The sequence below is a fragment of the Amblyomma mixtum genome, chromosome 3, assembly GCF_055824585.1.
Source record: "Amblyomma mixtum isolate Tamu chromosome 3, ASM5582458v1, whole genome shotgun sequence".
In the NCBI taxonomy this organism is placed as follows: Eukaryota; Metazoa; Arthropoda; class Arachnida; order Ixodida; family Ixodidae; genus Amblyomma; species Amblyomma mixtum.
The window spans coordinates 250,805,760-251,094,117 of record NC_143014.1 but is presented as its reverse complement, the minus strand read 5'-3'; the positions used below and the strand labels follow the sequence as shown (position 1 = coordinate 251,094,117).

Sequence of the window (288,358 nt, the reverse complement as noted above, 5' to 3'; positions counted from 1 at the left end):
CCTTTATGCAGCTATGGCTCTCACCATTCCGAGAATTTATGCGAATATGAAGCTTTTAACTTACTGTATACACTTCAGTTCGGAAACACTATTCTTTGCGTCGCATGAGACAACAACCGCATAAGACAGAGCAATATGGGCAGTGAGGCTATCGCAGTGCCTGCTGCGAAAAAATTAATGAATAGATCTTTTGTTCAATAAAACTGATGACCTTACCGCCGAGTTGTGGGCATGAAGAGGAAAAAGAGAAGCGGATCGTTTAATGCCTCCTGGCTTTGCCTATTGGGTCGGCATCGGTATGCATTTTCGCTCAGTAGGGCAACTCCAACTGCCTTGGTCTTCCTTCTGACATGAGTGAAAGTTTGACGACGATCATGATGAAATTAATGGTGCAAGGACAGCTCTGACCCAAGAGCAACATTGCAGAAGGTGTAATTGTCTGCGCAAGGTGGGGTCAGAGACCAATTTTTCCAAGCATTGCACCCCAAACAATCCAGTGCCAGGCTAGGGGTAAGCTTGAATCTGTTGAAAACCGGTGGGTACCCGCCGGCATTCGGGATCGAACCGCTCACTTCCCGCTTACGAGGCTGATGCTCGAATCCCAAGGCCGCCGCTGCGGTACTTTCGCTTGAACAGTGTCAAGGCGGGGGGTGCCCGACACCACCAGGTGCCTTTCGACATCTTCTTGCTCACTGAGGTCACCTTTGTGTGGAAAATTCGCTTGTTGGACGACCACGCCGATCCGAACGTTTCTCCCAAAATGCATTTCACTCAGCTAGACGATGTCCCAGATGGAACACCTCTGTGACAAAATGTGGCGCCTGTAGGAATGGTTCCCGCTACTTATCGGTTGATTACTTCCCTTTAGTCTTCACCGTGGAGACGCTCCTGCTGGCCTCAAGCGTAGTGATGATGATGATGATTGTGAATTTTCATGCCGCAAGGGCAACTGCGGCCAAAGAGCGCCATGACACAAGGTATTTCGTTTGCTCAAGATGGGGTCGAAGACCCATTTCCCAAGCATTTCACCCTGATTATGCCCAGCACCAGGCCAGAGGAAGCTGCGCCCATTGTATCACCGGTGGGTGCCCGGCGGCACTGGGGATCGAACCCCGCACCTCCCGCATGCGAGGCGGATGCTCAACCACAAGGTCACCGCCGCGGCGTACGATCGCGCTCAATATGAGTTGCAACGCGCGGTCATCGACCGGGGTTCGTTCCGTGGTGTGCCTCCTCCAAACAGCCGCTCGGAATTCTGGGAGAAACTATTTCCTGAGCGGGGGTGCTGTTGCTTCCTGGAACAGCAGTTTCTCCCAGAATTCCGAGCGACTGTTTGGAGGAGGCACACCACGGAACGAACCCCGGTCGATGACCGCGCGTTGCAACTCATATTGAGCGCGATAGTACATGTGTAGGGACGTCGTAGTGACGAGGAATGTTTTTATGGTTCTCGGTTTGTGTGCATAATATGTACTTTTCTGTTTATACAGCCAGCCTCTCAATAACCGGCCTTTGCACATATGTCCATTCTGTCACATTTTTTAACCAGCTGGAATCCGGCTTTGCAGTATTGTCAACTTAACGACCATACTTTGATTCCCCAAATACAGGCCGTTAAGTTCAGTTTCTTTATGAATTGTGTTTTACGACACGACAGATTTAGCGCATTTATGAACTGGATTTCAGGAAACGACACTCACTACTGAGAGCCATTTTACGAAGAGATTCACTGAAAACTAGGAAAGAAGATGATGTGTAAAAGATACACAGAGAATACCTTTGCGCGCACGACAGCTCCAAAAAGCAACAAATTTTATATACTGTGCAAACCCCACCGACTTTCTTGCACTGAACGAAATTCTACGCCAATATCCACAAAGCTCCTTTCACGTAAGAACGCTGCATGGCTGACCGTTAGTAATAGCGTGGACCAATCAGGATAGCTAAAGATAAAGCCTCTGACCATTCTCATAGATAAAGGGCCTTACTAACTGTTCGATAGCACCGGGTAAAATCTAGTTCTAGTTTCTAGAGAAATCGTCGTGATTGAGGTGAGGTACATGCAGGCAATAGCATCACTTGCTAAGGCCATGGCTGCTAAGGGCATGGCTATGGTCGGCTCCAGCTAAAGAGCGTCAGCCAGATGATCAACTTCAATCAATCAACTTTATTCAGCATTTTTTTGTCCTGATTAACAGAAAAATGCTAGGGTAGGAGCAAAAAGCTACAAACTCAGTAGCTTGACGGGGCTCCCACCCCTAACTGACAAGGCCAACAGACTGTCACGTTATTACATATATATATATATATATATATATATATATATATATATATATATATATATATATATATATATATATATATATATATATACATGCAGGACTCAGAACCAGCGAGAAAAAAAAAGTATGCAAAGGAATGTACAGTAAGACATGTGCTATATCTGAAATAGTTTTGATGTGAGAAATGAACATGTATCTGTGTTAACTCGTCGCAGACTATTTATACATATTAAGATTACAATTCAACGCACAGAAAATGAAAGAAACATATCTTGCAGGAAAACAAAAAAATCGCGTCAGCAGCTCCAAAGGGTCAAATACAATCGGGTGTACACAAGTTCACATAATAGGAGCAGGAAAATAGACGATGATAAAAAGATACAATACATCCGCAGTACAAAAGCAGTTTGTGTCGGAAAAACATAATTAAACTCATGTCTTCAAGAATAAGGTATTTCTGCCACTTGTATTTGCTAAGGTTATGTATATCTATATTTTTATTTTGTAGGAAATTCAAATATGTAGGCATGTGGTACTGCAGCATGTGCCGACCCTGATTAGTGCGGGAAGAGGGTATAGACCAGTATTCTCTGTTTCTGAATATGTAGGGCACTTCTAAAGGTCGATGTAAATTACATAAGTTGAGGAAAGCTTCGTTGTTAGTTTCAACACTGTGTTTGTACTTCATAACGAGGTTAAGTTTATGTATGTGGTGTATGGGGAGTACATTAAATGAAGCAAAAAGTTCCCTTGTATGGGCGTCATATGAGGCATTTGCTACATGACGAATTGCTTTCTTTTGTAATAGCATCAATTTGGTGAGGTTGGATTGAGTTGTGTCCGTCCATACAAGACTGTAGTAGTTAATATGGGGAGCGAAAATTGAATTATAAAGGATTAACTTAATTTTAGTCGGAAGCATCGTTCTAAACTTACATAGTACGCCACAAGCTCTTGCCAGGTTTCCCGCCACGCGTTCCACGTGGGCATTCCAATTTAGATGTTGATTGAACGTCACACCCAATGTTTTTATTTCTTTAACGACTTTTATTTGTTCGGAACCGAGTTTTATGTCGATATCCCGACTAATAAACTTCTGTACAGGAGTAAATAATATGGCTCTTGTTTTAGCAACGTTAATTTGTAAACTATTTATTTGAGTCCATTGTGAGAATTTTTCAAGTGTAACATTTGCGAAATCAGTGAGTTCTTCATTACTGGCTGACTGGAAAAAAATGCTTGTGTCGTCTGCATAAATGATGTAAGATGCAAGTGTGCTGGTGTTTACTATATCATTTATGTAAATATTAAATAAAACCGGTCCGAGTATACTCCCTTGCGGCACACCTGAAGTGACATTTAATAGGGAAGAGTGAGCTTTGTTAATCACGACGCATTGTTTACGGTGGTTTAAATATGATTTGAGAAGGTTACCAGAAACTCCTCGAAACCCATAATGCTCTAACTTTGTAGATAAAATTTTGTGGTCAATTCTGTCGAATGCTTTCGAGAAATCGATTAGAATACCTAGGGTCATTTTGTTATTTTCAAACCCTCGAAGTATTAATTCCTTCTGCGTCAACAAAGCTAATTCAGTGGACATACCTCGACGGAACCCGAATTGCTGTGGAGATAAAAGCTTGTGCTTATCACAGAAACTGGTGATTCGCTTGCATATTATTTTTTCTAGACCTTTGGAAAAAACGGGTAACACTGTGATCGGTCGATAATTTGAAAAGTTATTTTGATCGCCTGATTTATATATCACTCCTACTCTTGCAGACTGCATAATATCTGGAAAGGTACCAGTATGTAGACACGTATTGTAAATGTGACAAAGAGCTGGAGTCAGCAGGTCTAAGACGTATTTAACGGGTTTAATTTCAAGATCATCAATGTCCCGGGCTTTACTATTCTTTAAGGACATAAAAGTAGAGTAAATTTCTTCATCAGTAGTCGGTTCAAAAAAGGCAGATTTAGGATTGGGTGCACCTAAATATTTTTTTTTAATTTCAGCGCTGTCTTGTATAAGTGTTCCCGAGGAAAGATTTGTAAAGTATTTGTTAAACTCGTCCGATAGGTCCTTCCCTTCTAGTGTTTTAGCATTTACTGTTAGTTGAAGTACTTGATTGTTGCGTGTGCCAGTATTCAATATTTTGTTAAGTTCGCGCCATAGAACATCAGTCTGACTAGTTGAATTGTTAAATAAGTTTTCAAAATACGCATTTTTTGTTTTACGAAAAGTGGTTGTGACAGAATTTCTGTATTTTTTGAAAGCTGAGAGGTCATCTAAGCTCCTTGTCATCACGTACAGTTGTTCCTTTCTCTTAATCATTTTAAAGCACTCATCTGTCATCCAAGGCTTGCGTAACTTTTTAAATTTGTTTACAGTTTTCAGCCTAAAACATGTGTGATAGCATGACTTAAATAATGAGAGAAATATTTCATATGCTTGCTGAGCAGTTTTGCACGCAAAAACCGGACTCCAGTTTAAACTGCTTATTTCATTCCTAAACACTTCTAGGGTCCTGGAACTTATATCTCTGACAGTGTACGAATCGGAGTGGCTAATCTTTCTCTTAAGAAATGTATGACATTTGTAGATCATGTATATAGGAAAGTGATCACTTAGTCCCGTAATTATTCGCGTAATGAAAGTGATCCCTTAGTGAAAGTGATCCGCGTCGCGAAGCGGGCTGGCTCCCAGAAGCGAAGAAAGGATGCGCTATACTAAGCGAACAGCATTAAAAGTAAAGAAACTAGACTCTTGCGTCAAACGTAAATGCTTCGTGTGCCCGAAAATCCCCGAGTTATTTGATTCTACAAAATTTCTGGGGCTGTGAACAAGCTTTCGTTCTCCGAGTGCTTCGAAATATCAGACTTTAACGCTACGCGCCTTTACGTTTGTAATAAGTGTCAGAGAAGAAAAATTTGACGGCTGCTCGATTTTTTGCATGCCGGTCGTGTGAGGTTAACGTCCCGGTTCCTTATACCTGTGCTACACGGGTACTTTCGAATGACATCTGAGTCGAATGGCAGTCGAGACTTGGAATGGCATTCGAACTCGACGGACTCCCGCGGTGCTACACGGCACTTTCCAAACGCATTCGAAATTCTCAGCTCGTTTTCAGTGTACAATGACGACGACGGTCACACTAGTCCGACAACGGCACTATCAAGGTGAACAGCATCATGTGATTATAGTGAACTATCCAGTTCACTTTAATATTATTGTAGTGGGACAAGTTTTTTGGCTAAACGACACCGACCAATCCGATCGGCGGACGGTCAGCCTTCATGCCCTCGGGAGTTCGGCGGCCGAGCGAAAACACGCTGATGAGGGGACAGTGCGAATACATGCGCGCTTATACATTATCCGTATTGGAAATAAGCGAAACGAACGGCTATATTTCACATGTGCACACTTGGACACTCAATAGCGATAACCACTTGCCAAATTAATTTCAGTCGACGACGACTCCGTTTCCTTCAGCGACGACTAGGCCTAGCGAGTCCGCAAGGTTGGATCGGTGATTGTGGTGGTTGTGAAGAACGAATTTACAAGTTTTAGCGAATGCAAATGGTCAACAAGTGTAGTTTTGACAACAGTGACATGAAATCAACTTTTGCTTACATCGCAGGACGCGCATACGATGGACGGGAAGCGGCAGTGTGACTCGAGCTGCCGAGCAGTGCTTTACGGCCAGCAGCAGTACTGCTGCTGGCCGTAAAGCACTGCTCGGCAGCTCGAGTCGCCGTCGCTAGCTTGTGAACAAGTTAGGCCATATCAGTTGGCGCGAACGGTCACCAAACATACTTCTGGATAAAGTAGTTTAGAATAAAGTACTGGGCATGTCGGAGGAAGCCGGGAAAATTAGCGAGAAGCGCCGATCATCCGATGTCAACAACCTGGCTGTCAAGAGTTTCCCAGGCGAGCGATCGCGTCGGCGCTTCCCACAGATTGTCGCACTGCGTAAACAAGCACGGGTACAACCGGTACAGAAGAGAAGAGATTATTCAATAGAACTAAAGCGCATATTTCGTTTTGTTTCTTGCAAACGAGCACAAGCTGTTCATACGAAGCGATGTAAACCAATGTAAACAGCAGTATGACTGCAGTCGTCCTCATCGGCGCACTCCTGGGGAAATTTCATGCACACGCGGTAAATGTTCATTGGTGTACTATTATCTGCAAGCACTCACTTAGACGGAACACGAACTATTTGCTAAACAAACAGCAGAAAAAAGCGAGTAGCGGGTATCGAAATGAACAGCCACAGAGCCGAAAGCAGTCGCGCGGCGGTGGGCGGGGCGAAGCGACGGCGGCGGCGACGGCTATTGGTTGGTTCGGGCTGTGTCGCGTTTCGAAGGCATTCCAAAATCTCGAATGTCTTCGTGGAGCGCCGTCGACTGGAAAGTCATTCCAACCGAATGCCGTTCAAAAACGTCGTGTAGCAGCGCACGTTTGGCAGTCGAGTCGAATGACGTTCGGTTGGAAGGCATTCGAAACGCCCGTGTAGCAGGGGTATTACTCAGAATCGATGTGCAACTTAGTTCTCTTTGTAAAGCTGCGACCGGCGACGGACCGTTTCAGGGAGAGGTTTCAGGGACTTGGTTGACACCGTCTGTCATCATTCGTTGCATAAACAATCCCAGTTGCGAAATCTTGCGAGCTTCGCCATTCGAGCCTTTCACGCTATCTTTTGCGAAACAAGGCCAATGTTTTTTTTTTTGATGGCAACACATCGCCTCACGTGAACAGGTAACACGCCATGAATCGTTACAATGACTTGACCCTACCTTTTAATTGCTTATAGAACATTTCTTTTTTCTCAAATAATTAATAGACACTTTGGTTCGCATCATCTCGGAGCCTAACCACAATACCAATAATTAGAAATATTTGCGGCAGTGTTCCCAGGAGTGCACTATAGCCGCACAGACGAAGCAAATGAGTTGACAGGCGCATGACTGTAACAGGGACTCAAGGAAACAGGGAACGACGACGCTTGAAGAGCTAAAGGCTGATTCTTGCCGAGTAGGGTCTTTGAACTCTCTCTCGATACCTACCGAGCTCCAGCGTTTCCTCCACTTAAAAGAAAATCGCCCTCCCTCTCCCAAAGAAGCGGTACAAGAATTAACCCTCTGTTTTGCCGGGATCAGTACCAGACTGTCAGCGTGAAAAGAAGATGTACAACCACGGCGAAGGCAGTCGTTAATAACTCTGTCTTATTCGGCATACTTTTGCATCACCAAGCTCCCTTTCGTTAATATCCAGTTTCATTATTCGGCGTTTTCAAAAGAAAACATACCATTACAAAAAAAAAAGGCAAAAAAGAACGCGGAATTTGCAACGACAGATTGGCACTCATCAGCTACTCTCTCTCCGCGCATAGAAACAATAACGAAAACAGTGAGAGTGGTCGGCGTATGAGCTTGGCGCATGGTGGCCTTAGTTGCCTATGTGCCATCAAGCACAACGCAACGCAACACAACACAGTGATCCGACCAGCGGCGTTAGCTTACTGTCCTGCTGCGTTTGTACGGTCACGTGGTGGCACTTAGGTGCGGGTCAGAACACGCGCGACGGAGCAAAGAGTACGTGAAAAGGGAAAGAAGAAGTGCTAGGCCTAGAATTTCTTGGGCCTATATTCAGAAATTTTGGCCTATATTAAGAACAGCACAAGCTAATTATACACTCATCAACAAAAGATTTCACGCCTGCCCCACCGTAAATATACCTAGCTCGAGCCTGGAACATGCGCGTCTGCATGATTACTACATGCTATTATACAGGGCGCGCGCTATTATACGCTATTATGTAGCGTGCAGCGCCACTGCCCCGCTCCAAGAAAAGGGGTCTCATTTATTAATATTGGGAGACGCTACATCGGGCCCTATTTTACTGGTAATAAACTGCACAATGAATTGCATTTGGGGGGAGGTGATGTGCACTGTAGATAGGCCCGGAGCTCTCCTGCCAAGGCGGCGTTGAGTTCTTCCACAGTGTACACTGCAGGCGTCGTTGTGCACTTCCTTCGCCAGCATGTTTACGCCATTTCCTCTCGAGCCGCTTGATCAGCCTCCGGTCGTGCCGCTGCGAGGATTTCCCAGCGTCAGTGGCGGTCTGTGGCAGGGCCACTGCCGCAGAGCGACACAGTGGCTGGTGGCCGTTGCGGCCCAAGGGCCCGCTCCTGGAGAGGCCGGCCACTTTCGGCGGTAACCTTTTCGGCAGTCGCTTCCTGAGCGGCGCGTAATGAACGCGGAAGGACAGGGCCCGGCGGACCTAAATAGCACCAGCATCCAGCGCGGCCGGCTGCGACGAGGAGGAACTTTCTCTTTTCCCTCCAGGAAGAGCGGCGCAGTGCAACCTTGGGACAGGAAACGGGGAAAAACTCTCCTTCCAGGTTTCGCTCGGCCCCGTTGCGGAGGCCCCTCGCCAGCCGCTACTCGCTCGCTGAGCAGCGCGAGAGGAAAAAATGAAAAGCCGCAACAGTCGCAACATTTTTGCTTATATGCGAAAATTTCCGCTCGCTAGGTTACGCTGTTCGCGCGCTCATGTGACTGCAGAAATTGCCCCGGCAGACGTGAAGCGGCCGCATCGTCTGCGGTCATTCACTGGGATACCGCGCACGACCAACGTCCACGAACTATACTTCACTGCTTTCTCTTAGGTCTGTGGCAAGAGAAGCAACGCGGTTTTCCTTGTTAGTCAAATGAACAGCTTTCGAGTGAACCCTCCCGGGTGGTCTGAGCAAAATGTTCAGTAAGTATATGGCCTGTCCAAATCCGCAGCAATAAATGAGCCGACGCTGAGGCAGCGATCGAATATCGAGAGTTAGCACACCTAACAGAGGTCGCCGGTTCGAATCCCTGCCGCGGGCCAGACTCAAACTTAAAAAGTAAGTTTATGCTGCACGAAACGCGAAATCCTATGGCACCGCCAAAACACTCTGCGACGAATGGTGTAGCCGCAATGTTCACATGAAAATTTGAATTGGGGGTACGTAGGTCGCCGGTCCGAACCCCTGCCGTGAGTTAGGCCCTAAGTTAACTAGTAAGTGTATGCTGCACGGAACGCTGAATCGTATGACACCATCAGGGACATCCTGCGTTAAATATTGTGGGCTAACCAAGGGGCCCTACTTTGACGCCTACTAGACGGGGATATATATATCGATCGAAATACTTTATTTTCTAGTTTTGGTGCGCGGGCATCACGCTGCCGGATTTTATTAATTTATTCCATTATGTAAGCACCTCGATTACCATGGCAACTCTGGGTTACGACTTGCGTTATAACGCATAACGCTGAATCCTGAAGCGCAAGAAGTCGAGCTTAACGATGTAAAAAAATGGTTTTCATAATGCACATACCCCAAGTTAGGCCCACTCCACCACCAACAATAGGAATGGTTCACCTTAAGCTCGCTTTTTCGTTTGTGAACAAATGTGCGCTGACAACACAGGGCCGGACGTTTTCAAACGGAAATCGGGAAGATTTCCATTACCAGCAGCTCCTGCGCTTCCGCGTCTCTGCGAAAACAAGGCCAAGCAGTGGCGCCACGCAGTGGCAAGCGAATAAGTTGTTCAGGACAAGCGTTTTCTTCATTACACGCATAAAGTTTGGCAGGAGCCGCGTGTAAGAAACGACGTCACGAACAATCTTTCCGAGCGACTCACCCAGTCCCACCCAGTCAACGCTGAAGAAGGTGCCAAGTGGGCGCCAGACTCATCGTTTTTCTCGTGAACCTTCGGAAGGAGTGATTTTTTTTTTTTCTATTTCGCCTCCCGACCACTCAAATCTCTGCTGGGATTTTCACGTTCTAGTCTTACCATACACATCCGCTTGCACCTAGCTAATCCTCTCACTTTCGTTCCAGTTCGTCATACTACACTGGTCCGCTAGGCTTTCCTTTTCAGCGTCTTCGATGAAAGCAGGTCCCGGCATCCATTATTTACGCCTTGGTTGCAATAGTAGCGAAAACACGCGATATCATCGGTGCGCGGAAAGTGAGGCGCCATCAAGGCGCTTTATTCCGCGGCCTTTGAGTGCTTCTGCTTAGAGACGCGATTTAAAATTTGAAGAAAAAAACAGACGCTGACGGCTTTGCAAGAGGTTTCGCCGGAAATGCAAGGGCGGCCCTGAAGGGAACGCGGAGCACCAGCACCAGCGCCTTCTGCGACGGAGCGGCGTCGGCGCAGCGCTGGCCGCGAGGACCCCCGCGGCCGGACTGACTGGTCGCTTTCTCCGGCGCGGGCACGCGGCGCGCTGCACTGGCGAGCCAAAAAAGGCGGCTGCCGCTGGCCCGTTGGCCCGTGACCTTTGGAGCTGGCCGAGGGTGCACCTGCCGCGGCCAGCACCGATGCATGAGGAAAGCCCGCGGCGGCCAAATATAGTCGCCACTGACGCGCGACCGCGTCGCCGAAACGCTTCCGCGCCTCCCCGAAAACAAGGTCAAGCAGTGGCTTCCCGGAGGGCGCCACTGGTGCCCGCTTGTGGACCTCCCTTTGGGGCCCAGTGGATAGTGCACTCTCTGCAGTGGGCACCGCACACGGGGACTTTGCAACCCGAGCGCTGGTCGGCGCCGCCGTCCAGGGTCGAAGCGACCACCTGCGCTCTGCTTCCCGAAGCCGGTGCTCGTGGCGGAAGGTCACCGGGGCTGAGCCGAGGGTACGCGATGAGTGCGCAACTGAGAACCAACACTGTTTGTGGGAAATACAGGCATGCACAGGGAGAGGGGTAGGAGCGGGTGGGGGGGGGGGGGTAGTACCCTCCCTCCTAATAGAGATGCGAGGGCGCAAATTTGTCCCTCGGTCTCCTTTGATAAACAGATTCACAACAGCGCTACGGAACGAGGACAGAAGGAACACGAAAAACACAGGACGGGCGCTGACTACCAACTCTTTCGTCATCATCATCATCAGCCTGACTACACCCACTGCAGGGCAAAGGCCTCTCCCATGTCGCTCCAATTAACCCTGTCCTGTGTCAGTTGCCGCCACTGCATCCCCGCAAACTCCTTAATCTCATCCGCCCACCTAACTTTCTGCCGTCCCCTGCTACGTTTGCTTTCTCTTGGAATCCACTCCGTTACCCTTAAGGACCAGCGGTTATCTTGCCTTCGCATTACATGCCCTGCCCAAGCCCATTTCTTCCTCTTGATTTCAACTAAGATGTTATTAACCCGCGTTTGTTCCCTCACCCACTCCGCCCTCTTCTGATCTCTTAGCGTTACACCTATCATTTTCCTTTCAATAGCTCGCTGCGTTGTTCTTAACTTTACCAACTTTTTATTGCGTGAAAAAACCATCACAGATTTCTACTATTTCCTAGTTGGTAGTCAGCGCCCGTCCTGTGTTTTTCGTGTTCCTTCTGTCCTCGTTCCGTAGCGCTGTTGTGAATCTGTTTATTGAGCATGAACCAACTAGCCCACACCAGAATCCTCTTAGAACGTAATGGTCTCCTTTGCTTTCCAGAAGACATGAACCGCCAAGCACTGTATAATGAATTTATCTCTACCCCCTTTACGCATATATCTGTGCCTCTCTATGGTTGGAACTAGATCAGTCTAGCGAAGAAATTATTTCATGTCATAAGGACCACACTAAGGAGGCTCAGAGGTGCGCGATCACAAATGTCGGCAGGAATCACGGCCAGGTGAAATCGATAAATGCCCTCAAGGATTCATTTCTCCGTTTCTTTATGCTCAAGGAGAGCAAAAGAAGGGGCCAGTTTTTTGCCGGCTATAAAAATTGAGAGCGTTAAAAATTCAGGCAGGCCCGGAAGCCGTTGTGCCTTTCCAACCTCCTTTGACCGCGAAGTGTCATGCAGTGCACGTCCGCGATCCAGCGCATATGCATTTGCACGTAAACGTCAGCCAGGGGGCACTGGACGCCACGGCTCTTCAGGGTGTGTAAAATATATCTCTAAATAAGTGTTCCGGGCCTCAACCCTCGCACTAATTTTTCCTTAGTTTGCATCTTAATAGCACGTTGGGCATGCATGCCAATTCCGCGCTTGACATTTGGAGTCGAGGAAGGATCGCCACAGCCAATTTCAGGTCATTCCAACTTTCTCAGAGCACATTGCTCGGCGCTGCATAGGACCGTGTACTGTGCGATGTCAGTGCACGTTAAAGAATCCCAGGTGGTCGAAATTGTCCGAAGCCTTTCACTGCGGCGTCTCTCATAGCGTGAGTCGCTTTGGCACGTTGAACCCCGTAAACCAACCCATACGATAGTTCTGCAGGCACAAGACAGTTGGAGGGGCACAGCACAATTTACCATAACGTTTCTATCCTCTCCCTGTACTCGCACTCTTTCCGACCTTATCATGGTCGTTTTCAAGAAGTATAAGAAGTTTAGGAGAGCGCAGCCGACGTTCGTTTTAAAACTAAGCCCTTACATCCGACCACGACGACCGTTCGCTATCATTACACGCTTCAAAGTAACGAACACTAAGTCGATGCAGCCGCGAGGTTTAGTGCGACGATGTACGGTTCGCAGAGGATATCTCGTTTCGCAATGGAGGTTTCTCGCAATATTAATAAGAGAAGCCATTTACGAAATACTGAAGGTAACGCAGTTTACAAGTCTACATCGGCAACAACGGTGAACTGTTTAACTGCTGTATTTTTTACCGATAGCATAATTCGGTCCTGCCTATGGAGCCCAGTTTTTCTGCAAAATGTGTTTTATTGTGTGCGATTATTTTTTCATTTAGTTCTTGCTTAGTGGTGGAGTAGTGTTCTTTTGACATTCATATCATGAAGCGTATCTCTCATGATACCTCCAAAGTGCCTTTGGGACATATATTGGGAGTCAACGACAATAAACAAGAGCGATGCTTTAATATCTTTCCCAGCACTTCAAACCGCTGCCTCGGAGCGTCTACCCACACCTCCGCTATCAGTGGCGCTCTTACCTCGCAGTAGCTCTGATCTCTTGATTTTTAACATCGTAATTGGTCGGTAAAGACGCCCCATTGGACTAAACAGTAAGGCTGGTGCTAAAACCTTCTCTCGGGCCATGGCTGGATGTGTCTTCGTGGGTGGTCTCCTAGAAAGCGGTGGCCTGGTCCATCCTCGTTTCTTGTGCTCCGACATCAACGTGGCGAAACTGCGTCTACACGGCTCTCTGTTCGGCCAAAAAGAAAAAAAGGAAGAAAGGTGCCGCACGGCAGTTCATCGCATCTCCTAGCTATCTGACGCCGCTCTGTCCTCATTTGCCCAAATACGTGAAACATCGGGATAGACCGCATTCCCATTTTTACGGTGACCCCGCATAAGCGCAGCGCACACATCGAGCCAGTAATGTCCCGCCGTGCCCGTCGTCCGCCCACACCGTCACGTTTCGCGTAAATCTCGCGCGGTACAACCGGCGCGCTGTTCGCCGTTCGTTTCGTGTCAGCCTGGCGCGCGCAGAGTCTGCCCGTGGCCGTGAGATCTCAAGTGCGCCACTTGCGCGCGGGCGCGCCTACGGTCTCGCCCGTGAACATCGCGGCGGCGATCATGCCGCCGTCGCGCCTACACGGCACGCTCAGGCGGCAGTGCTTCGTTCGCCCAGCCACGCCGAACTGGTTCTGCGGGAAGGAAGGTTACTATACGTCTGACCGGGGAAAGCCGGCGCACGCCCTCCGCGTCAAGTCCAAGCTGCGCCGCGAGGGGAAAAAACGGGCCAGAATTAAGGGCGGCCAAGATTTGGTTCGAGGGCCCCGCGGCGGGCCCAGCTGGACGAGCCGGCGGACGAAGAGCGTCTCTTCTAATCGCTGGCCGCGTCGCTTGCAGTGGAGCTAAGAGAAAATCAGATGGCCGGAAGTAGCCCCTTGACAGGAGCAGCGCGTTTTTTTTTTCTTTGTCTGGTGTGGTTCTTTGTTTTTCGCTGCCCAAATCTGCCCGTCCAAAGCGTCCCGATGCAGCGGGAGGAGGAACCGCGATCTGGATGCCACCAGAGTCGGCCGCACACGTGGGAGGCAGGAGCAGGCCGTGACTCCGTCTCTCCAAACAGTGTTCGGCCCGCAACAACGAGAGGCCGCGACGCGCAAATGAAACGCGCGCTTTAGTCTGTTAGCCGGGAGACAGCAAGTTCACAGGCGAGAGAGGGATAAAGGTAACGCGGGCCGCCCGTAATGAGAGCCAAAGCGGCAAGACTCTTTCTGCCCAAGCTTATGTATTAATTGCTTTCGCGGCGCGTCTTTCCGCGAATGATTTCTTGCACGCGCGATTGCGCTCGCCCCCGTCTTTCCTCTCCCGGCCACTTGTGTTGATCTCATGCTGTGCACGTTTCTATGTATATGAACTGAGCGTGCGTGTATTTCTTAGCGCCGCCCGGCGGGCATTGTCAGAGTCCGTGAAAGACACGCGGCCGCGTGCGCGCTTTCGGGGAAGTGCACGGTCAGATGGCGAGCGCGTGCTTTGGTCCGCTGTCAGTGAGGACAACCGCACGCGTCCGCTGCGCGAGCACGAACCTCGCGAGTGCCGTCGTCGGTCAGCGGAAAGACAACCGGAACACCGCGGCGGTTCGTCACCCAGCAGCTCTGCGCGGCAGCTGGAGGGGGAAAGTGCGCGCACGCCGCCGCCGCTGTCCGCGCAATCGAAGCGGCGGCGTGGACCCGTCGAACGGTCTCTCGCTTGTTTTTTTTTTTTTTCCCGGCCGAGGAAAGGCAGGAGCGGCCTGATTAGAGGCAAACAAGCGGCGGCTATATCGAGAGCCCGGCCGAAGACGCGTCGGCGCCGGACAGGTCGGCCGCCGCCGAGAGAGGTCCACCCAGCGAGCGCGCGCAGAGATGCGGGCCTATCACCTTCCTGGTTCGTCTACTCGGCCGCTTCCTCCTCGTTGCGCCGCCGCCAGCACTTCCCCGTCCAGTTCCGATGGCGCTTTCTTCTTCTTTTTCCGGGAAGCGCGGCGGCCTCCTTTCCTCGGGCGCACTTTCTCCGCTCAGCGCCAGCAGGAAGCCGCCGGTGCGCGCGGGGGCCGCCCGCGACGCCATTGAACGAAGCGGCGGCCACCGGACGCCTGCAGTGGCGTAACGCCAAGGGTCGCTGCTGCTCGCCGCCCGCGGCGCCGTCCTCTATTGAGAAAGTGGATTCGTGGTCCTTGCCTTAACCTGCTATGTGGGGCATGTTTTAAGCTCGCATCATGATCGTTTTCCGCGTTTTCGCGACTCTCATTTTTCTTTTCGACCGCATCCATCAATGCACGAAAACAGCGGCAAGGTTTTAGCATAAGTAAAAATATATGATCAGCTCCTTGAATATGCCTAGTCCTTCAGTACCCTTGCTGTCCATCACTGGTGCTCGCATATCAATGTGGACAAAGTAAAACAGAGACTGATCGTAATATGTTTATTTTGTTGTGCTCGAGTGCGAAACTCAGTTCCGGACACTTCTCGATATAAAGTGTTATTTAATGCATAATTAGGAAATCCTTCTAAATGTTTTCACCTTTCTGTCCCGGAAGGGGAGATGCTGACCGTCCTTGATGAGCCTTAGCAGTAGCAATAGCTACTGCCACTTGCTTTCAACACTTTCAGCACCAAGGTTCTCAAGGGAGCGCGTCTGCGTAGGTTAACCATACAGGGAAGGAGAATGCCGCAGCAACAAATTTTTTTTTTTAGGCTTGAAGCCAAGAAGTGACCACTCGACGCTACAGGGTCGCTGCTACTCTGCAGAACTAGTACGTGGAACAAGCCGATTAGAAGGAAACGCGTCTGAACTGCACTTGTTCCTCAATACGTCTTGCGTAGAACAGACAACTTATTGTCTGTTGCAGCGACTGATTCAACGTCAACGGACAGGAAAGATTCAACAATGGCAGAGAATCATATGGAGTGCCAAGGTAAATAAAGCCTAACGTCCCGAAACTGGAAAGACATCGTAGTGAGGAGCTGCGGATTAATTTTGACCCTTTGGGGTTCTCCAACGTCCGCTGACAGTACACAGGAATTTTAGCATTTCACCGTCATCGAAATCCAACAACCGCGGTCGGGGTCGCAGGTATGGCGCGGTCGCGGCTGGCGCAGGAAGAGGTTAGTTGCGGAAGAGTTATTTAGCACGCACTGAACTTCACTCGCTATGTTAGTAGTGTCGGATGACAAGGATAGTGACGACGACTACGATGGTGATGATCATGCCGCACGGGACTGGCCCTCAGTGATAAGAACCGATTAACACATCCATCTTCACCTGAAATTTCCAATTCTCTTAAGGTGAACTGACATCAGGTGTTACGCGCATATGTTCACATTAATTACCTCCTAAATCGCACTGAGGTATGTATAGCTTCTGCAATAACTCTGTAGTCTTTACGACGTGTTACCTGTGCTTTCAGCAACCAAAAGGCGAACATAGCGAATGGATCAAATTTCTCTGGAGGCTCTTCAATTGAGGTGTGTGAGTGTGTGTGTGTGTGTGTGGGGGGGGGGGGGGGGGTTAGTGTGGTAGTGTCGGCTCTGCTACAAACAAGAAATTCCTCATATTTTGGAATAGAATGAAGTTAAGCCTGCATATCTATATCTGAGACTGAGTGCATAGGCTTATCTGAATTGCGCATCTCCTAGGCGTGTTGTTCTGAAAGCATATCCTAATTGGGATCTAGATACCTGTATTTCAGCCACGGATCAAATATGAGCACGAAGTTTGAACAATGTGTAACTTGGTTTTAGTGTGTATAGAGTTTTTGAACCTACGATCTTAGTGCGATCTGTATACGGCTCATATCACGACTGTGTATCTCTTGCCAATGATACCAGTGTTATGTATATCGCCTTGTAGATTAGTATACTCTTTGTGGCTCTTTTTAAAGTTTGCAATTAATTCTGCGGCTTGTGGACAAGTTTTTATTTTTTTATTTTTTAGTGCAGAGTCGTGCCCGTGCAGGAGGCCTGGATGGGACGGATTTTCATCATTTCGGTATTTCGGTCAAGATTTGCCTTTCTTTTTTCTCCTTTTTCGCTTCGCCCCTTGATTTCAGGAAGAAAAAAATGACGCCCACAACTCCTCTACGTATATAAAATACAGAGTATCTTCTTTAGCTCGGAAGACAGAACCTGTTATTCGTTCTCAGATATGCCAAGAGCCAGAAACGTTCATAGCAGTGGGGCGGTCGTATCCACACTATTCTGTCACCATTCAGTTCCCGGAGTCCAAAAAAGGTTAAACGTATAGCTCATTCGACTTGCAGTCTTGACCTGACCGTGTGTGGTCCTTTTCAATCTCTTGTTGTGAAAGATAACATGTGCATTAACAGGTTCTGCGGTCCTAGTATAGGTATTCCCGCCAATGAGAGTGAACAGCCATGATCGAAGAAAACTGATAAAAAGAGTATTAAAGTATGGTTGACGACAATCCATGGAAGTGCATAGAATCGAATGGCGACTATTTCGGAACAAGTACAATTATATGAGAAATTTTTCATTTGTTCAATCTTGTCTATCTCAAAACTTTAGTACTTGCTCTCATACGAGGGGTGGTCAGTAAACGGTGCCTCCTAGACTGCAGCATTTTTAAAAATATAGAATTATAAGACGTTACCTTCGAAGGAAAGTTTCAAATTTCCTCTCCGAGAGGCCGTTTTCTCGAGCAGTTGGCACGAATGTCGTCGAAGTAGTTGACTGAAAAATGACCAACTACTTGTACGCGTGATTAGACAGCGCTTCGTGCTTGGACCTCTAAATACGGAAGTTGTCCCGCCCATCGATATTCGCCGTTGAATGAGCGCCGTTTACTGGGAAGCCTGCGCTGCCGTTAGCATGGTCAGTAGGTGGGTGCAGTCTGTTGGCTCTCACATTCCAGCTACGAACGCTTTGAAAGACAAGCACCGCTCAGATCACCTTTTCCTTGCATGCATTCCAGAGGTGCAGGTAAGCGTTGAAGTTGTTTTTGAAACCACTGCATTTATTTGAGGCTGTTAGCCGACGTTCTTAATTTATCACTCGAGACACTGAGCTACATGAACGATGACGCAGTTGGGTTCTAGAGAGTATGTTCTAGGTGGGTCACGTGACAGCTGACAAAGGGCGTGAAGCAAGCCCGACTGCGCATGCGCACCCGAAATTTGGGCCCTTTGAGCGGCGGATGAAGGCTACCGTCTTCGTCCTACCGTCATCGGACATGTGTCATGGAATCGTCATTACGACCCACCAACAGAAGCGCAGTACAGAGAGTGCAGGCAAACAAGCTCCCCTTTTCCAAGTTCGCAAGTTGCTTTTTTTTTTTTTTTGATGAGGCGAAATCGACAACCATGTACGTTACGTGCAGACGCCAGCACTCACTGTAAAGAAATCGCGTTACGCCTTCCTGAAGTTTCTCCGCAGAAGGTTAATGCAACTCAACATAATATCGTGTGCGCTTACCAACTTGTGTTATATTAATGCCAGTCACCCACATGAGGCAGGTTCAGTGATTAAAAAATAATGGACCATATTTCTCCAGGGTATGACGATATAAAACTCATTCCATGATAACGTGTATGAACCTCAATATGATTAATATAAGCCTTTATTTTAAACTTAATATTATAAAGTGATGTGCTTCCCCACCTCAAAATAGTCCGAGCAAGCCCGATTATCCACAAGCGAAATTCTTAATTTTTATCAGGCCACCTATACTATAACCGACATTATCAAAAATACTATCTTTCGATACTATCAAAGATGGCCGAATGATTTGTCAGCTGTAAATTAGTCTCATTTTTTTAATACCCTGTGATAACAGCGCATACTCTTAAAGTGCCAAGTTGCAGGCATTGCGAACCATCAAAACCAAAATCGTCAAAAATATCAAGGACGTTACATGCACCTTAAGACCCCCTCAGACATTCGCAATGTGATTGTGTTCAGCAAAATATCAATTTCGAAAGCTGCCTTGCTATGGCGCACGAGGTACTAATTTAGACCAGCTGGCAAGCTATATCAGTAATGCACTATAATAAGTGATAGCAAACAGCACCTGTTCTGATAAATTAGTCTCACTCAGAATGACTCTCGGAGATCTGTATTAGGGCCCCTACTGTTCATGATGAGCATTAACTATGTTTCGCCGGTGCCTGAAACTCCTGACTTAACCACCAATGCGACAGCTACCAATCTATACTTCACAGCCCGTTCCTTCCCTCCACACTAAAAGGTATGGCAAATTCTTGAAAAGCTACATATTTTCCTATAAGCGCACAAACGAAGTTCAATATTATCTGAAACAAATGTCATAATTCTACTTATGTATACAGCTAAACATAAGCCACCCGATATGAAAATCCAGTTATTTATTTATTTAACCATGCTGCAAGATCTATTCGCGTCCATGCAGGAGTATTTACAAATCATTCTTGAAGTAAAGACAGCATGCATATACACACAAAAAAAAAATTAATGTTCTCTCATCTAAAAGCACGTACACACAAATGAAGGGAGGCTGTTGATTATCAAAGTCAGAGTTCTGAATAAAATTAACAAATGATTCAACGAACGTACATTCTGCACCATTTTCTGGCAATTTATTCCAATAGGAAATGGCAGCAGGAAAAAGGGAGTACTTGTGATTATTTACGCGGGCTGACGAACTATATTACTATGAATAGTCCTAGTTGAGTGTTTAGAAGGAGGGTACAAGCGTAGTGAATCCGGTATTTTAATGTGGCCGTGATACAGGAGGTACAAAAACTGTAATCTGGAGATGATTCTACAATGTGACAGTGTTTGTAAATTTGCTGGAATTATTATATTGGTAGCGCTAGTTTGTCTAATCTGTGCAAACAAACTGTACTGCTAATTTCTGGATGCGCTCTAATTTGTTAATTAGGGTATTTTGGCAGGGGCTCCAAACCAGATCCGTATACTTCAAGGTGGGTGTGATAAGTGCTTGATATGCAAGTTTAATATGAGCAGGTGCCTCACGTAGCTTTCTCCGCAAATAATTTAGCTTACCGTCAGCTTTAGAACAAAGGGATTTGATGTGGGGCTCCCAATGAAGTTTAGATGTTAGGGTGAGTCCCAGACACTTCACCTGATCGTACTTTTCAATCTGTGAGTCGCCAATTGTGTATGTAAAATTTAGAGGCTGCTTCCTATTAGTGAATGTGATGTTCTTGGTCTTATTTGCATTTAATTGCATTCCCAAAATCCCCCAACCAGCATTGATTGACTTTAGGGAATCGCTAATTGGAATTTGGTCTTCTAATTTTTGTCACTGTTTTGTACACAACACAATCGTCGGCAAAAACGAGGAGTTCAATTGATGAAGGGACACAGTAGTGAATATCATTGATGTAAATCGGAAATAATTGAGGCGCTAAACGGATCCCTGGGATGCCTTAGTAAACATGCAGGTTCTGTGAAACATGTTCACCTATTTCAACACATTGTTTTCTATTCTATAAATAACTGGAAATCCATGACACTATTTAAAATCTACGCCTAACGCTAATAATTTTGTTATAAGGTCATCACGAGGGACAATATCGGACGCATTAGAGAAGTCTAAGAATTCCGCATCTATCTGACTGCCCTCATTAATTGTGTTGGCGATGTCATCAGTAATTTCGGCAAGCGGTGTTACAGTCGAAAGTGCTGTTCTGAAAATGTGTTGTTTTTCATAGATAGCGTTATTTTCTAGATACGATACGATGACTTTAAAGATAGTGTTCCAGCACTCTGCAGCTTGTGCTTGTCAACGATATTGGTCCATAGTTATTCAAATCAGTTTTGGAACCAGACTTGTGTACAGGAATTATTTTGGCGCAGCGCCAGTCATTAGGTATTACGAGTGTTTGTAAAGACCTTGTGTAAATTATATGCAGGTATTTAGACATCCAGTCAGCGTATCGGAATAAAAACGCGTTTGAGATGGAATCGGGACCCGGTGGTTTTTTGCTGTCGAGATTTTCTAATATGGAAAGGATTCTAGCTTCACTTATGGTTAGTTCCATCAAGGGGTGCTCCACTGTGTAGCCGGGTAGGGAAGCGTGGGAAGCTCTTCTGGTGAAAACGCATTAAAAAAACTGATAAAATTCATTCGCAATGTCATCAGGCTCACTGATAGTTTCGCTTGAATTTGTTATAGAGGAAACAGTTGGCTGGTCTTCTGATAAGTAGCACCAAAACTTATGAGGGCTGTGGGCCATGACAGAAGGCAGCGTCGCCTTAAAGAAGAGGGATTTTGCTTCTCGAACCTCGATTTGTAAACTGGTGACAAGACTCTCAATGTCATTCTTGTGTGCCCTTTCTCGCCGCGTTTTTATTTTTCTTTGAAGTTAAATTATCTCGCGCGTTATGCACGAGTACTCCCTGTCTAGGCGTTTTTTTGTGTTTTTTTTAGAGGGGAATGATGTTCACAGCGCGAGCGTGAACAATTTTTTTTTTTTTGAGCCGCAACCATAATTCGCGCACATCCTACAATGCGTTGAATTCGGCGAAACTGCACTCAAGAGCACCTAAAATTGCAAGGTCATTCGCCCGCTCATAGTCCCTGACAAAGATAAGCGATGTTTTTTTGTTGTTGTTTTCACATGTTACTGATATGGGGCATGACAGTACTAGCAATTTCTGGTCAGATATGTCGTCTTCCATGCACACTGAACATCGTGGAAGTGTATTGCTAACAAAGATTAAGTAAAGGAGCAATGAAGAACACAAAGAACTCTGGTGTTATTGGTAACCAGCTGATGTAAAGAAAAAAAACTAAATGCGGTAAATAAGGGATCTTTTCCGTGATGTGAAAAGTCTGGGCAATTTATCCCTGGCAGATTAAAGTCACCCGGCACAATAACCTTAGGCTTTGAATTAATGTGCTGGGATAGATCATTGTGCAGTTTTTCAAGATATTCTGAGGGAGCGTGTTTGGAGGGCGATACACGCCTCCATAAGTTATTTTGCACCACACACTTTCGTGGTCATCGATGCCTTTCAAGACTGAATATTTTGTGTTGTTTCTGTGAGCTATAGCTACACCACCCCCTCAGTGTCATCTATCTTTCGTATGAGTGTTATAATGTGGGGACAACTTCGGAGTGACGTACCCGTGCATGCAACCAAGTTTCTGTTATAATTACAATGTGAGGATGATGTGCGAGAATTTGCTGCTCGATAGGACCTAGTTTATTTACTATGATCCTTGCATTAAAAGTCAATGTTCTTAGTGCTTTCTTTTTTGTCGGTCATCTATTATTGCTGTTGGAACTTGCTGGTGAAATTGGTGGAGGCTGTGTTTGCCTTGTATTTTCGCCGTCCTCATTATTTTGACCCTGGTATGTTGTGTTTCTTCCCAAATGAAAACCCGGCTGTTTGTCCTTAATGTGTCAAAGGATAGCGACACCTTCGCTCCGTTTGCTCTTCCGTGTTCCGATGAACGCCTTAGCTTAGTGCGCAAGTCCCGTACACTTCTTGAAAAATCTTCAGATATGGAGATATTAGAGCCTTAAAGTTTTAAACAGCATGACACAATTTTCGTTCTCTCGGCGTAATTAAACGGACTATGACCGGACGTGGTGATTTCTTCCTATCATTGCCGATCCTGTGAATTGTGTTCTCTGACTTCACTTCCATGCCCAGCTTTTTTTTTAAGATTGTTTCCTTAACATTTTCCTCAACTAATTTAGCATCTTTCTCCGGTTTCTCGGTCGTACCGTAAATCACTAAATTGTTAGGAAGACTTCGGTATTCTAAGTCATCTATTTTCTGTGTTATACCTTCAATGTGTTTGTTCGTACTTCTGCATAGCCTTTCACTTTCGTCTAGTCTGTCTTCGCAATTTTTCAGTCGACCCAATTCGTTTTCCATTCTTTTAGTCCTCAACTCCATACTATCAACCGATTTTTCGACGTGCTCTAAGTTTGCGACAAGTTGTTTCGAACTTTTGTTAGTTTTCGCTTGCTTTTTCAGAATCTTCTTGAGTAGTTCATTGCTACGATGACTGTGAGAATCTCAGTCTGAGTTAGGCCCTGGGTTAAGTTCAACATTTTGCAATATAAATTCCATGGTGTTGGCTAAATGAGATGCTTTTGTGGAATATAAATGTTGCTAATCTGTTTTCTTATTTTACTAATCCGCCTTGCTAGATGGACACACGTATTACATCCTTATTTGGTGCCCAACAGGTAGGAATTTTCAAACATTTTTTTTTTGCAAAAACAGGCGCTAACAGCAACTGAGAAATATCATGGAAGATCGAAAGATTTACGGGCTTCACGTTTATTTTGCAAACCCCGTTTGCTCGAAGTAAACCTAAACAACTACTCCCATATGCATCAATACACTCCCCCAAACCGGTTTATGTTCCTAATTCCAGTAATAACCGTATGCGATACCACCTCGGCCACGTTTTTGCCCAAGAAGCGTATGTGCGAAGGCATCCACTGAAATGGTATGTACAGTAAATCACCGGCTTCGTAGCAGCTGCACTAAGAGCAAGGAACTCTCGCACCATCTTTCCAGGGGAAACCACGTTATGCTGGTTGCATAGGCGGCTGTGTGTTCATTGTTCCACTCAAGGCAGTGTAAATGTGAGGAAATAGTGAATTTGTTGCAACGGCGATTATTTCTTACAATTAGACCCATGAAAGCAGTGACGCTCACGTCATATTCTAGCGAGTTCGTTGTCAGTAACTTCCATGCCACCCTAGATTGGCAAGGCAGGACACATCGAGCGCGATAGATAATGCAGTGCGCACAGTGAACTTGCTGACTGCCACTGGCCATCGAACTCCAAGCATTTACTACGGAGACGACGCCGAAAGCTCGGTGAATGCGCGTGATTCGAAGAGAAATCTAAAATCGTCGCTCTTGTACAGCATGAATCCTTTCCGTCTGTTCTCGGCAAATCTAAAAATCTGCAATGCCTCAGGATCCTTCGTATCGCCGTCAGCGTGGCCACTGCTCCCGCCAAGGTAATAAAAGGATGTCTTGCGCCTCGCATTCACTGCGACGCAGGACGATTCTCCAGAGCATGCGCTAGTCGATCACCTATACATTCTCAGCAGCCGACGCCAATCTGCAGGCATCTTATTTAACAGGCATCTTATTTGGCTGCAAAGTGGTCATGGTACTGGCCCCCTACACAGAAGGGCGTTCTTGCAGCCCCCTTCGTGATTTTCTTGTGATTACTATATTCGGATACAACTCAAGAACGAATAGTTGATCCCTTTTCAACACCCCCCCGCCCCTTCCATGAAATGTCGCTGTAGCTGGGCTAAGGTGATTAACCACGATGTCATGAGAATCAATCGACGCCATTGGCTAGAGGGCAGGTGCATTTGCCACTTCGTTCTTGAGTTGTATCTGACTATAGTAAAATTTTTATACTTTCAACCGTCTATTAAGGCGGTTCAAAAGAGTTAAGATAATGGTCGCCCTCGGAGAACCACCGCAAAAGTTAACAAGGACAATGTTTATAAAGTTATCAGAAAAGACAGGCACGCCCAATTGTATTAAATGGGATAACTGAAGTCGATCACGACACACTTCAAGAGATGGTTTAAAGTATCTATGCTCGACGGGTCTCGCGCTTGCTGAATAAACAGCAAAAAGCCCAGCGCGAAAACATCCCCGCGGAACTTCCGCGAAGATATAAAAATGAAAAAACATCATGTCCTGCTCTATATCGGGCCCGACAACGATTTCGTCATTTCGAGGCCGAAACAAAACGTAAAAATATGCATTCGCATCGCTCAAACTCTACGCCAAGAAAGGTAGCAAAGACGGTGTCATCACAAGCCAAAGCTGTGGACAGTGTTTTTGAGATGCGGAGGGATTTGCTTGGTTGGTTTTCTTGAGCTAGAGCAAAAAATGATTGTGATACGCAAGGTCGAAATACCCCACTACATCAGTCGCCCACTGCACGTCAACGACCCTGGAAGAAAGTCATCGTGAAAGGACAACAATGCGCGCTCTCACACTGCTTCCTCAAGAGTGAAGGAAATTGACAAAAATTTGATTTTAAGTTCTGCACCTTTTCCTCAATCGTCGTCCGGCTCCGTACTTCCGCTAGTTCAGATATGTAGACGACCAGATGCTAGAAAAAAAACTGCGGGACACTAAAGGTGTGTACACAGCAGTACGTCACTCTCTGCGTTCAACTGGGACGTTATGTTTTAACTCCCAGTTCGGGGGAATAAGTGAGTGGGAAGAAATTGGTACTCCGTGGAAAAATCAACGAAAGTTTGTGAAATGAAATCAAGCAGCTTCGTTCTCAATAATGGAGCGTAATAATTGGTTGCTCATTGCTTTTCGTATGACCGTTCTGCTTTGACATTCGTACAAAAAAAAAAATTATGAAACACACTTGGCTACCTTAATGTCTTGTCCGGCTCCATATTTCTAGAACTCGCATCGCCGAAAACTCTTAGTAATTACGTTTCGCAAGGCTCAGTGTCGATTGTACCACCTCTCGTGTAGCACTGCTCGTCAGTTGTAATCAGGCTCCCGCTTCCCTGCAGCCCGCACATCGTCATATAGCATATGCGGGCCTTCCGTCTGTGTTAGCCGTTACGTTTGTAACAGCCTTTCGAGACAATGAACTCGTTACATGAATGCCAACTGACCCCGACCTATGTGCGAGGGCGCATCGTTCCAAATGAAAATTGGATGGGGCACTTAAAGGGCAACTGAAGCGGTTTTAGAATGCGATGAGTTTAAGGTTGCCGAATCTGTGAAATGTGCAGGTAAAGCCTGCGAAATCATTTTGCTCTAGCATTTGAGATGGTCGCGTAATCGCCGAAAAAATTCGTCCTCGGCATTCAGGCTTCTCTGAAGTGCACAGCGATGGGCAGAGGCCCCGATAATGACGTCACGTATGACGGCACGTATGACGGCACTACGTTTCCAGCGAAGAAAGGGTTATTCCATGGAAGAAATCCGACGTCATCGAAGGTGAAGCTCAGGATACATTGTTTGGCGCCATCTGATGACGCACAGCAGCATGCAGGCGTAAGCAGCGGACATCTGAATTTTCGGCAACAATGACGTCACTGCCGAGTTTCCTCGCATTCCTCAAACGTAGTGAGGAGAAGCCTAAACATCGTCGCGGTTTTAATCGACGATTATGTCACAATTTTAAATGCTAGTGCAAAAATACTTTGCATGCTTCATCTAGAAGCTTGATAGATTCGAATTCTTGAATAACCTCGAATTCTCAAAAAACCGCTTCAGCTTCCCTTTAAGCTCGGCCTTAAGGGTATGACGCGATAGCTTCAATGGGTTAATGCCCATATGTGCGGAATTGGTCATTCTCGACATTAGTTTCAATTAATTTTCAATTTCAATTTATTTTCCCATGTACACATGCTGAGGGCCGAGGGAAAAAAGCCAGAAATTTTGGCTTGACGTGCCCCTCGGCCCCTACATTGCAGGGCAGCAGGTAACATAAATGTTTTAAACAAATAGCAGCTCAAAATGCAAACAATAGTTATCAAAAATGGTTTTGCGCATTATTAGAAAAATGACAAGGAATGAAGTGTACAACAAAAAATGGTAACAGAAAAGGAAACAGAAAAATACACGTCATTGAACAACAGGAATTCGGTTACTCAAATTAGGTCAACACTATACGGAAACGAAAGAGATAAAGAAGCAGTGAAGGGATAAAGAAGCAATGAATCTATAAAGTGGCACATACGTCGTGTATAACTTGGCGGCATGCACGTGAAAGATCAACTTGTGCAGTTTGAAACTTATTTAGAAGACGGGGCAACGTGTTTGCTAGACTATGTGTACCATATATTGTGCGGCAGGTTGGAATATGCCACTGTTCGCTGTGTCTGCTAGGATAAACTTGTACATTTAGTGAAAGGTGTGCCGTGTCACGCAAGTAATTCATATTTTGTTTTATGTTTTATTCACAGATCCCTGGGAGTCCTCACACCCCTCCTGGCGCAGTGGTGCAGTGGTTAAGCGATGGCTCTGCGATGGCAGGTGCTGCCACCGGTGGGGTTTCTGCAACCCACGTTGCTCCTCGCGGGCAACACCTCTTGGCCAGTCATAAGTTTATCTGCCACCTGCCACGGTGGGCAGGTTGCTCACTCTCCGGTGGGCAGGTTGGGATGACGCCGCCAGGTCACGTGACCTAGGGGGCTCACCTTCTCCTGGGTTTTTTCGCTCACAACGCCGACACCGAATTGTCTGCCCAATGGGAGCCTTAACTTTAACTCGCTAAAATGTAACAGAGAAGCTTCCTGAAAACCCTGTTTTGAGCAAAGCATGCATTTCTATTGCAACTTCGTCCTTGGTTCGCATTTTGCACTGACGTGAGCAGCAGCTAGTGGCGCTGGTTTCTAGCACAACCGTTCCCGTGCCTACCGCCCGTACAAATGCTCAAACGACCTAACATCTTGCGAACAGGGAGTGTACCCAGTTAGAGGCTTGTCTCGTTTTTTGATAACTCGCTGCTTTTTGTGAGTCAATTTTTTTTTCGCTGTTGATGAATCCTAACGGCAATCCGCGTTATTTAAGGCCTAAACTTCCGTAGTTTTCTTTCTTCAACAAGTCGCTTCACGGCCGAGATGAAAGAACGGAGCGCCCCTCCTTTCCAACTGTGTTTACACAGGACATGACAAAATTATAAAGTTCTTTGCCATTCAGCATACCTTTTAAGAGTGCTAGCTGCACCATAAATATTAAATAATATCAACAAAGTTGGTAGTCTGGGTACAAATATAGTCAGGTGCAGGAAGGAGAAGAAGGAGAAACATTGTTTTCATTTTCCGCCACTTCAGAGTGCACACTAGGGCACGCCTCCTCGGGTAAATAAAAAAATGATATATATTAATGTGTTTTTCCGCCCCGCAGGGGCATTCCGCTTTATTATGACAAATTCCGATCAGTTAACACGCATAAAACTCCCAGCGCGTGAGGGAATTTTTCCATTTCACTTCTATGGAAGCCCAACACCGCAGCAGGGAGTCAAACTAGCGAAAAGAGCGCAGCAGGCCAGCAGCAATGCACCGCAGCCGCTGAGACACCGCGATGGGCCACTGATGCAATACTGAAGCAACATGAAAAAAAAAAAGAAGAAAAGCCCTAAGGGCTCGCCGAAACCTAGTTCATTCAGGTGAAATAAATGGATTGGACTCTGGACAGTGGTCCAAAATGTTCGAGAGTGTCGAGGACTGAGTACTACTCGGTTTTTCCCTCCAGTCTCCCCCTCGAATCATTCTTCGATTTCCTCGATTCGATGTGGTGGCGTCACCGCAACGAAATGCTTTATCACGTCACCTCGCAGCCAGCCGTCAGAAGACCTCGGGGCAATCTAAGCCGCTTTCCTCAACCGGGGATGAGGTGAAAAGGACGGCCTGTAGAGCTCACGTTAGCGTGTGCCCCGCGTCAATCTTTCGTCGCGCGTCGTAATATCCCCGTGGAATTCAACGTTTATCTATTATTTTTTTATGGTCTGCTATGTCCCCTTCCTGAACGGACTTTCCACTCTGCAGGTGGCTTTGAGTCGCTTCTGCCCCTCCACTTTCTGTCGATGAGTTCAGCTGATCTCTTTCTCCCCACTCCCTCTTCCTTAGCCGTTCTTCGCTCTCTCGTTGCTGTGACTTCTTAACGGAGGCTAGAGCGGTCATTCGTTTGGGAATGTTTTATTTTATTACTTTTGTGTTTTTTTTCCCTACTCGGAGCAGAGCTCGAGCCTTGTTTCGACTACAGACAACACAGCTCGATACGCGTGAAGACAAGACGGGGCTTGTGTTGCGTAATCTGTTTTGATGGTTTATTTGTCGAACTGCATTCCGCGTTTTCAAGAACCATTGGTGGTTTAAAGCTAACCAGAATAAAGCTCCGTATACCCTAATAAACATATGGTGAGACTTGCCCATAAAGTGTATCTGAATACTGATGCCCGACATTTTTTTTTCTCAAACCCTTCAAGAGCCCAGCATTTTTCATTGTCGCTTGCAGAAATTTGTTTCAGATTTGTAATATTGTCGTGTAAGTCACTGATGCATCAATGGCTTCCTAACTGTTCACGTAAAGAACCACTGCTAGGCACTTTATATTTATTTATTGAAATTTTGAGGTCACTATCACAGTAAGTGATAGCAATTAGAGCTGCATCCATGAATCCAGAATATCAGTATTCAAACTGGAAGTGAGAAATTATGTTACATGTCTCATGTGCTGACGCATGCAACTGTCGACTAAGGAAATACTCGATCACGAAGACCGCAGAGTCAGACACATGACGCTTGAGGACTTACGTAAATAGATTCCGACGCGACTTGCATCTCCCCCCCCCCCCACCCCCCACCCCTTTTTTTTAAGAATTGCGAATTTTGCGAAAATGAAACAGAAACAGAAATTACGGTCCCTTGGATGAAGCCCGATAATGGTGGTTTAGTGTTTATAGCTATAATCATTAAAGATACATGAATATACTTTGAGCCAGTCGAGATGTGTGAAAGGATCCTTTAAGAATTTCAAGTGGAGAAACTTGTGGAAATTGAGGCTTCATTTTTAACGTTTCTTTTTTGCTGTTGTTGCCCGCACCCTGGACGCAGCGTAGAGAACTCCAGTTTCACGGCCACTCGCCGGCGGCTGCAGGCAGTAAACGAGCGCAGTGACGTGTCGAATTTCGGCAATGCGCACTTAAACACGAGAAACAAGTCGGACTTCCATAGTAGTAGAATAAGGTCACAATATTGCCAACACTGAGAAATTTGCGTCTGCCAATGGTTTCCAATGTAGTCGTACAGCGTTGAAATTTAAACCACTGGCATCTTCAGTATTTATACGGTTAAAGTCTACATTGATTATACAGTTAGCTGAGAGATTATACCCCTCCTGCACGCGCAAGGCGGCTTCTAACGATGCCGTAATATTGAAAATCGCGCATCGCTTTTATTTTGTGAACCAGACCCGGGGTATGGTGGTGTACCACGGGCATCGCATGCTGTTCACATTGCATGCGCTGTCCGTTTGTATGAGCGTTGCGTTCGTCTAATGCGTTCAGCGACTCAGAAATGGCAGCCCCCGCCTTTTGTTTTCACAATTAATGGGACTTTACACGCCAAAGCAAAGCTGTATAGGCTGTGACAGATTTCGTGGTGAAGGGCTGCGGACTATAATTTCGACCACGTGGGGTTCGTTAGCGTGCTCTGACGTCGCGCAGCGCACGAGTGTTTGTGCCTTTCGCCACAATCGAAATGCAGCCTCCATGGCTGGAAATCAAATCCGCAACCTCCGGCTCAGCAGCCGAACGCCATAGATGCTAAATCCCCAACATACGCACTTATGGCTCCTCTTCTCGTTCTTCTTTTATCACTAGCAGCCTCCTCACAACATCTACGTTCCCTCTCGCGGCTGTTATTTGGCGAGGGCTGTTATTATGTGTGAGCAGATGTCTTCCACAAAAGGCTGGCACCTGAAAGAGTATCTCGCACCTGTAACGGCGGCCAGCATGGGATGCACAACGTTGCTTCGGAATCTCGGCCGCCAATGGGTTCTTTGCGTCGCAGTGCACTTTGGGCCCTTGCGTGACAGAACCTGTACGAGGAGCTTTCCCTACAAGCAAGAATATTCGCTTTTATTCAATTTTTTTGTTGTTACTTGCTTTCCCGTATCGACGAATTAGTGTCCCACCTAGCTGTTAATATATAAACTTATTCTTTCTGTGCCATACTATCTTATCTTGAAATGATGGAACTTGTACGATAATCTAAACTAGTTCGTTAAATACTGATGCCGTGCGCGAGAGTGCGGGCGCAGTCATGTTGCTCTGAACGCAACTGCACGCTCGAGGGCGCTTTGTATCTGAACAATTGTAATTTATTTTTTAATCTGAACATAATTACGATGACAACTGAATAATCGCACAAGAAAGCTATTTGTATACCGGCAGGATAGTGTAGTCGTGCAGGCGATCAGAGACGAAGAGGACGGCATGATCTGCCATGGTCAAAACGAGGGGAGTCTCCAGGCGCTGCGGATGCACAACGGAATTAACCGGATCCCTAGAAGCCGCCTAATCATCCGTGCTAATTACGCCGGATGAAACTGCCTCGGGATCAGTAATTATGTCGACAAGGTCATTACGGCTTGAGCAGACAGAAGCAGCGAGACGCGGTGTGGCCGCGTTTCTTCGCTTCCGGGTGCTATAGCTACAGCATGCGTTCCTGGCATACCTCATCGTCTTATCGCAGCAGCGCCGCCATGTTCATTTCCGAATTTTCCGCCGAAGCCACATTCCGCTTTTGCGAAAACTTGAAATGAGGTCACGCTGTGTGCTGGGGAGCTAATACAAGGGCGCGTGGGTGGTTAGCCTAATGAAATAATAAGATAAAACTAAAATATCGAACACTAAACCGCAGCGACGCACGCATACGTGGTGTTATCGGAGAGTGAGGGATAGAGGGGAGAAAGGAAAAGCGGAGGTTAACCAAGAGAAGATACTGGATCGGGGCGCATAAAGGCAAGAATGGGAATGCCTGGAATAAAAAAAAAATGACAGGAGGGTTACCACTGTGTAGCGCGAGTTTCAGCGACAGCTGTTCCGGTATATATATTTTACGATATGTGAAGGTAAATATTAGAAGAGCGACTTCATATCTGTATAGTTTTGGAGCGCTCTTTTTCGCTTTTACAGACACACTCGCTTTTTGACTCGCTCTCCCCTTCCAACAGTCCGGCGCTCCAGACGCGCGGCGCAACCGCGATGACCCTCTCCTCGGGCAGCGTGTTTTTCAGCAGCTGCCGCTGATGGATAGTGCCCCATTCTTCCGTTATCGCTATACTCTCCGTCCTCCTTCTTGGTCCCTTCTTACCTTCTAGTTACCTTCTGCCGGAGGGTAGTTACCTTCTTGGTAACTACCCTCCGGGTGGTTCCCATGGCGACGCTCCCACCGTCTTCGCCGACAACTACGACATACTACTACTGCTAGGACGACGAGGACGACGCGAAACCCAGGAACGGGCACCTAACAGCTGTCGCTGTGAAATGAATGTATGGCAACGTTATAGCCTGCGCCGCAGATATGAAGCCATCGAGAATCGAAACGGGGCTTATAGGTCTTGTGTCGGAAGTAAGATCACGTTTTGAGTAAACCGGAGTAGTGAATTTTATTCTAAGCTTGTTTCAGAGGCATCTGCGGGCCCAAGAAGTATTTCGAATTACATATGAAGCACGTTGCAGGTAATTTTTTCACACTGGTCAATATAGAGTTTGGTGCTAGAAGCGGTTTTCCTTTTGGTTTCGATGACTATTGGCTCTGTAGAAGTAGGGAGAGTTGAGCTAGTTGATGCATGGCAGGATTGAACAGCGCAAACAGGGCGAGGACACAGAGAAGAAACTACAAGACACGAGCGCTGAGTGTCTTGTCGCTTCTTCTCTGTGTCCTCGTCCTGTGTGCGCTGTTCAATTTCGACTATTGGCTCCTTTCTAATACGTAGCCCGTTCAAGTGTAAGACTCAGGGGGACAAACCGAAACGATTCGAAATGTGCATATGATTTAACTGAGTGTGCGACGGTTTGGGGGGCTTATGCGAGAGGTGAAGAAAATAGAGACGTTTCCAACAGGAGGACCCTATCGGTTAGCGTTATTAGGGATATCGGTTATTGTTCTGCGCATGCGCACTGGCGGCCCTCTATTCTCCTAACCCCCTAATCAATAACCCCCTATTCCAATACCCCTGCAACATGGGCAAATTTAACGACCTGCAGTAAGTGCTGACTACCTGAAGTTTTAATGGCATTCGCGTGGTGCTACACTGGAAAGTTTAATGGCATTAGCCTGAGTACCATTCGCTACTTACTAAGTTCGCCACAACCCATTCTCCCAAGAAATGCGTACTCTTGACCACGTTCCACGCGCAGAAAAACAGGCCAATTCGTTAATATCAGCTTCCTATCAAGTAACAAATTGTTTATTCATAATTTGCAGTTACATGAGGCACTTCTACTGGATTTTCGATGCGAATGGCGCCATTGTGGCTGGCATTTCTGACATACTCTCGGTTTGTGAGCTGACACCATTTTCTGGCATGCGAATTTAAGGCTACTTTTTCGAACTGACAGCCAAGAACAAGAGCATTATGCGCAAAATAATTTCTGCGTAAACAACTCTCCCCAGATTTTGCGCCCATCATGACTGTTTATATTTCACTCGCTTCTAGGCGTTATCGTCATCGCGACGTGCGCATAATGACATTAAATCTGGACGTGCAGCATGAACTCCGAAAGTAAGCATTTGCTGGCATTTCTGGTGCTTGTGCGGCACGGGTATAAAAATCTCCATTAACCTTGTTGCTGCTCCAAACATAACTGAGACCCATGCTGTGTATATATATATATATATATATATATATATATATATATATATATATATATATATATATATATATATATATATAAAATTCCCCTGCAACATGGGCATTTTTCTCAAATTGTGCCGGCTTATACCCTGCGCAATACAGAAAAATGGTTAATTCCTTTTTGCCGCACCAACTACGGGAATCAGATCCTACGTTACAATATGCCACACTTCTTAAACGAATTACAGTCCATGAATGTCGATATTTCCAAAAGCAGCTTGCGCGAAAATAAAGCTGCCTTTAAATAAGCAACAAAACGCTGTTAAAGGGCAACTGCAGCACTTTTTTGAGAATTTCGCGACATTCAAGGATACAGATCTTTATAGGCTGCAGGTAAAGCATGCCAAGTGTTTTTTCACTAGCATTTAAATATAGTGACGTAATCGACGATTGAATTTTGCGCTTCTCCTCAATGCACCGGAGAAGTGCAGGGAAACTCAGCGTGACGTCATGGAAGGTATGATTTCAAATTACCGCTGTCGTCAGCCACACCCTGCCCTGACGCGTTAGACGCTGCCAAACAACTCTCGGCAGGGTTCGCCTTCGGTGGCGTTGGTTTTTTTCCTTCAAAGCACGCGTTTGTGCGTTGGAGATGTACCCATACCTTCGATGACGTCATCATGCGCCCCCCACTTGGCGTTGTGCGCTGCGGAAAAGCTGGAATGGCGTCCGGATTTTAATCGGCGATTACTTCACTATTTCAAGTGCTAGCCCAAAAAGACTTCGCATGCTTTACCTGCAGGTTTCACACATTCGACCCTCTTAAGCTCGTTGATTTCTAAAACCTATGCAGTTTCCCTTTAAGTATGTTCTTTTTTTATGATGTATAAAATATTTTGTATGTATAACTGTGTCTGTGTAAAAAGTTTTGTCTAAAGCGGTCGACCGATCTTCCGATGTTTGCTGCTGTATGCCATGTAAAGGGGGTCCGGGGGTCCCTCAAGTGATCTGCGATCACTTTTTTACCCCGGACCTACCCACATCTTTGATGTAAATAAAACAAACTTCAAACTTCAAATATATATAAGACAGCGGGAGAACCTAAAGGCATGCCGCCTTAATCTCATGCCGGCTGTTCCTCCGAAAATCCTTCAGTGGTTTCGTTCATGGACAATGGCGCCTTCACAAGAAACACGCCCGTGCACGTAATACTTGTTCATGCCAAACGTTTGCCCTAAATGGATGTTTGGTGTACACCCTAGGTACAAGCACACGGCAGTATACCTCCACTGACGAGGGCAGCTGCCGCCAGCGTGTTGTTGGTATGTGCAGGGAGCGTCAAAAATTCCCAGGCCACAGGGTCTGATTTTGAGGCGTGTAGTGGGGCATTTAGGACAATCGCCAAGTGCAATGTATCTGTACGAATTAGGAGAAGTATCCTTCTTAGCTCTGGGGACCTTAGCAGCTTGGTGGGCTTCTTAAGTACCAGAATATACTGCTGAAAACTGGAACGTGTGGCTTGGAGAACTTCTGACGCACCCTTACTGAGCCAGTGCTGCCGCATTGCCTGTCTTCGCGTAAATGACTTGCTTGAGAAAATTTAAGACCTCGATCTATATTTAACTAAAATATCGCGATTAAAATTTTGACTTCTTTTCAAGTAGGGCACGTTTCTTTGTTCATGAGGAAGTTTCTCATAGTCCTCTTTTTGTCGGCATGATGAGAACGGCAGTTCACGTTACAATTATAAACAGCTCAAGTGTTGAGACTTACCACTCGAATATGGAATATGTGAAATCTTCAAGTGAAAGTAGTTCAACTTCGTTTTTGCACACATGTAAGAAACGAATCAGGGCAAGCGACTTAGAACAAGCGAATCTCGACAAGTTTTTTTTTAACCACTACTTTCCCTATGTAACTTACGGGATTAAAATTTTCCCCATAATCTGAGCTGTAGGGGCTACCGTTGTCCTCTACACGAAAGTAATATCGTGATTGTGGAATAAACTGAAGCTAAGTCTGAAAGATAAAAGCAGTGAGCTTCTCCTTGACATAGCTGCATGAACCTCATTATAATTGTGCCTACCAATCAGTGCCTTCTATATTTTGCGCAGATCAAGGTGGGAAAGAAACAATAAACTGTTAATTGCTTGACGGAAATAAATTCAAAATTTTCAATCATTCATCATCAAAAACGATCACTGGCATACGGTTACGAATTAAGAGGCCGCCACTGGGCGGTACCAGGTGGCACTAGAGAGCAGATGTCGCAAATTACTGAATGGGGTCATATTCGCTCTGTTTCTTGTATACGTGTATGACTTAAAAAAAAAACATAAATGGGAAGCTCCATTGCTTTAATAACGCTTAGCTTTAGAAGTTTCGTCGTAGCCTATCTGTATTACTGCACTTCTCTTTTAACGCTGAGAGCAACAAAGAGAGTCTCGGCATCTTTTGGAGCCAGTTGGCAATGGCTAGCCTCTTTTTGGAGCCAGGTCCGGGAAAACTATGCAATGTTTTGTTGTCCTTTGAAATTCTGCTAAACATTCGTAACCCTCTAAAAAGGTCAACATCCATTGAGTACACACTTTTTCGATATTATTAAAAATGGCTCAGAGCAGTGGAAACTGCGTCAGTCACGCTTAAATCGGCCTGACACGTGTTCAAAGGATTAGCCCGACCAGGAAGCGGAGGAAGCGGAGGAAGCGGAAACAAACGCCCTGTCCTGGAAAGAATCCCAGCGCGGCAGCTTGCCGTAAACTACAGGGGCTCGCAGTGTTGCCTCGGTGTTTGGCGCTACTCCCACGTCGCACTACTGGCGATAAGCGAGGGGGTGACAAGCAGGGAGCGTCGGTGCGGGCGAAAGCCAAGCATCCAAGTCGAAACATCCCTGTCACCGATCGTATGTACAGGGAAGGTGTAATCACTTGCACTACGGGTTTTTAATCCCGCCTAACTTCTACTCAAAACGCGTTTTCTCTGGCACTCAAACGCGTCCGCGCCAGTATTCCTGCGCACGCTGGGCGCGTAGCGGAAAGAAGCGACGCGAGCGGCGCTGGGTTGCCCGTCGCAGAGTTTTCCCACAGGCCCGGGCGCGCGATTGAAGCCGCTCTCTGGCAGGAAGGAAGGCACGTTTCCCAGCGCGACCGCGAGGGAGCCAGGAAGCGTGCGCGCGAACAAGGGGCAGCAGCGACGCGTCCGCAGACCGCGGCATTCAGCGCGTCGCCCAGTGGCAGCGAGGTGTCATCGCGTGCGAGCGTAAAAATAGCGCGGGTTGAATGCTGCAGCCCCGTCGCTGAGGCCGCGTCAGCTTCTTTTCCGCCGGGGAGAGCGGGAAGATGAGCGCGCACTTTTTTCGCACGAACGGGCCCTCAGTGGCAGCAGCCTGAACTTGAATCTTATTAGGCGTCGCGATGCAGACCTGAGTGCGGTATGCGTGTAGCCGGTTCCTGACGGTGAGACCGAAGCTACTGTGTGCGCCTTTTACGAACGAAAGGCGAAAAATATAAGCGTTTTTGCATGAAAGGGAAATGTCATTCAAGAGCGTATTCAACTTTCCTTGCTCAGAGACTCGATAGCTAAGAATGTTAAGCCTTACAAGTGCTTGCAAGGTGGCACAATGCTGGACGTCAGCAACTCGGGTCAACATAGGTCAGCATCTAGCACAGCTCCTCAAGCCGTAAACTGAATTCTGGTAGCAGAACGCCGGTAAAAGGACGTGACCTTTTTTTTCAGGTCGCGCTTTCCTTATCTCCTACGCTGCGCTACGTGTTCTGTCGCGTCGTTCATTCAGTCCCTTTCAAGTCTGGTCGGTTATAGTCGCGATATCTGAAGCGCCGGTTTTCCGACAGCGCAGCGGTGCCAGCATGTCCCATAATTCATGCGGTTCAGTCTGTAGTTCATTTTAACTGTGTGCCGCTACATGGAGACACTCGTTTAAAAGGCATTAAGTATTATTTTACTGTTTCGTTATTGCGGTCGCCCGCCAATATGAATGCAGGAAAACTACGATATCTGTTACGGGCTCCCTCACCGCAGATACCGTGGTTTGAGATAACAGCAACCATTCAGCGCGAGCTTTGGCTTCTTCGACACTGAGTCCATACTACTCTTCGGGACGGCTCCTATGAGCGCAGCAAACTACTGCGGGAGCTGATGTCGCCTATTCGAGCTCTTCACGTGTGAGATACCCGAACAACTACCGTGCGGGACAAGAAAAGCACATGCGATGGATAACTCCTAATGTGGTGTTTATCGACATATGCATCCCCAATCAGGCTGCAAGCTTAATTGTGCCTCTCGTTTCTAAAAAAAAACAAAAAAACAGGCCTTATGGTGTGGGAAGGCACTCGGTTAGCGCCGGGATACGCTGGGTGACATGACCGAAGCGCCGGCCACTGTCACACCGCAATCATGACTGTGTCTGACACATGGTGAGGTGAAAAACGCGATAATGAAACAGTAGTGCGGCTAGGATAGCGTGAGCACCGCACCATTGTATCTGTTTGTGCAAGAGCGCTGCAAGACGTTTACCGAGCAGGCGCCAACCTTGCGGCTATCTGCAAGCAGCCCCGAAGCCAGCGCGTAGGCCAAGCTTGTCATTTGATTTCCCCGTTTCACCCGGCTCCCCTCCGCTCGGAAGGCAGCCACGTGAACAAAAGGCAAGAGCGGGTGCAACCCGAACAACGGCAGCTTCTTTGTGACGCTCTCGACGTCTGCAGCTTCGCGGGCGAGGACGCCGCGTTCTCGAGAGGCCCAAGGACCAGCGGCCTTCGTCGCTCACAGTTCCGCGCTCTCGCAGTCGGCCGGGCCCGCTCGGACAGCGTGCGGTCCGCTCTCGCCCCGCAATAACACCCGTGGCGCGCGGACGTCGCCGGACGTCGCCTCCGGGAGATCGGCGCGGGCGGGCCGGGCGTTGCGCTGCGCGCCGACGGCGGCCGACCTTGACGCAGCGCGTGCCACCGGCGACAGGGCGGAATGACTGAGAGTGGGGGGAGGTCTGACTCAACTCCTGCGGCCCATTAGAAAAGCCTCGGCGGGCCTTTTGCGCAAAGGCGCGCGCACGCGCGTGATCCCCCTTCCGAGCGATCGGGTCCCCGGAGGACAGCTCCAATATGCGCGATCCATCAGCCCAATCTGCGCTTATCTCCAGCGGCCGCGGCGAGCACCTGGTTCTCTCGAACAATCCGTGGCGCGGCTCTCCAGTGAAGCGCCCTCCGCGGCGTCCGCAGCGGCGCCGGAAGCCGCGCGCGGGCGCCTCGCTCGCCGCCACAAGGTTTCGTTTGCCACCCGCCCTTGTATGGGAACGCGGTTGCGACCTCCAGTGGCCGTCCTTCCTTTCGTTTTCTTCCCGAAGCAGCCGCCGCGGAGCCAGCTCGGGTCACGGCCGCGTTATACTCGCCCGCGCTGCACCAGGAAAAAGTGAGGAATGCCGCGCAACTGGTGTCCGACGCACCGAGTTTCGGCGCGCTCGTTAAAACCGCCGACAAGAATCGTCGCGTCAGCCAGACAACCGGCTGGGAGAATATCGTTGTCAGTGAGCAAAAACAAAGTGGAATCATCCCTAGGGCACAGCGCTGCCTAGTACGGCCCGGAATTCACGAACCGGACCGAGATAAGTGGGCCAAACGCCAAATCATGGATTTACTTGTTACATCAGGGGAGAGAGGTACTTTGAGAAAGACAGATGCGGTAGAAAAGGAAAGGCGCAGAGGTTAATCAGGAAATTGCCCTTCCAAAAATTATTAATGTTTCTACTGTTTCTTTTTTTTTTGCACGTTTCGTTGAATTGCTTCAATACGAATATAAAAACGAAACTAAACTACTAAAAAAATATATTCGCAAAGTTGTTGCATAGTGGCACTATGAGCTTTTGACAACCTCTTTATTGACCTTTCGATTTGTTCGATGTCCATTTTGTTGACTGCACACACAAATAATATATATATGTGCGTGTGCGCGTGCGTGTGCGCGTGCGCGTGCGCGTGCGCGTGCGCGTGCGTGTGCGTGTGCGTGTGTGTGTGTGTGTGTGTTTGCGCGTGTGTTTGCGCGTGTGTGCGCGCGTGTGCGCGCGTGTGCGCGCGTGTGTGCGTGTGCGTGTGCGTGTGCGTGTGCGCGTGTGTGTGTGTGTGTGTGTGTGTGTGTGTGTGTGTGTGTGTGTGTGTGTGTGTGTGTGTGTGTGTGTGTGTGTGTGTGTGTGTGTGTGTGTGTGTGTGTGTGTGTGTGTGTGTGTGTGTGTGTGTGTGTGTGTGTGTGTGTCGGCCCCGCCGCGGTGGCTCAGTGGTTACGGCGCTCGGCTGCTGACCCGAAAGACGCGGGTTCGATCCCGGCCGCAGTGGCCCAATTTCGATGAAGGCGAAATTCTAGAAGCCCGTGTGCTGTGCGATGTCAGTGCCCCAGGTGGTCGCAATTTCCGGAGCCCTTCACTACGGCGTCCCTCATAGCCTGAGTTGCTTCGGGACGTAAACCAAGCCATATTATATACGTCGCAGGGTTTATCCTATTCAACTAAGAATCGCAGGAGGGAAACGACCCTACGCACTTCACTGCAACCCGGTGTTAACGTGGTACTGCCAGCAATCATTCGCGTGTGGGACTATACATTGTGGCACACACATCCGTCCATGCATGCAGATTGAGCCCTCGCATTACAGAGCATGAAACAGTTTGCACTCGAGTGTGTATAAGATAGAACCATCGAAAAATCCGCTGATGCTGCTTACCTTAGCTTCATCTTTACATACTCCTCCACAAAGGTGTCCCATAGGAAGAAGGGCGATGAACTGCCAATCAGCAAAGTTATGTCGATAAAACCGGGTCTCAGGTAGCGATGCCCTGTCAGTTGAAGAACTTGATTCCTTCTAGAACACCAAAAATAAAGCAAATGATATGAGCTGTTTTTGCATGAGCACACATACTAATCCACCATAAAACGTTGGCCTAAGTGTATGTACTCTTTTCTCAATGAAAATGAGTGTTCGGGTAGCTTACTTAAGCGCTACCGCGCGCTGGGTTCTTAATAAATAAAGTGCACGGCAAGGCTATTGCTATACCAGGCGTTCCTATATTAGGCCACATTTACCTAAGTTAGGCTTAGCTAGATTCGCAGCTATGAAGTACGAGTGAATATAAACTATAATAGAAGTAAGTCAACAAAGGATGTGCAGACAGAAATTCAATACTAATTTTGTTGGCACGGCTTTGACCACGATCAACAGCTTTGTGATTTCTTTCATATTGGTGTACTTTCTAATAGATGACAACTCTATGTAAACGGAAATACAATGTTCATTTTTGTACGGGGATGCCCGGCTGGCTACCCTAAACGTGGAGAGGGGGATAAAGAGAGAAAAGAGAGAGAGGTGGAAAGTTAAGTTCGCAGTATAGAACGTGTCCACGCCTTTATTCTATAAAAACAAAGGACACCCACGGTCAATTTACAGCCTGGCGCTCAAGCCTGTGGCTATTACATATTTGAGGAGCGCCTTAATGGCTATCCTAGCTGTGGAATGTTGGGCCCATGATCCCAGAATCTTGGCTCCCGTTAGGGGATTGAGCCGAAGCGACGTAGTGCTGCCTCCTCGCACTGGTTGACTTTCAAGGCGGGGCAATGGTAATTAAAGAAGCTTCTTTTCGCCTGCAGTGTTCACACGCTAGAGAGTCTGCCTTCCCAATTAGATGGGGAAAATTGTTTGCGGACGCCACTCTCAGTCACAGGTCTCTCGGCAGCATTGCATCGCAGCGATAGAGGCCGGATGGTAACTTCGGTTGCAGTAAGGGGTCGAGATTGTGCAGGTGGAGTCACGAGTTTGATGCAGCGTTCCATGAAACGAAAATCGTGCTGCGGTCAAGCACACGAAGCAGCCTTCCAGCGCCGCCTCTCGTCAATGGAATGCACGCATTTTGCACCCTGCCGTGGGCCGATCGAGTAGCATTGTAAGTCAAGTCGTTATCGACGATGCTACAGGAAAGTGATGCCGTGACCTTTATCAAGTGCGCTGTGTTTTATACGTCTAATCTCTATAAACAGGTGTTCGCGATCTGCATGTCGTAAGGTTGTTCTCAATCACAGCAGAACAACTTTAGAATCGCAGAATGCACCCCGTCTCTGGGGAGTTTGTTGACTAATGCAACGCACAGCTATTCGTAGTGTGGCCAGTTCGGACCAAGCAAAGGTTGTCGTGTGTGAAGTTTGGGGCTTCTTCGTAGCGTGTCTATACTCGTAATGGCCACCGCGCCTGTCGACTTCGTGGGTGGAACCGAGGCATCCGTGTATACGTGTGTACAAGCAGCATACTCTGCGTGAAAAAAAAAGGACACTGTGATGTGCTTAGGAGCAAATGATTATATGCCGGTCTTCTTCGCAGTTCCCGGTACATTAAGGCGCACAGGAGGTTCGCGAAGGCAACCCAATAGAGACAAAACAAAGCTCACGCCACCTTTGAGACCTGTGACGGGACAGGCGAGCTGTAGGCTTTAACCTTTGAAAATGCAGCGTGTGGTCTTTGTTTATGCAAACGAGACAGGTGATGTTTAGGACTCCATAAAAGATGCCGGATATGCAGGCTGTAGACGGTGCTTAAAATTAAGCTTTAGAGGTTTCTTAACATTATTCATTGAGGGGTGCGTGAAAACCACCTCTCTGCATAATTTATGCAACCAGTACCTATGAACATAAAAGCGTCTTCATGCATTGTAGTACGCTGAAATGTCCAGTCAGCAGAGTCGTTAACAACCCTGGTAACGCTATTTCAGTCTTTGTCGGTCTCCTTTCTGCTCGTCGGCACTGCAGCTGTGCTCGATTCAGTTCTTTGTTTCTAAAAAGTAGCCTCCACTTTAGATCGGCGTGCTCACAGTTGTCACATATCCAACGCGACAAAACTCCCAACTTGTTTGTCTTTTCCCAGCTAACTTCTCTCCCTAGTTAGAATGTTGTATAACTTGCGATATTATTGTATAGTATGTATAACTGCAATTACTTTCAGACGGAAATGGCTCTTGCATTTAACTTGGCTGGAGTTCTTGTTAGCCGGGACGCAATCCTTCGAAGAAATCTGCACTGCCTGTTCTGTGTAAGGATCAATTAGCAAAGCAGCACAGTCGCCTTCTGCTTGGAGGGGAAAAAGGTCGGGCTACCCCCCCCCCCCCTCCCCCCTCCCTATTCCGCAAGAAATAACGAATGCGGAAGGAAAGAGTCGATAGGCTGCGCACACGCTCCTTCAAGGAGAGATCTTTCTTCCAGGTAAACATCAGGGGGCAGTCGACACCATCCAAAATTCACCTGTCACAGTCTTCCTCTTCGCTTTATTTGCGCCCCGTCTCTTGCTGGAGCCGCCGCCGTAACTTTGTGGTTATGGTGTTCGGCTGCAGCCCCGAAAGACGCGGGTTCGATTTCGGCCGCGGTGGTAGCATTGGGATGGAGGCGAAATTCTAGAGGCCCGTGTATTGCGCGACGTCAGTGCACGTTAAAGAACCCCAGGTGGTCGAAATTACCGGAGCCCTTCACTACGGCGTCCCTCATAGCCTGAGTCGCTTTTGGACGTTCAACCCCATACACCAAGCCGTCTCTTGAAGGCAAGAAGCTCATGTGCTTCCATCGTGGTGGTATTTTGGCCTTTTCTTTACGGTGGCCGCCACTGCATCAAGAACGGCGGCGTCGCCGAGAACATTTATGTCCCTGACTTCAAAGGCTGCTTCTCAGCCAATTGCGGCAACCAGTTTTGAGGTGCATCGGCAACAAAGTTGTGTAGTCTACGCTGAAGGTCGCTTGAAGGCCTTCATCTTCCGCTCGGCAGTCTGTTCGTGGTGTGGGTACAATACAAGACGCGAGTCCAGCCATGCAACAATCGCAACAGCCCCCCCCCCCCCCCACCACCCCCGTTCATATCTTAAAATCCGACAAAGCTGCATAGCATGTCCACACGCGAGCCCGATAACACCAGAAACTGCAAACACTTCAGCAGGCACCAGTCCGTAGCTTAAGGATACCCAACAATTCTGGACACAAGCATTTTTCAATGGGAAAGAGTTTATGAACGCAATTTTTTCGTATATTGTAAGATTTTACTATAACAATCAATAAATGCGCAGATCTCCCGTCGACAGGATTTCATTTTTTTTTTTTTTTGCTATTAACGTTTCTGCTATCGTCAAAAGCGTTCTCCTTCCGTTTTCAATGGCAGCCTTAATTACCCGATGCGAGCGATGCAAGAACTTTAAAATAAAGGTTTTGCTACACATCGGAAGAGTGGACCATTACCTTCAATATTTCCATAACTGTACCTTACAGTTTTCCAATAATCAAAATTTTGCGTTATTGGTTGAGGAAGATACATGAGCAATGAGCACATACACGCAAGCAGACGAGGAAGTGAAACATAAAGCAGGTCGTTGTAGTAAATAGGTACTTCGAAATGGAAGGAGCATCACATTTGCTGATGTACTGTAACGCCTGTTGATGACAGTCAGGGTCCAGTGGCGTTAAAAATCTTGGCAGACTTCGCGATGTGGAAGCGCGCTGAAAAATGAAGGCTTTTAGCAGAGAGGAGGGTAGCCCATGCTTCGGTGGCACCTCTATGGCGCTCTTTACCAAAGAATTTGTTTTTCTTTACAAACTATCAAGAGGTTGTTTACTAGTGAGATTTACTTCTGCGTCCAAGTGAAGTTCTTATTCTGACTGTCAGTAATAGTGTCGGGGAACAAGCTTCAGGTGTGTGCATGACCACTACCAGGTGTTTCAGTGAAGGTGAAGCAGAATTTATAAAGATAGGCTCTTTCAGTTATGAAGGTTGTTTCTGCAGCATAATAATCCTGTGTAGGCAAACATCAGGAAACCGGTGAGACCCAGCCAGATACATAACGCGGTATGGGCTTGCCAAAACAACCCCAATATCCCCATCATCCCCAGCTCACCCACGCAACAGTGAGAGGCCACCCTGTCCCCACGCCCTCCTCAAATGGCTGGTCGACCGGGTCACGAGGGCCGCCCCGGTCAATAGCTTCCTAAAATTGGCATCCGACCGCTGAATACGTCCAGTACAACAATGTGTAAATAAAGAAATTTTCCTCCCCCTTCCAGATTGCGCCAATCACTTGATACTTATTACTCCCCAAACAGCCCCACGCTTCCTGAAAACCGACTCTTCTTCTCTTTTTACCACACTTGGTACAACAATATGTCTTTATTTTTTATTTTTTTCCAAAAGCTGACATTTTGTCCAGGATATTAAGTCATACCGAACTCCGCTGCTTCCTACATGCAACGCGTGCGCATTCAGGTCGCCAGAGCTGAGCGCTCTCAATGCCTCGCTCTTGTTCCCGGTCCCATCATTTTTTATTCCTTCTCTATCTTCTGTCTATTCCGGCCCATTGTATACTGGTAAACTCCGCTAGGCGGAGCAGATTTGAAGCAAGGGAATGCTCGGGTGGATGCTAATGGGTAATTGCGGCCCCTGGTACTAGCTAACTAACTGCTCTTCTATATTTAAGAAACAGCTTCATACACGGAAACTTTCGAGCAGCACCTCTTCCTTTACAATGTCATCGCGTCTAAACAAACTCAAATATATCATACAGCCTAACCTGAAAGAGAGGAAAATAGCAACCCTCTTCGAAAAGGCGGTTTTGGAAAACGTGCCAACGTTGGGAGAGTAAGCGTGCGCTGTTACCTACCATGGGTTAAATAGGGATATATGTGCTCTAAATTAAATACTGCTTCGTACAAGCCCGCCGTAAGAGGGGGTGAAAATAATGTCTTTCAATGGGAATTCAGTTCACTTTTGTAAATCGTGATCGTAAATCCTATTTTGCGACCAAGCTGAATAAACTATAAAGCATCTCCATCAAATGTTTCGCGAGGCTTACAACTAACACTGACAACAGGGAAGACAAAATCCAAACAAATTACCTGTACCAACGCAGAAAAAGCTGTGAATAGCTTCGGGAAAATATTGCCGCAGGATAGCGCTGTTCCTGGAAGGCAAGTATTCTATGGGCTCTAAGAGAGTAATTGAGGAATAGACCGTCGCTAAATAAAGCCTCCGTTCAAATTAGCTGCGATATTTTGGCGCGAAGCGCCGTTTTTTGCTTTCAGTGGTTAAGTGTTAAAAAGGCACGTGAAGAAACGGCATTATTTCAGCAGCGCCTTTAATGAAGTGGCCTTCACGAGACCGTGCGGCACTGCACATCCCCAGAAGACCGGCCTCAATATTTCTTCTCGCACTCTCTCTCAGTCCTTCTCTCTTGCGTTGCTTACCAGCGCCTATGTGGGAGAAAACTTCACCTCTCCAAGACGCCCAACGGCACTGTGCATGCCAGCCTCACGCACCGGTCGCAGGCGCCTTTGCGCGCCAGCCCCGGAAAACACGACACTGCGGCCTTCGGTATGTGTACATCGGCGTGAAGGCTGTGCGGTGACCGTTCATACTATCTCATTTGCATTTCAGGGAATCCCCGTCGCTGTGAGTGCTTCCATCGCTTGCAACTGTTGAAAAAAAGAAATATTCAGTGGAGGTAGGATTTAAAAGGCGAAAAAAAAAGAATAAACAAAATTCACGGAAGCCGAAGGGTGGCGATTCCTCCCTTTGTATATTGAGAGCAACTAACGAGAAAGAGTAACCATCGATCGGTGTCTTAAATAAGGGTCAACTACGAAAAGCGAGTTCGGCTGAGTGTCCGTGAGTTACTCGCACTCGATCAAGAACAGCCACCGTCACAATTTCCAGTCTTTCTTCCTTTCCTTCCTTCCTTCTTTCTTTCTTTCTTACTATCTTAATTTTTCTGTTTCATTCTTTCTTTCTTTCTGACTTTCTTTCTTTCTCTCTCTCTTTCTTCCTTCCTTCCTTTCTGTCTTCCTTTCTTTCATCTCCTTCTCCCAATTAGAAGGGCTGATCGCCGTTTCCATTTTCTGTACAGATCCACCCCTCACGTTCTCTCGCAATTTCCATCTTTGCGGACCTTTATCATTTCCCATATCTCTACCACATATTCTTCCTTAGAGGCGTTGATGGCGGATTCATCCGCTCCGGCGCCCAATATGTGCGAGTGCGCCTGGCTGTTGAGCTGGGCTCGGGCAACAGGCCCTGACCATAGGTTACAACAACCCTGCTGCGGACGTGGGGCATGGCGTTAATAAAGTATTCTTCTTCTTCTTCACAAGTATGCGCAAAATGCGGTAAGATTTTGTGCTAAAATTTTCATCCATGTGACGACCATATTTCATATGATAATTATTTTCCACATTTTTTTCTTCTCACTTCCAGCCAGACTCCGATGATGGACCCCGCTTTCGGTTATGAGCCACCAATGATTTAACAACGCTACGGTAAGTATTGTAATAAAAAAAATGCGGGCATGTCCGCTAATACTCTACGAGGCTATGCAGGAATGTATGCGTCTTTCCTCTCCTCTTACCCCCCCCCCCCCCCCCCCTTCGTTCTCGCAACTCAAAGTGTGATCGAGCGAATAGTAGTGGAGGGCGCTAAGCGAAAGTTACCGTCCTTCCCCTCTGTTCGTAGCCTCCATCTTATCGTCGGAACGCTAAGCGCTACCGAGCCTGATTGCCCAAGTGCTATCGAGCCTTTCCTGTCCTCATGACCACCGCGGATGTTTGTGGTAAATGCATTCCTGCATTACTAAAGAAGCCTATGTGTATGAAAAGTTGTGATCATATCTGTGCTACCCCTGGATTAACCCGCTGCAGGAATGCATGTAAGCTATGTGGTGTTTTGTGAGGCGTACATAGCGAGTATTGCTACTTAACAAGCCTTTATGAACTCGTTTTGTCGCTTCAGTAGTCAGCACTCACGCGGCAACAGCGGTGACGTAGCGCTTACGTCATGTCTACTTACAGTCGTTTCCTGTTCGCAGCGTGTCTGCGGGAACATTTCTCTTTTGCCTTAAGAATCTTCCTTCCAATTGTGTGACGTGTTACAGTACATGACGATCAGGGGGTGTACGGGAACGAGCACGGCAGCCTTGGCACAAGCACAGACATTTAATGCATACAACGACACCACGAAACACGCAAAAAAACTCACACACACGAAGAGAACGAACTCGCGCACCACAACCACGTGCAAGCGCCGGAAAATGCACGTACGAGGAAGGCCACAAACGTGTGATCGAAGGCTAAAGAAAACGCGTAACAAAGAAAGTTTGCGTGCTCCAAACGGATAAACAGCGATTCCTTTATTAAATTTAAACATATACAGCTTTAAGTTCCTGGCATCTCATCGCCCGGACAGTGCAAACAAAACGAGTTCCAATGCCACTTTGCTCACGGCGCAGTTTGCCTGGTCGGCGGGTGCCGTCGACCGTCAGAGCGCTGACGCGCGTCGTACGAGCAGAAGGTGGCATAAACGCTGCTCGCAAAGGATCGGCCCGTGTAAACGTCGCTATCACAGCTGGGCTTGCGGCCTGGTGCTGCAGATATGACGGCAGAAGGCAACGAGACCGGAGCAAAGCCGGCTGAGCTTCTTCTAGCCTTGTGTTGCCACTGCCCCGAGTGAGAACGCCCTGTGTAGAGCGCAGGCGCGAGCGTCACCTTCCTCATGCCGTTCGATCTCACGCGCTTTTATACCAGGGGCTTCGTCTTCTCTCGTGTAACTGACTATTTTCATGTAGTCACCTTCTACCCTCTTTGTTTTCTCTCGATCTCTTTTCTGCATCAACGTTTTTTGTCTTCTGGAATTACAAGTGACCATTCTAACGCGACATCGTTAATGGCCCCGTTCACCAGAAAACCCTGCGTCGACGTTGTCGGCGTCGGCCTTGTGAGTTAAAAATCACGAGCATGGCTCTGGCAGGTGGCCCCCAGAGAGCAACCCTAGGAGGCAGGTGGGCCGCCTAGGTCACGTGATGTTGCGACATCATTGCAACTGCCCGACGGATAGTGCAGTAAAATGCCCATGCCGTGTCATGGCAGGTGGCAGTTCAATTAATGATTGGTCACTCGGGAAGCGTAACCTGTGCTCCACAAGGCCCACCGCTGAGAGCACCTGTCTTCGCTGCAGCGTGGCGCCAAGAGGGGTGTGAGGGCACCCAGTGATCTATGAATGTAAAGTAGAGAATGACCTTCAGCATATATGGGAATTCACCCATTACGCTATCGCATCATTACCGTAAGGCGGAGCTAAAGTGAGCCCTGGAATTTTTAAAACGTATCCCGAGTCGAGAGTTACTTGAGAAGTAGACAGAGATACTGGATAGAAATATCGACAGCAGCCTTGCGTCAGTAGCCGAGTGGTTTGTCGTCAACCTTTGTATCCTAGAGGTGTGTATACGAATCCCACTGAAACCCAATCTCCCCGTCTGTATTTAATTTTCGCCAGTTTTCCAGTGGTGTGGATGGATTGTCTGACGGCGGAAGGAGGGACAAAAATTTGCGGACGATAAAGGTGAAAATGCAGCCGCAAAGTGCATTAGCATTGAAACTGTAACTCCCACTGACCGCAGGTATTCTGTCGAGGAATTTTTTTCTTCTTACGGGGCGAGACCTCTCAAAAGCCGTAGCCGCACGACCGTTGCCAAGTGTCAGAAAGGGTTGTTCGAACTGGGGGCTTCAGGTTGCTCAGGTCTATATTTGTCTTTTTCTTTTGAATTTTAATTGAATTTATTGCTAAATTAATTATTAATTCGCGTAAAGAGGCATATTTATGTGCCTTTTCACACATTCTTTCGTTCCTTGTCTTTTCTGTGTGTGTTTAATTTCGCAAAGTTTCGCGTGAGATTGCTATAAGCACGGTGTCAATTTTTTTGAACCGCAAGCTTCACTGCGGTACCTCGTACTTTGATTGATGATATCATTCAGAGCTGGAAACAAACATAACCCCTGAAGAAATATTCATAAATTTTACATTTGAAACACCCGCCACAATTTAAGCGGAAAATTTTCCAATTCTCTGCAATGAGTGGAATGTTCATTCCTGATGGGAGATGCAGTCGATGAAAATAATACATTTCCTCAGGTGGTGAAGGTTCAGCTCAAGTCAACGACGTAGTACGAGTAAGTGAATCTAGGCCTCAAGAAGAGCCCGGGCGGATGCGTGCGGTCGCTTGCAGCTGCAAATAGAATGAATGAATGAATGAATGAATGAATGAATGAATGAATGAATGAATGAATGAATGAATGAATGAATGAATGAATGAATGAAACAACCAATTAAGCAAAATGTTGCAATGTAAGAGGACACTCTCGACCACATGTGCCCGTCGCCTCAGCGTGAGGCTACCGTCAACACGAAGATATTTTTCGCATCACGAGGTAAATTGAGTCCATGTTTAGTCCGTACGCCGTACTAAAATTCAGTCAGCAACTTCTTGCCTACCCCCCATGCTCATGTCTCAATGCTTATGATACATACTATGTCTGAAGACGGAAGTGTGCTACAGCACGCTCTCAAGAAATGCTTCTAGCGTGTACTGACCTAGAAGTCTGAGGGAGGAAGCTTGAGCAGCAATAAAGGACGATTAAAGCGAACTGGAGATGAGGGGCTCATTCGGCAAGCAACTATGATGGGAACGCTGTCATCTGGGTTAGTTATTACTCTATTGCAGTCGGGAAGAAGACACTGAAATCGCTTCCTCCGTTAACATTCGACCAAAATAATTTTCTGGTTCCTCCCTCCTCACGGATCAAGTCGCTTCACATTCCCGGAGTATTAATGACATCCCAGTCTTGATGGAACTATGGCACGCATTCAGAGTTTTTTTTTTCTATTCTGAACACATCTTTTTTTGTCATACCTGCCTATCACGAGTACATGTGTGTGTGTGTGTGTGCGCGTGCGTGCGTGCTTGTGTGCGTGTGTGTGTGTGCGCGCGCGCTGCGTGCATGTGTGCGTGTGTGTGCGCGTGCGTGCGTGTGTGTGTGTGTGTGTGTGTGTGTGTGTGTGTGTGTGTGTGTGTGTGTGTGTGTGTGTGTGTGTGTGTGTGCGCGCGTGCATGTGTGCGTGTGTGTGCGCGTGCGTGCGTGTGTGCGTGCGTGCGTGAGCGCGTGTGTGTGCGTCTATGCGTGTACGCGTATGTGTTTGTTTTGTGTCGATATACTTCCATTATGAAACAACTGCCACTAAATGCCCCCCCCCCCCCCCAATTATGGCCTGGGCCTATTATCCTCACCACGGGACCACGCGTCCTCACCTCGAGCGCTCTTGACTTTCATGGCAAGGAATCTTGTCCTCTCTATGGCGACCGATCTAACAACAATAGATGTGCGCCCCAGTGGCGCACATTTGGGCCGGTAACGAGCACGCGGCAGGAAGAAGGGACTCCGTCGCTCGACCGAAGCAACAGGCGGGCGTGTTGGCGCGAACAGAATGGGAATGCGACTCCGCAACACGTGGCCTCTCAGTCTGTGCCTCCGACGCGGGGAGCGGCCGCGTGGAAGGCCGCACAGTTGTTCCTCCGCCCCCTGCTGGGAGTTGTTTTCGAGAAGCTCGCGCTTGACGCTCCCTCGACCCGAGGAAAATTTCTTACGAGCCTTTGTTCGATGCACGACACGCGTTGTTCCTCAGGCAGAGCAGTCTTCCGTATACTTCGCACATTGCTTAAAGGAGACACAAAGGAAATTTTTGATAATGGCTGCACGGAGCAGAATAAGATTTATAGGACACTACCGGAACAAGCAGCTTGGCGCCAGATCGTTGAGTTGTTTATATAGAGTCGAAATAAAGAGCGTTCCACGGCGGCCCCATCGGCACTCACGTAAGATGCTCCTAGGGAAGCAATAGCCTCTTTATTATGTATTTATTTATTTATTTATTTATTTATTTATTTATTTATTTAATAATTTATTTATTTATTTATTTATTTATTTATTTATTTATTTATTTATTTATTTATTTATTTATTTATTTATTTGGAACATACTGCAGTCCAGAAAGATTAAGCAGGTGGGAAGATACAGATACAGATTGCAGTATGTTATCAATGCTTTGGGAAACATACTCGAAAAGTGCGCTTGGTCACAGAGAAGAAGAACTAAAAATGACATGGCACAACTACTTACCAAACGCAGAAAAAGAATACATTCAAAGAGACAAAAATTGGTATAAAATTCTTCATCGACAGTTCAGATTTCCACCAAAAAATAAACGATAAACAGTAAAAGCATCAAATTCGGAACAACGCTGCCGCGGAAAGGTTAGAAAAGTTTCCCAATGAAACGTCAAGCTAGTACCAGGATTGTAATAGACTTGTCACAGCATGCTCAAAAAAACTGGCGGGGGCTTAACTTTGGTTAAGCCTGGTAGGTTGCGAAAGCAAGTGTTTTATAGTGCATATGCAGCGCCTCTATAGCGGGAAGAGCGCGGCGCGCCGTGCCAAGCGCCCGCCGTTACCCGACGAGCCGAGTTGGTAGCCTTGTAGCATTGTAGCATTGTAGCCTTGTAGCCTGTAGCATTGTATTCACTTGCAGAAGCGTTTTCGTTGGCAGGTTTTTCGGCCAGAGATTCTTTTTCGGGAGTTTTGACGAACTCAAGAAACCGTCAGCAGAGCCTCTACGCGATGATTTGTGTGGAATATTAGAGAAACGCCAGGCTTAAATCGAGCTGCGTGAGAAAATATGGCAAGTGACAAGTTTGGCAATAATTACTCCAAAAAGAGAGGGAAATTAGGAGGTAAAAGGACAGCAAATATGCGCATGGCAACACAAGTGTCAATTTCAGTCCAGTGTGTTTAGGGGAATTCCCAGAAGTGAGGTAAATTTGTGACAAAGGAGAAATTGCTCATTAGTGCCTAACCGAGCGCAGCCATACGGTTGCAGGGAAAAGCTGTAGAGCTTTCACGGAAGCTTCGAAGAAAAATGCGTTTACTCATACCAGGACAAATTTTTCAACTGAAAAGCTTCTGCAGATTTCTGTACATAGATTCTAATATGTTATTAACACTGTTGCCTCAAAAAAAAAAATGGTGACCATGGCAAGCACTCTCCAGTGCTTAAACTATCTTTCTGGGCATTTATATGGACACAGTGCTTTGATAAAACCCATTAGACATTCAATTTTGCGGAGTTCTTCTCAAATAAAAGCAATGTAAGCTTTCGAATGCATGCCAGAATCAAGGCGTCTGCCTAAATATTTCATGGTCTGCTTGTCCAACATTCTCGAACAAGAATTTTGAAAATTGAAAAATTGTAAGATATTGTTATGGAACTACTGAAGGTAATGGTCTATTGTTCTGATATATAGCAAAATCTTTCTTTTCAAGTGTTTCCATCGATTACATGAACAGTTAAGACTGCCATAGAAAAGCGATGGGGAACGCTTTTGACGACAGCGAAAACGTTAATATAAAAAAATTGCAACACTGCCGTCGGGTTATCTACGGATATATATATATATATATATATATATATATATATATATTGTTATTGCGAAATCTTACATTACATGAAAAAAAAATGCGTTCATAAACGGTTTTTCTTTCAAAAATGCTTCTGTCCACTACTTGTTGGGTATGACATACAGAAGGGGCCAAAAACTGCAGTTATTAATAATAGGTGAATTATGAGCACTTACTTAAAATGTGAATACGAGAAGCGTAGAAAGACAGCCAGTTTTCACCAGACGCCGACGAGGTCTGCTGCGCTCATTTCCCTAATATTAAGCAACGCATTTTTTCAACGCGTGCGATCAGTTTCGTAGTTCTACGTGCCACTTCGGTGAACAACTAGCCCTCAGCTCTTATTTTCTAATCGCACTGAGGTAATCATTCTCGAACCCAATGCCTAGCGCCGTAGTGTTTTATCAGTATAGCTTTCATTGGGATATGCAAGCATGCGAGCTTTTTCAGCACAATCTCCAGTGAACGTGAAATACGACTACAGGCAACACAGGCAAGTCACGTGCTTCAGGCAAGTCACGTGCTTCGAGTGACTAGCATAAGCTCTATATGGAGAACTCAATTAGCTTTGATTACCTTTGTTCGCATTTTTTTCCGAAGACCTGGATTTGTCCTTCTGCTTTAAGCACACTGCGGCACTCTACCTTTGTCTAGCGATAATTTCCTGCCCTAGACTCTGGTGTACAAGAGCTGCAACTGGAGGAGGAGGAGTGTTTTCAGCCACAAGGAGACCACAGTGCGGGCCTCGTGGCCGGAATGCCCGACCTACTACATGGAAGGGTGGCAGATGAGCTGTGCTGGACTCGACGTTTCGAATGCCTAGGTTCTGCTGTGATCCTATGTTCTTTTTTTCTCATTATTTCCTTCAGGTAAACCCGGCTTCCACTTTCCCATGCCAGCTGTCGCAGCCTCCATGCCTGGACAAAAGCTTCGTCATGCTCGTGCTCGCAGAATGAGACTGCCTTCCCACCCTTTGTTCTCTTTCATTCTCTCTCATTTTTTTTTTATTTTGAGAAATCAATACATACAAAATTGATAGGACACATAGCCATCTGCGCTAGTAGAAGGTCCAAATACAAGATATTCACAAAAGAAATGGCAGACATTCAAACAACAAGTACAAAAAGACGTTAAATACTACAGACACCGCATTGCAATTATGTAAAGCGCAGAAAATTCCGGAAAAGAAAGAATGGCGACTAAAAGAGTGAAGCCAAAAAATCAGTTTACAAATGCACAAAACAAAACACAAACGTATTTAGTCCTACAGTTTCGGACAGACAAAATAATGTTTTTCAATAAGTCCGAAAAATTATGCTTAAGTGTGATACTTGAGTGTGATGTCATCGGGAACTTCATTCCATGTCTGGGCACCATTGTATTCAAATAGCGTTTGACCATGAGTGTTGCCACATGGCGGTATGTTAAATCTATTATTAGTGGCGGCTCTTATTTGTCTCAACGGTGATATGAACAGTGTAAGAGGAAAGGGATCATTAGTTGTTATTACTGTGTTTATTACTTAAGCTATCTTTAGTTTGTACGCTCCTGATACCGGTAATATTCGCAATTGTTGAAAGAGTGGTCGGTTCGGGTCGATTGCCTATCCGAAGGTTAAAGTACAAGCAGCACGTTGAAAACGTATCATGCACACGTATAACGTAGAATTCCATTTTTCTGACTACTCACTACCTCAGGTTCCCCAAAGTTGCATGCTTCTCAAGAGAATGGTCAGCCGTTTCATGCTGTCACGCGCATTGTCCACGTGCGGTGTGTCTAAAGTGTATGCTTTATAAATGAAATACAGTTATGTAAGAATATGAATATATATAGCACATCTTTAAAGTTTTTTTGTTTTTGTTTTTTCAGGCTAAAGGGTACGCGCCCTGAGCTAACACTCCTTTCCGTTGCCAAGCAATACAAGAGAAGGAACTTTTGCTCTCAAACTCGCGGCAGCCAATTCACCCACCCGTTTCACCACGAGAGGCCTGCGGCAAGATTATGCGCCGGCCTGGGAACATTTCCGACCGGTGGGACACGCACACCACCCTGAAGATGAAAGTAAACTTGCTGGAAGTGGAACTCTATTTATATGCATCTCGTCAGTTCAGTTTCTGACCGTGTATGTTGCGCCAATATTTAAAGCAAAGGGAGAAGACGGGACGTTTACCCGTTCTTGATTCCTGCCCGCACAGACTTCAAACAGTGGTTACTGGAAACGCTTACGATATAAATACGTGCGAATGAAACCAAGGCGAAAGGTCAGGAAGAGAGAACACTCGGTCCTGTCAGTTAACTTATCAGCAGCTACAGCAGCAGCCATCGGGTTACGGCCACTGCGGTAGAAAGGCACCTTCCATTGACCTGCAATTAATCCTGTCCTGTACTAAAAGTACCGTAACACAGTACAGGCCGACATCATAGCTTACGGCACTGGAAACGAACGGAGAAAGAGAGATATATAAATAATAAGAGGGAAAGCAGGGATGTTAAACCAGAAGGGTGAGAAGGGGAAAATAATGTTAGAATGTCGCATAAGCTGACCAACGGAAGCTCCAAGCCATCAAAGCTCAATTAAGGCGACCGGCACAGTGCGCCATGTACCGAAGCTGCGGCTGCTCCATGAGAAACCCATTACCAGAGAAGCACTCCCGCGGATTACCCCAGTTTATGACGTACTTTTCAGTCACATCGACATCGCTTGCAGTGACTGAATTTTTTACGCATCTTCGCATCTTCGAGTAAGTTGGCGGCTCGCTCAGATGTTACTGAGTAAGGTCAGTCACGTTCGGGAGGCATAACTCTGAGCAACTGCGGGAACAGTTTCGTTTCTACGACGATAAGAGTTTCCCGCTTTGCGCAGCATGGCGCAAACATTGTAATTTTTCGTCTGTGAAAAATGTGGGCACACACTGACGGAGGTTATCATCAAGCAGCGCGTTTGCGGGCTGTGTTCCGAATGCGTGCTCCCTGCTTTACCCGTCGGATGCTCGCGGGCAATACCCCCGCCCCCGTGCATCTCCTGGGAAACGTGTTTCGAACTATTTGGCGCCGTATTACGACCGCGCGCCCCACCCGAAGACGACGAAGGTTGCGCGAGGCACGTGTATACATGACCGCCGCGGTGCGGTTGAGGTGTCCACCGAGAGTGAGACAGTTACTGCGCTTTGCCTTGCTTCAAAACCAATCGATTTATTTAATCGTGTGAAAACTGACCCACGCCCACTCATTTCTTCTACGTGAGCTAGGTAGAGCTCTCGCTGTAAAAGAAAGGGCCAGGGAAACTTTGACCAGTAACGATGGTATTGGCTTACCAATCCCTTGAAAGGAAAGTACAGTGTCCAAAAATTCTGGACAAGCGTATTTTTTTTAACGGGCAGTTGCTTATGAGCTCAATTTTTCGCATATAGTAAGATTGGACCATAACAATCAATATATCCGCACATCCATCCTCAGGACGCGTACAGTTTCCTGCAATTTATTGTCAGGAACGTACCGCATTGGTTTTCTATGCGGGTCTTAAATACTCAGTGCGAGCTCAGGGCAAACATTCAAACCAGAATTGCGCTGCTCATTGGCAGGTTATACCATTTCCATCAATATGTTCATAACGGCATGTTACAATATTCCATAACTGCCTCACCATTAAAAGTGATCTCCAAGAATGCTAGATTAGGTACCGAACAGTTCTATACTGTCAGTAATCAGCTATGCGGCCGAATCTTGGAAGCTTACGAAAAGCCTTGAAATTAAATTGAGAACAGTGCAGCGGTTCGTGGTAAACAACATCAATTATGGACAATACTCAGAGAACTTTACATTTTTGATGTTCAAAAGGGCTACTATCCCCGCCGCGGTGGCTCAGTGGTTATGATGTTCGGCTACTCACCAGAAAGACGCGGGTTGGATCCCGGCCGCAACGGTCGCATTTCGATGAATGCGAAATACTAGACGGCCGTGTTCTGTTCGATTGCAGTGAACGTTAAAGATTCGCGGTTAACAGCGCGTAATTGATGAGGACGAAAGTAAAGACACACAGGGACGGGCGCTGTCTTAAGAAAATGACAAAGCTTCGTCACTTGCCTGCAGCTGAAAAGCCGTAGTATTTTCCTGATATTGCTTAAGAGGGGCTGATAACGCAGGCGTCAGACCAAGCGATTTTTGCGGCTTCAATGATTTCCCGCGTTAGCTTACCTTCGTGCTTCCTTAACACTTCTGTTTGCTTATAACAGGGCTAGCAAGTTTTCTTTGCACAGTCTCTGCAATGTATACCTAGATGTTTCACCGCATTGTGCACATTGCTGCAGTGTTCCTTCAAACGCTGAAGGCACCTTCCCCTCCGGCTCGCATAACGCTTGCCGCACGATAGTGGAATGCTGTACACAACACACTCTTGGCATGCTAACCGATTACCGTGTTTATATTCGTTTCGTATGTTGCGTACATGCTTTTGTGTTTCGTGGTAGAGCGTTTCTTTTTTCTGCCGGGCGTAATCCGTGTGCAAAGACCTGGCAGCTTAGCTGGAGTTCAAAAGAAAAACAAAAACACACATTCACTGCTTGGCGCTCTGCGACATTTTTTTACATTATGTGCCACTTCATGCAATCTTCAATTCGACAAAAGCTTAACGATTGTAGTCGGCAACCAAAACCATTACCTTGTTCAAGTGTAAGGCTGGTGCCAACTGGAAAAATTAATGCCTTAAAACTGCATTCTTATTATGTACTTGTTACATACAGGTGACAGAACCCCATCCTCTATTGGAATTGGCCAGCACATAATTCCAGCAAGTGATCACTTACACATTGCCCACATCACAGCCAAACAAGTATATGGAATACATATTCTAATAGAAGCCCGTTCTTTCTTTTTGCATTCTACTAATTTCATTATACTTCAAATTCATCCATTCTCATATTAAGTAGTGCGTAATGAGCAGCTCCAGGTAAAACTTGCACACTTAATCTCGCTACAAGTCATTCAAAACTGCGCATTCAGGATTGTAACTTGTAACTCGAACGGCTCTAGTACTGAACAATTATTACATGACCATCGCATTCTACAGCCATTCAACTAAATGATTACAACTGACCTATACACATTCTTGTACAAGTCTATTAATGATGAGCTTCCTCTATCGTTAATTCCACAGGTTTCACTGATCAACAATAACAATACACAATCCGCAGAATATAGTCATTTACTACTCGCAAAGGGCGCACTAAACATGGCAGACAAGCTGTTAATTTTTGAGATATGCTCTGGAACTCGTTACCTATCCAGAAGAGTGCGGTAGGGGGCTAGCTAGTTGGTACAACATTTATATACACAAAAACTGCACAAAAGACGGGACACAGAAAAGAAGCACACAGGACAAAGTGCAGTATACCAAGTGGTTTATTGCAACAGCGCCTCTTTTCTTCAACAATAAAGCGCACGTCGACCGAACACACAATGCCACCAAAGGCACAATCAACTTGTAAAGCCAAGAAAATCCAGTTCCTTGCTGTACAAGTGGATGGAAGCCTTATTCCTGTATGCTTCTTTTCTACCTTCCGACCTTTGCGCAGTTTCTGTGCTTGCAGAAATGTCGTTACCCATAAGCATATAAAAAAAACGCAGGTTTTATTCGGAACTTAAAGGGACACTGAGGAGAGCACTATTAATATTTTTTTTTATAGTAAAATCCGATAGTTCGGCATGTCATGGCTTTGTTGCCACTTGGCCGGGAGCGAAAGATGCATTTATTTCTAAGAAATTTGGATTCGAAGTTGAAAAAGTTTTTCCCGCCGCTCTGATTCAAACTTGGGATTCGTCTATGACGACAAGGGACTAAGAGACGTGAAACATGACGTGCACATGACGTAACGCAGACTCCGTGATTTCTGGCGGCCAGCAGTGCGGCCTAGCAGCAGCCGAAAAGAAAGCTACCGCCGGCCGCACGTTGAAGGCATCTATCGGCTATTGCGGCCGTCGCTTCGTTTACGTTTGCACCGGCGTTTTGCCAGCGTTACGATGGATCTCGTTCTCGAAGTCGTCAACGAAGTTCTCGCAAATAGACACCTTTAGCATACCGTGTACCTTGTTACCGCTAGCGGAATACCGGGAGCCCGCCTACCGCCGGAAAACAGGCGCTGATTTGTCCCGATGCTTCAGGAGCGCGCGTAGCAGCCGGGCACGTGGCGCCATCTGGCGACGTCAAGGAGATTTGCGCATGCATTTGCTGCGCCTCAGTGATGCATGGTTTCTCGGTTCCTGGTGTTGCTAGAACCATTCGTTCTAGCAACACTGTTTTGGTCTATGATCTCATCACGCTTGTACTTGCGAGTTTGGCCTGTGGCGGCGATACCTGTATTTTGGTTCTTGCTCTTTTCTACGTTACAAGAGCTTTGTTGTCAGTATGAGTGGCGTTTTTGTAATCAGGAGCTGGTATTCTGTCGATACAAGCCAACTTCAATTTCTCCTCAGTGTCCCTTTAAAAGCTTACTCTTGTCCAGGTAAAAATGACTTGCGATATGTAAATGATCAATGTTAACCGTTTATTTTTTCTACAATGTAAGTTTTATTTCTACATCCAGACATTTAAAGTCTGCTTTCTGTCATGCGCCTGTTACCCTTTCGGCCCATATTTGCAACCGGGCTTACCATTCATTAAGTGTCACGTTAAAGAACCCCAGGTGGTCGAAATTTCCGGAGCCCTCCACTACGGCGTCTCTCATAGCCTTAGTCGCTTTGGGACGTTAAACTCCATAAACCAAACCAAACCAAACATTTCATTAAGTGTCATTTTTTTTTTGTTAAAAATGATGTTATCTGGATGTCGTGCGCATTTTTACTCGCCATCATAAAACTACGTTGTAATCTTGTCCAATTTTTAAATAACTTTCCTAACTTTGTATTGGTTATTGCATTATTCGACTTTGTTGCTTCATATTTTAATTTTTGTTTTGTCATTTACAGGAGGCTCCAATACAGACGCTGACCCTGGGGCCAACTTCTGTGATTAAGGACAGTGCGAAGTGATACGTAGGATTTTCCATAGTGGTAGCGTTGGGAACCGCTTTGGGGCCCGCTTTGGCAACTGGTGGAGAACCTCCTTTGAGGTACACTACAACCATGGGTGCTATCCCTCACTATAACATCGCCTTGCGAAAGCTCCCCGAACGATTACAGTGCGTTCCTAATCTACGACACACCCTTTACGCGGATGATATCAGCATGTTTGTCACCACAGGTTCGGACGGCGAAAAGCAAGACCCCCTTCAGGCAGGCGCAAACATGGCCCAAGAACGCGTAACCCAGGGCAACCTCAACTGTTCTGCGACCAAGTCGGAAATGCTTCTCCTCCGACGGAAGCGCAGGGCCAAACCTTCCCCTGAGGCAGGCCTTACTGTTTGCCTCGAGGGCTTTCCCATCTCGAGGGTTCAAAAAGTGCGCGTCCTGGGCTCCACTTGCAAGCAGACGGCAACGCATTCCACACTATCCAAATCATTGCTCAAACCACAAAATAAATCATGCGCATGATAGCCCGGGTCATTCCCGAACACCACGGCCTCAAAGAAGCAGACGTCATAAGACTCATCCAAGAACCCATCATCAGGCGTATCACCTATGCTGCTCCCTACCTGTTACTCAGACAGAAAGGGGCAAACTTAACATCCTCACTCGTAAAGCCTGTAAGACCAGCCGCGGTTGCTCAGCGACTAGTGCGCTCGGCTACTGAGCAAGAGTTCCCGGGCTGAATCCCAGCCGCAGCGGCCGCGTTTCTAAATTATTCCGCAGCCCTCCACTACGGGACCTCTTCCTTTCTTCTTTCACTCCTACCTTTCCACCTTCCCTAACGCCGCGGTTCGGGTATCCACCGAGATATGTGAGACAGTTACAGCGCCATTTCCTTTCCCCAAAAACCAACTTTCATTTTTATTATTTGAAAGTAATTCGGGGCGTGCCCCTGGGCCCTAGTGAGGTCTCCTAAGGTCCATAACACTTGCACCCCGCCCGGGTCCTACAAGCGCAGCAGGGTCTCCCAGCCCTCCCAGGTCTTGAGGTTCGCTCCCGCGGGGTAGGATCCGCAGAGGAGTGGGGAAGCAGGAGTAGGGAAGAAAGAATGATAGTGGGCTAGGGTAAGGGGTGAGGGCAGAGTGTGTGTCTGTAGTATGCTGCTGCTCTGCGCATTTTCATCACTCTTTCGTTTCGTTACCGCTTCTGTGTGCGCCGTTGCGATTTCGAGTGGCGATTTACCAGCAATTGGTTCGAACCTCGGACCACCACTAGCTGGAGTGCCGGGTTCGAACCTTTGACCAGGACGGATTTTTCTTAAACTACGAAGGTTCTGAGATAGCTTTTAGCTTTCCTTTGTATCCGTATGGCTGCGCTTGGGTGGATGCCAATGAGTAATTACTCCCTTATTACCGCTGTGGAGCATCCTATGTATCTATTTGCACGGTTTTAAGGACTGCATTCGGGGGGGGGGGGGGGGGGTGATAACATCGCAGTCCACGCACACAAAGAAGGTGGACTGCGATGTTGCCCAGGTGGACTGCGAAGAAGAGTAAGGGGAGAAGTCAAAAAAGATGTCAGGTATGCTCTGCAATGCGCTGCTTGCCGATCCCAAGCCCCAAATTTCGCCGACCACACCCCTGAAATTTGACCTTCATCGATTTGGACCAAAATCGATGTCCAGGCGAATTTGAATATGCTCGATACGATGGTAGCCTCCAATTTTGACCCGGGCCACTCCCAAAGTTGGCCCACCCCACCATCGAAATTTGACCTTCACCAATTTAGAACACACCATTTCCACTCATTAATTAGACTTTATCCATTACATTGGTTTGACCTTGGTTTGACTTCTGAGAAGCCTTGACATTTAAACGGAACCCACGCATGTCCTTTAACAATTTGCGCGTGATAGACTAGCACGAACAGCTATCGTTCGACCGTTCAGTGTAAATTAGATCAGTGCTAGTTTTCAATTACTTCATGGTATCTTTTCTTTATTTTAAATTTTATGGAATCTCTTTAATTTTTTCTTTTTCCTTGTCCATATTTTGCGCGCGACCGATGCGACTAGGCTACGCGCGGAGGTTTTATAGGCGAGCGCGCGGTAGCTTTCCCTGGCCTCAAAGGAGGCGGAGTTTGTATACGTCATCCACCTTCTGATGGCTGACGTCATGAAATGTTCCGCCGCCACTGCTGCTTCCTTTCCGCGCAGCCTATGTTCACCTCTATCCATCAAATAACACAGCACTGGTCGTGGCTGTGAGCCTGGACACTATCTGCCGCGGAAATAAATGGCCCACACCGAGCCCTCCACTTTTCACTGAGCGAAATAAATGAGTTCAACGGGTTCTCTCCCAAACCGAAAAACGCAGAAACACCGCCAGTACTTTGTGTATTTTCTGCGCGCTTACTCTTGACATGGATAGTGCCTGCAATACATACCACACTTTTGCAACAATGAACGAACTGCAGCCCCGCCGCGGTGGCTCAGTGGTTACGGTGCTCGGCTGCTGACCCGAAAGACGCGGGTTCGATCCCGGCTGCGGCGGCTGAATTTCGATGAAGGCGAAATTCTAGAGGCCCGTGTGCTGTGCGATGTCAGTGCACGTTAAAGAACCCCAGGTGGTCGAAATTTCCGGAGCCCTCAACTACGGCGTCTCTCATAGCCTCAGTCGCTTTGGGACGTTAAACCCCAACAAATCAAATCAAATCGAACGAACTGCATACCGTTGAAAGCGCAAACATTGACAAATTAAGGCTACCCCACTTCGAGATCAAAGTGAATTTTTTTCTTCGTACGGTTCTCCAAGCTTCACTGTGTCGTGACTTTCCTGATTTTTTGGTGTCGTCTAGAAGCATCAAGCCCAGAAAGCTGAGCGAATTTTTTTGCGAAGTTGTGCCGGCTTTTAATATTTTGAAGGTTAGGTTCTCACTGCAATACCTAAGCTCCCTGACGCGAAAATAACTCAGGAAAGACTTGCTCGATCTCATGTCGCCATCGGTTGCTGTTTATCGTTCCTTATGCCAGCTACAGGGGAAGCGTGCCAGTCCTATACTTTGTCCTTTCGATACAGTCGAGGGCAATGACATCTCAAGAAGTGTTAAAAATATGCCAGTACGATCGTCAGCAAACAGTTTTTTCCCCCTTTTACATAGCGGTACATTGCCTGTTCAACCATGGCTGAGAGAAAAAAAACTTGTTTGTTCCATGCTCGTTTGACTGCCTAATATGCCGTAAACCGCAAACCTTAGACCACAGTTCTCTTGACTGTTGGGACGCAGTATTTCTCCGGGATGTCTTGCAGAGGACATGAAAAAAAGTGCCTGCAAGTCACGCCGTATGGTGTAAGGTTTCTACCTGTAGATAATGAAGGGGGTGTGCCATACGTCTTATTCATACTGCTCTGCCTCCACAGTGTATTGAAAACGATAATGGCTAACACAGGCTGATGCGGATGCTCGCTCAGCGAGGAAGTATTTCATCGAAAGTGCGGCTTTTCAAAAACAACTATCCAATGCTCAGAGCGAGCAACCTGAATGGATGATAGCGTTGAGTGATCTGGCAAACTTGAAACGTTTTCAAGTCACAGCGCAGCCTCTACCTCGGCTGCGTCTTTGAATATTATTGTATTGTTGTTTTTATTTTGCTCTGATACTTTTTAATTTTTTTTATCGTGAACAGGAAATCAAGAAAAAAGACTCATCGTGGCTATGAGGTTACGTACTCGCTCCCCACGAAATATTCTTGGGTTCTAATGCTACCGATGGAACATTTATTTTGCTAAGATTTTTTTCCTGTTTGCGCGACGCAGAAGGACCACGCACCCATCGCTGAAATCGCTCACTGCGGCGAGTAATTGCTACCGCATTAAAAAGCCACGATAGACTTTCCCTTTGAAGACAACACCTGCGACATGGAGTCCTCCGGAATCACCCGCTCTAATGATCATGTAGGCTATATAAACCGGGGCTCGAGCGGCTCCCGTCCATTTCTACGGTAAATTTATTCATTCAGTGACGCAGGAAAGGCGCAGAAATTGTCGCGCGAGGCCTTTCGTCTGTCCCAACCCACTGGTGCTGCCCGCGGAGACGAGAAAGAGGAAGTTATGCGGAGGGGAAAAGTGCGTGCACGCCTGCAATGCTCTCGTCTGACACTTGAAGGGATGGGTGCAGTTTTTCGCAGCTTGATAAATAATTTCTTGTAACTAGATAAACAGGCCGGTTTACAGTGGCAGTATGCGGCATAATCGAGGCTGTTTTAACACTGCAGTAATACAATCTACAAGTGCTCAGCGTTCAACTTGTGCAATATTTCTGGGGGAGGAGAGCGGCCAGAGGGCAGCCGTAGCCTGCCGCTCCAGCTTTGATTGCGAGCACTCTCAGGCATGCACCGTATGTTTGCTTGTCTCATCGCCTGTTTCAAATGAGCTTTTTCTACCCAGACTCCTCGAACTCCGGCGTACTGCCCGCGTGCGTGTTTTTGCTCTGCTTGAGGTGACTTCTGTTGTTTATTAATGCGAAATCATTATACGGCTCAGTTCAAGGTCATTTGTCCGTAGAAAAGCGCACCATGTGACGTCGCGAGTTAACGTCATAGCAAGTCACGTGACAACGATGTAATCATGCCAAGTGACGTGGCCATGAAACAATGTGACCTCATACAAGTCATGTGACAACGATGTGATATGACGCCATACCAAATCATGTGATAACAATGTAATGTGACGTCATACCAAGTCACGTGACCGATGATTGCAAACAGTTCATGCCACGTGACAAGTAAGCTGTTTAGAAAAAATTTATTAATACATGTTAATAAAATTTACTCCGTTGTATGTAAATACAAGGGAATGATGACGATTGACCGCCAAGAGGAAAGGCTGTAACGCTAAGACAAACAAAATGGTGGAGAGCAGACAACCTTGACGGGCGCCACGGCCAACATCAAAGGAGGTACTTTCCCGGCCATCGAGGAAAAAAAGTGTTTGAAGTATCCCTGTACATCTCTTTAATGAGAAGTACGAAAGAAAGTGGGAAACCGAAAGCATCCAGCGTACAGTAAATATACTGGTGCTCCAAAAAGTCGAACGCCTTCTCTTGGTCGAGGAAAACAAGAAGGCCCTGTGGACGCCGCCGGATAGAATACTCTAGGGTATCTCGCGTTTCTGAGGATAAACTATGTATTTCGCGACCTGCGATGAAGCAAACCTGGTGGCAGGAAATGAGGGAGGGGAGGAGAGCCCGTAGACGACGAACGAGCAATTTTGCTAATATTTTATTGTCTGAATTCAGTAGGGTGAAAGGGCGCCAATCTGCCGGACATGTCTATACAAAGGAGACTTTTTAGGAATAAGGACAATGCGGCCTCTTTCGAATGATTCAGGAAATACATGCTGAGTGAAGCATATTTTTAACACATCCAAGAAAATGGGGCCTGCGATATGTCAGAATTGTAAATAGAACTGGCCCAGGCGCTGAGCCTCGTTTCATGGAGTCTAATGCCTCCTTGATTTCACCTGATGTTGGCAGAACCATAAGGCCGTCATGAAGTTCGGCAGCAAGCCTGCGAAAAGTGGGTGTGCGGAAACGCCATCGCGATCAACTAGAAGGAGCGACTGAGCAACATGCCGGGAATGGCCGAAAACCGCACTGAAATTCCGGCCAACAGGCTGGGCCACAGCCCCGGCGGACGATGCAAAGGAACGACTGCCTGGAACGACTATGCCTTCACAACAACGCGTTTTCGCGTGTATAGTACACTGAATAACAAGCGGCTTTCTAAACAATTAAGCAGTGGCCTATACACGCATGTTCACTGTCGTGGCCTTTACAATCTTAGCGTGAGCCTGAAAGTTGTAACAAAAAAAGTTAGTCACTCGTTTTCTTTAAGACACTGTAGTTTCATAATAACATGTTCGTACATAAAGACTGCGTCGCTAACGAAAGTAGTGGAAGAGGAGGTCATCTCATTTCAACATCGTTTAGGAGCTGCATTATGAAAGAATACCGATTTGGTAAAGTTCATAATTTTTATATCCAACCGAAAAATAGGCTTAGAGAGCGCGAAATTTGTCAAGTACTTTTCTGACGAATCCAAGCACCGTTGAAGGTAGTGCAGGAGAAACTTTCATGAAGTATTTTGCGCACGTGCACCTAGCCAGTTCTATAACTAACATTCTAATTTCTATGGTAGAGAGAGGTTGGGCAGGTGGTTCTTCATTATCACGAAGTGAACAAGGGAGGGGAAAACCTGGGGGTGCTTGCCAACGTTTCGACAAGAGGGCGAAGACAAGACCTCTTGTCGAAACACTGGCAAGCACCCCCAGGTTTTCCCTCCCTTGTTCACTTTGTGATTAACCCTCTCATGTTCATTCTTACGGCCTCATCATCTATGCTGACAGGCTTTACATGTAGAATCAAAGTTGAGAAGCACAATACGAACACGAAGTAAAACGACTTTTAAATTTCAGCGGAACTTTTATTAATAATAAATTACAACAATACTTCCCTAGAAGAACAATCCACGAAAAAAAAACGTAGAAGCTAGCAAATAGGCCCACGATGAATCCTTGATGCCGTTTTAAAGGAGCGCGTGAACACTGCTATGTAAAGCCAGGCTGGAATAAAACGCGAGCATGCATATGCGGTACTTTTCAACTTTGCAGCTAGATACTCCTCTATAACCATTTTATGAATACGTACTCCTGTACGTATTTTGCCCTTAAACATGAATCAGGTTAGTAGTGCACTGCAGCTGCAAGCACACCGGTAAGATATTTTGTTTTGTTGGCAGGCGCTGTTCGCCTTCATTCCGGCCTGACTGTACTTCTCTCAAAGTGTGGCTTCGACAACAAAATCCCGTAGCCTTCTTTGCGTGCATGTAATTTCAACTATTCCGGCACATCCTACCACTGCTCGAACGAAGTCACCGTATACGTAATACCCTTTACGTAATAAGCGCACAAAGCACCAAGGCCTTTTCTGTGATGTGTCGGGCTGCAAGCTGATGATTTCACAGGGCTCTTTGCAGCATACGAGGTGTCTCATGTCACCCCACGAAATGCACGGACCAACGATGTCCGCGGGTGAAACCTGGCAAAGATAAAATTAAGGAAATAAAGTGTACCTGATAGAGTTAATCGTTGACAAATTTCACTTAGTGAAGGAAGTAGAAATTTATAAACACTATTTTATTGGCGCAGCCTCACATTGCGATTGCGCCGCTAAATCTTCGATATACACGGCTCAAAAATCAGCAGTGTTGGCAAAATGAGCAGATTTAGAATTGCGCATGAAACTACGGTTGTGATAAACGATTTTACCAACCGCTGAAATTGGAGGAGTTTATGCGAGCCTTGGTCGCAGGTATGTGTCGATGCTAGTGTACGACGGTTCCGCTATAGTGATACCGGTTTCCTCGCTGCTTCGTTTCATGGCTCATCACACAGCTGTACCTTGCAGAATCCCTTCTTGATCCCGAGCGAATTAGCTTGTGTGTAATGACGTCCACTTTACAGGACTGTTTCAATAGATTTAGCCGTCATCTGCAAAGAGAGTGCTTAGCTCTGTTAAGAAGAAATACCATTGAAAAAGCTGGCGAAATGCAGACGTATACCATCAACAACCATGGTGGTTGCTAACCAGTCATCACTACTCGCCGAGGACTGGATTAAGTTGGTTGCATTTTGCAGTACGTGGTGCAGACTGGTCTGAAAAAAAAAACAGTACAATATTAGCATTTTCAAGTTTCAACACAACGCAATGCTCGCGTCGACTATGTGAATCGCGGTATACCATAATTTTGTCATTTTCGATGCGCTCCGCAGAAGACGGTGGGAGGAGGCGCTTTCTATCCTCTGCCTGCTTTAAAACCCCTGCACGTTAAGAGTAATAATGTTAAGAGTAATCATTCTGGAAATGAAAAATAAAACGAGAAGGGTCATGATGTTTAGGCAATACAAAGCGCGTCGCGAACGGCCCCTAACCGCCTCACTTTTCTCGTAGGGTCGGAACAGAGGAGGCCCGAGGCCTCCTTGGCCGACCAGCAGAAATGTCCGAGTCCGTAGTCGACGCATGTGGGTGCTTTAAGCTCGCACTCAAAGCGACCATCTCGGCATCTGTAATCAGTAATGGAGAGCGCGAACGCGGGCCTTCCATCCTTGTACCGAACAAGAAATTGCGGTAACAGCCTCCCAAAGCGTGCTTTCGAAAGCGACTGCCAGGCGGCATTCAGTGGCCCCTACAGGCGGTTCACCGGGTGTACAATAGTGTACAGAAACCATAATTTTATTCATTTCTCAGCTGCCGCAAATAGTGGAGCCTTTACCGCCTGCCTAAAAATCAAAAGTGCACGGAAGCTCAGAACAAGGGTACTCCTCACCTCACACATCTTTAGATCAAAAGAATCTTCTGGCGGGCTAGTTGGTAAGAATCATTCATAATTAAAACTGCGCGAACAAAACAAGGACACTAGAAAGAAACTGCGCTTGTGTGTGTTGTCTGGTTTCTTTCTAGTGTCCTTGTTTTGTTCGCGCAGTTTTAATTATGAACATCTTTAGAGTTGAAGGGGTGCGGTAGTGCTCAGCTGCACGGCTAAGAATCAAACTCCGTTGCTTGATTACTTTTGACAAAGACGGTACATCGGAACACCAATGAACATACGGACAGGCCAACACGCACTAGCAAATCGGTGCATCCGCAGTACAGTGCGAAACAGACATATTCATGATAAATGAATCAATGAACTGACCAGTGGTTTTTTGCGGCAAAAAAAAAAGAATAAAACTCACAAATGCTCTACAACTAAATTGATGCAGTGAAAGTTCGTGCAGAGAGAGGGGAGAAGTCTTCATTGTTAGCAATTCAAGGTCCCAGAGCCCTCAGTGAGGGGGGGGGGGGGGCAGAGAAAATGCTTCTTTCTTAACTCCAGTGTTATCAGCAGTGAACGTGTATTTTGCTACCGAGAAAATATCAACATAGCTGTAAAGAACCAAGCAATCGCTTTTCACTAATAAAAAAGAAGTCAGAGGATGGTAGTGTGTGTGCAACGAGAATGTGCAAGTGCAACTAGAGGAGCGATTCTCCTGCCAAAGTGAGAGAGAGAAAAACTTTATCATTAAAACTGAATTCCGGGCACGCCCCTGGGTCCCCGCAGTGCCCCACTCCACTCATGTGTTGACGTTCATAAGGTCCATAACACTGGCAGCCCGGCCGGTGGCGATGGTCAGCATGACCGGGTCCTCTGATTGCAGCATAGTCTCCCAGTCCTCCCAGGTCGTGATGTTCTCTAGGCCCCGCGGGTGAGGGTCCGCCGGGGAGAGGGAGAAGATGTGAGGGAACACGCGAAGGGTTCTGGGCATAGGCAGCAGGCAGGAGTTGGGAAAGAGGGATGATAGTGGGCTAGAGTAAGGGGTGAGGAGAGAGTGTGTGTCTGTAGTCTGTGCCAGAGTGTTGCGTGTTTTTTATCTAGGGAGAGGTGGGGCGGGGGGTAGAGCTGGCGCGAGGCTCTGTAGGTGTGCGCCAGCTCGCTGAATGAGTGCATGCGCTCCTTCGTGAATCTCCGATCCGAGGCCACCTGGCCCGGTTTGAAGAACCTCGGGCTAAAAGGTTGGCGGCTTCGTTTCCGAGATTCCAGAAGAGCGCAGGCACCCTATCAGCTCCACTTGGCGGGGTGGGGGTCTACTGGGTGAGCCCAATATGCCACAAGCAAGGTCATACACTCAGCCTCGCGCAAAATTTAGAATTTTGGTTTTAAAGTCTGTTAAAATGCACCGGGCTTCCGTTCGGGTGATGGCAGTTGTAATGACGGCTTCCTCTGCAGCCTCCAGGCAGGTATCTGTGCGTGAGGAGGGCAGATGAAGAGAAGCCCACCACAGCTGCGGTCGCTTCATCACCCGTGCAGGCACCGTCCACCCAGACGGCGTGCGGCTCGGAGCCGTACTCTCGGTGAAGTGCCTTCGCACCGGCGCTGCGGCGCTGCTCATAGTGGGACGTGTGCATACTTCTCGGTAGCGGCTTCAGGACCAGCTCTCGGCGAAGAGGTCTAGGAATGGGCGGGAGGGTTGGGTCGTTGGCCGGCATTCTGATTCCAAGGGAGTACAAGATATACCGGCATGTGGAGGTTTGTGTAAGCCTGATGTATTGGGCCTGACGGGCCTCCACGAGTTCCCCGATCGTGTTGTGGAGGCCCAGACCTAGTGATATACCTGTAGATGTGTTAGATGGAAGATAAAGTGCAACCTTGAATGCCTTGCAGATTAAGGCATCCAAAGCACTTTTGTCGTTTGGATAGTTGTGGGTACGGGGTAATGCAGAGCATACGGCTGGGGGCGAAGGCATGGATGAGGCGACAGAGGTCGCGCTCCTTCATGCCCCTGCGGTGGCCTGAAACTCTGCGGATGAGGTGCCATATCGCGCCTGCAACCTGCGTGAGTTTCTTGAGGGGAAAGTGCTTTTGCCATCGTTCTGGATGTGCACGCCCAATACGCGGAGGGTGTCAACCTCCGGTACCGGGTCCCCATTCAGTTCAATGGCAATGGAGGAGTAGCGGTTCTTAGGCCAGATGAGGAGCAGTTTGGACATCTCTGGGGAGGAAGACAGTCTAATGTTCCGTGAGTAATTTTGGGTGAGGATGCCTACTTCCTGTAATGTGTTCTCTATGCCGCTGTCACTGCCCTGTGTGGTCCACAGCCTGATGCCGTCGGCATAAAGAGTGTGCTTCAGGGGGTGAATAGTTTTCAGTTATCGGGTGAGAGGGATGAGGGTGATGTTAAACAAGAAGGGGGAGCGGACGGACCCTTGAGGGGTGCCGATACTCTGAACTGTGTAGGAGGGGAAAGAGAGAGGGTCGATATGTATCTCAGCCATACGGTGAGTGACGAATGTTTTAATGTAGGTGTACGTGCGCGCACCCACATTCGATGCGGATAGGGCAGTTATGGTCGCCTTATGGTCAATGCGATCAAAAGCTTTGAAGACATCCAAAGCTAAGGCTGCCTTGGTGCGACCTGGAAGAAGCGGGTCGAAATGTCGTGCGTTATTTGCAGCATGGCGTCCTGTGCGGATAGATGGGGACGAAATCCCACCATGCTATGCGCGAATAGATTGTTGTCCACTGTGTGTCTTGTGAGCTTCGCTGACACAACATGCCCGGGGAGCTTCCTGATAGCGAAATCGGGCGAAGGTATCGGAGTCTAAGTGGTTTGTTGGGTTTTCGGTATGAATATTACCTCCCGTGGCGCCAGGACTGCGGGAGGATACCCTCCCTCCAGCACTGGTTGAAGTATTGAGTAATTTGGGTCATCGATTGGTCGTCCGGATTACGGAGCATTCAGTTTGGGATTTGGTCTGCACCAGGTGCGGAGTTGGTTCGGAGAATCAGGAGGGTTGCTCTCGTTTCCGTCTCCGCGATGTCTGTGCCGAATGTGGGATCGGTTGGCCCTGTGTAGGGGGGCCGACGTGTGGGGTCACCCAGAGAGATGTATGTGGTTTGAAGTCTGTCTAGGAGGGCGTCGGGATCGTCAATATATTCGTGTGTGAGGCGTGTCATCTAGTGTTGTGTTGCTGATTTGGTGTGCGTGTGGGCCAGCGCGGTGTCGGAGGAGTTGCCTTGCGCGTCTTCTGGACAGGTTTCCGGCGATGCTGTCACATATATATCCCCAGCTGGATCGGCATATCTACTCAGAGTGTTGTCGGATTTGTGTTTGCAGCGCGGCCAGCCGCTTTTCAAGTGTTCTGTTATGCTCATTGCCTTTCCAGTGTTCCAGAAGGCTGTGATAAGCCTCCCAGAGGTGGGCTAGGCGTGTGTCCAGGGTAGGGGTTTCGGTGGTAGTTTCAATGTGCTTCATGTTGTGGTGAACGCAGTGCTTGAGTGATTGCACTCAAACGACAATGCCTGCGATGGGAGTGTCTGGGTGGGTGGCTCGTGCAACTCGAAGGGCATTCCAGTTAATCAGTTTGTGTGTTGTATAGACGTGACGGGGTGGTTTGTATGGGACTGCGATTTGTGTAATATAATGATCAGTGTCCGATGTATGTTGTGTTCTTTTCCAGTTAACACAGCGGATGTAGCGGCTCAGCATCAGGTCCGGGCTCGTGTCCATGCTGCAGCTCCCTCCAACGGTCCATTTATTATTCTTCGGAACAAAGTTATTTTAGAGCGACAGAACTTCTATTCGCACTTCTTGGGTTTCAGCGGTGCCTCTGCCAAGCCTCTGAGCAGCAAGTGTAACTGGCTCACTGGTTCAGTGGGTGCCTCAATCGCTCTGTGAGTAGACGGTGGCGTCAACCGACAAACTAAGGCAATCATGCGCCTTTCCTTTTCTGAAAACCTGCGGAAGGTTTAGGCTTCGCTGGTGTCGTGGAAAGGAAAGCCACATAACTGGCCTTGAGTCAGTGGACACCTAAGCAATTTTTGTGATGGCTAAATGCGAAAGCATGCCTCCCTTCGCCTGATTTCGCTAACTTCATGCCTAGGGAAGCTCCTCGACCATGTTGTGTTAGCGAGACTCACAAGGCACATGGCGGACAACAATCTATTCGCGCATGGCATGGTGGGATTCCTTCCCCATCTATCCACAGAGGGCGCCATGCTGCAAATCACGCACCGCACGACATTTGGCCAGCTTCTTACAGGACACACCAAGGCAGTCTTAGCTTTGGACCTCTCTAAAGCTTATGATCGTATTGAACATCAGGCAAACATGACTGCCCTATTCCCATTGAATGTGGGTGCGCGCACGTACACCAACGTTCAAGCATTTATCACTGAGCGCAAGGCTGAAACACACTCCTTCGGCCCTCTTTCTTCCCCCTCCGACACGCTTCAGAGTATCGGCACACCTCAAGGGTCCGTCCTCTCCTCCATCCTGTTAAACATCGCCCTCATCCTCCGCACCTGAAAATTATCAACTATTCCCCACCTGAAGCACACTCTTTATGCCGACGACATCACGCTGTGCACCACCCACGGCAGTGATGGCGGCATAGAGAATTCCTGAAAGGAAGCGGTCGCCCTCACCCGTAATTACGCACGGAGCATCGGACTGTCTTGCTCTCCAGAGAAGAATGAACTGCTCCACATCCGACCTAAGAACCGCTGCGCCTCCCGCTCCCCCATTGTCATTGAACTGAATAGGGACCCGGCACCGGAGGTTCGCATTCTCCGCATACTGGGCCTCCCCATCCAGAACGATGGCAAAAGCACCTTCCCCCCAACAAATTCAAGCAGATTTCAGGCGCGATATTGCATCGCATCCGCAGAGTTTCGGGCCATCGCCGGGCCATTAAGGAGCGCGACCTCTGTCGCCTCATCGATGCCTTCGTGCTCAGCCGTGTGCTCTGCATTACCCCATACTTACAACTATCCAAACTACAGAAATCCTTTGTTGGATGACTTGATCCGCAAGGCATTCAAGGTGGCACCTCATCTTCCCCCTCAACACACCCACATAAAGATTACTAGGCCTGGTCCTCCACAACACGATCCGGGAACTCGGGGAGGCCCACCGACAGGTTCAGTACATCAGGCTCTCACAAACCTCCACATGCCGGTATATCTTGGACTCCCTTGGAATCAGAATACCGGCCAACGACCCAACCCTTCTCCCCATACCTCGATCCCTTCACTGGGAGCTGCTCATCAAGACACTCCCGAAGAATATGAACTCGTTCCACTATGAGCAGCGCCAAAGCGCCCGTGCGAAGGCACTGCACCGAGAGCACGGCTCCTAGCCGGACTCCGTATGAGTGGACGGTGCCTGTACGGGTGATGAAGCGACCGCAGCTGTGGTGGGCTTCTCTGCCCTCCTCACGCTACCTCTCCCCACAGATACCTCCCCGAAGGCTGCAGAGGAAGCCGCCATTACAACTGCCATCACCCGCACGGAAGCCCGGCACATTTTAACAGACTTTAAAACTGAAATTCTAAATTTTGCGCGAGGCTGAGTGTATGACCTTGCTTGTGGCATATTGGGCTCACCCAGTGGATCCCCACCCCACCAAGTGGAGCTGATATGGGTGCCTGCGCACTAGGGTAATCACGGAAACGAGGCCGCCAACTTTTTAGCCCCAGGTTCTTTAAACCGGGCTCAGGTGGCCTCGGATCGAGGATTCACGAAGGAGCGCATGCACTGATTCAGCGAGCTGGAGCACACCTAGAGAGCCTCGCGCCAGTACCCCCCGCCCCACCCCTCCCTAGATAAAAAACACGCAACACGCTGGCGCACACTGCAGACACGCACTCTCCCCTCACCCCTGACTCTAGCCCACTATCATCCCTCCTTCCCAACTCCTGCCTGCTGCCTATGCCCAGAACCCTTCGCGTGTTCCCTCACATCCTCTCCCTCTCTCCGGGGGACCCTCATCCGCGGGGCCTAGAGAACCTCAAGATCTGAGAAGACTGGCAGACCCTGCTGCGCTCGGAGCACCCGGCAGTGCAGTCCATCGCCACAGGCTGGGCTGCCAGTGTTATGGACATTAGGAACATAAATACTTGAGTACACTGGGGTCGTACGGGGACCCAGGGGAGTGCCCCGAATTCGTTTCTAATAATAAAGTTTTTCGCTCTCTCTCTCTGTCTCACTTCTCGTTGGACACTTCAACCGCTCCGTTTACTGCAGTGCTGTGTTTCTGTCATAACGCTGCCAAAGCCAACGTCAATGAGCACCGTTGGCGTGTTACTTCAGGAGGAGTGATGACGTCATTCGCGTACGCGTTTCTGCCACAGCGTTGTGAGCGCCAGCGGCAATGTATCAAATGAATGCCGGCGGCCTAAATTAGTGGTTTTTGAGGAAATTAAACGGCGCAGTAACTGTCGCGCTTCTCGGCGGACACCTCAACCGCGCCATTTGCTCCAGTGCCGCGTTTCTACCACAACGTTTTCAATGCCAACAAAGCCAATGAACGCCGGCGGCCTATAGCTCCAGGATGGGTAATGACGTCATTTGCGTGCCGCGTTTCTGACACGCGTGCCTGCCACGGGTATCTGGTGACGGCAGGGTTTTCGCACAATGAGCGAAGTAATGTTCTCGCGATAAAAACCACGCTTTCACAGAATATTTCATACTTTGCAATGCTAAACCGCCACTAATTTTATTTTAATGCAGCAGCGTTAAGTCTCCCGCTCAGCGCAAATACCCGGCGTCGTCCGCCGAGGTTGTGTCGATAAAACCCACGTCACGTGTGGCGTAATAGCCGGCCTTCCCGGTGACGCCATTTTGTCGGTAAAAACACATGCATGGATGTCTGGAGCCATAATAATTGAAAAGTGGACTTGTAATGTGAACTAAAGGTCGGCGCATATCTCAAACGATCTACCTCTATAAAGTGATTGATTTTAGTTTATTCTAGTTTATATTGAAGTGTTCCATATATTTCAGATGTGATTCCAGCCTATCACCGTTGAGGCGAAAGCCAAGCATGCTATAGACTAGACCACGTAGGCTTTATTTGTTGCTTTTATTTCTTAAACAAAATAGCTACTGAATGAATCGGAAAGGTGAGCCGATTTACAGACAACTGTTCTCGCTATAAATTATTCCAGTCTGTCACTTTCTTAACCGCACTTCGCCCTTCAGGTACACATGGCTGAGTTTTGAAAGCCTCTAGTATTTGAGGAGCAGAATCACCAAAATACAGACGAATATCTCAGACATGAACATCAGCATGCCGAACAGCCATTCGGCGTTTCCACATGCTATATTAACCCAGTAGCATTCACAATCATACGGTACAAGAGCACCATTCTCGATTGCCGAAAACCTGATTCCATGGAGGTCTAAAGGAAAATCTCTCATCAAAGTTGGCTGTGAAACATCCAAAAAGAAAACCTCACCCCTGCAGTATATAAATATGTGTTCAGCAGCCTCCAGCTTTCTGCGCAAGAGACGGTCGACACCACATGGTACCAAAATTCGCTTTTTCGTCGTCCATGTCTTTACAGGGAGAACACCGAAGTGCAGTTTAAAGAAGAAAGATTTCACAGCAGGCTGCACAGGAACTCTTGTACACGTTTCAATACATTTTGCAGCGATCCAGGGAAGTAGAATAGCCAAATGTGATGTTTAGTGAGCTTAAGCTTTGTTCCTTTAGAGTGCGAGTAATAGCGGAGCGCGGCACTTTGTGTAACATCGGAGTGGTGCACAACTTGTCCGTATTTAAAGGGCAACTCCGGGGGGTTTTTTTCAACATTTTGAGTTGATAATCCCACTACATTCTTTAGAGCCCCCTCCCTCCGGTACAAAAAACCGTTTTTCAAAATAACGAGTAGAAGTATTTTAAAAGAGTAGAAACCCGGGAAGCGAAACAAAAATTCGTGTTTCGGTTTTATTATGACGTCACGCTGTACAAATCTATTACGTCACTGATACAGTTCCAAAACTTATCCTGTGCGCTTCGATAGGCTAACCTAGCAGCTGTAAGCAACAGCTTGGGTGATTATTTGTCTCAAGTGACCAAATCCAAGCGGAAAATTTTGTCCGTCAGCACATGCAGAGCGAATATCAACCATTGTGCCAACCTGTGACATCGCAGACACAAGGTTTCCGGCAGAAATAGCCTCGATTGAGGCCACGAAATGGAAATTAAAAAAATTACTTTCACTGCAACAAGACGCCACTTGGTTGCGAAGTTTGGCAGCAATGATCAGAATAGTCCGGAGAATTTACCCTGAAAGTTTCAGTAAATTCCGTACGGGCGCAAAAAGCGCTGGAGTTTTCCTTCTTAAGCAATTAACTTCCTTCAGGCGCGTGCATCGAGATATTTTAAGGCGGAAGCCTTTAATGCCTAATCGTTGTAAGCAGCAGTTGTCGACAGAAATGTCACACTTTTCAATTAGTCGAAACGGTCGTGACGTCATAGTGCGCGAATTTCAAACGGGGCCAATTCTACTTCGGCTACTAACCATGCAACCAATTAAAGGGACCGTATAGTGATGCTCCAAGTAAGTGCGACTGAGTTTAGTTAATTGCTTACTTAACCAATTAGCCTAATTAACCTTTCTAGTCAGACCAGATAAATAAAGAAAACCGCGAAGAAAATGTGCCGAGCTCGGGAATCGAACCCCGGTCTCCGGAGTGCAAGACGAGCACGCGACCATGCCAGCTCGATGGTTTGGAATGAACAAAGGCGCGTCTAGTGAATAGGTGTCTTCGTTCACTCGCATCTTCCTCCCTTCCCGTTACGGCGAGGTTTAGGTGTCCACCGAGATATGAGAGACAGATACATTTCCTTTCCTCAAAAACCAATTTACCGACGAGCAAGGCGTAGAACCGAACGGTCGATGGCGTTCTATGTTGGTCGGTCGGTCGGTCGGTCGGTCGGTCGGTCGGTAGCGACTGAGAGAAGGACGGAAAGGAAAGTGCACGGGGCCTGCCTGCCTGACTGGCTCAAGCCGAGCCACCACCGCTGCCACGTGCAGATAGAAGAGAGTTGAAAGATAAGAAGAAAGATAAAAACAGAGAGAGTAAAGACGCGCGTCGCAACAACCGCGTCCGCCGAAGCGGACGCTGGCTGAAAAAAACAGATAAGCGGCCGTAGCCCGAAGGCTGCAACCCCCTCTCAGAGGCGAAGCTTAAAATCTTAACCACACATCAGTGACACAAGCAGCAACACCACGCATAAGGCTTTCGCCTCACCGCACTTTAGGTCAACAAAGTGCCCCCTGATTTTTTTCAATGTCGTCTTCTCAAAGAAAAGTGGGAAAAACACCAAACAAAGCTTGAAAAAACGACAGCAGGTGACATTACCAACGTTTGTACTGCAGCAGATTGCGGAACAAGCAAACCGCACCAGTTCATTCTCCTCCTAGTGTATTCGTGCTATTCTAATATAAGATGGATGAAAAAGGTGGTAGGGTTTTCACGTAGTTACACCGAGTAGACGTTCGAAAGCATGTGTTTAGCCTGGTTAACTCATGGTTTTACTTTGCTGGGTCGTCGGCACGTCTGGCGACGATATTAGACTAAGGTTAAGCTCTGATCGAGGTTAAGCTGATATGATCTTTTCGCGCCGTAGATGAAAGTTGATGAAGACGACGATGTGCAATGCACAGCGCGAGAGTGTCATCATCAGAATGACTACGCCCACTGCAGGGCAAAGGCCTCTCCCATGTCTCTCCAACTGACCCTGTCCTGTGCCAGTTGCGGCCACCGTATCCCCGGAAACTTCTTAATCTCATCCGCTCACTTAACTTTCTGCTTCCCGCTGCTACGCTTGCCTTCTCTTAGAATCCACTGCATTATCCTTAAGGACCAGTGGTTATCTTGCCTTCGCATTACATTCCCTGCCCAAGCCCATTACTTCGTATTGATTATGACTACGATGCCATTAACCCACGTTTGTTCCCTCACCCACTCCGCCCGCTTCCTATCTCTTAACGTTACACCTATCATTTTCCTTTCCATAGCTGACTGCGTTGTCCTTAACTTAAGCTGAACCCTCTTTGTTAGCCTCCATGCTTCTGCCCCATAGGTGAATACCGGTGAGATATAGCTGTTGTGTGCTTTTCTCTTGAGGGATATTAATAAACTTCCATGCATGATCACAGAGAACCTGCCATATGCACTCCACCCCATTCTTATTCTTCGAGTTATTTCCATCTCATGATCCGTATCAGCGGTCATTACCTGCCCTAAATAGGCATATTCTCTTACTACTTCCAGCACCTCGCTACCAATTGCAAACTTCTGTTTCCTTGCTAGGCTGTTTTCTGCATGTTAATTTTTAGCCCCACCGTTCTGCTCTGCCTGTCTAACTCATTGATCATGCTTTGCAGTTCATGTCCTGAGTGACTTAGCAAGGCAATGTCATCAGCGAATCGCAGATTACTCAGGTATTCCCCATTAACTCTTATCCCCAACAGTTCCCATTTCAGGCTCCCTCCTGTAAACAGGCGGTGAATAGCATTGGCGAGATCGTGTCTCCCTGCCTGACACCTTTCTTTATTGGAATTTTATTGCTGTCTTTATGGAGGACTGTGGTAGCTGTGCAATCGTTATAAACATCTTTCAATATTTTCACATAACACTCTTCTACACCCTGATCGCGCAATGCCTGCATGACAGCTGAGGTTTCCACTGAGTCAAATTCTTTCTCGTAATCAATGAAGCCTATATATAAGGGTTGGTTATATTCTGTGCATTTCTCTATCACCTTATTTATAGTGTCAATGTGGTCTATTGTCGAGTATCCTTTAGGAAAGCTTGCCGGATCATTTGGTTGACTGAAGTCTAAGGTTGTCCTGACCCTACTAGCGATTACCTTAGTAGATACCTTGTAGGCAACGGACAGTAAGGTAATCTGTCTGCAATTCTTCAAGTCCTTGACGTCTCCTTTCTTATGAATTAAAATAATGTTAGTGTTCTTCCAAGCACTTGGTACGCTAGAGGTCAAAAAGCATTGCGTATACAGGGGCACTAGTTTTTCAGGCACAATCTCTCCTCCGTCCTTCAACAAATCTGCTGTTACCTGATCCTCGCCAGCTGCTTTCCAGTCTGTTGCAGATTGACACTAGGCGTGATCGGCTGCGGCGACCGCACAGCTGCCTCGTGCAGTGGGCTGCGAAGGTAATCTGTTAGCGCTGCCGCGGGTTGGAATCCCAGGTGCGTGGTTATTTATCTTATTTGTGCACCCTCAAGGTCAGTGACACCAGAAGACTCTCGGTTGGGTTTGACTTCGTGAAGTAGTGCTTTCGCGCAAAAATGGCACAACAGTAATTGATTGCATCCCTTTAACTGTTCAGTTACTTTTTGGTGGGCTCGGTGGCTGTGCTCCCGCACAAGTCACTAATCATCTGGTATCCGTCATGCAGGTGTTCGCCATCGCTGCCAACGCGCTCTTCGCTGCTCTGCTGGCCCTTCACCCCGCCACTGTGTCTACTGCAGCACCCAGCTGCTGTGATAACGGTGTCCTATTCCTGCTTCCGCCCGACATCTACGCTTCATGCTGTCCGACAGCGCCACTTCCCGGTTTTCTGTTCCTGGATGCTCATTTGAAATCCTCATCACCACAGTCATCACCCGCCGATATAAAAGTGCTGCAACGTTCTTCGCCGCTCTGTGGGCTCGGTGGCTGTGCTCCCGCACAAGTCACCAATCATCGGGTATTCGTCGTGCAGGTTGGTGACAAGTATTCTCTGCTTGAAAAAAAAAAAACACTAGCAATTGTTTATTAGTGCAGCTGCCGAGCCCGCAGTGCTTCGCTTTTCTTGTAGCTGATTGCAGTAATGTTTCGCGTGCCTTGCTCCTCTTGGCAGATGATGTCGAATCTAACCCAGGCCGTAACACTATCGAGGATGTGCTCGCTGAACTAAAAGATCTATCCGCCGGTCAAACCAAGCTCATTTCCGAAATACAGGACCTCAAAACTTAGATCAATTCCACTGAAGTTGCCATAACCGGCTTGACTATGCGAATGATCTATCTGGAGGCCCATTTCCAAGCTTTTTCGGATCTTGAACCGATTTAGAAGCAATGAAAACTGAGTGTGCTGGGATGGCTCGACAGATCGACATTCCAGATGCACGAATTGAGGATGCAGAAAATCGCTCTTGTCGTAATAATCTTATATTCTATGGCATTCCCGACACTAACGAATCCGAAAATTTTGCAGGTTCTGAGGAAACAGTCATCAACCATTGCCTTCAGAACTTCAGTATACCAATTGACCCTAAGAACATTGAACGCGCCCATTGCTTTGGGCGTTACAAATCTAACACCACTCGTCCAATCATCGTCAAGTTTACTTCATCTAAAATTAAAGATGCCATATTATCGAAGGGTCATAAGTTTAAGGAAACTAACTTCAGCGTCGGCGGGGACTTTGCCCTCAAAGTCCGAAATGCGCGAAAGCACCTAGTCGTGTTCGCTAAAGAAAAGACTACAAAATTTGCTTTTAATTTTAAGACATTGCGTATTGGTCCCAGGCGCTAGGTGTTCGATGAAACCATGAAAACAGTCAATGAAATAGTAACTCGTCCTTCACAATCAGATTACCAATCACCTTATCGTGAACCGTCTAGAAACCGTACCATGAACGCTTCTTTATCTAGCCTCTCGCTCTCCGCTATATACACTAACATTCGCAGTTTTATTCCTAAACGTGAACTGATTTCTAGCCTTGTTTCGTCATCAAGCAGCAACCTACTTCTACTAACTGAGACTTGGCTGAGCGGTGACATAACATACAACGAAATGCTGACTGATCTACCAAACTTTCAGGTTTTTCGGAAAGATCGAGAAGATTCACGAGAAGGGGGTGTACTCATTGCTGTCAGCCAAGATTTATCATCTTCCCTAATACAAGATTCATCCCACCTCGCAATGTTGCGGCTAATCTTCCACGTAGCACCTAACACAGTTTTACTCGGCGTTTGTTATAGGCCGCCGCACAGTAGTCAGGATTTCTCCCTTCAGCTTAATAATGTACTAAGTCAACTGTCCACAAAGTATCCTATTTCACATATCTTCCTCTTCGGCGATTTTAATTTTCCGAATATTGAATGACATAACCAGCCCGCATCTATAGCTAACGATGGATAAGCAAGGAAATCCTTAGATTTTCGCAACAAACTCAACCTTACTCAGGTAATACTTGAACCTACCCGCGTAACGCAGAACTGTGCAAATATTTTAGATCTCTTATTAACCAATCACCCGGACAGCGTTCAGCCCGTTGCACACCTACCTGGAATAAGCGATCACAAAGTAATTCACGCTAACTTTGTCCTTATGACAAAACGGCGCCGCAAATGCCATAAAACCATCCGACTTTATGACAAAGGGAATTATAAAGCCATAAATAATGAACTTAATCTGTTCTTTCAAGTCTTCTCGTCACGTTTTCGTTCCCGCAGTGTTCAAGAAAATTGGTTACTGTTCAAAGACAAACCAGAAAGTCTAACTAATAGTTTCATCCCCCAAATTAGTCTTCGCTGTCATTCACAAAAGCCATGGTCTACTAAAACACTGAAACGTTTCGAGAACAAAAAAGAGCGCTTTTACCGTTCAGCCAAGTCTCAGGGGACGCATAGCGCATGGGTAAAATATCACGAAGCTGAAAAACCATATATCGCCGCTATTTCTAATGCCAAGAATACTTTTTTTCACTCGGACTTGCCGAATATGCTCACAAGTAACCCCAGAAAGTTCTGGCAAGTTATCAATCCGCATCCCACGCCAGAAATAATCCTGACAGATGCTGATGGTGAGTGCGAGTAATAGTGCTGAGTTCACTGATGCTGAGTGCGCTACTGTGTTTAACTCTGCCTTCTCATCCGTATTTACGAAAGAAACTGAAATATCATCATAGTTTTCGACACCATCCTCACTGATAAAGCATGCTATGCCACCAGTTGTCTTCACGTCATCTGGCATTTCGTCTTTAATTGAAACCATGAGACTTTCATCTTCATCCGGTATTAACAATACTACCTCAAAGCTTTTGAAATATACCAAGGATATTTGTGTGCAATTTTTATGCTTACTTTTTTCATAGTCGCTGTTATCAGGTCAACTACCACACGATTGGAAAAGCGGTAAGGTTGTTGCAGTCTTCAAATCGGGTAAAAGAAATTCATCGCTTAGCTACGATCCCATTTCCCTTACCAGTGTGCCCTGCAAACTCATGAAGCACGTCATCTACTCCAATGTCATGAGCTTCCTCGACTGTCACAACTTTTTTCATCCTGCGCAATGTCGTTTTCGAAAAGGCTTCTCATGCGAAACACAGCTGGCCATTTTTATCCATGATTTATTTGCACGCTAATTTTGACTCTAACCTACAGACCGATGCTATTTTTCTAGACTATGTGAAAGCGTTTGAAAAGGTTCATCACAAACGCTTACTACCGAAACTTTCATATTCGAACATCCCCTCTAATATATTTAAATGGATAGAAGAATTCTTGACTAACCGCTCACAGTACGTCACGGTTAGCAGCCACAACTCCAGTCCTATTCCAGTCACGTCAGGTGTCCCACATGGGTCTGTCCTCTGTCCGCTTCTGTTTTTAATTTATATTAACGATATACCAACGACTGTATTTAGTGATATTCGCATGTTCGCCGATGATTGTGTAATTTATCGCCAAGTTATTAACGCTTCTGACCAAACATCTCTTCAAGACGACCTAACCGCATTCAGGAATGGTGCGCCAATTGGTTAATGAAACTTAACCCTAATAAATGTAAAATCTTGTCCTTCACGCGTCACCGCAAACCGCTTCATTTCCCATACGTAATAGCTAACGTCCCTGTACACCCGGTTCTATCATACAAGTGCTTAGGCATTACCTTGTGTGGCGACTTGTCCTGGAGCACACACGTTACGAACATCATTTCATCTGCTAATAAAAACACTTGCATTTTTAAGACGTCATCTCCGTCAAGCCCCTAAACATGTAAAGTTATTAGCATACAAATCCCTTGTCAGACCAAAATTAGAATATGCCTCACCCATTTGGGACCCGCACCAAGCTTACCTTATAAAGCCACTCGAATCAGTCCAAAACAGAGCAGCCAGATTCATCCATTCATCATACTCTTACGGCATCAGACTATCAGAGTTGACCGCGGTGGCTTAGTGGTTATGGTGTACAGCTGCTGACCCGAAAGACGCGGGTTCGATCCCGGCTGCGGTGGTTGAATTTGGATGGAGGCGAAATTCTAGAGGCCCGTGTACTGTGCGATGTCAGTGCACGTTAAAGAACTCAGGCGGTCGAAATTTCCGGAGCCCTTCACTAAGGCGTCTCTCATAGCCTGAGTCGCTCTGGGACGTTAAGCCCCATAAACAAACTATAAGAGGTGAAAGTTAAATCTGGCTTATTGCCCTTATCACTTCGTCGCTGCATTGCCAGCCTTTGCTTGTTTCATAAATTTTTCCATAGTTCATTAGGCCGCGCACCCTACATCGTCCCTCCAGACCGCATATCTCATCGCACTCGTCATCCTTTTCAAGTTTCCCGACCTCGTACCCGTAATACCACCTTTGCAGCATCATTTTTTTCCCGTACTGCGGCAGACTGGAACGACCTACCCAACGACATCGTTACCATCATGTGCTCATCCAACTTTGCCAATAATGTTAACAGTCATGTTTCGTTGTGTTAACACTTGCTCACCAAAATATATGTACCCACCCCTTATGTAATACCCCTCGTGGGTCTTTAAGGTAATAAAATTAAAATAAATGAAATGGCCTGTAATTGACCACTGAAATCAGATACACCTCAGATAAAGTAATCGTAATTATAATCGGCTAGTTGTTTTCTGTAACATGTACAGGGCTACTGTACAGCAATATAATCGATGTTTCGCAGTTTACAGCACTTGCGGCACAAAACAATGGGGACAGATTTCGCGCCATTTTGTCGGCAATCACAAGGATGACGTCACTGGGCCAAGGCGGTTGTGACGCGTGGCTCGTCAGCGCGCTGTCACTCAGTCGCTCACTACTGTGGCAGATAAGACGTGTAGCCAGAGGCAATAGTCAGAAAAGGAACTTGGCGAACGTAGCAGCGACTGCAAGTGACGTGTCGATCATGAGTTGCGCGCCGTCGAGAGGATACGTACTTGGATGATGAGGCTACGCTGCCGGGCTCCTCCATATTTATGCAGAGTGATCGCCATGCCATCGCTCCGTCAACAAAGGACCAGCACAAGCATGGTCCGCATCGGACTGTACACGGACGAAAAGCGTTGTCCGCGTGCGTGTGAGCGGAATCGAGAACCCGACCGCGCCATCAGGGAGAAGGCCCTGGACAGCCGGAACACCTTCCACAACACATGTACTGACCTGGTGCTAGGCGAAAGGTGCTCGGTGCTGGCGTTAATCACAAAGCCACCTACTTCTACACCCAGAAAACCATAGTAACTCTTGAATGAGTGTGCATTACTGGCGCAGTTAGGTGTTGTGTCTTAGTGGACTTCCGCCCCGCCGATGTTAGGGCTCACACAGCATCATCATCGAGGGTTAAGTATTGTAGGGTCTGCTCGCGGGCAAGTCAAATCCCGCGCCGCTCACCGCGGGTAGTCTGGAACCCTTCTTCCCGAGTGGTGGGGCGGGGGGAGAGAGGCGAGGAGAAAGCCTTTATAAGGCGAGACCGGAGAGGCTCGCGGTCTCTTGCTCTTGGACCAGCCCTGCCGAAAGGACCACCTGACCCAGCTGCCACGACGACGACCGGCCCCCCTGATGTGAGAATAAACCGTTTTGTACAGAGACCTGCCTCGAGTGACTGCCTGTGCGTCCCCGCGCAGAGGAATTGCCCACAGTATATAACTAACATCGATAATAGTCAAGAGCGTAAATTGTTCGACTGGCTGCTTCATAATGCACAGAAGGTGGAACCAGCGAGAACGGACGCAGGACGAGAACTAGGAGGCAAATAAATAGGAGGGAAATAGGAGGCGCTGTGTGTGTACGCCTCCTATTTCTTGTCCTGCGCCCGTTTTCGCTGGTTCCACCTTCTGTGATACGCAGGGCGTGAATGGTCATCTCGTAACTTTTCTTTCCGGTCTTTAACGAAAACTTACACGTACACCTGCTTCCCAAACAGTGTTTCTTATCCAAGATGAACCTGGATAAAAACCATCGTCTTGAACTGGGGTATCTGAAGCAGGGAGCGTGTGCGCTCACGAAAATACGCTAAGTGCTGTCACGTGATCCGGGTGAGCCGGACTGTGGGGCGCACTAATTTAAGTGGTTCTGGGGGAGGTCGTGGGATCGAAATCCGGCAGCATATAAATAGGGGCGAAATTCAAAGACACCCGTCTGCTGTTAGGCGTCACAGCGTGTCGAAAAACCTCGGGTTGGTCGAAAATAATCCGGAGCCATACGCTGCACGGCGTTCCCCTCTAAAGCCCACACGTACAGCCCGGTGACGTTAAACCCCCCGATAACACATCGTGCTATGGCCAAAGTCTGGATCATCTTTCAGCTTTACTTCCCTTCTCGCCAGCGCATCTGCTGGGACCTAACGGTTGTTCCGGGACCAGAACGACCGGACGGAGTGCACGCGCGAGGCGAGCGGAGACGTTCGCAAGGGGAAGCCCCCTCGGCGGCGCAAGCTGCCTCGCCTCGCACATTCACTCGCGCACAGCTCGGCGCGACGGGTTGCGGCCGATATCGGCGACGAATTACTTCCTGCCTCGTGCGCCGCGGCCACCGAGCAAACGGCGAGCAATCTGGTGGAAAAAAAGAAGGTGAAAGCCTTGCCGCTCTTTCCTTTCTGGGCCTCCGCGAGAGAGCGCCCCGGTGGGTCTATTTCGAGGGTTCCCCTTTGTTTCTCGTCGGCTATTCTGCGCGCGGACCGAGCCGCCACCGGCGCGCAGAACGCGTCTAATTGTGAGCGCGTGATGCTATCGGTGGGAAGAAGAGAGAGACTGGAATACGCAAATGACGCGCGTTTTGGGACCTTTTTCTTTTTTGAGTCTCCCTGTGCTTTCTGCGTCTATTTATAGCCACGGAGCGGGTAGCTTCGAAAAGCGCGACCGCGGTGGACCGGAATTAAACGAAACTATTAAAACACAGGCCTAGGCTTACTTCCTCTCCTTGAGTTTCGACGAATTCTGCGTCCAAATACTTGTATCAACCTTGCGCGCACGACGGATCCGAACGTGCAGAAAAAAAAATCGATAGTATTTGCGGCGAAACATGGCGACGTAAGAGTTCATGCCTTCTGCCGTCGAACACTTGCGAACGGGTCAAATAGTGTTAAACGATGGTTGCTAGACTGCACTGCTTAAAGGGGGCTCCGTCTAGTTTGTGAAGTCTATGGAAACGAGGGACCTGTGATTCATATAGTTCCTCCTCCGATATCCTCACTTTCTTCCCGTGTCTCAATGTGCAGATAATAGGTGAGTCCGATAGAACACTCCCCGCTCTACATAAGCACCGCAGGTGCCTCAGTGTACTATACTGTAGCTTGAGGCATTACAAAAGAATAAGAAAAGTTCAGCCTCGCCCGCGCCACTGATGTATAGCAGGCTCAATCCCAATTGTAAAATAAATTATGTGACCCGAGGGAAATTGGGATTTTGACACCCGAAGGTGGAAAAAAAAATCAGTGAGAGAGAGCTACTACTGACATTTAAACAACAATGAGCTTCCCTCATTTCGATAGGAGCTGCGAGGGGCCTATTCCCATTACTTCTTCCAACCCTCCGCCGCTCTAACCTCCGGCTCCAACCCACCGTAGAAAGCACCGAGCTCTCGGAAATTATTTCCAGCTGGTCCCCGGGTCAGGCGCATCGCGGAACATGAAGACTGCATTTATGGCCAAAGTGAGCGACGTTCTACAAGCAGTCCTCTAATGAGCGAGTTAGACGCGTGCGAGTGATCGCGAAGTTTGTTCGGGGTCGAGCTCCGGACCGAGCGGGCGCCTGCGCGATGAGTGAATGGCTGAGTGCGCCAGTGACAGCGGCCCAGTGGTGGGGGGTCAGCGGGTGAACGAACGAGCCAGGCACAGGCCGGGCTCCCGCATCCGCGGCGCACGCTCTGATAGGCGGTCGCCGGTGGGCGATCCCGGCCTCGTTGTTTCCACCGGCAGGCCAGGAAGGACTCCGCGCGCGCCGCGTTCGGCCCGAGTCTGAAAAAACAAGCCGATAAGATTGCGGCTAGTCACCTTGGGTTTCTATGCCACGGAGGTTATTTTGGCGCCCTTTTTGGCTGTTTTTTTCCCCTGCCCCTGTCCGTCTCCGGAGCCTCTTTTTCTCCACCTGGGAGATAAGCGAACAGCCCGGCATCGTTTGCTGGCCGGCGGTATAGTACCTCGTTGAGCACGGCTACGTGGGCGGCGGCATGCCGATGGTCTCTCACTCTCTCTCTCGTGTTGCGGACTTGTGCATAAGCCTTCTCGGATGCTCTTGAACGGTGTGTACGAGTTTTGAGGAAGGATACAACTTCGTGGAACCGAGGGACAAAGCGTTAAGCTACGAGCCCCGATAAATGGCGTATGCTGGCGGAAAAAAAAAGAAAGTGAAAGAAAAGGATGGGCTAGGGAGGCATGCGGAGGTGTTATTACAACAACGTTTCGTTCCGAACTGCAAGTGTTTTGACGACACATTTCACGCCCCACTCCCGCACTTTCTCGGTTGATCAGGCAATGGGCCTTCTCACCTGTTTCCACTCGGCAGTTGGAGCGACAAATGCCTATAAATTTCCGCGATGTTTCACCTTTGCTCTTCGCACGAGTTTAATTTCGCTGTGGTTTTTCGCGCAGTCGTTTTTTTTTTTGCATATTGTAAGATTGGACCATAACAATTAATACAACCTCAGATCACTTCTCGGGACGCTCGTAGTATTGTGCTCTCTATTGCTAAAATTCGCCTCATTGTTCTTCTGTGGCAGTCTTCACTACGCGGTGCGAGCGCAGGACAAGCTTTAAAACAAGATTTTGCTAAGTATAGGAAAGTTAGACCATTCCCATCAATATGTTCATAACGGTATCTCACAATGTTCCACATCGGCTTCACAACTAAAAGTGGTGTCCAAGAAAGCTGTACTTCTTTTCTAAGCATCTACGCATCTATATCTGCGATGCATTAAGCCCACGGCCTCGGGCGACTTCGAACTTATGGTAAAGGCAGGGTATCGGGTGGAAGACTTCACTGTCAAGATATATCAAGCTGGGGCTGATGTCAACATTTTTTTCTTTCCTCTGTCTTATATAGCTTTAACCTCATCATTATGTGGAATGATATACTTAATGTTTAACAGAACAAAACTGACACGAATTTTCATTTTAGTTGGTTCAACAACGCTACGGACTTCCCGGCAAAGTCAAAACCATAGTTCTTAGTGCGATTCGCGATGCCAGACAAAAATTTATGAGAGAGCTGCCAACACAAAGAATAAGTAAAGGTTGAACCCTAGCTATGCTTTCGCCGTTCTTCTTCCTGCATGTCATGGACGTTGGTGCCTGCGCGTTGAATGAAAGAAGGGGCAAATCTGTTCTGTTTTGTTTTTTTGGTGGGGCCAGCCTAGTGTTTTTACAATGCTTAGGGTTTAAGTTGCACGGAAGCTAGTGCAAGGAGCTCGATAAGAGTGGTGCCGTGAGCGAGCGCTTCCGTGTCTCGTGCGTATTGGGTGGGCAGGTCCCGCAGTGGGAGCGGAAAGGAGCAAAAGGAAGTAAGCCTTCTTACCCTGTCTACCGCCAGCGCGCCGTATGCGCACTGTTCGTACCGGTAACTTCTATGCCATAAACAAATTTCCGACATACCCGATACGTGTTTGTTTGAGGCGCGCGCAGACGTCCGGCAAATGTCCTCGCCACTGGCAGTGCCCAATAAAGCCACGAATAAAGCCCTGAGCACAGTGCACGCTCTCACTTGCCAGCTTCTATTTATGGCGCGTCAAATGAGCGACAAGTATGCGCGGCGTCCCCGGACGACGAAGCAGGAGTACCACGAGGTTCGGCCTTGGCATCCGCGGCAGCCTGCCCCGCGGCAACGCCTCGGGTAGTCGGCGGGAAGGAAGGTGCTACGGCCGCTCCCGTGCTCCGCTGGCCAGCGTGGTCTCATGGTCTCCCTGCTGGGCCTTGAGGAGCGTGTCTGCCGGCGAATGACTCCGACTCGGAGAAGAAGAAGAAGCGCGAGTGTAGGCAACAAGAGCACTGTTACGCATTTAATGAAAATAATAAACACTGATCTTCAGCCTTGTTTTTTGCCATTTGTCACGGTGGAACGACTGTCATTGCGCTCTGGAGATAAGCACGAGTCAGCGATGTGGATTTCCGCCCGTAGCGGCCACATCCACATCTAGGCAAAAAGAGATAGCGCTCCTGTACTAATATTTCGGTAGCGATGTGGTGAGTTGGGCAAGTTGGTTTGGGGGAATACTGAACGCAGCGCTCTGAAAGCCGCCACAGCGGATATCAGACACAGAGCTTGCCCTGAGCCCTTTGTCTTTCTGCCGTTTGATACGGCTGTGGTGAGTACAGATACCGGTGGTGGTTGAAGAGGTCCATGTGGTCGTAATTAGTAGCACTGGGAGTTTTGATGGATGGAGCCGGTTCGTGATGAAGAGGAAAAGAAACACCACAGGGAGCTGTAGGCAGTTTTTGATCGCGGTAAGAATTACTACAGAGTCCTTCCTACGACGTGCCTCACAACCCGGGAGGCAGGTCACATACGGGCCTCTCTCCTTTCTTCTTTGCATTTTGCCATCTCTTATCCAAAGGCCGGCAAGCGGTGCATGTTGGCAGCATCGCTCACAGCTGGCGGCATAGCCGAAGGTGAAAGTAGTGTCTCTCGGAGGAGGACTCCCCAGCCCCTACGCGCCCATGACAGGGCGGTCGCTTTCACTTTCCGCCGCAAGTGTCCGGCGCCGGACCGCGGGCCGCGCGGAAGGAAGGTCTTGGGTAACCGCGACCTTGCGGCCCAACGCGGCGTTTCCGCGCGCCGGAGGAGGAAGAGGAAGCAAGGTGCGTTTCCTCCGCCGCGCACGAAAGTGAAGAGGCTTTCAAGGTTCTCTGGCGGCGGCCGGTTGAGTGACCTCTTTGTGCGCAAGTGGGACGGGCGAGGAGGCGGCCCGAATCGGGGCCAGCCGGTCGACGAACCCGCTGCCAGTGAAAACGTCCAGCCGCCATTGGCCCTGACACGGCTGACCCAGATTCGCCGGAGTCCCGCGCCGCCTCTGGCGCGCCTGCCACAGCGCCGGCTGCCGCCTGTCGCGCCCATGCGGCCGCCGTGCCCGTGCCTGCTCTGCCTGTCCACGTGCGCTCTGTTGCCCGTGCTGCCCTGGGCCCTGCTCACGCCCGCGCGCTGCCGCCTGCTCGTCCGGCTCCTGCTCGTGCTCGTGCGGCAGGCGCTGGCCGCCGCCATGAACACGTGACGACGCGGATACTCGCTGGATACGACGACGGACCCCATGCCCGCGCGGCCGGGCCCAGGCCCCACATGAGACGCAGGTGAGGACGCCGCGCAAAGGCTCATCATCTACGGCGATGTGGCGCCCCGTGGGAGAGGAAATTGGCGCGCGGACGGCGCTAACCCTTCTGCCGCCGCTTCTCTTCTGCGTACGCGCGCGCGCAGCGATGCCTTTCTGCCGCGTAATACACGCTCCTGTGCCGTGCCTCGATGTTGACGAACGAGTGTTGTACTCTTCAAGTTGGTATTACGTCACTTCCGCTTTAGGGATATGGCGTTGCCTCCGGAAGTTCCTAAGGGCGTGCTAATAACTGCTCCCACGCGCACTATGGTCTCCATGGGCTGACTCGTTCATTGAATCCTGCGAGGCGTAAACTTGTGGGCGTTGCCGCTTTCTGAGAACGGACAGGGCCAACCCAGCTTGGTTAGGATGGGTCTAGATTTTTTGTTTGTTTATTGAGACGCCGGTCTCCGTAAGCAAACAAACGATCTGCCTTTAGCCGACGGCATTTCACGCGTGCCGTAAAATCAACGCGCGGCTCTGAGCGGAGTCTTTCGGCGAGGTGACACACGGCGATGGTCGTGCGGGGAACGGTGCCGGTTTCAGACGACGTCTTGTTGCCTTAGCTAATGTGACGTCAGCAGTGAAACGCTCCGGCCAAGGGAGGCTATCCAAGGACAGCCAGTTGAGGGGAATGGGCGACCAAAGGCAACCTTTGTTTGCCCGTTCCCTTTTCTAAATTTTCTTTCCGCATGACGCACAGGACCATTGTTATCGCTCACCTGCTGAAGAGCAGATAAGCGAGTGTGGTGTTTGTAATATCCGCGCGTCGACAACACGCTAAACAGTGGATGCTCCCATTAGCCGCAGCCTTGTGGTGTCGGTCACCCGCACGAAAGGCGTGCTCTTTCCGTTGGCAAAGGAAGTGAAACGGCGAAAGTAATTAAAGTGCGCTGGAAAGTGGAACTGGGAATTCATTAAATGCCGAATTCTCTAAATTATGCGTTCGTGAGTGAATGAGGGGGAGAGAACTCATTGTTAGCCCTGCTTGCGCCGTAAAAGATGTGTTATTGCCGGTGTATCGGTAACGAAACTGCATGCCGGAAGTGGAGTAACACAAGCCTTTACTGGACCATTGTTTTCTCTCTTTATTTTTTCTTTGTCCATCCCTATCTGTTTCTCTCTCCCTCATCTTTCGCCCGTTCCACTTTCCACCTTGTGCCAAAAGTCCATTCAACTCTTTGCGTCAAGGTTTGTTTCCGCCGAAGCTTCGCGATAGCGTATTTAGTTCACGCAGCTGGCAGTGCAAGCTGTTGCAATGTGGTAAAACAAAAATAAAGCGAGCAAGAAATGATGTTTGGCTCGATAGCGAGGCAATGGCGTTCGTCGCACAAATTGTGCGCATAGCTTCGACAAAAGAGCGCGCAGACGCATGACGAGGCCTCCGAACGGCGACGCAAGGTTTCGTGCTCGTGGACCTTGGCTGCTCGCCTTCTGGGGCTTGAGGCCTACGTCCTCGCGCAGACGCTGCCCTCGCCGGCTCAGAGTCGCGCGCCGTGTGTGGACGCGACAGCTACGGCCGTTTGCCGTTGATTCGAAAGCCGCTTCGACGGTCGTGGTAAATAACCGCCTCACTCGGCCGAGTATTGACGCTCGGTGCTAGAACGTTACGCCTCGCTGAAACATGGGCTCTCGCAGTGTCACTATCATGCCCTGTTTGCCACGCCTAAGGCAAACAGTGCGCGCCGAGTATCATCTCATTAGTGCACACGTACAAAAGAGCGTCATAGTAGCCGAAAGCGCTTCCGGGTTTAGATGCGCTTCACTGAACGTATTAAATCCATTTGAGCGGGGTGAAAAAAAAAGAAAGGAATGTCTGTAGGAATGAACTCTGCGTCGTTCTCGTGGTTCGTTTTCCAGACGACTCCAAATTCGGATCCTTCGAGAACTTCCTTGTCCGATTCTGGTGCGAGCGGCTTGAAATCACGGCTGTGGACAGGCGACGAAAACGAAAGGAAAAGACGTGGGGGAGGAGGGGGGGGGGGGGGGGGGGCACAAGGAGGGAGTATTGAGAGCAAGGGCTCTGTTACCGCGAAGGCTAAATTACCGCCGGCTGCTTTTGCGCACCAGTGATGACGGCAGACCATCGAAGTTAAAAGTTGTTCCTGAAGGAAACGCTGCTAACTTGCCACGGTTACGGTAGCTGGATTGCAGACCATTTCCTGTAAGGAGAGAGAAAGGAAAATTTATACGAAAGTAGAAGCAAAACTGACACGGAAAAGGAAAAAAAATTCCGTTGTTGAAAGGCAAAGAGGTTGACAAGACACAACGTTCTGCAGAAGGAAGCAGCAACAACAACAAAAAAAAACTAATGCGCAAGCACGTGGCCGCGTCGGAAGATTGCAGTAAAGCTTTGCGTCCTGTCGTGCAATGCTCCAAGGACTAATCTAGATATGTGTTTGCTCAGGGTTCTTCCTTTCCCTTGCGACTGGAATCTATATTTACTTTCTGCTTACAATTCGAAACTTCGGGCATCTTGCGCAGCATATTAATAAGTGCTTTTAGCAACTCTCTTCCCAACATACTCTACGACGGCAGACGCCTGTTGCTTGATAGGGAAGGAAGCGCAGATAGTTACTCATTTTGGCGTTGAAAATCGTAGACAGAGTTAGAGAACGTGCTTTTCTATTGCACGTGGACAACACATCCGGCAGCTACTGACATTTGCTGCGTTAATGTTCCCTGGACAGGTAGTTATAGTGTTGAAGGGTTGCATTATAGGCGGAACCATGTTAGCATCCTGGGTTTTTGCAGCCTGCTCAGCACTTAAGCAGCAGTTCCACTGTATGCCTGACTTGCAATAAAACGCAAGTAATCACGCCATTACTTATTGCACGGTTAATGCAGCGCATAATTAATGCATACGGAGGCCTGCGCGACACCTCGAAACGATACAGGGCGGCCTAACTTCTCAGGAACATGCAGCCCTACACGCTAGTGGTAGCAGGTAAGAAAGTCATCTTCTTTCGTGACAATATTTTGAAAATTTTAATGCAGTAAGCATAATTTAGCGCCTCGGGAAGACAGCTACACAAAAATGCTTTGTCGTGGGGTCTGCCTTTGTGACGGCCTCAGCAAAGACAGACTCTCCCGCAGATCGGCACGACAACGTCGTTCTTGCTTCCTCACTCAACGTTACGCACACGTGCTTCCAAACGTGCCTCCTTCCCAGCTAGTGCGCATAAGGTTAAAGCTTACAGCTAACGTGCGCAAAAGTTTTCTATGTTCTTTCTGCAGTTTCATTGCTTTAGAAGCGGCTTCAGTAACTGGCTGAAAATCGCGCGCGTCTGAATGACTTTTTCCCGCGCGCATTCTATTGGAGCTGCGGTATGTGGCATTGTTTTGTTTTCTGTTTGCTTCGTGAACGAGACATGCCGGTCCTCGTTAATTTCCAGCTAGTCGAAATGACCACCTCGGTTGGATGTTGGCTCGTTGGACGTTCGCCGATCGCCTCTCGCGAAAACAGCGACGTCCGTCCTTTTGAAGCCCCGCTCCATTGTCCTTCCTCCCTCGGAGAAGCGGCGCCGTGTTTCGCCCAGTGCGTGCCGTGCTCAGAGCTCTGCTGGCACGAACAATGGCCGCCGCCAGAGCTCGGTTTGTTGTGACTAGATGGGAAACGGGAGGAGCAGTGGCAGACAAAAAACGGTGCGCTCACCGCAGCGAGGACTTTGAGAACGTGTCTTCGTTTGGGAATACATCATCTTTTTTGCCGCCACGAAAAATATGCTCCACGCTGGCACGTGCACACGCGGGCTCCTGAATGAACGAGCAAGCCCACTCTACGTGCTTCCTTTCCGCAGCCGCTCGCGCGTCTGGGACTGAAATTCGATAGTATGCCCGGCGCAGGTCCTAGCGCACTCTGTTCTTGGGACAAGATATCCCGAAGTGCACGGCTTCTACACACGTGGGAATGAAATTTAGACAAAGTTACGCGAAAAGGGGTGTCGCAGTCTCACGGGAAGTGATTTCAAGCTCAGTCCGACTTCAGCTACCCTGGCGAGGTTTTCTGTCGTAAATACACTACAGACGCTGCTCAAACCGTTATCTCTCTGTATCATCGCGTCGGGATCTGCCTCAGCAACGCAGCTCGGTCGCTATCAAAGATTGTGGCTTCAATATTACTGGAGGTGTGCAGGTGTTGTGTATGCAGGTCGCGTATGGTTAGCTCTAGAACAGATATTTACCGTTATTGCACGTCAAATTCGAAATGCGATAGCGACTATTATTCCCCCCCCCCCCCCCCCCCCCAGTGAAAGTTGACGCACAGCGGTCGACCTCGGGTTTGGGGTAAATCGCTTCTTGGATACTTCTGTTTGTTCCCTGTCGCTGCGCATAAACATTTTGGACTTGAATGATGAAGGATATATGCACTGCCGTGGTCGCTGCAGTCGAAATTACATTGGCACGTTCTCTACTCGCTGCACGGCTAGCTTCTCGCGTAGCTATAAACATCTGCCACTCTTGAGGACGCTCAACTTTCCTCTCCCGGGAGCCGTTTCGTTGAACCGCATACAGTACAAGAGCTCCGCTCCGGGCTGCGGCGTTCACCTCGTTTTTATCCGCCACTGGGCTTCCTTGCCGGCACGTTCCATTTCCTCGGCTCTGCCGTGTAATGAAAATTCCACGCGTTCCAATCTCACACGCTCCGAGTGAAAGCCTAAGGAGAGGGCACGAGGATATGACACGGCGTGGAGGGAATGAACCGCTCCGCAGCGACCGCGCTCTACGGAAATGCCGTTGCTGACTGGAGAGCCACTTCTCTGAGAGGCGCGCTCCGGCTGCTTCGGCGGGAGGAAAGAGGGCCCAAGTCTCGCGACCGCCTCGCGCGTATAGTTTCCGGTAGAGCACTGCGCGGCGCAGCGTCTAGTTCGCCTGAGCCGAGGGGAAGAGGGGGTGCGCCGCAACTGGGTCAGGCGAAACGAGTCCTAACTATCGACGCGCAGTAACAAAACAGCAGCAGCGCCAAGGTTGGGCGCCTCGGCTGCGCGGGCTCCGGAGAGCAGCACCCCCTAAAATGGCCTTCTGCGAACGGTCGCTTCTCCCGGGGCTCCTCTCTGCCATCCGCCGCGACAGAAATAACGGGACCCCCGCGCGCCCACGCGACGCCGATAAGCGGCCGCCCCGAAAGGCGCGGAAAGGATGGCCGCCGCACTCCTTCCGCCTCGCCGCTGCTCGCCGGTGCATTTTACCCCCGTGGAGAAAGCGAGGAAAAGGCGGCCAGCGGCAGCAAGGGGCCCGACGCCGCTGCTGCCCCCTTCCCAGTAGCCTTATCGGCTTCGCTAAAGCTTCGTCATTGATCGAGCGGTGCGATCAAAACTGCGACGAAGCAGATCAGGAGGAGGACGTGGCCTAACCGTTGTGCGCAGGGAAGACCGCCTAGGTTGGCATTTCTCTTTTTTTTTTTTTTAGGCTGAAGAAAGTTGAGCGCGCTTTAATTGTGATAATCCGGGCCCCGGCTCGTTCGCAATATTTGTGAACGCGTGTAGCCTGCAACCTAGATTAAAAGGCTAACGTCCTGACCTCCAGTTCCCACCAGATTTGTGGGTCCGGTAATATTTTTCGGAGGTATTTTTCGACGCCTGGCGCCGCCTGTGAGCATTTCTATTAGAGGCCGGCTAAGTTTTCATGCTATGTTAGCGTAGAGACCATTGTTCTTTACAAAGACAACGTCGGTCTAAAGGTGAAAATGCGCAGGACTATGCCGTTTGCCTTCCTTTGACATAGACCGGAATGTATCCCCTAAATCTGGCGCCCGCAGATGTGCAGGAATGGCGAAAACCATTTGTGCAAAACCAATCTCCAGGCAAAGGATCACCACGGACACGAAATAAAATTGGAATTGGGAAAACAAAGGGTAACTCCAGGAGCGGGAGGGGGTTCGGGTGAGAGCTGACTGCTAGTGTGGCCCTCTCGAGCGCATAGTGAGGAAACGCATCAAGTATGCTGCAAATCGTATCCAGGGTATTGCAGAAAAAGCGCTCAAGGGCTGTTTTCATGTCCGTTCGCCAAGTGTGCACGACGTCGAGCTTAACCCACAGGACAGGGTACTGGTCGGATCCAAAGAGAAAGACAGAGCTGCCAACCTCCGTCTAGCCTGCAGAGGCAAACCTTTCCGTAGCTGCGGTCACTGCATTCGGCGATTTCTAGACGCGGCAAGCTTGCAGCGTCAACGCCGAAGAAGGAAACTTGCGTTCCATCGCAGCTGGTATGGCCCGGCTTTGCTACTGCAAGCGGCCTATTCATCAGGAATCGTTGCAACAGTTGCTCCCAATATTGACTCATGTAAGTCACATGACAAGTGTCATCGACGTTTCAGAAGCACTGCGCCCACTTGTCCACAATGAAGATCGTGAACAAGACTTCCAGATAAACTGACATACTGTATCAAAGGTAACGAGCAAAAGGGTATGGTGCTACTACAAGGTGAGTACGCATCCCAAACAAGCACTACTACTAAGTCAAACACACCACAACCCGTTCGCTATAGGTGCCCCTCTAACACGGTTGTACCGACGACCCTTCGTGTCCTATGCGTTGCTTTTAGACCTACAAATTGCCCTGGCTATTTCACTGTACCCCTAAAAGAGCAGCTGAGCCAATATTGCACTTTCTTTTTTCCGCTGCACACCGCTCCAACACTTTACACAAGCGTGCATACGGCTGCACAGCTGCAGTAACGGCCGTTCTAACGGACCCCCCATGCCCGCAACCATGCACGGCATGACGTGAACAACGATGCCATTTTTATTTTTATTTTTTTGCCCCTCCGGCTCAGAAACGTTTACTTCATCCGTGTCAGCTGTCAGAATTACCGAGCACACATATTCATAACGCTAAATGATCTCTTTCATTAAATGGAACCTCTCCAAGAAACGGGCCGGAGCCTGCGATTGAAAATTGTCGTTGCGTTTCACCACACGGAGGGGAGGTTGCGTTGCGCACTGCGCGCCAAGTGTGTCGCGCCGCGTTCGCGCCACGATGCGGCCTCTCCGCGGGTTTTCGCTTATTTATGGCGTCGTAAAACTGAGTATCTGCCACCGTACAACGCCAGTGGCGTGACCAGTAACCGGCACCAGGACTTGAGTGACGGCCGCCAGCTGAATCTTACTCAACCCCTTTCCCGCCCCGCATTTTTTCTTTTCGTCCTCGGCGAAAACGCTTATTTACAATGTGCTCCGCAACGCCAAGCGTCGCACAGGAGAGAGCGAAGGAGATAAAAGAAGAAGAAACACAGCGTGCACGTCGTGTATTAGTTGTTCAATTATTGCGCTTCCTGGGTAGTACGACGCGCTCTTATGCGCACCGTCTCTCGCGGCCAGGTGATCGAGAGAGGGGGGGCACCAGATCGAGCGGCCATTGGCTGCCGCTCGAAATGGGTGAAGTAATCGTGCTTCGTGACCGAAGCTGACAAGTGCCGGCAGCCGCGCTGGGTCGCGCTGCGAGGGGGAGGGCGAGCAGGACGCGCATGCAAGGGGCGCACACCTGCAACGAGTGGCCAGGGGGGGGGGGGGGGGGGAGGAGCGATTGGCATCGGGGAAGCAGCTGCCCGCTGGATCGGAAGCGGCCACAAAATCCCATCAGCGCGCGGCGCAATAATGCAAACGAGGCTCCAGGCCGGTGCCGCTTGCTCAATATTCAGCGGCCCTGGCGCGCGTCGGGGACATGGGTGGGCCCTCCGCCGCCGCTTTCGCCGGTCCGCCCGCGCCGACGACGGACCGCGCAGGGCTGCTGGGGAGGAGAGCGAAGCGCGGGCCCTTCGCGAGCATCCCTCTTTCGCCACATTTTAGGCGCTGCGTGAAAGCCCAAATGATCGATTGGGCCGAGCCATGCCATATAGTTTGAATGCCACTGCTCGCTGACGATGTATCGTGCTAGTCGAAGCGTAATCTTCGACTTTTGCCTTCTCTCGAATTCATACGCCGCAAGAACGGCGTCGTGTTTCGGATGCACGTCCCCTTCGACGTGGTCGTCGTTTGAATTGGTAGTTGGCCGACTGTGAAACGGCTGCTTCCCTTTCACATTTCTGCGGTGATGTTGGTCATTCGAAGCTGTAGGCGATTACAAACAATTTCCTTCTTGCATCATCATCAGCCTCACTATGCCCACTGCAGGGTTAAGGCCACTCCCATGTCTCTCCAATTAACCCTGTCCTTTGCCAACTGCGGCCACCGTATCCCCGCAAACTTCTTAATCTCATCCGCCCGCCTATCTGCCGCCCCCAGCTACGCTTGCCTTCTCTTGGAATCCACTCCGTTACCCTTAAGGACCAGCGGTTATCTTGCCTTAGCATTAAGTGCCCTGCCCAAGCCCATTTCTCCCTCTTGATTTCGACTAGGATGCCATAACGCGCGTTTGTTCCCTCACCCACTCTGGCCGCTCCCGGTCTCTTAAGGTTACACCTTTAACTATTCTTTCCATAGCTCGCTGCGTTGTCCTTAACTTAAGCTAAACCTTTTTCGTTAGCCTCCACTCTCCTGCCCCATAGATGAGTACGGCTAAGATACGGCTGTTGTATACTTCTTGCATCCTGCAGCACTAAAGCCTCAGCAGCCTCCCGTAAGACCTTGACTTTGAAGGTTCAAAAATTTTAGTGACCTGCTTATCTTTGACGGCGTATGCTAAATTTCCTCACAACGCGTATAACATGTCGGTTGGAGCTCTTCTATCGACCAGCAGAAAGCTGAAAGGACTTGAGGCAGGGGGAAGGGGGAAGTAGGTGGCGAGAGAAGGTTCTTCCCCTCTTCACGCAATAATGCCAGAAATTTTCGTGGGCAAAGCCAGTAACCATCAATTTCATCGGGAAGAAATGCGTTATGCGTGTGGAACCACTCACTGCTCGCGCTCACCGCTTACTTAGTTTACCATAATTCCACCCGTCACCGGAGAGAACGCACTTAAATATTTGAGGAGGTTTTCTTGTGAAGGAGATGAAAAGGCCAAAAAGAAAAGCAATGTCGGCAAGCTGATGTCTCATTTTTTTTAAATGAAAAGCGCTTGAACTGGTCGAACTCGAGAAAAGGCAGCCAATGCCAGCGAATCGAAAAAAAAAAAAAACCACGTGCGATGGTATGCGACCACCCCAGCAGCTCGAAGCAGCGCAACAACTGCAGGCTTTTGAGGCAGAATTGTGAACGCTGCTCGCGCAGCGGTGTCGAACGGGGAATTCAGCCTTAAATACGCAAGGTTTACGCGTGCGACGAGGGCGACCGACTGTAGCCTCGGTAAGACATCAGTTGGTGGGACATAGTTGAAACTTGGTTCAGCGCGAAAAACGAACACAAAGAAAGGAAACGACACACACGGAGCGCTACTAACTACTACTAACGTTTCCTTTATTTGTGTTCGTTTTTCGCGCTAAACCAAGTTTCAACTATGTCCCACCAACTAGCCCAGCACGAAGTTTTGTTATCAGTTGGTACGGTGTCAGGGCCGTGGACATAGCCATCTACGACATGTAGGAGTTTGTGCTCCGGAGAAATCATTTCATGTTTTGCGTTAAGTGCAGATCGCAAAATAAGCAAGGAAATTATTCTACCCCTTTTGTATCCCTCGCCCTAATGCTCTTATCGTCTTCGATCAAAAGAGGTGGTCCGCTCCAAGAAGTACGGCCGTTGGGTGCAGCATGCTGTGAGATGCTGCTGAACGCGGCAGTAATACACGAATATGACATCAACCGACTAACTTGGGTCGGAAAGCTGAGCACGTAGCCTCTGAAAGGAAAGAACACCTAGCCTGAAACGCTGGATGAAACGTGCCTTTGTTTTCTAAGCCCTCTGAGGTCCTGGTACTCGCCTCAGCTCAAGTACTGGCGATCTCAGGGTGGCTGGCATCGCACGAGCGGCGGCCGCAGAGCATTTTCGGGCAGGCTTATGGTAAGGTCCCACGACGTGCTGGCGAAAACAAGAGGCAAGTTTTTGCAATTGAGACGGCGCCCATCACTCCCTGAGTGCTCCACGCCACCCCCCCCCCCCCCCCCCTCCTTCTCCTAGAAGCCACGCCGGCCACACCAGCTGAAGTGATAAGACACTAGCGCCTGTGAGAGAGAATGGCATCAAAAACGTGTTCTGATTCCTTTCCGTGATGAGCTGCTCTCTTGCCGTTCCCTTCCGGACATTGCTGTCACTTTCGTCTATATAAAGCCGGTGGCGCCGTGTCACAAAAATATGCGGTGATTTGCAAGCAAAGCTGCTGCAATGAAGCTAGGCTTTACGCTGTACCGGGCCGAATATTCTGGAGTGGCGCAACCGTCTGCGGCTTGCTCGAGCCGCGGCGTATTTCAGCGCCCCAAGCTCGGCCCGTAGCGGCCTCGGGTCCATTACTCGCGTGTTGAGAGTCCTACTGTGCGCAGAAGTACGTGGCTCGATAGAGGGGGACGTGGATTGCCAGCATGTCTTACCTAGTCGAAGCAGCTTCAATGAAGGACAATTTTTTTATACAAAAAACACCGACTGTATGTGGTTATCGCTTAGAACGAGGTCTTAAAAGTAGAAACAGATGTCGCCAGGTAGGTTTCCTCAGAGCGGTGTTGACTGCTGAAATACACGACCTACACTCACGTAACAGCACGATGAATTTATTTCACTTAGTGGCGGGCATGAGAGTTACATATTGTAACGTGGCGCACTAACAAAATGGAAATATTTACCGTGAGAGAGACTGGCAGGTGCAACCGAGTGGCTAGGGCCAGCAGCCCGAGCTTCGTCCTCTTCCATTTACGGCAGTGGCAATAGTTAATTTGTGGTGGGTTTTTACAATGCAGCTTTACGGGGCACTACTTAGCGTCACCAGACCACGTTCCTCTGTGCGAAGCCTCCACGTGCCAAAACCCTGGCAGGTAGTGTTCGGCAAGAGCATGGGTCTCACGTGCCCCGCCAGTCACACCTGGTAAAGGCATCGACAGCTTCGAATGCTAGCGCATTACCAACGCATCATGGAATTAGGGGTCCATGTGTTTGTTTTTCTTTAGTGCGGCAGCACTGCAAGGCGCATTTTCCAATAGGTACAGTCTTTGTCAAAAGTAACCAAGCTGCATGGTTTGCTTCTTTGAAGTTCTTTGAAGGTGAGGACAGGGGTTCTCCTTACCATACAGAGATTTAGAGCTTGAGGGCTGGGATAATAGTTTAAATATACGACTGAGAAACAAAACCATGCAGCCTGGTTACTTTTGGCAAAGACTGTACGTGCGTGTCTGAAGCCTGCTCTGTGGCAGGCGGCCCACCTCTCCACCGGGTTACGGGCAACCTGGCAACCTGCGAGGTTTGTGTGTGTGTAAACACATATGCATGTTATATATATATATATATATATATATATATATATATATATATATATATATATATATATATACATACATATATATGCCTGGGTCTCACAAGCTCCATCGGTTGCAGCACCTGCCTTCGCAGGGAAGTGGCGCATATTGCCTAACCGCTGCACCACCGCGCCAGAACGGTATGAGGACTCCCAGCGATATATGAATCTACAGAATGATCAATTCCATATATATGCTCATTAACCAATTAACAAAGCTAAACTAGGTAAGCCAAGGGCTTCTGCACGATATTCCGCGCTTAGCCATGTTAAACCGCCTGCTATATTTCTTTTTTTAATTCTGAATGCTGCCCCGTTTCAGTTCCTTCAAACACCATTGTAACGAACTTGACTGAACAGTCAACCGGTATCTTCATAATCCGGCTGAGGAACCGGTCTGTGGGAACCTACGTGGAAGCGTCTTCCTTCGCACTGGGCAAGCGTGAGCGGATACGACGTTTCGTGTGTGACGTTTTCAAGACAGGCCGACTGACGGCTACTCGGAGTCCATTCGGGAGATAAAATGAGAAGCCAGTTCAGCAGTATCATTCGCGCAGACAAGTTCCGCCCAAAGAGACGAAAAGGCGAAAGCCTCATACTGTCATCCGTTAAGACAGCGTGTCACAAACGTTTAACTCGGAAACTAAAAAATATAGAAGAAAACCAATGGTTGCTTCGGATAGAGGAAGAAAAAATGAACCTAGAAGCCATGTTTTATCACTTAATTAGTTCATTAATTATAGGCAAAAATGTTGAAATTGCGACGAAATAGCGTGGATGTCGACATAGCCGCGGGACCGGTGTGACGTCACATCCACCGGAAGTGGTCACGGCATAGTGAAAATTGTCACAGAATGGTCGGAAAAACGTCGGATTTGTGTCAAATTAGATGGAAAATGTGTAATTAAGCGTAATTAACACTTAACTTAAGATCCCCGAAAGATGTATAAATTGGGTATGGATATAGCCACGAGAACGCTGTGACGTCACATCAACCGGAAGTCGTCACGGCATAGCGTCCTCGGCTTTCGCCTCTCAACACTTCAGTTGCCAAAGTGTCCTCGCAATTTTTAGGGCATAGAGGGGACATACAATGGCGTTGTGCGTCGTCAGCATGCGCACGTCATCGTCGACTTGAACGGCCAAGGATGACAGTACATGCGGCTTTGAAACGTTGCCGCGGCACTGCGAAGGCCAAAAGAGTTGCATGAACTCGTATGACCCGTGCGGCCTCACACACGCTGTCCTGAGCCGCTGCGGGGTCGCGTAGCAACTGGCAACTGCAAGCAGCAGCGGTGCATGAGGTCGACAGTTGTAGTAATCCAGGCTCTGATTCAAGTGGGAAAATGGGTCGGGGCTTCGCGATGCGGCTCAGCTGTAGCCAGCGCATAATCAAGATCACGCTGGGGTTTTTTGTTTTTGTTTTTTTTTGGGGGGGGGGGGGCGTTTGAAACAACAGAAGGAAGACTAAGACCAGCCTTAAGTCATTTTGTGCCCTGCGCGAACCTTAAAGCCTAACAATGGAAGACTGAGGATTAACTTTTCAACAGCTAAATACTTCTCCTGCTTAGGCGTCGTTAACCTGGGTTCTAGTCTGACAGCACATGGCAAAAGGCGCTCGGCTTAGGCTGTTGACAGATGTTGTGGAGCCTGAAAGCCTTGCATGTGATCTCAGCATTGTTGAGTACAACGTATAGCCGCGCTTTGGTTCAGAAACAATGTTCTCCTACCAAGTGGCGTAGGAGTGTGGACGCTGGCACCTCCATCAGGAGCTATACCCTACTCGACAAGAGTTCCCTCACTGTTTGATAACGGCCTGGAAATAGTAGCTGCAGCCAGGCGGCATTCAAGTCCGCAATTATTAGAAACTAGTGACTCTTTCTGGTGGCTTAAGTCCAAGGGAGGTGCCCGGGGAGGCGACCTGGCAGAAGCCGAGTCCACGTAGCCGATTACTTGCCGGCACCGCACCTATTTCGCTGGTACTTCGTCTTCCTCTGCCGACGACTTTTCAGCTGGCACTTGAGCCCCGCCAGGAATACGCAACGGTTTCAGGAATCAGTAGCAGCATTTCTGGCGGTTTAGCATTTGCCAGCCATTCCTAAACGGCACAGCGCATTGAGGCACTAGAACCAGGTTGCAGCCTAGGCCGGCCTGAAAACCACGAAATCGTCCCTCAGACAGTGGTGTCTGAAATGGAATTCTAAAGCGCAGTAGTGGCATGACAAGTCCTGCCAGTGAATGCCATTGCGTGCGTTTGGTTTTGCGGCCAACGTGGTCTTCTTGAACGCCGTGCATTAGACGCTGTTGTTGATGATGTCAATTGCCACGACACTGATGTGCCAAATGTACACATTAGCATCTTGGATGAATGGAGACATTTTTATCCCAACAACAACCTGTGCTAATCGCACGCAATAGCCATGACAGCCGGAATTTTTCACGACGACGTCCGGTTCTCTGCCTCTCATTCTCCTGTTTATGGTCTATATCAATACATAGATACTGTTCTTTTTGTAGAAAGAGTCCGTCGTAGGCTGATTTTTTTTTTTTTTTGCTTTTCGCACGCAGGTTGTGATTTGCTTCTTTTTCTTGTATCTTTCAAGCGAATGCATCAGATACTTTGCCGGCTGTTGTTCATAGCGCATATATTATCCAACGACAAACAAGAGTGTCCGACCACTTATTGTTCAACGCGAGCAGGAATGATTGCGGATTGATTCGCAAAACGATAATTATGAAAACTGCGGGAGTGAACTTTACGTAATAACCCACAGTTACGCGAACAAATCAATTACTAAACTTCTCGCGCTGAACTTTTTGTTTTGTTTCTTTTTTTGCTCTTTTTATGAATTAGAAACTTTAGATCCCGTTCACATCTCGTATTTCGAGATGTAACATTAACGCTGCTCATGTCGGCTCTTGGTAGTGGTCGCTGGCGAAAATTTTCTCATAGACTGGGCGAACTCCTTCGTTGCTGAACAATCCCTTTGTGCAGGAGCAGTGCCTTCACGCGCGCAGTGTCAGCAGTTTGTCACAAAGCGAACAAATACTCCAAATCTGACGGAGAAGCTAAACCAAAGAGTCCTCATCCAGGGCCTACACCACCCATTGAGAACTTTGGATGTGAACATGAGTAGCTTGGCACTAAAAGAATGCATGCATGGTTTGGCCTTGCACGGCAACCTCTTACAGGGGTGCTGCGCTTTACGCCACTGTTTCGAAAGCGGTGTATGACGATGCGTTGCACATCCAGGCGTGAGGTGCGGTAAGGCGGAACGTTCGGATGCATATTTCACGTCGAGAGACGCACGCATTTCCAATTCAGCAGACTATACAAATGTAAAAAGCGAACAGCAAAGCTGCAAGAGACAAGCAGCCGAAAGCTATACAGCTTACAGCTAAAGTCTTTGAAGGCGAAGAACAAAACGCTTAGATCTCGCAGTTGCGGATGCTAGAACCCTGTGTGGCATGGTCGAGCTCCGGGTCGGAGCTTTACAGCAGACAGCGGTCGAGGCACTCGGTAGCGGCAGTCGCTAGCATACTGCCAGCAGGTGGAAGCCATGAAGACAACAGCTGACGCAAGAGTTCGCGAACCACCCAAGTCGGCAGCGAGTTCATTGGCCTCCGGGGGCTTTCTGCTCTCGCCACGATCGACCTAATGCGCTCCGGTTCGACCCTCGGACGCTCTACGTTTCCTACCTCACTGTGCCATGTGCAACTATAGCCTTTGGCTCACATTCTCATGCAAACTCCGTTTAGAGCGTGCTGCTTTGAAGGCCTGACACGAAAGGTGTGGAAGGTGGTACACATGCACATACTTAAAGACAGGCTGAGTCACACCTTGCCGCATTACCGCTGGTGTGTATGCAAAAAAGTTTACGCTTCCCGGATTTCCCGCTACTCGAACCTTAATCAAGGCTGAGGCTTAAGCTTAAGAGGTCGTCAACATCGACAAGTGCTCTGAACAAAGAGAATCCAGGAGAAGCACGCCATGAAGATGCTCGTGAAGGCTATACGAAAGTAATTTCAGAGACCAGTCGAAGACGCGTTGTCAATCCGTGACTGGCCATCTCGGGTACGTGCACAATGGCGCCATGGAATCTGAAAGAATAAGTGGACGAGATAGAGGCGGAGGATGGATATGGTGGCTTATGAGCAGCAATGTGCTGCGCCAACGTCATCTTACCGGAACCAACAAGGTGACAAGTGTTGGAGATTTTAAGTGGCCACGAAGCACTGTTATCGTCGGTAGTGGCAATACCAGGTTTTTTCATCTATTTCTGTTCATCATACACTTCCGCGTAAAACGATGGGAAAGATTGGGTGGAGGGCACCTATTTGGAGTTCGTCGTCTGACACACACACACATGAGACACACATGGCACACAGCCCGGGTCACGGCTCAGTTTTAGCCCTGCCAAGTCTAGGAAATTTGAGCAAAGGCTTTTTTTTTTTTCATTTGTGCCGCTGCCATCCGGTGCCGCATAGCGCCGAGCGCCCAATTTCCGTGGCAAATTATGAATGTTTAGTACACCCCTTTCATTTTCTGTGGCCGGCAAAACTGATCGGTTTGAGCGCAGGAATGATTTTACGACTCATATTTTGCGATTAATAGGTGGAGTAGGCCATCACAGGGAAAGAGAGAGAAACCCTTTATTGAAAAGCAAAGATTTTAGCCATCGTAAAAAATTCGCTGACATGGTACTCTGCGTCGACAAGGAAACTGGTGAGAGAAAGATGAAAAGAGAGGGGTGCGCGAAATTATCAAGTAAAGTGAAAGAGCAGAAGAGAAAAAGAATAACCAAAAGAATGAAAATAAATTCTCATTCAGTTTGGTTTATGGTTTATGGGGTTTCAACCTCCCAAAGCGACTCAGGCTGTGTGGGATGCCGTAGTGAAGGGCTCCGGAAATTCCGACCACCATATACCCACGCTCTCTAGTTTTCTCAAAATTTTCAATGCACATTACAATGTTTGTCCCCGCTCCTATCTACAACACATCGATAATTGAAAAGAACTGAATGAAAGATCAACTTACCAGCGGAAATATCGACTTTGCGTCATGCAGTGTTCACTGCTGGCCACCGACAGATGGCGCAAGTTGATGATGCCCAGAAACTGCCCTTGTGCCTCACCAGCGCTGCTACGGTAGCATTTGTAGGCTGGATGGATGCGCTCAGTGGTCTGTTGCGCTATCGCCGAAAAAAAAAGAATGCTTCTGAAACAAAGGGCCCAGCGTCGCCCATGGTCAGCCTACCACTGTGCTATCAACTGTGCCGTGCTGTGAGGAACTGAATAGCTATTCCCGTGAATTTTCGATCAAGAGCAATGCTAAGTTCAAAGAAGTTATGTAAACAAAGGTAATCTTATGACTTTGCTTAGCTTAAATTCGATATGAGTAGGCCTGCGAGACGGCACTGCAAGAAAAGAAGCCTTTCAAATGACGCTAGCGATACTGACAGGACGCCCAAAAGAAATTCAGTTCATGCTGCTTATTAAACAACTTTAGTCTACAAAACTTGCGCACGTCAGGTGATGGCTGTCCATGCGGTGTTCAAGGCGTACGCAACAAGCAGTTTCTCTATATTTTTTTTTTCCCCTGGGAGTGGATGCGGCGCTTATGCTTAACTTTACCTTACCCTAAAATCTCAAAGGCTTGCTGTGCAGGAGAGGTCCGCGCATTAGATTCCCGTCCCAGGTGTCTGTATTTCTGTGAAGCTGAACTGTGATAATGCCCGTCAGCTGAAATTTTAGTGCATGGTTGTGGTCTCCACGTGCTCGAAATAAATCCGGAGCCCTCCAATAAAGCACCTCTATTTATACCCAATGCATTATGCAAAAGTTTATTCTTGTAATCGTTCTCCGGGGCTTTACAAAATGTAATTGTGTTTGTTTGTTTGTTTGTTTTTCTTGAGGAAAGAGCACTCTATACCTATCCAGGCTTGCCGCACTTGCGTGCAACGGAGGCAACAAGCAGCTAACGCCAAGAAAGTGAAAAGTTCCAGCGACGCTTATAAAAGCGCATGCTGGCTGCCTTTGCCTGCTGGCTTACGCCGTTACCTCATATCACTCTAGCTGCGCACACGCTCCCAATTCCTCCGAGAAGGCACTCTAAGCAGCAATTCATCAGGGTGAACTACTCCCTTCCTGGACATGGAGACTTTTGCGAGCGTACTGTTTTTTGCATCGCTTTTGAAGACACGCATTTTGGCAACCTGCTCTTCGCAACATCACGCAGGAGGAGGATAGGCAGAGCGTCATCGTACTAGCCCCATTGCCCCTTCTTTTCTCTCTCTCTCTTTACCGTTTCTTTTGTGTGCGTGTGTGTGGCACCCTGTTCGGTGATGCCGAGGTGCGAGCGACTGCCAAGTGCGCTCGGGCTCAACCCGCCGTTGCTGGCGGGCGACGTGAGCCGCGCGATGCGGAAGCCCCGGCCCCCGCCTCCTGTGTCGCCCAACACCTGCGCGCGCACCTGGAGCCGGGAGGCGGGGGGTAAATGACTGAGAGCGCACTCGGCTCGGGCGCCGATAAATCTGTGGCCCCGATAGCAACAAGCGCGCACGCGTATCGCGTTGCGCGCCACTGTCATGGCGGCGGCCGGGCGCACAAAGCGCGCCTTCTGCGAGCCAGCAGCATCGCGTGGCAGCGGCGGCCACCGCGCTGCGCGCGCGAGCGGCGTGATGGATTGCCGCGACGTACCCACCGGCCTCGAGTCAGCCGGGCTTTGTGTCGTCGGCGGCGGCGCTGCCTCGCGGGAGCCAGCGCCTCGTGCCGCAGACACTTCCTGATTCCTTCCTATCTTTTCCTTTCGTTTCGCTCTCGAAAAAAAAGAAAGGCATTTTTTTTTCTTTTTCTGCGTGTTTGAAGGAGCACGCGAGCGGCTTTGGGGTTTACGTCATTACCGCCAGCCTGTCGCGTCAACAAGGCTGTTTTCTTCGGCTCGTTATCAGCGGGGCTCTTTAGCCAGAACCGGAAGGCAGTCGGTGTCCCCCTGGCTCTGCAAGAAAAAGACATCAGCGCAGTGTGTAAATACGCGCCTCGCATGCGGGCAAATGCATGGCGGTCACATCCCGATGTTCTCTGCGCGAGAGCTCGGCTCGCGGGGTCCGGTTCCTGGAGCTGCGAACTGCGGGCCGTGACGGCGCTTGACGCCGACGACGGCCCGCGCAAGGTTCGCCGCGAGACCATGGCGAGACTGCCGCCGAGCGGCCCACATCGATCACCGGCTCCAATCTACCTTGAGGCGCGACGTGAGCGGCCTGCGCAGCCGCGGAGCCGACCCGCGGCTGCGCTCCCCGAGCGTGGCTGCGCGAGTGGAAAACTACTCGAGCATGAGCAAGCGGCCGTTTCCTCCGCGATGACGCATGAGGATACATTGGACGGGAAGGACGCGAAAAGGCGGCCGCCGCTTTCTCCGCGGAGGCCGCTGCGGCCCCCCCCTCCTCCCCGAAAGGCCGTGGAATCCAGAGCCAAGCTTTTCTTCTGTGTCAAAGAGGGGCAGAGAACGTTGCAATTAGGCGCCACGCGTCGCAGTTTCGGATCTCTTGAAATGTCGCGCCGAAAGGCGAGCAAACAACCTAGCCGCCGCTTCCGAGTTGAACTTCAAAAAGCACGAGCGGCGACGTGCCAAAGAGGAGCGCAAACATGCCGCGGTAAGCAGACGTGCGCGGCCTGTTTGGAGTGCGCCATCCAGTCGCCGCCTTAATGAGCATCTTTTTCGGTGCCATCCGAATGTCAACGCTGTCATCCGTCTTTCAAATTAAAATTGCCCGGCTACCCTCCGAGAGTGTGTATTGGGGCTAGTAGCACCGCACGTTTTCTAATTAAGGCACGCGCCGTAAAGTAGCGACTGCAGCGGAAAGTTTCTAACGGTTTTCCGTGGTTCCGCTCGCCTAGGTGACTGAACGACGGTTCGGGCGCGCGATGTTTTTGCTTACGGGCGTCCCTCGCGCTATTTGAGCGCTTTTCACTAAAAGATACATTTAATTTGTGATCCGACGTTCTCAGTAACTTGCATACTTCGCTTTTGAGCAAGCGCAGTTTATTGAATTCCATAACCATCGTCATATAATCTACACAACTTCCATTGTTGTACACAACTAACCCTGTCGCTGGGAGGTACTCGAGCAACAGTCATTCAACTCTTATATCTTTTACTACACTATTAAGCAAACGACCCCCACGGTTTATGACAGACAGTCGACTCCTTTAGAATCCTTTGTGGATTCTTTGGAACTCCACTGGATCTTTTTTGCTTTGCACTGGCTTCATTTGGTTTCAGCTGAATGCCTCGCCATTACATAAAGGCACAATTTCAGCCGTCTGCTATGCCCCTTTCGGATTACGAGCCTAATCATGCAGTCCGGTGGCACCGTCCTCACTGGTGAGATCCAGCAGCTATTGCCTGGAGTTGGGGTGGGGCTGTCATGGAGCTTAGCTGGCCGTTTTAAGTACCAGAGTATGGTGCCTTCTGTTTGCAGATATAAGCAGGAACAGTGACTGCGACATGCGGAGGCACAAATGCATAGCAAAGGAGGTCGCAAAATAATATCCAAAGCAGCGAATAAAGCAAATGTCGTCGCTTTGCAATTAGGCTTGACGGACTAAATCACAATCACTATCCGTGGTAAAACTGCACTTTTACTTATAGTAGCGAATAGAAATGTAACACTTTAAATTGTCCATTCTGACAGCCCTCCGGTTCCGTGCTCAGAATAAGTCCGATTAGCGCTTCCCAAACCACACATATTAGCAAAATTTCATCGTGTCAGACCCGCCTGGCAACAGTGGCTGAGGTCTCAACGAAAAGCAACCATATTTCTCCTCCTGGCCTAAAATGCTTGAGTACATGTTGTGCGGATATTTGCTATTATTGTAGCCTCTCATCTAAAAGAATTACGCAACAAAAAAGCGCCACCAGAGAACAGACACAGGCACAGATGCACGCGCATTTCTTTCTTTAAGCCGACCACCTCCTCCAACACCCGTGGTACACGCCCACACACAATTTTCTGGAAAAAGCGGAGTACACAAAACACACAACAGAAGGCGAAGAGAAACGAAGCGGATGAAAAAAAAAGAAACCGTAGTACAGGGATAAGATAATGATTCCATTCCAGTTCAGTCTCATTCCTGTCCTTGTCTCCCTCGCTCCTTGGCTACGTAGTAACTTACTCGCACATTGTATGATACTCCCTCAATCAGCTCTGCTAGGAAAATAATCTCCGATCAGTGAGCTATCGTGGTCACACCATCTGCGATGCAGTATCACGGCATTTGGCCTCTGCTCTCAAGACTCGAGCGTGGTTGGCAAGCTTACCTCGCTGGTCCGCTGGATAATGGAGCGTTAGCAGAGGACCAAACGGCGCTGCGAGTGAGCGCTTGCACGCAACGAATGCTGCGTCGCCTGGCCTGCTAGCACGCGCAGTATATTCAAGGTGCTCTTAATAATGTGACCTGAAGCAGCCAAATCACTGCGCAGCGCTATAGCGTGCTGAAGGAGTGCGCACACCGCTCTCCGGAGCAGCTTCTCCCCTCGTCGGAGGAGGAGGAGAGAGAGAGCCGGTGCAGGGATGTGGGGAAAGGAGGAGGCGGGGAGTATGTTACGATTGTGGCCATCGATCGCATTCGGAGCGACAGGACCTAAGCTGCCCGCAAGGCCACCGTCACACCCAAGCTCCGCAGGGTGCGCCAGCTGGTTAGGTTAAGGCGAGGTTGGTTGGGCTTTGCCGCCCTTGCAGCGCCACAGGGTTTGTCCGCCTTCAGAAGCCAGTTATAATGTATGCATAGTTTTCCTCGCGGCTTTCTGCATCTCCATTCAAAGCCCCTGCGGCACCTGTATTGCAGGGTCGACCAGGATCACTATAACTATAGTACGCAGAGTCAGGGTGAGAGATTCGTGCCCACATATAAAGTCGGTTTATTTTGTTGCGAAAGCAACACTACGCGAGTCGCCGAGCCATTTCGCGGAGCTGAGGAAAGGCCATACTGCGCATGCGCGAGGAGCAGGGACGTCACAATGCGCACAGTTGACGCGCCGCCGCCGTCGCTGCCCCAGTGACAAAAAAAGTGCCGCCGCCGCCGCGCTCGCCAGTTGCGCATGCGCAGTAGCGGCGCATAGCTAGCGTGCCGGGGCCGCCGCCGCTGCCGCGCGCTCTCCATCGCACCTCTCTCTCCTCGTTGCTTTCGCAATCCTCCAGGTTTAATCAGAGCTAAACCACTGCCATTTTTTTTTTCTCTCTCAAATCTTTTTTTTCTTTTTTTTTTGAGGCGCGACAGAATTTCTAGCTCGGGCTGTCGACGCGAGCGGTAAGTCGTTGCGCGGATTAAGGCGGCTGCACAAATGTGCTTTAAAATTAGGACGTCCCCTTCTGATTACATCCGTATCGGGCTTCTCAAAACGGATCCTGTGTCTTCTGTACGTCTACACGTCTTCGGGGTGAAAATCCCAAGATCATTGCAGTTAGGTATCACTTCAACCGCCTTTTCGCCCGCGTTGCCCAATTTCACGTTCAACTGTCCTTCCAGCATGCTGTGGTCCCCAGTTTTAATACCAGTACAAAGTGAAGCCACACACAACGTCCAACCAAGGCTTCAAATATCACTTGCGCACCACGCAAGTGATGTAGACGGTCTTTGCGATCATTCGGCGTTTGATGTGAAAGTTAAATGCGCGGTGCAGCTCGACGTTTTGAGGCACAGACTGCTGTACACATCAACTTCACCGGTTCTTGGATGTCATACTGACTGCCATCGTGAACCAGACTGCGACGCTGTATAAACGGTAGTCCATAGGGCGATCGTGCGCTTTCTCATGCTGCTCAGCAACGGCGAGTGGGAGTGGGGCCATTTCAGCGGTCATCGGACTTCTCGGACGGACGTTGCTGCGGATGAGTGTCTTCCATGGCACAGTGCGCGCTGCACGCTTCTTCTTTGTTGTTCAGAGCGGGGAGCAAAGGGGACCAGGATGTTAAGGGACTCCGAGAACAAATTGAGGTTGGCCTGTATCAATAGATAACAGCGTTATAATCGCAAAGAGATCGCTCTCACCGAACACGGAACTTTTCATGAGCCAGAAAAACCCGAAAACATAATACGCGTGTCATCATCACTGACCCATTCGTCGACATAGTTACTTTTTTTTTTTCTTTTAGCGCGCGGATCCCAGGAGCTATCGAGACTACCGCCATTTACTTCAAACGGTGACTATGGAGTCCTCGGCGTAGACGTCACGAGTTTGAATCGAGTGGCAGCAAACGTTTTAAATGCAAATTTCTCAGCCATAAGCCCGTACTTTGCTGCCGAACAAACTTCAACACACCAGAAAGGGGCATACAATTTTTACAAAGAACGAAAATTGTATGGATTCATCCTCAGTGTGCCTTAAAGGTGCCCTGAAGAGGATTCTGAACTTGTCTTTTTGCCGCGGGAACTCGATCTACACGTTCCTAGCATTCTTAGAAACTGCAACTTATTGCCCTGTATGGCCGATTTCCCTAATTAAATCGAATTAACGTCCGGCTCCCGCCCTTTTTTTTTTAATTCTGCCTCGTACGATGGGCGGAGTCGACCAACGCGCGAAGTTCCTTTCAGCCAGCTCCGTGGAGGCTTTGCTTTTGCTTTATTTTGTTTTTTAGGTTTCCATGAATAAATAGTTTCATTCGCAGATAATATAGCCGCAAAATAAGCCCGCAGAAATAAAAATACGCGCGGGCTATTTGCTACTACGGACTACTACGTATTACTCCGCCGATGGCAGAGCGGCAAGCCTCCACGGGACTGGGTGAAAGGCACTCCACGCGTTGGTCGACTCCGCCCACCGTACGAGGCAGAATTCGAAAAAAAGGGCGGGAGCCGGCCGTTAATTCGATTTAATTTGAGAAATCGGCCATACAGGGCAATAAGTCGCAGTTTCTAAGAATGCTAGGAACGTGTAGATCGAGTTCCCGCGGCAAAAAGACAAGTTCAGATTGCTCTTCAGTGCACCTTTAAAATAGCTCATACTTTGATGCTGAGCAAGTGGTTTGTGGCGGTGTTGGTGACGGTGATTTGTAGCAAGATCGCGTGACCACGACGTGTCACGCAGTGGTGCAATACATCTCTTCATTCGAGAGCTTTAGCGACGCGCGACTTCAGACTCGCTTTCTCGTGGCGCCAACTGTGCATGAGCAGACAGCCCAAAGTAGCCAGGTGCGGGCACGAACCTTCCACTGCGAAGAAGCAGTTAGGGCCCCGCCAAAACGAACCACGCATCGCGCTATGCTAAATATCTTATAGGGCTGCTCCTAGCCGCGGTCGCCCTGGTGTTCGGCTGCCGATGCCGGGTCCCAGCACAGGAGCCGGCGAGGAGGGTCGTGGGGGCGGGGGAGGGAGGGAGGCTGGCATGGCGCCAGGGCGCCGCGTGGCGGCCCCGCGTACAGACGGAGGCATCGGAATGGTGTCGCTTATCGCGGCGACCTTATTTGAAACGCGCCGATAAGGGGGCGCCCCCTGCTCGCGGGCGGCCGGCTTCCTGCGCGAGACGCCGTCATCCTTGTCGGGAAGGTCAATCTGCATATCATCCCCGCGAGAACAACACGCGCGCCCAGCCGCCTTTCACGCCGCCGACTGCGCTTCTCGGGTGGCACTCGCGGTGCGGTTCCTCGTAGTATCTGGCACGTCAGGCCGAGTGGCTCGTCACCGCCCGGGACGCCGCCACAGCGAGACCGGCGTCGCGACTTTACTCGGCCCGCGCTCGATTTCCGAAAGCCGTTGCTCAACCTGCTTGCTAGCGAGTTATTTCCAAAACTGGACTCAAGCGTCGGACTGCGTCGTAAGAGCTTGTGCCCGAACGTCCAAATTGGACGGAATCGCCTGCGCCTTGAAAGAGACGTCGCCGATATTTTGGCGGTAACTCGCGAAGGTGGCCGCGCTTGTCGTTGTCGCTCGTGGCGAGCAGTTTCTCCAGCCGACTTCCCGGGGAACAAGCGCCACCGCTCGTCTCTATCGCGAAAGCCGTCATCGTATACTATGGTATACGAGCTGCAAACGCCCTCGGCCGTCAGTTCCCGTGGCTTATATTCCTCCCACACGCTCGCCAGTGGAGCTGCTGAAAACAAAAGGGTTAGCCGGCCGCTCCTGAAAGCAGCGAGCTGTCGCCTACGAAAAGGCGTTTCGCGGGAAGTACTCGCCCGGCTTCAATGGCCCGTCCACATCAAGAATGAAGGCGGTGAAGAAGACTCCAGACGGGCTTTCTGGCACGCTTCCACTTTCTCTCGGCCCGTCTGCCTCTGACGGCGCACCGTTCTCGGCACTGTGCCGTGGGAAGCACGTCAGGCGCGCTTGGAAAGCAGAGAGGGAGACACGGTCGCATAGGTTCAAAGAACGGCGTCTCTGCTTTGCCATCGCTTGAATCTCATAAACGTTGATACTTGAGACTCGCAGTCAAACAGAAAATAATTAATCGCTGGCTAGTTATTCATTTAGCCAATCTTTCTTTCGGTGAAAAGCATGCAGACGGTTTTTCTAATAGTGCAAGTGTCCATGAAAGTATCGCTGCTCTTGGGTATCTCTTTTTGCCGTTTCTCAAACGTACTCCGAGCATGAGTTCTGCCTTAGCGAAGCCGTTTCATGGCCCAGCCTGTGCACATATAATTCGTAACAAGCTGAAAAACACAGCGAGAAGATGCAGGCAGATGAACCTGAGCCGAGGCTTTCGGCTATCCTGCACTTGCGGATGAGGATGAAAAGATCAACTGGTGAAGAGGAGACAGGGCCCCGCCTGAATATATACGCGAGAAGGCACGACTCGACGCGTCTCTCATGCACAGACATTCGCATATGTGACCAACTTCAAGGCAATGACTCAATTTTTTTATTAGCGGCCACGAGGGGAAAAAAAGAAAGCAAAACTTTTTTCCCGTCTGTCTCTATTATAGCAGCGCGTTTGATCAAATATCGTCCTTAGTAAACTACTTCAGAATTTGGTTAGGCTTGAGATGCGCATGTTTGGAAGAACATGTATTCATTCCCTCCTTGTTTGACTCCGCACAGGAGTGCACTCAACCTCAAGTGGCTTCGGAGTACAATGGAGTAGATGGAAAGTTGGCAGTGCACTGGCTTCATCAGGGTGAGCAGCAAGTGGTTGGCTTGTGGCGCGTGTGCTTGCTATTAATTTCTCCCACTGTTATGTTTAAGGCACCGTGCACATGACTGCTGCTATGCGTTAGCATGCAATAAGTTGCTTAATTTACGCGTTCAAGAATAAAGTATACACGCAGTACGCTGTACTGACGGGCGAGTTTCATAACAAGGCAAGCAAAAAGTAGGCAGGAAACAAGGCACAATGACATAACTTTGAGGAATAGCAGAAGTGAGCTGTCAGTAGAATTTGCTGAGTAAATAGTTTACGAACCACGAATACCTTCTTCCGCAAACGGGGGAACAGGGATTGTACATGGAAGAGCCCGAATGGGGAAACTGAAAATGCTTCATAATGTGCGCCCATCCCGACATTGTGCAAGACGCGGGAGGTGAGCTGTGGAGATCATAAGATGGTGAGGTGTAGAATTAGCCTATATTTGCCTAAAGAGCTGGAAACCCTACAGATTAAGGATGACATAGACGAGTTAGTGGTAAGAGGGAGAGTAGAGAAGTTCAGGATCTCGCTAGAGAGCAGATTCCGCTTTTGACTGGTGAGGCCAACCTTTGAGCACAGGTGATGAATGACAACCTTACCAATATAACTACGGAGTGCGCGATACAAATAGGGTATACCTAGGCAGGACACCGATGATCTCTTCCAGGTGACAAAGGGTCTGATTAAGAAACGCCCGGATATGAAAGCCTTGGACCCTGTAGGTATAGACCAGAACTAGCATAACTGTGAAGGCTAATCAATAAGAGTCAGGTAAGTGATACATAAGGAAGTATAATATGGAGTGGATCGGATTAATCCGAGTTTATGAGATCCTACAGCTGAGATCAAGAAGAGAAAATGGGCACCATCACGACAAGTAATGCGGAAAGGATATAGCCGATGGTCGCTTTGGGTAACGGGCGACGGTTTTCAAGGCGAGACAAAGGAAGCAGGGAGAATGAGTGTCTTCGGCTGGCGCAGGGCAGTGTTAACTGGAGGCCAGTGCGACGAATCTTTGGGCCACAGTGGGTGTTGTAAGGCTGACGGTGTTGGTGATGCAGTTACGTGTGGCAGTGAAGTCTAGACCTTGTATTCGGTAAGAACGCTGCTTGCAGAAGCGTGTGGGCCATTCACCCATTGTACGTGAAACAGCAAAACCTTTGCGTGCGAACGTAAGGCTTTTTCTTTTTTAATAATACCGGCCACTAGCTTTACTTCTCAGTCGTGAAAGAGGCCTTAGTAGCACCCCCTGGAACTTCCAAGCTCCGGCTGACTGAGTCCGAGAGTTCCCGTCGCCCTCGAGACATTTCACATTTCTTGAGCTGGCGATACATAATGAGCTGCTGCACATTTTTTTCTAGAGGCTGTACCTCGTCGCCGCCAAGTAAAATACGACATGGTGCGTCAATTTCAGCCAGAAGTCACCGCTGTGTTTGCGTGTGTGTCCCGTCTATGTCGTCCTGCAGGGTCCGGCTATGGGTTTGCGTAGGAGAACGACAACCAAAGCAGGTTCTGGAACTTGCTTTTGCTCGATGCAGTACATGATGAAAACTTTAATTGCCGCGTTTCTTTATGAAGATGTCAATGACGCGAGGCAGCCAGTAGGGATTTTTGAACAGCAACATTAACCTCATGGCGAACCATTTTTCATGGGCGCTTGGCCCAGTTTCAACGTTGGGCAATCACAAAGCAGGAGGCATAGTTATGGTAAGCATGAAAGCTCCACCAGTAAGTAACAGGCGCAACGCTAGGGCGCGTCCACGCACAAGCACACCCACAGTTCCATTTGTGACCACTTTATATGCAGATGACTGCCGCTATTCTATTTTTTTGCTTGCGCCTTCATCATAAGAGCAAACCAAACCCTGTTAACACTCTGCAGTCCGATTCCCCCGCTGACGCATAGCTTGATGAAAGCGCTAATTAATACCAGGCGCATTTGCACAATGTCGACGGCGAAGTTTCTTTTCAGCCCTTCCATGAGCTGCTACAACTAAGGAGCTGGCGGGAATCAACAAAGCTAATAGTAAACAGAGTTCTGACTCACGAGAGACGTCTAAAGCACTCAAGCACAAATGATGTGAGTGTAGTAGGACTACAGCAAGCTTGCGAAGGTAGCTGTTTTAGGGCCTCGAATGTATTCGATATGAATTCATTCAGGTGCTCATAAAGATATTTGGTCTCATCGAAATGTCTCGAAGTAATTAAGTTTGGGCAATAGTGCTACGCCGTTTTGTTCCAGGCACTTATCCGACATGCTTGTGCTTTCGCGACACGGAATAAGGATCGTCGTATTCTTGGTTTAAAAAAAAATAATGATCATGAAAGTTTTGAACAACCCGTGAATCATTGGCTACGGCCAGCAAACGGGCGGTGGCTATGATTTTATTCCCAGCTGAACGAACAGTTTTCTGCCGGTAACTGAAAGTCAACCTTGCTTCATACATGTGAGGAAGCAATCTGAGCGTGCGGTATGTCGTGTTTACGGTAAGGCCGTCGCAGTTACGGGCTATGTATAGCCAGTGACGCGAAATATTCATGCGTCAAAATTCACTAAGGGGGACCGAAGAAAAAAATTCTCATTTAGAAATCTAGACGACTCTTACCTTAAGTAAACAAAGCCAGCACGTTGGCACTTCTCCCTCCGTTTTATCGCGGCGAAATTATGATTGCGTCATGCTTGCGAATAAATTATTCGCAGCCAATGCCGTCTTGCAGCGCATTTATTACCTCTCTGGCGTGATGCAAAGGCAGCATGGGAGAATTGCGTCACAACACAGAGGATCTCAGGTCAGGTTCAGGAAGCCGTGCGCTCAGTCTCCGGACTACACACGAATCGCCACCAGAAACGAGACGGTGGTCAAGGTGGGCGTCATTGTCATCCCGAATGCTCTCCGGTCAATCAGCGGGCGAAGCGATAGCTAAAGAATCAACCAATCACGCATTTTTCGGGCGTAAGAAGACGCCCGAAGGAAGAGGTTTGTGAGCCTGGCCCTTCGTTTGCTCCTTGCATTCCAATATTCTTCTTGTCAGGCTGCCGGATCTAACTAGCTTTTCGCTCGTAAAACAGCTTTTTTTTTTTTCATTTCCTTGTTTGCTGCCCTGGTCGGCCAGCGCATCGGAATCTCCCAGCACGAACCGAACTTACGTACGAATATCTTCGCGAATCTGGAGCAAAGATTCACGAAGCTCCGCCTGCGCAAGTGCCTATTGAAATTCGCCCGACCACTTCTCCTTGGCTGTAATGATCGGGCTGTCGTTTCGTTTGGCTGCCATCAGAGGCCATGGGCCGTGTATACCCAAAGCAGGTCACGCAGGACTCTTACGCAACTGTTTAGGGAATACGGGTCCTCCTCACATTTCTGCAGGTCTCATTATATTGTAGTTATTTTTCCCTTTCTTTAAGCGCTTGGTTGGAATCGTAGCCTTGAATGACCTACTGGCACCCTTGACCTAGCGCCGATGTCATTTCACGCAGCAGTGCATACTCTGGGGCTCGGTTTGTGGTGCAGACCAAATGGCGCTAGCTTGTTCAATTCGTCCGGAGAGAAGAAAGCGGGGCACCGAGATGATCAGTGTTTCAGCTAAATGCATACGTCTCATAAGACGTCATCCGTTTCGATATCGGCACGCTACTGCTCTGGTTCGGTCGCTCAATTAGTTCGGACGACAGTTGAGAGGAAGTCATTCCTCAGCGACAGTTTTTTGTTGCGGCTCTCCAAATAGGAGCCTGAGGCTTCACTCATCCCTTTTACACACGCGCAGTGTTTCTTTCTCAGAGCTGTTTTCAGTCAGCTCTGCTATCCAGGAGAGAAATCATAGCTTATCAGGGTTGTGTTGTTGGACAGTTGCTGGTCCAACGCGGGTTTCAATAAAATTGTTGTATGTGGCACTCCCTGATTTCGTTTGTTCTTTACTTGTCGCGTACCTCTCGCCGCGCCGAAGAACCTTTTCAGAGGGAGAGTAATCAGCTTGCTTCATTTCGCCCTAGCGATAAAGCAGCCCAGATGCTAGTGGCGATACGTTCAATGTGCTTTCCCGACCTCATCCTCGTGCATTCCGGAGGGCAGCACGCTTTCTCCTTTCTTTCTCTCTGCCTTCCCGAGGTATTTTCTTGAAGCGACCTCTAACGCGTGCTATTCTAGACGGGTTGTAATCATAATTAGTTTTTTTTTTTCTGGTGCTTGCAGTTAATGCGTTGTTCAGTATCGTATTTCTGGCGGAAACAAAAACTAGAGCGATCAGCAGGTAGAGCGTTCGCCGCAGGCAAAGAGTACAGGGAGTGTAGTGGGGCTCTTGCCGCATCCGTGGAAGTCCCAGAACGGCGAGGACCATAGTTCTTCCCGCCTTCAAGTGATGTGGATCAGCGGTGGTGATGCACAACGAGCCACACAGCTTGGCGCAGAAGCAAGCCCCTTGGGCTCTGTACTTTTGACATAGGTTGTGCACATCAAGCTAGCAGCCGTGGCTGAGTGCTCCCGCATACGCGTGAATCCGAAGAGTCAGCAATGGCCACCACTCAAGACCAGTGCGTGGCGACTAAAAAAGCGTCTCCGAATGTGGGGTGACGTGAAAGGAAAGGGGGCATTAGTGTGAAGCAAGCACCTCCAAAAGAGAGATCGTACGCAAGTGGGGTCAGTGGGAGAAAAAGCGTCCCCGTAGGCCTAGCGGAAAGCGCCGCCAGTAGTGCCTGCGACGTGGCGGTCCCTCCGGATCGGGGCTCCCGGAAATGGCGCCGAGGCATGCGGCGCAAAGCCCGAGCCGGGCCGCGTCGCCCTCCGTCGTCGTCGTGGGAGCGATCCGACAGCGCGGCGCTGCCCCGTGCGCTGCCGCCGTCGACCCTGGGACTTGGGGGCCGACTGGCGGGCGTGCGGGTGGCCGCGAACCAAGTCGGAGACGTTGCGTCCGCCACGAAGAACGCGATGGGCCAAGGTGAGCGGACTTCCGTAGACAGGAGGGGGGGAAGCCAAGGCCGTTCCCAGCTGCCCGCACGAGCCGCCAGCGTCGCCGCCACTCGCGCCCCGGCTAGTCGTGCGGCTCCTATGGGATACTCCTCGACGCCGGATACTCGCACACACTCGGTGAGTGCCGCCGCGGGTCGGGACCCGCGTTCGCACGCGCGGCGCGCGCGCCGCCGCAGCGCCGCGGGCGACACCTGTGCGCGCCGACCACTGCCGCGCGCGGCGGCGGCGCTATTTTGGGAAGCGCCTTTCGCCGACCGAGCGTCACGCGTGACGGGGAAGCGCGCGGGGCGCCAAGCGGTGGTCGCGCGCACCCGGTCCCCACTTGGCGACGCCGTCAGCTGACGCCGAGGGTGCACGCCCTCTGGGTGATTCGTAGCGAAGAAGCGCGCCAGGCGTAACTCGGCTCTCCTTTCGTCCGTTGGTGGTTGCTGTCCGAGCTGCACCGGTGGTGAAGCTGTTTTCTCAGGCGCTGTGAGCCGCTCCGAGACAGTGATTGGGGAAGTGCGCCAGTGGCCACGAGCAGCTTCTTCGTTCCGGAGTTGCATTCCTTCAGCACACGTTGTATATGCCACAAGAACGAGTGCGTTGCCGCTATAGCATACGGTGCTTCAGTGCTTGCTACAATTCAACCTTTTAGTACGCCCGTTCCGCAAAAAAAAAAAAAGGCTCTATTTACACGATTTGCGCAGACGGGGCAGCGTTACATCGTTTCTTATTGGTAGTTTTCAACTTTTTTGAAATGTACTATATGGCAGTTGCCTTGACCTTTGTATGCGCATGTAAACTTGTGTTCTGTATCAGGCGCGCAATCGCCCGTGGTAATGCCATGCTATGCATCAGAGCACGGCAGGGTTAGGCAAGCGCGGGCCAGCATCAGTGAATCAAGGACCGGATTCTGAAAAGGGTTAGCACGTCAGAACGGTCTGTGACTTGCCAGCGCTATGGCTGTCGTATACGCTTGGCTTCCTATACGTGCGAGTGGCTTTGAGGATACGCACTTTGTTTATCTGACGCTAGCTGTAAGTTCGATAACGCGGTCTCATTTAAATCGGGCATAGCATAGTGTTGTATACAGTTGACTGTTTGAAGGAAATGTACACCATATTCGGATTGCATGAATGCATAATATATAGCACGAAACTTCGATGTTTCACCGGCTGTTTACATGTGAACATAATCAGTTAATTATGTCTCAGTATGTATATTTACGAGGAATATGGCTGTGATTGTGTTTAGCCTCAAATTCACTGTTATATGCGGATGTCCTCAAAGAAAACATCGTACGTAACACATCGTATCTTTGCCTGAAAAGAAAGCACTCAGCATTCAAAGTGTTCAGCGTCGAACATGTTGCGCTATTTGTCTCGGCGAGCTCTCTGCCGAGTGCTTTCCTGAATGTGTTTGTTTTTGCTGCTATCCTGCCCGTAAAGGTGCTGCCCGTAGCTTGATTTCTCTTGGCAAAGCTCGATCAAGAGACATCAAGGTACGTGCACTTTTACTCGGTTTAATGTCACGGAAACGTTTTCTACTCGTTCTTTTTCTCTCCGTTGTGTACCGAGTAACACTTTCAAGTGCACTACGCTCGTGGACTGTGTGAGAAAGAGAACCACTGATCGGGGCCAAAAAAAAAAAAATGAAAAATACACGACGAGCATATATGAACCCCAATGGGCTCGCTATATTCGTAAAATGCAGCATGATGGCAGCGGTTTTGTTTGTATGCATACTCCACGGCCATCGTTACTTCTGTGCGGGCGATGTAACCTCGGAAACCACGGAGATGCGCGGACCACGCAGAGAGTTACTTAGCCTTTACGTTACTTCTGGCTGATCGCTTCGTCGGATGCTAAATGTGGTCTCGGGGACAAACTCAATTTGTTTCCTAAGGAGCGAGTCTGTGAGGTAATTAAATTCAGTTGTTACGTTCATAACAGGGGTGGTAGCAAAGTTGTTTGAAACATTAAAAAGACACATGTAAAAAGAAGCTGGCGCCATAAAAAAAAAAAACGAGCGTTTCTTTTGTCGTTTGTCATAATATTGTAATGTAAATGGCGTGTCATTAAAGAGTAAAACGAACTGCGCAGTAATCTATTGACATGCAGGGAACATGGTCTCTGCTCCTTTTTCTGCGTGTTAGAAAAACATCGCATGATGCCTCCCATGCGAAGCTTTCCTAGCATGCGCATAGACCAGCCTAGTCATTATTCATGAATCCATTATTTGCTATCCTGACGACCTTCGTGCACAGTCTACGAAACAGCAGCAACAGAATTCTTCATAAAACTACAACACAAAAAGTCACTGTAACGCGAGTTTTCTTATGTAAAGGAAGCCTTCTATAGTAGGAACCAAGCTGACAGCTCACTCAACCTGCAAGCGATGTGACCTGCTGCGTTGTATAGGCTTAGTTCTCATCAAATTCAATACGAGTACGCCTTAATTTTACGGTGTCCTTCCGTACCCGGAAGTTCTGGACAATCGCATTTTTTCAACGGAAAGTTGTTTCTGAACGCAATTCCTTCGCATATCGTATGATCGCACAATAACAATCAATATATCCGCAAATCCCTCCTCGGTACGTTTGCAGCTTTCTGCTATTTATTGTCAAAAACGCGCCCCATTGGTTTGATACGGCAGCCTAAACTACTTGGTGCGAGCGCAGGACATACCTTAAAAGCAACGTTTTACTACGCATAGGAAGGCACAGTCATTCCCATCGGTGTGTTCGTAACAGTATATTAAAATATTCCGCAGTTGCCTCACAACTGAAAACGATTCCCACGAAAGCTGGACTTGCTGGCCGTAGAAGTCCGACATCCCGACGCGGTGATACCGAGCGATCAGTCAATGCGCGTGAACATAAGCATTCGCTGTCCGCGTTCCCCGCGTAACGGGAGGCCGCTCGTCGAGTGCACCGCGTGGCACCGCACCTGGGCCCCCCACAAAAGGGGCGCATAACCACCAATGCAGCCCGGCGTCCTCCGGCGGCGGGATTTCTTTGCGGAAGCCACTTGTCAGGGCGGCGTGCGTGCATGCGCCCAGCAAAGCGCCGCCGAATGACGCAAGCCATTGTCGCGCCGCCGCCGCCGCCGCTGGAAAGGAGGCGGGCGCCGGTTGGCCTTGCAGGCCGCCAACCCCGGTTTCTCGATTCGCGGCCTTGTCGCCCGCTCCGCTGGTGAATATCGCGCGCTAATCACAAGTTCGTCCCCCGTGTGCGTGCGCCGCAGCCTCGGAGTGGGACACTTGCATCCGCATTAATGAGAGATCTTCGCGCGCACACTCTGAGACTTACCAGCACCGAGCGCGGGTTAAGAGGCGATGCGGAGAGGGAAAGAGGTGGAGAGAGCTGAACGCGATGTGTTCTATTTGCACTGAACTCTGGTTTGTGCGCTGCGTTTGCTCACATGTTGTCTGTGGCATGGCATCCGGCAGAATAGTAACACTTCGCGCGCGCACAGGCACCCATACGTACATCGCGGGTACCGCGTGAGTTTTATAGATGAAACGGCCGGCCTAAATGTTCCATGTCGTTTGCTCGGATTCTTTCGCTGTACTTGTGTCCGAGAAGAAACTTCTGAACGAACGCGCCCAGTCACAGAGAACCATTCACTGTCCTGTATTCAAACGTAGGTGTTGAGGACAATATATAAAAGTCAGTTGTCTAACAGGTTAAGCTAGCCGCAGAACGGGTGCGAAAAACTGCGACAGACAGACAGACAGACAGACAGACAGACAGACAGACAGACAGACAGACAGACAGACAGACAGACAGACAGACAGACAGACAGACAGACGGACGGACGGACGGACAGACAGACAGACAGACAGACAGACAGACAGACAGACAGACAGACAGACAGACAGACAGACAGACAGACAGACAGACAGACAGACAGACAGACAGACAGACAGACAGACAGACAAACAGACAGATGGACGGACGGACGGACGTACAGGCAGGCAGGCAGACAGACAGACAGACAGACAGACAGACAGACAGATAGACGGACGGACAGACAGATAGACAGACAGGCAGACAGACGAACGGACGGACAGACAGACTGTCAGGTAGACACAGACAGACAGACAGGCAGACGGATGGACAGACAGACAGACAGGCAGGCAGAGAGACAGACGGACGGACGGACGGACGGACAGACAGACAGACAGACAGACAGACGGACGGACGGACGGACGGACGGACGGACGGACGGACGGACGGACGGACGGACAGACAGGCAGGCAGGCAGAGAGACAGACGGACGGACGGACAGACAGACAGACAGACACAGACAGACAGATGGACGGACGGACGGACAGGCAAACAGGCAGGCAGGCAGAGAGACAGACAGGCATAGGCAGGCATAGGCAGGCATAGGCAGGCAGGTAGGCAGTAAGAATCGATTTTATGGCTCTTTCTAGCTGTGTTCATGTTTGTCCTGCCGCAAGATTGTTTTATTCCAGCCAAATTTGATTTGAAAATTTTCCCGCCATTCGATTCCGCTTGGTGACATTAAGACGGACATGGACTTCGTGATCATCACTTGCAAGTGAATGGCGACGCAGCCTAGCTTCAGGGAACCGAGCGCTAAAAAAGAAGAAAAGTCTCCAAACGCCGCAGTTTTCTTGCGAGATTTTGGCGATACCTGTCTTTCATTTCTGTCCTTTCATAGCTTCCAGAAGGTCCGTTTTCAGTCAGTGCAGCGCCTTTGTGCTTAGGGCGTGGTAGTCTATCGATAAAGGCAGACGAAAAGTGCGTCCTCAGCGTCCCTTTAAGGAAGAAAAGTGCGGCGACTGCCCCTGTGAAGAAAGGGAGGGAAAACGGGAAGATTAGGAAGATGTGGGCGTATACAGTCGTCCACGCACCTGTCTAGAGCGCTCGAATGGCGCACCAGGGAGTGCATTTGCGTCATTTAGGATTGCCCTAGACCTCGGAAAAAGACCTTATCATTAATGCACATTCCCATGTATTGGTTTAGCTGCTCGTGTCTTGAAAAGCTATAGAGTTGAACGAAGTTGAAGGGGCCCGGCGATTTTTTCGTTGTAGCCGTAACTTCGTTATAGCTCGCGTTGACCGAGCTTCCAAGGGGAGTGGTCATTCTTTTGTTATATCCATTATTAATGCGAAAGCATATCTAGGCTATGTCGGCGGGGTCGTGTCCCCAATTCGTCGTGTCGATTCGACAATACTTGACCCGAACTTACGCCTTTCGCTCATCTTTCTTTCCGTATGCTATTGGGCACTGAAATAAACTGCCCGCTCATGTTGCTGAGTCTGCAGGTGTAGCGGCTTTTGTGAATGCACTTGCTGACTCTGTCTAGGCATGGGAATCCTGTAGATGTGCGCGTAACTGACTGTCAGATATTTCTTTTTGTATAGCAGGTGGCTGTACGCTGCTGTGAACTGTGTTGCTTTTTTTAATCAGTCTTGTACTGTGTGCTCGAAGGTGCATGTTCATTCTTGTGTATATATGCATTTTTTTCTTCTTCATTTTCCCTCCCTGTAATGACCCTCAAATGAGGGTTGACAGTATTCATAAATAAATAAGGAAAATAAATAAATGTGTCTGCAGCAGTTGTGACGTTCTGAGAAGCGGTAGCATCAAACGAGTGGTTGTAATCGAAAGAGGGTGTTGTGAAGATGCTGCGCAAAAAAAAAAAATTAATTATGGCGATAGGATGATTAGTAAATAATTAGAGCCAAACGAGTCGAAATAGCGCGGACGTCGATATAGTGAGTGGACGGGAAAACAGCCGCGAATGTCAAATAGTGCAAAAATAAGCAAAGGAGTGAAAATGAAGAATGAAATGAATTAAAATATATTTCATGAGTGATAATTAATAGAATAAAAAGTTTCATTGGCACAAATTAATCAGCTAATTATATATCAGCAAAAACCATTGGACGGTTGAATAGGCTGGACGGGGATATAGTAAGTGGAAGGGAAGGCAATTATGGCGCCAAAGTTGAAGGACCAAAATGGTTGATTGAGATAAAAGAAGGTATAATCAGAGTAAATAAATCGATCTTTAATTAAAGCATAATATAATTCCGCTAATTCAATAGCTAAATTAACAATCAAGAAGAAAATGATAGAGAGAGGCAAAGAGAGGCGAGGAGTGCCGAGGAGGCGTCAATGCTTTCGCTTTCTTTCCTTTAGCCTTACGCCACCCGCAGGGATTCATCTGTATTGTTTCCTGCAAATAAAAAGCCAATTCAATTCAATTCAATTCAATACGGGTCGCCGCAGAGATCTATAATCTTTCTTTATAACGAGGTTCAGCTGTATTGAGCCGCGATTGTCATAAATGCACAGCAGAGTGCGCCGTTCGAGCGCCCTATACAGGTCTGCAAATGAATGTACTTACATCATACCATACGTATACGGTCTGCGAGGGCGGATCTAGAAATGCACGTGCGCTTGGGACCAATGAATGATGTCGGTAAAGTGCGAACTCAGTTCACTCACATCACGCTCTGCAGTTTTCACATACATACGCACGCATTGAATTTGTCTTTAATGAAAACGGCATGAAAAGCCACAACATGATTGTTGAACGCCCACAACAAAAAGAACTGCGATATTTTGTTTCAGTTATGAGTAACCGGGGACAATTTTTCATGGTTTTTGTTTATTTTTTATGTGTTACGAAGTGTTACATTTTTGCTAAGATTGGATTTTTGTTCGTGCATTACTATATTCCTTTCGTTGTCTTACCGTTGCTTCTTCCCATGTGCTTACATGCTGATACTGTGTGCCTTCCTTTTTCTTTTGCAAATTATGTATCTTTTGTCGGGGAGGCGAGAGCCCGTCAGGCTACAATCCTAGCTTTTTCTCCCTGCCTCCCTCATGCTTGTGATCAAAAATACAGGCAATATTAATATTAAGTACGCGTCATTCGCTGGAAAGTCCCATTGTGATTAGAGAAAGAGAGAGAGATAAAGAGGAAGAAGGAAGGTAGGGATAGCCATCCCCTTCCGTTTTCGCACCCTGCACTCTTGTTCAAACCACAAGAGCCCCAATGAATGTGACATGCCGACCGACAGGTTCCAATTTTACTTTGTGAGGCGCCGCCCGTAAGTGCTACGCGAAAGCCCAAAAGCGCTTTGAAACAAGAAACGACTGCACTTCCATGGACTTCCGCCTTTCCGCAACTGGCTATTCCAGTGAAAATACGTACAGTCTTTGTCAAAAGTTTAGAGCCCAGGGGGTTCGCTTCTAAGCCTCGCAGTGGGACTCCTGTAACATTCGTGGTAGTCCTGCTCATTGGAGGAGGCAGGACCAGAAATCTTCTTACCTTCAGCAAATTTGGAGCGCTGGAGATGCATTACGAACCAGACAGTGTGCTTCAGAAGCAAACCCACTGGGCTCCAAACTTTTGACAAAGGCTGTACACTCTCGGTGCAGCGGCTTAAGTGCTGTTACAACTACCGCTAGAGCGCGCTAAAGCAAGAAACGCGAAGAGCATTCCCGCTTCTTAAATGTGCTAGCTATACTATAAAATGCTCAGCCTCGCCACTGCTACGCACTCGAGTACGGCCACTGTCAGCGGCGGGCGTTCATAACATCAGCTTTCCTAAGCCAGGAGACAGGACGACCTACGCAGGAGGCGAAATCAAGGATCCTGTAATGCGAGACTGGCCACTTTATCACGGTCAGCTATCTGATCTGGGAAATGAAACGGCAGTCGAGAGGCATGAATTCATTTTCCCCATCGAAGGACATCTTTACGTCTCCAACCTCGATGAGGGCTCAAGGGTGTCCTCTGTGCGTCATTCTTCTCGCGCTTCGGTGAATCGCTAGGGACACGTGTCGTTTATTTGGCAGCCATTAAGCGCGCACTTATTTCACCAGCAGGCGATGAGAAGAGAAACGACGGAAAGAAATACGGATCTTTATCGAGGCATTCTCCTCACGGGAGGAAAGCTCGCCGCCTTCAGCGCCGCGCGAAAATTTGCGAGGAAGGAGAACGAAGGCGCTGCGTTCCGCCACCGGCGATCCGCACCACCGAGAAGCTGTCAGCGGCAAGAAGGAGCAAGGGCGACGCGAAAATCCCTAGTGGTCCATATCCCGGGGAAAATGCGGAGAATGAGGAAAGAGATTCATTTCACCCGTCTTAGGCGTCGCGGCTGCTACACAACCGAGTTACTGGGTCTGTGAAATCGGTGCTCAGCTAGGGAGCAGCTTTGTATACGGTGGCTTCGGACAGACAGGGCCCGATTCGTCGCTCCTCTTTCGGAACGAACAGTGTGGGACGCAAATCGTGGAAACCCCGAGCACGGCCGTGCGCGCCATTCGTTTCTGGATGAACACTCAAGCAAAGCGCGCCGTTGGGACCCACGGAGGCGACCGCTGTCCCCGAGCCTCATACTGGCGGCGGGTACACGTCCCGGCGCCGAGGCAGCAGCGATGGCTTCGCCGAGTGCTGCGCGGCCGTTCTTGAGAAGCCACCCGGCGGCGGCCGCGAAGGGGCCCCCATGCAAATGAGTCCGGCCGACCTCGTTCCGCGGTCGTGAGCGCGAGACGGCCGCCGCGCGGCGACGGCCTTGCCCGTGCACCGGCCGACGACGCCAAGGCTCCGCTCGGCGGCGGCGGCCAAATGGAACGCCACCACGTCACACGCACACGGCGCATGGCAGCCGAGTGGCTCGCGCGTGTGTGTATACGCGACGCCAGGGTGACGCCGCCAATGGCGCCCGCTGAATACAAACAGCGCGTCCCCTGCGCGAAGGGCTTCTCACGCGTTTCCGCATGTGGACGGATCGTATCTGGGGGGCCCGTGCACGTGTCTGCCGTAGCGCGATCAACGCGCGCACCGAATGTGGCGCCGCCAAGAATGCACCCCCGCGACAAAAGGCACGGCGCCGGTAATTCGGCCGGTTCACGTGGCACGCGGCGCCCTTTGGTCTCACTTCGGGGTCGCTTTCGATGTGTCGAGCCGTGTGCACGGGCCCTCAGCTTTCCCGGCCGCATCTAGTGTGGATAAAAGGTCCTTCACGTGGAGCGATAAAAGGGTGTGGGGAGGAGGCGAGCGTATTTGCGTTTATAAAAGGACGCGCGTAAGGAAGTGTACTAGGCGTTCTTCTAGTCGCTCCTCCATGGGTATACAGTAATGAAGCGAACTGCACAAGTCGAATCCTTCGCATTAGAACGTCTCGCGATGCCGAATCCACAAGCCGCTCTAATGATAGTGCGAAGCCTTAAACTTCGAATTCACTGAGAGCAGTTGCAATAACCGATTGAAAATAACCTTCGCGCAGGTTTCTAGCAGCATAGCTAGACGGTCTCGCTTCACGGAGGAGATTCCCATTTCCTACCATCTCATGTTAAGAACACTCGCGCGTGTACACAATTTTCAATGGGCGCATTTTATGACCATTGCCGTGCGCCTTGTCAGGCCCCCCTCCAGCCACTGTGTGATGTCCGCAATGCTTTCCTGAGAGCCTGAAAACAGCATTACGGCGCCTTGCACTACCTCGTAACATGTACGCCATCGACAGGTGCGCCTGTCGTGAGCAATCTTAGCAGAACTGACTACGAACTTACTTTTTTGGAGAGAGTTGTGTATCACTGCGCTTAAAATATCAGCAGACGATCGTCACGTAATCCTCATAGTACGCTGCATGACAAGTGAGCGTGAAGTATACCGGGTGCTTCACCTGTGCAATTCTTAAAAATAGGCTTTTTGAGCTAGAACAACGCTTTTTCTCGGCACAGCGTTGGTGTAGCGCCTCAGAATGCTGGTAGGCATTGCTAACTGGTTGGCCTTTCAACTAATGTTAAGTGGTTACCCTTTTAACTATTTCTGTTAGTCTTATTTATTGTGAGTCGTGTATCCCACCGTCATTAATATCCGTGTCAGCTTTTAGAAATTCGAAAACCCAGCTACCCTCCGCGCTGTGGCCCAACAAATTTTGCCCGCATCGCGCCAAAATGCATGCCCTTTCGAGAAGTTTGCAGACAAAGCAGCCCCTCCAGTGCACGTAACTCGTCGAAAGATCCAAAATTACGTCCTGCGGCGGAAGATCGTTTTTTATGCAGTGGGAATAAAACCGGGGGCTTTGCAGGAAGGTAGGAGGGAGAGGCATTGTAGGAGGGAGCGCCGGGGGTAACTGCATGTTGGAGTTTCTAAAAGCTGACAAGGGTATTAATTACGGTGGGCTACACGCCTCTCAGTAAATAATGAGACTAACAGTAAGAGTTAAAAAGATAACTATTGAATATTACCTAGCCAGCCTACTAGCTAGCAGGTCTTAGCTGATGCGCTACACCGCTGGCAACGCTATGCAGAAGAAAGCGCTACTTTAACCCAAACAGGCTCTTTTTTAAAATTGCAGTACGTCTTTGGTGAAACACGTTGTCGCTTCCCACAAGGGCTCCTTTTAAAGCTGACTCTCGGCAGTCGTGCCCCAGATACCACTCACGCCCCGACGGTCCCGGCGATCATCGTTGCAGCGAGACGCACCGATGTTCAGGTCAACAACATTTTGCGCGATCGTTTCGGCGACGACAAACGCGCGTCTACAAGGTGCGACGCGCGGAAACGTCGGTCCGGTAGCCCCGGCGCGAGGAGCTGTCGATGTGAACCTCAAGACGAGTGCTGAAGTGCTCCGTAGTGGACGAAAATAATTGCCTGCATGTATACGTTACTTATCTCTGATGAAATTTGTTGCGGTGGTGACACAATCTGTCGCTTCTCCGTCTGCAGTTAACGGAATACCGGGAATAGCCACGGGCAGTCTCGAAAAAGTAAGTAGTTGCAAAGGGAGCTAATTTACCCATTGGACTTCAATTCGTCTAGGACGTTAGGCGAAGTTCCCAACAGTGGAATCAAGGACGGCTACCAGCATGCACTGGGAGAAAAATGAAATACTAGCACCACGATACTGTTGACTTTAGTATGTTGACAGCACCCTTACTGTCCATAGCCTTTTTTCTATAAAGTCTATAGACTTTCGACAGACAAATCCTATCGACTATTCTATAGGCAATACAAGCCCTATAGACAGTCTATAGATAATCTATACATTTATGGTCATACACTTTTAGGAGATTTTTGTCTAAGACAGCCTATATACTATGAACAGATGAAAGGAAATACCTATATGAAAGTGATAGAGTCTATAAGAAGTCTATTGACTGTCTGTAGACTACTTTTATAAGGGCAGGTTCCTGAGTTTCATCAAAACGATCGGCAAGCGCACGCACTCTCCTGTTCGCGCTTTTGAGCTTTTGGACGATGAAACGAGGCAGGGATGTTTCATTTTCCACATCAACCCGTCGTCACACCAGCAATATTAGAACATTTCATTTCTGAAGGAGATACTTACACCATCAACTGCAAATTTTCACCTGAAATAAGTAGAAAACTTGGCTGGTTATCTTTTTTTTTTTTTTTTGCTCAGTTTCGACCAGTAACAAACACATCACTCGCCCTCTTGCATATCTTACCACCACCACCTTATACTTCAGCTCGTGCTGATCACGCCCGTAAGATTAGCCCAACTTTTGCCCGGACAGACCATTACAAAAAAAAAAAAAAAAACTCGCCTTTTGAGAGAGACATGTTCACTTTCAAAGAAAAGCAGGGACATTGGCCCGAACTATTGTCTAACCTGCTACTCAGCACTGGCGGAGACGGAAAGGAGAAGGAAGGGGGTAACGATGTGCACACAAGAGCGGTGTGAATATGCACAAACACGTCGTCAGCGGATCTTATCACAACCGCAAGTCGAGATCACCGCTGCTTAGGAAGTGAAGGAACTGCGTGGAGAGCCTCTCCAAGCTACTGGCCAAGTGCCCAGTGTGAGGTCATCCGACAATGGCCTGCTGTCGAAGCGCGCCAAAGATGTGGCCAACACTCGCCATTCCCGCGCTTACGAGAGGCAAACCGAGATTACACGGTCCTCCGTTTCAAAGATGTGACAAGAGGCACAGTTTGAAGAGTCTGGACGTCCCACTGAATGCAAGTACCGCCTCGTGAAAGCTAGGGCCAATCTCGGTCTCGCGTGGAGGCGCTGGATGCCACGCGGGATTCCGCGAGCCAGGTTTGGCTCCAGCCTTATACAAGGCGGCTGTGTCGAACACCCGGTTAGGCGCAGCGTCTCGCTGTCGCACTGTAGTACATGAAGGAAAAAAGCGTGCAGGCAGCGCCCCGTCTCGAAAGTAGTAAAAGGTTCATTTCTGTGGCTAGTTGGTTCCAAGACCAACTGAACTACAGACCTGCACACTTGGCAGGGTCCTATGGAGCAGCGTGCGCCAACTTTCGTTAGCTTTTTGGCCGTTGAGGGCGCTCGGTTGACCTGTTCGTCTGCTATGATCATCATCATCGTTTGCCATTTTTTTGCACGCTATTTAATACCTTTGTTTTGTCTTTCTCTGCTGTCTTGACATCAGCAATAAAAATAGCCATAATAACGACTTATTTCGCTCTGAACAAGTATAAAAAACATATTCCTTTTTGTCCGCCTTCTTTTTGTCGGCACCACCGCATAGATAAATGGATGATAATGACTACGTGGACAAACGACAAAACTGCCTTGTTTGAAGTGAAACAATGGAGGAGGCCATTTTCTCAACAGGTGTATATTAGCGCCACGCCGCCCGTAATGTTTCTATCCTAGCGGCAAAAGGAATGAACTAGAACATGCGCGCTGGAGCAATGCCGTATGTGCAGGTCTGTAGTTCAGTTGGTCTTGGTTGGTTCATTTCTGTGTCTAGTTGGTTCATTTCTGAAATAAAGATTTAACTGCACGAAAGGGTTAGGACACAAGAGAGACACATTCACGACACTTAGATGCGCTTCTAAGTGTCGTGAATGTGTCTCCCTTGTGTCCTAACCCTTTCGCGCAGTTAAATCATTATTTCCGAAAGTAGTACTACTATTCGATCGTACACCATCGCTGACCTGGGCTGTCTGTGCCTCTGCGTCCTCACGTTCGTTCCCGGATGCGCTCTATGGTGACCTTTCTTTCGCGCAGATTAGTAAAGCTCAGTCTTGTCCAAGGACAAATACTGGAAGGAGCTTTGTCGCACCACGCATTCTAGGGTGTGCAGAGCTGGCTTAGAGTCATGAAATACGTGCCTATTTTGAAGAAATTTTCCACAAATGCGGCAAATGACTTCCCAGTTTGTCACAGCCTAGCCTCCTTTGATTTCGTTTGGTGGCATATGTATATATCCAAAATCCAAAGACTTAATTCAAAATTAGTCCTTTCGTTAACACACTGACGTGCCTAGAGGCCGCGGTTGCTAAGCGCATATACTCAAGAATCTACGGCGGGTGTCATGTGGAATCGCGCTGACGGAGTTGCGCATGAACGCAATCGCAGCACACTTTGGTGGTGCTAAACGTAGTCGTTGACGATGTGCGTACTATCGGGGAACAAAAGTTTGCGGGACGCGAGTTCTCGGAAAAACGTTTATTGTCGCTCCACCTCGCTACCCAGTCGCCTGACATTGTTACCAGAGAAAGAAGCATTTAGGCCTTTAATAACTCCATGCAATATCAGGCGAGTGGTTAGCGAGGTAGAGCTCCATTAAACGTTCTTCCAAGAACTGGCGTCCAAGAACAACCAAGTGAAATCTGATCCCGCTGCATTCTTTCAAACATTCTGCTCCAGAGAGCATGATCATCACCTCCAACAGAGGATCTGGTTTATGGGGGTTTTAACGTCCCAAAACGACTCAGGCTATGAGGGACGCCGTAGTGAAGGGCTCCGGAAATGTGACCACCTGGGGTTCTTTAAAGTGCTCTGACCGCATCGTTTACGAAATTCGAAATTCCATCGAAATTCGACCGCCGCGGCCGGGATCGAACCCGCGTCTTTCGGGTCAGCAGCCGAGCAGCATAACCGCTGAACCACCGTGGCAGGTCAGCACAGGATCTGTAAAAAAGAACAGGTACGCACAAACTACGGAACACAAACACTGAACCATCAAATAGCGGGGCTTACAAATAAATACCTTGATACTATAGAAACAAGTGAGGACAGAGATTACCGGCTTCTTTTCCTTGCGCTAAAAAAGGCTGTTTCCTACATACAAAATCCATCCCTTATTTCTTAATTTGAGCATGAATAGCCGATATTCTGGGGTTTGTAGTGGTAATGTTTCAACGCATCTGTTCTTCGCTCTTGTACTACATTCTGATCTCGTTCGCCAAACCATGCGTGCTAGCATCCAACGCGTCTCTTCCGGATTTTGAGGCACATGCGCGTCAGAACCAACGGATCACGTGCCCCGTGTGGCGTGACCTGTATCGAAATAACATTTTTTACTTTTTTTCTTCTTGATGAGACATGCCGCGCGTTCGTTTCAAATGTCACGGCTCACCGCCGCACAAGGGCGCGCCTCGTCGGCAGAGTGACCGCGTCGCGCGGGAACTGCGTGACAATGGCAATGGCCGGTGCCGACAGGGATCGCCAATACACGCGGCGGTCACACGGCGGGCGACGGTCGCATCATGCAGGCGTCCGTCGCATCCGCGGCGGCACAATTAGCCGGGCCCACAATGGCTGGCCTCGATGGCGGGTCCCAACATTCGCGGGACCTCTTTGTCGGCGCTTCCGCCGTTCCCTCCGCTGCCTTGACCATGGCGCGCTTTCAAATACTTGGGCGCCGCTCGCCCCGCTGTTTGGCTCGCGCTGCCGGGCGGGATCGCGGCGAGCAGGTACGAAGGGAGGGGGGAGCCGAGTGGCGATAGGGATCGCCGCAGCAATGGCTGCCCTGCGCGAGAGGTGGTGGCGGCCGTAGCGTACACCCTCGGGCGCCAGCGTGCTGTGCGGCAAGGGCTGACCTTACGTCTCGGACAAAGACGAAGGTCAAGCGGAGTTCTCTGCGCGCGCCACTGCCTGCGCTGGGGAACAATGAGCGCGCATACGTCGCGGCCCAGCGCGGTGGCGCGCCGACTTCGTTTCGCCGAATTAGACGCACCGCACCCCTAACGGCGATTGTTGCTTCGCTCAGTGTGGACGAACGTATACTCGAGCTGCAGAGGCGTGCACCTGTAGACGGAGTTCACAACCAATACATGGGGAAAACTTGACGATTTCCTTTGATTGTACGCTGAGGCCTGTATCGATATATTACCGCATTCTAACGACGAAGACGCCACTTTCACTGACAACAAAGCTTTTATAAGCTAAAGAAATGAAAATATAAAAATAAAGTACATGTGTCGCCATCACCAGCTGATTTCAAAAGGAAATTGCGGTGCGTCGACACATTACAGCGGATCACGGAGACTAGGCTACAACAGCAGTCACTTCGGAACTGTGATCACGTTGTCTTTTTCGCACGAGCTTGACTCGAGTGGCGGGAAAAGTTTTAAATGCTACATTTTCAGCAATAAATGCGCCTTTCGCTGCCGGGCAAACATCAACATACACGGAGATAGCCTTGCAAAAGCTTTTTATTATAAGAGCATAACTTGGATGCAGTTGTCGTCAATGTCGTTTAATGCCAAACACTGCCGTTATTTCGCCTTTTTTTTTTTAATTTCCGTCGACAATAAAGCCCGGCTTCCATACGTTGCCGACGGTACCGCTAATGCGCCTTCGCTGCGTCTGTTCCCCTCGCTACGTCCGACCACGAATAGTGCCTCGACTTCCCCACGTCTCTATCGAAATGGCCACTCTGCAATGCGTCCCAACTTTACCGCCACGAAGCGAAACACGTGCTTTAGGATACACAGACAGGTAAAACACTGCGTTAACAAAGCGCTAGAAAACAGTGCAGCCCGAGCAATTACGGCTAGAAAGCATCCTGGTGAAGACGCAGCACATCCTCGCTTTTGAAGCGGATTACCGCCGTTTCACGCTTCTTTCAATAACCGCGGCTTGGCATCTAGCTGTGGCGAGAGGTTCGTAGCATCCTGTTCGGTTTGAGGGGTCTTAATGCTAGGCTTTCCAAAAATAGATATCGAATTTCTGACATCTTAAGATATAACCGCGGTGAGTCATCAGAAATTAATCATGAAGGCCATATATGTCGTGTTTTTGCATCAGCCTGACGTCCTAAATTCTTAATGACATTTTGCTTTGACTTTTTTGTACCAGACTGACATGATACATTCTTGATGAATACTCGCATTAACGTTTTGGGACCGGACTGACAACGTAAATTCTTGATGTGTTTTTGCGTGATATAATAACCAAGAACTAACGAGCAAAAAGAAAGAAAACGAAGAAACGGCTCCCAAGGCACCTCGGCGCGCAACCCGACCTGCGAGCCTCCCTCCCTCCCTCCCTCTCTGTGCGGCCGAGTATAAATACGCTCGTACAAGCGCACCTCAAATAGCAGCGCCCGGCTGCCGTGAGCGGAATACGCCTGTTGGTTGTCCGCCGCGGGGGAACCGCGCGTTGGCAACGCTTGGCGCGACACATTCCCCCAGCAAGGTAGGGAGAAACGTGTCCGCCGCTGTAAGGCCTCCGAGGAGGGGGGGGGCGGTTCTCCTCGGCGCGCGCTTCCTTGGCGGCCGAGCGTTGCCAAGCCGAGCGCGCGACGGCGGCATCCGGTGTTTGCAAACAGCCGGCGCCGACGGGTGGATGCCGTCGAGCCGCCGCTGGCAACCAGTCACGGGCGGTGCCATTAATTCACTCGGCGCTGGATGTGCGTCGCTGATGCAGTCGCGGGCTTAGCGTGCGCGCCGATGCGTGCGAGGCGGGAGAAAGAAAGCCACGGTGGTACGGGGGGCGGGATGTTTTGCGATGTCTTACTTTGGGTCCGTTTTCTGCAACGATTCCGTAAAGGCGTAGCAAATGAAGTCGACTTGATGAAAAGGTGCCTGAAAGCAGAAAGGACGTGGGGCGTTCTGAGCCGGTGCCGGAGCAGCGGTAGTGAATGCGGAGTGTTTGAAGCAATAATGCCGTAAAAAAGGGGGGTAGTTTATAATATGACGCGTAACAGCGACGCGCGGCATGACAAAGAGCCCGCTCGTGCTCTAGGTGCTAGAAAGGCTAGTATCTAGTTAGGACGCGTACTATCGGCGATCTCGTCTAAATTAATGGATGCAGTTTTTGTCACTGTTGATGCTGCTGCTGCCTCTGGAGGTGTTGGCTATCAAAAAAAAAAAGTGAGCTATATTGACACACATAGTGAAGTGCAGAGTATCCGGGAAGCGTAAAATAACAGCGTAGGTTAGAAAAACAAAAATGCGCCGGCGATCATACGAGGTGATGCGGTAAGTAATCGCCAGCAGTATTGGTCGCACGCTTGTCTGCTACAATGATCGCGTTCTCGATGCAGCTTTTGAACTGAAATTTCGCCGTCGCTTTTACGTTCCAGTACTGCGTGGGTTTCTCGTGGGTGGAAGCGTCTGGAGGGTAGAGTGAGTGGATAGGTGGTGGGTAGGGCCTTCTGAAAGGTGAGGGTGAGAATGTAGTAATGCTAGCGCTTTAAAAATGAAAGGAAGCCCACACACTCACGCACACTCGTCGAATAATGTCAGAAAATTGTTTTCAACTTTATCGAGAAAAAATAAAAAAAAATCGCTGTTTGTACAAAATGGTTGTCGCCTTTCGTATTGGAGGCACCTGTACGTAATCCACGCGTCAAATGGGACCGCAGTTTTATATATATATATATATATAAAAGAAGCATACACCCAAGCACAAGCGCAACAATGCACAGAAAAAGAGTTCGGCGCAAAACGGCCGCAGTGAACTATAGAGGAAACCGGTGACTTGACACCGGTGGCGGCAGTGATTCAACAAGCCATTAAAGTAACCTTTAAAAACTCAAGGCCAGCGCAAAAAAAAAAAATGCGAGGGAAATTTAAAACCGCTTTGTGCGAGACAGTTCTGAACAGGCTTTGTTAATCGGGCCCGTAGTCCAAGGAGGCGTCCAGATTATTGCAGTGATGGCAGAAGCACGCTCATTTTCGGTCGCTGCACCTAATGAGCTCATTCGATTCAAAAATGGAAACAGAATGCTGGTGACTGATTCGGTCAGCATACTGCGCTGTTTACCCGAACGCATACCGCGAGCACGACTGTAACGTGATGGTCGCTTTTGTCGGCGCAGAAACAGGGAACATAAAGATTGAGTTTTTCAATTATATTTACTCAATTCAAACCTGAAGGGTGACTTATTAACTTTTGTTGTCAGTGAAAAAGAGACTCCCGTTATATTTAAATAAATATGGCAGTTCAGGCCACTAAGGTTCAGCATTAACGGAAATAGCTAAAGTTATATTTTTTTTAAGTCATACCTTTGCAAGGGTGCACATTTTCAGCGAGGCCTCGAGCCTGGAAAAGAAGATTACCCCATTTTGGGATAATCTTCACAGCACAGCTAACAAATATCGTACACTTAGATTTTTTTAACCTCTTGCTGTTATACTATCTTTGCAGCGATACTAACCAACGCTGAAGCTTCATGAAAGCTTTATATGGAACGCTCGATTTTTTATTTATTTTTTATTTGAGCATGTTAAAGCATCCCAGTGTGTTAAAAGGTACGGCGTCGTGGCGGGCTCTGAATTATTTTTGGCCACCTGGGATTCTTTCACAAACCTGCGCACACCGGAAAGTTCACATTTCGTCTCACTATTATGCGGCCACCGCAGCCTGGTTCTAACCCGCGAACTCATTCCCAGCAGCCGAACACACTAAGACCCCACGGCCTGTCGAGCCACAGATATTTTCGAGTTGTTTTGACTTCGCGTCACTTGATTTTGTTCAGAGTCGGTGACTCGTGTGGAGTTCTGCTTTCGCCAGGGGTATAAGCAGTCGGCCGAAGTATATCCACTTTATAGTGTCCTTGTCCTGCCTGATATCTGGGCAGATACTGTGGAAGTTATATAAAGGCAGTCTTTCAGTCCTAAAAGTCGTGAAAAGTTCATTTACTGATGGTGCGATCTTATAATTGAAACATCATTACTTGGTATCGTCGGGCGCTTTCGACGGATAGGGCCTGCAGTGTTGGTCAAATGCTTAGGGGAATCCCCCAAGGTGTAGTAGATTTGTAATAAGATTTTAATTCCCCTATACATTTGACCAACACTGTTCCCACTTCGAGTTATTGATCAATTCGCTCTCGCCCTACCATTAGCTTGCCGTCCCGGTTAGCTCAATTGGCATAGCTACTGCTCCGGTGAAGCGGTGGTCCCGGGTTCGAACCCCGGACCAGGACGAATTTTTTCTTTAACTGCGAAGTTTCTGAGAAAGCTGTATAGCTTTCCTTTATAGCCATATGGCTGCGCTTGGGTGGATGTCAATGAGTAATTACTCCCATATAGGGCCAGCAGGTGACGACGCAGTGAAGCTGGCAGTTTCTGAACTCGTTTCAACATATCTGATACCGAAGCGGCAGCCCGAATTCACGAGTGCGGCATTGTTGGATATGAGCTCCCCGACAGATGCTGTTCCCACTCTGGGTGTGACTTCCGACCGCGTTCTCCACAAAGAAGGAAATCACAAGTCCCGCGTCTCGGTCTGTTTGACGCAAATGTTCGCAACAGACTTGTCATTCGTCATCACCTTGTCTGTCACTTTTTCACCGACCACCGGTAACCGGACAAAGGTTCGTCGCGTGATGCAGTGAATGCAGTCGTTCCCAGAGCTGGCTGAGGTACCACGCAATGCCTGGATTTATGTAGCGGACCTGCTCTGCTCTCTCCTGCTCACTGAGCAAGGAAAGTGTGAAGTTGTACTATTGCACTTCGTGGCCTGTAGTCGTACACTACACTGGCCCAGTAAAGAAAGCTGATTGGTTTCCTTCACTAGACCGCGTAACGTTGTACCTGTCACTTCATAGGACACGACGTAGCTGGCACGTGACTGCGCTAGATATCGTCACACATATGCTCTCCGAGAGGACACAAGGGCATCGATGTGGAGTCCCGCCGACGTCCACCTATAACGACCTGTGCAGACATAAAGCAGGAAGCACACTGTCATCCACTATTCAGAGTTTGGAACAACGCGCAAAGTTTTCCGCCTTCGCTGTGGGAGCCGTCTTTCCTTCCGCATAATATTCACGGGTGACATCAACGACCTGAAGACCATCCATCAGGATGAAGGTATCCAGGACCAGAACAGAATCTCAGGTCTTGCTCCATCGTCTCACACCACCATTTGGTTTTGTGACTCATAGACTGCGATTGTACAGGAATAGTCGAACAACGAGCAATGTTCTCAAGAAGACAATCCCTCGAACCTGCTTCAGGGCTCACCTTCCGAAACGCGTTTGCTGACTGGGGGCTCGGCGAGCTTACTTCAGCAAGGCTTCAAGGAGGCGTCAGAGCGTCAGTTGCATGTTGGCTGGCATGCCCTGGCAGCGTTCCTAAATCAGGCCAGCTGTGATTCTACATTCCGAGAAATCGCCATCTGCAATGACAGGTTGCGAAAGATGTTTGCGCGCCAGTGAGAGGAACAGGCCATCCTAAAGACCTCCGAGCAACCCACTCCCCTAGCCCACGTGTGACGCGAACAAGCCGTAAACATCCGAATTATGAACCAACCAGCGTACTTTCTCGTTTACTATTTTTTTTTTAAACGTGGTGGCCCAACGGGGAGTTCCGCCAGCGGCTCCGGTGCGCACCGCGAAGGCGGTCCCCCATCTCGGGCCGAGCGAGTGCCCTGGTCGGCTGCGCGCACGTGAAGTGCGCGTGCGCGATCGTGGCCTCCGCGACAGCTCCGACGCGCGCGGAGATAATGAGCCGTCCCGAAAGCGACATTGAATCGCGCGGCGGACAGCTTTCGCCGCTGAGGCAGCGATGGTGCGCCGCCGCCTCCAGAAAATGGGTCACTGCGCAGGGAGGAAGCGCGCGGCGAGAAAGCGGCTTGGCAGCGAGTGAGATGTTTTTCGCGGAAGCCCGGCCGGATCGTATCGTGGAGGGCCGCGTGTGTGTGTGTGTGTGCCAGGCCGCTGAGTCAGCCGCCGGTCACTGGGTGCGTCGTCGCGCGGCCCACGCCGGCCTGCCTCGGTGCCCCTGGGAAGACGCGCGCCCCGGAGCGGACCGCCGCCGCCGCCACCCCGGAGCGCCATGACACGAGAGGCGCCTACGCGTTCGGGCCGCTGACGTCAACTTCGCCGTCGTCGGCTCGATTCACGAGAGAGCCTGTAACGGAGACGGAAGAAGGGACGCAGAGATCAGCAGCGAATTTGAGCGAAGAAAGAAAGACCAGAGAGGACGTGAAGGGCTGCACAACAACGGCGGTTTTAGTGACCAGGAGAGTGAAGCTGCGCGAGGATTAGAGTATAATAAACAAGTTTAGGGTCAAATCAGTCCAAGCATTCTCTCCTTGCGAACGCAACGCGTGTAACAACGCACATTACTTACGGGTTGCTTCCACACAGGCAGCATGCGCTGTCCTGCTTGCGCTTATTTATGTCTTATTTATGCCTTCTGCGCTGAACCCTGACTGTTCAGCCACAACCAGACGCAACATATTCCACCGCCTTAGCTGTCGGCACCGTTCGGTGTCGACGCGCGCCTGACGCAGCACCCCGATTCGCGTCGACGCTTGAGAGGCGTCGTTGTCCGCACCGGCCAGATGTAGGCGCTTGCGTCGCTGTGACGTGAGGCAAGGGTGCCCGGTTGTGACTCGTCAGATGACAAGAGCCGGTGAGAGTCGCTCCACCAACGCTCGCGCAGCGCGGGACGTCGCGCGCGTTATATTAAAGTGTCCCGAAAGGCCCCCACCCATGTAAACGTTTGCTTCAGCTTCGCTGCTGGTTACTAATTTTCAGCGCGCCACCTAAAAAGCTGTGTCTGTTAGCTGGGTCTGTACTTTACGGTACATACTTACGGAAGCGCCGTGGCCTTGTCGAGACACACGAAGGCAATCCTCCGAGGGGTTAAGCCTTGCTTCGACCAATCGATCTCGAACAGCGAATGAGTATTGCGTTCCAGCATCACCATGGTTAGAGGCGTCCGGCCTAGGATGCGGTCTTTCGGACCTCCGAGGTGGCATTCGCAGAGAGAGCTTCGCTCAAATCCCGACTGCTCTCATCGCTCGACAGCCGTGCACACAGCAGTGCATCGCTCAGCTGCTAGGCGCCGCTCCCGCGGTTGATGTCGCTTGCGGCCAACATATGCGCTGTCGACCGGACTGGCGTTATATAGGTGGCGTTGGTAGAGGGATTACAGTGGGTCATAAGACGGGACAAAACCTTTCTGGAGCGCAGGGGAACGGGGGAATGTATACAATTTTGTTCTCCTTATGAGGGAGCATTATATACGTCTAATGCACACACGATAAACGCGGCTATAAAGTGGACTGCACCGTTTATTTACATAATTTTAAGAAAATAGCTCTTCAGAAGCTGAGACATAACCCATTATTTGGAGAAGTTATCTTAGTGGCATCTCTCGAACTTTCACAATCCCCACCTGGTTCGTCTACCTGTGGTGACTGGGCTCCGCCTTTGTGCGGCCATTTCCTCTCGTGTTTCAGACTATCCCCCCCCCCCCCCCCCCCCCAAAAAAAAAAAAAAACTCTTCTCTGTGTCTTCTCTCTATATGGCCAATCAAAGATTCCCCAAAGGCTCCAATATTTTCAGCTGGGGCTATGAGAGTAGCCCTACGGAATCTGAAGTTAATTCGATAAAGACGCTTCGGGTGGCCCCTCGGTGGTTTTGTGGCAGGAAACCTCTGTGCAAAGTGGCCTCAAAACAAATGCATTTGCTTGCAGCCTTGGCGAGCGACAGATGCAACGGAACGCTGTGCCTGAGGCTTTCTTCCTTTGCTTTTCCTCCCTTCCAGTTAGCGGGGTGGAGTGTGATAAAAAACCAACAACAGCAAACAGAAACATTTTACCCATTTGGCCGTCTCCTCTTGCTCTGAAAGTGCGTTCCCACGTCAAGATAGGACGAGAGGAAAATCCCACTCTTCGGAAAAGCACTTCTTGCCAAGCCCCATATTCGGCCGGCGTGCAAGTGAGCAGCGAGTTCTCGAACCAGCCTGCAATGGACGTCGCAAAGCGCCAAAATGGTCTACAAGCTACATGTAGCGAACTAGTCTTTCCGAGCTCCCAGACGATGTTGGAAACGAGGCAAGTGTGCCCCAAGCCATTCCCACTGCACAGATGGTGTTCAGTCTCCTCTGCGTCAGCAACACGATGTCCTGGACGAGCAAAACATACGCACCGGACAGAAGTGGTTCGACCTGGCACACGCCTGGCCGAACGTGTCGCTCCCTGGACCCGCAGTGTCCAGGGAACGTCGTCGACCAGCGTCGTGCCAAGCGAACTCGCTAGTGGGCCTCCGGCGTGGCTCTCGTGGTAACGGCACCTACTTGGACGCGCGATAGCCGGAGAAGCGCGTTCCCTTAACGAGCCGCTTGCTGCAGCCGCGTTGTGCCAAGCTGACGCTGCCGCGCGGCACCCGCATCGTGGACGCGAAGCCGTTTCGCGCGAAACGCACAGGCGCGTTACCCCGGTGCACACACACAAACCCCATAATCATCCGAAGGACGCGAGGAAAACCTTCCAGCAGCGCGTGGTTATCAGCCGCCTAAACATACCGAGCCGAAGGCCGTGGCAGTTAGCAGCGTCAGGTTGGCCTTGGTTGGGGGGAACCGCGCGAGAAGCCGCGTTTCCTGGGAAGCCGCCGCCGAGTTGCCTGCCCATCGCGTACGCAGCACCGAAGGCCCCCCCTCCACCGGTCCCAACCTCCCCCCGCAACTGTGCCGTCGCCGCCGCTCACGGCGCTGCTTGCCGAATCTCGCCAAGGAAGGAGGGCGGCCGACGCATTGCGTTCCGACGCGCGCTGCTGTGCGCCGTAGTACGTGCGCGCATACGCGGAACAGGGCGGGCCGCACTGGGTGCCTTTCCCCGTTCTTGCGCTGCCTTCGAGGCTCGTGTAACTGACACCGAAGCCGCGCGTGCACCCAGACGGTGCCAGTCATTTGTCGTTAACGGCGGGGGGTGCACCTGACGACCCCTGTTGGCCGCTGCGCAGAGGCGATCCAAGTCTGATATCAACCAGTTGATGCCAAAGGCGATGAAGATGGCAGGCGTATGCGGCCGGCCGTATGTGGTCGATCCGGCTTTTCATTAAAGCACTGCAAGGTCGGATGAAAAACCTTTGGAGTGGGGGGAATTCGCAATGTCGTGACCTAATCTACGAAATTTATCCCGTTATTTTTAGTGTTTCCGAATGGTTTTTTTTTTTTTTTGACCAACACTGTTCCCACTTCGAGTTATTGATCAATTCGTTCTCGCCTTACCATAAGCTTGCCGTTCCAGTTAGCTCAGTTGGTAGAGAGACTGCTCCGGTGAAGCGCTGGTACCGGGTTCGAACCCCCGACCAGGACCAATTTTTCTGTAGCTGCGAAGTTTCTGAGAAAGCTCTACAGCTTTCCTTTGTAGCCGTATGGCTGCGCTATAGGGTGGATGTCAGCTGGCAATTTCTCCCATATTAGGAATGGTTACAACTGCCAAGCGTTCGCTCGAGCAGCTGCGCAATGACAACTGTCGCGGCCAATAATCATATAACGAGGTGTTGCTAAATCGCCACGGATGGCAACGTTTAATCAGGCGTCCACTAAAGCCAGGTAAGCTGCGGTCAAAGAGACGCATTCCATACTGCGAGAACATGCGCCAACCTGTGAGGCCGCATATTTGAGCGCAACCGGTTTTTGCATACACCCATGTGCCATTTTTTCCAGCTGAAAGAAACAAAAGAAAGATGAGCAAAAGCGGCGATGTGGCCCCTGCTTCGCAGCAACCAGCGGTGCTCTCTCGCGGATGAAAGAAAACAGGGTTCGCTGCGCTCGGCGTGTTTACGCGTGTAAATATCGCTGACACGGCTGCGCACGAACTCGGCATGCCTCCTGATATCTGGAATAGACGCGAGCGAATATGTGCAGAAGGGCGGAGCCCACACCGTTTCCTTATTTTTTCTCTCTTCCTTTTTCTGCGGGTCGACGTGCTGTGCATGCCCATTCCATTGTAGTAGCAGGATGGCACAGTCATTACGCAAGCACTCTTTGCCTTTCAAATCAGATTTGGCGCATCACGTATCCTTAGTTGCTCGAAACGCTTGCACCGCAATGCAAACTCAGCTCGAAGGCAGATTAAGACATGCCCTCTTCTTCAGTTACGACACTTCTCGCGACACGCAGATATCGCAACGGCACTTCATTGTTTGTCTTAGCGTTGAATATGCTCGCCTTTGCTGCTTGTATTCGCACTGTGGAACTGCTGCAAGGGATAAACGGTAAGTTCCCTTGCGGCCGCACAATTAGAGGTCAGCCAAGGCTCATCTTCCACTTCGTCATGAGGAAACGAGGCCTAAACTTTCACTGCGCCCTCGCGTTTCGATCGCATATAGTATGGGGACCTCGATGAAAGACGCGCGATACCATGCCGTATTTAATTTTTTCTTAGTGACACCATAGTGGACTCGTGAAAACGTTAATACGTGTTGGCCCTAGTGGAAGCAGTTTGAAAATATGTAACGCTGAGATTCAACAAGCAAAGGGGACGGCTTTCCGGCCACAAGGTTAGCGCATGCGCGGCTCCGTACCGCCATTTTGCGTAAGGTACAGATTGGGGCCAGAGTAATAAATAGTATCATGCCACGAGGGTTCGAAAGGAATCGACCTATAAGGTGCGAAATCTCGCACGTGCGCTCCTTTCGCGCCACGACGCAGCTCGATATAGCAAAGTCGAAGCGTCTCCTATATCGAATTCAGCATTAAAAGAAATGCGCAGCACCGACTGAGCCGCAGATGGTAAAACGTTGCGCTGGTTCGTCATTTTTGTGGCGCCATACTTTCTAATGCCACTCGAAACTGGAAACGGGAAGGTCATTCGTACAAACCTTTTATTGTTCCGGTGCGTGAAAGGTCGAAACTTGCGCTTATGGAGCGGCGACTCAGCAGCAACCAAAAGAGGGTATCACAATCGATCACCGCAGCCAGTAGCCGACTTTTACCAGTAGGTTGCGCGTCACCCGACTGTGCGCGGCAGCGTTTCAAACGGGCGCTGTGTATTTCTTCACCCTGGAAGAGTTGGTAGTTCAGTGGTAATTGAGCATTGGGATGGAAATAGTTCTCTGCCTCTCGGAGAAGTAATTCAGATCGAAACAATATCGCTGAAAAAGCGATGCTCGCGTATACAAACTGCTGCAGAGGGGAAGTATGTTTGTGCGCTCCATTACGAAAACCATTTCCAAGACTTTAAAAAAAAAAACGGAATATTTTTAAAAACTCACAGGAAGCTCCGTGACTCCGGTGCGCTTACTGGAACTTTACAGCAGTCAACTACCCCCCACAGAGATGAGAAAGAGAGAGACGCTCCTCGACGAGAGTGTTCATTTCTTTATTTTTATCTTCCTCAGGCAACAGCTGCCTCTAGAGATGAAATCTAGAAGGGTGCGGTGAGGGTCTAGCTAGTGCGACATTATAAGAACAATAAACAACTGCGCGAAAAGGACGGGACAAGATAGAAGAAGAACGCTGGACGAGCGCTCGTGCCGTTTGCTTCTTCTCTCTTGGCCCGTCCTTTTTGCGCAGTTTTTGTTGTTATTTTATTGCCTCTAGAGCACAGGTGTAGCTGTCCATGCATATAGTTTCTCAGGCGTCCGGTAATTTTCCTACCCCGAATGAATGCGGAGTGATTGAATCGGTGTCAACTCTTCAAGGCGCCGAGGGCGTCCACGCAGTGACCGGAAAGTGTTATAAACTTCTTTTTTTTTTTTCACGCTTGACATATTGGGATGTAGGTTTCAGTAACCTGCTTCTGCGGAATAAAGAATCGCTATCGGGCATAATGACTGTTTAGCTCTGTTGAGGGAGGAAGGATGACATTTACTACTGAGGACTCAGATCGGTATACTATAGACAGCCCCTTAGTGTTGCACAGTCGCGGACAAACGTCTCCGCACCGCTTGCTTTGCAAACGAAGCCGATAGCTCTATTATTAGCCGCCGTCTGGAGGTGAAAGTAAAAACCCCTTTTTTTTCCCACCAGAATCAGTAGATGAGCGCACCAAAATACTTATGAGTGGAAAATGGCCACGATTTCTGCGCGCGTTAGATGTACGAAATGCAGCGCGATTCACTCGGTCACAGCGTCATGCCACCTTGCTGAAGTGATTATCGCACAAATGGACTGACGTTTTCGAAACTATCATTCCAGCAGACCCTGGGCGATCCTAACGCGTGGTTAGGCGCAGTCGCGAGTCGCGTGACGGGTGTCGTACAGCACAACACACGAACAAGAACGAAGGAAGAATCGGACATTCACAGCGCTGCACACAAGCTATTATGAAGCAGCTCGCCTAAGCGTCTGCCATTGAGAGTCATACGCCTCAGTAATTAAAGCTGCCAATGGACAATACGTGTCCAGATTTCGCACCAACCTAACCGCGTTGTGCAGCGCGGATTAGAATACAACGCAGTGCACATCGGACACCGGGCCGCCTGCTCAACATTTGAAAGAGCGATTTTACAAAATTGTCGACCCTGTATCGGGCTCATTACGCGGGCTTCTTCCCTATCCGCACAGCTGGCTGTAAATGTAGAGCGAAAGCGCGAACTGCGCAAGGGGTGTAAACGAGGGCGGTATTTAAGGTAGAGGTTGAAATGGGGGAAGTGGGGGCCAGGCGAGGCAAAGCCTCGGCGAGATTACGTTGTCACACTGGCCGGCCCGCTGTTATTGGTGCGGCCACACACCAGCAGGGCGGCGAATAAAGCGGTCGTTCTTAACACCACCCGTTCACCGGGCCAGTGACAAAGCCTGCTTTCTTTCTCTTCCCTCCGAGAAGGGGTCTTTCAATTCTAGCAGCCGCCACTATGTGGGAAAACAAACTGGCGGCCCACAAAAACGTGTTTACCGAGGGCGCACTCACGCAACGCGTGATTGAAAGCTGGTTGCGGGGGGGGGGGGGGGGGGGGGGCGAACAAGCGGGCCAACAACAAAAGCGGGGAACCGCGGGGGGGGGGAACGCGGTTTGGTGCGCGGCGGCTGGAGAGCACGCGTGCGCCACTTAGGCGGCGGCAGCCCTGACTCCAGCGGCCCAGATTATTTCGGCGGGTTGATTGATCACCTCTGGCAGCTCTCCCGTGCCGGGGCGCCCGTTAAAAGCCCCGGGTTCCTCTGCCCGTTTCAAGGCCAAGGTCGGGGTCAATGTCACACGGTGTTCCACATCCAGCAGCCACCACGCGCACCCACCGGGCTGCTGCCCACGCGCATTTGTGCGCCTCCGCGCAGCGCTGGTGGTGCTCGCCCGAAGGTCGCGGGGGCTCGGCGACGTGTCTTCCCGCGCCATTTTCTTGGTCACCCGGAGAACGATGCGACAGGGCATGGTTCGACTGTGCGGGGAGAACAGTCATTTAGTTGCGCCAGCCAAAACTGCCGATCGTGCTCCTCGGGAAAGGTGCGCCGCTTCGCTCGGGCCGCCAGCACATCGAATGAAGAGCGAATTCTGTATGCGCGCTATTTGTATAGCTAACCTAGGCGTGCGTGTTCCTTGAAGGACAACGCGATTTCTGCTGCTGCACCTTCTCAGTCGGTGTCTGAGACGCTGGATCCCCATAGCGGTTTCGTTAACTGCCCGCCTGTGTGCAGCAGTGTGGCGCCGTCCGCAGTGGACCAGCGAAGAAAGAGAAAGGTAACCGGCGAGAGTAGCCTGCGTGGAGTGCGTAACACGGGCGAGTAGCCGGTGCGGAAGTGTACAGGTGCCAGAGGCGGACTGTACTCTTTCTTGCTCCAGAGGCGGACTGTACTCTTTCTTGCTCCAGAGGTTCTCTGCCCTGTTATAGAGGGCGAGAATTTAATAACAAGAAGCAACTGTAGACACTGAATTTAATTTGCTTCAGTGCTTTGTTCGCGAGGGGATACTGAAACAAAATGATCACAGAACACGTTACGAAGGACCCATCCATTTTGTTCGCTATTTAGCGAAATTCGCTAAAAGCAGCGTGCGAGAAAGCGGTTTAATAATGGAAGCGGGCCCCGTTTTTATAACTGCCTTCGAAACATTGCAATCGCTATGTCGGACAAACTAAGTGGCGGTTTTGCTCTGGTGCGTGAGGCTGGCCACTGGCAGCAAGCCGCGGAAGACAGCCGGTGCAGCGGAGCAGGGGAGTGGTGTCCTTCGCGTACGCTCTTCTTTGCTATGACCGCTCAGCACTGTTAAACAGTCTGAAATGGGCGTTTAGGTGTAATAGCTCGGTTCATTAGAATTACGTTGGGTACACAATACGCAAAGCGCGACGTGTTTCTCTACTTGTATAGTCCACCGATCTTGCAGCAAAGTGGGGACAAAAGGGTTCATGCCCCACGTCATGCGGTGAAAGATCGCCCGATTGCGAAGCACGGCGGCCTGGTCTCGGATCTGGCTTTTCGTGCCTGCTTCACTTCCGTGAGGTCCACGTATACCTCGTAACTTGTCCTACGTTCCTACAGCCTTCGTCGCCATATATTATCCGCTACTGAAGGGACAAGGGGTCTCTCGTAATATTGTCTTTTCTACCTTTGTACTGCTCGACAGGTAGACAATCACATTAACAGGTAAATCAATCGAATTAACAGACACGTTAGCAGAGTGACGGCCAGGGCCATGTTTGTGGTGGATGCTCACTTGAGGTTCACACTTATTCAGCTCTACTCACATAGTTATACCAGAACCGAAACAGCTTTCTTCTTTAACATTTATTTGTGTGCCGTGTTCTTTTTCGTACCTTCGGTTTTGTTTCCGGATAGTCCGACCGTGCTCTACACTTGATCGTCGGCTCCTCTCCGGTTGGCCAGAATGGTCCAGGTATGTGGCAATACTTGCTTGCAGGCCCTGTCATGATAGGCGCGTTCTGTTTTCCTAACCTCACTCGTGTTTTTTACTCCCGGATGTGTTGCGTGCATCGAACCTTTTTATTTTAAATGCGTCCATACGACTGATGTGCAGCGCACAACTAAACCTTCTCTACTCATGTCGCTTCATAAAATCGTAAAAAAAGCGAGATAAAAAAAAAACTCAAGAAGTATGAAAAGAGAGCCAGCTTTGTCTGCGTCTCCCAGATCTAAACATTTCTTTCTTAGCTGTGTATTTTAAAGTAAAGCGCTACAATAACCTTGTTGCTTTTCTTAAGTCAGAAAGCTAGAAACGCCGAGAGGCATTCTTTAACCACTCTTCTCTGCCTTCTGCTCTTCCTTGTATTTTTATCTTTTTTTCTCGAATAATATTTTCCCAAATTATCTGTCACCGATTGCAAACTAGTAGTGGGAGCATCATGAAGGCAAGCTTCTCAAGGACATTGTTTTGACGCATCACTTGTGCTTCAGGCTAATATGTAGCTGCGCAGTATTGTACTGGTCAAAGAGGGAACGGTAAAGACGCAATGGCCAATTTCAGTATCTGACGCGTGGGCGTCTGATATCCGTCCTGAGCGGTAAGCCTAATCACGAGGCCGCTTTGCACCGAAGCCGTCGCACCTGGAAGGCGGATGGCTCATTTCCTCTTCGCCAGCACCTGCCGCTCGCACCATCGGCGCAATTAGGGGCAGCTGGGGGGGATTTCGAGGAATCGCGCCCAGATAAGTCACGATCGGGGCGGCGGCACACTACACTCGCAAACGATGCATCCCAGCTTCCATCAGGGGCCTATTTTTACGCCCACGGGTCAGAGCCACCGCCGAAAGCGGACCCGGCGGTTTCCGGTGCGCCCGCGGAGGCGTGGCCGGGATTCGGGGGATTCCACGGCACTCTGCTCTGGGCAGCTTCCATTCTTCCGGGGATGCCCCGAATGCGCACGCGGATCTGCGCTGCTCATGCGTGTGCGTAGTCGCGATGGTGCCGCCATGATCCTGGGTATCTCACCGTTTAGAGCTTCAGAATTCTAGAGGGAAAAAAAATAAGTTCAGGTCGTGCAACGTTAAGTAATCTGCATGGTCGGCCTCCGGACCGCTGGTGGGATCATAGCGTTAACTGAGGTAAACTCGAATGAATTATTTATTTTCATTTCTATTGAAAGCGGAATCGCTTAAGGAAATGGGACTATGCTCGAACAATGAAAAAGATCGCACTTATTCGTGTTGCCGAGTCTTCGGCGACTTCGTTCACCTCACTTTACGTCATTACCGCCTGTCTGGCCGCCATGGCCTGTAATATGCGATGTGCTGCCCACACATGACATGCGAGCGTTTTGGCCGTTGAGGCGTTTTGGGTCGCTGCGTTCGCTACTGCAGAAGCTGAGGTATCACCCTGTTGCCAGCAGACTGCGCAGAGTATACAGTGGCCAACTGAGGCCCCACGGCACGGCCAGGCTTCTGCGGCCCAAAGAGATCGGCAGCAGCTCCGCGTGTGTGGCGCAATGCAAATCGGCCGCGCACCCGTTCGATCGCGCGGGGCGTCCTTTGTTGGCGCCTCGCGGGCCTTGCACACTTCCGGCCCGAAGCGGCGAACCTAGGCGGCAGCAGCCATTGGCCTGCCACACGCGCACAGGGGTTGTACGCGCGCAACTCTGTGCGCAATGAGGTCGGCTGCGTAACCTTCCGGTGCGGCAAGCGGCACACCGAAGGCTCCGTCCGTGACCGCCCGGCGGCCATTGGGTCTCTCGTTCGGGGGGAGACAGCTGTAGCGCCGCCAAAGGGCGCTGCAGGCGACTTGACTGCTCTGACGGAGCGCTGCTTTGCTTTGTGTTTTCTGCCGCCTGCTCTCTCATTGCGTAGCTCTGCTCGGCAAGAGAGAAGAGCAGCTCACAGAGCCAGTCGTTATAGTATGAAGTCCGGGGCGCGTATTCGCCAACTGCAGCCTGTACAGCACAAGGCTTGAAACCACGGTGAATTGATCACGGTGACTGAAGATTGTCACTGCGCCTTACCTAAAAGGGATAATAAATCCTCTTAAACGGCGTTATATGCCACTAAGCATCACGATTTGCGACCTAAAAGGGAAATAATTGAAAAAAATGAAATTAAAAAAAAACAATAAAACTACAGTACAGAGAGCGGAGTCGAACGGCCGACCTTCCATACGCAAAACGAGCCTCTAATCCACTGCGCCATAGCAGCGATGTCAAGCTGTCGTTCTGAATGAATATTTATAACCAGCCTTAATGTGGCTGCTACCTGCCGGTGGGCGGCGCTGTCATCGCTGGCTGTACCGGCTGCATTTGGCGAACACGCGTCCGGGGCGAATATGTGGGCACATCTCGTAATTGCGTCTTTGAAACTGCATTCGCAGAAAATAAAAGGTTGTGCATGTGGTGGTCCGGGCAGAAATCACTCTCTGAGATATCTGTGTGTACACACTTTTTTTTTTTTTGCGATGAGGGGGGGGGGGGGGGGGGCGGGGGATGGCAAATAATTCACTGCTATGTAGAATACACAGTCCTTGAATATGATGAATATGAAGACAACGGTGCTGCATCATGGCATCCTAATTCACGCGAAAATTAAGTTATTCCTGCACAGCACAACGCAGGACGCGCACTAAGAAGGTGAAGTATCGCTGACACTCCCATGAGACAGCTTTGCGCATGGCGGTGTAACCGAATTATGTAGCTAGATTCCCGGAAAAAACCTGTTTAGGCAATAGTGATCGAGGCTACAAGCAGTTTTAAACCGATTCAGAAAGTACTCTCATCATACCGATTCGGTTAGCAGCTCCGCTCAGGCAGCAAGAACATAGACTACATGTCTTGAGAGGCTGTTACGCACATAAATGTGTGTGTTAAAAAAAAAAACAGTTGACCGCCAATAGCCAGTGCAGCTTCGTACGGAGCCAGACAGCTTAGTGTCCCAACTCTCGGGAAATTAGGTCACGCAGAGAACACATTCTATGCACTTGTTACGCTGCCATTGCCATTTCCCATGCGCTTCCTCCTGGACTGTTTGGTCTCTGTGTCTTGTGGATCACCAACGCGCACAGTGTAGGAGCAAGAACTACTTTTCACGAGGCCCTAGTACTGGCTTCAAGTGAAATTATTTTAATCCTCCTCCTCAGTTTAAATGTAGAATTCTTCTTCACAGCGCGATTTATGGCTTCGGCGCCTAAATGTCTCAAAATTAACCAACAATACATCTGCACCCTGCTCTCGGAGCGGTTTGGCAGGGTTCATATTCGAATGTACAACTCTCGAGGGGTTTGCCCCTCGAAGCGCTCACTGGCTGGCTGAAGCAGCGGAAGCGGATGTCCGTCAGCTGCAACGCAATGCGTAATTGGACCACGCTTCCATATATATGGACGCGATATGTATCGATTATATATCGATATCGATACCTACTTGTCGAACCGCCGGCGTTTGTATTACCTATGCACACACTCATCATGGATCGCACGAGTAGGTTGCACTAACTCAGCGTTGAACCGAAAAGGTTGCAAGCTTCGCCGAAGTGACGCAGAAGCGATTCAGCCGCGGCCCAACTGCTATAGTCTGCGCCCCAGCAACGGGAAAAAATTCAGGGGGCATTTTGTTGACCTAAAGTGCGGTGAGGCGAAAGCCTTACGCGCAGTGTTGCTGCTTGTGTCACTGATGTGTGGGTAAGATGTTAATTAAGTACACAATTGTTCGTGAATCTTAAATGCTGGAGACAGTGGAGGGCGTTTGGGAGGTATCCGTATGATTCGACGCCTTTCTGCAAACACTCTCCAGCGTCCTAGACAAGGAGAACTACATATGCGTTGGCAAGAAGTACCGTAGATGTAGTTCTCCTTGTCTAGGACGCTGGAGAGTGTTTGCAGAAAGGCGTTGGCAGAAAGCACCGTAGCTGCGCCAGACATTATATACAGCGTTTCCAACGTATATTTGCGAAGTTTATTTGGTCTTCCAAATTTGAGCCCATACGGCGGGATAACCTTTTCAGGCCTATTTGTGCAGGAGGACTGGGCCTAGAGCACCTGTACGTGAGAGAGTTGGTTTCCCGTTTCTTCTTTTTTCGTGATTGTTCCCATCCGATTATTAGAGAATTTTTGCAGGTTAACTTCATGACTCTACTTCCGAACTTAGTAGTTTCTCCCAATTTTAATGAACGCCCCCGGGAAGTTTATGCCTCCGTGCGTTTTTTGACAGTTCGGTTTTCAAATGACAACTTATATTCTGTTTCGCTCAAAAATCTGTACAGGGATTTGATATCAACGCTCTTCCCGCCCCCACTGTATCGTTCTGTGTACTTTGGGCTCATGGGTCATGATGTTTTAAAGCGAGTGCGTAAAATGCAAATTTCTCCTTGCACCAAAACATTTTTCTATAAATTACACACCGAAACTCTACATGTGAACACGTGGCTCGATAGGAAAAACATTTTTGTGTCTTCTGTAAACTGTCGCTTGTGCAATGTGCCTGAAACACTTGAACATTGTTTTATAGACTGCAAAGACGCAATTTTGTTTTGGGATGTGTTGCAGAGGACGCGACAGAAATATTTTCTCCTAAATTCCTACATTGTACGCTACCTTGTTGTTTCCCAACCTGACTCGAAACCCCATGATACGGTTCTTCTGATTGGATTTCGTAGTCTTTGGAAAACGCGCTTTCAAGACCGCAACGCTGAACCTGTCGTTTCGCCCAGAATTCATTTTAGCCGAATGTTGCTGCAGGTAACGGGCATTTACAAAGAATTGGACTTTTTACTGGATTGGTTTCCTCTCCTGATGCGCTCTATATCCTTACCGGTCTTTTAGTTCTAATATGTTTAATATCATGTTTGTGCCATGTAGGGCCTAACTAGGTTCTGTGTAAATAGTTATTCTTGTGTGTGTGTGTGTGTGCAAACACACACGCACATATGTCTATATATCCTTTCTGTACAAAACCATGTAAACAAATACCATTAAAGAAAAAAAAAAGGCAAAAGTAGCGTAGCCATTAGCACACTCGGCTGCGAAACGACAGGATGGTGGTTGAAAACCCATCGTGCACAAAGATTTTTTTTTTTTTTTTTTGCTGGTCTGACTAGAAAAAGCGTGACGCCTCTGCTGACAACCTTCTGTCGACAACGATGAGGCATTAAAGGCTTTCGCCTTAATATACTGAGGCGGAACGACTAAAATAGTTTCTTAATGAGACAAGCCCGAGGCAAACGGTGCCTAACCACCGGTAGAAACAGGTGCTTTTTCACGCACTCCTTTCGGTCTTTGAAACGTACGTCGACCCGCGCGGAATGCACGCATCCTCATTGACACCGTAGTGACTGCGGCGCGCCGCTATCGCTCCGTCCGACGCCTCCGCTCGAGTAGCAGCCGCGCGCTTATCGCTTCAAGAAAACACCGAATAGACCTTGGAGCTGCGGGGATAGTTCCGGTACTCTCGACGATACAGTACAAACAGGGCGTACGCGAAGGACTGCAAATGCCAGGCATGCCTAGGGGTCGCGTCACCGTCGCCGCACGTGCAGAGCCTTTCTCTCTTTTTTTCCTCCCTCTCGGTCATGCCTTGTCGGACGCACAGTTTTCTCCGCGATGAAACGCTTGCGGTCGAAAGACCGTTCGTTTTCATTCCGACCCAGTGAGTGCGGCGAGGGCGCAGGCTGTGCTTAGGAGGGCGGTGTTTTCTTGCGCCGGAGCATTGTCGATGGCGAAACGCGAAAGCCTCGCTGCTGCGAAGGAAGGCTTAGCGGCGCGCCGGTTTGACTGCCTTCGCGGCGGCGGCGGGCGAGGAGGGCGGCCCTTGTTTACCAGCGGCGGCGGCGGCCGTGGCGGCGGGGACCGCCGTGGGCGGAGGAAATCCCTGGCCAGGAGCTCGTCCTCGACGAACCCGCCCGAGGTCGGTGACGTCCGCCGCTCAGGGACTCGCGACGCCTCTCCGGCGCTACTCGCGCTGGCCGCCTCGTCGTCGGCCGGGATACGCCACCTGTAGACCAGCGCGCCCAACTCTGTGCGGCCCGCAGCTCTCGCCGCTTCTGCCGTCGCTGTTAGATTCGTGGTCCCGGGGCGCACATCGCAGGCGGTGCTAATTAACCGATGTTCCTTTCTTGACACCTGTCTTCAAACCTCCCGCCAAATTTCGTCGAGCATTTCAGTTTAGCGAGTCCGATCTTCTAGCATACCTCGCTATCCATTTCGTGGCTCGCGGTGCCATTAGGCTAATACCGCTGCCGTGAGAAAAAGCATGCTGCAAATCGTAACAGTTGCGTATTCTCTGGTGTCGGCTCGGTGGCGTCTAGCGAGCCCTTTTGGCACCCAAGCTATCCCAAGCGGAGGTGGGTTTCTGGGGCTAATATTATCAATGGATGGTCCAGGGTGCGGAGCAGACGCAGCTGCACAATGTTTTGTCGTTACGCTACGGATTCTGCGAACTTGTACACCGTGCGGCTACACAGTCGGTCGGCTGCGTCGAGATGGAAGCGAGACGTTAGTTACACGCTGATTGGAGCTGGTTTGCGGGGCATGGTCTGATCAGAAGGCCTTGGTGCCGGCTTTTCTGGAGGATTGGCACGTTGTAACTTATAGGTGAGCGCCAGCCGTGACAAATAGCAAAAACAAAAACCTGGGTTCGTTCTTGGGGCCACAAAAGGAGCGAACAGAGCAGCACATTGTCGGCGTCACAGCTGCGGCCGGGAGCTGGCAGCCTCGGGGCGCGTTTGACGGGCGCTACAGCTGCTGCCAGAGGTGGGTGGGAAGGGGGCAGGCCGCCGACACAAGGCCGCCTTCTGAGAAGGGCCGCGCGTGGTGTCGCGCGAGGCCTCCACCGCGGCTCGACCTTATGGCTCGACCCGCGCTGGGTGCGCTTGCGCCACGTGACTCGTCGGAAACTGGGGCTCCTGCCGGCAGCGGGGGACGCACGGAGACGGAAAGTAGGCGCGTGCGCGACTCCTCAGTTGTTGATAGCACCGAGAGGCCTCACGCCTTTCGGCGCCTGCTGACGGACGGGAGGAAAATCACCGCTGACGAAGGCGGCAGGCTTCGCAGCTTTGTTCTCGCTGGTCTCTGCTGCCAAAAATGAGGCTCATTTTCAATATCGCCACGCTGCGAAGCGAGCTTTTGTCCACTGCTCTAACTAAGCAGCAATTCTTAGCCTGAAAATATTCCTTTCGGACAAGTAGCGTTCGTCAAAGGGGATGTGTAGCTGCGCGCGCCTTGTGTTCCCTGTGTAGCACTTGGGGGAATATCAGAACACTTTTTATTGGTAGTACTGCAACGCTGCTTCCGTTAATGCGACATTCCCTTGGTGGAATTGCCTCGGCTTCTCAATCCCAGCCGCTCTTGCTGCGTGTGTGCTCCGGGCCCCGTGAAATATTCGGACACGGCTCCTGCGGCTGCACGGAGCGGCCGCGATGGAGTGACGCTTCCGGAGGTTGATGTTACCGTCACGTCGGAGCAAGTCTGCCACCTTGCCGCGTCCGCATTGATCGACAGGCAGCCCGGAACGAGCGACAACTGCATCGAAAAAGAGAAACCCTCTCGTGTCAGTAGGGGTGCGGCAAAAGTGAGGGGGATTATGCGGCTATCCACACTCTAAAAAAAAAAAAGGTAGTTGAGGTTACTACATTTTGGGGTAGCAACTACCGTCACATATATGACTACCTAGGTAGTAACTGTATGTAGTAACTGCAAGGTAGTAAGATTTACTACCTGCTGTTTAGTTGACAATGTTGTCCCTCTTTCCTTTGAGCCCCTGTAATAAAGAGTATTTTTGTTTGCATGTTGCATTTTATTAACATTTATTTATTTTATATAGGCAAACTGCTCTAGCCTGTTGAGAGGCTGTGGTAAGGGCTGGAACCCCGCAAACATGTCGCTGACAGTGACCGCTCTCTTTACTTATTAAAAAGAAATTAGATCGTATGTCCGAAAAAACACCCCAAAAGAGAAAACATTGAACATGGATGCATCTTGCAGTAAAACCAGAAGGAAAAATTAGCACAAGTCAGGCACAGTAGCTTGGGGTTGGTGAAAAAGTTGAATTAAGAAATCAAACTAAAGAATGGAACACATAGGTGCTGCGTATATATTGTAATGAAAACAAAAGACAGCGCTGGCAATTTTATTAGATTTCTTGCCATTTAGGAAACCCTTTTCATAAACATAGGGCATTGAGTAGCAGTGTCACCAGGAATGTTAGTATACATACATGTGCATATTCCGATCATCCGTTTCCAAATCAAGGTAGTAATGTATACTATCAGGGTCATAATAAGGTAGTACAAATGTAGTAACTGCAAAAAAACTTAGTAACGGCAGAAGTCACTACCTTGTTACTGCTTAATTTTCTTTTGAGGTAGTAACAAGGTCGTAGGAACATAGTGCATAGGTAGTAAGGGATAAAAAAGGTTGTAACAGCAACCGTTACTACGTTTTCACTACCTTTTTTCTAAGAGTGCAGAGCTATCTACTCTCCCACGCCCCTCCCCCGTTCCTCCTGCTTGGTGTTGGTACGTGACGCACTCGACCGCCGTTCACAGCCAGTCTAAAAAGAATGCGTCCTCTGTTAGCAAAGAACCAAAAGAGCCTGCGTGGACAGCGGTGTTACCGTGTTAGGTGTCCGGCTCTAGTCTGCGCAGTTCCTCGACGTGATTAGAAAAAAAACCTGGCTTGTTTCGGCTCTCCGGATGTCCTCAAGTCGACAGAGAGCGAAATAACGGGACAGTGCTGCCGCCCGCCCGTAAAGGCTACCACTCACCCTTGCACGATGGAGGCACTTACGTGTAGGTCTCAGGCGCGAGCTCACAGGGCCTGCTTGGTTGTTTAATGCACTTTTACGCGCCACATCGACATATTGGGCTTCAAGGCACGTCGCGGTGACGGGCACTGGATTAAGTTCGACTACCGCGGTTCTTTAGCGGGCGCTAACATCTCAGTACACCGATGTTTTTGAATTGATTGATCGGTCGAGGCTCTGGGCTCAATAGCCGAACGCCGTAACCACTTGACTACAGGGGCGGGTGAGCTCTCAAGAGAGCAACGTAGGTATTATTCCACCTGAGGTGAGGTAAGAACACTGGAAATGAGCAAGGGTTAATTTGGTGACTAGACCACTATAGATTGTTACCAAAGTGGTGGAGATTATTACTTGCCTCAATACTGATGACATGGCGGTTGCAGAACAAATTAACCTCGGCATCAAATATGAACGTGTCTTTGATGTACATTAAGCTGTCCAGAAATCGGCTATTATATAGTTCAAATTATGTGCGCATAGCATATCCTTCAGCTAAAAAAATGAGGGAGCGGCGCGCTTCCTTTGAGCCCGCTGCCAGCAGGCACGCGAATAAAGAATTTAAACCGGGAAAAGAGAAAGAAAAAAAAGCCGGCCTATTCAATTTAGAATTGAAACAAAATTGGCGAGGTTGTGCTACATAATGAAGAGAGCTTCTACCCGTCCATGCATAAGCTTAGCGATGGAAACATGTTCCTTAATAACAGACAAGACGTCACTGAATTTCGCGAAATGCACTCTACTTTGCGCTCCGCTCTTTGCCCTTAATTTTTTACCGGTTTAATTATTTCGAGCTCCGGGAGAAAAAGGGCTGCACGTCTTACTTGGCATGGTTTCTCGCAACATACATGGCAGAAAAAAAAGTGGGGGGGGGGGGGGGGGGGGGGGGGGGAGGGAGACGAAAGCAAGTTTGCCTCGAATCGTATGAAAAGTTTCCGCCACAAAGGAGGGAAACTGGGCGCGCAGCTCCGCTTTCTTTGCGCGCGCGCATCATTAAAGGGATGGTGCGCTGAAAGAGGGCTCAATCGATCAACGTCCAGCTGGTGGGGCAGCACTGCTGTAGTACCACCACCGCCACTCTCGGGCCTCAATGCCGGCGCCGCACTGCGACCGTAACAAAGGACTCCGGGCAGCACGCCGTGCATATAGCGTGCGCGGCGATATTGGCTGCGTTGATGCCACGCCCCGCGGCGCTGCTTCCGCTTGTCGTTGTCAGCGTCGGCCCGCTATTTAGCGGCGCGGGGAGGGGCACTCTTCCTCCCGGGGTCCGTCTTCTCTCTCCTCCAGCCGAGAGATGGCGCCAAAGAACAGGCTTTTTCCCTCGGCCATCGCGTCCCCGAAGACGTACTGCGAGAGCGGACGATTTTGCTTACAAATTGCCGCCCACCTTTAGCACGCGAGACTCCTCGACGTATTTCCGCCCGAGGCGGTATGTACGAAGCCAATTCTGTGGAATGGAAATTCTGGTCTGGCTGGTTGGTTCATGCTTTTGGAACTTGAGGTGACACAGTGCGAAATGACAGGACGAGCGAAAAGCGAACGTCTGACGAGACAATTTGCAAACAATCGGAGAAACTCGTAGGAATCCCTGAGCAGGGCGTTAAGTTTGCAGCGCCAAGCGCCAGCCTAAGGGCCATTTTGTGTTGACATTCAGATTTCTATATACGCAATGTTTATGACATCCAGTAGCGCACGGCGTGATTATCTTCTCGGTGGGCGTGAGGCGGTGTTGGCAAATAGCGCCGAACGATGAAGATTACAACTTGTTAAACTGTAGCCCTAAACAGCCGAGCAGGTGACCAGCCACAAAAGAATGCAGCCGTAACATAGCAACTATTGCAACGTCACAAAAAAAAAAACGACTGTTATTCTTGTTATTTTTGTTATGCTTTTTTATATTCACATGCCTTTGTATGACCGATTCACACCACTGTCCCCCCCCCTCTTATGTAATGTCCCAGACGGGATCTTTAAGGATAAATGATGATGATGAAGAAGAAGAAATCTTCACTGACAACGCATTTTTTTCGATACGTATCTAATACGCGAATAAATATCACCGGCTTTTGACCTCTGAATACCCATATGACCTTCTTCCATATCTTTTGAAACAACACAACCTTTCCAGCTTTTCAGGGGGCGTGCAAGTAGCTTAAAAATACCTTTTCGAAAATTTCTAAACCAATCTTCAAGAACAACGCAAGTTTTAGAAAAAATTCTTAACAGGTGCGGTTGTGAAACGGCTTTCAATAGGAGAACATCTCTCTAGCGACCTGACCACTGGGCCTGAAATACTCTTTTGAATCCTTACGTACACAGGGAAGCGCACTTGTCTATTGTTCATCTCACAAGGTAACTGCAGCGCTGTGAAAGGTCGAGCTCTGTCGTCCAATCAGGGCTAAGGAAGACAACGAATTGTGGAGGCCATCTGCGAAGTGGTGCGCCGCCATTTGTAAACATGACGTCCAACGAGTCGGCCGACTCTCCTGCGCACAGCAGCTGGTGCTCTTTCCTTCCCAGGGATGGAGCCACCAGTTGCGGGGTGAGAGGCACGGAGGAACACGTTTCGCAGCGCGCGCCGTTCTGAATGACTGAGATCGCCGCAGCCTTCAGAGCGCTGCGAACTATTTGTGAGATGGATTATGCACGCGCGAGTGGTGCACTGCGGAGCAAATGAATGGAAATTTTAACGCAGCTACTTTGCTAGGGGCAAGGCGCTTGAGCCTGCAAGGTTTGTATGTCTATCCGGCTGCGCTCGAGCGTAAGTATTATGTCTGGAAGTTGGTACCTGCTTTAAAATTTCGCTTCCTTTCCTCCGCAGACCACAAATGGAGCGCTCTCTTGGCGTGTGTACTCACCTCTGAAGAACTGTTCGGACTAAAACATACTTTGTGCGTACCGTCCAGACTCATTGAACTTGGATGTTTTTTGATGTGAATATTCTTTCATCTTCATTACTCAAGCATCGTGGCGGTGTTGAATGGCAGCACAAAGCGGTCGTTTGGATCAAAATTATTCCAGCGCCCAAGTGGTATTTTTATATCTCTTTTTTTGGACACGTCATACATATAGGAGCATCGCGAAGTGCCTCTCGGTGGTTTCTGTGGTGTGTCTTCGTTAGGGAGACCTGTCTGAAGATAATTTACCCAGTTGCATACGATATAGGCAAGCATAGCAGAGCAAAAGCTATTCTCGATAAATTAGACAAACGTCCTTCGCCAACTTATTTTGACGTTTACGCAACAACACGCCAGAATGCATTCATGTTTCCATTCATACAGCCAGGTGGGCAACCCCGCACTCCATTTCCAGGATTTGGTTGCAGCAGGTTGGCTTCAAAGCCGATTGGATTTCAAAGAAGCTGGCAAATTTCATGCGAAGAACACAGCTATAGGAGTTTGACACTTGAAATTCCAAAGCAAATCAGGTTACCGGGTAGGACTTTAGGCAGCTCTGATTTGACACATGTAACAATACACGCAGCACCCCTCCAACGAGCAACTCTCCACTGCAGGCCAAATTCACGGCAGCAAGTTGCGTAGCGGCATACGAAGATAGTGGATGTACAACGCTGAACTTTGAAACACTTCTGTCAGGGTGGTAGGGATCTGGCGTTGCACTCATGCTACGAGAGTACTCACAAATCTGGCACTCTGCCTCCTACCACCAACGTTCTTGCAAATCATGTTTGCGTACACATAAATGCGATGGCAAGCTCCCATCGTGCAACTCACTGCCGCGGCTCCACTCTGCGACCCCTTGGTAAAGTCGGTCCATGTGTTCCGAGACCAGCGCCCTACTTTCACAACACAGTTCTTCGTAAATGAAGCTATATGTCAATGGAGGGCTGCCCCGTCCGAAAGAAAGAAAAAAAAAAGCAGACAAATACACCACAAACAAACAGCGACTGTCCTTAGCCATCTTTTTTTTATTATTATAAAGGACCAAGCTTCACTTACAAGCCCTGGAGGGTATACACAACCCTCATTTTCTATAGCACGGGTCGCTTTTTCCCGTCTGTTCGTGTCGTGTGCGTTCAAGCGCGTTCATTCAGTCTATTACATGCGCGCTCATGCATGCACGTGCCTATAGGCGCAATCGTTGCGCCTCCTCAACACACTAGCAGAAACACGGCCGCGACGGTGACTTTTTTTTTTTGCCCTGAGTGGCTTATAGGGTTCTTTCTCGGGGTTTGTACCAAAGTGAAAATGTCTATTGCCTATGGCTAAACTGGTCGAGGTGGCAGTAATTCAGTGACTCGCATAAAGGGGAAGAAAAAAAAAAACAAACATACCAAGTGCGCCAGCATAGCGCGCTTAGGCGCGAAATTTGCGTTTCGTATTCACGTACCAGGTAAGAGCAAGTACCTCGCTGGGGGCTGGCTCCAACTGGGCGTCGCGTGTGCACTGGCGCGGCCCTTGGAGCAATTACACGACAAACGCATGTATGTTTTCCTTGCCCTGGAATCCTACTGGCATTCCTCCTCTCAGTTTCACCACTGAATAGCTCCAGGTGTGTAGTTCCATTAACCGTGCGGTTCACCAAGCTTAGCAGGCAGTGCATTAGACGAAAGAAGATGTGCGAAAATTCCAGAACTCGTGGCTTCGAAGTCGCTCGTATAAGCGTCATAAACAAACAAAAAATAAACCGGCACGAAGACTCTATAGCACGGAGAGTGAGACATCACGAGCAACGCTATAGTTACAGGGACGTGCTTTTAAACTGCAGAGCTTTCTGTCACTTCGGGGAAAACGACAGCTAAAAAATGATGCGTACTATGTGCCATTTCATCAACAATGCTAAGTAGTTGATCTCGTACCGTTTCAACTTCGTTGCTTCTCATCGCGATGGTTGCCCTCTGCCGCCTCTGCGTGCTTGCTCGCTGAAACAGCACTGCGGTATTCGCGGTTTCACAAGACTGCTAGCGTAGAAGCCATCGACCGTATCCGTGGATAGGATGTGATCGAGGAGTATTGCGCAACGACGCCCGCTGCGCTTGCTATCAGTATTGCTCCCCTGGCCGCCACACGGCGCGCGGGTTGCGGCCGCACGTGCTGCTGGTATCCTGAAGGCGTCCTCGGTGCCGTGCAATCCTCCGAGTCCGGGAGAAGCAACCTTGCTCCACCCTGGCAGCTCGAAGGCCTACCGGCGGCTGCCCGTCTCGCAGTACAGCCCCCCCCCCCCCCCCCCCCCCTCCCGTGTCGGTGCTCTCTTGGTGCTACAGTGGGGGCGACCGCAGAGGCGTCGGCGCCGCAATGCGCGCTGGGCTCCGGTGCGGCCGTCTGCGGCGTCTTCCTCCGTCCGTTTCCTGTTTACCATCGGCCGCGTTTGACGTGCGCCGAGGCGGCGGCCTTCGACGGCGACCTCGTCCGTCGACCGACGACGCCGCGGGCGACGGCCGACGTCACGCCGCTGAGTGGCGCTGACGTCACCCTGCAGCGTACGCGCCACTCATTATGATGCAACCGACACACGGCATGACGCAATGCCCGCAGGACAGTGTGCTCAGGGCTCCACGAGATCCTGGCGTTGCACGAGGCCAGCTCGGTGCCTCTCGACGCGACTGTGGAGTTGCTGCGCTCGCTGGAAAGCTTCGTGCGGAAAGGAGACTCGCTCTCCATGGCACTGGCAGCAAAGTTCGTCCCATCGTTCGTCCTGACAGTGGCGAAAAATAATTCATTTGCACTAAATGTCCGGCACAGTTATCAAGTGTTATGACTATGCCTTAGCTCGCGACGCACCCGTGTAAACAGCCAAACAACAAACGGAGACAGCGCGCTGTCGCGTGCAGCATTGATAACACCCACCCCCCGCGCGGGCGTAATGCCAGTGCGGAGCGCGATGCCCGGCAGCAGCGGCTACCTACGAGCTTCAAGAAAATACGGCCGCCGAAGTGAGCAAGAGAAGATTTGAAGCGTCCGCTGGGCAGCTAGTTATACAGTGAACAGCACGGCGTTGTTTTCAGCTGTCGCGAACGGCGTCGCACACGCACCCCACGCTTCCAAAGAAGTCACTCCGACTGTTCCACACTGAAGAAGCGGAGCTTCGGAAACCCGTTCCACCGCATACCATACACACGCGCAAGGGTGTATCCACGGAGACTCGTTAAGGCAGTGGCACTGTTCCGGGGCAAAATAAAGATGCGTCCGTGTTGAGTACGCCTCCTGGGCGTCGCAACCGCGGCAGAAAGTCTGGAGGCTGAGCGCGGCGGCAGCTTTTGCTGCGCAGTCAGTGAGCCCAGCGCAGTGTGCACAGCCGAGGACAGGTGTCGATAACGACGGGCGGACAACGTGCCCGTAACGCGCTCGGTGGGTAAATCGGACGACGGAGCGGTGCAAGGGTTTGAAAGGAGAAATCTCCTCAGCCTCTTTCCGCTGCACCAGCATTTCCGCTCTACGAAGGCAGCAACTTGCACTGCTAAAGGGCTCAGGGAAGTACGCTGCTGAAGGTAGCGCTGATAATTAACAACGAGAAGCGCCGCATGCCAGTTGTCGGCCTTCAGAAGGGCAGCGTGACGCGCCGCTGGTGGGAAAGCTCTGCGATACGCTATAGTCGGACACAACTGAAGAACGAAGCGGCCCGTCGAAGGACCTTCTTCCAGCCAATGGCGTCGGCCGATTCTCATGAGCCTGCCAGCGCGACATTGCTGGGGGTGGCTGACGAAAGGGGACAGTCCCCTCTCTTCATGGTAGGGATAGTCCCCTCCCTGCATTGTGACGCCATTGGCTGTAAGAGGGTCCTTTGACGGGCCGCTTCGTTCTTCAGTTGCATCCAACGTGGCTCGTGCCTCAAGCGATGAAAACACTAGCAACAAAGCTTCCTGAAGGGAAACCGTCCGATATCCAGGCTGAATGGTTGATAAATTTTCACTTGCTGAGGCGACAACCCACATAGGCTATGGGTGAACCGTCGTGGAGGGGTCAATAGTTTCGACCACCTGGCCTAGCGTAATGTAACTATTCTGATCTGATTTTATTTATTTTTAATTATTCCGGCTCTTCCTTGTTAGCTGAAGCGACGAGGCAGTGGGCGTGACTTGGTCTCACAGGCATCTTACAGGTCTCACCTATGAGCTTCGCACATGCGAGCTCCCATCGGTTGTTGTTCTCGTAGCTTCTCGTAACATTAGGTGAGGTAGAGTCATGGGACCCCTGATGGCTATTTGGGTGGACAGTACCTGCAGAAAGCGGCCTCATTTACGTTGTAACAAAGATATCGGCGCACCGATATTAAACAAGATTTGGCTGCCATAACACGTTATGTACAATCGTGTTTGGATCTTTCAGAGATACGTTCGCACCATATATAGTGTCGTGTGGGGTCGGGAAAACGCCGAGTGTTACAGAGTTACTTGTAGGAGGATTAAATTCAGCGCTTGTAGATTAAAGCCTCGTCATTCGCTGTCGGCCACTTAGTGATTAACGCTAAGTTCACAACAGAGTTGTAAAACCGTTCAAAAAGTCTCGTTCTCTCCCAAAAACGTGAAACAAATCAGTAGAAGTCTGAAGACCCCGTGCCGAAATTCTTCGCTCCGTGTCTGAGCTCTTGCTCCGTTATGCCTCGCCATATAAGCTCACCTATGAGGAGAAGCTCGCTGCAAAGGAAGGAAGAAATGATGTACACTGAGCACTTTTTTTTTTTTCCCCGAATTCCTTCCTCGCGTTGGTCCCTCGGGCTACCTGGGCTGCTTCTGGAGCTGTGCTGGCTTTTCTGTTTGATGCGAACGTAAGTTTGCTTTTGTAAGTGACCTTTTTCATCTTTTGTTTTCTAGGAATTTCATTCGGTTGACACCTTATTTTCTCCTCAATACTTCCTTATAGTTTTGTGCTTCGGATAAGGCTCTCCCGCAGCTACAGGGTGACCGCTCGTGTACGCTTAACGTGTCCTGACCCGCTGTTGACTTCAGACGCCACTTCGTTCCGACACACGTACAAAGCTATCAGTCGACGAGATCTATATGGTGGGACGAAACTAACCTCCAAACGGGACAATTTATCGGGGCAGCGTTCCGAGATTCGCAGGTTTTGAAGAAAACTCCGCAGCAGTTTGATCCCTACGAGCGGGTTCCATGCCGCAGGAACAAGAAGCCGGATCGTTCAGCGCCGCCGAAGAGAATCTGCTCTACGCTGCCTTCGTACTGGGTCCAGTGAGCGATATACTCTCAGACAGTCTGCTCCAGTACCCAATCATCGAGGACCTTCTATATGGCGTCGTGAAATAGCCGCACGTCATAGAACTCCTAAAGTTATAGCTCTGATCGAAAAGAGAAGTCGGCGACGAGCCGAAGCCATTCGGAAGCAACGACACTATACTGGAAGCCGACTAGCGCACGACTCCGCCGATGGCGCGCTGTATAGGCGTTCAGAAAACAGGGTCACGCACACACGCGGGGCTTCTCTCACAGGACACGCATCTCTCTGGCTTCGTCTGCAAAGTTTGTCAGCAGTGAACACGATAACGCACTCTTTCCGGCGATTGAGAAAAGTTTAAACGCTGACCGGTTCGGCAAACTGCGATCCGCGGGAACGAAATTTCTCTGCCGAAAAAAATGCCGACAAAGTTCGGTCGAATAGCGATAAGGGTGAACATTTCGCGTCAAGAAAAGAAAAGAAGCTCACGCAAAGTCTTTCAGTACCCAGAACTCGTGCATCGTAGTTCATTCAACGACACGCAACGCAATTACTTCAATATCATGCTCACTTCCGGCATCATTTAGTAATTTCAGCCTAGCAGAATGATGTTTTGGCGTCAACTTTCATGGTTGCTTGGTTAACTGCGCGCGTGACAGGTAGGAGACAAATAGTGAGGCAAGTCATACGGCTGCTTTGATTAAGGGATCACATCAGCACTGCTGCCTTGCACTCGACGTTGCCGCGCTAACAGTATAACGCCGCGAACAAACTGAAAAGACGGGCTTGAAGCTGAGATCTCGCTAGATTCTCTTACTCTGGGCGAATAAGCGATGGAGTGAGCGGGGTTAACTTGACTAACCAAATAATAGAGAGGAAAAAGAATGTACGATAACGCTTGAAAAACAAAAATCTTCTTGTCTAGAGGCCCAGTGACCGGAATGAAAAGACTGTCCGAGCTAAGGTCGACGTTTACCCTCGCTTCCTGCTGCGTGAAGAGTCCGGCGTACCCGGGCTTCGCAAGCGCGCACCTGAAGCGACGCAAGCGGCAGCTCATTAGCGCCTCCTTCTCGAGGAGCCCGAAGGAGCGAACCCGACGGCGCGGCGACTGGCGCGCTGCATGCCGCGGAATCGCGACGCCGCTCGAGCGCCTTGGAGAGAAGTAGCCCCTCAGTGATGGACAGTTCCGATGGACCGTTTCAGCTCGCGACGAAGAAGAAGCAAGAGGAAAGGCGCTCATTCATCAAAATGCCATCGGCGCTCGCGCAGACTGCGACGACCCCCGTGCCAAGGCTTCCCGGCGCCGGCGTCCTTCACTCCGCTGACCCTGTTCGCTCGGCGCCACTTGCGCCGCTGCGCCCGGACGCCCAGCAGCGCTCGCTTTCGCCACTGCTCTGCGGCGCGGACACTCTCGCGTTCGCCGTTCCGGGCCACGGCGCCGCTTCCGTCCAGTCTCGCTCCCTGCCACGAAAGGGAGACACAACCGCTTCTCGCCACTGGGCTGTCACTCACTGCTCTGGTGAGGAAAGGCGCGGATCTGGGCTGCTCGAGCAAGCTGGAGTGCTCCCAGATCAACCCCGGAGGCGGGGAGCTGCTACAGTACTAATCTGTCGCGGATGTGAGGCAAGCTTCAAGTAAAGGTGGAATCTCGTTAATGCTCGCTCACTTCGCTCCAACTTCCACTCTATTTGACGTCAACTCTACGCGTATGACTGAAAGGGAGCTTGGTCATGCTCCTCTTAGTTCGAACTCTCAACACATCGAAGAAATTTTCGGGCTCCTTCGGGTTCGAATTATCTAGATTCAACCGCATCACGCTGTGCTTCTAATGTCTCTCCGCCGAACCTATGCGCAAGATCTAAGTAACTAAAGAGAGGTGACTAGGTCCAATGCAACCATCTGCTTTTTGTTTCTGAAACGAACCACGTACAGCAGTCAGTTTTTTTAATTTTTATTAGACTTGGGCCACCGGAAGGAAAATCAGGGCATGAAGACCACCCATGCCAAACTGGCCAACCTCAATGACTTGATGGTCGAGCACATACAAATGTTTTGGCTGCAGAGACCCATAAAAAGACAATAGTTTGGTTTATTGGGGTTTAACGTCCCAAAGCAACTCAGGCTGTGAGGGAAGGCGTAGTGAAGGGCTCCGGAAATTTCGACCACCTGGTGTTCTCTAACGTGCACTGACATCGTACAGTACACGGGCCTCTAGAATTTCGCCTCCATCGAAATTTGGCCACCGTGGCCGGGATCGAACCCGCGTCTATAAAAAGGACAATAAAGAAAGACTACAACGGTTATGAGGAAAGAGAGACGGGGGAAGGCGATCTTAGACCGGCGTTAACGCTCGCAAAAAAAAAAACAAAAAACAAAAACATTAACAATATGCGTGAGTAGGCATACTAGTAGGCATATGCGTGAGTAGGCGTGAGTAGGCATACTGTCGATGTCTGGGCGGGTGTATAAGCCGGAAGCGTAACAGTATGCGGCAACTTCCGCTGCCCATGTTACCAACAACGTCATATACGCAGCATATGGTTCAAACATCATCATCACGTTTTCTCCACTCAGCATCATCATCAGCCTAACTACTTCCACTACAGGACAAAGGCCTGTTCCATATCCGTCTATCACCCCTGCCCTATGCCGGCTGCCGCCACATCATACCTGCAAAGTTTCTGATCTCAACCGTCCGCCTGATGGGAACGTACGGCAGGTTTAAACGATGGAATCCTCCCGGGCCACACGAATACAGTGGTAGTTCTCACACCACAGCGAAAAATACAGCTCCACAGGGCAAGCTGCGTGGTGCTAGGAACGAGAAAGGACTTTTGGACTCGGAACAGACAAATAACGTGTACCACGCACTTCAAAGGAGAAGAATGTGACGTTCATATACTACAGGGCCTGACAGCTAACAAGTGGAGAGAAACGGGTTCGACTTGCTCGGAGTGACATGTAGAGGCCGCAAAGAACGTGAGAAGCGCTATCGAAAAAATTCGGCAGATACTTATGACGGCAGACTTAGAAAGAACGCCAAACGAGACAGACCTCTCTGGAATGTTTCCTTTGGAAGGCTGCTTACGTGTGAGAATGCGAAAGCATTAAAGTGCCGAGTCATGCTACGTTGCAGAATTACTATGGGTCATGAGTCATTACTATGATGACTGCGGGGCATGACTATGCAGAATGTACAGTTGCCGTCAAAAGTAAATGGAATCTAGAAGAGTGCGGTGAGGGGCTAGTTGGTACGACATTATGAGAACAAAAAGTAACTGCGCAAAAGGACGGGACAAGAGAAAGAGAACCACACGGGACAAACGCAGACTGACAACTGATTTATTCCACCAACTCCTCTTTCCTTCAGCAGCAAAGCGCATGCGCACCAACCACAAAAACAAAAAACAAGCGATAAGTGCATTAGCGATGCTTCAGTACACCTGTACCGCAAGGAGTTCGAGTTCCTTGATTCCACGAGATGAGTGTCGCTTCTGTTTTTTGTTTTTGTGGTTGGTGCCCATGCGCTTTGCTGCTGAAGGAAAGAGGAGTTGGTGGAATAAATCAGTTGTCAGTCTGCGTTTGTCCCGTGTGGTTCTCTTTCTCTTGTCCCGTCCTTTTGCGCAGTTACTTTTTGTTCTCATAAAGTAAATGGAAGGCGACTTTGTAAAAAAAATTTAATTTCTTTAAATCCAAAGCATAATGGTCCATGTTTGTTAGTGCAAAGTGCAATTCGCACAGTCACAATTAATCTGCACATATGTATTCAAGGATGCATGAATTGAGCGGGCAATGATTAAATTTTGTTAATATTGCCTTCCATTTACTTTTGACAGCACCTGTACATCTCTATATACCTTACATTACTTCACTTGTAAAGGGCGGAGTCATGGTACGTCGCAGAATTATTATGAGTCTAAGTATGACTACGCGTCATGACAACGAATACTTTGCTCAGACTCTATAAGTCTTGCCTTACGTTACTTGTAAAGTGGCTGAGTCATGCTACGTTGCAGAACGATGGAGTCAGGGCTATAATTATAGTCATGACTAGCATGCTTTGTGCAGTCTATACACTTTACTTGCAAGGTGCTGATTCATGCTGCTTTGCAGAAACGGACCGGCGTCGGTAAAGCGACCCATTTGCTAATGCATTAGCATTAAAAGGGTGAGCGCAAGCGGAAATGTCGACCGCAGTCTGTCAGTAGCCAGTCGCAGGTGGTCCAGCTGCAACGGTAGACAGATGCCGACCTGCCCACCGGGTTACAAACGATGACTGTGTACTCTACCGCTACCTCCTCTAAAACGATCAATAATTGATCCAGGATGATTTAAACCTAATCCAAACTCGGTGTTCAAAATGGCTCATGGCGTTGAATGCAGCCACATATAAATTCATGCACGTGTCCCGTAAACGGTCTAACCTACTCTTCTAATACTCGCTAAACATGACCGAGCTATCTGAAGTTGCATCTTATAGGTATCTCTACATCGAAATAACAGGCAATCTTAACTGGTCTAAACACGTCGTGACACTTGCTACAAGCATTTCTAAATTCATAGGTTGCATTAAACGATCCCTCACACTTTTTGCGCCCACGGCTAGACTAATCGCATATGAAACATTCATCCGCACTAAACTTGAATATGAATCGACTATATGGAACTCCCATCAAGAATACCTCATCCAGGCGTTAGAGGTGGTACAAAATCGAGCAGCTTGTTTTATAGCATCCCAGTATGATTCCCGACTTTGCTTACTAACATCAAAACTTCCATTGATCTTACTCCACTGGCAGCTGGTCGTAAGATAGCAAGACTGTGCCTATTTCATAAACCACACGACGTTTGTTCAATTGCCTAAGTGTACAGCGCATTCATGGTTCATCGAACGCTTTCGATAAATCATTTTTGCTTACTGCCATAGCGGAGTGGAACGCACTTCCCGACGACGCGCTCAATGAAAGAAACCCTGTAAAATTTAAACAGTTATCGTTAGACTATTTCTCTTCACAGTTCCTGTTATAAGCCCTTTTATTACCTGTTTATTGCATTGTTTCATTTCCATATCTCATAGTGTCAACTACTGTGAGAACTTGGGCTTACTATTTATTTTTATGCAATTCATCTTTGTTAATTTTTTCACTCGTTATTACCAACTTTTATCCCCTCCCCCCTCCTTAAGTAATGTATACTACCTCGGATATAACAAACTTAAGTGTGCCAACCTCGGATATAACGAACGTTTGAATGCTAACGCATTCGAATGATCCACCGAGGATCGCCTAAGTTTCTTCTAGAGGGACACATGCATCATACATCGTAGCAAATCGCATCAGTCAGCCAGTCAGTCAGTCGGTCGGTCGGTCGGTCGGTCGGTCGGTCGGTCGGTCGGTCGGTCGGTCGGTCGGTCGGTCGGTCGGTCGGTCGGTCGGTCGGTCGGTCGGTCGGTCGGTCGGTCGGTCGGTCGGTCGGTCGGTCGGTCGGTCGGTCGGTCGGTGACCAGTCGTGTCGCTGACCAGTCGTGTCAAAGCTTCAATCCGAAAAATATGTTTGAACAAGATACAAGCGCGCGCGCCACCTGCCTCACGCGCGGGCAATTAGACCATGTCCAACTGTCCGAACGCGCTGTCTGGATGGCGGGCAACAGCGATCGGCCGCGGGTGATTGTACGCCGACCAGAGAAATGGTTCTCTATACCAGCAAACGATGCCACATAAGCTTGGCAGTCCATATCACACTGTAGCATCATTTGTACAGCGCCCACTGCATTGCCAGAAATGTGTGCAGAGCAGCGTCAAACAATTAATAAATTAATCAGGCATTTAAAACTAAGTAGATTCTGAATGCAACCTTTAATTTGAGCTTCGCAAATTTCGAAGTGATTTTGCGTGTACGCTCGGTAGATTTAACGGAGAGTTACTGCATACGACTAGACATTTGAAAGCAAGCTCGCCGCAGAACCAAACAAGCCTCGAGATCGCGCCCGGCTTGTACTCATACACGGTTTCCCATGTTTTGTCTTGCCTCACGGAAAGCCCGAGCGCAGGTTCTGAGCTAGGCCGTATTAGTTTCGCTTAATGCCGCTGCTAAGGGCCAACCAAGCCACGCAGACTAGGAGCGCTTGCCATATCTGAAACCGGAACACTTTGGTCACAAGCAGACGGGAACTGCAAAAAGGGGTGTTCACAACCGGGAGGCTGTGGGAATCGCTCTATAAAACGCGCATGGCCTTCCAGAATGCTGAAAGTATGTGCTGCGCTGTTGCAGCACACCGGCTATGTGTGGCACCAAAACGCAGACGCACCTGGACCTTGCGCAGGAAATGTGTAACAGTATACGCGAAGTCGCGAGCGGGCCACCAACGTCTTCACTGGCGCGCCTGGTATGCGGCAGCGACGACCTTGGGGTCCGTGAAGGGGAACGTGCCAAACATCGCTGCTGCTGGCCGGTCGCGTCACGGGAATTTCTCCGCGAGAGCCCTTTCTGAGGGGACCGCTTTATTCGCGGCGGTCTTGAAATTACATAATACATAATTCACAAGTCGGCAACCAGAAACCAGGCTGAGGACACGTATACGGATTATCTTCCATTGGGTGTTTCACTTAGTACTTCGTGGCAAAAAAGAAAAAAAGTCGGCAAGCGTTGTGTAATTAGACCCAGAAAAAAAAAAGGTTTACAAAGCGCGCCGGATTTTCAGCCGATGGAATCAACTTGGTGGCCAAGGCGTGCGGTGGCCGCGTTCCGACGGAGGCGAAACGCGAAGTCGCCCGAGTGCTGCGCGGTGTATGTGCTTGTTAGAAGAACAACTTCCGGTCGACATTAATTCGGAGCCCTGCACTGTATGGTTACTTTTATTCTCCATGCTTCATCCCTGTCCTCACAGCACGTTTCGGGCGTCCACACTGAGATAATTAATGTGCCTTTCCTTTCCTCATAGCTATTATAACTATCAATAAGGCTTGTGACATCATGAAAGCACACGGGGAGGTCCCAATACAGTGAGGAACACTGACCGACCAGAGCAGGGGACCCGCTGGCGTCGTCCTTAGGCTGAGCACCATGTATGCCAAAACTCACTCGAACGCGAAGGCGGCAAGCAACGAGCGGCGCCCCAGCACGAAGCATTGTGACCGTGGCGTCAGTGTCGCTTGCTTCGTCACTCGGTTCTGCATCCACGGATAGCCAAGAAAATCTCGCTCGTCGTCCGGATATCCCACCGGGATTAGCCAATCAGACCTTTACTCGCCTTTTCCAGTCTGCTACATAGCTCCTCCCCCGAGATCTGTCTTCGCCTCAACAAGCCTGTTCGTCGTGGTCATCGGCGTTGCTGATGCACCACCGGCGTAGAGAAAATATTTCATGTAGCGTAGCTGTGAGGCAGCCCCGCAATATTTGAATAAAGAGAACAATTTACCCCTCAGTAACAGAGGGTAAAGAACATTTGGAGCAGACTATGAGCGGGTGCACTGCAGGGTGAGGTGCGTGTTGACCAGCGAGTACGGGAGCTCGATTCACAGAGCCGCTGCGCAGTCGTATAGGTGCAGAATCACCCGCAGCATGTTCTCACTCGCATATAGTTTACTCACTTACAAGCATATCAAGGTGACAATTCACGAGACTGCTTACTAAGACGGGTTGCTCAGGCGCCGTAACCGCTGTGCACATCGCTGGTGCTCGCCGCCTGCTGCCTTGGCAGCATGGGGTCTGCCCACTGACAGAGAATGACGGCGGACGTCGCGTCGCTCTCATTTTCGCGCACATGGGGCGCACTCGTCAAGGAGTTACGGGAGGCGTCTCAGCGACACGATCGAAACAGTGCAAGGGACGAGAAGGTGCGGGAACAAGTCGTTAGTTGGCGCTTCGGCCTGTGCCATCTCGTCGATGTCCCGTCACTAGCGATGATTTAATGACGTCATAAACAAATCAACTGGCCCAGTAGCAGTTTTTCATTCAGTTAGCATCTCAATGAACGGCATACCACTGACAGTCGAGGACATGTGATTAGAGCTTGACATCAGTGAACATGGTGGATGGCGCGAGTGGGGCTGCCTGTATACTGGGCGTATGAGTGTGCCGACTTTCCGGTGCGACAGGCGCATTCAGCACCGGGAACTGAGCTTGAAAGACATTAAGTTGGAGCATAGATGTCACACGCGACTTGACACCTCCCAGCGGCGAGTCTGTTAACGTACACGCAAACATGACTGCAGAATGGCAGCCGACGTCATCGTTGCGCACTCTGATGACCGGATGATCTGAGCCCAGCGAAGCCAAACCAAGAACGCCGTTAGCACGAAACAGATCGCAGACAAGCATCGAACGTGTTCAGTGACAAGCGTACGGTCTCGCGGTAAGACAAACCGGCAAGTAGTAGAAATGGGATCAAGGCGCCCAACTTCCGCTATAGCTGCTGCGTTATGCATAAAGACCAGCGACAATGACTGAACCAGAGCTATTCATCATGCATGGCTCCCACTTGTACAGGTGCGGGCATAGGTAAGCGGAGCACGCTGTGCTGTTCTCAACGCAATACCGTCTTCCCTAGCAGAAATTAACAATGATAACAGTAACAATGATACTTTGCCCATGAGAGACCGCAGTGACGACCACTAGAAGCATGCAGGTACCTAGCTTCCTAATTTGAATTAGGCAACGGGTGAATAAAAAAATATTCGAAAGCAATAGCGTGCTCATTTTACTTTTCTCCTCACCTGTACGTTTGACTGTATGACCGAAGCGACTAAAGTGGCGGCCCGTTAATGCTCAAATACACTGGGACGCGAGATCAAAACGAGCACATGTCAGTGCTTCTGACATGGAAAACGTCACGCAGAGCCAAACATTAATGAGAGAATAAAGTTTTCGGTCTCTGATGGTGTCCTGACAGTGGTCTACTTCTGTCCGGACCTACAAGGCTCAAGGGCCACCTGAGCCGCGCCACACCGCCAGTCCTATGGGCTGCCCCCCCCCCCTCCCCCTTCCCCCGACAACAACAGGAACGAGATGGTCTGGCGCAATGCGTGGTCCAGCCAGCAAGCGCAGATATAATCAAACTGAGATTCAGTCACGCGTCGATGACTGGTAGATCCTGCTAGACAGATCTGGAGCAGGCTGAACTGAAACAATTTAAGACAAAGCGAGCGACGAACTATTACAGCAACAGCTTAACGTATATTGCAGATGTTCGCGGCAATGAAGGGGCAGAGAAAAGGAAACAACAGGATCGCATGGCTGTTCAAGATACTGAAGCAAAGCGCAGTTCTACGTTATAGCCATTGTCACCTCAGAGAAAACGGTGTCCATTAATCTGAAACTGTTATCGTAATATGCGCTGAATCACGCGCCAATGTAACGAACATAAGGGGAAAAAAAAGAGCCCTATTCCCCTCAGGAGCTTGTTTGCAGTTGTAGGGTGCAGCTTTTACGAGCACAAAAGCAGTATTAATACCGCGCAATGGTTTCGTTCAACCTCACCTGTATGTGCGGCTGTTTCACAGGCGAAATACATTTGCAAATTTTCGTCGGGAACATCGTTCCTCCACAAACCCTACCTTTCGCAACACGGGTCATCTGCCAATGCAGCTACTACTCAAGGTCATCGTGTCTTATACCTATACAGCAAGCGGCACTAAAACGTGTGCACTCGGCGTCATCCTTGTGCACAGCGCTCGAGCAGTGCGCATCAGACAAACATATGGCAGGCAATGGCTGATGGCTCTCGGGCAAAGTGCTCGCCCCCACCTGACTTGCAGCTGTAGGTGGCTCTTCTTTCAAGCAAGGCTTAACTTTACAACTTACCTGATATGCGGCGGCGTTCCGCTTTCTTGGCACGCCAGTGCGCCGTTAGAGCGCTCACAAGTGAGACGCGGGCCGCGGTGTGAGCCACCAATTCTGGTATGGGGTTTGTTGGTGCTTCCACTGGCTCCGATGAAGAGCTCATATCGAACCTGCTCGCTCGGAGTCGGACGATTTGAGTGACAAGTGCAAGACATAATCTCGTGGACTACTAGCTGTCATTTTGCTGGCGCGAGGGCCAGTCGTCATATCCGCTTTAGTTATCGATTCACAAAGCTCTACAACGAAAAGCCCACCCTAAAGCGCAACTCGAGAACGAAGCGGGAAATGTCTCTCAAGGAAGCCCTGCAGCCAATGGTGTCGAGCGGTTGTCATGACATCGCTGGTAATCCGGTTAATCTGTGGTTAATCTTCTTGCGCCTCCCAGCCCTCGGGATGTCACGCTAAAAGGCACCAGGGAATCAACCATGACGTCACTGGAGCCGGTCGAGGCCACTGGCTGGAGAGCCTCCTTTGAGGGGCATTTGCCGCTTCGTTCCTGAACTGTACCCGACTACAGACGCGTCAGAAAGTTTGAAAGAATGTTTTATTATTTTTTTAATTAAAAATACTGCAAGCGTACCATGGCCAAGCAGGACAGGATATAAGGAAAACCAAGGCTTGACGAAATCTTGTCAAACATGTCCTTTTGTCCGTCTTTTGTCCTTTTGGTCGGCGTTATTCCTTTCACTTCACAGGACAGCATTAGGTATTTCGTTCGCGAATTACATATGTGGGCAGTTACCTGTGCATGTGGCTACCGAAATATTCTGGAATGCATCAACCAAGTGCACTCTGTGTTTGTATATGTCAACTCTGGGACCATGGCGTGGTTTGGTGTGCGTAGTTTTATGTATGTTATGTGTGGGGGTACTGATAACTGTTTCCATAAATTGGCTTCGGTATGCGGATTAACCAATGAATTAGGTATGACCTTCACATCTGTACGCAGGGTGTTTTACCTAACACTTTCAGCAATGTTAACAAAAAAAAACATATTTACGCAAGCGATTTCCTTCAACACAGTATTGTCGCTGGTGGTGGACATCAAAAAAACTTTGTGGACGCTTCAGTCATCTAAACGACAGCATTAAATTCACATTTTATTGCAGCTCCTTATACAGCTTTGTGTGTGTTTGCGTCAGTTTCTTTTCAATTGTCACTCCGTCAACCACCACATTCGGAATGCTAGCTGTAGTGGCAGGTATCCGCTATGTTCTGACGGTTACTACATTTGCGTATATTACTTTCTTCTTAATTTTATTTTAATTTTTTACATTCTTTATTGAACTCAAGTACTTAATTCATCTACCTCCATTTCTTTCGGGTATAGTCTTTTGCTGTATTTTCATCCATGTTCGATGTCGAAATTCCATCCATTGGAGTCGTTTTGGGTACAATTTCTTCTTGGAGCGCTAGGAGCACGGCTTTGTGGCCAGTGACATTGCAAGTATATTTTACTTCCACAATGTTGCTCTTGTTATGGAAGGCCAAGTCTATGCAGGTGTGGCAACTTGTCGAGACGGCATTCAGCTCTGTCTTGCAGCAGTTGGGGAAACTTCGTGCAAACTCATGCGTTTTGTTTGAAATCGCCAACCACAACCGATTTGTGTTTGTATTGTATGAAGGGCAACTCCTTGGCAATGATATCCGCAGCATTCGTTTCAGCTGTACTAGGAACAATGTAGACTCACACCCCCACAATCCCATTTCTGAGGGGCCGGACGACCCCGGGTTGTTCCTGACATGAACTCTAATGTCATCTAGGTTGCTAACTGGAAACTAGGTTGCTCACAACCCGGTGGGCAGGTTGTAACGACACCAAAAGGTCACGTGACCTCTCTCGACCAATCAGCGAATTTCGCGACATCGGACGGCCCATTTCGCGCCTGCCGTGAGCTCTAATGCTATCGCATTAAAAAAGTTAAGAAGTGTTAACTAGGAGCCAGTTATCAAACATTTAATAGCTAATGTTCCTAACCCTTACAGTCGGGAACTAGGAACTGTGGCCCTGCACACGCACCAAACCGAAATCGCGCTTCTGAGGAGCGCACTCAATGACACCTGCAAGCGTGCGTCATCGGGCGGCGCGCGAGTCACTCGCTCTATCCCCCGCTCGTCGCTCCCGCCCGGGAACCCTGGCGCTGCAAAAGAAAGCACGAGCATAACGAGTGCATAATTAAGCCCGGTGCTTGAGTTTTAATTCGGTGAGCCCAAAAGAGTGGTTCGGCGTGTAAAGCATACGGATGACAAGCGTCAAGCGAGGGCGAATGATGATACTCAGGAGAACACGTTACTGCTGCGCCGCGAAATCACGCCTCTTCGCTTCTCTTCTTATTTTTCTACAGCAATAGCTGTATAAAAATTCTACAGCGTACAATATTTCTACAACAATAGCACGGGGGGGGGGGGGGGGGGGGGCAACGACAGGTTATCAGCCGCCATGTTCGCCGCACCCCATGGGCTATCGGGCTACACATTCGGTGAGCTATCCTTGCGGCGTTGCGTGAAATGCAACAAACTTTCCGGGTATGACGAGCGCGCCGCAAGCAAGCAAGCGCCGACATCTCCGGGTGCTGGTAAAGGCGCAGCCGGTTGACAGACATTATCTATTGTGCCGAGACAATTTTTCGCGCACCGTACACAATTGAGAAGGTATGTACAGAGTTCTTGAAAAGTTCCCAGGCCATAGGGTCTGCTTTTCAACGCCATATCCTGGCTTCTGGACGTGACATCACAGACGCTCGGGCGGCACGGGTTCCATGAAATCGCAATGGTTGACACACGCACAAAACATGACGCACACAAGTCGGGTCACCGCTGCCTGCCCGTTTGAAGCCCGAAGAGGTCGCGAAGGATTGCACCCACGCTGCCGCCCGCAGGGGTGAAACCGTCGTGTTATCACAGGGCTCCGCGTTCGGACCAGCTGACGCCTTCAAAGGTTTCGTCTGCCGGTCCTCCAAATTCAAATCCACAACCCTTGTGCGTTGTCAGTGCACGTTAAAGAACCCCAGGCCGCCGAAATTACCCACGCTCTCCACTACGGCGTCCCTCATAGCCTGAGTCGGTTTGGGACGTAGAACTCTATAAACCCAAACTCAAACCGAACACGGTCATAACACCACCTACCGTACCTCAGCGCAAGCTCTTGGCATTTACTTTCATTTCTACAACGTTGATGTCGCTGCGTTCCACAGCTAATGGCAATCAACTGAAATGCTTTATAGAGTAGAACGCAATTTTTGTCGGGTCCCGTTACAAAATTTGCATACTCAATTACTTATATACGCATCGGTACACAAAGACAGCCGCCGCGGTGGCTCAGTGGTTATGGCGCTCGGCTGCTGACCCGGAAGTCGCGGGTTCGATCCCGGCCGTGGCGGCCGAATTTCGATGGAGGTGAAATTCTAGAGGCCCGTGTGCTGTGCGTTGTCAGTGCACGTTAAAGAACCCCAGGTGGTCGGAATTTCCGGAGCCCTTTACTACGGCGTACCTCACAGCCTGAGTTTTTTGGGGCGTTAAACCCTCATAAACACAAAGAGACGTCACGAGGTCGAAGACCTCATGTCCACTTTCCATTCACTAGGTCCAATTTTTATTCAGTCCAAACCAACGAGCCTTCGTAGTGTGTTCTGCGCATGTTCAGCTCGTAATCTGAAAGACCTGGGTCCGTTTCCCCGTATCTCCACAAGGTTTTTTATTTGGAGGTTCTAGTGTTTCGTGTTACAACGCCAGCAACAACGGCCCACAACGCCGACACCGGCTTTTCTGCGACACGAGCTCCTTACCGCTATCGCGTTGAAATTTCAACAGCGGAGCGCGTAGTAGCCACGTGTATCGCGTTTCTTTCCATCGCGATAATACGTTGACTGTGGGAAGCCTACTTCGTGTATTACGGGCGCCTATTTGGTTCATTCTCGGAACTTCATGCTTCCTGGAGCTAGACTTGATATAGAGCCATAGACAGTTAGTTGTCTACACTTTTAGGGAAATACGATTGAACCTGGCGAAATACGCAGTAGGAGAGTTCACATTTGTGCGCGCTTGCTAAGAGAAATGGCGGACAGGTGGCCTTTCTTCGTTCTGCCATAAACACCTCTAATTTGAGAGGCATGTGCTTTCTTCTTTTGTGTTAGCAGTTCTCGGACAAGTTCTTTACACAGTGACGCCGCCTCACAAGCTTTAGCGAAGCATCCTAAGCTTTCCGAGTATACCTAAAAAAAAAAACGCTTATCAGTGTCGCCATTTTGTTTATAAGAGATTTCATACATCTGACGGCGCGCTCAAGACGCGCGATAACCGCCTGAATATGTCCAGCCTGACGACGTCCTCAGTGGTCTAAAGTACGATATTGCCTCGCACTCTTGGACCTTAAAATCCACCAAGCCCGAGTATTGGGCGCACAACGGATTAGCGAACAATAACGCGTTGCCCAGAGAGCGCTAGGTATCCAGCGAACAATATATGGCAGCGCATAAGTTGGAAAGGCCTGCTTTTTCTTTACAGTTTGTCCAAAGAGACCTGAAGCGAAATGAAACTAACAGCGCTCTTGTATTCTGATGCTAGAAGTTCTAGCCCGAAATTCCACTGGCTGACCTACAGGCAGCCAAGCGCATCGTATACGTCAAAAAATCCCCGAAAACGACGAATATCCGCCTCAAGCCTCCAGTTTAACAATGTTTTCGCCATTTTCACGAAATCGACGCCACACATGCGTCGGCGCCGCGAACTAGGGTAGGCGCGCGCGGAACCGCGTCATTTACTCGTTTGCTGACGAAGTGGTTCGCCAACACTTTCAGGCGTTGTTGTCGCAGTTTCGCTGTAAAAATATATCTCAGGAGCGCTGTTACCTGGATGTTTGCTCGCTAACGCGATAAAAGAGCCGCTAAATGTCGTTGCGGGAGTGTTCTGGTGCTAACAACAGGAGATTTCCACGCTGCAGTGGAACGCTTGGAGGACCATCTGCCCTTTAAAGGCTAGACCCCTCCGAAGGGTTGTCACTTGTAACTCTCTGCACTTGGTGCAGCGACTGCACAACAGAGGCTACTCTGTACGTTTGCAATGAGCACCCATGCACGCACATGTGTCTCGTTAGGCAACTAGGTGGTGCACAGCCTCGCCTATGAAGCGCGCTCTGGTAATCCACCAAGTGAGTTCCCTCTAGGTGGAACGAGATTCTTTGAAGAAACTGTGCTCAACCATTTCCTATCCCTGTGATGCCCACCCAGTCAGCCGTGTGTGACCAAGGGACTAAAGAGACCTCGAGCCACTCAGCTACACCGCATTCCCATTTGCATGCACCCCGTCATGGACGCGATCAGACGGGTATGGCATCGTTTCCACTGTTGTGTGGCACGTATGTAGAACATTGTGTTAAGGTTGCCCATATTAGAGCGAGCAGTGCTGAGTCCTACTCGGTCCCATCAAGAGGGCAGGAGCGCCACACGGTTCACTTCAAGGCATTGTTTACCCGCGCAGAAACATGAGGCCCCCACCTTCTTCTCAAGTTCCTTCAGGACTCTGATCTGGACTCCGGGTAGCAGCACTTGATGGCTATTGTGGGCGATTGTGTGCGCAGCTACGCACAGATCTGCCAGGTCACAGATCTGTGCCTGAAATTCTCGAGCTTAATTAGTTATCAAATGTCGCTATGCTGCAGCAATTACGAGCGCAATAATCGCAAGGCTTACACCAACCTCAACCTCAAACTCTCAACTTCAGTGCTTATAAGTCACCCCAGCCTATATATTTATTTATTTCAGGTTCCTTCATACAACAAGATTATTTACAACATATACAACAAGATTATTTGCCTGGACTAAAAGGGTAGAAGCAAATACAAGGCGCTGTTTGTTAAGAAACATCGCTGAGCACAATGACTAATACGCACATTACGAGCGGGAAGAGTTTTGTGCGTGATTGTTTCTGTAGTTTCATGGATTATTGCGGCATGCGTGAATGGTGATATGGTGCTTTGTTACCCATGGAGGTGGAGTGGAGCAGCTGATCAAATGATTTCATTTCAGTTCCAGTTCATACCTTTCTTTCTGCACTTCCATTGTCCCACGCCCTCGCTGTCGATGGGATGAGGCAGACAGACGGGCGGATGGCAAGAATCGTATACAGTCACACGAAGAAAATTGTGTCATAATGGCCTCACGTTCATTAAATGCCGTATTTCCACTGATCACGAGCAAACTGCGAGGGCAAGGAGCGATATATTGCTCACAGAAAACAGTGCGCAGGAAAAAGGTGACCTCATTGTCCACGCTTTCCACTTGTACGTATGATTATAAATCTCTATTCATATTTGAAGTAGCGCATGGCCAAGAAGATTATTGAACACGAAACAAACGCAAAAGGGCGCAGCTTTATCAATTAAATTTAAACTCGAGCGACAGTGGCTGTCAAACTTTTCGGGATAATTGTTTACTGCGCAGCAGCACAATAGTCGCTGGGTCTAGCTTACCTGCAGTGCTAAGGGCGAAAAATTCCGCTTCTAGTTTCGTCATTCATCCGTTGCACAGGAGTCTTCATCGCTGATGTCAGTGGGGAGGAGGAGGGGGGGGGGAGGAGGAGGGGGGGGGGAGGAGGAGGGGGGGGGGTGCGTTTTGTGCAAAGTTCTGTAGTCTATTCCTTCAAACTCTCACGAAAACGAACTGCTTGGCTGACGAATGGTTGCCTCCTACAACGGACAAGCATGAAGTTTTATCGCGGAAATTTGAAACAAGACAGATTCTTCCTACTCGGACCCCGGAAACAGTCCTCCCTAACGCTGCCATATTGGATCAACTGAGGCGACCCTTCTAGGTCGTTAAAATCCCCAATACTAGGGCCGGAAACTTTGGTATCAAGACACGACCGCCGGGTCAGACGCTGCCGCGGAGCATCGGCTGTCGTGGCTGGCGCGCACCTGACGCCATCTATGGAGCGCGCGGCTGATCTTAAAATGACGTCACTTAACTACACGCCTCTTCAGTGCGCGGTTAGTCTCGGGAGATAGGCCCTCTTCAGTGACAGCCTTTGTCAGAGACAGGGCGCGCCGAGGTGCGGTTGCGGTTTGGTCGCAGTCAGGGGCGGAAGTTTTTCCAGGCGATTTATCCCTAGGAAAAGAAACTATGTAGGAAAGGCTACCCGACACTGAGTGCTCAGTTATGCGCTGCACAGAAAAAGAGCGAGAATAAGCTTGCTCCTAATGACCATTGCCTGCCTGACTTTGTCCTTTGCTGCTTTCAAGCACGGATATTTCGAGAAGTCTCTCAGTACATAGAGCAAGGTGAGAAGAGTTCGCGTCCCGGAACAACGGAAAAGGAACCGTTCAGGGCCTCCTGAAAACAAGCTCAGATAAAGCCACTTTACTGAGCTCTTAAAATCGTTTTGCCGTGCACTGTCGGTAATCTATTCATCGGGGCCGACTTATTCCGAAACCAGGGCCGGAAACTCTAATATAGCTTCTCTTACATAAGCGGCGTTCGTGATCTGCCGCTGCTGTGTTCTTGCACACCAAGAATTGACCGCCGCGTCACGTGATCTGCCAGCGATGTTGTGAATAGGATGGATGACTGAAATTTTCGTTCAGTTTTCGCATCCTTACCTGCGGAGCAGGACTAATAGCCTCTGAATGCCGACTCTGCAAGGGAATGGGGTGCTGTTCTCGTTAGATTTGTGCGCTCTGATGTCCGGCAATAATTACATGTTGCTTAATAATAATAACTAATTATCCTCGTTTTTTAAGTATGTAGCCTTCATTCTATTCACTTGAACAGCTCAGGCCACACTCTTCTGTCTTGTGATAAGGCGCCTTAGAGGCGAAGCCGAAGCGCATTTTGAGCATTGCTCCCTATACAAAGGCACTCCGTACTGAGGACGCGGTCGCTTAGTTTGCGCTCCATCGAAAGGACCGACCACAGTAATTGCTCCTCAAGCTAGCCGAGTCCAGAATGTGCGAGGCGACGTACACACTCACCGCATCAATCGAGGCAGCCCAAGATCCGTAGTAACAGACCGTAGCACGCCACAAAAAAAAAAAAAAAAGTTTCTCGCGGTCGTGTACGCGAGGACGGAGTTTATCTTTGTTGGCTGTCTTACAGAGCGCCAAAGGCGTATGCTCGATATGGCGTGCGATTACTGAGACAAGTGAGCGTTCATGACCTAGCTCCCGTGACAGCCTAATGCATTATTAGCCGTCAACACCTCCAGCTCGCGTTCGCGTAAACGAAGAGAGCGGGTTCGCTAATTCATTCTCAGGACGTTGGCTGCGAATCAAGGGGGAGAGATTAGGGGAAGGGCTGCACAGTGCGCCGTTGTCTCGAAGCTCCCAGTGTTAGCCAGCTTCGCTCGCACACTTGAGCCGAGTCTCGTCGACCGCCGCACGATGAGCAACGCCCTTCGTATTAGCGATACTTGCACATCGACGCGCGAAAAGACGACCTTAATTAGAACCTTTGGCTCTTTCTTTACGAAGGCGAGTAATCCAACTTAAGCACCCCGTGTTTTCCACCTGCAGTGAAGCCCTGAGACTGACGCCTGATTAGGATCTCATAGTTGTTTTTTATATATATATAATATCGGATCATGCAAGTTTCTATGCACTTGTCATCTGCCAGAAAAACAAAAAAAAAATGACGGCCGATGATACGAACTGATGCGGGGAAGCTGCGACAGGGTTGGACGCTTCACTCTCCTTTTTCCTGGAATGGCATTACTGCTGCTGTCGCAGTGAAACATTCGAATGGTGCCAGTTGTTTTTGACGTAGGTAATCGGTTGGCTGCTTCACATTCGTTGAAATTCCAATGGCAAATTATCACTCTAATACGCAGTCGCTTAGAAACGCTTTTCGTTCTCGCGAACACGAGCGATTAGAGAGCGGGGGGGGGGGGGGGGGGGGGTGATGGTTAGGCAAGAGACGACGGTGGGTCTCTGAATGCCTCCGAGAGGCCCATGTCACTTCTCCGGGTAACTTAATTGGATTAAATTGCTCTTGTTTCCATAAATATGCAATTTATGGGGATTTAAGAAAAAAGTTTCCCATGAAGGGCCTTAACCTTGGTCCGAGGGCACGGTTATCCGGATATCCAGGCACCCCGCTATGATTGTTTTAATAAGAAACCTTCCCTAAACGCTTTGTAACTTTGGCTGTGTGGTGTAGAACGCTGTTGAAGAATAAATTCCTCAAATGGAACGTGACTACGCAAAGGGATCTTTATGGTTTGTCTGTCCCTGCAAAAATAAAAAAAAATGCCCGTCCTTATATTTAGTATTCTTTTTTGCTTGCTTCACTCATTCTTTCTTTTTTCGCAGTATACCGCGTGTTTCGCCGCATATCAGCGCAGAGTACTCCGAGCGAAGCACAAAGAACGAGTGAAGCCTTCTATAAAGGTAACTTGGTAACTGGTACACGTGATGGCAGCAGCGATTAGCAGCCACCGCTAGGAATGTACGGGCAGGCTAAAAACCATATCTCGCGATGTCGCGAAAAGGACTGTATTCTGTTCCGTTTATGGAGGCAGCAACGCGAGCGGCTAAGCCAAAGGAGAATAGCAGTAACAAAACATGCCTTCATTCAGCTATACGCTATATGCGGAAGAGAGCACCGTACAGCTCAAACTTTCTCCAGGCAATTACCGCACACGTGACCAAGGAACTTGCAGTGCGACCAAGGAACTTGCATGCGACCAAGGAACTTGCATGAGTTCTGGCTATGGGCATCATACTTTCCATTTGGCACACCTCAGAATAGGAGTTAGCTGACTCGCACGATTGTCACTCTGCTGTCGAATACTTCCCTAGCGGATTCAATCTGTTCAGAGAGAAAAAAGGGAGATGTTAAGCGGCAGTACAACTGGACACGCATTGCAGCGTCCTTCTTCGCGGTCGCGTTCCCGGTCCGCCTTTCGAGCCCCAACAGCCTTTCTCCCTGCTGAGCATCGGATTATCCAGATATGCGCTCGCTGCAGCTTGCAAGAAGGAAAGGGACAAAACGTTGACCACCAGTGCGCCAGGATGCTGCCGGACTCCGTTGCCACTCGCGAGGCCGACCGGGACGTCTGTCGTCGCAGCTTTGCTAATGCCCCGCGGGGCACGCTGCGCCCGCATCGCTCTTCGCACGCGGCTTTCCGCAGCTCTGCCACCGCCGTCCGCACGGCATCACTGGGCGCACCAGGCATCGGCGAAGCGCGGCGCATACGTGTCCGAAATTCAATGCCGAAACGGCTGCACCAGTGAGCCCCATACTGGTGCGCACTTTTCTGAGAAGTCGAAATTTTCCTCGCCGCTGACCTCTAGCAGGTTTTCTTTCCGCTGTCACCTTGAGGTCGCGCTGCCCAAGGTAGCACCGGACGGCACAGGAGGAGAGCCTTGGCAGGAGGAGGAGGAGGAGGTGATATCAGAGACTTGCGCGGCCGGCTTGTTTTTGTTGCACCCACGCGAACGGTCGTTGCGCGGCGGCAGCAGCCGTCGTTGCGGGGCGGGTAAACAAGGCCAGGGAACGGCGCTGGCTGCCCACCGGCAATGTCACGACGGCCGCCGAGGCCGCCGCTGATCGGCCGGAGAAATCTCATCGTTTTCCGCGAAACCCGCGGCGACCTCCGCTCTTCGCCCCTTCCTCCCGCCGCGGCGATGCGCTGCTCGGCGCGAGGTGCCGGGTTCGATAGCCGGCCGCATTGCGATGTAGGCGAAATGCAAAAATTGTTGCGCTTCTGGGACTGCCGTAGGCGTTTTCGGGGAGGGATTTATGGCGAACGCGTTCATGGGTCGAGGATGGTGGGTGAAGGAGGAAGAGCGAACCCATATATCAACCCTAGTTTTTTTTTCTTGTTTTTTCAAATGAAAGCGAGTCAGTGCTATTCTTGAATAGAGCATTCCTCACTCAGAGCCCTATGGGACGCTCATGGGCGTTCCAGAGTCCCCGGTAGTCGAAGTTACTGGACGACCGTTATGGCTCAAGGTGTAAACAAAAAAAAAATGGAAGGATGATCACGAATCCTGATTTTCCCACCACAATTACTTTGCTGTTTTTGCTCTAACGAATGTTTATACTCTTAGCCGAGGCTTCATGCATGCGACAGGATTTTTCTGAAGGGTGAAGGTGGGCTGAGGTGAGTGGATGGGTGATGGGTGGTGCTCATGGAGGTTGGAGATGAGGGGGGAGGTAGGTCGAGAGAGGCAATGGATGGGTGGATGGGTGGGTTGCTAAGGATTGGGGTGGGAGGTGGCTTGTGGGTGGCGTTTCTGAAGCGTAGCTGGCATCTTGGAATTCGATTTCGCCGTCACTTTTAATGCACTAGCATTAGGGGGACCATGAAGACCAAAACTGTCCATTGGCGTAAGCGTCTGTGGGAAGCCTCCAACTGCTAGCAGTGACGGGTGGTGTTTAGGGGGACTTCCCCCCCCCCCCCCCTCTCTCTACCTGCCGCCTGCCACGGTTGGCTGGCGGAGACAGGCAAATCTCGCTCCACTTGCGGGGGAGCGGAGGGACTGAGAATGACCCAGCAAAAATGAATAAAAAACGCGATTACGAATAGAAGAATAGAGAAAGAATTGGAATGGCGGCGGGTGAAAGGAAAGTGCTACCGCATTTCCTCCGTATCAATCAAAGTGATCGCCCCTATTTATTTTTTTTTATTCCGCAGACCCTGTGAAGGGCGGAGGCAGGTGGGTTGGGGGGTGGGTTTCGCTTTTGGAAGGTGGCGGCTTCACAGAGACGGCACCGGCATTTTCGCCGAGTGTCACCGGTCCTGCTACTGCAGTGAAAGCGTTCCGTTTTCTTCCCCCCCCCCCCCCCCTCTAGACAGCAGCCTCGTGCTCCGTAGCCCCACTGCAATGTGGTCACTCCCGCTGCGCGCATTCGCTTGGCTTTAGGAAGCCACGCGTGACTAAGCGGTCGACTACTATGTGCTTACTCCGGTAGGCGCGCAGCATATAGCTATCCAGTGATCCCTCGATGGACGACTATCTGATGTTCTGTATGAAACGGAACTGCCGGTTGGCACCAAATAGTGAAATTTGGCGCTCTTTCTGGTTTTAAGCTGAAAATGTCTCGTGGGTGACATTCTTCCAGTGGCAAGCTGCTTAGTAAGAAGAGAGAAAATGAGCTTCTCGCTCACGATTCACGAGTAATCATTGACTGAATGCCCACTTGTGTTTCTGTTGTTACTATCGCTAACCTCTACAAACGCCGAAAGAATTAATCGGAACACGGCCTTAGTGCGCCACCTCGAAAACTCGCTGCATTTAGGCGTCATGTTATATTTGGGAGGAAGCATTCCGAATGTCAAAACTGTGAACCGAAAGAAACCGCGCCCCCCGATTTTGCAGTGCGCGGGCAGGCCGCTTGCGAGGCTAGACCAGGGATCCCCGTTTTGTTTACTTTTGAAGTGACTACGTAGTGTACGAGGCAAGGGCTTATCCCGCCGCATATCGCACATATCATGCGTGGTTGTAGCGCCAAAACATGAGGCATAATTTCAAATTTACTGCAGAAAATTGAGATGTTAGTAAATACCTAACAGCATGTGTTCACGAAAAAAAAAAAACTATATATCTTGCGTACAATTCAAGTAGGGAGTCTGGTAGGCCTTTACCTAAATAAAGGAGGCTTGCTGTGGCGTCCTATACATATATATTTTCTGTCACGCGAGTGTTTTCTTGTGGTAGCAAAGGTTTATATACAGCCTGCACAATCGCTTGCGATCCCATCGCTGTGTCGAAAAGGCGCTCCCTTAGCTTCGCAATCGCACCGTTCCGCGCTTCAGGGCGTCGGCTGTTACCGTACGCAGCGTCCCGTCGAACTTGGACAGCGTCATGTCTATTCGCCCCTGCGTGAGTTCCTACCGCTTGCTTCTCCACATTGCGCAACGTAACCCCCTGCAAGCCGCGCAGCGTACTGTGAATTGATGACACATTCCAGCTATTAGATTAGGAGCGGCGGCTAAACAACGTCCTGGAACGGCAGTTTCTTGACGTGTAGGCGCCCTTCGCTAAGCATAGCTACCCCTCCCCCCCCCCCCCCCCCCCCACTCCAAGGGTGTAATTACTCCCGCTGTATGCAGTCTAATGACGCCGTATACTAAGCGTTATGCTTTCCATATAGTGATGGAACTGTTTTAGCGAAAGTTCGCTGAAGGCGCTGACAGAGGAAGGGCATTCCGCGGCAAGCTATGGCTGTTGAAGACTGCGGCGTCTCCGGAAGATTGCCTCTGCGTCCTGCATCTCAACGTCGGACGGTAAACAAGGCACGCGCAACGGAATGCACATTCCCGCCATGAATACGCCGGACTACAGCGGCGGCGGCCAATCAAGCGAGCCGGGAGAGCGGAGGTTCATGAATGCGTATCGCACCCGCGGCTCCCTTCGGCCGTCCCTATAGCTCCGCGCATGGCGGCGCAATTTGACAGGCTGCTCCGGAGCCCCTGGGTCCCGCGTGAGTCGCATGGACAATACCTGCTCCACAGCGGAGCGTGACGGGCGAAGGCACCAGCTCGTGACAGGGAGGCGTGGAGGCGGGATTCAGATTTACGACCCCATTCCGCTGTCCCGCGTCGGGTTCACCTCAGGGGCCGCCGGGCTCATTGTCTTCCCCAGCCATGGGAACTGCGCTCTCCTGAGCCGTCCCCACCCGAATGCCGAGGGGCCCTGAGGGCGTCCAAAGATGTTTACGACCAAGTTTTGGGAGAATATATCACCGTCCCAGATTTCGTTCACTGGTCGCTATACCGGCGGCGCCGCTGCTCGCTGACAGATATCGCTATACGAACATCCGATTACGTCACGTAGCGGGCACGTGTACGCGACAAAAGAAAAATATAGTACGCCGCAGAAAAGAGCCTCAAAAGGTGTACACTTCTGCTCCTTAGCACAGTTTAATAAATCCCGTTTTACTCTATTGCCGCGTACTGGGTGTATCACTGGGAAACGAGATAATGCAACCAACTCTTTTCATCTTCGACTCTTCCTGCGATAATCTCAAACCGCTTCTATGGTGCCTTTCATGCGCGAAAATTCTGCGCAAATTCCGCCACGATTTAGGCGTTCGGGTCGATGTGAGACGACGCGTCGACCACCGTGGCGCCATTGCGGCGAAAGCATCGAGAGCGACGAAAGGCTTCTTGTGCCGCCAGCCGTGAGGTAAACAAACCCGTGTACGCGGAAAAGACTGCTTTCTAAATCCTTTCACTGCATTCTACCCGCAAGCATTGTCGCAGGGTCATTGTTCGAGACCCTTATCTTGCGCTGGCAGCAATGGCCAATCTGCGACCCCGACATTCGTCTTCAAGAGCGCGCGCGCGCGCCAGTCGTGGTAGCGGGCCGTAAGGCGGTCTTGAAACTTCCGATAAGGACGCCGGAGAACATCGGCAGCTACAAGGAGGTAAGAACTTGCGCACTTTTTCGAATTCGTTCACTGTTTTCGGCCTTCACGGGCCGGATGCAAGACGAGACAAGTGGGACGCATCGGTCGGATGACGAGCGAGCATCTGCAGAGCAACCAACGATGATCCGGGGCCGGTGCACGGTGCTAGTCACCAGGACCGATCCTGAAGACGCGAAGGACTTTACAGGCTTCTGCTCGCAGCATCTTCTGGACGGATCGGATTACAGAGCCACGTGTCTAAGCATTTTCATTTTGGTGCATGCAGACAACCTGGGATCGCGTCGCCAGGTGTAGGCAACATCATAGCTGCGTGGCTTCCGTGTAGGAATCCCAGAATGTAGAAGAACATGGAAATGATGCGGCGACTCGCAAAAGGGGTTGTACTACGATCTTGCATATCTCGGTACGCACAGCCATCAGAAAGCTGCATTTTAGAGCCAAACAGTGAAGTAATAAGACCTCTGCTTGATTTCTCGCTTCATTTTACGCGCGCGAGTCTGCTACGTTGTTTCTTCTTTGTTTTCCAGTGTGTGTGTGTGTTTTTTTTTTCACACGCACGGCTAGCAGGGGCAATACAGGTCCACTAAGCAGGTACACAAATGTCTTAGTCAGCAGGGACGGTGTCTGAACCCCTCGCCTGGTCGCCTTCTGCGAGTTCTGCGAAGACGTATTGGAGCACTGACCGCGGCACAAGTTCCGAACAACTTTACTGCGGTCGCCTGGTTCCTTAACCTCGGCGTTTTTGCGTGAACACACTGCGAAAGCGTATTCCTCACTGCGGTTTTCTTGTTTCTTATGCCACGTATTATCGGTTCATGTAATTTATCCGAACCAGCGCTTGAAGACGAAGACAGAAGTTGAGACACACAAACGCACGCTGCGCTCAACTTCTGTCCGTGTCTTCAAGCGCTGGTTCGGATAAATGCATGACCAGCTAGCCCAGCAAACCACTTTGTTAAACGGTTCATGCCAGGAGGGTTCATTTGACTATACGATAAAAAAAAAATAAAGCAAAAAGGGGGTATAGTGGCTTCCTTTTCGCTCTACATTCCTCGGTCACCTTTTCCTGCTTCCTGGTGGAAGAAATCGTCGCGCGCGAGTATTCCCCCGCCGATCGGTCGCCGCGGAAATCGCGTACATAGAAAATAGAACGGGTAAAAGAGAGAGCGAATGGGAGAAAGAAGTGCACTCGAGCGCGCTATCGGCCTGTAAGGCCGCACTAATGCCGGCCGGCGATAAGTGAGCGGCTTTCGCGCCGGTCGGCCGCGGAGAAGCCTTTCGCTTTCACCTTGATAAGCGCGCGAGGTCGACAGCGTACGTGCGAGGGACCCAAGCGCCGCGGTCCGTCGCCGCCGAGCCGCAGACGAACGCGTGCGTTGGGGCACGCCGGCGGCGGCCGCGGGTCCCAAGGACCGGGGCCTTCGGAGGGTGTCAACACTCCGAGGCTCAGGCCTCTCGAAAGACCTCGACGCGTGGCCGCTCGCTCTGGTTTCGACCCGTGCGAGAGGGTCCGCTGGTTTGAGTGGAAGTGAGAAGCACGCAGGCAGGTTCCCACCGGCTTATGGTAGCAATTATACGTGAGCGCTCTGGGATTTGCTTCGCAGCGCTGACACGTCCTTCCTTTTCGTTTGCCGCAGTGTACTGTTGATGCCGCGGGGGCCATGTATGTACAGTCTTTGTCAAATGTAACCAGGCTGCATGGTTTGCTTCTAGCTCGTACAGTGGAGCCCTTACAGCTTCCCTGAAGTTGAAATGGTCGTTACAGGTAAGGACTGGGGGTCTTCTTACCTTCAAACCACTTTTGACCTTTAGGAAAGTCACAAGGGCTCCACTACACAAGCTAGAAGCAAACCATGCACCCTGGTTACTTTTGACAAAGACTGTACGTATGCACTCGTAATTTTGCAGCGCTAACTGTTTGCCTTATGGCTGCCAGATCTATGTGATTTGGCGTCACACTCGATTCATAGCAGAGCTCGAGTGTGCTCGCCCTGGACCGTGCCGTGAAGGAAGGGTTAAGGAACGGATGAAAGGGGTGGGGATTTACAAAGGAATCCCAATGTTTACACTTGCTGACGCGGAATTTGGGGATTTACGCAAAAGGCGTAGATGTTTTCTCACGTACTGCATGAAACAACGCATCCACTTGTTCTCGTTATCCAGCTTCATTAATTTCTGTCCACTGCCCGTCCCACTCATCTTCCTTATTTGATGCGATGACACAAAACAAAAAGTAATAGAAAAAGACGGGAAGTTAACGGAACGACCAGAGCGCGAATGCTACTCTGGAATAGTGTAACTCATATGCGCCCAATGCCAAGGCACACAAGTATGTTTTTCAGCCAAGCTCGGAGTGGTCCTGCACTATAGTTGTAGCCTATCCTGCTGACTGCCTTCTCCGCGATGTACAGCCCGCTGCATTTTTCTCACGTAATAGTTGCATCATTATTTGGCACCTCCTCAGAGTAGAATATCTAAATCAAGATTGCCTTGAAAACCTATCCTGAAGTAAACAGGAACATTTGGTGCGTACATCTAAAGCTATATATGGAAAAACGACTTACCGGTAATAATATAGCAATCTCTTTTGCCGCGAGCAAACTGTCTGCGCACTTCATGGGCAGTGATAACCTGTTCTTATCGCCAGCAGCGTTGAAGCTGCCTCTCAGTGTAGCCGCCTGAACAAAGTTGCCTGATCAACCAATAATTTTCAGCAAATATACGCTCACACAATATGAAGATAGTGTTTTGCTACACCAGTTCCTGCACAGCGCGAAGTCTCTGCCTCACGGCGCGCCTCTGCTCCAGCGTATCTGCTTAATTTCTGGGTTTGTGCTTTTCCTCCTTCCATCCCCCGATAACGGTCGCGTCAAGCGTTCCTTTCAGCGCATGGCATTTGCGCGAAAGCCTTGCACGAGGGCCGGCGAGAAAGGAGAAGTTGTTCTCCAACAAGTCAGCCCCCTCTCCTGGGGCGGACAATCGTCCGAACATGACCGAGTTTCGGCCGCGCATCGTCCCGGGGACCGCGCAGGCGCCCATGCCTGCCCGGCGCCCCCTAACCTGCGCCGCGCCAGGCGGACAAAAGGCGCTATCGGGCGCCCCGATACGCTATCTACGCCGGAAAGGTCGTTGCCACCGCTCCAGCTGTGGGCTCCTAAAACGGCTGCTAAGTTATGGCCACTCGAGAGCGCCCAGCAAAGTGCGCCGCTGCGCTACGGGCGTCCGTGACCCGGCCCCACCTGTGCGCCGCATGCGCTTTCCACGAAAGCGTGGGGGCTGCCGATCGGGTCTGCATGACGGACGGCTTCCTCCGGGGTGGGTGCGCCCTTCATACGGGCCTCTCTGTGTCTCTGGACCAGCTCGCGTGAATGGGCGGCAGGAAGGTGTAAATCGGCCTGCCCTGCGGGCTAGTAGACTGGTTGGGGCCCCCCGACCTTGGGTGTTGTTTCCACGCGGAATGCCGAGGAAGCGCGCCAGAGCTCGGCGGCGCTGCGGGCGCAGCCACCTCGTCCGAACCCGGAAGTTGGAGCCCGCGCGGAAGCGAACCGCCGACCCAGCTTCGAGCGGCGGAGAGGAGGAAAGCCGGAGCTCGAATTCCCCGAAGGGAGCTTTTATATAACCGCCTATAGTGCACCGCCTTATTGTAGCCCGCGCGGGGAGGGGCGCTTCCCTCTCCCAGCGGCTCCCCCGTTTGGGCATCGAAGACGTCGCCGTGACGTCAGGCCCCTGGTTGCCAGACCCCGGCGCCCGGGCCTCCCTCCTCCGCGCGCCCTCTCCCCGCGCTCGCTGTGCCAAACTCGCGCAGAGACCGCGGCTTGGGTTCAACGACCTCTGACAGAAAAGACCCAGTCTGCGAGCGTGCGGCCGCTTCAAAGCGGGTACAGCCTGTGCACCCGGGCCGGCGACTTTCGCGTGCTGCTGCTGGTCAGCGCTAGCTCCGGAGACCCACTGATCCGGCCATGTCGCCGTTGGACCGCGGGCCGGCCCGCGAGCCGGACCCCGAGTGAGCCCATGGCCGGGCCTTCGACAAGCCGACCCCGAGCAGCGCTACCCCGAGCCGCCGTGCCGGGCTGAAGGAGGCCCCGGGGCCCGCGGAGGAGCAGCGCTGAGCCGCAGCCCGGGGCCGACCCAAGGCCAGACACGAACCGAGCGGAAAGCTGGAGCTCATACGGAGGTAGGCCTACGCGAATGCGGGTCACCGGGCGCCCGTTTCGACCGACGCGAGCCCGCGACCGAACCCTGCGCGCATTTATTTTTTCTCTCTCTCTCGTTTGCGCCAACCATTCCGTGCTAACGAAGGCAGTGCCAGGCCTGTGCGCACGGGCCTCGCGTTTTCCGTGTGCTTTGATATCCTTGGTCTCCACCTTTGCCGATATCCTCTCTTTTTCGTTGGCCATGATTCATGGTCGGGGCCGCCAGCCCCTAAGCATGCAGTCCTTTAACGTGAACTCCTGAGAAGCTTTCAGCAGTTCGCGTTAATGGGCCCGGCAACGGGCGAGGCTCTCCGCGAGTGACTCGAGTTACGAGTGCGCGTAATCGGGCGATGAGCGCGTCATACTCCCGCTAAGGACATTCAGAATTCGCCTGGAATTCAGTAATGCGCGCCTCTGTGGCCTCGAGTCGACTAGCACCAAAGTGCAGTATATCTCCTCTTACTATTAACACTATTCTCGGGCTTTGTTTAAGTGCCAGTAGATGCCTCCCGAATTTCTAGCTGCACGTGTATAAGCTAACCCTAGGTCAAAAGAGACGACAGTGGACGATTGTAGGCGTACTTATAGAAGCGAGTAGTCTGAGGCCTTTGTTGCCGCAAATGACGCGAGGTGGCGTCCTAAAAGGCATCGGGTGAGAAATGACCGCTTGGGATGATGCAGGTCAAGGTTCATTGACCTTTTAGCATGCAGCTCCGATAACGACTACGAAAGGTGAGGAACACGTCCACAGACAGGGACGCCTTCTGCGCTATCGCTCATAAAGACTCCAAGAATGTTTAGCTGAAAAAAAAAAAAATTGCAGAGCCTTGCTCATAGCAGAAAGTGGCCCTCACCGACAATGTGGGACTTCCTGATGTGGCCCCGTCGGTGCAGGCGCTCAGCTAAGCCGGCCGTGCAGCAGCGCAGCGACTGATGTGCCTCTCAATCGCGCAGTTTTTCCGTTCGACCCGCTGCCGCCACAGATCACGCCCAGCCCCCGGCGTCGCGGAACTGCGCGCCGTAAGCGCTTCGTCTCGCGCCGCTAGGTCCGAAAACCGCGTCCGAAGAGCGCAGAGGATGCGAGACAATGCATTCGCGAGGAGCAGGAAAAAGTGCGCGGGAGGGGGTGACCCGCTGGGCGAGTTCTGACGCCGGGTGGGAGGCCTAATGGCAGAATGAGCGCGCGCCCACCGCGGCCGCTGAGCGCGGGCTGATCCGCCTGCGGCCGCCCGCCGGTGTCACTCTCCGCTCCAGTAACAGTGCAGCGACACGGAATTAGAACGCGCAAACAATTAGGCGGTCTCTTTTCCTATGGCGAACAATGATCCCCAGGGAAGGGCGCGCAGGCTTCGTGCGCAGCCCGACACGCTCCTGAGTGCGTGCGCGCCGCTCCCGTCTTGGACCCGGCGTGATTCTTCGGATGCGCCAATGTGGCTGCCGTCGCAAAGGGGGGGTTTCACGAACGGGTGTGTACACTGGTGTGTACTGGCCCGAAAAATACGAGAGGGAACGCTGTGTTTCCGCTCGAGAAGGGAATTTATTTTTAATTCTGCGTCTAACCTGAACGGTGATATGAATCGTGCGTGCCGCAGAAACTTATTGAGGAAAAAACGGAAGCGCTTATACTTAAGAAATAACTGTTGACAGCATGCTAAAACCGTGCTCCGTTTGGTGTTCATTGTACCTCTACCTGACTCCTGTGGGAGGGGCTTATATAAGTGCAGCCGGTTTGGGGTGCCGCCCTCTTTCTTTTTTTTTTTCCTTCTTTCGCGTATATCCCGCGATTCCTTTGCAAATGGCGAAGCAGTCGTGCTGCCTCAATGGGCGCGGCCATCTCTGTACTGCGTACGGAGAAACCAAGTTGCTTTCTAGTGACGGAAAGTCAGCATGATAGATGGTTCTCGATGCCAATGGATACGGAAGAGGTTTACGCTTTCCTTTTGCTAAAATTATAACTTACTGAAACAGCACAGGCGTCCGAGAGATGTGATTTAAAATATCAGATTAATACGATTCTCATTTATATATTTGCCCGTCTAATACATGCAAGGTGCACGAATTTTCCGCCAAGCATTCGTCTGAAAAATTCCTTCACTTAACTATTAGATCGATTTCTATCGCACACGCACGATATCTCAGATGGCCGGCAGTGTGCCCCGTGTATACGTCCTGCTGTGAGAGGCGAACAGAGAGCCTTAAACGAAGAAGATAACGCGTAGCACCTTCACGTACGCCTAACGTCTTCGCCAATTAACCGAGGCTGCATGGTTGGCTTCTCAGTCGCATTGTGAACTTATCGCCCCCTTCAAGCTCCAAATGCCTCCAAGGTAGGGAGAACACTTGTCCTCGCCTTTCGAGACCTCTTGATCGTTAGTGATTGGTAAGGGCTCCGCTATACGAGTTAGAAGCAAACCATTCAGCCCGATTACTTTTCGGGAAAGACGGTATCCCTACACCTCGCGCGATGCTAGAGCAGAAGGAAGAAGCATTGACACTAGCCCCTAATCGGGCGTCCTCCATATCATGTGATCAGGAACGGGGATGTAGCGAAATGTTTAATAAGCCATCTTAATCGAGGATTCCTAGCCTCACCAGCCTGACGTCCGCTTTGCGACAGCTGCAAAGTGTGACTTCTGCCGCCATTGCGGCTCCATGAATACCGCAAGCGTTAAGGTGATCTTCCATGTTGCGTTGCAGGGAATCCAGCTCAGCAACCTAACGCTTCTCTTGTCGAGATACTTTTTTCTGATATATAACTGCCGCTTGAAGCACGAAGTTGACGGTCATTTGCCGCTGCGTGTAAAAAAAAAAACGCAACCAAAGGCGCCATCACATTGAGGCGCAGCATTGTTGTCCCACGACGCGCAATGTCACGTCCCGTAGTGGCGCGACCGCACAGGACCCCCGTGATCGTTGCAAAGGAGCATTAGCCATCGCCCTTGTCAGATAAGCGTTGCGGGTACACAGTGAGTCATCGTCGCGCCTCGTGGCAACCACGTATACTCTCGCAGAAGCGCAACCGGAGCCGATCTGAGGGCCACGGGTTTACACTTTTCGGTACAAACCGGAGAACGCCGACTAAAGTATGTCGAATTCATTTTTTTTTAATTAGCTTTTAACCGAAAAAGGTCGGCATGCGTGTCACAGCTAACTGGCTATTCAGAACCAGTTCGATCATTTAGCTGAGCGCTACCGACTAGCGTGTATAGCGCTGTCTGCTGAGACTTATCGCCGACTTGGGGGCGTTGTTTCGTGAATAGGTTTTTCCACTGCGTAGACACTCAAAATTTTTGGAACCGTTGGAGCCGTAACAGGAAGCGTCAGTGCGAAACCATGCACGACGAAAACGACACGAAGGTGTCGGGTTCTGGCTTGCTTGCGACGGTTAAGTTGCGCGGCAGTTCCATCGCTGCCGCAGCACGCGGAGCATATATGTGATGCGCGGTCCTCCCGTTTAGTGCAGAGTGGAACCGGAATGTGGCGAAGTTTTTATAACTAAGCTTCCACTTACATTTCTGCCTCAGTGCCCAATCATTCAACATCCGCATTTTTGCTTTTTTTTTACGACTGCGCGACTTCTGCAAAGACGGCCATTTATGTGTTACGTAATGCTACATGAGCGGCCGGTATATATATATATATATATATATATATATATATATATATATATATATATATATATATATATATATATATATATAAAAAGGTTAATGTAAACCGTACGTCACTTTTGACCAACCCCCAGTCAGAACGGAACGGAAGCCACAGATTTCTCCCTGCAAGGTTCATCTTCTCAGGTAGCGCGGTGTTTAACTCCTCCGTGGGTGTCTCGGGGTCACGGAGGCTGCTTGCGCTGCATGAGAGCGGTCAGGGCTGACGGCGCCAGTGCCGAAACGTCGCTAAAGCCACCCAGGGATGCGCCACGAAGGGCTTTACCGAGCACATGCGGGCGCGGGATGGGCGCTTAGCGGTCCCCGAAGCGCCGCCGACAGTCACACCGCGACGCCCGGTAACTCGTCGGGAAATCTGCGCGCTCAATATAGCGTTTAAAAGCCGAGCTGCCGTTGGGCTTTGAGTCGAGGCGTCGGCGGTGTCGCGCCAAGGTGACTCGAAGCGCAGCCCGCGCGCGCCTCTGGCCACGCGCGCAAACGCCACTTTTCGCCGGGGCCCGGTGAAACAAAGACTCGCCACCGACGCGCTGTTCGGAGCCTTTTTTCGCTTCCCGTGGAACGGACCTGCCAGAGAGTTTCTCGCTGGCCGGCGTTTCGAGAGCGGCGAGAGGTCAACGCTCCCGCCAGCGCACCGCTGGCGCTGTCGAGCCCCCACGCTACACTTCCCGGGGCGCGCTTGCATACTGGCGAGCATCCTGCCTTGACGAGGACTTTGTCATACTCGCCTGTGTCTCGTTCTCTCTCTCTCGAACAAACGCGCTGCCGATAACTACGCGAAGTGACGCCAGGCAGCCGATATTTGTACGGGCCAAGCGTGCTTCAGTCAAGGAACAACAGAAAGCGCGGTTGGAACTTTGAAGTGCGCTATTTCTTTTTTTTTCCCCCCTAGAGGCTGATGCCTGCGCCAAGTGACTATGCGGAAAAAAACAAAACAAAACACGGGGCTCATCTCAGATAGGCACAACAAAGGCACACACTGGTACATTACACGGCAGTGCCGCTACACCAAACAGCGACCAAAAAAGAGAAAAAGGTTTGTGGTGGTTTAACGTCCCAAAGCGACTCAGGCTATGAGAGACGCCGTAGTGGAGGGCTCCGGAAATTTCGACCACCTGGGGTTCTTTAACTTGCACTGACATCGCACAGTACACGGGCCTCTGGAATTTCGCCTGCACCGAAATTCGACCGCCGCGGCCGGGATCGAACCCACGTCTTTCGGGTCAGCAGCCGAGGACCGCAACCAGTGAGCCACAGCGGCGGCCCAGAAGAGGAAAAGGAAACCAGTGTCTCCTTCCAGCTTAAGAAAAAAAAATTAAAGAAGCAACTGTGGACATTCAGATTTGGTGATCAGTTCGCTGTAACCTGCCAGGAGACGCATTCAAGTGTGGAGCCTTTGTGGGGAATGATAAAGTCGCAAAACACCTGTGATCTCTTGTAATCCCTCAGTTAGTATTGGTACAAGGCATCTCCTATATGAAGGGTGTTTCACATAAGACTTTACACCGTTTAAAAATTGGCTTTTTGGCTGAGAAGGGCGCTTTTTTAGACATAGGATTGAAAGTGGCGTAGAGCATCAGAATACAGCTAAGACGTGCTAACTCGCAGGCTGGTTAACTAATATTGGATCCGTAATTTTTTAACTGCTACTCTTAGATTCTTTAATTATTGAGAGGCGTGTAGGTCATCGTAAGTAATACCCATATCAGTTTTTAGAATTTCGAAAACGAAGTTGCTCTCGGCGCTGTGGCCCAACAAATTTTGGCTACTTCTACCAGTTAGGTGCACTGGAGAGGTTGCTTTGCCTGCAAGCTTTTCGAATGTGCATGTGTTTTGGCGCGAGGTATGCAAAAGTTGTTGGGCCACAGCGCCGAGGGTAATCGCGTTTTCGAAATTCTAAAAGCTCATATGGATAATGCGTACAGTGGGCTACACGTCTCTCTGTAATTAAGGAGCCTAAGAGTAGTACTTAAAAAGTTGACTATTCAATATTAGTTAACCAGCCTGATAGTTAGCACATCTTACCTGTATTCTGATGCGCTACACCACTTGCAATCTTATGCCTAAAAAAGCGTCCTTTTGAGTCAAAAAGCCAATGTTTAAACGTTGTTCAAAGTCTTAGGTGAAACACCTTCAGTTTGGCTTAGAAGCTTCCATTCGCGGTTAACGGCCTTGACATTGCATCCGGAGAACGATCTACCGGTAAAATTAAGAAAAGTTAGTTCCCGATGACCTGATGTGCTTTAATTCCATGCGAATAATAAGCAATTACAAGGTATCGCGATTCGAACAGCTTTGCCGATGTCTTCTCAACCCTTGTAATTTAGGAGGGCGTTATTAAATAGGCACACTATACATTGCTTGTGTACCGGCTTGGCGCCCATTTGAATTTCAACGTCTATTTTTGTCGCGAACGGAGAGTACGGAGAGACAGGCAACGCCGTTTTAAACAACGGAGTCCTGAGAATTTGATTCCCTCGGTGCAATCGAGTGAATAATTGGTCGTGCCGCGATCATCTCCGCTTTTTCCGGCGCGGAACACCGTGGCCGAAGGCATGGGGGTTTAACTAGAAGGTAACACTTCGATCTTCGGATAAGCTCCATACGGTTGTAAATCATGGCGCCGAGCGCGACGCACAGCAACCCTGTGCTGCTTACAGAAAGCGGTAGAGGGCCCCAGTGCACCCCGGGAAGTTTGTGTGGCTAGGGTATACATATACATCCTTGCCTCCCTAGCGCAGCGGCACGATCAGCCATTTTGTTGAGCGAACGAAGTCGCTCTCGAGCACCAAATTGTAAACTGAAGTACCTTTTTGCCGCACAGCTATTTGGTTGCTTTTTTTTGTTTTTTGCTGAGGTCTCGCTTTTCCCACGTCGATACTGTCCTACCAGCGAGGCTGTACACTCTTTAAAAAAGTTAGTAAAAAGGCAGCGAAAAGGTAGTAAGTGCAGCAATTACTAACTCTGACTTCATTTTACTACTTTTTATCAGCTATTTACTACCCTCTTCGAGGTATACTTAGTAAAAGTAGCCCTTGCTATCTTTTCAATAACTATGGTCGCTAGTTACTACCTGGTTAGTAACCGTTCCTTTCGCCCTAAAATAAAGTCAAGGAATATAACTGACGCAGACTGTCGTGGCAGTAAATTGATTTTGTAATTAAACATTTCGCTGTTTCTACAACCTCAACTTCATAATTAACGGTGGTATCTTAGCTGAACTGTTAAGAGCCACTAGCCCGTAAATGAGAGTCTAATTTACGGAGCATATAAGACTGAGAAAGATTTACCTGAACATTTGTGTCCGCACGGTAGGTTGTTGATGCCATCACCTCGCATAATTTGTACATGTAATACGCGATAAACCTAAGTGTGTGATTTACGGCCAGCACGCTCTGATAGCTTTGTCTGGTTTTCGGAATCAGTCAAACTGACTATGAAGTTTTTTTTTTTATTTTTCCGGTATGCATAAATTTGACAAGCCACTCCAGCACACCGTACGAAGAATCTAGCGACATATGCGAGTTTCTTTTAATTTTCTTAGTAAATACTGCTAGCTTCCCGTTACTAACTGCGGATAGCAGCCGTTACTAATTCAATAGTTTAGTAACTGTTAATAACCTTCCCGTTACTTACTGCAGTTACTAAGAGGGTAGCAACATGTGTGACAACCAGTTACTACCCCAAAGTTAGCAAGTAGTACTATCTGTTTTCTAGGAGTGTACTTAGCCTTCGTCAAAAATATACGGATCAAAGGGTTCGCTTCTAGGTTGCATAGTAGCGGTCTCCATAGCACCACTGTAGAAGCCCTAAGCTTCAAAGCCATGAAGGCTAGTGCACCTTCGAGAGATTTTTAACGCCGACGCTGCAAATCGAGCCACACTGCGTTGTCGTAAGCCCCTTGGGGTAGTATAATTTTGACAAAGGCTGTAAGTATGCATCAGGTGCGCGCGAGTGAGGTGCTCTTACGACCTCGTGCTGCCGTAGTATATCGCTCCAGAAGGGTGACAGAACGACGAACCTCGAATGAAGTGACAGTGGCAATAGCAAGCAACGCGAACAAACATTAAGGCTCGAAGAAGCTAAAGAAAGCGCGGGGCACGAAGCGGCGCTTTTGTAGGTCGAATCTCAGCACTATAGGACATACGAGAGAAGTCCGCGGACAACTCTCTCTGTAATATAACGTCAAATGGTCGATGCCAGCGAGGACTCGACAGTGCTGCGGAGACAGCACGAAGGCTTCTTTTTCGTCTCCTTTTTCGGTTCTTTGTTGTAATAGTTAAATCTCGCTCTAAATACGTTGCTCCAAGCCGCAAGAACATATCAGTTTATTGCGGTCTGATATTATTGTTTCTCACAAAGGGCTCACGAAACTTATGCACTCCACTTGCCTGGGATCTCAAATCGGCATCGTCCGTTACGTAGAAAAGTGTACGGTATTTATATACCACGGGCACTTGACGACTGCACTCCTTGTTTCCACAAGAAGGCTCTGTTTTTGCGCTGAAATCACTCGTTGTCCTGGAAAAATAATCCATCAATCGCGATTTTTTTTTTTTTTTTTTGGGGGGGGGGGGGGGGTTTGTGGGGGTGTAGTCTCTTTAATGTAATGCCGCTCACTGCCACCTTTCATCTCATGGGGAGAAGAAAACCCAAGCATGCCGACGCTCGTTTTCCTGCGGCCCAATGCAGGGAAACCTGCTCGGGGACGGCACGCTCGTTTCGTTGGCGGTTCAGCAGTCACGAGCGTAGCCCAGCGACGGAACATAGTTTGCCATTGAAGGAGAGACGCGACAGTCTGTTAGGAGGTGACCCGCGCAATGTTCCTTCGCCAGGATCGACAGTTGCGCGCTTTGCCTAGTAATAAAACAGCGTAGACACTTAAAGAAGCGAGTAAAGAGACTAGATCCTCTGCGTGAAAGCGCCCGCATTGAATGCGCAATACTCCGTCCTCGCTGCATTCACGCGTCCGCGTAGCACGTGGAATGCAGAGAGGACGGAGAGTGTTCCCGAGAAAAGTTTGTGGCAAGCGGCAGAAGGCGAGTTCACGCGCTTCCGCGAACACCGGTGGCCTTTTCCCGACGGATGCGCTTTCGCTAGGAGCGAAGCCGCCGAAAAGGTGTGTTGTCTCCGTCCCTCCTTATCGCTCACTACGTCGATAAGCGACGGCGCTGCGCGGGCGATGAACCTGGGTTGCCACACACAACACACACACACACGCGGGGCGTCTCCGCGTGGCTAGCTGCTTCCGACGCCGGTGGAAATGCGAGCACACAAAGATGGGGCCTGCGCCCCCGCGGACACGTCAGGTGCGCGCGTGCTACCCAAAAAGCAACAAGATACCCGCGCTGAGGCTCAAGACCCCCCCTCCAAGTAACTGCAACGTTTTATCTTGCGACGAGCTAAAATAACACGCTTTATCACCTTCGGGTGTGACCTTTTATTCCATCCCGAACTTGCGTATCGTATCACGCGACTGCCGTAAGCACACACCGCCGAGAGGCGCCAGTCGAGGATGGGCATTGTGAGCAAGCACCTGCGGGTCGCGGCAGCAGCAGCTGGCCCGAGAGAGACGCTCCTTGGCGAGAGGCCCTCCGGTGCGAGTGCAGTTTGCAATGGCCGGGCACAGCGAGAAAGGGAGAAGCAGAAAGAAAGAAGTGCGCGTCTTGAAAGCAAAAGCGGCGCTTCCACGTAAACTCGGCTACGCGGTCCCACCAACAATGAGCGGCGCGCAGCAGAGCCCGCGGGGAGAGCCCCCCTCTCTCCCCACGCCGTGGAAAAATAGCAACGCGCGCGCGCGAGCGAACGCGGAAGTGACGCTACGCGGCGGCGTCTTCTCCCTTGCGTCACACGCCGCGAGGCCGCTTTGCGGAACGCGAGCGAGCCGCGCCAGCGGACATTGACCTCCAAACGTTCTCGATGTGGCCGCGAGCCCGGTGCCGCGCGAGCGATGCACCACTTCCTCCTCTTTGAGGACGCGCGAATCGATAAAAGCGGCTGTTCAAACGGGGCCTTCCGGAGAGCCCCTGGCGGCCGCTTCCTGTAAGCAAAGGGGCGCCGGTGGCGAAAAAGTTTTGCCCCCGATGCAGCGCTCTCGCGAGGGGGACAGGTGTACGGCGCCGCCCAGGCCGATGCGTCGGACGCCGCGCTCCCCTTTGGCGCAGCTTGACGACGCCTCCTCTCCTTACGTTGGCGCGGTGCTCTCTTGTGTGCGCCACCATATATTAACGAAACTCAGTTATGCCAAGCTAGAAAGAGGTCCCGCGCAATGCTCCTCCGCACGTAGCGCTGCTTGCTGGTCGGACACACTGCGATCCTCTTTGTGGTCGGACGGCTGTGACAGAAAATGCGATAACGCTCACTGGTGATGGCGGATTGCAACTGGCGTCGTCGCCACCGTGTTGGGATCCCTGCGGAACCGTTTTTGTGCCATTTTTCGTGAAAGCAGCGAGAAATCTTTACGGACCAAAAAGAAACTAAGCGCGAGACGTTGACCGAAGACTGACACTCGCCCATTCTTGTCGCACTACTTTTGACTGTTGGAGAACTATGCATCAGGGCAAGGGCGTCCGCAGAACTTTTTCCAGGGGGGTTCACCCGATGTCTGGAGATGGGGGAGGCGGTAGGTTTGTAGTTGTTTTCTACTAGGGCATAAAAAATGTCCGTAATTCCAAGGGGGGGCAACCGCCCCCCCTTGCCCCCCCTTCCGGACGCCCATGCATCAGGGAGGCAAGCACTGTTGTTCCATAGGACACTTTAAGGCGCTCTCGGTGGACTCGGGAGTTTAGTGTGCCGTCAGACCTTGGTGTCTTACCTTTTTATTTTTTCTCAGCTTTTTCCCGAGCCGCAGATTACGGCGAGCAATCTCCGGATGTGGTGTCCTTGTGTGTGGGAGGCCCAGGCACATTTTGTCTGGTTACTTTTGAGGCGAAATTTCACTTTTTATCGGTGATTCGCGTTTCAAGCGCTACGAGATGCATCGCTGCTAATCATAAACGCCGTTCCACAGTCGCGCGTTGATCATTCGTGGCGGTCAACCGTTGCAGTGAAACAACGTTTCTGCATGCACGCCACCGCAACGCGCGCTGTAAGGAACGCAGTCTTTCTCACACGGCTCGCATACTCTTCCGCGCCGAGGCGGAAGCCCCGGGGTCTTCGTCCCGTCGTCGGCGAGCGTGGCTCCGGAATTTACGCAGGGCGCGCATGGCATCCCGCGAGATCGATGCCGCGCGCGCGCAGACGCAGTTTTGTCAGGGCTGCCTCGCAAAAACTTTTCACTCGAGGATTATCGCGGCATCCCGCGATCCACCGCGCGGGCAGTGCGCGTGCCTGGCTTGTTTAAGCCTGCCGCCACGGAAGGTCTAAAAGTCGGGTTCCCTCTTTCTGTTGGTCGTCGTATCAATATTTGCGCAGCTACAACACTGCCTCTATATTACGTCGCCACACAGCTGGTGCGCGATAAGCGACTTAATCGTGTCCACGGTGGGCCATCAATGTAGTTGCAACAAAGGGCGCCACTAGACCGCTTCCTCGTCCTGGACCCGTTGGAAAAACCGCGAGGACCGACAGCGCTCTAATAACTGCGGCTCTGTCACTCTTCTGTCCCTCCACTTGGTCTGCCTTTCCGCTCGTGCGACAACTTAAGCCACGTGACGCTAAGTGTACGCTGGAAATGACTGGCAGATGCAGGTACGCCCTGTAGAAGTCTCTGCGTCGTTCTGCAGCCGTCGCTTTTCTCGAGAAGATGCAGGCATTGATCTGCGTCTACGATCTCTCTGCGTCGTTATCTACAGACGCGGGGGAAAATGTCTAGGTAGTGCGAATAGGACGAAGCGAGACAGCTAGAAAGACGTCCTCCCTCCCACTTCCTCTTGAATATGGAAGACCACATATCAGGGGTGGGTTTCTTGAGCTCTTGAAGGTGGTCTGATATGAACGACGCATTTCTCAAATTTTCATCGTTGAAAAAAAAAAAAAATCAGGGCTAATGTGGTTTTTATGCCGAAAATAAATCGCTCATGGGAGCATTCGTCCATCCCCCACCCTTCTCCCTTATGTCCGCCCTTGCCACGCATGTAAACACCATACCTTGAACTGCTGCCCAGTGTTTATAAGTATTTTAGCCTTTGCCAGAAACTTTCCTGACTTTTCCACTGATCCGTACTAACTTTACGCCTCACGAAGACAAAGGCGAGGTATGCAGAAAAAAGGTGACTCATAAAGGCCTCAGTTACAGTTCCTCACATCTCATGAGAGAAGAAAATATTTCCTGCCAGCGGTCGTTTACTTTGTTCCGTTGACTTGCGGATCGAACGACGCAGAAGGCCCAAACATGGCGGAAGAAAGAGTCAGGGCGAATGTCCAGGACGATTGCAGAAGAAGCTGAAGCAGATGCACGGAGGACAGCGTTTGCTAGTACAGCGATGATCACTTCGCATTTCCGCCCTGACTGAGCTGAAACTGCCAACAGTTGACAGCTGGGTACTTTCAACACTGGGACGAGCGCGGCGCAGGCCAAGGGCTCCGTTTGTTCGGATCCCTGGTGTAAAGTTCGTTCCAAAGCGTAACGTATAGGAAGAAGGGGCGGGGATCATATAGAAACGCAGTGTTAAGGTCGACCCCGTGACCGTGGTGTGCGGCCGGAACTGTTGGCGCGCACATAAGCGTCGCAACAAAGCGCTACAACCAGGAGGAGTGCGCTTGACCTCGGAGGTCACGAGCTTCCCGCCACCAGGCACCACCCCTCACAGGAGCGGCCTCGAACTTCTCAAGATCAAACCTCCAGGTAACGGGACGAAATAAAGGAAGGCCTTTCTTCCCGCGGTATACGCAAAACACGGTTGCCGGAAACTGGATATCGACACAAGCCGGAGGCACGCCCACGGCCCGTTACGGCAGTTGGCGTCAGCGGGACGCTACAGGAAGCACACTAAGCGGAGAAATGCGGCCGCGGTTGATTCCCCTGCACAAAGGCTGACCCTCAGAAGAACACCCCGGAGGGGGGGGGGGGGGGGGGGGGGCTGTCTTGAGACGGGCGCAGTTTGGTGTGCGGCGGCTACCTGGCCTCGGCTTCCCGTTACGCAACCCCAAGAGGAGGGTCCCCTCCTCCTCTGAATTGTTCCTACTCTCGGAAGAGAGGGTGGGAAAGATCAAACAGGAAGACGCACCGGTGCGCATAAAGGGGATCCGCCGCTCCCCACCGCTGGGGGAAGCAAAAAGAGCCAAACAGCCGCCGGGCGAGGGGGGCGAAAGTCGGTCATGAGCCGGCTGGGGCCGCCCTCCTCGGCGGCGGCCCGTTGTCAGTGAACTTGGAAGTAGGCCAGCGGCAGGTCTGTCGAACGGTGCGACCTTCCCGACCGGGGTTCGGGAAGGGTCGCTAACCCCGGTCTCCGGGTCACGGCGCCCCTTCTTCTCGCCCGCGGTGCCCGCCTTCCGGCGCTCCGGGCGCCACTCGGCCCTTCGTGCGTCGCGGGCCATGACTCCCGGTGGGACTTACCCGCGCCGCAGCGACGCCTGACACCACCACGCAACTGCCGGAGCCGCTCCGCGTCCAACGTGAGTGGCTTCCGCTCGCTTCGGCGGCGCTGTGTGATCCGGCGTGACCGCTCCTCGACCCGATCGTGAATTTGTCCCGTGAGAGGCGATACGTACACGGACGGATCGATCTCGCGATGCGGCCGCGTCTACCTAGTCGTGCTGTTTGTTGCGCGTGTGTTTGCCCGCCTCTGTTTTCGATCGGCGACGTGCCTGTTTACCATGCCGCTTCTCTGCAACGTTTCTGAGGGTCCTGCACCACCGGTGCCACTCGCACTTGCGTGATTTCTCCCGAGTTGGCCTGTCACTCGAGTTCTCACAGTATGCACAGTTCGCGTACCGCATGCAAGTGACGTTGTTGCCGGTGCGCGCGCAAGGCCAAGTGGCTGTACGTGTGTGGTAAGCCTTCGCAACTTGGCGCATCAAGGTGAGAGCTTACGTGCCTTAGACTGCTTTCAATTTTTCCCGCATTTTTCCTTGCACCTGTTTGTGATGACAGAGCGTTGATTTGAACGCATCGGCTGCCACGCCTGGCCTCGGCGTGTGACCACTGCGTCCAAGTCGGAGCTGAGACTCGTTGCAGTAGTGCAAAATGGTCCGAACTTTGTAACGGTCGTCTCGGCAACTGCTGAGGCGCGATTACGGGATATTCATGCATGCGCTTGCCGATAACTCCTGCGAGTTCAGCGCGGCAACGGTGCTCGTTTGTGGCACCTTGGAAACATTTCTCACTTTAAAACCGGCCATAAAAGCAGCAGCTTCTGTGCATTCCCGACTGTACTGAACATAGCATGACCGAGGCAGGCGTCTAGAATACCCCGCTGCGGCCTCAACTGCCGCGTCCTCCCTCTCAGTTCTCTCAGCGGCGTACGCATTCGAGCGCACCCCGTAAGTTTCACCGTGAGTCTGCTGCCGAGTGTCTCCGCGGCATCGTTCCTCGCACCGGCGACGCACACCCGCTGCCTGAGTGCGCCAGACGCGCGCGGTGCGCGGCGGTGACTCGTCGAAAGCGCGTACCCGTGCGAACGAGTTTCTTCGAGTGACGGCGCCGTTAACTTTCTCCCTCGCCGGCCGACGTCGGCGGCGCGGTGGAATCGCCGTTCAAGTGGGCCCCGACCAGGCTGCCTGTCTTTCCTGCGCGCGCTGAGCTATCGATGAACAGGCCGCGAGGGGGAGGAGCATGGGGCAACACGGGTGTCACGTGATCCGCCATGCTGGGCGCTCCGTTCCTGCGCGCAAGACCCTTTGCTTCCTGAGCCCCTCTTTGTTTTTTTTTTCTTTTTCTGTGACGGAGGAGACGGACACGTGACAACCGGGTGAGTCTACCCTTCATGCCTCCTCCGTATACACCTGGGTACATAGCTGCCTACGGTCTAGCTGCCCTGGGGAGACGGCGCCGTGTACAGCGGCCCCCTGTTTAGCGCTTGCCGCCTGCTTTCGCTTTTCGATTACGGTAGCGTCACGTGAGCATCCGTGAGTTAATACTGGACTGCCTATTCTGTCGAACGGCTTGGAGCTATGCAGCCGTCATATAATTGCAAAAGCGGCTAATCGTATGAGCGGTGCAGTAAATTACTTTGTCAGTTACGGAGTCCTCTTAAGTGCGATGAGAACATGTATGCGTCACGATGAAGCGGTTCCTCGACCCGGACGCTCTTGGTACTTGAAGGGCTTCTCGTGAGAGTAGGTTATTCACCCCCGAAAAGATTTCGCCCCAGGCGCACGGGACAGTTTAGATCGTCATGTTGTTCCTGCGTCCATTCGACTTCGCCATGCTCTCAGGCAATTCTACAGATTTGTAATAGTAGTAGTAAGTGGCTTTATTATTAACTAAAAACGGAGGTAAAAACGATGTTGCTAGCCGCGGCATCTGCCATCGATTCCTGAAGCAACAAGATAGTGCGAGTATTGACACTTAGTCATGTCATCTAGCTTCATGTAAGAGCATTCCCTCTTCACTTATGCTATCCTTCCAGCCTAAATGGCTGCTTAAGCACTGCGCCTACGGAGAAATTACACGACGGCCCGCCCACTGAGCTGACGCCACTGCGAGAACGTGAAGGTCGCCTGGGTGGAGCGGCAAAGGACAAGAAATTAGAGCGCTGCATACGCCGTAGGAGTTGCCGGAGATTCGCCGGGTACTGAGACAAGTTACGCCGATTCCCCTCCAGCACAGATGTTTCGTCAGAAGACCACACTGCGAACGTTGTGGTCGTCACCAAGAGTTCTACGGCTTGCGCGCTACAGGATGTTTTCAAGCAGACAGTTGATCCTGAGACAATGTCAGTACGCGTGTTCCTGTCCTTGGACGCTTCGAGGATGATGGTCGTTTATTGTTCGGAAGCGCCGATGCAAGTTTCTTATTCTGGGCGTACGATCTCTCGGGTTGCGTGTTGTACCGCTCGGATACGATGGTATCCCCAAGCTTAACGAGGTTTTCGATAACGTTCGCGTTCGTGCGCTATTTGTCGCCTCAGAAACGAAACCCTCGGAAGCTGCGGTAGGAAAAGTGGCGGGCCTTCGCCAACAGGCCGCGAGGCACGCTCACGTCGGAGAGAGCGGACCTGGATGCCTGTGCGCGGCGGGCGGCTGCTCTACAGCGGCGGCTACGCTGGGCACGTGGCACGAGGAAAACGCACCTCACGAGACGGAGGGGCACGGGGGAAAAGCCCCCTCCTTTCCCGGCGAAACCAGTTTCCGCCCGCAGCCAGTCAGCGGGGCAGGAGCCCAGAGCCTCGGTAACCTAGTAAACCGCAAGATGGGCGACCCTCTCCCCGCGGCTTTCCTTTCGGTTGCCCGGCGTGTAACGGCCGCCCCTCCTCCTCGCCACAGAACGGGTCTGCCGTTGTGCCCTTCCTCACCGCGCCGCTGGCTGCGCGCTTCCTCTCGGAAGCCGCGCGTTTCCCGCACGTGAGCGCTCACCTGGAGAGCACGCGGTTTTCCCTCTTTATTGGGGTCTCGTTGCGACGCCGCTTTTTTTTTTGTCGTCTTTGAGAGCGGTCCGCGAAACGTCCCGTTAATCGCTTTCCCCGAGGGGCTGAAGACGTCACGGTGGCTGACAATGCGCGTGACCAGGCATGCCGTGACGGCGGTGGCACATCGCAGACGCCGAGCGACACCTCTGCACTTTGTCGAGGGGCGCCGTCGTCATGTTCGCTATCATGCGAAGGGCGTCGTGCACGCGCGCCCAGTCTTTTTTTCACCGAGCGCAGCGACTCGGCCTTGTGTGGCGGAGCCGATCGATGGGCGATGCAGCTCATCAATGAAAACCGCTTCGAGTCCTTTCCCGAACGGCCTCGGCTGGCTATTGCAGCTTCGTCGGTGCTCGAGTAAACATGTCACCCGGGAGCTTTGCGACTTCGGGAAAAAAAAACGCAGTTGTCTCCGTTGCGCTGTGCTTTGAGAGTGCCACGTCTAAACGAAGGATTTCAAGGAAAGAGTTGGAGCGTGAGACCTGGTTATTGTGCCAGGTCAGATGTTTTCTATTCCTCCCGGCCAAGATTTCTCAACCTTCCTGTCAGGCCATGCAAGTGAGCAACCGGTGACGACAGAAAAGTCGGTATTTCGTGGCCTCGTCGCCTACTAGCGTCGACATGACCCGATTTTGGGACGCAGTGCAGCTGAGTACTTGCTTGCTCAAAGCCCTGATCTGATGTGCACTTTCAAAACTCAGAAAGAAAAAAATTAACCTCGAGGTCATAAAAACCGGTCGACGTCAGTGACTGAAGGGCTTCCTTTGAGAGACATCTGCCACTTTGTTCTTGAGTTGCATGCCATTACATTAGACACAGTACTTACGCGGCCAGTCAGCGTTGCGTGCGTAATATGCAGATATCTGACCCGCATCAATAGCGCGTTTTAGGTGCCTTGGCTGATTCGGTGGAGAAGTCTCTCCGGAGGCCAAGCGAATCATACACGCCCCGAGCGGCTCAGCGTCATCGGCCTCGCGAAGATGGACTCTGGCTTCGTGCGACCGGGCAGAAAGCGCGGTGTCGACGACGGCGGACAGCCTGTCGCCGCGTTCCACGCGTGCCGGCGCGTGATTTGGGAGCGCGAGGCGGGCCCGAAATTGTCGCTCGCGAGGAAACCCTCGCTGCCCGAAGGCCGTGCTGGGCAGCGGCGGCCATCAATCAATCACCGCTGCCACGCACCGAGGTCCGCCATTGTGCGGCAGCACGGAAACCTGTTTGCGCTGCAGCGCCGAACAACAACGCCGCCGCTGCCTAGCCGTGACCCTCTTTGGTCGCCTCGAGATTGGCCATGCAAATAGGCGCCGGGGGAGCGAGCGCCGGCTGGCCTTCGCCACTTTCGCCGGCCTTCCGCCGCCGATGCCGCCGCCGCCGCTGGCCCGCGCGAAGAGTGCGCGTCTCGGGGAGCGAGCAGGAAAGAACGACTTATGCGAGCGTGCGAAAGTGAACAGCATTGTTAGTAGCCGAATGGCAGTTAACACTACCTTTGCTAGCGAGTTTGAACTCGTCTGTCTCCTCTGGGTCAGTTCGACGCCTGCTGATGCGTAGGCAGCGGCAATAGTAACGTACACTCAGCGGTGTGGTTGAATTGCCGCTTATACCTGCCCCGCCGAGCTCCTCAGCTTCCGCTCGGCGAGGGGACGGTGAATGCTTTCACCCACAGCACCCGGATGCAATCCCAAGCTGCTAGAGTTGGGCAAAACTGAAAACGAAGCCCTCAAAGGATGCCCTCCAGCCAATGGCGGCAGCCGATTTTCATGACACTGCGGTTAAAACGATTAAAAAGCCGTGGTTGTACCCCATTATTCTGCCACTCCCTGCGATTTCACGCTTGCAGATCGACGCCATTGGCTGAAGGGGCGTTTGCCGTTTCGTTCTTGAAGTGTATGCTTCAATAGCCGTATTCTTCAGAATATAATTCCTTATTTCGCTTATTTCGCTAATTAATTTGTTTACCCCTACCAACGAAAAAGCGAATACTGATTCCAGGTTGGCGCGTTCAAGTGCTGAGCAATTCTTATTGTTCGCGCTTTGCTGCTGATTTTCCAAGAATACATTGATTAGCGAGCACCAGTAAGACACCACACAGACGCTTGTTCCCCGTGTCAGCGAGTTCTCGCGTAAAGCCCTTGCGATGAAGCAAATGGCTGTTGCTGCAGACGTCTGCTAGTGACGCTACAAGTGCTCTCCATCATTTCACTTCGTTGCCTGCGAGAGCGGGCGCCGCGTCCCAGTCACTTCCGCAGCAGCAGCCCGCGAGCAGCGCGCCATTTGGCCACGCTCTTGTTTTTGCTCCGTTCCCGCGCGGCCAGACCACGATCACGCCCCACTGAAGCGAGGCAATGCATGTTCGCAGCGGCGCTAAAAGTGCGAAAGGAAGGAGTGAATCAGAGAAGGGGGATGCCATGCAGTTGCCCCCGTCGCGAAAGATAGCGTCCTTGGATTGTGGCCCTCGCGCCGCCTCCTCGCGAGGCGGTGGCGGCGCAGCGCCGGAGAGCGAGCGGGCGCCGCCGGAGAAGCGGTAAAAGCGCGCCCGCTCACGCCGGGGAGAGACGGGAAGAGTGGGGCCGAGGAGGAGGAGGGCGAGGCTACGCACGCCGTGCCCCAGTTTCGCGCGGCGGTTCATTGCCCCCTGCGCAGCCGGTGTCCTCGAGGCGCGCGTCACTGCCGCCGCCGGTTCCTGCCGCGCCGCGGCGCTGCGCCAAGACGCGGGGTCACGTGACGTAACGGGACTTTTTCCTCCTCCTAGCCGCGCGCCCCTCTCCGGCACAGCTCTCTTCCTTTCCTCTTCGCTCGCCGCGGCATTTCTTCCGCTTGCGAAAGTTTTCTTCTCGGAAGCCTCTTTCCGCGCCCTAGCCGGCCTGCCCGCCGCTCAAGGCGAGAAAGCGGCCGAATCGAACGATTGGCCGGCGAAACGGCGAGCGAGGCCGGAATGTTGCGGCGGGAGCTGGCTGGGCAGAGAGGAACCCTCGGATTCCACGTGCTCACTGTGCGGCAAATGCGCTACGTGCACGAGCCATGCCTCCAAATGGAATTTAGCCGAGGATGCGTTTTTCAATAGCGCCAATTGGTAAAGACGGGGCAATTACCATAAAGTTAGCGCTTCTTAGGTTTGTAAGTTAAAGCATCCCGCATTTTTTAACACTTTAAAACACTTGCAAAAAATTGAGAGGGCAAAGCTTTGGTTTCACTGAACAAATGATCATGCGATGCTGTGAACAGGAAATAATAAACATTCGTCGCGGCAGTGTGTTACCGCTTTTTCAGCACGGATACCTGTGTTGTTCTTGCTTGTTAGGACTGAATTAAAGACAGGATCGGGAAATTAGTGTGTCTCAGTGCTGCGAAGTTTTCGCTGTACACTTTTGGATTTACTTAGGAGTGATTACGAGAGCCGTTCGGCAGTAAGATCATTGCCGAAAACTGAAGACACCAGCAAGAAGAGCAATTTCGACAGATGCTGTATTCTGTCTGGACGTTTACTTTTGCCGAAGATGCCAAATCATATCCTTGCTTTTGTGAGAACCATAAAAGGGAATCGACTGCTTTAGCATATTTACCTGGACATATCGCTTGCAACATCTCAAGATGGCGGAAGGGTTTGGATGGCAGCTGTGGCAGTTTTGTTGCTATTTGGATATCAAAGGCGTAAGGCCGTTTATTGAACAGCAGTAAAGGATCTGGTAACCGGCAGCGCTGCTGTAAAAAGCGATGGTCCGTATATATCTGCGTATTTACCCCACATAAAGCCTCTAGGTTACTGACGCAGCCGTAGTGGATTCAAGTTGCCGTTTATGAATGCCACTTGTAGGCGTTGAATTTGGAATGGTTCAATCAAGAGATTAAGACTAACGCGGATGACTCAGCTCCCAGTCAGGAATGTGAAGGAACGGTAGCCACGTTTTGTGCAGCGTTCCAAGTATTGAATGTACTTCGCTCCACACGCCTTGTTTTCGCATTTGCGAGGGTAGAGAACTGTCTTCCGCGTACTTGAAAAGGTACCTGCTGCAGTTTGTCGGGTTCGTTATTGCACAAGTCGGACGACCCTAAAGACCGCGACGGGCCTGCCTAACGCAGGACTATGCCACAGGTGGGCACGAGGGGCAGGGCGCCCGCCGAATGCCAGGTGCGCTCCTTCTGTCCGGATGACACTGAGAATGCAGCGGCGTAGGCAGGCATTTCCTCTGCCCGGCCGCTGATTTCGCGGGGTGGAAGAAGTGGGCCCGCTCTTTGTCTGCGCACCGTAAGACCGCGGGTAACGGCGAGGCGAGACGTGCCTGCGCGGCCGTGGGCGACGGGCCGCGGAAATGTGTCGGTCTCGCGGCAGCCGTTGCGAGGGAGGGCGCCACGCTTCCTCCGACACTGACACGCTCGCAAGGTTATTGAACTCGCGCGCTGAAACGAGCGAGCGCAGAGCGGAAGAGGAAAGGCAAAAAAGAAAGAGAGAGAGAAGCAGGCTAAGGAAGAGAGGCGTACCCCTGGGGGAGAGAGCGCGAACGCGGGGCGGAGCCTGTCGCCCCTGGCAACTGATCTGCCACCGACAAAAGTGAAAAGAGAAAGCCGCAGGAGGAGGGCGAGAGCGCGGAGCAAAAAAGCAAGGCGCGGCCTACTTTTGGTATCGCAGCCGGCACAGCGGCGGTGGTTCTCTCTCAGGAGGACAATGACCTCCACGCCAGTCGAACGAAAACACGCCGGCGGCCCTGGACGCTCGGCGCGCAAGCAGCGGCCGCCGCTCCGGGAGGCGCGGGACGGAAGCGGCAATAACACGGCGCCCAGGCGCCGAATCTCTGCCGCCGATAAAAAGCACCGCGAGGAGATTATGAAAATCGCTTGGCTGTTTCTTTTGCGTCCTCCAATATTCTCCCCAGTTTCTGCCCGGCCGGTATTTTTTCGGACTGGGCCGCCACCAAATGCTCGCGCTGTTTTCCTGCTTACGTAAACGGCCCTACAAAAGCTCCTTACGTAAATAGAGGGCTCTCCTGTTTACGCGAAGCCTGGATATCGCGAGAAGCAGAGCCGCTCGAGAGCCGACACCGTGCGCTCCAACCATCGCGCGTCGGGTTAATCGAAAACAACGCCGCACTTGACGCGTGTCCCACTGAACCCGAGTCGAAGAGGGTGAGATTGCTCCGCGCGTCACCAGAGTGGAAAGCGGAGACGCTCTTGTTCGGGGTGGACCTGTGGCCACGCAGCGCTTTGCCGGAGGTTACAAGTCGGCGGCAGGTGCCGCGCTCTCCTTTGGGCGGGTCGGGGGCGGCCCTCTAAATTTAGGCAAGTGCCCGCGCGGAGGGCGCGCCGCGGCTCTTTGTTGCCGAGCGGCAACTGGTTGGGCGCAACCCGGCAGCCGAGGGATGCCCATGTCTCCGATGTAGGTCGACGGCCGTCACAGGCGCGGCGGCCCGCTGTGACAGGATCGGCGCCACCCGCGGCCGAAACTCGGTCACTGCTTCGGCGCGGGATGCGATGGAGCCGCCCTCTGGTCCCGACCCACACAGTCGTGCGTCTCAGTTACGACTCGAGCGTGCATACCTGCTGATCGCGGCTCGACGGTCCGAACCTCCTGTTTTCTTCAGATAGGAATTCTACGCTCTTCAGTACTCGGGAACAAAAAAAAAAAAACGCAGAGCCGTGGCTTTCCAACGTAAGGCACGTAAAGGGAGCGCTGCATTCCTCAAAAGCGGCTGAAAGCCAGTTCACTGATCCATAGGCCACATTGTTTTGTGTTATCAGTCGAGGTCTCTTCAATCCAGCCTCTACTGCAACCTTTCTTTCGCCTCTTAATTGCGTGCTTTCAGTTTATCATTCTTAATAAGAGAAATCTTCTTGCGACTTTCACAAGACTTGGAGACGAGAGGATCGAGTTATATAGGAAGGAAATGGCCGTCTCTTTAAGCCTCGTTTGCTCGTTTATTGGCGGGGTACAACACCTGGCATATTTTAGTTCCACAAACACGGAATTCTGAGAACTATCTCGCAGTCCGGACCATCATCGCTGTTTCCCACTTACGACGAAAATAGCAGGAAGCGCATTTCCTCCTGCGATCAAATTCATGCCGTCTACACTAATACCTCGCGTGCAACTGCCATCGGCCTCTGCAATGGGCGATCCTTTTTATTCTCACTGACGCCCAGTTATACTAGGCGGTCACGTCCATTCTTTTTTTGTGACTGTTCACTTAATGTTACTTGAAGGTATCGTTGATATCTTCGTGCAATACTACTTTATGCCAAGCCAAAGTTTTTTTTTTTTTTGTCTTTACACCTCTATTGTAAAATAACGCGCTTCCACTGCGCTCGAAAACCACAAGTCCATGCCAGGAAAGAATGGATACATCTATAAGGAAACTTACACCAAAAATTGATATATTAAGACTGTCCGTTAAAAACCCGCGGATATAATTTCGCGTTTGAATCTAGACATTATTTATATCTCTAAGTACATGATATCTGCAAACATTAGACATCCTGGTTACGTTTTGACAAAAGAAGGCTAAATATGGAAAGATCTGTCACTCGAGCTGTGCGCTATCTCTTCCGTCGATGTGTATGGTGTAGATGCCGCCGCGGAAATAATTTAAACCTCCCCCGCTGTTAGTTCTGCCGCAGGACTAGCGGTTAAGCGGAGCTGCACCCTTCGCAGGGGCGTAGCCTTCTGAGCTCTGCAAGTTTTAACTAACCTTGTATGCACATTTTCTTCTTATATTATTTACTGTGCAGGCAAGAATATTGCTGGCGATACCTTTACAGTTGAATATGTTGTTGTATTGTGTTTAACTCAGGCATGCTTGCCCAAGAAAGCTCACAACCGTCAAAGACAAATTCAAACGTATCGTGTATACAAAACCGTGAGTCGGAGAAAAAACTCCAGATCAATTCGCCAGGATAACGGTTATCTAGAGACTGTGGGTGGTAGCAATATTTAATAGCCACACTTCAGTAGTGTTGTCAGGCCAAGAGCCAACTCTTCCATACATGGCGCACCTACTTCACATAGATGTAGAAGACGGCTTCTCCTCAGGGTTTCTCCCGACGTGCAAATGCGTATGCGCCGGACTTTAATAAAATGCACGCACAGAAACATATATTGTGGCTGGAGGTGAAAACAAATCTTGACAGATTTCTTTTATTTTTATGCTGGAAAAGAAGAGGAGACCACGAAAGTGAAGGACAACGACAAACGACCAGAGGCTAACAACCCTGTAACACAAAAATGCCTTGCGACCTGCACAGGCTTTTCTTTCTCCAGGGAAGCGTGTGGCGCTGCGTGACTCCCGGCTACTGGATATTTGACGCCGGAGCGCAGGCCGCAGGTTTCCATCGGCCCGCGGCACCGCCGGCAGGCGGCGCCGACGTTCTTCCTTTCGGCGGCCTTATTGTAACTCGCCGCGAGGACCTTGGGGCGGCCGAGCGACGGCTCTGATAAAGTGTCCCGCTCGGCCGAGCGGCGAAGAAACCCAGACCTTGAGCAGCGCGCGCGCGCCGCAGGAAGAGGCGGTGATGGCGGCGGCGGCGGCGGTGGCGCTGCGGTCGGACGCGGAAGCGAGCGGGAAATAACCCGCTCCCGCGCGCGCCGGGGTGACTGAACCCGGCGGGAGAAAGGCGCCGCTTGGCCCAGTTTCCGCGAGACGCGCCCTCCGCGGCGTCACGCTCGGCAGCCGGAAAGGGAGGAGGGGGGGCTGCCGCTTCCCTCCGCCGAGCGTCGCCGCCAGCGGTTCCGCCGCTGCGGCTGCAGCGTTGGTCCGGCCGTGGGGCCTCCGAAAATAGCCAAAGAGCGCCCCCTTACGCCAGCGATCCGATCTGGGAACTTTGGCGGAACGCGCGCGTCACCGGTGCAAACAAACAGCGCCCACCCCCCATTTTCTGTTCTTCCTTTCTCTCCTCGCCTTGGCAGCGGCAGTGGCGGACGAGCTTGGAAGAGGTCCAAAAATAAATCCCCGCCTCGTAAAATGGGGTCAGCGCTTGTTTTGCTCCTCGGCGGAAGAAAAGCGCCCCGTGTGGCAGAGGGAGGCTGCACGATCCCCCTTCTTCCTATCCCCGCACGACAACAGCGTCCGCAGGAAACACTGGGCCGGCCCTGTTGCCTTCACCGCGCGGCTGGCGAGGCGCACGACCACCGCGGAAGAAGGGCCGATGCAGGCCAACCCTTCCAGCGGTGGAAAGTTCCCGTCCGCGGATCCAGCCAGTGCGGACAGAAATAAAAAGGAGAGAGCATACTTGAACGCGAAATTCGCCTACACCTGACGGCCATGCGTAATGAAGAAAAATACAATGGCGTTCGGGTGACCTCAGAGAGAAAAAAAGAAATGCATCGGGAGGTTTTATAAATAGCGCGCCGCCGCTGCCGCCGCCATTGTTGGGACGGTGGCAGACATTTGGGTCAAAGTTGGGGCGCCGAAGCCCTGACCCTCCGAGCGAAAGCAGCGGCGCAATTAAAATAGCAGAGAGGTCTGACGCACTGTTTTGGCGTCGCGCTCGCTCCCCTTGAGCAAGCACGGCCGCCGAGCGCAGACTTGGCGCCCTGCGGGACGGCCGCGTGTCTCTCGACGTAAACACGCGGATTTGCAGGTCAGCAGAGAGATGAAGAAAGCCGGGCCATCGCTGCTGCTCGGTTTTGCTTTCGTTCTCGAGGCTCAGTTTCCCACTCGCTCGGCACTGGGCGCGCCCTACAACACGAGTTGCTCGAACGCAGAAGCTTTCTTTCCGAAATGTGACCCCCTTTTCCACGGCGCTATCCGCTAGGGACCATTATTGTGGCCAAGACTGAGTTCGTCATCAATCGAACCAAGTCCAAAAACGGGACAAAGGGCTCTCCCATTGGTTTCAAATTAGCCTTGTGTTGCGCTGGCTGTGGCTATCCTGGTCAATTTCTCAAACTCATCTCTCACGTAACGTTTGTTGCTGGTCTAGTTGGGTATGCATATTACACTCCAAGAAATGAGGCGCTACAAAACACACGAGACGTGGCACCTGTATCGTCCTCCTGTCTCATCTTCTCATGTGTTTTGTAGCGCCTCATTTCTTGAAGTGTATCATCTCTCACGTGACTCTGTGATCCACTCTGTTACCTCAATGGGCTATCAGTTATCTTTTCTCCGCATTAAACGCTCCGCCCAGGTTCATTCCATCCTCTCTATTTCATCTATAGGATGTCAATAACTCGATTATTATCTCTTACCCGCGTTGCTCCATTTCTTACCCTTAACCCACCACACACGTATTCAGCGTATCGAAGGCCCGTTTTAGCTGTTTACTAAGAACTGAGTCAGGGTTACTGGCTACAGGACGCCGCCCATTGGCCTTCACTCCTCGCGTGAGACACATCCAGTGTACTATACCCAGTACGCATTGTGGCGTTGACCGGGATACGCGCGAGCTCCCCGTCCATCACACTTGGTGGGAAGTACGTGAGACTTCTTCCTATTCACTTCGTTTAGGGAAACCCCGGTATTGCGCCTGGTGCAAATTCTCTTTCGCCCCGCGCCACAAGGAGATGTATTAAGGCGTACATTGAATCACGTCGACAGACTTCGTCACGAACGCCGCAGTAGACAGAAATAATAATAGTCGGCCATGTAAAGGGCCCTCTCAGCCAACGACTGCTATGGACTTTACTATTTAAAGACTTTCTTTCAGTGTCCAAGTACCAGACTCAGCCACTAGCGATGTTTAATGACTTTCATTAGTTTGTACTTCTCAGGGTAGAATTCAGTTTGATTTTCTCCGCGGCTCCTTACGTCCGAACGGCCGCAGTTTGTTTTTGGGCTTTGTAAATCGTCGCCTTTTTAGTTTGATGTCCGAGTGCTGAATAATTTCTTCTGGCAGTGAATAAGTGCGCCGACTTTTTCCTTAAATATCCTTGATCTCAGAGCTTATACTCTACTACTTTGCCTTCTCTCACTTTCTATCACTATTTCAGGATATTTTGATCGAATACAGAATCGGCCATTGTAATGGAAGCGGCATGCAGCGACGAACCACGCTAGTCGCGAGTAGTAAAAGTTTTCTTCACATCCCAAGCCTGGCAATCAGTCGTGGTCCTGTCAACACACGTGCGGCTGTATCAGCTCTCCAATGTAAATGTATAATCCGCAGTTGCTGCGATTACAGCGGCTCCCCTTGTAGCGAAATCTGTAGGGAAACCGACGCCTAGACCTTCAAGCCTGTAGACCTTGTCGTACACCGATGATGGGGACGCGCGTTCCCCAGGCAGGGCTTCCCAGGCCTGGCTCGGTTTGCGCGCGACAGCACATGGACGCGTTCGAGAGCGAAATTGCTCCAAGGAGAAGAAACGGGGATCACGGCAGTGGGTTCCAGCAGGGCGCCGCTTCAAAACTTGCCCAATTTCGCCGATTCGTAGTTGTGTGCTGTTTCCCCTCGCGAAGTGCCACTTCAGGGCACACACATTGTCACACTATGTAACTGGACTGACACAACAATCGGCGATGTGTCGAACGTGCGCGAGATGTTCAGTGGTAGCGTCGTCCGGTTGCATCTGCGCAGATGAGTACGGCGTAATAATTGGTTCTCATTAGCAATTCCCTTGCGACATTTCTACTTACGTCGGGCACCGGGGGTAGGAAGAATGCCCCACCAGTGAAGAAATAGGAGTGACAGGATACAAACTGGCGCGGCCGCTCTGATAAAAGTCTTAGTTTTCATCTAGGGCTCGGGGAGCAGAACAAAGAGAGAAAGATAAAAGCACAGGGGAGTAATTTGGCGCGCATTAATCACCCGATGGAAGCACCGCATAAAAGAAGCAATAGGGTAGAAAAAGTACCGGAAAAATTGGGGGCGGGCTAAGAAAGGAGCGTCGTGGTCTCTCTTCTCCGCACCCTCCTCCCTTTCTGAAGAAGGTTGTTTGCTCGCAATCCTCGGCCGATTCGCTCGTCCGCAGTGACCCCCTCCCTCCGCCGAAGCAATATATGTGCGCCCTCCCGAAGGCTTACCGCACTCGCCTCGGACAGGTCCCCGCGCCAGGGCGAGCGAGACGAATGAAATGGGAAACGAGATTAGATGCGCATTTCCCCCGACGGCCCTGGGTCTTGAATGAGGCAGCAGATAACTCGTCGAACGCTGCAGCGCCGTGGTTGATTCATTTCTGCGCACGCGCGCTCGCGACCGTCGCTGCACTGAGCAATAGAGTGTTCTTTAGGGGATGAGGAATTCCCGTGGAAAAAGAAAAAATAATGAAGTTCTCTTGGCGCGGGAACAATACACGCTTAAGACGGCGTGCTATTCGCAGGCGCCCACATATAGGTGCGCGACTCGGTGAGATCTGCCGGTTTATTACGCCGCTGCCTTTATAACTGGACCGGCGATGGGTGGCTCGTCGTCGTGACCCTTTGTTCTCTTTATTTTCTGCATCTTGTGTCTAAAATTTCTTTGTTGGAATCGTTGAACTTCAGTGCTTAGTCCGCCCAATCCCACGCATTTCTTCATACTCGCAGAACCGTGAACCAAGCCCCCTTCTCGCGGCAACATATCTGGAATTTTACTTTAATTGCCCTTTACTCGGCTACTGCTTTGAGTAAAAAGCTTAGTAACAAAGGACGCAAAAAAAAAGTTGTCCGTGCTGGTAGGCGATTCACGCGGCGCATGCTATCGGGCATAGTGTGTATGTCGACCGCAGCAAGAACAGCGCCAGCACCGTCATCCATGTTGCCGCGTCACTGCCTGTGTTGTGTCTGCGAACAACAGGCGCGACACTGAAGGACTTGGTTATACGAGCACAAAGTGTCGTAGTGGTGAGGCTGAGGGTGTGAGAAGGGGTCTATTACCGTTTCCAGATTTTTAGTGCTTTGAGTTTGTGTACGCGCTCAGCACGTCAAGAATGCATGCGACTGCGGCCACCTGAATTCGCTGTCGCCATACAGTCATCGATTACAAGCAATTGGGCTGAATAACTGGTGACTCCTTGTTACACAGAGCTCGGTAGCTGCGTGAGCCGAATCGGACCAACAAGCCTTGCCTGATGCGACGGTTACTCGCTTTTCGGCGGCCAAAAATTGACGCGCAGAATTTCGCGGTCAGCAATCCATGCCTAAGAGTTTTCGAGAGAAAAACTGTGTCGCTGCAGCCCTTGAAGACCTGCCTGCTCTTGCCCTTGAAAGAGAAGCTGCCGAAGGTGCTCCTCAGTCCAGTCAGGTTAAAGCTTCTAGACTTTTCCACTGAGGGCTTACTGGGCATCGCCACATTTCTAGCTGGGATGTTGTGCGCATTTAATGATTAGCACAGTGGAAGCACAGCGGGAATCGCTTTGCGACATCCCAGGGAGGAGGCGTTTCGACATCTTCCTCGTTCGGTGGAAAAGTCTGCAGGTGATCATCCTCAAGTAATTTTCGACTGACGCGCAATTTTTATACTGTGTGGGCTTAGAACATTAATTATAAAAGCATGCCTCGTATTTCTGTTGTGCCCCCCCCCCCCCCTTCCCCTACACGTACCGGATTCGCGTTCACTGCCTGATTACTTAGGACCTATGGGGCTTGTCACCGACAAAAAGTTAAGGCTCTTCGCGTGCTGTTGAACTTGGCTGCTGGGATGTAACTAATAATAATAATGAAAAAAAAAAGAACATTCGACTTTTCTGTGCTAAAGCAGCCATGTGAACTGACTCTATAGAGGAATGCCATGTTGGAGAGTTTAGCGTTGATTTCGACCCAACATGTTACGAAGCTGGGCTAGTTGGCAGAGCGTGAGAACAACAGACATGCGAAGCGCCGTCTCTTCCATCGTGTCCTCTTCGGTTCATCCAAGTGTGGTCTCAAAGCTCTGCTGCGCTTGAATAGGCATACAACAGTTTTGCCCACTGACCCAAAGTTCTGTGCCCTGTTCACTTCGTCCGTCTTTCGTAACCCAGTTCTATCGTTGTGTCTGCAATTAAATCATTCTTTATGCTGCTTGGGTTCGTAGCGCTGCGCAGTATCGGTACGCACGGATTTTGCACATCGCCTTTGCCCAAACGAGGCCGGTGCGGCCGGTATACGTACCCAGGACTTCGTGGCTAGTAGTAGGACGCCATTACGGTGACGTTCCATTCGAGGAATTTTCCCTCTTTCAGACAATCCGAGGGGTAAAATTTGGCAAAAGGCAAATTTTTATGGCGCTTGAGGAAATTTTAAGCACCGCAATTGTCACTGCAGGGAAAAGGGGTCTGAAATAGGGAGTTTTTGGTCCAACTGAGGAAATTTTCCGCTACGGCATGGAACATCGCATCGCCAGAGCCTCCGAGCCGCCGTGGTGGGTAGGCGGCAAAGTTTGCTTCGCTCTCCAAGTGATCATTTGCGCGGACCGGAATGGCTTCGCTTTGTTTTACAGTCGGTTGCACCGACGATTTAGAACCACCGGCTCCTTCAGTACACACTCTTTTGCGGCACAGGAACTACAAGCGCTCATCCAACTCCAAGGAGACCAAAATGTTGACAGAGAACTTTTTTTGACTGAACGGCTTTGAACTGCAGTCACTTATTGCGACGTTTTTGCTTTGGATGTAGCGAAGAATCATCAAAAACGTCAAAAGGGCTTTGCGTTCGTGAATGATTAGACAGTAATATCTGGCACAAACCTCGCGGCAGTGCCGGTTTGGTTGCATGCTTCTCGATTTGGAGCGTTCAAAAAGTGTCCGAAGTGCGTAGTGTCGCGTGGCCACACAGCTGAGCGATTTTAGCCGCTAATTACTCTAACTAGGTACTGTATATTACAAGAGCACTGAAAAACACCTTCTTAAAAGGCCACGTTGCCCCAATAAGTTAAGATCTAGTTTATGTACACTCAAAAACAGCCGCTCGCGGTCGTGCACTTCCAAGAGACATTTTGGTGTTACGTACGCAGTGATTATGGCGGCGCGATCCGGAGAAAGCGGGGTCAGTGTCGCGTGCAGCTCAAAGTCCAGGCATAACACTTCACGTAAAGCGCAAGCATTCGTGTTTAGTACCGCAAAATGTTTACTGTGTTGAAATTATTGCCTCCCTTTCACAAGCCTCGACTCCTGTCGTGTCGACCCAACGAGACCGCCCACTTCTCAGCAAAAGCCGTATGCGTCAGACAATTAAAACAGACTTAATTGACCGAAAGAGCCCAAAACGAGTTTACGGCTTCTTTTTGGGTCCACATCGCAGGTATCTCGGCGGTTTAGTAAGTATACAGGCAGCTCTGATGTGAAAGGGAACACATTAGCAGCATTCATCCAAAGATTATACCGTAAGTACAGGAGGAAAGCAAACTTTTCTCTGTTTTCTAACAAGTTTTCTTACTGGAATTTGATATCCACAAGCCATTTTCAACTTCAGTGCAGAAATAACCACATAATTCATCCTTCTTTGCACACTGGCCGTTCCCTTTAATACTCTAGCTACCTGCTCCCTACAAACTGCGCGCCGAGTGTAGCATTGCGTAGCGCGGTTCTGTACACGTACCTGCCGGTGCCCAAAGAAAGCACTGCATTGTAGCAGTAGTTGTTGCAGTACAGAGTCCTAACCCTCGCTCCTTCTTCTTTTCTCTTCTCTCGAGCAGGAAGTATGCTCCCCCCGCTCCTGCACAGGCTACTGTTTAAGATGAGCCTATTCCACGACATCAAACTCAAGCGACGGAAAGTGGACTCGCGCGGCAGCAGCGATGGAGAAAACAACGGCGATGTGAACACCTCGTCACCCGAGCCGCCCCCGCCGCCGCTGCAGCCGCAGCAGCAGTCGCAGCAGCAGCAGCAGCAGTCACAGGCTCAGCACCAGCCGCCGCCGCAGCAGTCGCAGCAGCAGCAGCAGCAGTCACCTGCTCAGCACCAGCCGCCGCCGCAGCAGCAGCAGCCGCCGCAGCAGTCGCAGCAGCAGTCGCAGCAGCAGCCGCAGCAGCAGTCGCAGCAGCAGTCGCAGCAGCAGTCGCAGCAGCAATCGCAGCAGCAATCGCAGCAGCAGTCGCAGCAGCAGTCGCAGCAGCAGTCGCAGCAGCATCAGCACCAGCAGCACCAGCAGCAGCCGGCGGCGGCATCAGCGGCGTCAGGGGTCCCATCATCGTCCGGAGGCAACGGAGCCACCCCAGGTCCCCCCGCGCGGCGCGCGGACGAGTCGCCTCCGCCGGGCTCCGGCCGGCCGGCGGCTGACTCGGACGATGAGGAGCGGCGCGCGGGGCCAGCGTGGACGCCGGACTCGAGCGCCTTCAACCGACCCAAGGAGGACGAGGGCCTGTCCGTGGTGCGTCGCATGTACCGGCCGGCGCCGCAGGTAGTCAGCTGGCCGGCGGGCGCACCCGCGACAGAGGTGTCCCGCGAGGGCTACGCGTCGCCCTACCCGGCCGCCTTCCAGCGGTCGCCCATATTCTACCGACGCGCCTCGACGTCGGCAGCGGGCTCCGAGGAGGAGGCCAGTTGGCGCCGGGAAGACGCCCCGGAGCTGGCCTCGTGGGCCGACAAGCTGCCGGACTCGCAGGCGCTCAACCTGTGCGTGGCCGCCGGCGTGGCTCCGTCCACGTCGCGCGGGGGCGCCGAAGACGAGGACGACCAGCCCATGGTGTGCATGATCTGCGAGGACAAGGCCACCGGTCTGCACTACGGCATCATCACCTGCGAAGGGTGAGCGAACTCTGCATGCTGCTTGCCAAACTGAGCTGCTGCTGCTGGGGAGGCTCGCGGCGGCGTGGCGCGCCAGAGACAGGCCATTTCTTGCTTTGTCACGCCATTCCGCCGCGAGTCTTGTCTCCTGTGCCGGTCCCTGGCCAGCACTGTTTAGATAAACCGAGGGCGAAGGCCACAGTTGCCCTGTCGTCAGCGGTAGGGCCACTGCGTATACTCGCGCTTCGGCTATGCGTTAAGCTCGGTGCTCGTAAAGCACGTCTGCGGCAGGCGTAGTGCTCTCCTGCAAGGCCGTCCCACAGGCGGGCCTCTCTCTTCGCTGCCGCTCTCCTCGCATGGTGGCTCTCCATTGGCTTTCTCCTAAGGTGCAAGGGATTCTTCAAGCGGACCGTGCAGAACAAGCGTGTGTACACGTGCGTGGCGGACGGCAACTGCGAGATCACCAAGGCCCAGAGGAACCGGTGCCAGTACTGCCGCTTCCAGAAGTGCCTACGACAGGGCATGGTCCTCGCAGGTACGTGCGCCGCCTGACGCTCCTCCCGTGTCCGCCGGAAGCACCTGCCTGCGGTGCCGTGTGCGGAATGAAAAAGCATTGAAGTTCTTGGAAACGCCTGTAACACGTGAACAGCAAGTAACGACGCGTGCACGTCTTTACATTCACAAGCCAGGTGGAGTCAGACCGTTTTTAAAAGAGAAGCGTTTTGTTTTACGGCCTGGATGCCTTGTCATTTTTGTGCGCTACATATACCAGCGGAAACGCTGCTTAAACGGAAAAGCACGGAGGAAATTACGCGTCACTAGAACCAAAATCCTAAACAGGCGTGGTGCACTGGTACAGTGACCGAGTTAAAAGTTAAGGAAAATGTTTGCGGTTCCCATGCATATTTAGCAGTATTTTCATTCCTCAAAATAACTAGGTAACAAGATGAAATAACTGGATTAGGCGTAGAAGGTACTCCTGGTTTGGCCCAATGTTTAGAGGAATCCCTTAAGGTGGATTAGGTTTGTTATAGGGGAGTAGTTACTCATTAGCACCCAATCCACCTGGGGTTATTCCCTTAAACATTGCACCAACGCCGTTCCCAATTAAAGCTTTTGATCAATTCGCCTTCACCTTATCATCTGCTGGCCGTCCTGGTTAGTTCAGTTGGTAGGGCGACTGCTTCGGACAGGTGACAGGTGTCTGCGGTTCGAATCCCAGATGAGGGCGAATTTTTCTTCAACTCCAAAGTTTCTGTGAAAGCTGTATAACGTTTCTTGGTAGCCATGGCTGCGCTTGGTTGGATACTAATGTGTAATCACTCCCTAATTTTACTCCAGGTTTCAATCGTGGGTAGAGAATGACACAAAAAAACTTTCAAAGTGCCACTTTTTTAGCAGCAGCTTTCTAAAATAATGTTCCGAACAAGGTATGGCGAAACTAAAATGCCATCGGAATAACTGCCTTCTTTGAAAATGGCGTGCTTGGATGCTCTGTCACTGATTACGTTGTTTAGGGTTTCTGCTGACGCTTAATTCTGCTGTGGAAACTTTTTATTATAGCTGGTTGGTTGATAGTCGTCTTTAGCTGAACGACCATTTGATTAAGACACAAAAAAATCATGGCTTCACTAGGCGGCTGCCAAGGATAGGTATCTGAGTTCCAGTGAAATTAGTCAGTGCATTTTTAAACAACGCAGGTTCATAGCCGTCCACTGGCAGATTTATAAGACATGAATCAGAAAGTGCAGGCAGTCTGCCACAATGTCTGTGATGCTGTTCGCAGTATGCTCGCAAGAGATGGTAAGGGCATAACGTTAAAGGATGGGGAGAGTTCAGCGTAGGTCAAGAAACAAGCACGAATTAATGATATCCTGGTCGAAATCATGAGGAAATTAGCATGGGCAGGGCATATAATGCTAAGAACAGATAACCAATGGTCTGTTAGGGGTAGCGGAGTGCACTACGATAGAAGGAAAGCATAGCAGGTGACTGCAGAATGTCAGGTGGGAAGATGAGATTGGGAAATTATTTGCGATAGGGTGCCCGCTGCTGGCGCAGGGCAGGACTGACTGGCGATCAACGGGAGAGGCATTTGTCCTGGACGTAACAGGGGCTTATGATGGCTTTTAAACGCTGGTCTATGCTAGGTGAAGCATCCAATATGTTTGCAAGTGATAATGAACAAGCTGCTAAACATTTTGGAGGAATTACGAGGAAGTAGAATGTTAAGGCGAATCGGGTGGATTAAAAGCAAACATAATATGCACGAAATTTATAGTCGCGCAACGCCATTGCTCGAATGAGAACGTGAGAAAAAAAAGTTTGCATTCACGTACTTTCACGCGACTAGGCCATTGTGAGGAGTGCCGCAGCAGAGTCTGGATTAATTTCTGCAGCCAGGAGGTCTGCGACGTGCGGCGAATCCTCGGTACACGAGCACTCTTGCCTGCGCCGAAATGCCACTGTCGTCTGGGTCAGGTGCACCACCCGACTGTTTCTTGTTAGCTAGAGATCACTAAAAGGCGAACCACAAAAAGGTGACGTCTTGGTGCTCCACCCTAAGCGCCTCGAAGCTGTGAGCGAACGGCTTTTGAAGATTACCGGGCATAATTCTGCAAAAGAGCGCACGCAGGATATGAACTAGCGTGGTAATAAGGGAGTAATTACTCACTGACATCCGCCCGAGCGCAGCCAAACGGCTACGAAGGAAAGCTCTACAGCTTTCTCAGAAACTTCGCAGTTAAAGAACAATTTGTCCTGGTCCGGGGCTCGAGCCCGGCACCACCGCTTCACCGGAGCAGTCGCTCTACCAGCTGAGCTAACCGGGACGGCAAGCTTATGGTAAGGCGAGAGCGAATTGATCAATGGGTGATTGTCCGCAACATAGAGCACGCCTGACCGCTTCTATGTCCACGTGTTCGTGCGCCACGTGAAAAAGGCGATCGCTGCTTAAGCACTATGTATTCCAACCGATCCGCTGCGGGGGCTCAATGGCTATGGAGTTCTGTTGCTGAGCCCATTGTAGCGAGGGTCTAATCCCGACAGCGGCGGACGCGTTCAATTGGGGGGGGGGGGGGGGGGGGGAATGCAAAACACGCCCGTGTGCTTTGAGATGTCACCGCACGTTAAAGAACTCCAAGTGGTATACCATCCACTACGGCTTCCCTCATAGTACAGATGCAGCTTCGGGACATGCAACCCCACAGAGCATACCACATCCTGCTAGCCAACAGCAGTAACCTGATCGCTGTCGCCTTTCCCAATATTTACAGAATGTCACATGCGCCCTCTGCTGCAGGCGCGTCACGACGGAAACGTGGCGCAAGAGGAGATAAGCAAAGAAATTCACGCTAATGTTGAGCGGCCTTTGCCAACTCTCCGCACCTCGAGGAAAGAGGTGCCGAACGAAGGGTCCTAAGTGCCATTTAACACCGCCGGTGTGCCAAGAAGCGCGACACTTGCTTCCCCACCACGCGGCGAGCTGTCAGGGTGTGCGCGTCGAGCGCGGGCCACCGGCGCCAATGGGCCCCACGGAGATGGAGAGAGAGCGCTGTAAGGGCGCCGCATCTCTCCGGCATCGGCTGTGTAAGCATCGAGAAGGCCGGCTTCAGGAAACGCGCCGAGGCCCCGCCACGCGGGGGTATAAATAGTAGTCGAACTGTTCACGAACCGCCGAACGCGACCGTTATACAGGAAGCGCAGAATGGGGGCGCGACCAGATGACGGCCGCGTCTTAATTGCATCGCTTTCCGAGAAGGAAGACCTCTGAACCGCCGGGCCCGCTCCAGGGGGAGGGGGGGGGGGGGCAGCTGCCCCCCAACAGAGCGCGGGCCCACCGGAGCGTGGCGTGTATCGTGGCCGCCTCGGCTCGGCTCCAAGCGGTCGCTTCCACGAAGACGACCCTGTCTCCCACGAGGCACAGGGCGGGAGCCGTCTGCCGCTCCCCCCCCTAAGCACGCATCCCTGGCGGCCGCTCTTAGCGTGCACCCCGCAGTCTGGAATGGCGATTGCCACACTAACACGCGGTCTTCAGCACCACGTGCTACCCGCGAGAGTCCGAAATCGGAGAGGCACATTACTCCGCGGAGTTTGTCGGAAATTCTGGGATAATGAATTGAGCAAACGTCAGTTCCACTGTTCGACACGTGCACAACACCAGGCGTAGGCAGAAACCGGACGTATAGCCCTTTTTTAAAAGTTTCCAAGCCATCGCCTGCACTTCTGTGCCTTGCAGGGATAACATCCCCAGCACTCCGAATGGAGAGGAAAACTTGTGTTCTCATCATTTTAGAGCTCCAGAATAGGGCTGCTAATAGGGCTCTGCCTCATGGCCCATCAGAAAACCCGCTAGCCAGGGAACTTTCGAATGAGATGGTAAGTAGTAAAAGACAAAGATATGGCAGTTCCATCAGTAACATTGATGAGATAGTAAAAATGGAACAGAGGTCTACATTGCATTTTAAGCCATACAAAAACAACCAGTGGGAAATCACTGGAAACCGTGGTACCAAAACAAAAGAAATGGCGATTCTGGGTTTCGCTAAAGGAGAAGAAAATTCTCAGAAGTAATGAGCTGGGGAGAAGCGGCAGGAGATGACCAATTGGCTGCCGATGTTCTGAATGAGAGCAGATGTAACTAAGCTTGCAATTCTTGTAACCCCGGATACATAACTCCTTATGATGCAAAGTGAACCAGGCACATAAAAGAATGCTACCATTACACTAATCCACAATAAGTGTGATATCAAATAAGTGAAAAAATGAAGACACTTTAACTTACATCTTTTGTGTACAAGGCATCATTCAAGTAATTGTTAACAAAATGAGAGCAACATTAGTCTTCAATCAACCTTAAGAACAAGACGGTTTTCAAAAAGGGTACTCCAGAGAAAATCACACTCACGTCATCAAACAGGTTATAGAAAGGTCGTATTTAAGGATATAATGACCATATACAAAGCCATCATGTAACTTGCGAGAAGAATTCAATTGAGTGTGAACCTCCGCGGTCACGTGGATATTGCCTTCATGACGCACCTACAAGGCCTGGAAGTTTTTTGTTTTGTTTTTTTTTTCCCCCTGAAGCACAGCAGTTATAACCAGCCGCGAACAGCAAAGGCTAGCACGGGTGCAGCCTAGCCTCGCTCGGGTTTCGCTCTTAAATCGGAACGTAGAAGCAGCAGTGTTTAGTGCATTACATTGGGCCCGATTTAACAGCGTGAAATTACTCTTGAACTTCGCCTGCAGTTTCGCCACCTTGCTGAGTTAATTGTCCCAAGCAAGGGGACAATTCTCACATAGGTGCCCTAGTGGTTCGAGCATCCGCCTCACATGCGGGAGGTCCGGGGTTCGATCCCCAGACACGCCGGGTATCTAACGCTGATACAATAGCCAGAGGCTTTCCCCCGGTCTGATAATCAGCTTATCTGTGGTTAACTGTTTGAAAAATGGCTCTTTGACCTCACCTTGTGTTCCTTGTAGAACGGCGCTGTCTGGTCAAAGCTGTCCTTGCGTCATTATAAGTCAACATCACGGTAATCATCGATTAAGAACTGATGAAGCTTAATTACAAAAACAAACCCAAATGTATGGTTGTGAAAAATAAAAACAAACTGCTACAAGTGCACTAGAATAAGCGAAGAGATGGAAGAAAAACGAAACGTTTTCAAGGCCTTGCCCGAGAAGCAGCTGAGGTCATGTGTGGGCAACCGATAAGATTGGGAATGCATATGGCCTACCGGCTTGCATAGAGCCATGCTGCGTAAGGGGGGAAAAAACTAAAAAAAAAAAAGAGATCACCAGGAAGGCTCAAAATTTTTTGCTTCTTCAGCTGGGAGCAAGCTTAAACAAAGCAAATGCATCGGATATAAAATTCTACTTTTCTGCAATTTTATGTCATAAAGCTGCACCTTTGGCCATGAAGGGCGCTGTAGTGGGGAGCTCCGGATTTGTTCTGACTACATGTAATCTTGTAGCGTTCACTGCAATCTGAGTGCAACCATTCGGCACAACGCTTCCGATGAAATACAGCAGCCGGTGCCGGGATCGAACCCGAGAGCTCGTGCTCAACAGCCAAACGCTTTATAGTCACTTCGGCAATGGCACATACCTAAGCGACTTCTTATATATAGTACACTACACCCACTGACCAAACGAAACTCTGTTGTCACCGTGTGCATTTGTATATTATTCTGTTTCTCTGTGCCAAAAATCATTCAGCTTCAGTGACTGGGAAAATAATGCGTATCTTAGGAAACTTTCTGGTGGCAGATAAGTCAAACGCGTGTCAGTTATGATTACGGAAACTTACTCATCGCGCTGGCCAAGAGGCACCTTATACAACTTCTCTCCCGGTGTTTTCGTAATTACCGATTGCGCGAATTTAACTTGTCGTCATGTGCTGTGGGAACGTATCTTCCGCACGTTGTGCTTTCTGCTTAGTTTTGTTGCTGCAACCAGCGAAGCGCGTAGAGCCGACTGCCGCAGTTCAGTACAATTGTGGAAGCACAAAACTGAGACGGTCCAGGCGTTGTACATACAACACTCGTGAGCTCTGAGGTCCAATTTTTACAAGTTACTGATAAGAACTAAAATCTGACGAAACTAGAACCAACTTTTGCTTAAATTCCTGCAGCAAACTTCATATAACAACGTACCTTCGCTTTTCGCGACACACCTAAGGCAACGCGGCCGGGACGGTCAAGGCGGGCTCAGAGCAGTGCCTAGTTCGAACAAAGTACCGTTGTTCTCTCACGAGAAGGATCGCAAATGTGGCTTCATGGATGCCAATCTTCCGTGCCATGTGGTGATCCACGTTGTGTCTGCCATTATTAATGATGTAAAATTATCCACTACACTAATGCTGTTAAGCGATATTTAGTTAGCATTATTCTGTAAAACGACAATAACACTATCCAGTGTAGCCTACGGTTCCAGGTTTTCCTTTACTGAAAAGTCAAGACATTTGAACTCTGTGAACTTGACGGCAGTCAGCCGTCCTTGTGAAGAAGTTCAAACCTGGTTCTTGCTCAAGGAAAAAAAAGAATACAGACCACGGGCTAAGATGATGAACTTAGTCGTCGCCCGCGTTTGTTACAGCTGTTCGAGAAGACCGAATGCCTGGCGGAAGAAATTCAGGAGCTGTGTACAATCTGTACAAGGTGAGTTGGCTCCGATTCAACCGGCTTTCTTCCACATCGTTTTCTAATCGAGCTTCTTGCGGAAATTTCTCGGCATCAGTTTAAATTCACAGAACTACATATGCAGCAAGTCTAACGTGTTGTGAGGTACCGCGAGAAAAAAAAAAATCAGAAAGGAACACAAAAAGTGCAGGAAAATTTAACGCCGTAACGATGGTTTATCATTTGTGGCTGCTATGCTCCTACAAAAGTAGCATGAACACACAACACGGCTTAGTACAACTGTTTATCACCATCATGTTTTACGCCAAATACGCATGTGAGGTGCAGCACACTATTTCGACATAATAATGACGTACTCACTGAATTTTCATAACTTTTAACAACGTCATCAAACAGTCGAGTATAAACTTTGAATTGATGAGCCAGTGTGGTTAAATCAAAAGTGCAAATTAATTCGAAAGAGGCCTCTTACGCTCCCTTAGCGCCGTCGCATGAAACGCCACAGGAGTACGACCATACTGGCACGGGTATGTACCGAAGCAGGCTTCTTTTCTTTTTCTTCGAGGTATTTAGCAGCAGAAACATCAGTGAAACAATGAAATACGGAGCATGTCAACACTGAATGCTAGAGTACAAAAAGAACGCTGTCATTTGGAGGAATTTTTTTTTTCTAACTAGCGGCGAAATTAGAACAGCGATGAGAAAATAAAAAGAGAAAACTAGTAAGCCCAAGCACCATATACTTGCATCCAGAGAAAGGAATTCGCGGTGGCTATGTTATAACGGAGCCACGGAGTAGCGGAGAGATAAATCGTGAGCAAGCCGCGACCCAGCTAATCGAGCACCCAGGCAGTCAAGGTCAAGCGAGCGCCGCGTCTAATGGCTTTCGTGCCGAGCCCGCGGAGAGGGAAGAGGGAGGGGAACCCCTGTTTCTGCTCGCTGTGTGTTGGTGTCGCTTCTCCAGGTGCCCCCTATCCCACCCCTTATTAGCCTTCTTCGCACCAACGGGGGAGTGCCTTACAAGCTGGCTTCGCCACGCACTTACCCATCATGTGGGAAAGCCTATAAGAAGAGAGCCGGCACGGAGGTTGTTGCAAAGTCGTGAGTTCCTCTTCGCCGATGAATAGACGCGACGGTCGTGAGAAGGAAGAAGCAAAGCAAAAAAAGATCTCGCACTAAGAAAGACTGCGAAGTTAAAGCCTAGAATCATTATTAGCTTGATGAAGCTGAGCAGAGCTATTTATTTCTGAGCTGCACACAGGCGCCTCGTTAATGAAGCAGAAACGACTTCGGGGCTACTTCCGCGTCACCAGCGCTGTGCATTGTAAAAACGCCCGGATTGATGTTCGTACTAAGGTTTGTAAAACATGTGATCCGTGAGTAAGAGCGCAGCACTTCTCCAGTCAACCGCAACTCCATGTGCAAAACGTTTTGCCGTAAACAATCAAGGCACAAGAAACGACCAGCGTATAGAGGCACACGTAACGCCAGGTTATCGTTTAAGTCCTGGCCAAATTTTATGACAAGTGAGGCCACTGTGTGCGGTAAGGAAAGCGATCAATCTATATAATAGGTCTATGCAAAACATGTAAAAAAAAAGAACAGTGGAAAGCAACAAGTTACTATTCCATACATTTACTTATGGTTATAGCGGTTTGTTTTAAGCACAGAGCAACTTAACGGGAAGAATGGCCATACTGCCTAAATTTCTGCGTCATGTAAAATCTAGGTATCAGCAGAGAAGCGCTTTGTGCATGAGCTTGGCCGATGAACGAGCTGGCGACAGCATTTGCTGATATGTTTAACAAAGCCAGTAGGAAAGAGAATAAGCTAGGCCGCGTAATCACCGAAACGTGTGGAAACTGAACCCTTCGTGAGCCTTCCAGCCCTGCGCGCCGAGCGCGCCGGGGTGCCACCCTTGTCCGGCGGACGCTCTTCCGCTCTTTGTGTGGCCGGCGCAGGTCAAGTACAAGAAGCACAAGAAGGGCCCCAAGAACGGCCAGCTGATGCTTCGCCAGGAGCCCTCGGCGGCCGTCAAGCCCCCAGTGGCCGCCAAGTCGCCGCCGGCCGACGCCGCCTCGGCCAAGGGGCCCTCGTTAATGCTGCCCAGCCCCAAAGCGCTGCTGCCGCTGGCCTCGGCGTCCGCGGCGGCGGCGACCGCCACGACGGCGAGCGCGACGACCACGTCGACCACGACGACAACGACGACCACCAACGGTGTTCTCTCGTCGTCGCCAAGGTAGGTGCGCGGCGCGGCGGCGTAGGACGCGCGACTCCAACGTGGGCGCTGTGCAGGTACCACCAGAGCTCGGACTGGGTCAACGGTGGCATCCTGAAGACGGCGCTGACGAGCCCGTCGGAGGTGATGCACCTGCGGCACGCGGTGCTGGAGCAACAGCCGCGGAGCGAGCGTCGCGCGCTGAGCGCCGAGCAGGCGGCGGCCATGATCGAGCAGCTCATCGAATGCGACGACTTCGAGGACGTGGCGACGCTCAACAACATGCGCGACCTGCTCAACGACTGGGAGGACCTGTCGCGCAAGCTTCGCCAGATCGCCGACAAGATCGTGCACAAGCTGGTGCAGTGGACCAAGCGACTGCCCTTCTACGCCGAGATACCGCTGGCCGTGCACACGCAGCTGCTGGCGCACAAGTGGCACGAGCTGGTGGTGCTCACGACGGCCGCCTACCAGGCCATCCAGCTGCCGGCGCGCGTCGCCGCGTCCTCGTCGTGCTCGTCGGACGGACCCCACTCGCCGCCGGCCGACGTGAGCCGCGAGACGGCCGCCGCGCTGTGCGAACTGCAGCGCACGCTGGCCGCCCTCATGGGCCAGCCGGTGACGCTCGTCCAGCTTCCCAGCGAGGCCGTGCCGCTGGTGGACCAGATGACCGGGCTGGCCAGCGAGCTGCGCAAGGCGCGCCTCTGCCTCGAGGAGTACGTCTGCCTCAAGGTGGTCATCATGCTCAGCTACGGTGAGTGCCGCCCCGCCGCCGCCGGCAGCATCCCGCGCTCACCGGCCCCCTCCTGCCCCCCCGCAGAGGACCCCAACCAGCGGCAGCTGGAGACCATCCAGGAGCGCTACCTGGCCGCGCTGCGAGTGTTCACCGAGCAGCGGTTCCCCAACCAGAGCTCGCGCTTCACCGACCTGCTGGCGCGGTTACCGGACATACAGGCAGCGGCCGCGCTGCTGCTACACAGCAAGATGTTCTACGTGCCCTTCCTCCTCAACTCGTCCATCACCAGATAGTCTCGCGGGAGGGACCCGCCCCCGTGTGTGATACCCGCCACCCGGTTGCGCGAGGCCCCCTGCTCGCGTGCGCCCGCAGCCCGCCCCATCGGGACCAATCGGCGCAGCGGCAGCCGGCTCAAAATCCCGCTGACGATGCTCCTGGCTTGCCCCCCTCTGCGCAGTCACGGGCATCCGAACGCCCCCCTAATCTGCTGCACAAAAGCGTACAAGCAGGCTCCGCGGTAGGCGGCCCAGTGTGCTATCGCAAAAGGGCGATGTGACATGACGCCACTAATGAAGACGGTGACGTGAATCCGTTCTCTTTGCTTTGTGATATACCGCGCTAACTAAGCTGCGCCCTGACTGATAAACTAGTATGCTGCCTTTTCTCGACTATAACGAGGGTTACGTGAGGGTGAGTGAAGCAGGGCTGCACAATCCGCGCAGTATCTTGAGCACACGAGATTACTGCAGTGTATATCAATTCGGCTAGGAATTTTGCAGTTAATAAAAAGTTCGAATGATTCGCTACGGCTTCGAGAGATCGCCATTACAAGACAGAGTGCAGCGCATCAAAGATAAGGTCTTCTGAAAGAGGTGTTCGAAAATGTCATTTAAAATTGTCAATTGGGTTAATCTATAACGTATAAACTTTTCGTTGCTGAACTAAAATTGCTCGAACGAGGACGATTAAGTTAGCAATTACGACTCCAACTCGTTCTTTAGCTCCCAGAAAATCAGAAATGGCAGCGTGTGCTAAAGGAGCAAAACCCGCAACCCTATTGTTTCGAACAAAAAGACCGCATGGGCACTTCTCGAGAGGTCGGGAGGAACGACCCTTCCGGACGTCTCGCGGCGCGCCCTGGCGGCTTCGCCAGGCAAGAGGGCGCGGGCCACGCCACTGGGCCGGCACAATGGGTTCAACCAAAGAAGACACTGACGAACGAGCGTTTGTGTTCGCAAGAGACCTCGTGAAATATTGGCCAGGAATATGACGGCGCATGGCACATCGCACTCGTGTGACGCCACTTGGCCGCCTGTGTTGCTGAGGAAGCCAACCGATGTGGAATTTTGGCGCGTCGCCCATCATGGGTGGAGCTTTGTTCAACAGATGCTAGAGCGCCGACGAGGGCAAGCCACGAGATAACGGGCCCCTTTATACGCGAAAAGAAAAAAAAAACAAAAGTAGAAAAAGACAGGATAATGGCGCAGGCACTTTTTTACCGCGTTCCTTTCTAGCCGGGAGACTTCGGAAGCCTGTTAGCTGCGCTAGGCGACGCAACTGCTAGCTAACACGCCTCCGTGTGGGCACGTACGGATTCCGTAGCAGTCACTGAAGGACGAAGAGCCAGGCATCTGTATCATAGGTAATCATTATATTCGCCGCTCGCCGGAAGGCGAGCGCATCGTAGCGTGGCTCCGCGCCCCTCCCCGAGAGCACTTGGTTTGCGCGTTCATGAGCTTCCGTTTCACGGGGGGTGTCCATCCTGCTAGTCTATTTATTCTCGAGCACCCGTGTACGAGTCACAATCCGGTACAGCACCCTCATCGACCATCCGCGATATGCGACCGCTGTCCCTTCGCGAAGTGCCAAAACGGCCCGCGGGCTCCGGGCGGAACGCGAGCAGGCGCAGCGAAAGTCTGTCGGGCCGCGCGTCCCCCGCTCGCAGTCACAAGCGCGTCGGACGCCCGAGCCGCCGACAGAGCGGGCCCCGCGCAATCGGGCCCCCGTTGTTCTCTCGCCGTTCGCCCCGCTGGGCCGACGGCGCGTGCCACAGCCTCCGCGAGAGCTGTCCTGCATTGTTTTGCCTCCCCCGACGGACGAGACAATGGGCAACGATGTGGACAATGGTGACTGTTCGTAGTCTGCTTCGTACTTTTCTTTTCCGTTTTTTTTTATAACGACCAAAAAGAGTAAAAAAAAAGAGGGAGAAGAGCACACAAGACGACAAGAAGAGAAGCTATAGGACGGATCCTTTCTTTCGCCTTTCTCACTCTGCGGAGTGCAACCAGCAACAAGAAATACTGCCGAATGAACTCTCTGACCACTGCCTTTGTAAGCTTTCCGTGTGCGTGCCCAGGTTGCTCCGCCATGGTGTTTCTTCCGACGCCGCTTTAGTCCAGCCATGGCCCGGGTCCGCGACCGGTGCGGCGTTGCCGCCACCGACGGCGTAGCTCCAACACCTCGGCCCCCGCTCCCCACAGCCCGTGGTGAACGCGTCCATGCGAGTAGCACGGGCGCTCACGGCTATCAGGCATGCCTTCCGCACGACACTCTTTTCGACGGCCGCCACGACACCCCCGGAGACGGCGCAGCTTAGCCATCCATTGGAGAACGGTGCACTCTACTCGCACTTAGCACAGAGCCGGTATTCCAGAGCGAGTGTAACCGCAGACAACGTGGCCAGCTAAGCTGCCAACGAAAACGCCAACAAAGCCGAAATTACTCTAGTATCATTAAAGTATCGCGAGAGCTCACCGCAATTGAAAAATTCAATCACTGTGGCCTGTGCCCGCAGGCAGGTAAAGACTTGTCCAACGCCGCGTCCCTCCGCAGACTACGGAGTCATACTGGTAGACTAGGAGCAAGGCGTTGCCGCTGTTGTCGCTAGGGCGCCATTCGTGATTCGTGAACGCAAAAAGGAAAATTCACTTGACAAGAGACGACGGGCGAACGGAGGTCGCTGCTCGTATTGAAATAACTCGAGCAGGAGCAATAAAGAAAACGCGCACTAGGAACTGTAACACTGCCGCAACGAACACCTTCGACCGCGTCGGCCTCGACGCGAGCACGCGCGCCTGTGCGCATCGGGCGACGTTCATCTCGGTGACAACGGCGAGCGGCTTCCTTGTTTTTCTTTCGTAGACGCCGAGCTCGCGTAGCTGGTCTTAGGAACGCCGACGGACCAACCGCCTTGGGAAGACGTGTCTTGCGATGTTGTTATGCCTGCAACCACCTCTGTGTCTGCATGTGCTGCGCCGTAAACCCTGGCTATTGTGCGTTATCAACGGGCGTCTCGAGTGTGTAGCGCGGCCCCGGGTTATGTTCTTGTGCGTTTGCTTTCTTTTTTTTTTTCACCGCTTCGTTTCTTCCTCACTCGGAGTTGACGGTGGCGCGTCCACGCGCGGTGTCCGCCAGCATCGCGCTCGCTTCTTCGGGCCGCCTCCTGGGCTCGCTGTCCCCGGAACCTGCGCGCCCTGGGTCCGCTTCCCTGCCGAGGCTCGGGAGCGGGCCAGAGCACCAGGGACCCCGCACACGTGCTGTCCTCGCTTGCTTTATACCACAAACGACGTGGCTGCGCTCGCACCGTTCGTTCCGGGCGGCAATTCGTTGGCCGATCCGCAACGCTGTTGATGTTTGTTACCGTTACTATCGTGTCTTTTGTTTTTGTTTTTTTTTCAGTCACACGTCGGCTGCTTCGACAGCACGATGTGTGGCTTCGGTTGTTCTCTCCATTTTTTATGGTTCTCGTTTTCTTTTAATTATTATGGTGACACATTATTGTAATTATTGCCGTTACGTGAAAGACAAGTGCATAGTTGCCTCCGTGATTTTTAATTGTGGTTCGATTGACATGCCGCCTTTTCTTTTTCTTTTTTTTTTCAAATGTCTTCTGGTCGTTATTGTTGTTGGTGGCCGTTTGGTGTGAAACGCAAAGGACGCTCTCCTCCCAGTGACCCGCGTTATTGCCCTTTCCCCCATCTCCCCCTTCCTTTCCTCCACAATCGTGTACTACACCCACCCTAGTCAAAAACAAAAAAGATTTTTTTACTGCCTTTATCGTCTTCGCCACATTCTTATATATAAATAAATAAATATATTATATATATGACTATATAAAGAAAGGTTCTATGTATACAACAAAACAAAGAACGGGCCAGAGAAAGAGAGAGAGAAAACTAAAGAGAGAGGGAAGACGCGAGAGAAATATACGTTTATGGAGACTGCTTTTTTACGTAGGAACGAGGAATGGATGCATGAGTGAGAGAGAGAGCGCGCGAGAGAGAGAGCAATGACCGACACGCCATCCCTGTCACTACACACACACACACAAGCACATATTGACACGTACGCCCACGTCGACGCAGCCGCGGGACCGCATGCCGAAGGCTGCGTCCCGGCTGCAACTTAAAGTGGGGCACACACACAGACACAAGCACACAGAGAAACATTCACGGAGCGGCCAAATCCATCCATGTGCTCTGGCTTTCATTTTTTCTTTTTGTTGCCCGTTCTGGTCGCTCGATAGCTCGTTTTTAGGAGGTTTCTCTGTTCAGTGCAGCCCTGCGCCACCGGAAGGGTGTCAGAAAGAAACACAACACCGATAGGCTTTCGGGGGCCCCGTCAAAACGGAAGAGAACAAGAAAACAAAGAGGAAAGAACACGGATAAAGATGAGACGGATTCCCGATTAACGGCCAGAGTCAGCTTCCCTCACGACACCCGCGCGAATCGGGCTAAACAAAACCAGAGAAGACGAGTTCGATCCTGCCGACGTCTCGCCCTATCCCGGTTTCTGGATGGATGAATGTAACTGGTTCCTCTGTCGTTCGAGCCTTTTCCCCCTCCCCCCTCACCCGTTTTATTTTTTTCCCTCTCCCTGTATAATAAGAATCTGGCTTCCTGTGACAGCCAGCGCAAGCGAGAGGTGGGACAGTGTGTTCTCCAAAGCGAACGAGGAGGGGGCCTCACTGCCACGTGATTCGTTCCGCCGTATACCTGTTTGTACATAGTCGTGAAGGAAGTATGAATGTCATACTGCGTGCCTCAAGTTTTCATCTTCTTTTTTTCATTTTATTTCTGTCTTCTCGCCGCACCCTGATCGCGTTCGCAATGGAAATTTATTGTCACGGTCGGCGCATCGCGCTTTGCAGCGAGTCCACAAAACTCTGCGAAACCATAAGCGTAGACCAGTCGCGGCGATAAACGGTAAATGTGACCCCAAAGTACGGCTCCCCGAAGCTAATGAAACGGCAGAGTACTTCACCCTTGCAGTACCGAACATTGGACTGGCCGCTTCGCTCCGATACCTGATAAAGAGAACAGCATACCGAAACATAGTGATCTAAGGCGCTGCAAATTCGCCGCACGGAGCTAGCTGTAAGACAAAACGAATCATTCCCGGTGTTTATGCAAGGACGACAGCGAATCCGCGTGACCAATAAAGAAATGACAAGCCCGCCCCTTAAACATCTTCGACGCATGCCACGAGTGGAATGCGATATAGGCTGACCGGTCTCCCAACCAACAGCGAGACCGAATGCGCGATGTGCGGCAAAGTATGAAAGCGCCGTGACGGAAGTTTCTAAACACTTCGCAAAAACGCCGGAGTTAATGGGAGGAAGGCTTGAATGGACTCAGTAAAGTTTGTCTCCTCAGCCTGTGTAACTGGAAGAGGTGATCATGTTCTACGTGGAGATGAGGTTCTAATCAGCGCTTCCTGAAAGAAACCGTATTTGACTCTTACTGCGATCGCAGAAAGACGAAAAAAAATATAATAAAGCCGGAACCCGGAAACTGTGAGAAGCGTACATTTCACTTGTGAGCATAGCAACGTAGAACGGTCCGAGAGGATTTTTTGTGCCTTATTTTGCCGCTGAAGGCCCACTTTTCGTTACGCTAGCTATAGCCGTCAACCAGCCGTACAATTCCGGCCGTTGGTAAGATACCTTCATCTCTTTACGGGAACAAAAAAAATTAACATAAGTGTCAGCCGTGCTCCTCGCGGCTATGTACAATCGGCTGCCTTTCTTCGAGCGTAAACAAAAGAAAAAAACGAAACTAGCGCAGTTAGATCTTACTGTTGAGATTCCCTTATTCGCATCGTCTGTCGTTTCGTTATGGAGGGTCTCTCTTCCAGTAGCGCGGACTGAAGTACAAACCAAGCTGTGCAAGCTTTCCTTCCCCAAATTTGGAACGAAGTGAAGTCGAAGACAAAGAAGCACTCTGAATTTCCTGTTTTTCTTCACTGATATGGTGAACCGCTGTGTTTCTCGTTTTGTACAAAGACTTTCGTTTCTACATTTTCAATGGAGACGAGCAAAAATAAAAAAAGACACGTGAAGATATATAAATATATATAAATATATCTTTCTTCTTTTTGTCGTGTACTGTACAGCTGGTGTTTTATACATATACATATATATAAATATAAATATATATATATTATATACATAGTGTAAGAAGGCTTGTGTTTGATAGTTACGTTGAAGTTTCTTGGCTGTACATTCTTTGTTCATCACTTTTCCTTGGTAGCATCACTTTTCCATTTATTTCCTTCGAACTGTTTTATTTTTTGTTGTTGTTGTTCCTCTTCTAGTTCTTTTGGCCGCCACCAGCGGCCGACACCCTTGACAATGGCGTTGTCGATGAGGAGGAGACGAAAATAAAGAGAAATGTGCACTGAATTTGGCGCTCACCTCGTTTCTGCGACTTGGCCGCTTGTGCTTCTCCGTTTATTTCTCTTCTCACATCTGCCCTTTGCGTTCTACAATAAATTATGGAGAGACGCAGACGAGTGCCTCGTGCATTTCGCTCGACACCAGCGGCCCTGGCGTCAACGCTTCACGGTGGTGGGCTGTGCGATAACACCTCCGCAGGCACGGATGCTGGTTGTCAAGACTTGAAGGCCACGACCAGGTTTGATGCCACCGTGGTTTTTTTGTTTCTTGTTGCTCTTTTCTGCGGAAGTTCCCAAATGCAGCTGCACTGCTTGACGGCGCCAGAAACACGAAGCAAAGGGAGTGACATACAGGCAGAAGTTGGCACACATACCTCAAAATTTCTGAGGGCGGTGGCCGTGTTCACGGCACGTCATTGCGGTTGGCTCACACTTTCCACTCTGAGAGTCTCAGTCAAAGGCTACGCAGCTGTGAAAGCATCTGTCGAGGGGTCGCCGCCGACTCGAAGTTTTGGTTCCTCGTTTCAAAAGTAGGCAGAGTGGCCACGCGGAGTACGAGGTGCGCCCCGTTCTCTAGCGCGGACGAAAAACTACTGCTACTACTGGTAAGAAAAAAGCGTGTAAGGGCGCAGACATATTCGTAGCACGCAGATACACCAGGTGTTTCGGGGAAGGTTATCGCTAATTTTTGACATATGGTTTTTTGAGGTAAAGAGATTTTGCGGCACAGTAACACCAGTGTTGGCGCACGTCAAAAAAGCCTGGTGAATTACGTTAACTAGTAAAATGATTAACTAAATACTAACAGTAAACTTTTAAACTATTACTTATAGGCACCATCGCAATTTGAGGTTTGTAGCCGGCCGTTAGTAATAATCATGTCAGTTTTTAGAATTTCGAAAACGTGATTACCGTCTGCGCTGTAGCTTGACAAAAATTGGCTATTTTGACTAGCTGCGTGCATCGGAGGAGCTGCTTTGCCTGCATGCTTCTCTAAAGTGCATGTATTTTGGCACGATGTAGCAAAATTAGTTGAGCCACAGCGCCCAGGGGAATCGCATCTTAGAAATTCTAAAAACTCATTTTTTAAAAATTGGTGATCACCTTCTCTGAAACACCTGGTTTATGTCGCACACTAAAAACCAAAGGGAAAATCAGTAAAGCTGCAATGATAGGCTTTATTCAAGTGTCATGGGAAGATGGAATGTTGGTATTCTCGGACACCGTACAACAGAAGCGATCATGGTCACAAGTAACAGTAGAGTGTGATCGTTGATTCAACCATGACACCCCAATAAGGATAGCTCCCACATGTAAGGCTCCACCAATTTAAAGAAGTTCTGTAACTATGACAATCGCAGTTTCGGAACACTGTCGAGGACGTTTATGATGAGAGGAGGACCTGAAGTTGCGACGGAACTTTGTTGGCAATGTGGAGTTAACAAGGAGGCGCTAATACAACTCAGCTGTTGCAAAGTGCTCATTGCCAGAGTGAAGGTAAACCTCCGACATCCATTTGGAAAACAAGTAGCACTGCACCATCTGCACTGCTACTCACCACTGTCTGGTAAACACGCCAAAAAGGATACTTCTGCAGTTCGCGACGATACTCATCAACAGTTGACTAATTAGGCGAAATCGCACTGGATCTACCAGCGCGTTAGGCAGTGGTCCTAAATGCGCCAATTAAGTGCATATTGGCTTTATCGACACCTTTGTACAGGCTTATATGTGCATTATTTCCTTTCGTTTGTGTTACGAGAAAGAGGTGCTCGAGGTACGGGAAGAAAGAAAAACCCTTGTATAGACAGCGCGCGATGAGTGCCCCGGAGTGCAAGCAAGAGCGATAACTGCAGTCTTGAACCAGGCGTTACTGCCAGATGTCACTTGTGCAGTCCGGAGGACTCAGCTCGGGTGTTCTGGAAAAGCTCTGTTCAGTATTTTGAACGGTTCTGTGCAGAAATTCTCATGCCGCAGGGTGTGCTGCTGGGCCATGTATCGGGGCTCTTGCTGCACCCCCGACATAACCTACATTAGGAGGATGGGTGATCGAGGTTCCCCAGGACAGTATACAACCTGCAACGTAAAGCAAGCCCACCCGGTGGCCTGGAAACTTGTTGCGCATGCTCGCAGAGGGGCGGAGACATGAGAGCGTATTCGAAGGGCACCATGCTTCCTCTGAGTAAGTACGCCTGCCGACGCTCGAGTAAAGGGCCGAGCAGACATTGGAGTTGACGGAAGAAGCTATTCCCGCATGTGCTAGGAGGGCACCGGGAAGAGCACGCTGCGCTTGAATTGCCGGAGAGCTTTCGGTAATGGTGTGTCGCAGACGCGCAATAATAATTGCCAATGAGCACTGGAAAGGAGCAGTGACACCTCAGCGACTAAGTGGGGGAAGGGATGAGGGGGAGAGTGAAAGAAAAGAGAGGGGAAGAGACGCCACAAACGCCGTGGAATGGGTGGATGAAGTGGTTGATTGGCGGCAAGGACGACGACGAATTCGGTGTGAAAGAGAGCGTAGGCGACGCTGCCGCTGCCCTGCTGGAAGGCGAGAAGTATGGCACGCTCTTTTAGAGTCTCGAAGAACAAGTGCGAAGGGCAGGCGAATTCAATACCCGATTCGGTGACAGCGAATAACACAGATGCTATAATTGCTGCGAGACGCCGAAGAAAAAACTGCCGAGTCGCTTAACAAATGATTTCGTCGTTACATTGTGGTTTCAGTGCTCGGGTGCCGTAGCATATATGAGAGAATTTTATGCTTTGTATTCCCTCAGAGTAGAAATGGACCCCCTTGCTTCTTGCTTGTAGGAGGCGGGACACTGAATGAAGCTTAAAAAAAAAATAATACATACACATACACGCAGCCTTCCCATTAAATTCACTCCACGTGAAAGGTTACGCAAACTGGAGTGGAGTGAAAAAAAAAAGAAACAAACTCCTAAGGACGCTCCTCACACGTTGAACAATGTGAAATGCGACTGCAGATAACATGTATGCCACTATTTGCAGGATTCGAACAAGTAGCCCCTCGTATTGGGTGAAGAAAACGAATGATCCGAGAATATCTGTCGTACTCCAAAAAACGAGGTGACCGGCGATGGCTGCTCTCACCCCTGTCCCTTGGATTACGGCCGAAGGCCATAGTGAACCTGCAGCCCGACCAGCCAGTTCCTCCGGTTGGTCGCAAACTCTGGTGAGCTAACGCTTGTCTGGATTTAGACCAAGTGCCGTCGCATCACCTCAAGGCCAGGAATGCAGGAAGGCGTCGTCGTCGCCATCATCATCGTGTGAATGATTAGCGGGGGGGGGCATGAATATATAACACTGATGTGGAGCACACGCCTCGTCGCACTCACAACACGCATGTGCAGATGTTCACGTGCACACAGAGTGGACAGCCGCGTATTCTGTGCGCTGCAGCCATGAACGAAAGTCAACAGAGCTCGTCCCGCTGCTGCAACTTCATGTGTGTCTGTCCGAGGAGGGATAAGCGGTCGTGCCGTACTGACCTGCACCTGCGCCAGGTATGTTCCCTCGAATGACCGCATCAAGCCTGTTAACGCTCAGCACGCAGTTCCCTGTATAAAAAGAAAAACGACGGAGTTATACGTGCTAGAGCGTCTGGAGATGCACATCGCAGTGGAACTAGCGTTCGTCAGTTTGCAGAAAACCACGCCGGTCCGATTACTAAAACTTGAAGTTGTTTCATGTATTACATCGGGCTTACGCACTTTTTTTTATTCGTCTTTCCTTTGTGTACGTCTTCGTGTTTTTCGTTATCAGTCCGGCTCGGTTTTCGGCATAGTGAAGCGTCAACTAGCCCCCCTTATTGCTCTGTTAGCAGTTCTTCAGCGTGCGCTTAAATCTCAGTAGATGGGAGTTTTTGCAAGTGGACGCCGTCGAAATGTGACCACCGCGGTCATAAACCAAACCGGCAAACTCGAGCTCAATAGCCGAAAGCCATGGCCGCAGAACTACTGCGAATGGGCTGGAGTGTTAGTTTGGCTAAAATACTGCATTTGCTTCTGTTTCTGAGAAAACGTAGAGCGCACGTTTGTGTGAGACACACCGGATGCCGCACCTGTACCTCCAAACCAAATTTTGGAAAGAAACTCATGCGCTCTGGAAGACTAGAACAGACACCATTCTTGCAGGCCAGCTCGTGTAAGTATGAGTGATTTGTTAATTGCATTGTACTCGTCATTAGTATCACTTCGATTACTGCAGAACTGGAATAAAGTTCGGTTAGAAATTTCCACATCGGCAAAACAAACGATTCTTTCACTTACTTTTCCCCATCCAGCTGATGAAATAAAATATTGTGAAAATAAAAAAAATTCGCTAAATGAAAGCCCTCGTTCAGACATGCCCAGCCACCGCGCTCGAGCGACGTCTCGTGATCTGCCAGCGTTTCGGGTTTTTTTTTTTTCCACACTGAAAGAAAAGATCAGATAAACTATATACCCTTTCAAAGGTGGTGCCATAAATTGTTCCTCCTCCCAATTCAAGGCATTGCAGTCAGTAATTCACGTCTATCTTGGGCGTAAAAAAGTTACTAAATTCGGACACCACTCAAGAGCACAGCGGCTTTTCCCCGTCAAAGGACCCCTTTCCAGCCAATGGTGTCGGCCGATTCTCGTGACCCTGCTAGTGTAACAAAGCATGGAGTGGTAGATAAAAAGATATAATCCCTTAGTCCGAAAACCTGAGTAACATCACTTAACTAGCTAACTCGCAAAATTAATGCACTACAATAATTTGCTGCCCTTTCGAGCACTGTAATTGCCTTCCCTAAATAAATAAATAAAATAAGTGAATAAAGCAATCAGCCCTCGCACATTCTTGGCAGCAACCTGTAACAACACGTAGTGAGACCTGTGCACAGCGCATCAGTGTTTCGTTGTTTCATTTCCTTCTACTTACGCATTTTGTCCTATGCTATAACAAAGTCATCCAAGCAAAATGCAGACTACAAGCGAACAGGATCGCCGTTTTCCGGTGAGGACGTTAGCGTGAACTACCATTGAAGAAAATGAGGTCCGCGGTATGAACACGAACGCACTAAAGGCAACGCTAGCAAAAAGCGGTGGGCGTCGCAACTTTGAGGTGGTCCAACTTGTCTTGAGAATAGCGAGGTGGCAAAGTAAATCTCAAACGTTTATTTTTAATAAACAGATCCTGCGTCCCCTCCACAGGGTGTGCCGAAGGATCCACCGCTGCTTAGCGCTTTAAGCAAAACGCTGGACCTTGCCCCGCCAAAGCTCGCTCGCGAACTTGGTGCCACAACCAACGAAGAAGAGTTTTCTTTCTTGCGCCTCGAGCGAAAACCGCTTTGCGGCTTGAGGGAGGAAATTAGATCAATGTCGACACCAGTAGACAACGGTATAGAGAAGCCATTCGCGAGTTTCAGGTAACAGGCGCCGCACTGCGGCAGAACTGTGAACCACTGGGAGGAGGATCAGAGCAAGCGGAAGCGCGTAGTTTGCTCCATAGCGTGAGTGGCTCCCAGGCATACTCTGACGTTGTCGTCGTATTTTCGCGGAAGTAATAAAATCTAGAAGTCTACCACATGGTTGTTGGCACGGCATTGAGATGGAAGAGGAGCTGGTGCCATTTCATGAGCCCTTTAATGTTACCGCGATAAAAAAAAAGATGATTGCTTCGATAACAGCAAATTTCGACGGGTATGCAGTGGAAATCTCGCGGGATTTTCAGCGAGACCCCACGGCACGCTACAGATTACCTCAATGTGGACTACTCCACCAGAGACAAATTTGAGTCTTATAACGCCTACCATTTTCACTATGCAAAAAAAAAAAAACCGCAATTATTGAAACCAATGACTTCTGGATTCTTTCAAATGCATATCCTAACTAGCTCCTCCTCTCCATATCTATATCGGGTCAATTTTATCACTGGCATCATACTCGGTGTTTGGCCTCACTTTTAGCAACACCATAGCAGTTATTGGAGTGGCTGCGCTGTAAAGCTTCGTTGCATACGCTGAGTTTAACGCAACAACTCCTTGTTGACTTACATCACAGTTCAGGATGCCGCCACCAGCAAGCAAGTGCAGAGACTTAAGCGAGAAATCCAAAATAGAAAAAGAATTGGAAACGGTCCTTGCGGCATGGTATAAAAATATATGACTCCGCCTCCTGACTTCTGCAGATGATTTCGGTGCCGTCAAACGAATGAGTTGCACCAGCATCTTGCCCGTCTACAGTCGCGTGGGGCACAGACAGCACAGAGTTCGCTTGGCGTGTCAGCTGAATGACTGATTAGGTCTCATGCGCGCATTTCCTTTGTCTAGCCACAGACGCCGCGGGAGCTCATTAGCTACTGTGTCCTGCTACTGAACGCAAAGCCGCGAGTTGAATTTCGGCTGCGGCAGCAGCAACCCGATGCAGGCGAGGTACAGAAACGCTGAAGGACTGACATTTTATTGGGCGTTAAGACAGAACAAAAAAAAAAGGCATAGCTTGTCGAGATTATCCCAGCGCTTCCATCGACGGCGTCCTAATAAATAAATAAGCAATTTTTCCGTGTCAAATATAGCAGTGTATATGCTATAGCAGTGTATATCTTTGACTCGAAAATATTGCTTATTTAATTTTGTGCTACCACGCACAATGACCGCGCAGGCAGCGAGCCTATTCCCTCGTAAAGTGATTCATGCGGACTTGGAGCGAATGAAACAAACACGAATTCTTCACTAAAAAAGCGCAAAACATATATACTATGTGCCAAGTAAGGGTGAGCATGCTTCAAGAGCGCAAACCGATTAGTAAAATTTTCTGTGTTATTACGTCAGTAAAAACAACCGGCATATGCGCATGGTCAGGGGGTGCTTTGCTGTATATATGGCGGCGACACTGCAACAATTCTATTCGAATCATGCAACATTTCGATTATTTTCACTTCTTGACACTGGCGCACGCCTCCTCTATCATTGCATCACTCATGCGGCCAGGTGGACACTAACAATAGGGTAGAATCAGAGAGTAAATATTACATTACATCGACTTTACTTTGCATTACATATCTGAGTCCTACCATGAACAAACACGGAGATTAAAGCAACCAGACTGGACTCGCAAGCAGTTTCTCTGAGTAAACAAGGCGCGGAAAAGTAGAAGCTGCATCACTTTTGGCCCCTGAACGTGTGATTACAGATCTTTAATTAATTTCGGAGGCATGTTTGGTTAATAAAATTCGCGAGAATTCCTAGGCACGAAGGGACGCAACTTCACAAATGATAACGTAATCGATCGTGATCTTCCTTGTTTTCAGCGTAAGCAGAATGACATTCGCTGGACCTTGATTACCGTCAAGATTACAACATGCTTGCAGTTTGCTTATTTGCCTGATGTTCAGCAACTTTCACGGGCAACGGAATTTGATTTTAAATTCTCTACAAAGCGCACGTCCACCACCAACCACTCCATTCGTATGGAGGACGTTTTCAAAAGTCAACTAACGCGTCCTTACTCAAATTAGTATGAATAAATGTAATGTTCGATAATATCGCAAGGGCACAACAGTTTACGATCAGCAGTGAAGCATTAGAAGTTGACAGGGAATACGACTACTCAGGGCAGGTAGCAATCGCTGACCTGGAACACGAGAGTGAAATAACTGGGAGGATATGAGTGGTGTGGAGTACATTTGGCACGTACCTCACAGGTCAAGAATACCAGCCTACCAGTAGCGTCCGGGAACAAAGTTTACAAACGTTGTATATAGCCAGTAATCACCCATGTGGCGGAAACTTTGAGGCTAACGAGAAGGCTTGACATTTAGTTGCGGACAGCGTAGCGAGCTGCGGAAAGAAAAATAGTAGGGCAACGTTAAGAGGCAGGCTGAGGGCAGTGTCAGGGAACAAACGCGAGTTATATTCAAGTTGAAGTCAAGAAGATGAAATGGGCATGAGCAGGGCAACCAATGGTTCCTTAGGGTAACGGAGTGGATTCCGAGAGAAGGCAAGCGTAGCAGGGGGTGGCAGAGATGGGCGGACGAGATTCGGAAGTTTGCGGGGATGGGTGGCCGAAGCTGGCACAAGGCAGGGTTAATTGGAGAGGCCTTTGTCCTGCAGTGGGCGTAGTCAGGCTGATGGTGATGATGGCGTCCTTGTCTCGCGTTTATTCGTTTACAGCGAAAAAAAAAACAAACGAAAAGGATTTGGCTCCTAGAAAGTGGTGGCCATTGACAAAACGGTGTGAATAAATTGTGAAATCCAAGAACAAGCGTGATTACCACAGAAACACTCCTTCTTCCAGTCGCCATTCTCGCTCGAATCAGGCACCCCCTCTAGGTCGTCAAAATCACCGATACTCTACAAAATCCCCGCTGACATTTTCGGGCCAATAGAGTTCTTCAAGGCGATTTGAGTGTTTTTGGGGAAATAACTTGAGTTGCCTTGCTCCCTTTGCTTTGAGCTGCGTATAATGGTAGAAGCAATACGCAAAAGGATCTCTTGAAAATGGGAAATGGAAGAAGGCAGGGAGTAACATGAGAATGTTGCCAAAGGGAACGCTTTATCAGCACGGAGGCGATTCCTCCTGAGGTGTCAGTGAAAAAATATGTTTAAAGGATACCCTTCGCATTTTACGAAGTAGCTTTACCGGAAGACGTCACCGTTGATCATCAAGCTACCATATACAGAGCGGGAGGGGGTGAAAAGAGGGCTCAAGTGTTGGTCAATTGAATTGATGTCAATATGGCGTTGACTTCAGCGGCGTCTAATCTGTGGGAGGGGCAATCCAGGAAATAGTTACCTGGAGTAGAATACACGCAAAATATCTTTACTTTCTCCTCGCGTAAAACCGCTTAAAGTATCCAAATTCGACGTTTACATTTTTTTTTATTATTTAACTGCTAATATTGTGTAGAATAATTCAGCAAGGGCCAAGAATCACTGCATAAAAGGAAAAAAAAGAAAAGCCGCTTCGAACGAAGCCCACGGCCTGTGCTACATCGAAGGTCATAGGCTAGGATAATAATTATAATAAAAGAACAGATAGTGTCGCTAACACGCCAGGATGTTGAACAAAAGAGAAAGAAATTTGCAGCGCTCCCACATATACGCAGGGTTTCCCACAGTCGAAACAATTTCGGTGGCGGTTTTGGCTTCAGTGTTGTCTTTTCAGCGCCTAATAAACCTTGTGTTGTGCGTGCATTGGTACTAGAGATGTGAAGGCCTGAAAAAAACACTGCAATATTGGAAAAAGCCGTTTTTTTTTTCGTTTTTTTTTCAGACGAGAAAAAATGAAAAGAAACATCGAAAATTTCACAATGCAATTTCAAGGTTTTATGATTGCTTGCTTTCAGTTTAGGTTTTTGTTTTTGCTTTGAAAACCCTTATAGTGGGCATCGTTGAACGACTGGAGAGCAGTCGTCATCGCCGGTGCCAGGTAGTGCTTCTAAAACGTTCGTGCTGCGAGTACGCGGGTTGAAGGCCAGGTCACATATAAGATCCAGGCTTGACTTAAAAACACACTAATACTTGAACTCACGGCTGAAGTAGAACAAAATGGCTCCAAATTCTACAGTGCGACACACACGGCATAAATAACATAGGCTGCTGTGCACGTAAGCGGTTTTAGCCAAATACAAGCCTAGCTCCTTCATTTCCAACGTAGCACAGTACAGGACATCCGCAGGAATTTGATCCAGGACAGGGGTCTGGGACTCAGCGAAGCACGTGGCCGCATCTACCTGGTGGCAAGGCCTTTGCACCAACCAGCCGCTAACTCCTCTGGCTTGCCGATTGCTGCAGATACCACAATCAACAGCCATCTGCGCACGAAACTGGTCACGCTTCGGAAACGTGCGAACAAGGATTCGCAACAGGCTTTCAGGGGAACGCGTTCGAAAGCTCGTGTATGTGCTGTCGAACCTAGCGGATACAACTTCAATCCTTGCTGCTGCGCGTAGTGCCGCATCCAGCGACAGTGACTCTCCTCCGATATGTCCGATATGGAGTGATTTATAGATCAGTTTTCATGTTTCCTTTCTTGGTGGAATAGAAGAAGAAGTCCGTCCCACAAATATAATATTTATATCTCCATATTCGCCTGAAGTGCATATCATTTACCTTCTCGGTGCAATAGAACAAGAAGTTCGTTTCACAATGTGACATGTATGACTGCATATTCGACTGAACTTCGAAGCATTATTATTGATCGTTGTGCTGTTGCAAATAAATCTGTTTTTGGCACGTTTTGCAAAATTTCCAATTTTTCATGAAAAAAACCCTGAAAAGAATGGTTTTTTTCATGCCATTCAAAATTTCTTGAAATTTTACATCTCTAATTGGTACTAAGGAAAGGGAAGCGCGACTTCTTCGGGATGCGGAGTGCACCATGCCACAAAATACGTGACTTGCAGTACTAGAGTAGTTTACGCTATCCCGTTACCATGCGGCAAATCGTACAGCCTCGACTAAAAGTTTTCAAGCCACATGGTTTGCTTTCCAGTCATGTAGCTGTGCACTTATGGCACTCTTAAAGCTCTGAATCTCTGTAAAGTGAGGATAAACCTCGCTCTCCCCTGTCAAGACATTTTGGTCGCTATGCTGTCTGAAGACTTTTAAACGAAGCTGTACGTCGGCCAAAGATGTTTGAACGAGCGCAGGCGCAAGCACTTTCTGTCTTTGGAAGAGTCCTCTTTCTCACATTTAGCAGCCCACTGTGCTAAGCCCAGTTGTGTACGTAACTTTTGCAGGAACACTAGTTTCGTTTGTCAACAAACATCACTTGGTATCAGATGTTTCACTGTCAGGGATAAATACAGAGGCATCAGTCAGGCATCCATCTTCTTACATGACGGTCTCTGGTGCCAGGATGTCTTTCTTTTGCCGTGCCCAAAAGAGCCCACTTGAGCGGTGCGTTCTTCGATGAACCAGCGCTAGTCAGCGCCTGTGTTGTCTTCTTCTCTTCGGCCATCGTTCTTGAGTTGTTTCCGCCAGCTTGGCCAGTCTCCAATGGTGGCGCGTTCTCTTTTCTTGCATTTGCTTCTTGCACTTCTATGATGAGACACAACAAAAAGAGAACCGCCGAAAAGATGCCCTTTCAGTTGCACCAATTACTCTGCTGCTTTCCTTAGGTTTCAGCTACTCTTCGCCTCCTTCGTTGATTCGCATCACCGGCGCCCGACTTTGCCTCCTGTCGTTGGACAGTGCAAAGAAAGGCATCGACGCTAAATGGGCGCGCTCATCATTCAATTCTTGTTTTGTCGGCGAAAAAGCGTTTTCCTACCCGGAATGAAAAAAAAAAAAAAGGGAGCCTAAGAAACAGGCGCTCGCTCTCGTTACACTGGGGAGCGATCAAGGCGGGCGCCATCGGAGGAGCCTGAAGGAAGAAGCCTTTCCGGGGCCCTTCAGAGTGTCATCGCAGAAAGCCGGAGCAGCCCCGCGCCGCTTCCTTTCTCGGTGCGCGCCCAGAGACGGAAGAATGGCGGAAGTGGCGCCCGCGACGGGGAAAAAAAAGAAAAGAAGAAAAGCGGGACAGGCGTTCCGAGACCTTGCCGACGGTGCGGAGAGCGAGAGTCACCGGCCGTGATCCACGCGCAGCGGTTGCCAGACGCGGCACGTGACGAAGCCCCTAACTGGGTCGCCGGATCAACAACCTGCCGAAGGACTCGCCGCCGCTGCAAGGGCGAGCCGAGGGCGGCCACTTTCCCCCGGCGTTGCTAAGCGGCGCGCGCGCTAACGGCGCCCGCTCTCGTCCTCGCGCCGACCGACGCGCGTTCGCTGCGGCCCAGGCGTCCTTCTTTCGCCGTTCAGCGGCCGCTCAGGAAAAAAAACAACAAAAAGAAACTCAAGTTTTGACGTATTCTGGAAAAAGAAGACGTAAAGAAATGCCGGCATAGCTTATACCGACGTGGAGTACATCCTGTACGGATGCCACTGTCGTTTGCGCTCGCGGTGAATGGATCATTGGATATCCTGATGGTGTTTCACTCTCCGAGGCGCCCCACGCGGCCAACAGGAGAAACCGGTGCGAGTTGATTAATACACGCTGGTAATACTTAAAAATAAAGCACCAAATTACCGGCGCGTGTAGTGTATGCACCCGATGAAGTGGAACTGTAGTAATGGGTTTTTACATGCTACACCGTGGTCTGTGAGGCACACCATGTGAGGCATCGGTGGAAGGCCCGGATTAATTTTGATCACCCGAGGTCATTTAACGCGAATACAAATCTTAGCACGCAAGTGTTTTTTTTTTTGCCTTTTGCCTCCGCCGCGGTCAGGATCACACCTGTGAAATGACTGGCTCTCAGCAGTACAGTGCAATGTTACAGAGAGTGAGTCCTCAGCTGGTGACGAACGGAAGCGGAACGCGGCGCGCTGTACCACTGAAATGCTGCACCCTGCGTGTGTGGCAGGAGAGCGACAGTGAAATGTAAGCGCATCGGTGTTTTGAAGCCCAGGAGCATCAGGAAGGTGTAGGAAAATGAACCGTGCACCCTGGATCATTTCGAAGGTCGTTTGGAAACGGCAGTCAGCCGCGAGACAAACGCCTTAGCTGACAGCGCAGTGGAGGAGGAAATTTATGCCTCGTTTGTCCTAGTACGGCGAAAACTTCGGGAGACCGCTGCTCCATTCAATGCCGAAGTGAGCTTTGCGCTTGTGCTTGTCTCATACATCACAGATTTGCCGATAATAATTTTGCCGTGGGAACGCTACTCATATGTGGTACTGCATTCGAGAGGTCACAAAACCTTCCGTAGAGCTCGATGCTTCATAGATGATAGCCTTAGTTGCTTATGCGCCATATCACACAGCACTCAACGGCTTAATAGCTACCCTGCCTGCGTTGGCGTACAACGCGGTGAATTCAGGCAGTAGCAAGTTCCTGGAATGTGACTACTCAAACTTTGTGGCTGCTCAAACATGTGACTGCTCAAAAAACAACGGATTCTACCGACGAAGAATTCGCCTCGAACTAACGTGCTGCTGTTGCGAACAAACCGCCTCTACCAAATCCATGCTTGCCAAAGAGCGGAGGCATGAGAACCAGTTTCCAAATTTGCTCGAAGCTAATGTGTGTCCTGTGGTAAAAGCAATTAGTATTCGTGTTACGAGAACGCAGCACTAAAGGGTTGCCGCAGGATGCTTCCAATGCGATAGGTGTGCTGCAAAATCTTCTTCGGCAGTGAAGAACAGCCCACGTAACATGGCAAATTCTTTACTTTGATCTTTACTCTGCACGAATGTGGGTGTGAGAGTGAAGAGATGAAAAAATCACACGGACATTTTTGACCTCTCTATTTGTTGATACGATCCTTGCAAAACAACTGAGCTTCAGCTAATGTATGGAAGGGATGCAATATGTTGCTTTGATGATTTTTTTTTTTTTGCCTTCGGCCTTTCTGCCTGAAAATGCTTCCGTGGGATAAGCTCGCAGTACATTCCAGGCGTTAAAGTGGAGTGCGCTCCATATGCAAAGCCCGAGAAACTGCATGCAACTCATCGTATTATGACATCGTCAGCTTTCATCTCTACTCTACCTGTTTTCTTCCTCTTTCCCTTACAGAGTAGAGTAGTAGGCTAGGGTCACATTTCCACCTGGCGATGCTTCCAGCGATTAAAGTTTCACCTCTCTCTGAAGTTAAGGGCTCTTACCAGCTCATACACAGCCCGGTCTGATCAGCCTTGGTGCAGGCACCCCCAAGGCCTGCACCCCCAAGGCTTACCGATGCTGCGCAAACGAGCAGTAATTTTTGTCTCTGGTCCACAAAGCTGTACAGCAGAGGAGGAGTATGAGCCTTCTCCTTCAGTGTCTACGACGCGCTGTTATGTCTCAGGTGAGGGCGGAGAAGTATCGCCAGCTCAACAGGGGAAGAGACTACGTCTTCATTTTAAGACGTCATAAAGACGGCCCTTCCGATGTCGCCGCCCAGACTGGTGGGCGCTACTGTATCGACTGAGGCTCGGATCAGCGCATCCGCTGCAGTGGATTCTGAAGACAGGTCGCTGCCTGCTTAAGCTGAGCTGCATTGTGCACCTGTGGCACGCACCGAGTGGGCCTTTTTGGACCGAACATTCGGTGGACACTTCCATCACGAAAATTTGGAATGCGCTGCACTTCGCAGATGGCTCGAAGAAGGATAATGCGCTGTTGCGCCCGCGAAGAAATGCTTGCGCGCAAAGCGACAGAAGAATGGCCCTCGACGCTGTAAATGCTCCACGCGTGCGTAGGCAGCTGCCCGTGTGCAGAGGAGAAGCCATGCAGAAGAGAGGCGTGCCGGAGACGTGCGGTCGGCCGGCAGAGCGACTAAGCTATAAAACCAAGGATGGGCGTTCGTTAAGCCTTTGTGAGCGATTTCCTAAGCGCCGCTGGCCTGCTGGACGTCATGACAATCCATTCGGTCAGGGAAAGACACACCGAGGCAAAGCTAGCTAGACCTGCTGCCGAATGCTGTGACGATGCCTGAACGCAGTTGTACGTGCGTAACAACGTTAGATCAAGCATTTCTCTTCGTTTATTACTGCCATACGCTCAAGCGTCTCCCGCTAAGCAACCAAATGAGGCGCTTTTTTTTTCTCCCTCCTCCATGCGCTAAACATTACACCGTATAAGCTCAGGGAAAAACTACGCACGAGCGCGCCAGGAATGAACATCCACGGTGAAAACGCGACAAACTTTTGAATTTAAACCGGCTGCAGCCGCAGGTTAAACTGTGACTCAGCTAGGATAGACAGAGAAAAAGAAATGCAAGCGAACTGCGCCAACATCTCCGCACATGACGTAATGCGTTCGGTAAACGCGGTAATCTTGCGTGTCTCGTTGTTCCATCCCCTTTCCATTTTTTTCCCCCCTTTTTTTCAACAACTGTTCGTTGACGCCACCAAGTGGCCGATGACTTCCGCGGAGAAAGCGCGCGGGAGGAAGGAGGGAGTGAGGGCGAGGCCCGGTTCACAGCGGGGTTCACTGCCCTCCGCTGCCCTACTGGCTCTGATTTGCACCGGCTGCGCGCACGGGAGGGCAGGGAGCGGCTCCGGGGTCACCGGCAGCGAGGAAGGCCGCCGCTTGATCCCGGGCTTGGCCGCGCTCTCCCACCGGCCGTGAGCGGGAGGGGAGCCCCCGAGCCCGGCTGTCGGGCGTAGAGGCGGGCCCAGCGCTTCCAGCAAGTCCTCTTCCGCAGCGGCACATTGGTATCCGCTATTCTTGAGCGGCAGCCATCGCTCCCCTCCGCCTGCTGCCACTATTGGAGCATTTGCAGAGGATGCAGGCGTGCTGAATAGCCCGCACGCTCAGAGGGCCCCGACCAGGGCGAAATTATTGGAGAGCTTTACCAGAGCGCATACAGGTATTCCGTATACCGCTGTGGCCAGCCCTGACCTGCGCATGCGTTGTTGGTTGGCGGCCGGCATTATACGCTTCGCTAAAACTTTCTATTAGAACGTTTTACATAACCGTCACCGATAGCACCAGACGCTAATTTATTTATTTAAATGTACCCTCAGAGCAGCAGGCATTAAAGAGGGGAATAGTCTGGTCTGGCCTGGTCTGGTCTGGTTGATATGGTATGGTATGGTATGGTATGGTATGGTATGGTATGGTATGGTATGGTATGGTATGGTATGGTATGGTATGGTATGGTATGGTACGGCACCTTATATGAGGCCTTACGTCCCAAAGCGACATCGTCTATAAAGGTCGGCGTAGTGGAAGGCTCCGGATTAATTTCGACTGGCTGACATCGCACAATACAAGGGCGCCTTGCGTTTCGCCTGTGTCGAAACGCGGCCGCCGCGGCCGGGGCTGAACTCGCGTCCTCGGGCTCACACTGAGCCACCGCGGCAGTTTAAAGAAAGGAGTAGCTGCCAAATGAAAATACAAACCAACATAGCATAACGAGAATAGTTGTACAAAAAGTATACAACTTTGGCTGTGTACTCTTGAATAAACTGTAATCATCGATGGTGGCCAGTGATGGACGAAGGTGATACCACCTCTTAGATGTCAGGGGTAATAAAGACTGCGAGAAGGCTTTTGTTCCGCATCATAGACTTCCAACCTTGGGAGCGTGATCCATCCGCCGTGACATGTACTGCAGGGGTGAAATAAATTTTGCGTGCAGGTAAGTGTGACGAAATATTAAATGAAAAAGACAGATACCAAATGCTCTGCGATGAGAAGCGATGGATGGCAGACCAAGCCAAGCATTAATAGTGGTTACTCTTGCATTTGTGTTGTAATGAGAGAGACTGAAAAGAACAGAATTCTTACGAACCGTTTCTATAGTGAGCGTGTTAAGTTCTGTTGTTATAGGTCCTATATGGATGCTGCATACTCAAGTTCGAGCGTCTCGTACAGCAGAAGTTTTGAATATGGCGGTACTATCGAAAACTTGCAGAGCAAATATGCCGGAGTACAAGTAAGATTGCTAAATAAGTGGGTGACGTAAGATTATGCCACCAATGTATACGTATGCAAACTGTTAGTTACTATTTAGGCATGCCCAAACATGCACTTATTTACTCATTTAGTTTCATACTTTCAGGACCCCAAGGCACTACACAAGAAAGTTGGGTAAAAAATACAGAAAATTGTGCCGGCGAAGAAATTAGAGATTTAGTTATTCTATTATTAACTTGAATTTCGCTGTGTCCAGTGTGATTGTAATGTCGGCAAGGAGGTGCTTCCAATCGCTTCTTGTTACTGGGATGACGGACTGACTGTAATGCTTGGTTCGGCAAGATGGAATGACTACTTTGAAGCTGAGGTCGAGGCGGTGCGAGATGTACAGCCTTTGCCAAAAGTTTGGAGCCTAGGGGGTTTTCTTTTGAGCCACACTGTGTCGTTCTTAATGAATCTCTAGCGCTCCAAATTTCCTGAACGTGAGAAGATTTCTGGTACTGCCTCCTGCAATAGGTAGAACTTCCACGAATGCTACTGGAGTCCCAATATAAAGCTTTGAAGTGAACCCCCTGGGCTCTAAACTTTTGACAAAGACTGTACCAATGGGTGAGCTAAAGGTTCTTTTGAAGATTTGCGCTTGCAAACATTAAGGTCCATCAGCCACGATTTGTACCGGACTGAAATAGAAGCGTTGTCACAATGAAGCGTTAATGTGCCGCTGTCGCATGTTATTTCCCTAAATATTACGCAGTCGACGGCAAACAAACGAATGTTAACTCTTACCTACAACGGACGCTAGTTTCAAATGCCTCCCCATCGTTCTTGAATATGCTGCGCCATTTTTCTTGAAGCTAGAAAATTCCAGTTTAAATTCCTGTTTAGTTTTTTTTCGCGTGGCAATGATTCCTGAAACGCTTGAGAAAACAGCGGAGAACGGCAGCCTTTGCCAGCGTGGCCCGCGCCCCAAAACGCGGCCAGTCTTGTGGTTATAAGCACGGCGGATTTTATTGACGATCTCGGTATCAGTGACTCTGAGAATGCTGCATCATCCCCCGACATTAGTTAAGAGGGCGAAGAACACTTCAGGAACCAGCCCCGAACATCGGTGGCATCTCCTCGGTTAATGTCTTATTTGGGTCAGTGTGGCTCGACTCAGCGGCTGTTATTTGCCGTATTTGTAAGGCTTACACGTGATCTGGGCAGACTTTGATACCGCCAGGGTTCACCAGATTGCTTCGGCCGATGGCGTGCTCCACTACGGGGCCTATAGTGATTGTTGCCTGGCTGCATAACTGTACGAGCTAGCACTTAGATTTTTTCCCCCAAGTATTTCCTATTGGATAAGCGGATATTTGATATATATTTCAAAGTTTCTTTAAGATTGCTTTCTCCTTTCGATACAAATATATATTTGCAAGTTTGGTTTAAATTTGATCTGAAAACCTTAACTTCGGAAATAAATTTGATACTAAGATATAAAACACTTTAACAAAGCTCATACTATTAAAACTGTTCTTTAAATTGCTTCATTTTGATGAATTGCAGTACCTTTTAAACATCACAGTTCTTACAGCAAAAGAATTTATTGAAAACCCACAAAATACGGACATTTTTCCCACATTGAGGAAGGAGTTAAGCGCTTTTTACGAAGTCAGCCAAATCCATCAAAACGCAAACTGGAAAACCCGCGAAAGTTTGTTATCCGAACAAACTATAGCGCTACCCACGCTGTTATATGATATGCTATACATGTTACTTAGAGTGACTCTACACTATGTATTAATGAAAAATTATGCAAATAATTCAGTCAATATCAGCATGTAACCTTCGGATTTGACTCTTTTTCAATGTGAAACTCCAGTTCTGACCCAGTTTTGCTCACAAAGCTTTATTTCTACAATTGTTTTCAAACGCTGTTCATAAAAATAATGCTTAAAAATAATTATGTTGCGATTACAGCAGAAAAACAATCACAACATTCATTGTGTTCACTGACACTTATGTGCTTCAACACAAGCAAATGAAGGCGATTGGAAGGCTCCTGTCGCAAGCACTGACGTGACAGCTTCTTTTCGAGTGTTCTTCTGCAGCGGAAAAGTACACTAGCTAGAATGCATGGGGTCTAGAATATATTTTACTTCACTGCAACATTCTAAATTCACGAGTAGTAGAGAAATGGCAGGCGCGTACCGGACGAAAAACGACAGGACAGCGGCTAGTATCGTCGTTTATTGTTTGCCTCTGCTGTTTCGCTTGTAATAATGAATTAAGAAAGCCGCTGCCAACTAGCCCAACTACACGCTTCAACGTTCACTGTAGCTGAGGCGCATCCTTGCTTCATCGGCCACAGGGCTAATGATCCCATTGTCGTCTTCTGTGTTCAGATCTTCCGCCAATCTCTTCATATCCTTCGCAGTCGATGAGAAAGTAGCGCCGGTGAAGGAATAAATGAAACCACGCTCGAAACTGTCCGACCTATGATGCTCAAGTTGACAGCGTAGGCTCTCACGAGTGGACTTGGATCATTTTGAACCGCGCATCAGCAGGATATGCCTCATTCCTGTTGCAATCTGTTGCAATTTGTATAATAGAGACACCTTATCGAACGGGCTGGAGAAATCTGTGAATAAACTACCGGCTAATCGAACTACGACCAAGAATGGCATGGAGCTTATGGGTGAATGATGCAAGTCGAGACTGACACGAATATGTTCCCCGAAAACCATGCTGAAAGCACGAGAAGAAAGACTTTTGTTGCAGGAAATTAGCGAGATCAGAAAAAAAGCTGCGTTGAGAAAGTTTTCAAGATTGAGGTGAGAGAAATACGCCGGTAATTGAGTAAAGAATGTTAGTTATCCGACTTGTACATGGAACCACTTTCTCGACCTTCTATGCGGCCGGCGCAAACCCCTGTCAGTCGTACCAGAACATGTTTGTTAGTACACATAACAAAACAATAAGAACTAGTATTCTTTCGAAGCTTCGCGCTGATTAAATCAAAACCCGCAGCAGCAGATACTTTTAGTGAATATATTGGTCAGGATCCAACTGTGACTGTAACATAGTCACATAATAAAATGATTGCCCATTAAAAAGCGAGGGATTTGTAAAGGCAGAGAATGAAAACCACATTTAGCATCATTTAGTATTGAGGAAATACTAACTCGCCGTCAAAGAGGGTTATACTGTCGCTATCATGTGATTAACGAAGCGCCACAACTTGCTTGTGTTAGTAGATACCATGCATGGCTCACAAAGCAACTTGTGAAAATTTATCCTTCGCCTGTTTTATTTGTGTCATGTGTTAGCGTGAAGGAAGTTTGTAAACTTTCCACCAGCCAGTGTAAAAAGAAACTTGGCATTTTTATGGAAGCGATTTTTGTTTTTGTTTTCACAGGGTGATCAAAATTAAGCTTCACAGATTCTTAAAATTAGGCACTGAGTGATACGTGAAATCCACCTCTCCTGCTACACAACCTATGCAGTCCAGGGGAGACAAAACGATATGATAATTGTCACCGTCAGGCACCTAATTAAGGTAAATATATTAACGAACTTTTTAGCCACTGGGGCGAGCGTGAATGTTTACACTGCAAGCATACAGGCGGCCACATTTTTAGAATACTTCCTTTGGTAGAATTCTTCTAGAGCACACGTGTTCCGACTTATTCGCCCGCAGAGTTTCCACTGATTTCGCGTAATTACACATGTAGTTTGGTGGTAGTCCACGCGAAACTTCCCCCTGGTGTGACGCAGCCCTTGTGTGAGGCTTCTTCCCTTTCGATAGCCGAAATTAAAGCGAAAAAGTTATCAGCTCACCGGCAGCTCTACGCCCCATAGAGTTTCTTACTACTACCTAGAGGGAAAGCTGGCGGCGCTGCACTTCAGCCTCCATGGACGCTCAAAGCATCATGGGGCGGTGAGCTACTTGTTGCGGCACAGTCGTAGTTTTTCGGGAACACAGAGTGGCAGTAGGCGTTTCATTCCGAAAACGTAGTTCGTGTGTGCGCAGACGACTTTCGCGCGAACGCAGTGTGCAAAAGCCATAGTAGTGAAAACGCGACGACACACGATGCCAATAAAAGGTTTTACTCTTCCGAAATGCCATTAAAAAGCCTCTTAAAGTATCTAAACAACAACATTTTTTTTGAAAACATATTTACTTTTAAAAGTGCGCCTGTTAATTACGAAATATTAGTTTTTTTAGTGTTCATCACTTGGCCAATAGGAAAGCTAGTCATCCCCTATTTTAGGCAAACTTTGCACTTAAATGCTTTTCTGCTCGGTTGTTGTAATCATTAGACAAGATACTGAATGTTAGGACGTTTGTAGTTATCAAACAGCTTTATTTTTGATTATTTTTTGACCAAAAGTTGCAGTTCCGCAACAAGTAGCTCACCGCCCCATGATGCTTTGAGCGCCCATGGTGGCTGAGGTGGTCACGTGGGGTCTCCATGCAAACTCCCATAGACGGCTTGCCAGCTTTCCCTCTAGGTAATAGTAAGAAACTCTATGCTACGCCCGCGTCATGCCGGCAGGAGTTTCACGCCTATCGCTTCCGCCTTGCATGCGCAATTAAGCGGATCGAGCTGAAAATTTGGAAGCGAATATCTCGGAACACACGCGGGCTTGGAGAATGTTACCAAATGGAATTGTGTAGGAATACTACTGCCTCGTGGTTCCCTATATTGCCACGTAGTGGTGACTGCAGTCGGGCGAACAGGAAAACAGCGAGGATTTCTTCGAAACGAAACTCTTTATTTGGGCTGACTTGCGCCCGCAAAGAACAGAATCACTCGGCGGCGGCGTAGCAACAAGCGTGCTCGGCGGTCGTCGAACAGAATGCCCGCCGCTGTCGGCCATGCTCTTTTTAAAGCTGATAGCGAAAATTCGAGATAAAGCTTGGGAAGTTACTAGAACATTCTGGCACAAAGTAGAATCGGCTCCGCCTGGATGCGATCAATCGAGATAAATCTAGGCGCGTCTTGCGTCACAAACGAAGCGATAAAGCGACGTGCCGGCAGCCTTGAAGCATGAACAAATAAACACAACAAACAAACGCTACAAAGATTCGCGGCAATATAAGTATGCCTGCTGACTGCCGTCACTAAAAAGTTCATTCGTCGATTTTAGATTTGTGCCTGACGGTGACAATTATCCTCTCACTTTATTGTCCCCCTGGCGCATGACTTATGCGCAGAGGTGAATTTCAAGTGCCTCTCAGCGTATAATTTTAAGAATTATAGATATGAGAGAAGCCAACAGCCACAGAAACCATGGGAACACAGGTAATTTTTTTGTATTATTTATCTACTTTGTGGTGTTGATCAATGGAGAATATTACTGATTATGCTATTGTTTAAATATAATTGATCCGAAAAGCCGAAGAAAAAACAACCACATGCCGCCGGTGGGAACCGAACCCACGACCTCCGAATTACACGTCCGGTGCTTTACCAACTGAGCTACGGCGACGGCTGTCTGATCTGCTTTCGGGGGTATTTATGTTTTACAAGTGCATTAACTTTGAGAGTGTTCATCAGCGCCATCCACGTTCATAAGCGGCGGCCGTAGTACGTCCTGAGTACCAGTGGTGTGACGTGGAACGTCATCGAACAGCGAGCGTGGTAGCTGTGTGTGAGAACCCTCTTATGCTTCCTAAGGCATCCAGGCTGCCAGAACCGAGGCCCTCCTTAAGCAATTAAGCAGACAAGGGAAGGGAAATGAGGGGCACATTATACATATGAGAGAAGCCAACAGCCACAGAAACCATAGGAACACAGGGAAGATCAGACAGCCGTCGCCGTAGCTCAGTTGGTAGAACACCGGACGTGCAATTCGGAGGTCGTGGGATCGGTTCCCACCGGCGGCATGTGGTTGTCTTTTCTATCGTATATATATATATATATATATATATATATATATATATATATATATAGGTACAGTATTACGACAAACGCGACTGTTCTTTTAACGTTTATTTTGCAAACAGTTTCGGGAATGGTATTCCCTTCGTATATATATATATATATATATATATATACGAAGGGAATACCATTTGCTCAAATTTGCCAAGGTGTTTCTTGACCTGCTCTCTGTATATATATATATATAATATATATATATATATATATATATATATATATATATATATATATATATATATACAGAGAGCAGGTCAAGAAACACCTTGGCAAATTAGAGAAAGGGTGTACACTAATAAGATTACTGCGCCCCGTAACGTCAGTAATATGATCGCCATGAGGAAGAAAGCGTATTGAAGTGTAACGCGCTGCAGCAAGTTTAACTGCATCATGTAATTTAATCACTATGTTGGAAGAATAAGGACAACAGCACATGCCAATAACAATTTTCTGGTTGTTAAGAACGATAGCCGCCCAAATTGACTCCAAGGGGATGGGGAATAGAACCCACCGTGACTGCAAATCATTGTTAATAGCTTCAAGAACATCGCCTCCCTATTCTGTTGTGCAATAACAGCAGTAGAAAGAAAACATGCGGGCTGTTGGGAAAAGATCGCAATCATGAATTTGAGCCCGCAGCCAGGTGTCCGTTAGTACAATAATGTCGGCATTTAGAAACGTCAGCGGCAGAAACTAAAGCGCCACGCTTGTTAAGAGTGCGACACATGTTAGAAAAGGGGACGGGCATGTCTGATGGGCGTGCTCCACTGCCCCTCGCGTTTTCCTGCCTACGATCGCATAGCGACGTCAACGCTTTGCGAGCATGTTTTTTTTTTTTTTTTTTTTTGCTGCGTTGCATTTTCAGTTATGCTATTCTCTCGAGGCTTCGTGTGCTTACTGGTTCCCATTCACTGTTAGCGAGAGATGAGGTTTCAAGCGCAGACTCGGAACAAGTGATCAGACTCGGGCTCGTTTTCATATCGCGAGAACGCAGTAGAAAGAACACCATAAAATAAAAACAGTCGCAAATGAATTCAAAGAACCCTCCTGGGCATGTGAACAACACCAATTCCGGTTCGTTGCTATCCTTGGCATACAGTGAAAAACGCTTACATACCAAAGGAGCGCAATAGCGCGGCATGTGAATCATGGCGTCCCTGCTCCCGTGCCCACTGAAGATTGCGTCGCGCTGCCAGTCGTTTCAGCAGCTGCCAGGAGCACGCATGTTCTTTCGACCACGTTGGTGCGCGGAGGAACGTGTGCAACGATGAGATGGAATCCAGTCGCAGATGATCACCTGGTTGGCCACATTCGAAGCTTACCCCCGACGGCGGCGGCGGAAGGGCCAAGGCTTGGAAGGACCACAGCAAGAGGAATGCCACGACTGCCTGTGGAGCGCAAAAAAAAACAAAAAACAAAACAGCACTTAAGTCATGGCGTCGTTGTTTCCGCGCCCATGCTGCACATGCTCCGCGTGCATGCACAATTAGCGGAACGTTTTAGCTCGCCATTAATATGCTAAAAGGAGGCTACAGTTCCGGCGTCCGGAATACACTGCGCATGCGCACTTTGCGCGCGCTCAGCAAGCACCAACGGGAGCGGTAACGCTAGCGGTATACGGCACAGATATACTAAAGTGCTCAGCAACCCAGGGGAAAGCCGAATGTTGGCTAAAATTGGTGAGGACATTGCGTCGTAGACGCGGGTTCGATCCCGGCCGCGGCGGCCGAATTTCGATGAAGGCGAAATTCTAGAGGCCCGTGTACTGTGCGATGTCAGTGCACGTTAAAGAAGCCCAGGTGGTCGAAATTTCCGGAGCCCTTCACTACGGCGTCCCTCAGGGCCTGAGTCGCCTTGGGACGTTAAACCCAATAAACCATTAAACCAATAAACATTGCGTCGTGCCGCGCTGCTCAGAAGCGCCCTTCTCGAAGAGACGATCGAATAGCCTGTGCCAGTTGAAATATCAGCGGTCTCGAGACTAGCGCGCGGATACCAGGCGCGTAAGAAAACGTTCAAGACGCAGTAATGAACCGCTGTGACGATGTATCTTTTCATGGGAGTGGCGGTTTTCATGGAAGCTTGACTGTTACGAAAAGGACAGAATATCGCGGATAAATTCAAGGAAGGGAAGCCTCCTACTTCAGGGACATGTCTGCTTTGCGGGGCAAAAAAAATAATATAATAGTAACATCCAAGAATTTTCGTAGTCTCTAGGGACGAAGACGCGCGTGGCAGCAATGGCTATACCGTCGCCCTCCACTCTTTGCGAGAGCGCCCACTACAGAGACCCTCCGTCATGCGACCACAGATGGCACATTGAAGTGCCAACGAGCATTCTGAGTCAATGGCCTCATCACATTCCTTACAGTCTGCATCAAACCTTTTTTTTTTTTTTTTTTAAATACCGAGAGGAAACACTTTAAGAGAACAGCAAGCCGAAACAGAAACTCAGACCGTGGCCAGAGGCGCTGTTTCGCGTGATGCAGCGATGACGGAAGCAAAATTACTGGAAAAACGCTCGGACGGCGTTGAATGGCTGATGTAGCGACTGAAAAGGATGAGCACTGTCGTAAAATGTATGAGGCAAACTAATACAAACCTAAACATTTTCTGAGCCAAGGGCAGAGCGGGTATTAAAGTGCGGAATGACGTCGGAAATGCAGTGCTGCCCGTAGAAATCATCGAAACTGAAGCCACGGAAACAGCAAACTGTAAAATCGATTTCCGTCGAAATGGAACGTTGCATGGCTACCAAACTTGGTTGACAGTCACGCAACGTCAGTACGGGGGAACCACTTCGTGTACAAACCTGCATAATCTCTCTCTCTGCTACAAAAAAAGAAAAAAAAACGATTCGTCACGTAGCAGGTGTGGCTTATGACGCTCACACAAGTGAGTTATTTTCCTCCTCAGTATACTTCCAATCACACACGTGTACGAGTTAAATGCTTTGTTAAAATACAAATGCTCCGTGAAGCTAATCGCATGCCTTTTTTACGTCTATGCAATTTGTCGAAACCACCAGAAATAATTTACGATATCAGGAGAAGAGAGGCATGGTTAGTTCCATTTTCACGTGCGAACCATGGAAAGAATAGGTTGCAGTATCGTATGTAAACTTTACTCAATGAATGCCCAAACTCTAATATGGATATTAATACTGTATCGAAGAAGCAGCTAAAACATTTGGTTAATAACAATTTCAAGATATAGCATGAAAACTATAAGAATTGTATAAAATTACGATATGCTAGCAGATCTGTAACACTTGCGTTGTATTTTCTGTTGCGCGTGCGATACACCTCGTATTTATTTGTCTGTGCAAATGTTGTGGCGAGTTCCTCATATCTGTCGACCTACGTGTGTCGTCTTTGTCCGGACGACGGGGCTTGTTTCTTGGCCCTGAGGTGGGCCACTTATATGGCGCTCTTTGTCCTCTGAGTATGTGTGGAGTGAGGTGAGCCTTCATCCTCACCTCTCATGACCTTCTGGCGGTGCCTCCGCCATCCGGCTGGGGAGGGCGAGCCCCGCGGTCTGGTTTCTTTGGGCGGGGGCGGTACACTTGATGTTTTACATGCTCTTGAAAGTGCACGTCATCGGTAATTACTATTGGCTGTTGGTCTTTTTATGGTCTTGAATTCATAAGTGTTAATTTTATTAACCTCTGAAGGCACTATTCTTTTTCCCAACCCCTATCGCTTTCTATTGTGTATAACCTTTTTATTGCATCGCATTGTAGTTTTTTATCCACGTCGCTTTCTATTGCATAACATTAATCTCACTATATGTTCTTTGCCGCAAAATTGTTCCATTTACAGCTTTAGTTTCACTGTAGGCACGAACCATCCGTTGCCAGGAGACAGGGCAAGTACCCTGTCAAGCTGCTCCTACGGCAGGTTTTTGTTCTTACCCTTGCATTTGCTTCTGTAATGAAATAAATGCTAAATAAATTTAATTGAATTGAAAAAAAAAATTGTCAGGAATGGGAGAAAGATCTGCAGTATAATTTTTGTTAGATTATGATACAACCTCGAGAGACCCCCGGAGCTGTCCTTTAATAATTTCAGAGGAACGGCGCCAGGAAGCTCTCTCAGCCCTTAGCTAGAAGTTCTCAGTACTCATCGGCGATTCACGCACAGAGCACAAAACTGGTCGTGAGGCCATCAGCAGCAACATGGCCTCCCTGTGCCTTGAAACACGCTCAGTCGCTCTATTTGCTCGACGCGAGCGTCCCGTGGACGCGATGGACTCCTTGTAGGTGACAGCAAGAGCGCCCCACAACACGCACACTGTAAGGGTCAAAGCATGCGCCCTGGGCTTTATATTTTCCAGCAACGGCGAGAGAAAAGCCTCGGAAGCGACAAAACATTCGCCTCAACGAGAGGTGGCTACGGACCCTCTTCAGACAGCAGCTGCGTCGCTAGCTCCGCTGGGCTGCGAATGTCACTCGGAATCCACGTAGGCCAGGCGTATACAGAAGGCATGTGTTAACCCTTGTTGTTCGCACTGAGAAGTGTGACGGGGGCAGTAAGTGAATGCGTGTGCAGTGTCTTCGTACGTTAAATGCCCCGATTACGTGGATCTGAGCATGCGTCGTGTTTTGCATGCAGTGTGCCAGAGAGAACACCCCAACCATCTCATGCAGATGAAAGTGACGCTGAATATGTCCTTTAGAGCAAGTTACAGGGGTCTTCTCCAATGTTTTCTTTATCTTTTCCTCGCATCCAGCACGGAGATAATACTCTCTCTTCGTCTTCATTTCCTCATTTTATTCCAGTCGCTGCCGGCAGTTTTCACAGAAAGGCACACTGGCACCGCGGCCGAGCGGTTTAAAGCCTTGGTCTCAAAAACACGGAGGCAGGCCAGATTCCAGATTAAATTGCGACGGCGCCAAGAGAGATGTCTTCCGATCATGCACATTAGCCGCGGACAACGACGCACGCGAACGTTGTTGACTTGCTTACGTTCCTATGGGGTGTATATTGCATTAAAGCAGATCAAGCTGTGAATTGCAGAGATGGACCTATATGGGCGATTCACTTCCTCCGAGGTAAGCGGCGTAGTATGTCATGGCCGGAAACTCCCGCCTTCTAGCTGACATCCTAGCCGGACACGTGGGCGTTTGTGCCACGTGACCACGGGAGGGCGCAGATGATCGAGGAAGGTGACGAAAATTCCCAAGTTTTGTTTACGCCGCACGTGTTGGCAGAAAAAAAAAGATTTAAAAAGAAAACGAATCAAAAATCGTGTCATTGGCGTGGCGCGATAATTACTTCCAGAAAAAAAAAAGACATTCCGCTACTACGAAATATTTTTTGGGCTACTCGCAGACGAGCCGTAAACCGCGCGCTGCGAAGCCCTCTGGAGACAAGCAGCGGCCCCCTGTGGATGCGCGCGTCTTTCCTCTGACTCCCCAGTTTTTTTTTTACTTTCGTATCTGTTTTTTTTTTCTCCCAGCGAACTCGAAAGAATGGCGCATCAGGAAGAAAGCGCGCCCTTGACGACAGGCGGCGGTCGGCAAAACGAGCGCGCGTGCACGCGCAAATGCGAGGAACGTGCTCAACGCACCGAAGGAGTTGCGTCGGAACACACGGACGGGCGCCCAAGGTCTGCCCGCGGCCGTGCGCCTGCCCCCACCGCCGGCGAAGCGCGGCCCGCACACTCGCCGGTGATCTTAGATCCGTTCGATATACACGCCGCGGTGGCCCCGACTGCTAAGCTCGAGGTCGGAGGTTCGAGTCCCGGTCGTGGAGGCCGCATTTCGATGAAGGGGAAATGCAAAAACGCCTGCATGCTGGCATTTTGGTGCCCGATAAACAAACTTGCCCAGGCGTTCTCAACTAATCAGCAGCCCTCAGAGTAGGCTCGTAGCTTCGCTGATAGGTGTTGCTTGGTCACGTACACAGCTCCATTAATTACTATAGATTCGTCTTTTGAATGAATTCATTCGCTCATTTTCAGGAGCAAGGCGATTTTGAACTGTCGAAACGATGCAGCGGCCAGTGCACGGTGTTAGGAGAGCCAGCGGTAAGTAAAAACGTAGCTTGTTTAGTTGCCATAAACGCGCAACGACAAGCCATGCATAACGGCAACCCCGTAGGTTAAGATGCTATAGTAATGTCTTCAGACCTGCGCATCATTAGCGTATCAGTTGCTCTTGTAAGCAGCGACGCTGCTAGACAGTGCCGGCATTGATTGCAGTATTTCGGTTCCGCGACTACGCTTTTTTGACACTCGAGGTTTATCTGCGACGCAGAAAATACCCTATACGATAGCATCGTGCTCCGAAATTCCAAGCCTGCGACCGTTTTACTAGTGACTTACTAAACTACAGACCTGCAAAGATGGCGGAGTCCTATGGAGCAGTATGCCCTAAATTTCGTTACCTTTTTAGCCACTGAGGGCACTCGGTTGCCTTGTTTATCTGCTATGATCATCATCATCGCCTGCTATTTCACGCGTGCTACCATAGTCCTCCATAAAGTCAGCAATAAAATCCCAATTAGAAGGGTTTAGTTTGGTTTATTGGGGTTTAACGTCCCAAAGCAACTCAGGCTATTAGGGACGCCGTAGTGAAGGGCTCCGGAAATTACGACCACCTGGGGTTCTTTTACGTGCACTGACATCGCACAGAACACGGGCCTCTAGAATTTCGCCTCCAACGAAATTCGGCCTCCGCGGCCGGGATCGAACCCGCGTCTTTTGGGTCAGCAGCCGAGCGCCGTAACCACTGAGCCACCACGGCGGGCCAACAAGGAAGGGTGTCAGGCAGGGAGACAGGATCTCGCCAACGCTATTCACCGCTTCTTTACAGGAGGTATTCAGAGGCCTGGATTGGGAACAGTCCGGTATAAGAGTCAGTGGACAGTACCTTAGCAATCTGCGATTCGCTGATGACATTGCCTTGCTAGGTCACTCAGGAGATGAACTACCAAGCATGATCAGTGAGTTAGGCAGACAGAGCAGAACAGTGGATCTAAAAATAAATATGCAGAAAACCTAAGTTGTCTCAGCAGTCTCGGAAGGGAACAGCAGTTAACAATTTGTAGCGAGGTGCTGGAAGTGGTAGGGGAATACGTCTACTTAGGGAAGCTAGTGACTCAGATCCGGATCACGAGAGTGAAGTCATTGGAAAAATAAAAGTGGGGTGCAGAGCATACGGCAGGTTCTCTCAGATCATGAATGGCAGTTTACCGATATCCCTCAAGAGAAAAGTATATAACAGCTGTATCTTACCGGTACTCACCTGTGGGGCAGGAACGTGAAGGCTAACGAAAAGGGTTCTGCTTAAGGACACCGAAGCGAGCTATGGAAAGGAAAATGACAGTTGTAACGTTAAGAGACAGGAAGAGGGCAGAGTGCGTCAGGGATCGAACACGCGTTAAGGATATCCTAGTCAAAATCAAGAGGAAGAAGCGATTTCGAAATAGCCTCAAGAGGAGGAGGCTATTTCGACGAGTTACGTGCACTGGAGAGGTTGCTTTGCCTGCAAGCTTCTGGAAAGCATATGTATTTTGGCACAAAGTAGACAAAATTTGTTGGGCCACAGCGCCGACCGAATTTTCGAAATTCTGAAAACTGACTTGGATATTATTTACGATGGGCTACATGCCTTTCAATAATTAATTAGCTGACTTACAGTAGTTAAAAATTCAACTACTCAGTATTAGTTAACCAGCCTGCTAGTTAGCATGCCCTAGTTGTATTGTGACGTACTACACCGCTGACAATGCTATGTCGAAAAAAGTACTTTTTTAACTGAGAAAGCCTATTCTCAAAAATTGTGCAAAGTCTTAGGTGAAACGCCCTGTATATTGGCGCCACACCGCCGGTTGTGTTTCTATCCTAGCGACAAAAGGCATTAACTAGGACGTGCGCGCTGGAGAAGCGCCATCTGAGCAGGTCTGCACTTCAGAAAAATGGTTGCACAACAGTGGTCCGTAAAACAGAAAAATGAATTTGTGCCATGTCAGGAAGCGCGTTGAGTATTCGATCCCACCATTGTGCGGTAAACAAAATGTAGGGCAAACTTAAAGATTCCTGCGCAATAAACGCCTTAAGGGGCATCACAGTAATGTACTGCATGAAATGGTGAAAGGACACCTAGGAATACACTGCAGGTATTCCGACAGCAAAACAAGCAGGCCATACTTCGCAGAAACGAAAGTGATAAGCAGACACAACAATAAGCTAACTCGCGAAATTCTTGAAGCTGCGGAAATCCCAAGGGTAAGAAAAGAATGTGTCAGCAGCCCCTCTGGGGCAATCACACAAAAAGAACTGAGGTTTTTAGCACCAACTAAATGACGCCCCTCCTGTCGCCATCAACAGCTGCAGTAGGAATTGTCTCTTGTGGCCGTTGATGTGTTTTCTTTTACTGGTTGAGCCTGTCATATATTTCCGCGGGCCAAGCAATAAACTTAAGTTGTAAGTCAGCGTTCGTCCTTGTCTTTCTTCTTTCGTTCGTGTTTCAAACTGCGCCGTATTACTCAATGGATTATCAACTCGCCCAAGCTTCAGTTCAAGCTTATAATGCCGCAGTTGGAACTATACGGTACTAGTACACTACAGTTGGAACCTAAAGTCAGCCGTATTGGTAGTACGTTGTATCGATCGCCTTCTCAGCCTGAAGAGCAGGACCGTCACAAGATACAGTGCTCCGCAGCTAGTTCGCCACCACATGAGTCAATCGCTGTTGGTTCTCACATGCTCTGAGCTCAGTCGCGCACAGCACTTGGTGGGAATAATGCGAGGCACGGCTGCGTGTCCGTCCACGCCCTCGCACGGCTGTAGCGACAACAACCCCCACCTTTTCCACGATTGTAGCGGGGTATATGGTATACGAAATAGGCGAGCTGGAATTCGAACCATTGCCATATATGAAAGAGCAGAGTCGCAGGTTGAACGACACGTGCAGCTTCGAGAGCAGCCTCTGAGAGACAGTGAGGAGACAGAGGCGACATGTAGATGGCCCTATCTTTCGCTGCTGCGTATAACTCATCAAAGCCAGTGTGTAGTATTTCTGAAACGCAGCCGACTAAATTCAAGGTTATGGTGAAGTGTGGCCTATCACAACAGGGACTGAAGATAATTTTTAATGATTAGTTAACCAAAGCCTCCTGAAAAATTCAAGGAGGCTTTGGCCCGACTCACGCTGCGAGGCAGGCATTGACCGTCAAATGTAATCTCCCTGCCCCCACTTTCCCTCTCGGAGCCACAAAAAAAGCCTTTGTGCCAGCCCCTTTTTGATAAAGAATTATTCAACTCGAGGCTAGGAGTTTATTTTCCGGGGCGCCCATCTTATGGTAAGTGCGCTGCAGTAGTTGATAGATCAGTACAGTCCGCGGCAGTGGCGTAGCCAGAAATATTTCTCGGGGAGGAGGGGGGGGGGGGGGGGGTCGTAAAAGCCGCCGGTCAAAAAAAAAAGAAAAAGAGGATGCGCCCAAACAATATCTCAGGTATATCTCTGCTTTAATATAAAGCCGAAGGTTTAGTTGTTTCGTTCACTGTAATATTTACATAAAAATACACCTGATACAGCAGTATACAACAGCTGTATCTTACTGGTACTCACCTATGGGGCAGAAACGTGGAGGCTAACAAAGAGGGTTCAGCTTAAGTTAAGGACAACGCAGCGAGCTATGGAAAGAAAAATGTTTGGTGTAACGTTAAGAGATCGGAAGCAGGCGGAGTGGGTGAGAGAACAAGCGTGTGTTAATGACATCCTAGTCGAAATCGAGAGGAAGACATGGGCTTGGGCAGGGCATGTAATGCGAAGACAAGATAACCGCTGGTCCTTAAGGGCAACGGAGTGGATTCCAAGAGAAGGCAAGCGTAGCAGGGGGCGGCAGAAAGTTAGGTGGGCGGATGAGATTAAGAAGTTTGCGGGGATGCGGTGGCCGCAACTGGCGAAGGACAGGGTTAATTGGAGAGACATGGGAGAGACCTTTGCCCTGCAGTGGGCGTAGTCAAGCTGAGGATGATGATGATGCGCACAGGACTCTGAGGACTTGATTGGTAAAGATCATTTATTCTCTCATAAAAAACACTCGTATCGTACGAGAAATCGAGGCTATTTACAATATTTTTCACATAATATACAACAACACAAAAGCTTCCGCTCTACAACAAAGTCAGCACCTGTAAACGAATGGCATATGTCAAAACTGCTACCCCATGCATGTGAACCTGAGCCCGGCCGCAGTCACTTAAAAAAACAAAAACTTTTTATTTTTTCGACAGCTTATGATTATTTAAGGACAGTGCAGAGGATGAAAAAGTAGGCTGGCGTCAAAGGGTATGTTTAATTGGGTGAACTGTGTCTATAATTAAAAGGAGTGCCATACGTCGTGCGCCAGCGAATAAAAGTGACTCTTTTTCTGTAGTAACTCCCGCTTCGTATTATAGAGCCCCGACTACGTAGATCAATATTTTCGATAATAAAGAAGAGAGAACGTAAATGCATCAGAACATTGCTGAGTAATTACTGAAACACAATAATAACGGACACTGTTTGAAATTAAACGCGTAACTGTCGGGCGAGGAAAAAGAGGTCAGTAAAAGTTCTCGAAAAGGATATTTGACTCTTCCTTCTTTGCACCAGGGGTGCCCCGTCGGAGACGGCTTGTTGTCTTGAAGGCTGAAGGTCTAGCAGACAATACTCGGCAACAACATAGAACTTGCAGAGGATATAAACTGAAGCTTTAAGTACATGAATTTACATATATACAACAAGTTGAGCAGTGAGCACAACATGGAACTGGCTAACATTAGGGGAGGCCCCTACTCGGCATAGCCGAAGATGCGTTACATCTGACCGTAGCCAGAACTCTTTTCCCGGGCTCCGGGACCCAGTTTTAAGGGTATATGGGCCCTGCTCACATTCTTCAGCATCTAATCATGTCAACTCTTAACACGATTGGTTATCAGCCGTGTGGCCCACCCTCCAATTTCCGTAAGGCACATAACTCTCTCTCAAATATACAAAATGTAAAAAGGACATCAGTTTCACTTAAAACATCGTACATTCCGAGAATGGACACACAAACGGATTGGCCACCTGGGTTACGTGCCACGCCCCACACTTCCACTGTGTGTGCCGCCGTGGTGGCTTAGTGGCGATGGTGCTCGGCTGCTGACCCGAAAGACGCGGGTTCGATCCCGGCCGCGGCGGCTGGAATTTCTTTGGAGGAGAAATTCTAGAGGCCTGTATACTGTGCGATGTCAGCGCACGTTAAAGAACCCCAGGTGGTCGAAATTTCCGGAGCCCTCCACTACGGCGTCTCTCACAGCCTTAGTCGCTTTGGGACGTTAAACCCCATAAACCAAAACAAACCAAACACTTCCACTGTATTACACAAACTCTCTCCCCTATGGAACAAAAAGCAAGACACATAAAAACAATGCAGCAAAAAACTTCCACGGGCGCGCTGGTCTCCCCAGGACCCGTGACCTTGACGGCTCTCGGAATTAGGGTAGTTATCAGCCCCATTCAGAGCGAGCGCCTGACCCCGCTTCGTCTGGCAGAGTTCCCTTTTCAAGAGAGCTGTCGAACCTCCGAACGAAGTGTTCGCAGCTAGATTGAGCCGCATCTAGTATCCGTCCAGACCTGATGACCCGTCGTTGTGCGACACACTGTTGGTGTTTCAACACTCACAGCACCTTGTACATCTGGCGCCAAGCGGTCCTGGCGAGAAACAAACCCCGCGACCCCGCCGCTCGTGTCTTTCTCCGAGAGGGGACAATGGGAGGTTTGGACGAGCCGGCCGCTCCCGCTCTGGCTGCTGCCTGCCTTGAGCGCCACTTGCCGCCTACCGCCGGGGGGCCTCCGGCAGCGGCGGGACACAGGAGAACGAAAGACGGACGCTCCTAATAATCTCCGAAAGCCTGTTTGCAAACTGCCTCCCCTCCTACTTAGGTCAGCATGACGACGGGTGCCAGCAATCGTCACTAACGCCTTCTTGGGATCGGCAGAGGCTTACTGATCCCTTACAAGGGCTATTAAAGTAAGGTCACGGCAACGCATGAAACTTCTGTGAGTTGCTCTACAAGCTGAACGTTGCTTAAAATCGTCCGTCCGCCTCCGTGACCGAAAAATCAACCGGGGGGGGGGGGGGGGGGGGGTATGCAGCTTTCAGAAAATTTCGGGGGGTGTTCTGACAGCGAAATACCCCCCTTGGCTACGCCCCTGGTCCGCGGGCTCTGTTTAGGCAATAAGACATGTGTGGGCCAGCAGAAAAAAAAAATCGACTAACTTCCCGTCACTAACGGCTTGTCGGCGTAATCGTATCAGCAGTAAAGAGAAGTCGTGTTGGGACACCGCGAGGTGGATATTTGGTTGTCATACGCCGCGTACTTTCACCACTGAGGAAGTCTGGCCCGCATGCCTTGAGAGTCGTCGCAACAACCAGCCGTGTCGCTACTTCCATGCGTGTCTGTACGGTAGAGTGGACTTCAAATTTAGTTTTTCGTGAAAAAAACAAAAACAATTAACTATCTGGGAGGTAGTCCAGCGACTCATGATGTTCAACGCACTTTCTCTTTCACATTGAATGGGGCGACTTTAGCGTGTAACTACGGCTGAACCAGGGGCGTAGAGCCAATTTTGTTGTTAAAACCTTCACAGAAGAGCACGCCTCAGCCCCTGATTGCGCTCGGTGCTCCACTAGTGCGCAAGATACCTTATTCTGTATTTGGGATAAGGACTGTATTGCATCTGTTCTATTAGGCGAATAACTGCTGTTACATATTTCGGGAGCCCGGCGAATCGTGTCGGCTTCGGGCGAGGGTAGGGAGGGCACAAGAGAAGGACGAGCGCGTCCCGGTGGCGGGACGCGCTCGTATACATGCGCTACGCCGGATGCCCGAATCACTATGAGATACTGCGTGCGCCACCACTTCTGTGAACACTGCACGTGAGAAGCACCGATGCCGGCTACGATCAGGGCGTGGGCGCGTGAACGCCTGGACGTGTGAGTACATGGAGGATGAGGGTTTTGAGCAGCGACTCTGGAGTGTTGTGCAGTGCAGAGGCATTACAGGACATTAATCACCGGCGGGCGATGGAGATGGCGTTCAACTTCGAAAACGTTACCTCGCCTAAAACGAGAAGACTCCGGTAAAAATCACTGAGCGCAATTACAATTATATTAGCTATGCAATGGGCCACATTTTGTAGTTTTGCTTGGACCATCTCAACTTGGAGTTTAAGGCTGAATACTCGGAAAATCGCACATTATTGCAACATCGGAATTTTTTAATTAACTTATTCAGTTATATTCGAGTTCATACATTTTTTTCAAGTAGTACATGTCCTAGACAACCGATGAAGCGTTTTGTATTGCTCGCAAATGTCGCGCGCGTTTTCTGAAAAAAGTTGCAAAAATGGTACTTTTTGGGCTAAAATAAAGAACTAAATGTATATAAAACTTTCCTGTGGGAGTTTATTCTTGGCTAATACCAAAGCGCAATGTTTCTACATTGCTCATGGAAAACTTTGAGAGAAGAAATAAAAGAATTGCCTTTTTGTAGACTTTTTACTGAGACCTAGGTTCGCACTTGTCTGCAAAAATCAAAGGGTTGCCACATGAACGGCGATTTTTTTTTCCCATACAATATTGAGGGAAATTACTTTCGACAGTGTGGCAGAGAGCCATCAGCTTTCTGGAAGAAATCGGGAAGAATCGAGAGGAAACTCTGGTGCGTTTGGCATGGAATGATGACCCACGAGCCAATCAGGCGCAAATATGACGGCGAGCTTTTCTTGCGTGGCTAAAAGCGTGCGTCTCTTTCCGATGAAGGGTGGTCATCGCGTGCACGATAAACGACTTCCTTTCACGGCTATATCGCTGTTCAATAAAAGTCAATGTGTTTCGTACGCTTTAGAATTCCTCACTGGGATCGCCTCAGATTTGCTCTTCTTTCTTGACCGCTCAGTAGCTTTTCTAGCGGCATTCAGTGTCTCCACCGGGATGCCGGCGCAGAACCGGGGCATGTATAAGAAAGTAAATGTTTTTGAGAACATTACCAGGGAATCAGGACAGCGCCCACCCAGTGCCGCTAAGCCTAGCGACCTATCTCGTTTTCATTCAGCCCCTCGGTCAGTCTTTCTTTTCTTGCGTGACGGATGATGGATGATGTCAACGCGCTATTTTTTAACGTCCAAAGCCATGCGTCACGTGGTGGCAGCCAAGGGAACTAGAAGAGCTTGCACCGAATCCCTGATAATGAAGGAGAATCCAGGTAGCAACAAACAGTAAAAAATGTTATAAAAACATTATGTAATTAGCAGTAACGTTATACGTTGCATTGGATCATCATATTAAGGTTAAAAATTAACATGTAACGTTATAAGTTATTTGAAAACATTACACTGACAGCAAACATTATTCTAATGTCACTTTTAAATGTTATTATGATGTTGTGACGACCCTAATGGGAGGTCACAAATTCGCAGCCTGGTAAGTTGCCGCACTAGGATTCGTGCCCAGGGTGGGAGCGAACGCATAGCTGACTGAGAACATAGGATTATTTATTCCTCAGCTGTGGCTGCCGAAGGGGTCGGCGGTCTGCGCACCATGTGACGAGAGGGCGCTTCCTTGTGGCCAGAGGACGTCGTTCATGCTTTTGGCTGTTGGGATGCCGGGGGCTGGAGGGACGGCGGCATCTTCGTCACGGAAGGGTTCGGCAGCTCAGGGTCCAGAGAAGGCCCAAGGCCCTCGTTCTCTGTAGGTCGGGGTGAATCTCGGCCGCACGGACGGAACTACCTTGGCCCTCGCGGTTCCTCCTTTCGCTCGCCAGATTTGGGGTTTTATATCAAAGACCAACACCACTCGATACTGCGGCCAATCATCGCGCCTCAAAAGTCCTTCCCCCGCCGCACAATTGGTGCAGGCCTGGGGCTCGTTTCGGGATTCCCCTTTCCCCGCCTCGCCGTTGGTTCTTGCACGTGCCAGCTTCGCCTTAGCGTCAACGTCGGCTGTAGTCCACGCCGCTCGGCACCTGCACTTGGTTAACGATCCTGGGAAATGCGGCGTTTCGTCACACATTGCTAAACTAATCGCTGGCACCCCGGACTTGATCACCCAACGAGTCGGCCGTGCTTCGTCGTGGAATTCATCGCCGCTTTTCTTTGCGCTTTCTCGTGTGGCGAAGGCGGACCGTGACGTCAGACAGTTTTTCGATTACCTCAAAAGGACCTGTCCATTTCGCATGCAGCTTCCTCGAGAGGCCGCGAGGGGTGACATTTATTTGCAGGTAAACTTGATAACCTACCTGGATGTCAGTGTTTTTACTGACAACCCCCTGCCGTCTTTTGCGTGCTTCCGCCGCACTGCGTAGCGCCTTCGACGCGACCTTGTGGGCGGAGCTTAGCCTCTGCACCAGTTCTTCGCGATAGTCCTGCAGCGTGCCATAATGGCCCCTTGGTCCCTCAAAGGCCGCGCCTGGGATCACTGGATCCCTGCCATACAAGAGTGAAAACGGGCTCATTCGCGTTCCCTCGTGGACGTCCGAGTTGTAGGCAAAAGTCGCGTAAGGGAGCAAGAGGTCCCAGTCGCGCTGGTAATTGTCAACATAGTGAGACAAAATCTGCATTAGGGCCTGGTTCAGCCTTTCCACTGCGCCATTGCATTCTGGGTGATAAGCGGTCGTCTGGAGCTTCCCGACACCGAGGAGGTTGTACACGTTTTTCATAAGCCGCCCCGTGCAGTTAGCCCCTTGATCGGTTAGCAGCTGCTTAGGTGCCCCATGTCGCAATACTACTCCCTCGGTGAACGCCCTCGCCGCCGTCTCGGCTGCCTGATTCTCTAAAGCGAATGTTTCGGCGTATCGGATCAGATGGTCCACGAACACTAGAATGTACCACCTGCCAGGGGTTGTGCACGGTAGCGGCCCCACAATATGAGGGGGGCGCTAGCGTCGGTGACGGGAGCGGTCGCATACCGCGTCGGCTCCGTGACAAATCGCAATCAATTGCGATACACCAACTTTTTCCCCTGCAAGCCTGGTATTATCGTCTCCAGGAACCTCAGCGGCACCCGTCTACACCACGTTTGTTAAGGTGGGGCCAATTTTTGACCACTTGTCGGTCATTTGAAGCTTTCGTCACGCCGCGGTGGTGCTAAGCCTAACGGCGCCGGGGCCTGCGATGGCCCCGGTCGGGGATCCCTCGGCTCTGGCGGCTCCAAATCAAGTCACCGGATACGACCCGCAGTCCTTGCAGATCGTAACAATGGATACCCATCAATCCGAGGATACGACTCAAGGCGAAGATCCTCTACCAACCGAGGACGACTACTTACAAGATATGGTCCGCGTCTGGCGCGGAAAGAAGAACGCGGCAGCGGCATCGAGGGACGCTGGTGCTGGTGCCACCCAGCAACAGGCACCGGCTAGCTCTGCGCATACGCAGGGCGGGAGTGCGCTGAACGCAGCCTCGAAGAGCTCCAAGCAACTCCGGTGGCGGCCGCAGAACACGCCGCGCATTGAAAAAGATGACATCGTTGTGGTGCTGAAACCAAGAAACACGGTCGACCTCAAGGCAACGTTTGGTCCTGGACAAGCCGGCGCTGCAGTCCGCAGCCTCCTCGGGGACGACGCAAATGCTGGACTTGCGGTGTGGCCCGTTTGGGACCAAAACGTCCTTGTATGCGCACTGAAATCAGTCGACGCCGCGGAGAAGCTACTCCGGGATATTGTGCTGCCGGTAGGGGAACGCGTGCTACCGTTCCGGGGACACCCTAAACTCTCCGGTGCGTTCTGTCGAGGCGTCGTGACTGTTTCGCCAGACGAAACGTCTGAAAGCGTTAAAAGAAAACTCAGTGCGGAACAAAATGTGGTGTCTGTGCGCAAGCTAGGGGGAACGCCGGTTGCGGTGATCACCTTCGCGGGGACCAAGGTGCCACGGACGGTGTTGTACAGCTACGAACGGCTCCCTGTTCGCCTGTACAAGAAAACAGTGCCAGCATGCCACCGCTGTGGCACAGTGGGCCATCGGGCCGATGCGTGCCCGCGACCGCAGCCGGGACGCTGCAAACGCTGCGGAGTCCAGGTTTCCGATGCCACTCCTGACGGCCTGGCGGAACATGACTGTGTTCCGAGCTGCCTCATCTGCGGAGGCGGCCACCCTACCGGAGCTCCTGGCTGTGCTGGGCGGTTCCGGAAAGCCATCAAACCGAGCTCCCCATCCGGATCGAAACCGAAGAAAAAGACGGGGCCCAAGCAGGCTCCTCCGCCCAAGACAAAGAAAGCGCCAGCCGATCAGGAAATCAAGGCCAAACCCGGCACATCGAAACCTGTCAAGTCCGGGACCCAGGCGGTGCCCCCGGTCCTCAACGCCAGGGACTTCCCGCCCTTGGCACCCGTCAAATCACAGGTGAGCAGTTGGAGTAGGGCAGTCTCTGGGCCCCCTACCCGTCCCTCCCCTACCGAAACCGCCCTACAGCAGCAGGTAGAGGAGCTCAGGCGCCAGAACCAAATTCTAGCGCGAAAAATTCAGGAATTAGAGGCCAAACAGGCCGGGTCATCCGAACCAATGCAAGAACCTGAGCCAGATGACGAGGATGACGGATCATCCGTAACATCTTGCCTCACTAGCGTCTCGCGGCAGAGCGGGGACACGGTAGTTGGATCAGCTGGTCGCGTCGCCGGCCTAGAGGCACTGCAGCGCCAAACCGAGCAACTGGAGGAGCAAGTGGCGGCCCTCCCGAATCAAATCATGTCAGCAGTCCGCGAGTCCTTCCAGGACATGTTCAAGACAGCTTTAACGCAAGCACTTCCCGACCTTATGGCCCAGGTCACTGACTCGGTCCTTAAAGCCGTGCAGCCCTGGGTCAGCACCCAAATTCAGAACGCCACTAGCTCCGATTCCCCTCACCTCAAACGTAAGACAGCCTCCCGCCAGGCAGCGAAGGAACACGGTTCAGGCTCGGCAGCTGTTGGGTCGGTGCGGCCCCTCGCTGGGGTTGCGCTGGCTTCCGCCCAAAGCTAGACCGCTCCCCCGTAAATAAATAGAACAAGATGGCTAGCACATCTAATAGGAATGATAAAAACCTTGAAAAATTCCAAATCATCCAATGGAACTGCAGGGGTTTCAGGGCTTGGAAAAAACGGTCACACCTCCAGCTCTACCTGCAGTCCCTAGGTGACATGCCGGCACTCGTTGCCCTGCAGGAGCCCGGCATAGACGCTAAATTATCAGGCTACAGCACCTTTCAGGGGGGCCCCTCTACGTGCATCCTGGTGAATAAGGCTTACACCGGGGTTCAGGTCGACTTAGACTTGAGTACCGAGCAAGAATATACAATGGTCCGGATACTGCCTCTCAGACGCCGCGACCCGTCAATACATATCCTCAACATATACTGCCCTCCGCATAAGCCGCGCGTAACTTTTAATGAAATCTTCCTTCGCGCGATAAAAATGGCAGCCAAAGAGCCTCTAGTGATCGTTGGAGACTTCAATGCTCCCAGCCTTCATTGGGGCTACCACTTCGAACAGGCAAGAGGACGTAAGCTGGCGGAGCTCATCTCCACCCTCAGCCTCACGTTGCTCACAGACCCGGCGTATCCCACCCGAGTGGGGAATTCGGTAACCCGCGACACGTGTCCAGACCTTTCTCTTGTTAAAAATGCTACAGCGGCTGTTTGGGAGAACTTGGGAGATTCTCTAGGCAGCGATCACCTCCTTCTCCGGATTACACTCATGGCGAAGGCAGCGCGCCAAAAATGGGGTCAGGCCAAGCTGACCGATTGGCACAAATTCCGAAATAACGCTATCCCTCCCGTCCTATTTTCCGGCGGCTACGCGGAGTGGGCTAACCACATATACAACATTCAGAAACAACACGTCACAACACTACAAACCACAGAAGAGATCCCCGCAGTGGACACCCACCTCCTGCATTTGTGGGAGGCGCGCCGGAGCTTAACTAAACGGTGGAAAAAGCAGAAAACTAATCGCAAATTACGCGACCGCATAGTCAAACTCACAGAGCAAGCTGCAGCCTATGCTGCCGAACTCTCAGATTCAAATTGGATAGCACGCTGCGACGCCGCAGCTCATCAGATGAGCTCGAAGGGGACGTGGCGTCTCTTTCGCAGTCTAATCGACCCCTCTCAAACGAGAGGGGAGACGCAAAAGCATCTCCGGCGGGCTCTGCAAGGGTATCAAGGTACGACGGCGCAACTTGCGGACGCTCTGTGCGACAGATATCTTTGTCGTACGGAGGACCCGCCTGAGCCTGAGTACATGTACTCTGGCAGGCCTAATGAAACACTTGATGCCCCTTTTGAGTTGCACGACCTTAAGGCGGCCTTAGCAAAAATGCGCCGGGGTACGGCTCCGGGACGGGATCACATAACAGTGAACCTGTTGGCGAACCTACCGGACTCAGCCTACCTCCATTTATTAGAATACATCAACCAGATCTGGGACGGGCGTCCACTCACTCCCGAGTGGAAAACGTCACTTGTGACGTTTATCCCTAAAACAGGTAAGGCCGTGAATACGGACAACCTGAGGCCCATATCACTGACCTCATGTGCGGGCAAGCTTATGGAGACGATGGTTCGGGATCGCCTCTCTCCATACCTGGAGAGTAAGGGCTTCTTTGCAGTCACCATGTTCGGGTTTCGCCCCCACATGTCTGCACAGGATGTCCTTCTCCAGCTGCACAGGGATGTAATACGACCCACAACTATGCAACACAATGACAAAGCCATCCTCGCCCTTGATCTGAAAGGGGCTTTCGACAATGTTAAACACGGAAGCATCCTGACCAACTTGAGTTCTACCGATTGTGGGGCTAGGGCCTACGCGTATGTAAAAGATTTCTTGACTAATCGCCAGGCCTTTCTTCGGATTGAGGGCGAGGAATACGGCCCTTACATGATGGGAACACGGGGTACCCCTCAGGGAGCGGTGTTATCACCACTCCTGTTCAACATAGCTATGATGCGCCTCCCAAGCCAACTGGCCCGGGTGGAAGGCATTCAACACGCGTTATATGCAGACGACATTACAATTTGGACCACTGAGGGGAGCCTTGGGGACATGGAGGCCCGCCTTCAGCAGGCCGCTTCCATAGTCGATGCGTATGCTATCGACTGTGGGCTCCAATGTGCTCCAGCGAAATCAGAGCTTTTGCATGTCAGAGCGAACCCAAAGGATAGGACAGCAATTCACATCTCTCTGTCAGGAGGTCCTATTAGAGAGGTGGAGGAGCTCCGTATTCTGGGCCTTTTCATTCACCACAGACTTAGACCGGACTCCACCATTCTGAAACTCAAGAGAGTAGGCGAACAGGTAGGGCGCATGATCCGCCGCGTTTCCAACAAGCGGGGCGGTCTGCGGGGCAGGGACGCGCTTCGGCTCGTCTATGCCTTCGTGACTAGCCGGATCCTCTACGCCGTGCCATATCTCCGCACTACTAAGCAAGACGAGGCGCGAATAGACGCCGTCATCCGCAAGGCAACTAAGCGAGCCCTGGATCTCCCGGTGGCTACCTCTAATGCCAAACTCAAGGCATTGGGGGTGCTAAACTCCTACCAGGAGCTGCGGGAGGCCCACCTCGTGAACCAATACACGCGGCTCATGCAGACGGCCCCTGGGCGCCGCCTGCTAAACCGCTTACACATCCAACACGACTGCACTCCAGAGGAGGCGGAGCGTATCCCAGTACTGTGGCGCCATATGCTCTGGGTCTCCCCGCTCCCCCGTAACATGGACACCGACATGCACGTAAACAGGCGACAAGCGCGGGCTCGGGCTCTTGAGAGACAACACGGCTCCCGACCTGGTGTATATTATGTAGACGTAGCAGGCCCATCGCCCACGGGATTTTACACGGCCGCTGTCGTTCACCAGGAAATGCACGTTGATGGACTCTCTTTTCGAGCTCCGAATTCAATGCGAGCCGAGGAAGTAGCGATAGCGCTTGCTGCCGCCCACGCCAATTCGAGAATCATCATTACGGACTCCCGAAAAGCATGTGATCATTACTTGGCAGGGGAGATCTCCCCCTTAGCTGCTTGTATTCTAAGACGGACTGCCACTGATCCAACACCCAAAAGAATCATTTGGGCTCCTGGCCACCAGGGCTTACGAGGTAATGAGGCCGCTGACGCGGCTGCCCGAGCGCTTACTCACCGGGCTCCTCATCCCAGCTCTTCTGGCTCGGAGACTAACCAGCCGCTGCTGCGATTCAAGGAAATTATAACGCATTATAGCGACATCCACCGCCTTTTCCCGGCCCCTGCAAAGGGGCTGAGTAAGACGGAGGAGCGAACTTTAAGGCGCCTGCAGACAGGTACTCTACTCTGTCCTGC

General features: G+C 50.1%; 1 protein-coding gene, 2 long non-coding RNA genes and 2 other non-coding genes across 7 annotated transcripts; 2 read left to right on the top strand and 3 right to left on the bottom strand.

The window, feature by feature from the left end:
* Positions 1-89,226: 89,226 nt before the first annotated feature.
* Positions 89,227-157,844, bottom strand: LOC149354328 (uncharacterized). Its single transcript, XR_016291306.1, has 3 exons — positions 157,547-157,844; positions 107,126-107,279; positions 89,227-92,939 (listed from the first exon to the last, which is right to left on the bottom strand). It is a non-coding gene; the product is annotated as an uncharacterized LOC149354328 (long non-coding RNA).
* On the top strand, positions 120,967-238,491 carry LOC149354326 (hormone receptor 4-like). Of its 3 annotated transcripts, XM_089583284.1 has the most exons (7): positions 120,967-121,284; positions 226,926-227,976; positions 228,342-228,490; positions 235,057-235,118; positions 237,062-237,339; positions 237,396-238,072; positions 238,139-238,491. In XM_089583284.1, the coding sequence occupies exons 2-7, from the start codon at positions 226,931-226,933 to the stop codon at positions 238,345-238,347; spliced, it is 2,421 nt and encodes an 806-aa protein (XP_089439410.1). In that variant the 5' UTR covers positions 120,967-121,284; positions 226,926-226,930; the 3' UTR covers positions 238,348-238,491. The 3 variants fall into 3 exon arrangements, with proteins under 3 accessions (XP_089439410.1, XP_089439408.1, XP_089439409.1); XM_089583282.1 differs by having other exon boundaries at positions 237,396-238,491; XM_089583283.1 differs by lacking the exon at positions 120,967-121,284 and adding an exon at positions 186,988-187,060 and having other exon boundaries at positions 237,396-238,491.
* LOC149354327 (uncharacterized) lies at positions 158,166-164,897 on the bottom strand. Its single transcript, XR_016289652.1, has 2 exons — positions 164,535-164,897; positions 158,166-158,436 (listed from the first exon to the last, which is right to left on the bottom strand). It is a non-coding gene; the product is annotated as an uncharacterized LOC149354327 (long non-coding RNA).
* A 28,016-nt stretch (positions 238,492-266,507) lies between the features above and the next one.
* On the bottom strand, positions 266,508-266,580 carry TRNAT-UGU (transfer RNA threonine (anticodon UGU)). The gene has a single exon. It is a non-coding gene; the product is annotated as a tRNA-Thr (tRNA).
* A 324-nt stretch (positions 266,581-266,904) lies between these two features.
* Positions 266,905-266,977, top strand: TRNAA-UGC (transfer RNA alanine (anticodon UGC)). Its single transcript has one exon. It is a non-coding gene; the product is annotated as a tRNA-Ala (tRNA).
* The last annotated feature ends 21,381 nt before the right edge of the window (positions 266,978-288,358 follow it).

Coding starts and splice junctions, on each gene's coding strand:
- LOC149354326 (XM_089583282.1), top strand. CDS start 226,931: ATGCTCCCCCCGCTCCTGCACAGGCTACTGTTTAAGATGAGCCTATTC. Junction 228,491..235,056: donor ACAGGGCATGGTCCTCGCAG/GTACGTGCGCCG, acceptor CGTTTGTTACAG/CTGTTCGAGAAGACCGAATG. Junction 237,340..237,395: donor GTTCTCTCGTCGTCGCCAAG/GTAGGTGCGCGG, acceptor GGCGCTGTGCAG/GTACCACCAGAGCTCGGACT.